At 42.7% G+C, this 237,955-nt stretch overlaps 8 protein-coding genes and 1 pseudogene across 18 annotated transcripts in view; 5 read left to right on the top strand and 4 right to left on the bottom strand.

Moving 5' to 3' along the window:
• Positions 1 to 14,669: 14,669 nt before the first annotated feature.
• On the bottom strand, positions 14,670 to 33,869 carry mxra7 (matrix-remodelling associated 7). Of its 4 annotated transcripts, none has more exons than XR_002256526.2 (5): positions 33,170 to 33,869; positions 18,670 to 18,829; positions 18,291 to 18,393; positions 17,279 to 17,367; positions 14,670 to 15,961 (listed from the first exon to the last, which is right to left on the bottom strand). XR_002256526.2 is itself a non-coding variant. In XM_020495532.2 (4 exons), exons 1-4 carry the CDS (start codon positions 33,572 to 33,574, stop codon positions 15,847 to 15,849), a joined length of 783 nt encoding a protein of 260 aa, XP_020351121.1. In that variant the 5' UTR covers positions 33,575 to 33,869; the 3' UTR covers positions 14,670 to 15,846. The 4 variants fall into 4 exon arrangements, 2 of the variants coding, with proteins under 2 accessions (XP_020351121.1, XP_020351122.1); XR_004211588.1 differs by having other exon boundaries at positions 33,188 to 33,869; XM_020495532.2 differs by lacking the exon at positions 17,279 to 17,367.
• Positions 33,870 to 36,066: 2,197 nt separating this feature from the next.
• srsf2a (serine and arginine rich splicing factor 2a) lies at positions 36,067 to 41,954 on the bottom strand. Of its 2 annotated transcripts, XR_004211587.1 has the most exons (5): positions 41,284 to 41,409; positions 40,827 to 41,196; positions 39,268 to 39,542; positions 37,629 to 37,725; positions 36,067 to 36,630 (listed from the first exon to the last, which is right to left on the bottom strand). XR_004211587.1 is itself a non-coding variant. In XM_031835430.1 (4 exons), exons 1-3 carry the CDS (start codon positions 41,306 to 41,308, stop codon positions 39,293 to 39,295), a joined length of 645 nt encoding a protein of 214 aa, XP_031691290.1. In that variant the 5' UTR covers positions 41,309 to 41,954; the 3' UTR covers positions 36,067 to 37,725; positions 39,268 to 39,292. The 2 variants fall into 2 exon arrangements, 1 of the variants encoding a protein (XP_031691290.1); XM_031835430.1 differs by having other exon boundaries at positions 36,067 to 37,725; positions 41,284 to 41,954.
• Positions 41,955 to 50,290: 8,336 nt separating this feature from the next.
• On the top strand, positions 50,291 to 88,469 carry rnf157 (ring finger protein 157). 2 transcript variants are annotated; one of them, XM_031835429.1, is made up of 18 exons: positions 50,291 to 51,000; positions 53,453 to 53,571; positions 57,839 to 57,927; positions 58,185 to 58,334; positions 58,642 to 58,759; positions 58,915 to 59,025; positions 59,406 to 59,453; positions 59,673 to 59,744; positions 61,845 to 62,004; positions 62,234 to 62,346; positions 71,031 to 71,263; positions 72,716 to 72,818; positions 72,901 to 73,009; positions 73,114 to 73,322; positions 78,275 to 78,323; positions 80,357 to 80,464; positions 81,901 to 81,935; positions 87,400 to 87,511. In XM_031835429.1, exons 1-17 carry the CDS (start codon positions 50,913 to 50,915, stop codon positions 81,933 to 81,935), a joined length of 1,914 nt encoding a protein of 637 aa, XP_031691289.1. In that variant the 5' UTR covers positions 50,291 to 50,912; the 3' UTR covers positions 87,400 to 87,511. The 2 variants fall into 2 exon arrangements, with proteins under 2 accessions (XP_031691289.1, XP_020349558.2); XM_020493969.2 differs by lacking the exon at positions 81,901 to 81,935 and having other exon boundaries at positions 87,400 to 88,469.
• Positions 88,470 to 108,184: 19,715 nt separating this feature from the next.
• lrrc59 (leucine rich repeat containing 59) lies at positions 108,185 to 115,280 on the top strand. Its single transcript, XM_020495537.2, has 8 exons — positions 108,185 to 109,363; positions 109,649 to 109,759; positions 110,034 to 110,093; positions 111,211 to 111,369; positions 112,705 to 112,809; positions 113,098 to 113,170; positions 114,117 to 114,311; positions 114,410 to 115,280. Exons 1-8 carry the CDS (start codon positions 109,241 to 109,243, stop codon positions 114,748 to 114,750), a joined length of 1,167 nt encoding a protein of 388 aa, XP_020351126.1. The 5' UTR covers positions 108,185 to 109,240; the 3' UTR covers positions 114,751 to 115,280.
• Positions 115,281 to 115,365: 85 nt separating this feature from the next.
• Positions 115,366 to 118,462, bottom strand: nat9 (N-acetyltransferase 9). 2 transcript variants are annotated; one of them, XM_020495539.2, is made up of 7 exons: positions 118,371 to 118,462; positions 117,919 to 118,011; positions 117,496 to 117,605; positions 117,136 to 117,276; positions 116,918 to 116,977; positions 116,688 to 116,782; positions 115,366 to 116,396 (listed from the first exon to the last, which is right to left on the bottom strand). In XM_020495539.2, exons 2-7 carry the CDS (start codon positions 117,993 to 117,995, stop codon positions 116,235 to 116,237), a joined length of 645 nt encoding a protein of 214 aa, XP_020351128.1. In that variant the 5' UTR covers positions 117,996 to 118,011; positions 118,371 to 118,462; the 3' UTR covers positions 115,366 to 116,234. The 2 variants fall into 2 exon arrangements, with proteins under 2 accessions (XP_020351128.1, XP_020351127.1); XM_020495538.2 differs by having other exon boundaries at positions 118,206 to 118,376.
• A 9,326-nt stretch (positions 118,463 to 127,788) lies between these two features.
• On the bottom strand, positions 127,789 to 176,331 carry eme1 (essential meiotic structure-specific endonuclease 1). 4 transcript variants are annotated; one of them, XM_031835426.1, is made up of 10 exons: positions 148,784 to 148,945; positions 139,782 to 139,956; positions 138,824 to 139,584; positions 138,514 to 138,641; positions 136,970 to 137,059; positions 131,789 to 131,910; positions 131,315 to 131,459; positions 128,794 to 128,909; positions 128,453 to 128,642; positions 127,789 to 128,357 (listed from the first exon to the last, which is right to left on the bottom strand). In XM_031835426.1, exons 3-10 carry the CDS (start codon positions 139,551 to 139,553, stop codon positions 128,181 to 128,183), a joined length of 1,698 nt encoding a protein of 565 aa, XP_031691286.1. In that variant the 5' UTR covers positions 139,554 to 139,584; positions 139,782 to 139,956; positions 148,784 to 148,945; the 3' UTR covers positions 127,789 to 128,180. The 4 variants fall into 4 exon arrangements, with proteins under 4 accessions (XP_031691286.1, XP_031691287.1, XP_031691285.1 ...); XM_031835427.1 differs by lacking the exons at positions 139,782 to 139,956; positions 148,784 to 148,945 and adding an exon at positions 176,261 to 176,331; XM_031835425.1 differs by lacking the exon at positions 139,782 to 139,956 and having other exon boundaries at positions 148,784 to 148,958.
• On the top strand, positions 149,020 to 173,308 carry LOC109899911 (39S ribosomal protein L27, mitochondrial-like; annotated as a pseudogene).
• Positions 176,332 to 185,270: 8,939 nt separating the features above from the next.
• Positions 185,271 to 232,924, top strand: LOC109899144 (ras-related protein Rab-37). The gene is made up of 9 exons (XM_020494198.2): positions 185,271 to 185,757; positions 223,330 to 223,440; positions 223,559 to 223,600; positions 223,698 to 223,764; positions 227,979 to 228,031; positions 230,051 to 230,116; positions 230,401 to 230,457; positions 230,642 to 230,718; positions 230,944 to 232,924. Exons 1-9 carry the CDS (start codon positions 185,599 to 185,601, stop codon positions 231,053 to 231,055), a joined length of 744 nt encoding a protein of 247 aa, XP_020349787.1. The 5' UTR covers positions 185,271 to 185,598; the 3' UTR covers positions 231,056 to 232,924.
• A 4,528-nt stretch (positions 232,925 to 237,452) lies between these two features.
• The window catches only part of LOC109899912 (Na(+)/H(+) exchange regulatory cofactor NHE-RF1), a 63,579-nt gene continuing 63,076 nt past the window's right edge, over positions 237,453 to 237,955 (top strand). The window contains exon 1 of one of the 2 annotated variants that reach the window (XM_031835423.1): positions 237,453 to 237,955. This exon is cut by the window's right edge and continues 202 nt beyond it. In XM_031835423.1, coding sequence (XP_031691283.1) covers positions 237,723 to 237,955 — 233 coding nt within the window. In that variant the 5' untranslated portion in view covers positions 237,453 to 237,722. The other variant, XM_020495541.2, reaches the window with a different exon arrangement.

Here is a 237,955-nt window from a genome sequence, read left to right as displayed (position 1 = left end):
CAACTCCCTCCAAAGATTTTCTATGGGGTTGAGATCTGGAGACTGGCTAGGTCACTCCAGGACCTTGACATTTTTCTTACGAAGCCACTCCTTCGTTGCCCGGGCGGTGTGTTTGGGATCATTGTCATGCTGAAAGACCCAGCCACGTTTCATCTTCAATGCCCTTGCTGATGGAAGGAGGTTTTCACTCAAAATCTCACGATACATGGCCCCAATCATTCTTTCCTTTACACAGATCAGTCATCCTGGTCCCTTTGCAGAAAAATAGCCCCAAAGCATGATGTTTCCACCCCCATGCTTCACAGTAGGTATGGTGTTCTTTGGATGCAACTCAGCATTCTTTGTCCTCCAAACACGACGAGTTGAGTTTTTACCAAAAAGTTATATTTTGGTTTCATCTGACCATATGACATTCTCCCAATCTTCTTCTGGATCATCCAAATGCTCTCTAGCAAACTTCAGACGGGCCTGGACATGTACTGGCTTAAGCAGGGGGACACGTCTGGCACTGCAGGATTTGAGTCCCTGGCGGCGTAGTGTGTTACTGATGGTAGGCTTTGTTACTTTGGTCCCAGCTCTCTGCAGGTCATTCACTAGGTCCCCCCGTGTGGTTCTGGGATTTTTGCTCACCGTTCTTGTGATCATTTTGAACCCACGGGGTGAGATCTTGCGTGGAGCCCCAGATCGAGGGAGATTATCAGTCATCTTGTTTGTCTTCCATTTCCTAATAATTGCTCCCACAGTTGATTTCTTCAAACCAAGCTGCTTACCTATTGCAGATTCAGTCTTCCCAGCCTGGTGCAGGTCTACAATTTTGTTTCTGGTGTCCTTTGACAGCTCTTTGGTCTTGGCCATAGTGGAGTTTGGAGTGTGACTGTTTGAGGTTGTGGACAGGTGTCTTTTATACTGACAACAAGTTCAAACAGGTGCCATTAATACAGGTAACGAGTGGAGGACAGATGAGCCTCTTAAAGAAGTTACAGGGCTGTGAGAGCCAGAAATCTTGCTTGTTTGTAGGTGACCAAATACTTATTTTCCACCATAATTTGCAAATAAATTCATTAAAAATCCTACAATGTGATTTTCTGGATTTCTTTTTCTCATTTTGTCTGTCATAGTTGAAGTGTACCTATAATGAAAATTACAGGCCTCTCTCATCTTTTTAAGTGGGAGAACTTGCACAATTGGTGGCTCTCACAGACCTATAACTTCTTCTTTAAGAGGTTCCTCTGTCCTCCACTCGTTACCTGTATTAATATATATATATATGTATATACACACACACACACACACATATATATATATACATATATATATACACAGTACCAGCGAAACATTTGGACACACCTGCTCATTCAAAGGTTTTTCTTTATTTTTACTATTTTCTACATTGTAGAATAATAGTGAATATATCAAAACTATGAATAACACATGTGGAATCATGTAGTAACCAAAAGAGTGTTAAACAAATACAAATATATTTTATATTTTATATTCTTCAAAATAGCCACCCCTTGCCTTGATGACAGCTTTGCACACTCTTGGCATTCTCTCAACCAGCTTCATGAGGTAGTCACCTGGAATGTATTTCAATTAACAGGTGGGCCTTGTTAAAAGTACATTTGTGGAATTTCCTTCCTTCTTATTGCATTTGAGCCAATCAGTTGTCTTGTGACAAGGTAGGGGTGGTATACAGAAGATAGCCCTATTTGGTAAAATACCAAGTCCAGATTAAGTCATTTCCTTTTGCTTGTTTGCGCTGTTCTTGTTCATCATTACTTTAAGACATGAAGGTCAGTCAATGCGGAAAATTTCAAGAACTTTGAAAGTTTCTTCAAATGCAGTCGCAAAAACCATCAAGCCCTATGATGAAACTGGCTCTCATGAGGATCGCCACAGGAAAGGAAGACCCAGAGTTACCTCTGCTGCAAAGGATAAGTTCATTAAAGAAACTGCACCTCAGATTGCAGCCCAAATAAATGCTTCACATAGTTCAAGTAACAGACACATCTCAACATCAACTGTTCAGAGGAGATTGTGTGAATCAGGCTTTCATGGTCGAATTTCTACAAAGAAATCACTACTAAAGGACACCAATAAGAAGAAGAGACTTGATTTGGCCAAGAAACATGAGCAATGGACATTAGACCTATGGAATTGCAAATTTGAGATTTTGATTCCCACCTCCGTGTCTTTGTTAGATGCAGAGTAGGTGAATGGATGATCTACGCATTTGTGGTTCCAATCGTGAAGAATGGAGGAGGAGGTGTGATGGTGCTTTGCTGGTGACACTGTCAGTGATTTATTTAGAATTCAAGGCACACTTAACCAGCATGGCTACCACAGCATTCTGCAGCGATATGCCATCCCATCTGGTTTGCGCTTAGTGGGACTATCATTTGTGCTTAGTAAGACTATCATTTTCAACAGTACAATAACCCAACACACCTCCAAGATGTGTAAGGGCTATTTGACCAAGGAGAGTGATGGAGTGTTGCATCAGATGACCTGGCCTCCACAATCACAGACCTCAACCCAATTGAGATGGTTTGGACTGCAGAGGGAAGAAAAAGCAGCCAACAAGTGCTCAGCATATGTGGGAACTCCTTCAAAACTGTTGGAAAAGCATTCCTCATGAAGCTGGTTGAGAGAATGCCAAGAGCTTACTGCTTACTTTGAAGAATCTAAAATATATTTTGATTTGTTTAACACTTTTTTGTTTACTACATGATTCCATGTGTTATTTCATAGTTTTGATGTCTTCACTAATATTATACAATGTAGGAAATAGTAAAAATAAAGAAAAACCTTTGAATGAGTAGGTGTGTCCAAACTTTTGAATGTTATTGTATATATAGTGCATTCGGAAAGTATTCTTTTTACAAATTTAGTTCTAAAATGTACTAAATAGTTGTTTTCTCTCATCAATCTACACACAATGCTAAAGCAAAAATATATTTTTGGACATTTTTGCTCATACAGGGGCTTGCGAAAGTATTTACCCCCCTTGGCATTTTTCCTATTTTGTTGCCTTACAACCTGGAATTAAAATATATTTTGGGGGGGTTGTATCATTTGGTTTACACAACATGCCTACCAGTTTCAAGATGCAATTTTATTTATTTATTGTGAAACAATCAAGAAATAAGTCAAAAAAACTGAAAACGTTTCACCCCCCCAAAGTAAGTACTTTGTAGAGCCACCTTTTGCAGCAATTACAGCTGCAAGTCTCTTGGGGTATGTCTCTATAAGCTTGGCACATCTAGGCACTGAGATTTTTGCCCATTGTTCAAGGCCAAACTGCTCCAGCTCCTTCAAGTTGGATGGGTTCCGCTGGTGTACAGCAATCTTTAAGTCATACCAAAGATTCTCAACTGGTTTGAGCTTTGACTAGGCCATTCCAAGACATTTATGTATGTCCCCTTAAACCACTTGAGTGTTGCTTTAGCAGTATGCTTAGGGTCAATGTCCTGCTGGAAGGTGAATCTCCATCCCAGTCTCAAATCTCTTGAAGATTGAAACAGGTTTCCCTCAAGAATTTCCCAGTATTTAGCGCCGTCCATCATTCCTTCAATTCTGATCAGTTTCCCAGTCCCTGCTGATGAAAAACATCCCCACAGCATGATGCTGCCTCCACCATGCTTCACTGTTGGGAGGGTAATCTCGGGGTGATAGGAGGTGTTGGGTTTGCACCAGACATAGTGTTTTCCTTGATGGCCAAAAAGCTACATTTTTGTCTCATCTGACCAGAGTACTTTCCTCCATATATTTGGGGAGTCTCCCACATGCCTTTTGGCGAACACAAAATGTGATTGCTTATTTTCTTCTTTAAGCAATAGCTTTTTTTCTGGCCACTCTTCCATAAATCCCAGCTCTGTGGAGTGTACGGCTTAAAGTGGTCCTATGGACAGATACTCCAATCTCCCCAGTGGAGCTTTACAGCTCCTTCAGGGTTATCTTTGGTCTCTTTGTTGCCTCTCTGATTAAATCAAATCAAATCAAATTTATTTATATAGCACTTCGTACATCAGCTGATATCTCAAAGTGCTGTACAGAAACCCAGCCTAAAACCCCAAACAGCAAGCAATGCAGGTGTAGAAGATTAATGCCCTCCTTGCCTGGTCTGTGACTTTTGTTGGGTGGCCCTCCCTTGGCAGGTTTGTTGTGGTGCCATATTCTTTCAATTTTTTAATAATGGATTTAATGGTGCTCCGTGGGATGTTCAAAGTTTCTGATATTTTTTTATAACCCAACCCTGATCTGTACTTCTCCACAACTTTGTCCTTGATCTGTTTGGAGAGCTCCTTGGTCTTCATCGTGCTGCTTGCTTGGTGGTGCCTCTTGCTTAGCGGTGTTGCAGACTCTGGGGCCTTTTAGAACGTATATATACTGAGATCATGTGACAGATCATGTGACACTTAGATTGTACACAGGTGGACATTATTTAACTAATTATGTGACTTCTGAAAGTAATTGGTTGCACCAGATCTTATTTAGGGGCTTCATAGCAAAGGGGGTGAATACATATGCACACACTACTTTTCCCTTTATTCTTTTTCATTTCACTTCACCAATTTTGACTATTTTGTGTATGTCCATTACATGAAATCCGAATAAAAATGAATTTAAATTACAGGTTGTAATGCAACAAAATAGGAGAAATGCCAAGGGGGGTGAATACTTTGCAAGGCACTGTAGGTGTAGAAGGAGGAAGGGGGAGAGAGGTGTAGTGGGAACAGGGGGGTGGTGGGGGGTGCGTCCATCGCCCTGGGCCGGTGCTGGAGGAGGGGCGATGCTGCAGCAACACTGGACACTGGATGCTGGAGGACAGAGGGAACAAACAGGACCCAGACCCAACTGACCACAGAGCACTCACAAACAGTCGGTAGGTGTGTTCGATGTGAGTGCATCTGTGCGGGCAGTTCTCTGTTTGAACCTTGTGCCATCTATGGATGGATTTCCTAGTAGGGAGGCAAACATGAACAGCTGTCTGAAGAAAGTATTTTTGAGTGTCTTGTCAGGGTCATAATGATGGGTAATTGGGGAGCTCCGGGACCGGGGTTGGTCATTCTGTTTCAGAGGTGGATGAGGGCCTCTTGCGAGTCGTTGGTGTAGTTGGGTGGTTCTTGGCTGTTCATGGGTGTTGGTCTGCCTCCTCACTGACTGCCTGGTGGCTCCCTGAACTGACTTGGTGGTGAGATTGGGGATGCTGGAAGGGGTGAAGGCGGCTCTGAGTCCGGGGGTCTGGACTGAGGCGGCCTGGTTTGCTGCTGTGCAGGATCAGGGGCAGAATGGGGAGTCAGGGGCAGGTAGAGCCATGGAGGACGGATCTGGGCCAGTAGTGGCTAGGGTGGAGGGATCAGGGGTTGTAAAGAGTGGATGATGTAAAACTGTCACAAACAAAATAAATAGAAATGTTGTTTGGATTGGTGACATAACGAAATGGAAACAGAAAAAGGGAGCGCAAGAAGCACCATCCCGTATTACAAACGGTTCTATGGCGATTTTACCGAAAAGTTCAGGCAGCTACAAATGAATTGGTGCACTCAGTCAAGCAAAGACATCTATGATTCAATTGTGAAATACATTTACGGTGGAATTATTATGTACAGGAACCTTGTCATATCAGAATGTTGACAACTTGTCAAAGGACTATGGGCAAATCAATTGTCAGAACAATTAAGAGACACGGCGAGGCTCATTTCATTGCGAAGGCTCCCGGTGAGAGCAGTAATGCAATGAGGCTGTATGTTAAAACAAAAAAATGCCCAATGTCATCATGTAAGGATGATGAAACACTTATTGTTAGAATGTAGCAGAACAAAGGAAATCTGAGAACTCAGGCAAGATATTGGAGTTACCATTCAAATTGAACCAAATGCCATACTGTATGGGAAAATCGATGGAACATTTAACGAGATCTACAATAAGCTTTCCGCCTCATCATATGTATAGTAAACCCGGTGCCAAATGACAATTGAAAATATTTTGGTTTCCAGCCAGAGAGTTTCCTTCCACCTCATGTATGAGCAAAAAAATATTTTTAGTTTTTTTATGCTTTGTCATTATGGGGTATTTATTGTGTGAAGATTGATGAGATAAAACAACTATTTAATACATTTTAGAACAACATTTGGAAAAAGTGAAGGGGTCTGAATACTTTCCGAATGCACTGTATACAGTACCAGTCAAAACTTTGGACATTCTACAATATTTTCTACATTGTAGAATATTAATGAAGACATCAAAACTATGAAATAACCCATATGGAATCATGTAGTAACCAAAAAAGTGTTAAACAAATCAAAATATATTTTAGATTTTAGATTCTTCAAAGTAGCCACCCTTTGCCTTGATGACAGCTTTCCACATTCTTGGCATTCTCTCAACCAGCTTCATGAGGAATGCTTCTCCAAAAGTCTTGAAGGAGTTCCCACATATGCTGAGCACTTGTTGGCTGCTTTTTCTTCACTCTGCGGTCCAACTCATCCCAAACCATCTCAATTGGGTTGAGGTCGGGTGATTGTGGAGGCCAGGTCATCTGATGCAGCACTCCATCACTCTCCTTCTTGGTCAAATAGCCCTTACACAGTCATTGTCCTGTTGAAAAACAAATGTTACACCTACTAAACGCAAACCAGATGGGACGACGTATCGCTGCAGAATGCTGTGGTAGCCATGCTGGTTAAGTGTGCCTTTAATTGTAAATAAATCATCACAGTGTCACCAGCAAACCCTCCACACCCTCACACCTCCTCCTCCATGCTTCACGGTGGGAACCACACAAATCATCCGTTCACCCACTCTGCACCTCACAAAACACGGCAGTTGGAACCAAAAATCTCAAATTTGGACTCATCAGACCAAAGGACAGATTTCCACTGGTCTAATGTCCATTGCTCGTGTTTCTTGGCCCAAGAAAGTTTCTTCTTCTTATTGGTGTCTTTTAGTAGTGGTTTGTTTGCATCAATTAGACCATGAAGGTCTGATTCACGCAGTCTCCTCTGGACAGTTGATGTTGAGATGTGTCTGTTACTTGAACTCTGTGAAGCATTTATTTGGGCTGCAATTTCTGAGGCTGGTAACTTTAATGAACTTATCCTCTGCAGCAAAGGTAACTCTGGGCCTTCCTTACCTGTGGCCATCCTCATGAGAACCAGTTTCATCATAGGGCTTGATGGTTTTGACTGCACTTGAAGAAACTTTAAAAGTTCTTGATATTTTCCACATTGACTGACCTTCATGTCTTAAAGTAGTGATGGCTTGTCATTTCTCTTTGCTTATTTGTTCTCTTCTTGCCATAATATGGACTTGGTCTTTTACCAAATAGGGCTATCTTTTGTATACCACCCCTACATTGTCACAACACAAATGATTGTCTTAAAAGTATTAAGAAGGAAGAAATTACACAAATTAACTTTTAACAAGGCACACCTGTTAACCTGTTGAGTGTAGGGGGCAGTATTTTGATGTTTGGATGAAAAACGTACCCAAATGAAACTGCCTATTTCTCAGGCACAGATTCTAGAATACGCATGTAATTAGATATCAGATTAGAGAAGACATTGTCTCTCTTGGAGCAGACATTGTCTCTCTCTCTCCTATTGACAAAGCTATGGTCCGGTTGAAATATTATCAATTATTTATTGTAAAAACAACCTGAGGATTGATTATTAAAAACGTCTGACATGTTTCTACGAACTTTAAGGATACTATTTGGAATTTTCATCTCTCCCTGTCATGACCTGCCTGTGGATTTCTGAACATAACGTGCCAACCAAATGGAGGTTTTTGGATATAAAAATAATCTTTATCGAACAAAAGGAACATTTATTGTGTAACTGGGAGTCTCGTGAGTGCAAACATCCGAAGATCATCAAAGGTAAGCGATTAATTTTATTGCTTTTCTGACTTTCGTGACCAATCTACTTTGCTGCTAGCTGTTTAATGTTTAGTCTGCTGAGAGAGATGTCCTAATATAAACGCTTGGCTAGCTTTTGCTGTAAAGCTTTTTTGAATCTGACATGGCAGGTGGATTAACAACAAGCTAAGCTGTGTTTTGCTATATTGCACTTGTGATTAAATGTACATTAAATATTTTTAGTAATTTAATTTGAATTTGGCGCTCTGCAATTCAGCGGATGTTGACGAAAATGATCCCGCTAACGGGATGGGTGCGCCAAGAAGTTAATTGAAATGCATTCCAGGTGACTACCTCATGAAGCTGGTTGAGAGAATGCAAAGAGTGTGCAAAGCTGTCATCAAGGCAAGGGGTGGCTACTTTGAAGAATCTCAAATCTCAAATACATTTTGATTTGTTTAACACTTTTTTGGTTACTACATGATTCCATATGTGTTATTTCTACAATGTAGAAAATAATCAAAATAAAGAAAATGGCAGTAGGTCTTCGTCCACCATAGCAGGCCATCCTTACCTGATGTAGGATGCGAAGCCTTGTGAGCAGCTTGTCATCCTGTGATGCCTGTTTGATTTCCTGCATTGTGACTGTAGCTTCCAGTGGGGCATGTAGCATGTGGACCCAGATGTTGTCGTCCCCCTCTGTTGTCATGCACACCATTGATGCAGGTGAGATCGTCATGGACAGCAGGTCAGCCATAACATTGTGGCATCCTGGGGTGAACTCAAGATCGTACTGGTTCAGATGATCTGCCCATCTGAAAAGCCATAGAGGCTTGTGTCTGGAACCCTGTGTGACCAGAAGTGCTGAGGGCCTGAGGGCTTGATGGTCTGTGCAGAGTTTTAATGGTCTGACGTACAAGTACAAGTGCCAGCGCTCGCATGCCCACATGCAAGCCAGGGCCTCCAGCTCTCCCACAGAGTACTTTTGTTCAGTCGGAGACAAAACCCGTGAGGCAAAAACCACTGGCCGTTCCACACCTCCATGCAGTTGAGACAAAACAGATCCAAGGCGAGTGCCGAGGCATCACAGGTGACAATCGTTTGTGCTGATGTGTTGAAGTGAGCCAGTGTTGGGATCGATGCGAGCTCTACCTTGAGCTCCTGCGTAGCAGTTATTGTAGCGGGTTTGGCCGGGGTAGGCCGTCATTGTAAATAAATAAAGGGTAAAAAACATGTAAATAAATAGCATTCCGACAGTCCTGAGACCATGTTGATGGTGCGTCTTTTTTCAGAAGCCGTTGAAGAGGATCGGTTGTCTCAGCGTAGTTTGGAAGAAACCGTAAGTAGTATGTTGCCATGCCAAGGAATGACGTCAGCTGTGCTGTAGACTGAGGCTCAGGCAAGGTGAGAATGGCATCCACATGGGACAGGATGGGGGTGATGCCCTGGCTGGAGAGCCTGTATCCAAGGAACTCAACGTCTGACACCCCAAACACTTTTCAGTGTTGAGTCTGGCCCAGTTCTCGAAGAGCTGATGAAACACCTGCTGCAAGTCAGATTCGTGCTCTGTCTGTGATGCACCGTACACCACAATGTCATCCAGATAGATTGACACTCCAGGGATACCTGCCAGAAGAAGAGTCATAATCTTTTGGAAAACAGCTGGGCGCGGAGCTGAGTCCGAATGGCATGCGTTTGTATCTGAACAGCCCCATGTGTGTATTAATGCAGTGAGATCTTGACTATCATGTGCCAGTGGAACCTGGAGGTATCCCTGCCTCAGGTCAATTTTGCTGAATACCGTGGACAAATTTATTTATTTATTTATTTTTATTTCACCTTTATTTAACCAGGTAGGCAAGTTGAGAACAAGTTCTCCTTTACAATTGCGACCTGGCCAAGATAAAGCAAAGCAGTTCGACACATACAATGACACAGAGTTACACATGGAGTAAAACAAACATACAGTCAATAATACAGTAGAAACAAGTCTATATACGATGTGAGCAAATGAGGTGAGATAAGGGAGATAAAGGCAAAAAAGGCCATGGTGGCAAAGTAAATACAATATAGCAAGTAAAACACTTGGAATGGTAGATTTGCAGTGGAAGAATGTGTAAAGTAGAAATAAAAATAAGGAGCAAAATAAATAAATACAGTAGGGAAAGAGGTAATTGTTTGGGCTAAATTATAGGTGGGCTATGTACAGGTGCTGTAATCTGTGAGCTGCTCTGACAGCTTGTGATTAAAGCTAGTGAGGGAGATAAGTATTTCCAGTTTCAGAGATTTGTATAGTTTGTTCCAGTCATTGGCAGCAGAGAACTGGAAGGAGAGGCGGCCAAAGAAAGAATTGGTTTTGGAGGTGAGAGATATACCTGCTGGAGCACGTGCTACAGTTGGGTGATGCTATGGTGACAGCGAGCTGCGATAAGGGGGGGCCTTTACCTAGCAGGGTCTTGTAGATGACATGGAGCCATTGGGTTTGGCGACGAGTATGACGCGAGGGCCAGCCAACAAGAGCGTACAGGTCGCAATGGTGGATAGTATTTGGGGCTTTGGTGACAAAACGGATGGCACTGTGATAGACTGCATCCAATTAGTTGAGTATGGTATTGGAGGCTATTTTGTAAATGACATCGCCGAAGTCGAGGATTGTTGGGATGGTCAGTTTTACAAGGGTATGTTTGCCAGCATGAGTGAAGGATGCTTTGTTGCGAAATAGGACGCCAATTCTAGATTTAACTTTGGATTGGAGATGTTTGATGTGTGTCTGGAAGGAGAGTTTACAGTCTAACCAGACACCTAGGTATTTGTAGTTGTCCACGTATTCTAAGTCAGAGCCGTCCAGAGTAGTGATGTTGGACAGGCGGGCAGGTGCAGGCAGCAATCGGTTGAAGAGCATGCATTTAGCTTTACTTGTATTTAAGAGCAATTGGAGGCCACAGAAGGAGAGTTGTATGGCATTGAAGCTTGCCTGGAGGGTTGTTAACACAGTGTCCATAAAAATGGGTTGTGAGCCCCTCAGCCGTTGGTAGCGGGTACTTGTCGGGAATAATCTCTTTGTTCATGGCCCTGCAGTCCATGCAGATTTGAAGATCACCTTTTTAATTGGGCGCAACGACCAGGTTAGAGACCCAAGGACAAGGTATCAATGGGCTTGATGATGTCATCCTCCAGGAGGTTGTCAAGTCCCTTGAGAATGGGCTTCCTCCACAATGGCTGGATTACTGGCTTGACCTCTTTGGTGACTGTAGGCCAATGGACAAAACCTCTGAGGTTACCTAACCCCTCAAACAGTTGTGAGTACTCCATACACACTGGTGTAGGCAAGTGCTGCACATGTGCAATCCTAGGGCATGAAATAAGTCCAGTCCCAGGATGTTAGCGCCATCTATTGCAATGCAGAACTGTGTGGCCAGTGTGGATTTGTAACAGACTGGCAGTGGGACAGTCCCAATGATTGCGATAGGTGTGTGGTTGTAGATTTAGAGGGATACTGCTGGTCTCTACAGTGGAACATGTGAGAAGAATGATTCTTAAGTGACATTGTTCAAAAGTGACACTTTTGCTTCAGTGTCACGGCCGTCAAAAGAAGTGGACCAAAGTGCAGGGTGGTGAGCGTACATTTTATTTTATTTTAAAATGTTGCCAACAAAACAACAAACGAAAGAAACAACCGTGAAGCTTACAGGGCTAAGTGCCACACACAAAGTTAACTACCCACACTGAAAGGAGGGAAAAAGGGCTACCTAAGTATGATTCCGAATCAGAGACAAGGATAGACAAGCTGTCCCTGATTGAGAACCATACCTGGACAAAACAAAGAAATACCAAAACATAGAAAATAGAACATAGAATGCCCACCCAAATCACACCCTGACCAAACCAAAATAGAGACATAAAAAGCTCTCTAAGGTCAGGGCGTGACAGTATCCCCTCCAAAGGTGCGGACTACGGCCGCAAAACCTGAACCGATAGGAGAGGGTCTGGGTGGGCATCTATCCGCGGGGGTGGCTCTGGTGCGGGATGTAGACCCCGCTCCAACTCTGGCTCACCCTCCTTTGGTAGCGCCTCTGGTGTGGGGACCCTCGTTGCGGGCCCCGGACTGGAGGCCATCGCTGGAGGCTCCGGACTGGATGCCGTCGCTGGAGGCTCCGAACTGGATGCCGTCGCTGGAGGCTCCGGACTGGAGGCCATCACTGGAGGCTCCGGACTGGAGGCCATCGTTGGAGGCTTCGTGCCATGACTCCTCACTGGAGGCTTCTTGCCATGGATCATCACTGGAGGCCTCGTGCCATGGATCATCACTGGAGGCTTCTTGCCATGGACCATCACTGGAGGCTTCGTGCCATGGATCATCACTGGAGGCTTCGTGCCATGGATCATCACTGGAGGCTTCGTGCCATGGATCATCACTGGAGGTTTTGTGCCATGGATCATCACTGGAGGCTTCGTTCTGGGCGCAGGCACAGGACTCACCAGGCTGGGGAGACACACAGGAGGCCTGGTCCTTGAAGCAGGCACAGGACTCACCGGACTGGAGAAACACACAGGAGGCCTGGTGCATGGGACGGGCATCGGATACACTGGGCTGTGGAGGCGCACTGGAAGTCTCGAGCGCAGAGCTGGCACAACCCGTTCTGGCTGGATGCCCACTTCCACCCGGCAAATGCGGGATGCTGGCACAGAGCACACCGGCCTGTGAATGCTCACTCGAGACACCGTGCGCATCACCCCATAACACGGTGCCTGACCAGTCACATGCTCCCCACGGTAAACACGGGGAGTTGGCTCAGGTCTAAATGCTGACTCCGCCAATCTCCCTGTGTGCCCCCCCAAAAAAGTGTTTTGGAGCTGCCTCTCAGGCTTCCGTGACCGGGTCTTGTCCCCTGCCATTCTCTCCTCCCCGGTCCAGCTCGTCCTCCAGGTTGGCACACGCTGCTTGGTCTCTTGGTGGTGGGTAGTTCTGTCACGGCCATCAAAAGAAGTGGACCAAAGTGCAGCGTGGTGGGCATACATTTTCTGTTATTTTAAAATGTCGCCAACAAAACAACAAACGAAAGAACAACCGTGAAGCTTACAGGGCTAAGTGCCACAAACAAAGTTAACTACCCACACTGAAAGGAGGGAAAAAGGGCTACCTAAGTATGATTCCGAATCAGAGACAACGATAGACAGCTGTCCCTGATTGAGAACCATACCTGGCCAAAACAAATACCAAAACATAGAAAATAGAATGCCCACCGAAATCACACCCTGACCAACTCAAAATAGAGACATAAAAAGCTGTCTATGGTCAGGGCGTGACATTCAGTGTCAGATGATCAGTCTCTAACAACAGTTTCTCCCTCAGTGGAGCACTTTATATTTTTTTAACGAACTGAGCACCTACAAACTCGTTTTTGAGTGGTCCGAATATGCATGGTCCCACTAGCTCTCTCAAGGAGGAGACAAACTGTGCTACGGACTCACCCGGCAGTTGAGCTCTTGTCTGAAGAGAAAACGATGCATGATCATACTTCGTGCGCCACTGTAGTGTTCCTCGAGAGCTTGGAATGCCAATGTAAACTTGTTATCCACTGGCTGTAGAGTGGAGAAGACAAGTTGTCCCTCAGCTCCGAGACAGTGGAGTAAAATCTCCTGTTTTCGTGCATTGGCAGCTCCATGCAGATTGATAGCTACCGTATACAACTGAAAGGATTGAAACCAGGGATTCCATGGAACAGGTGGATCTCCAGGGACAGGGAGAAATGGAGATGGTGGAGGTAAGCTAAACTCGGCCATCTTTGTCACCAAATGTTACAAATGCAAGGAGGCTTGTCGTGCAATTAAACTGAACACCTTTACTTCAGGTCAACATGTTAACAACTCGCAAGCGCGCAGTTTAGAGGAAACATTGCTTATAGGATACTTCAGATGTGCTTATGGCACACACTGTTAGGTACTGGTACGGATCTGTACCCTTAAGGGTACATATGTGCATTTTTCATTATGTTGATGACCGTTGAGCACTTAATTTCTCCACTCCCAGTTCTACAGTCTTTGTAAGAGCTTGTGAAAATCAAGAGCTGCAGTGTTAAGAGCGTTTACTGTGTATTTGTCATTAACTTAATGGCAGTTGGTCACCAGGAAGATAGTTAATTTTTCAATAATTTACTCTCAGCTTGCTGCAAGAAGTTATTGTAAAATTCACAGTAACTTACTGAGGCTGATCTCTGTCACGCTCACTGGCCTGATTGTGTAGCAGGAAGGTCAGTTTGCAGCCAACCAAGAGATTCAGGCCAAGTGAGTCCCAAGTGTGCTCACCACAAAGAATGCTTAGTAGTTGTTAACTAATGTTAAGCTATCTTGTAATGAAAAAAGTTCAGTGAAAGTACAATAAGTTACTGGCAGCTAGTTTCCAGTTCGGTTTGATAAAATTCACAGAAACTTCCAGGCAACTAACTTCCATTAAGTTACTGTGAAATGCACATCCTCTTAACACTCCAGCTCTTTATTGTCACATGCTTTTACAAAGACTGCAATACTGACAATGTTAAAAGAGGTGCTCAACCTTTGACAACGTATCCATCAACTACTTAAACCGATACAACACTGCCACTGACGGTTGGCATAAATACAAAAAATGTAATAACTTGTTTCATGTACTTTCACTGCAACCTGTAGTGTACTCAAAACTTATAGTAACTATTTAACAGAGTAGCATTTCATGGCATAAAGAAAAACATGGTGGAGAGAGAAAGAACAGGATGATTCTTGACAACCATCACAGCAGTAAAGAACCCTGATACAATGATGACACCATTACTTGTATCAAATACACTGTGTTTATTGTTTTGAATGGTATTAAACCATTAAGTACCATTAAGAAGTAATAAACAGCAGTATCTAATGTACATAGGAGTATCTAATGTACATGTTTGTGATTGTGCCAATGTTGTGTTTGCTTGCACAGAGCTGTCTAGAGAAGGACATCTGCTGCATTGGAAATGGTAGGAGTGATAGCGATGGGTGAGAGAAGGATTTGGGCGAGGAAAGGTAGGGAATAGGTGAAAGGAGAAAGGTGCATTCAGATAAGTGTATGTTGTTTCACCATGAGGCTTGCCGAAACTATTGGCTTTCATGGGTGTGTACGGTATAAGAACCTCTTAGATCAGTGGTATTCAAACTCTCAGTCGGGACCCCATTTTTCTCCCAATAATATCTTGCGACTCCACCCCAAATCTAATGACAACACCTTCAAATCTGTAAATTTAGATTTTTACATCAACAAAAAACCTTCAATTAATTATATTTTCATCTCTTATCAAAATGAAGAAACCAATAAATACATTTACTCAATAAAATTGTATTTTTCAAATGATCTTTCTCAAAAACGTTATATTGTATATTGTCCCATACAATAATGTGTAATCTTGATTTTTTGTTACGAAAAACTATACAAAAAAACGAAATCATGTTGGCGACACCACTGCAGTTCACCTGGTCGCGACCACGACTTTGAATACCAATGTCTTAGATTGTATCAGACCAATCAAATGACTCAGGTCCAACTATCCAAAACCTTATTGGTTATTTCAACGCCCCAGAGTCTTCAGAGAAGGGTATGCGGTTCAAAATAGAGTGGACCATTGAAACAATGCCCCCTTAATCATCTTGATTGTCAGTTTCATGTGGGATTAACAGAGTAGAGTTTGGGGAAAGTAGAGTTAGAATTAGTACAGAAAACTAGTAGGGTGTGAGTAGAGTAGGGCTTCAGATGCTGTAGTCAGTTGTAGTAGCGTGTGAGTAGAGTAGGGGTTCAGATGTTGTAGTCAGTTGAAGTAGGATGTGAGTAGAGTAGGGGTTCAGATGCTGTAGTCAGTTGTAGTAGCATGTGAGTAGAGTAGGGTTTCAGATGCTGTAGTCAGTTGAAGTAGGATGTGAGTAGAGTAGGGGTTCAGATGTTGTAGTCAGTTGTAGTAGGGTGTGAGTAGAGTAGGGGATCAGATGGAGTAGAGTCTGAGCTGCTCCTCCACGTCTCCCTCTGACACCTCCCCAAACGTCTCCTGGTTCTCCTTCAGCAGCTGGAAGATGGCTGCCAGCTGCTCCCGTTGCACCCTGGGAAAAACACACAGGTAAACCAATCTGAGTCTCCACCCTGCTGCTCTCACCTGGTCAATGACAGAGATAGAGCCCACAGGGACAGAGGCAGGTAAAAAAAAAAAAAAACTCTAGTATACACACATGCACAGATGGTTAACGACAAGTGGTTCATGATACAGGTACAGAACATAGGTCAGCAAAGCTAGATGATGGTACAGCCCAGCCAAGCACAGCCAAGTGCAGCATGGAGAAACACAGCCAACACAGAACAGGGAATATGGTGTGAGCAAATTGGCCACTGAACCGATCTCTAAAAACAAAAACATATGACCAGGCGGAGGGTGGTATCATACAATCATCCTACACGCCTTGTCTGGATCAAATCTGAAACAAAATACAATAATTGCATTGTTTGCTCTAAATTATCAAACCAGCAAGCCAGATGCAAAATAACTACCAAATAGAGTTTGGTGAGCGGATTGACATTTATTGGGACGAGTCTTGTCCTGGAGGCAGAACTAAGCGATTTCCGCTAGATGGGCCAGCTGCAAAGTCAAAATTGTCTATATTGTAAAAATCGTTTTTAAGGTTAGGCATTAGGGTTAGCAGTGTGGCTAGGATTAGTGTTAAGGTTAGGTTTCATATCAGCTTTTATGACTGTGGCTGTGCCAGCTCTAAAATAAATTTAAAAAGCTCTAGTGACCCCTCTGCAGAGCTGCCTCCAGAACAAGACTCATGACAAAAAAACAGCAAACTGCTTTTGGTGATGCAATGCACCACCTCTTGGTCAAATGGGGAATTGTCATATGAGTTGTATCAAATAGGGGAAGTGTCATCTGGTTTGAGGCGATCCATCAACTGTTAGGTCCCAATCAACACCTTACCCACCCCTGAGAAACACCTGATTTATATTTAACACATGGGAACCATGGCAACATCCTCAGGGGAGCTGGGGGGATGGAGCAGGAAAGAGGAGGAGGAGGGGGGTAATGGTTGAGGAGCATGAGGTACGGATGAGAGACATGGGGATATGGGACTGGTCCAGTCCTTGAGGGCAGCAGCATCTGCTGGTCTCTCGAGGAATGCAGTTGAGAGACATCTGGTATAAGCGTGAGGCCAGGGGACTGGATGGTAGGTCACTAGATGGCCATGCTTGAAAAGACAAGGGGCTTCAGAACTGAAACTTTTAGATACCTTTGCTTTTTGGTGTCAGTTTAGTTTAAGGTTAAAAATCACATCGGAGGTTAGAGTTTAAGCACATCAATCTGTTCTAGCATGGTCAGGCAATGAAGACCCTAATGAATTAGCGCAATTCTTATGTTCATACATTACCATGTTTTTACTACAGCCCTGTCTGTCTGCATGTCTGTCTGTCTGTCCGAGGGACTTACAGAGAGGTAAAGTCAGTGGTGAACTCTACCCTGCAGAAATAGAGAGCAGGACACAGATGTTACAGACAGACACCAGGCCTGGGTGCGTCTCTGAATAGGAGGCCTAGGTTTCTGCTGGAGTAAGATGAAGCTGCCCTGGAACACTGATCTAAGGTCAGTTTTGTGTTATCTCCCTCAACTCATGGGGGTGTTTCCTTTTGTTCTTTCTTTCTTTTTTTCCTGTGCCTTGTTTTCGGAGCCCTGGTCCTAAGTCCCCAGTGGTGCCGTGGATAGAAGCAGCTGCTAAGCACAGCCAGCCTCACAGAGACAACACACACTGACACACACTGACGCTTGGAGAGGAGGAGAGGGGCTGTAAGGTAGCAGAGGACGCTGGACAGCAGTGGGTTAAACAGTGGGAAAGACAATTTATAATGGCCATGTCCAAAATCTGTCTTGCGTACTACTTACTAAAACTACATACTGTGTACTAATCGTACTACATACTATTTAGGATGTACTGTTTAGTTCAAATGTATGCAGTAAGTAACAAATAATAACATACTAAGCTCGTCCATACTGAGAAAGTGCCATGTAATGCGCAATTGTTCTTGTTCCACGCCATTAATTTGTTTTGGTAGAGTGTGTCCCCTATTCTGATTATCAGTTGTTGTCAAACGCACATGGGTCTGAAAAGACAATTATATTCTTCAGTGTACAGCAAATTCTACTTGATGAAAAGCTGAAAATAGTATGTCACCCTGGTATTTAAAGTATACTAATTTTTGAAAATGTCACATCCTATAAAACGTTCTATATTCGCATACCCAAAAAGCCTACTATTTAGAACGCAAGTGTGGGTACTCGGACACGGCCAGTTACTGCTGGTATGCAGTAGCAGTTGAATATGGGGAAAGGGGAGGAGACTAGGAGAGGAAGCCCGCCAGAGAATTGAGATGCAGCCCAGCACTGACCTCTGTTCCTCCTCCAGCTCCTCTTTGGTCATCATCTTCTCCATCTGGCTGGTCCGCAGCATGCCAGGGACGTATTTCAGGGGCACTTCCACTACCTCCATATCTGCTGAGAGAAAAGGCTCTCTTGGTGCTGTTTGAATCCCAGTGGTCATTCACCAGCCCAAGTCCTGAAGAGCTACATGCTGTGCATGATTTTTTTCCCAGCCAACAGTAACACACCTAAGTCTACTGATCAACTGATCACCAAGACCTTGATTAGCTGAAATCAGGGTGTGTTATTGCTAGGCTGAAACAAAAGCTGGCAAATTGTATAAGTCAACCGGACCAAAGTTGGTGGCCATTGCTCTATCCACAGTGATTGAAGCAGTGGCTTACTCACCGTTGCTGTACTCTGGGCTCTCTGTGGCACCCCCTGTCTGTCGGTAGGAGAAAGGGCACAGTAACGACCCCCCCTCAGGGAACTGTAGGTGACCAAAGTCTCTACCTGGAATATCCACTGGCGCTGAGGCAGGGTTTGAGGTCGAGTACCGTTGGCCAGACTGTCAGAGAGGAAGAGAAACAGAAAGGGAGAGGTTGAGAAACATTGGACTAAACCAGAAGTTCCCAAACTAGGGGTCACGACCCCACGTGGTTTTGCCTGATATGAAAATGGGGTCACAAGAGAATTTCCAAAATCCGGAGAAAATTCTATCAATAATATATATTATTCCCACGGTGAATGGCTAGGCCCGCTACGCTATGAAACCACACACTATTGCAGAGACTTTGATTTTACTGGCTGCAATTAATATGGTGAAAACAATGTGTGGGGAGGCAGAGGCACAGAAACTCACATCAATACCTTTGTCAGATAACACTGTTAAACGAAGAATCTATGCTATTGCTAGCAATCAAGAGGAAACTCTGACTGAACAACTCAAAAACTCCTAATGCTCTCCAAATGGACGTTAGTTGTGAGGGCCCAGATGCCCATACATTGACTTATGTTCGCTATACATGTCAGGGGATGCTACTCACAAGGACATATTCTTCTGTCTCACGATTCCCGAGCAAGAAACGGCACAGGGGATGTTCAGTGTGCTGCGTGGCAATATTCACGAACAACAGATTCCATGGGATCGAATGGTGGGCTTTTGCACAGATGGGGCTCCATCTATTGTGGGACAGCGGACAGGCCTCTACACTCTAGTTATGAATGTGTCTCCCTCTGCCATATGGACGCATTTTATGAGAGAAACTGGCGGCAAAAGAGCTGAGCATAGAAGTCGGAGATATACTGCAGCAAGGGCAGCAGGTAGCCTAGTGGTTAGAGCATTGGGCCAGAACCAAAAGGTTGCTGGATCATATCCCCGAGCTGACAAGGTAAAAATCTGTCGTTCTACCCCTGAACAAGGCTGTTAACCCACCGTTCCCCGGTAGGCCGTCATTATAAATAAGAATTTGTTCTTAACTGACTTATATCCTTAAATAAAAACAATAAAAATAAAAAAAAGGTAAAGGTAACTACATCAAACCGCATCCACTGCGCATACGCCTGTTTGCAAAACTATGTGGAGATATGGGATCAGAACATGACACAGCCTGGTCTCATATACTAGACGTAAATGTAAATCCGAGAGACTCAACATGGGACCAACGTAAAGTGTTGGTCCCATGTTTCACGAGTTGAAATAAAAGATCCCAGAAAAAAAGTCCATACGCACAAAAATCTTATTTGTGCACAAATTTGTTTACAAGCCTTTTAGTGAGCATTTAGCCTTTGTCAAGATAATCCATCCACCTGACAGGTGTGGCATATCAAGAAGCTGATTAAACAGCATGATCATTACATAGGTGCACCTGGTGCTGGGGACAATAAAAGGCCACTCTAAAATGTGCAGTTTTGTCACACAACACACAGATGTCTCAAGTTTTGAGGGAACTTGCAATTGACATTCTGACTGCAGGAATGTCCACCAGAGTTGCTGTCAGATAATTTAATGTTAATTTCTCTACCATAAGCCATCTTATTTCTGCACAAACTGTTAGAATCCGCCTCAGGGAAGCTCATCTGCATGCTAGTCGTCCTCACCACGGTCTTGACCTGACTGTAGTTCGCCATTGAAACCGACTTCAGTGGGAAAATGTTCACCTTTGATGGCCACTGGCACGCTGGAAAAGTGTGCTCTTCATGGATGAATCCCGGTTTCAACTGTACCGGGCAGATGGCAGACCATGTGTATGGCATCGTGTGGGTGAGAGGTTTGCTGATGTCAACTTGAGTAAGGCAGCTCCAAAATGCTGGTGTTTCTGCCTAGCTCTGTTATGGTGGTTCAGCCAGCGAAAGCACAGCACGTAGGTGTTAATTTTGTCACCACAGAATCTACATGGAGAGCTAGGCAGTTCAAGCCCACTTGGGTGCTATCATAGATTTACATTAAGTGCCCATCCAAGAAGGCTCAAGGTCATTGGCCACAGATAAAATTGCTCCGACAGGGGAAATACATTTTTGAATGGTCATCCTACTCAGAATTCTAAGTCGGGTACTCTGGCCTCTTTCCAAAGCTCCAACCTGAACATCCGTGGTGGAAAAGTACCCAATTGACTAAAAGTAAAGATACAGTACCTTAATAAACATAGCAAAAAAAGAAACATCCCCTTTTCAGGACCCTGTCTTTCAAAGATAATTTGTAAAAATCCAAATAACTTCACAGATCTTCCTTGTAAAGGGTTTAAACACTGTTTCCCATGCTTGTTCAATGAACCATAAACAATTAATGCACATGCACATGTGGAACGGTCATTAAGACAATAACAGCTTTCAGACAGTAGGCAATTCAAGTCACAAAATGTAGGACACTAAAGAGGCTTTCTAATGACTGAAAAACACCAAAAGAAAGATGCCCAGGGTCCCTGCTCATCTGCGTGAATGTGCCTTAGGCATGCGGCAAGGAGGCATGAGGACTGCAGATGTGGTCACGGCAATAAATTGCAATGTCTGTACTCTGGAGCGGGATCGATTTGGAGGTGGAGGGTCCGTCAAAGTCTGGGGCGGTGTGTCACATAATCATCGGGCTGAGCTTGTTGTCATTGCAGGCAATCTCAATGCTGTGCGTTACAGGGAAGACATCCTCCTCCCTCATGTGGTACCCTTCCTGCAGGCTCATCCTGACATGACCCTCCAGCATGACAATGCCACCAGCCATACTGCTCGTTCTGTGAGTGATTTCCTGCAAGACAGGAATGTCAGTGTTCTGCCATGGCCAGCGAAGAGCCTGGATCTCAGTCCCATTGAGCATGTCTGGGACCAGTTGGATAGGAGGCTGAGGGCTAGGGCCATTCCCCACTGAAATGTCCAGAAACTTACAGGTGCCTTGGTGGAAGAGTGGGGTAACATCTCACAGCAAGAACTGGCAAATCTGGTGCAGTCCATGCGGAGGAGATGCACTGCAGTACTTGATGCAGCTGGTGGCCACACCAGATACTGACTGTTAGTTTTGATATTGACCCCCCCTTTTTTTCGCAGACACATTATTCCATTTATATTAGTCAAATGTCTGTGGAACTTGTTCAGTTTATGTCTCAGTTGTCAAATCTTGTTATGTTCATACAAATATTTACACATGTTAAGTTTGCTGAAAATAAATGCAGTTGACAGTGAGAGGTTTCTTTTTTTTATTTTTATATATGCAGTCCCATGTGAAAGCAGAGTTTTGATGGTTGACACTAAAAAGAGGAGGATCCCAACTGCTACTATGTTTATTTCTCAGCTGCTCCATTATAAACCCAGAGAAGTATACCAGGCTTAAAAACGAAATGTGGGAATGTGGCCTCCATTCGCTATCAGAGTGTTTATTTATATTTATTTATTTCACCTTTATTTAACCAGGTATTTATTTTACCTCCTCTTCTTCCAGTTCTCTGCTGCAAATGACTGGAACGAACTACAAAAATCACTGAAAATGGAGACACATATCTCCCTCACTAGCTTTAAGCATCAGCTGTCAGAGCAGCTCACAGATCACTGCACCTGTACATAGACCATCTGTAAATAGCACAAACAACTACCTCATCCCCTACTGTATTGATTTATCTTGCTCCTTTGCACCCCAGTATTTCTACCTTGCACATTCATCTACTGCACTTCTACCAGTGTTTAATTGCTATATTGTATTTACTTCGCCACCATGGCATATTTATTGCCTTACCTTCCTTTTTCCCCCTGCTCTTGTTCCTGCCCGTTTGATAATGGGCCATTCTAAAACTAAACACATTTTACATATTAGTAAAGACAATATTAAATTGAGAATAGTCTCATGGGTGAAAATATGATCACTTGATGAAAGAACACAATGAATGTACAGCCGTAGCTACACTGGAAGGCCAAAAAGATCAACAACCGCCCAAGTCACTGCCTGTTCCCCCTGCTTCCATCCAGAAGGCGTGGTCAGTACAGGTGCATCAAAGCTGGGACTGAGAGACTGAAAAACAGCTTCAATCTCAAGGCCATCAGACTGTTAAACAGCCATCACTAACATAGAGAGGCTGCTGCCAACATACAGACTCAAATCTCTGGCTACTTTAATAAATGGACTTAATAAAGGTATCACTCGTCACTTTAAATAACTCCACTTTATATAATGTGTACATATCCTACATTACTCATCTCATATGTATATACTGTATTCTATACCATCTACTGCATCTTGCCTATGCCGCACAGCGATCGCTCATCCATATATTTATATGTACATATTTTTATTCATCTCTTTACATTTGTGTGTATAAGGTAGATGTTATGAATTTGTTAGATTACTTTGTTAGATTACTTGTTAGATATTACTGCATTGTCGGAACTATAAGCACAAGCATTTCGCTACACTCACATTAACATCTGCATGTGACCAATAAAATTTGATTTGATTTGATTTAGCCAAGGAACAGAAAGCAAGCTTTTTTTGCGACTTTTTCAAATAGTCAATAGGCTATAATCTTTGCAGCCCATATATGTTTATATATTCAAGACATTCTAAGGTTTGTATAATTCAAATTTGCCAAATAACTCTTCATCTAGTGTATGGGACCTGTTTCAAATGATCTCTTTTACGCTCAACAGAGCCACATAATTTGCATACTTCTTTATTCTCAGGAATAAAATAAAATATCCTTTTTGATTTTATTCAGCTAAGTTCAATTATATTATTCTTACTTTAAAATCATCTATTTCAGCCACAGATGACAGATGTAGAAAATCAAGCACACAACCATGCAATCTTCATAGACAAACATTGGCAGTAGAATGGCCTGACTTTCAACACCTGGACTACTATTCAGTCGTGTGGTCAGGTGCCACAAAGAGGAACCTTGGGAAAAAAGAACATTCCTTAAATGTACATGGAGAGCTAACATTAATCATATGCATGTAAATCTCTCATGGCTCAAATATGGAAGAGAGATTGACTTCATCACTACTTGTTTTTGTAAGAAGTGTTGACATGCTGAATGCACCGAGGTGTCTGTTTAAACTACTAGCACACAGCTCAGACACCCACGCATACCCCACAAGACATGTCACCAGAGGTCTCTTCACAATGCCCAAGTCCAGAACAGACTATGGGAGGTACATAGTACCACATAGAGCCATGGCTACATGGAACTCTATTCCACGTCAGGTAACTGATGCAAGCAGTAGAATCAAATAATTTATTTTTATAAAACTACACCTTAGGGAACTGCGGGGAGTGTGAAGAGACACACACACACAGGCAGAGAATCACATACAGATGATGACATTCTACACACACGTACACATGGATTTGTATTGTAGATATGTGATAGAGTAGTGGCCTGAGGGAAGACACTTAATGTGTAAAAAGTGTTTTTAAATGTAATATTTTAAATTGTATATAACTGCCTTAATGTTGCTGGACCCCAGGAAGAGTAGCTGCTGCTTTGGCAGGAACTATTGGGGATCCTTAATAAATACAATAATACAAATGTGCACCACAAAGTCTGAACAGTATAGGCTAAGTTCTGAGGGAAAGAGGGACCAAATTCTTAGGGTGAGACACATGGACGACTAACAGCTTACTACACAACATACACTTAGAATAATTTTTTTATTTTTTTACTTTCCACAAAGCAAAAACAGATTTGTAGAAATTTTGGCAAATGTATTCCATATAAAAAAACAGAAATACCTTATTTACATAAGTATTCAGACCCTTTGCTATGACACTCAATTGAGCTCAGGTGCATCCTGCTTCCATTGATAATCCTTGAGATGTTTCTACAACTTGATTGAAATACACCTGTGGTAAATTCAATTGATTGGACATGATTTGGAAATGCACACACCTGTCTATATAAGGTACCACAGTTGACAGTGCATGTCAGAGCAAAAATCAACAATGAGGTCGAAGGATACAGGATTGTTCTCCGAGACAGGACTGATCTGGGGAAGGGTACCAAAACATTTTTGCAGCATTAAAGGTCCCGAAGAACGCAGTGGTCTCCATCATTTTAAAATGGAAGAAGTTTGGCCCCATAAAGACAGGTGACCAAGAACCCGAGAGCTCCAGAGTTCCTTTGTGGAGATAGGAGAACCCTCCAGAAGGACAACCATCTATGCAGCACACATGCAGAATCATGCTATGGGGATGTTTTTCAGCAGCAGGGACTGAGAACCTAGTCAGGATCAAGAGAAAGATGAACGGTGAAAAGTACAGAGAGATCCTTGATGAAAACCTGCTTCAGAGAGCTCAAGACCTCAGCCTGGGGCGAAGGTTCATCTTCCAATAGGACAACGACCCTTAGTACACAGCCAAGACAAAGCAGGAGTGGCTTCTCTGAGTGGCCCAGCCAGAGCCCAGACTTGAACCTGATCAAACATCTCTGGAGAGACCTGAAGATAGCTGTGCAGCGACCCTCCCCATCCAACCTGACAGAGATTGAGAGGATCTGCAGAGAAGAATGGGAGAAACTCCCCAAATACAGGTGTGCTAAGCTTGTAGCGTCCTACCCAAGAAGACTTGAGGCTGTAAATCGCTGCCAAAGGTGCTTCAACAAAGTACAATTTAATCCATTTTAGAATAAGGCTGTAATATAACAAAATGTGGAAAAAGTCAAGGTATCTGAATACTTTCCGAAGGCACTGTATATCCCTGGTATATTACATCATTTATGTAGCAGCATACAAGGAGTAGGCCTATTTTTGGACTCATCGTTGTTGTGCTGAGCTCACTTGAACAGGAAGGTGGCACAGTTGTCCTTGTGGGCAAACTTTGTCATCAAAATCTGGCATTCTCTGGATTTATGGTGCTGGGAACTCAGGAAAAAACGAGGTTGAATCATGACGTCAGTGATCTTCAGGTCGGAAAGTCGGAGCTCTAGAAAGAGACCTGAGTTCCTGACTTGGAACTCAGAGTTGGATGACCGTTCAAAACGTATTTTCCCAGTATGAGCTCGTTTTTTATGCGAGTTCCCAGTTGCCTTGAAAGCACCAAAGTCAAAGTTCTGAGTTCTCAGTTGTCATGAACATGGCTGAAATCATGCTGAATGTATTCAATCTGGCCATGGTGTTAAGTGTGAATGTTTATCCTTTTAAGGTTGGAAAAGGTACCCTTTCAGACAGATGTTTCAAATCCTTAAACCCAGACTTGGAACATACACCCTCTCCACCAAATAGTGATTGCTTTGCATCAGTTAGCCACTGATTCCTTCCAAACCACTTACTGACGAATTTGTGATTTCTGACTTGTTTTGTAACATTTATGGCCGATGAGCACCGATACATTTTATCTATACAGAACAAAAATATAAACACAACATGTAAAGTGTTGGTCCCATGTTTCATAGGCCATCAGACTGTTAAACAGCCATCACTAACATAGAGAGGCTGCTGCCAACATACAGACTCAAATCTCTGGCTACTTTAATAAATGGACTTAATAAAGGTATCACTCGTCACTTTAAATAACTCCACTTTATATAATGTGTACATATCCTACATTACTCATCTCATATGTATATACTGTATTCTATACCATCTACTGCATCTTGCCTATGCCGCACAGTGATCGCTCATCCATATATTTATATATTTTATATGTTCTCAAATGTTGTGCACAAATGTGTTTACATCCCTGTTAGTGAGCATTTCTCATTGACCAAGATAATCCATCCACCTCACAGGTGTGGCATATCAAGAAGCTGATTAAATAAAATGATCATTACACAGGTGCACCTTGTGCTGGGGACATTAAAAGGCCACTCTAAAATGTACAGTTTTGTCACATAACACAATGCCACAGAGTTCTCAAGGTTTGCAATTGGCATAGTGACTGCAGGAATGTCCAACAGAGCTGTTGCCAGATAATTTAATGTTAATTTCACAACCACAGACCATGTGTAACCACGCGAGCCCAGGACCTCCACATCCGGCTTCTTCATCTACGGGATGGTCTGAGACCAGCCACTCGGACAGCTGATGAAACTAAGGAGTATTAAATCCCCTTTGTGGGGAAAAACTCATTCTGATTGGCTGGGGCTGGCTCCTCAGTCATGTGAAATCGATAGATTAGGGCCTAATGAATTTATTTTAATTGACTGATTTCCTTATATGAACTGTAACTTAGTAAAATCATTGAAATTGTTGCATGTTGTGTTTATATATTTTTTAAATCAGTATATCATTCATCTTTATATGACAAGGATCGAAAAGTATTTGCCAGTAGACTGTCAACGTGATTCATGATGATGACTGCTTGCTAGCTAGCTTGCTAAGATTTTTTAAGTATGATGTTGACATGATCAGCCTAATCAAAGCTACAGTAGATATAACGTGATTTTATGTAATTTTATCTGTGGTCAATGACCTTGTGCCTTCTTGGACGGGCACTTCTAATGTAAATCTATGGCAGCACCCAAGGGGTGAATATGTACAGTATATAAATATAAATATGTATAGTATTTTGCTAAACAGGTACGGTTCAAAACAGGTGGGGCTCGTCCCAACCTGCCCTGAATGACGGGTCGCCACTGATATTTAATTAGTATTTTTTATTATTGATTTTTTAAAATTTTATTTAACCTTTATTTAACCAGGAAGGGCTCATTGAGATTAAAATCTATTTTTCAAGAGCGCCCTGGCCAAGATAGGCAGCACAAAGTCATTACAAAAAAAATACAGACAGACAACATGAAAAACTACAAGTAATCTAGTAAAAACCATTGAATTCACAAGATTATAAAACAGCAAATTAAAAACATTGACAGGTCAGGGAATCAGCCTCAAAATCCTTCATCAATGATCTAAAAACACCAATCGGGACAAGTTCTTCCAGTTTAAAAGTATTTTGTAAGGTGTTCCAAGACGATGGCGCAGAGTACATAAAAGCCCTTTTACCAAATTCAGTTCGGACATTTGGAACAGTTAGCAGGATAAAGTCCAGCAAACGAAGAGAGTAGCCACCACATTTCTGAACAATAAAAATGCACAAATAAAAAGGTAGTAAACCCAAAATGGCTTTGTAAATAAAAGTATACCAGTGACTGAGCCTACGAGTGACTAGAGAAGGCCAGCCAACCCTGGTATACAAAGTGCAGTGGTGCGTAAGGGTTTTGCAGTTTAAAATAAATCTCAAAGTGTCATGGTAAAGAGTGTCAATTGATCTCAAACACTGAGCGGAAGCATTCATATATAAAATATCCCCATAGTCTAGTAAAGGCATAAATGTAGCTGATACTAGCCTCCTTCTAGCTTCAAAAGAAAAACAGGCCTTATTCCTAAAATAAAATCCCAATTTCAGTTTAAAATTTTTTGTAAGTTGTTGAATATGCAATTTAAAAGAGAGGCCGTCATCAATTAAAATTCCAAGATATTTATATGAGGTTACAACCTCAATCTCCTTGCCCTGACAGGTAGTAATAGGTGAAAGGTTCAGAGGTCTATTTCTTGCATTAGAAAACAGCATTAGTTTAGTTTTCTCAGTATTGAGGATAAGCTTCAATTGACACAAGGTATGTTGAACAGTATAAAAAGCAGTTAGCATGTTCTGGAAAGCTTTTGTAAGAGACAAGGCACAACAGTAAATAACAGTATCATCAGCATAAAAATGAATTTATGCATTTTGGACATTTTTGTCTAAATCATTTATATAAATAGTGAATAAGAGAGGACCAAGTACAGAGCCTTGGGGCACACCATTCAAGACAGACAATTTAACAGACATAAGCCCATCAAATTGAGTGCACTGAGTTCTATCAGACAGAGAGTTAGCAAATCATGCAACTGCATGCTCCGAAAGACCTACACTCGACAATCTCTGCCTTAGTGTAGCATGATCAACTGTATCAAAAGCCTTAGAGATCAATAAAAAGTGAGACACAGTGCTGTTCTTTGTCAATGGCTTCAGTGATATCATTTAAAACCTTCATGGCTGCTGTAATTGTGCTATGCTTCTTCCTGAAGCCCGATTGGTACATTGATAAAATAGAGTTAGTAATATTAATATTAAAACATACAATCTACTTGCAGTGAAGCCGCTAAACATTTACATTACATTCAGTCATCTAACATACTCCAATCCAGAGCGACCCACAGAAGCAACCAGGGTCAACGCCTTGCCCAAGGGCACGTCGACAGATCTCCCACAAGGTCAAAATGGGGACCGAACCAGCGACCTATCAGCCACCGGCCCAAGTCCCCCCCCCCCCTCAAGCCACCGTCCCCCAATGCACCAACAACCAACAAAATTAACAAAAGACAAAAAGGAGAAAAACAAAGGAAAACAGAAATCAACAATGCAAAAACAAAAGACATCAAGGACATCAAAAAATCATAACAGCAAGGCCAACTGAATACGTTTCAGTGCATTGTATGGTACTATTTGCATGTGTGCACATTTGAATGCGAGTGTGTGTATATGCATGTATACACGCGTACAAACACCTGCGCGGCATCAGCCTCTGGCAAACAGGCATTCGATCTCCCGGGCGGCAAAGTGGTTAAGGGCGCTGTACTGCAGCGCCAGCTGTGCCACCAGAGACTCAGGGTTCGCGCCCAGGCTCTGTCGTAACCGGCCGCGACCGGGAGGTCCATGGGGCGAAGCACAATTGGCCTAGCGTCGTCCGGGTTAGAGAGGGTTTGGCCGGTAGGGATATCCTTGTCTCATTGCGCACCAGCGACTCCTGTGGCGGGCCGGGCGCGGTGCACGCTAACCAAGGTTGCCAGGTGCACGGTGTTTCTTCCGACACATTGGTGCGGCTGGCTTCCGGGTTGGATGCGCGCTGTGTTAAGAAGCAATGCGGCTTGGTTGGGTTGTGCATCGGAGGACGCATGACTTTCAACCTTCGTCTCTCCCGAGCCCGTACGGGAGTTGTAGCGATGAGACAAGATAGTAGCTACTAACAATTGGGGAGAAAAAGGGGTAAAATTCAACAACAAAAACAGGCATTAGATGTAACAATGTTGCCCCTCTGTGTTATTTACTTACTTTTTAAAATTTGTCTTTACTTTTGACTTTTAACTTTTAGACAGTCATTCAATCCCCCACCTAGCAACTCCACTCCCACTTGTCTCCAATTTCACTTCCCAACCCTCACCTTCCCTCAACCCATCCCACATATCTCTGCTGGCCACCCTCTTCAGATTTCTATGCGCCATATATCTTCCAACTACGCTGTGATGTTTAACATAGAATTGGAATCTATCTAATCGAATTGAATCCACAGATTGTGAGTTGAAGATAAATAATTTTGCTAAGATTATTAGTATATTAGTAATATTTCCATAAACAAGAGAAGTATTTACTTCTCCATGGTTGCAGGAACTTGTCTATTAATACTAGTTTTCTATTTCTATTTGTTGTGGAGAGCTCATTTCTATCTTTTATGATATGAATAACAAGTGTGTCTATTTCACCGTTAGCCCATTCTTTAGGTAAACTGCAAGGTAATGTAAAAGTTGTATTTTTATAAAGATCCAATACGTAATATTGTACACTTATCATGATTAGATTTTAGTCCAGAAAAGTTATCTAGATCTTCAATGAGACATTGCAGGGATCGAGCTTATATGACCAATATGAAAATTTGTGCACTCACTACTGTAAGTCACTTCGGATGAGAACATCTGCTAAATGACTCAAATTAATGGTCAATTACCACAAGACCGGCAACGATTGTGAGTGACTGATCTACAAATAATAATTAGTTATTTATGATGCAAGGTTCTTTCTAGATCAGTCAGTCGACAGTCGCCTGCACTGTCAGCTGCAATTGCGAACAAGCCCATTGAGTTGGCTGTGTAGCAAACAGTGTAGACTTATTGGTCCAGAAAGCTGCATATAATGTGCATTACCTGCAATACCTACCTGACCATGGAGAGAAGTGGTGTATTCTGTTGAGGGAATCTGTACTTTATACAATTGTAATGTGTTGTTGTCTCATGTAACTAGGTCTGGATAAGAACATCTACTAAATGACTAAAATGTAATGTAAAATGTATTCTGTGACTAATATAATATATAAATTATATTATATTTGAATATACGGTTGGGTAAATTACTTTTAAATGTAATCCGTTACAGTTACGAGTTACCTGTCCAAAATTATAATCAGCAACGTAATTTGTGGATTACCCCATTCTCAGTAACATAATCTGATTACTTTGATTACTTTTCCCTTAAGAGGCGCAGGCTAGCGATTTTCGTCATGAATCCTTTTCTGGAGGCAGTTCTGCAGAGCGGCCAGTAGTTGGCACAGCCAGAAAATCAGATGATTTTATTATTTTGTTGTCATGGAGGACTGATTGAGCTCATTGCGTCGAGTTGAAAAAGAAATGCTGCTTTTGGAATGGCATGCATTGAGCACTACCGAAAAGTGCTATTTGCATATGAACAATTAATGCCATGTGCAGCATTTGCTATAGGCCTATTGTTAACGTTTTTGTTTGTGACACTTTGATATCTCGATCATTTGCAGCTGTGGAAGTCTATCAAAAGTGCGCATATGTGGTTAGGCCTATGGACTTTGTGGGGGGTGGGGAATCAGTACGAATTAGATTGAGCAATAAAAGCCCTACTCGTGGACTTCTTAAATTAAACAAGTTTTTGGAGCACTACAACACGGTTCAGTTCAGAAGAGAGGAACTCCCTTAAATTGTATTCCATAGTTTGGGATCCGTACTGCGGCTGTTGCAAGAGAGCATTGTTCCACTGGCCGCAATCTTCTTCAATTGAACCATTATTGGGTTAAAATACACATATACATTTGTGAACAGCCATCAACAACAACCACAATCGGTACGGAGCAAATAGTTAAATGAGAGAGCAGCAGTGTAATTCCCATCAATGTGCTATGTAGATATCAATAATAATTATATCCGTATCGCCAGTAGTCTACACCACTGCTGTCGTCTTTACCTCCAAGTGTTTGTTAAAATTGGATAATCTTTGGATGCCGACAGCAATCGCACCATTGGAAGACATGCTGTAGCCTACAAAAACCCATACCTGCTATTTTCCCCACGATCTATCAAATTAATTTGGTATCACTAACCAGGTCTCCATCCAACCTTTTTATGAGTAACGTAGTTTTCGGATAAAACATGTCATGATAGGCCTGAAAGAAATTGTAGGTAAACGTTCCAAATGTCGACAAAATAAATATGTTAGACATGGTGGGTTCTTTTTGTGTCGGTAAAATTAATTTTGCGAGAAATGTCCACTACAATGTCCACTACAAATGTCCACTACACTACAGCATACAGTTTATTAGGCTACAGATTAAATAACTTCAAGGGGTGGTGAAAGTGCAAGGTGATGAGGTTGATGCTCCTTTCCAATAAATATCAACGGGTTTTATTCTGGTAACATGATCATCTATGCTTGGCTGCTTTTTGACAAATAAAAATTATTTTACTAATTTGTCCATAATAATCTCATCATGTTGGTAGCCTATCCGCACTATTTATGAGCTGTTGGCTAGAGCACACCTGCCAATACCAGAGTAGACACGCTCGCTATAACTAATTTTTTTGTTGTTTTTGAGAAAACCATCAGTAATGTTGAAAATGCGATGAAACATTTAATTTTTATTTTTTTATTAGGTACATGGGAATTTAACCGCAAAATGTATTTTTATGTGCACTACGTCATCACGCACAGACTTTTATCCACACGTCAATTTGATGGAAACACATCTCTAGTGAGAAAATTTGCATATTGTTTTATACCGATTTTTTATACTTGCATGAAAATCTGTTGCCAATTGAATGGAATAAATATCGAGGATCTTATTCTGGTGACATGATCATCGATGTTTGGCTGCCGTTTGACAAATAAAAATAACCTCGCTCCTGTCCATAATAATCTCATCATGTGTAGACTATACCTGCACACCCTACCCTGCACAGTAGGCTTTTTTTTTTAAAGCAACCGTTTTTGTGACACAACTATAGGAAGAGTTGAAAATGGGATGGAAACATATTGAATTTTAGATTTTTATTCGATACATGAAAACTTAAACTGAAAAAGTACCATTTTTGTGCACTGTCATCAAGCACAGATTTTTATCAGCAAAAAGTATATTTGGTGAAAACACCACTGGTTGGAAAATGCACATATTTTCTTATGTGGATTCTAGAGTATTCCCATTCAAATCTGTCACCACTTGGATAAAAACCTACCTATTCAGAAAAAAATAAGTGTCAAATATTTTTTTTCGCAAACATCTCTTCTGAATTGAAAAGTAATCCTATAAGTAATGTTTTCAAATATATGTAATCGGATTACATGTATAATGTAACGGATTAGTTTTATTGTAATCCGCTACTCCCCAAACCTGATGAAAAATATTAGGCATATACACTACTCATACTGAACATTATATTAGCCTACCATAATGCCAGATTTCACCTTTTTCTCGTGAGCAGCATGGGTCCTAACTTCTGCAGCGGGCAGCCCCTCCTCCTCAACTGTCCTTCTGTCCGCTGCCATCGGATCCATTATTTTTCCGACAGATCGACATTCACTGTCCTCCTCCGATTTGTCCGTTAAGGTTAGCCCTGCTGCTGTCCCCTGTTTCTCCGTAAGATTTACCGACGGTCCTGATTTAGCTAATCCCGTTTTCACATCCTCTCTCCCGGACTGCGCCAAAGATCCCTCCCCTGAGTGATCCGCTTTGGATGCAGCAGAGCCAGAGGACGAGACAGTAGAAGTATCGTTGTTGCTGAACAATGCTGTCACCAGAATAATAGCGAACAGCGTGAAAAGAATAGCAGGCAATATAAAACTTAATTCCATTGTTGCAGACTGAAAGCGAGTCGACTTTTCGAGCCAGCAAAATATGACCCGTTTGTCCTTTTGTCTTCTATTTTTGTCTGTTATAAAACATGTAGGCTCTACAGCCTATACCGGAGAAATACCGTTAAAAAAGCCTCTCCCTGGTATCCTCACTCATGCAATTGTCAGTCGGTTTGCCTACCCTGCATCCCGTTCGCTTTGTTGCTGAAATATTAGCCCACCGACAACCGCGTCCACTGTAGCTCCGAGACAGTAGTGGGAGAAAAAATGTACTGTACTTTGATCGCCTTGACACGCCTCGAAACGAAACGTAATTTCCTAAGGCCACGCCTCCATAGCTAATACTTTAGGTAAGCTTCACCCAAGTAGCACCAAAACACACAGGACAGGATAAATAGGGTGACCATCACATTGCAAGCTTCTCACTTAGTTGGTGCTTTACAGGTAATCCTATCAGTGGAAAGTGAGCATATTTGTGACCCGTGGCGATTTCAGCATGTAAATATTGCATGCCAGCAAAGCAACTATACAACACGAATACATGAATTGCACTATAATGGTGCCCACAAACTGTTATGGCCTACATAAAGCTGTCCTTACTGAATTATTGCCCCGCTACATAAGGCTATCAGTGGAGCCTCTGGCAGCGAAACCGTTCACTACAGCCTTGAGTCTTCTTGGGTATGACGCTACACGCTTGACACACCTGTATATGGGGAGTTTCTACGAATGTTCTCTGCAGATCCCCTCAAGCTGCCAGGTTGGATCGGGAGGGTCGCTGCACAGCTATTTTCGGGTCTCTCCAGAGGCTCTGGCTGGGCCGGCCACTTCTGCGTTGTCCTGTTGGAAGGTGAACCTTCACCTGCTCTGGAGCAGGTTTTCATCAAAGATCTCTCGTGCTTTATGCAACAGCATACAATACATATTTTTGGACTCACTGTTGTGCTGTGCTCACTTGAACAGGAAGGTTGGTCCTTCTTACTCCATACGTTTTTCTGACACCCGAAAGTAGTCATTACATTGTGAATGCTTAGCAGGACAGAACAATGGTTCAACTCACACAATAAACACGGACTCACTAAACACAAATGCCCGTGTGTGCCCGACAATCTGTAACTTAAAAATAAACAAGAAAATGGTGCCATCTAGTTTGCATAATATAACGGTATTTTAAATGATTTATACTTTCACTTCTGATACTTAAGTATATTTTAGCAATTACATTTCGATACTTAGTTGTATTAAAAGCAAATACTTTTAGGCTTTTACTCAAGTAGTGCTTTTTACTGGGTAACTTAATATTTATTGATTTTACTTTTAAAACTCAGCAAAACAAGAAATGTCCTCACTGTCAACTGTTTTTTTCCACCAAACTTAACATGTGTCAATATTTGTATGAACATAACAAGATTCAACAACTGAGACAAACTGAACAAGTTCCACAGACATGTGACTAACAAATTGAATGTGTCCCTGAACGAAGTAACAGACAGTATCTGGTGTGGCCACCAGCTGCATTAAGTACTGCAGTACATCTCCTCCTCATGGACTGCATCAGATTTGCCAGTTCTTGCTGTGAGATGTTACCCCACTCTTCCACCAAGGCACCTGCAAGTTCCCAGACATTTCTGGGGGGGGGATGGCCCGAGCCCTCAGCCTCCTTTCCAACAGGTCCCAGACGTGCTCAATGGGACTGAGATCCAGGCTCTTCGCTGGCCATGGCAGAACACTTGACATTCCTGTCTTCCAGGAAATCACGCACAGAACGAGCAGTACGGCTGGGGTCATGTCAGGTCTTCCCTGTAATGCAGTGTTGAGATTGCCTGCAATGACAAGATCAGTCCAATGATGCTGTGACACACCATCCCAGACCACAATGCACCCTTCACACCAATCCCATTCCAGAGTACAGGCCTCAGTGTAACGTTCATTCCTTCAATAAACGCGAATCAGACCATCACCCCCGGTGAGACAAAACCGTGACTCGTCAGTGAAGAGCACTTTTTGCCCGTCCAGCGACGGAGGGTTTGTGCCCATAGGCGACGTTGTTGCCGGTGATGTCTGGTAAGGACCTGCCTTACAACAGGCCTACACGCCCTGTCCAGCTTCTCTCTCAGCCTATTGCGGACAGTCTGAGCAATGGAGGAGAGATTTGTGCGTTCCTGATGTAACTTGGACAGTTGTTGTTGCCGTCCTGTACGTGGTGTGATGTTCAGGTGTACCGATCCTGGGCAGGTGTTGTTACACGTGGTCTGCCACTTTTAGTCAATTGGGTACTTTTCCCACCACAGATGTTCAGGTTAGCGCTCTCACCTTACCCAAGAGACCATGTTTGTAGTCGGCTTTATTAACTCAAGGATTAGGGTTACAAAAAAATGGATTGGCTCAATAACAATTATTTTATTTGTGTCTTGGCTAACTTTGAAGGAGCAAAGCTGCCATTATAGACCAGGCTCTCGCAAGATCTGCTCAAATAACAGTCCACAACAAAACAAATTTGACGTTTTTATTAGCCTTCACCTGGAGCATTTACAAGACATCTTGTGAGGGTTCACAAAAGAATACTGAGACTAATTTTTCAAGCTAGTGGGATGCCCTTTATCCAACCTTCCTCTATCGAGCCATAACACTCTTCCATCAGTGGATACAACCAGCTCACAACAGAGGACTAAAGCACAGGGGGGGGGGGGGGGGGGGGGGGGGGTGTAGGATAGTTAACCTGTTGGAACCAGCCTGATCGATAATACAATGATCAGACTGGTTCCACCAGGCTAGGGATGGAGAAAGAGGGAAGAAAATAGTATTGGTACATCAAGTCAACAGAGGGAGAGAGATGGGATGATCAGATCTGCCACCACAGCAGTGATTGATTTATTCTTACAGACCAGAACCAGGCAAACGGCAGCAGCAAGAGGTCGATAGCAGGGCGGCAACTGCACCGGGCACTCACCGGGCACCGCAACACCCCCGCCAGCCACGGCACTGCCACCTCACCATCAGCACTGCATCGCACCTTAACAGCTAACCAGCAATACTCAACTGCTACACAACTGCGCCTAGTGCACAAAAGATGACACAAGAGGGGATTAAGTAAATGCATACCAGAGACAAAAAAATGTATCAACATTATACACTGAGTATAGAAAACATTAAGAACACCTGCTCTTTCCATGACAGACTGACCAGGTGAAAGTATGATCCCTCATTGGTGTCACTTGCTAAATAAACTTCAATCAGTGTAGAAGGGGAGGAGATGGGTTAAAGAAGAATTTTAAAGCATTGAGACATGGATTGTGTATGTGTGCCATTCAGAGGGTGAATGCGCAAGATAAAAGATTTAAGTGCCCTTGAACAGGGTATGATAGTAGGTGCCAGGCACACAGGTTTGTGTCAAGAACTGCAAAGCTGCTGGGGTTTTAATGCTCAACAGCACCCCGTGTGTATCAAGAATGGTTCATCACCCAGAGGACATCCAGCCAACTGGACAACTGTGGCAAGCATTGGAGTCTATATGGGCCAGCATTCCTGCGGAACGCTTTCGACACCATGTAGTCCATTCACCCATGAAATGAGGCTAGCTGAGGGCAAAGAGTCAATATTAGGAAGGTGTTCCTAATGTTTGGTGTACTCAGTGTACATACATAAAAATAAAAAAAACTATCTGCACTCCTAGTCAGGTTAGTGAATTACGTAAAATGTTACATTTTTATTATACAATTTTGGCTTAAATGGTTTCCCTCTACATGTTGCTGGTTTAGGGTAACTGCTAAATTCAACTCTCCAAAAGAAGAACAGCAGTAACTCAATACGGGAATCCTTCTGTAGAGAATTAGACTACTAAATAAGGGCTTCAATTAATTTTTTAAAAAAGAGGGGGGGCTACTTCATAAAAGTTTAAATCAAATTAATATGCAACCAACCCGCACTAACAATGAGACAAAATACAGTTAACCTCAAAACATGTCCTTCACTCTAGTCAACGGCATTACACGCATTGGTAAATATATAGTAGTCTATTTATGGGCAACTGAAACATTTTAGACCAAGTCACAACCTTTTGGTCAGTATTCTGTTAGGCGTAGAGAGGTGTCCACTGGCAGACTTAAGCTCTGGTTGACGTCCACAGAGAAGAAGTCTCAATCGTCTGACATCTGGAAAGAAAACAAGACAAGCTGCATTAGTGGAGGTCAAAGGGTAGGTTGCTAGTTTGACACAACTAGACAATCAACTGTTCTCAATCTAAAATCGGATAGAAAACACCCCCTTTTAACCATTCCATTGAGGGCTCGTCAGTTGTCCACGTTACTGGCATAGAACAGAGTTCCTAACAACGTGGGATGTCTTCTCACTACAAGGACCCCCCCACCCACAGCTACCACTCAATTTGTTCTTATTTTTACTCAGGCATTTATTGGACAACAAACCTTGGGGTCCTCCCTCCTGCACCAGTGAGACCAGACACAGAGAGGTACAGCCAGCAGCATTCTGTCTGTGGTCCTGTGAACATACAGTACCTCACCAACTGACAGCACAGACCACCGCACCGCCAGTGACGACCTGCTCCATAGCAACCGCCATCGCCCCCCACCAACAGCCTCAGGCAGGTCGCGTCACAACATACTAACTGCTCTTACACTGCCATCTGCCACACCCTCTCGGTTTGACAACAGGACACCGCAGCTTGGAGGAGAGAATTCCACATTTAGGTAAACGAATGTTTGATTTTAGCACCCCGCAATAAATATACCCCACCTAAAAAAAATGATATAGGCCCTGGCACATTTTATAAATGTTGTAAACAATTTTGGCCAACTATACCCCTGACCTGCAGATAACATCCACCCCAAACCAATGTTAGCTGATGTGACTGTTTGGGGATAAAACATCGGCAGACACCCACACACTGTTGATTAGATCTGTGGGCACATTCAGTGTGCACTGCAGGTATCAATCTCTATTTCCTGACTTTAGTTTGTGTCGCTTGCACGTTCTACACACAACGTAACATTTGTTTTGTACACCAGTTACATTTCCAGTTTCCTCTACAACACCAAGTAAAATTCCAGGGTCAGGATTCTGAAGTACTGACTGGTACACTGCAACTCTGGTTACTAAATACTAATATTCAAAGGACTATTAAGGTTGCAGAACACTGTCCAACTGCATTTGAATTTAACCTGTCCTACCATAAGAGTTCCTATAATTGTTCCTTACATAATTATGTGCCCTACATTCAGCAAACTATACTCAAACCATAGACAGACTAGTGCCCAGAAGCCAGTTTTAGCATGGGCAACACCATTGAGGAATTGTATCACTTTGTAGTCAACGGGGTGGGACTTCCTAAGGTTTAAGGATACCTCACCTCAGTTAAGAATTTGCCTAGGAACTTGCCCAGTTAAATAAATGTAAAATGAAATAAAACAACTCCACCCAGGTCAACAGCAAATGAATTATACTAGTGAGCAAACATTCCATAACTGCAGGTGGCAGTAAATCACCAACCGTTTGTTTACCAACTCATAGCAGAATAAAAATGTATGGAGATGGGCCTCAATGGCACTGCACATGCTCTCACAGACGCCATAACAGGACAGACGCAACGCGGCATCCTATAACTATCTCTATGACTCAAACATATGTGGCGGTCTGATGGTCACCCCCATTCTCCCATGCCCTGTGTACCGTCTTACCGGGTCTGGCTTGGAACTGTTGTTACTAAGACTCGGTTCCGTTGTCATCGGGGGATTTGGGCATGCTCTTGGACCTCGACCGTGAGCCTCTGTTAGAAGCCGGGGTGCGGCTGCGGGACCTTGATCGGGATGGGGACTTGCTCTTGCGGGGTGTGCGGGACTTGGAACGGGATCTAGAGTAGGAACGAGACCGTGAGCGGCTGTAGTCACGGCCACGACTGCGGTTCCTGCTTCGGGAACGACTGTGTCTTCGCCGGCGGGGGCTGGCCGAACGACTGGGGAGGGTCAGAAGAAAATATAATAATGTTTAGTTAGATAAAAATAACTGCAACTTCATTTTTTTATTGACTAATTCGATTTTGCGATGGCAGCTTACAAACTCAACTGATAACGTAGTAGCTAGCTAACTAGCCCAAAGGCCGGCAAATGGCGATATCATGTTGCTTCACCTTACCATCCCATGGGAATTTATGTAAACTCGTACATCACCTTTGTCCGTACAATTGCCCTTATTTTAGCGCCCCAAAAACACAATACTTCCAGATCAACTGTAATGTCAATACCATTGTAAAGCACAATTTCTCCCCTGTCCAACTAAATCAATTACATGACCTAAACAATGCCTGTTTTGGCATAATTCAAGCAGGCAATGAGCCAGTCTGGTCTTTTTTTTTAAATGGCGGGTGGGGAAGCGAAACTAATGCGTGGTGAGAAGGAGAGATGTGGGAAAATGCTTTTTTCCCACTCTGTCCAACGTATCACCTTGGACATGTAAATAAAACACTATAAAGATTTTATATAATGTGTCATTACATACCTATTTGAAGGTTTGTGTCGAATTTGAATCAGGTTTTTAGGGCGGTGCTAAAGTGATCTTAGAAGTAAACAGCGGCCTTGAGAATGCTGATTGCATGCAATGATGACACAAAAAATGACTAGGTATCCCCCTTATCCCCGTCACTGTCCATTTCTTGTTTTTAAAGGACGAGAGAAGTGCTACACCTGGTGGAGAGAGATTGTAAGACCGAAATAGTTGCTTTATGCGTGGTGTACGTTACGACATGACACGCTATTTTTTTCAACTTTTCTTTAATACTATAGAGCCATTACAATGTCGATCAACACTTGAATAGAAACCTAGTTCACACCCCCGATTTTGAAGACAACACAGTCGCTACAGTCCCATTAGTTTTCTTTGTAGCCTCGTTTGAATGTTGCGGTTGCGCACATTTGTACAGGATTGGGGTGAGTTTAAGTTAGCTGGCTATATCCTTCTCGCCATTAAATAGAGTTGAGGAAATCAACACATTTGCAGCCTGAATGGAGAATATTTTATCTATAAAATGTGTATAGCCGCTGAATACATTGCCTTTGGATTGGCCTATTTGCTACTACGTTAACTATAAAAAAGTTAAACTAGCTAGCTAAAGTAAATACCATTGCACATTTAGCTGAAATTGGTCAGTATATTGTAGTTACATCAAGATCACAATTGCTAGGTGCACTTGGCTAACTACAATGTTTTACTAAATTTAACTAAAACTGGAATCAGAGCTTACCTTCTGCTCCTGCGCCCGTAGCCTCCATGCCTCCTTGGGGGTCCACTGCCGCCTCGGCGCCCGAAGTGAGAGTCTGGTGGACGGCCATATCGCGCCATCTGCACTCGCAGTTCCCGCCCATCGAGCAAGGCCCCGTCCATGGCGTCCATCGCGTCTTCAGCGTCGCGCTTATCGTGGAACCTCACAAAGGCGAAACCACGGCTCTCCTTAGTGTACCGATCGCGGGGGATGTACACGTCTCCCACCCGGCCATACTTCTCGAAAACTCGGCGTAGGGTCTCAGGCGAGGTCCGGTACGTGAGATTGTCCACTTTGAGCGAGGACATACCCTCGACATCGGGCGGAGGCCTTCCGTAGCTCATCTTTGCTCCTCAAAATGAGATAGCCAGACGAAGATTAAAATCGTTATTGTAGACTAAATTTGTTTTTGTTTAGCTAATTTGTATGCTCAACTCACCCCGTTCTCTTAGCTGCTCGCACATGAAATGGCGGCTCAGGAGCTTCCTTTTTGTGTTGGCTGGTAGGCGGGTTAATAACTACTCCCTCTTGGAACTACAGCGCGCCGTAGCGGATTGGAGTGGCAGAACAGTTAGAATGCTAACTGACGGTGTCAAGATTAAAATAACAACAGAACCCACGTTTCCATCCAGTTTTTATGCCAGTAAAGCATACCATATATTTTTTTTAAATCACGGCAGCTGTGATGGAAACAGTCAATTTCGTTACAATGTTATAAATGCTGACAGATGATCTTTTTGTGTCAGTAAAATGAATGATTCGAGAAATGGTAGTGGAACGCCTTATGCGCCAATACTTATATAATAACCATCATATCGAAGTAAACTTGGAGTCTCACTATAATATGTTGCTGCATATAATTGTGAAAACTGTCTGGTTCGTGTAACTCTAGCTACAGTAGGTTTTCTTTCAATTGGCAAGAGATTTTCATGCGAAAATTCTAAAATCCGCATAAAGAATACGACCCTCGATATTTATTGGAAAGGAGCAACAGTATAGCTTCCGTCCCTCTCCTCGCCCCTACCTGGGCTCGAACCAGGGACCCTCTTGCACATATCGACAAAAGCCACCCTCAGAAGCGTCGTTAGCCATCGCTCCACAAAAGTCACGACCCTTGCATTATGCAAGGGGAACAACTACTTCAAGGTCTCAGAGCGAGTGACGTCACCTATTAGTGCGCAGCCCGCTGACTAGCTAGCCATTTCACATCGGTTACATAGGCACTTTGTGATCTAGGATTCCCCAACAACCCATAGCCGCGAGAAGTGCGGGTGCTGAAGCTCCCCCTGATAAATCAGAATACACATTTGTTTGAGTTTTTTAGAAAATATTGTTTTCAACAGAATTAGTGCACTGGGCTTTTATTACTACTGTATGAGGAGACAAAAAAGTTGATTTTGGAGGTTTGGCTACACGAGACTAGATATTGGGATGCTACCAGTGTGTATCATGTTCTAACACAAAACAGGCCTATACATTTATTGTCGAATTGCCTATCAATATTTCTGTGTTGCCTAAGTTGATTGTTTATCTATTTCTTTCTAAATGTAAAATATACATTTGACTTGATAGATAAATATAATTACGCAACTTTGCATTGCGTTGCATTATTAAGTCACCATCTGCTGTAGCATGGCAGTGATTCATTCCCACGTTTGGGGAAGGTCCAGTGGGAACTGCTTGCCTGCTGAATTGTACTGAGCAAAACCCATAGCAGACCCCATTGTCCAGATTTGTGCATGACGTCATGGGTAGCCATTAGATTTGTTATTTGGGGCAAGAAGAGCATGGAGAGCATGAGCACACTCAGCACAGATAGCCATCAGCCTTGGTCGAAAATATATGTAATCTTCAACCTAGCCATCAGCATCCCAGCACAGCCATACAAATGGGAGAGAAGGAACAAAAATATGTGGAACATTATATGGTGCTCAGGGCCGGCCCTAGTCGAGTCGACTGCTTAGGGCCCCACGGCCTCAACAAAGTAAAAAATATATATATTTAGGAACTCAATTGGCATTCTCAACGTACTGTTGAGTGTTAGAATACTAGAATACACAAGGTTGAATTTTGAAATGTGGTTGTGTATCAGCAGTTTTCTCTTGTTATATCAGTCACTGCAGTCACTCAAATAGCCCATGTAAGCTACATTTTTTTTGATTCGTTAACATATTTAAAGGCATGCTTTCTGAGTTTGAGTTTATTTTTATTTTTACAGGGACAGTGCACATTAATCAACATTTCAGTAAAAGTGCCGGTTTTAGCCGACCGGCTAATTTTCAACCGCAGTCCCTGGGCAGGTTATTAAAAACAATTACAATATAGACAATAGCAACATTGAACAAGCAAGACATAGCATACAGACAGAGCAACATAGGACAAGCAAGACGTAGCATACAGACAGAGCAGCATAAAACAAAAAGCAGCAAGACAAAATTCATAAAAGCAACAAAGTGTTTCCACACCTCACAAGCTACAGACAACAGACAACATGGAGTGGCAACACACAGCTAGGGACCATGTTCACAAATCTGATTGACCTTTAGCCATGTCTTCAAGCATTTTGTGAAAGTGTGATATGTGGTGCAGTTATGTGTGTCTGATGGCAGTGTATTCCAGACATGGGAAGCTCTCACAGAGAATGCAGATTTACTAAAGGTGCTTTTCCTTAGGGGAACTATACAGTCACCTCTCATGGCAGACCTTGTGGATCTGCTGCCATATGTCTGGGTTTTCTGTTTAACAAAAATATTGAGTGGAGGGGGAGCCAGGCCATTGAGGATCTTGAATACAAGACATGCGTCGGTGTATTGCACAAGATTTTCCCAACTCAAGAGCTCATGCTTTCTAAGGATGTGACAAGGATGATGGCTATTGGGCTTCCTATCAAGCACTTTGAGAGCCTGTTTGTAGAAAGACTGAATAGGTTTTAATGTTGTACAGCAAGCTTGGGCCCAACTAGTCAAGCAGTATGTTAAGTGGGGGAGTATCATAGATTTGAAGTACAGTTTTGCTACCTCTGTAGTCAAACAATTTCGTATAAATCGGAAATTAGCTAGGTTGAATTTGGTTATTTGAATTACCTTTTTCACATGCTTTTTAAAAGAGAGGTTGGAATCAAGTATGATGCCAAGGTACTTAAAATCGGATACCACCTGGAGCTTCTCCCCTGACACATAGACATCTGGCTCAGTAGCATCTGTTGCCCTCTTTGTGAAGAACATGCAAACAGTTTTTTTCACATTGAGATGCAAACACGAGTCACTGAGCCACTTTGTAACCTGGACCATTACAGTAGTGAGTTCTTGTGCAGCTTGTTGTTTGCTCTTTGCATGCACCTATATCACTGTATCATCTGCATACATTTGAACTTCAGACCCAGTACAGACAGAAGGCAGATCATTAATGTACAGGCTGAACAGGAGGGGCCCCAGTATTGACCCTTGGGGCACGCCCACATCATAGCTACGAGTGGGCGACAGCTCATTGCTCACTCTGACACACTGAGTTCTGCCTTCAAGGTATGATTTCATCCATCTCAAGGCATCAGGGGAAAAGTTGAACTTGGACAATTTTGTGATGAGAATCTCATGGTTAACAGTATCAAAAGCCTTCCTTAGGTCCAGAAACACAGCCCCAACAGCACCCCCTTTGTCCATCTTGGACTTCACATTTTCCAGAAGAAAGCAGTTGGCCGTTTCTGTGGAGTGTTTCGCTCTGAAGCCAAACTGCATGGAGTGTAATGTGAAGGGGCTGTTGTTGAGGTGGGCAATCAGTTGTTCTGCTACACACTTTTCAACAACCTTTGACACCACAGGTAATATACTAATGGGCCTGTAGTTACTCACGTTAGCAGGGTCTCCTGATTTAAAGATGGCCGTTATTATGGCCGACTTCCATACCCTTGGAAACACACCGAGACCAATAGATGTGTTGGTGACCTTAGTAATGGGGCCAATGAGTGACTCTTTGTAGTTTAAAAAAAAGGTAGAGTCCATCCCAAACACATCTTTGGCTTTAGAGTTCTTTAGTGAGCTAATCACCTTGTTCACCTTTGACTCAGAAACCTCCCTTATGATGAAGACAGGTTGAGTGTCATTCACTAGCACTGAGCCCAAGAAACAAGTGGAGGGGTTCTGTGTCAGTACCCTGACAGAGTCAATAAAGTAGGAATTGAAGGCTATTGCTATTTCGACTGCATCCTGTGTTAGATTGTTATTCACCATGATTTCTAGTCTTTTTGCAGTGTTACTATGATCTTTCCCTGTTAACTTTTTTAGATTCTCCCATATCAATTTAGAATTTCCCTTTGCTTCACCAATTATGTTAATAAAAAAGTTTGCCTTGACCTGTCTGATTTCTTTCATCACCTTATTTCTCAACATGGTAAACCTACGTCTGTCATGCTCTAATTTAGATTTTAGGGCTATTTTTAGAGCATAATCTCGTTCTTTCATCAATTTCCAGATTTCTCCATTTAGCCAAGGAAGAGTGCTCTTTTGGCCAGGTTTGGATTTGATTTTCTTTAGGAAGCCATTTATTGTAGTCTGGATTGTGGATAGAAAAACCTGACTATCAGCTTCCACGTCTGTATAGGACAAGAGATCATTCCAGTTTATTCCCTTAATTGCTTTTTCAAAATGATTTAATTCACTCTTAGGTATTCTGAGTTGATCCGGCTTTCTAACAGTAGAGAGGTTAAACCTGCTCTTAGACAGCTTTCTGGCTATAAGTGTCAGATTATGATCAGACAGCCCAGTAACCATATTGAATGATTTAGTCACTCTCTAAGTGGCCATATTTGTTGAGAGTCCTGTACCAATTTAAGTGATATGTGTAGTAGTTCCCTATGAATTACATTTATATAGGGGACTGATCCGAGTGGCAGCAGGTCTTAAACGTTTAATGGTTGAATATTTAACCATGACCATTTGATCTGTTTTGCCCTGTAATCACAGCCAATTTCAAAGCCTTTGTTTAGGCCCATAGTAGTGCAAGTGATATAAAACACCTAGTATACATTAGTGGTGGGGAAACAAAGCTTCCTGAAGCATTGAGGCTTTCCAGACATTTGTGTTGAAAATAGGTTCTTTACTTGAGGCTTAACATTTTATTTTATTTTATTTATTTCACCTTTATTTAACCAGGTAGGCTAGTTGAGAACAAGTTCTCATTTACAACTGCAACCTGGCCAAGATAAAGCATAGCAGTGTGAACAGACAGCAACACAGAGTTACACATGGAGTAAACAATAAACAAGTCAATAACACAGTAGAATTTGTTTTTATATTTTAAAAAAGAGTCTATATACATTGTGTGCAAAAGGCATGAGGAGGTAGGCGAATAATTACAATTTAGCAGATTAACACTGGAGTGATAAATGATCAGATGGTCATGTGCAGGTAGAGATACTGGTGTGCAAAAGAGCAGAAAAGTAAATAAATAAAAACAGTATGGGAATGAGGTAGGTAAATTGGGTGGGCTATTCGATGGACTATGTACAGCTGCAGCGATCAGGTAGCTGCTGAGATAGCAGATGTTTAAAGTTGGTGAGGGAGATAAAAGTCTCCAACTTCAACTATTTTTGCAATTCGTTCCAGTCACAGGCAGCAGAGAACTGGAAGGAAAGGCGGCCAAATGAGGTGTTGGCTTTAGGGATGATCAGTGAGATACACCTGCTGGAGCGCGTGCTACGGGTGGGTGTTGCCATCGTGACCAGTGAACTGAGATAAGGCGGAGCTTTACCTAGCATGGACTTGTAGATGACCTGGAGCCAGTGGGTCTGGCGACGAATATGTAGCGAGGGCCAGCCGACTAGAGCATACAGGTCGCAGTGGTGGGTGGTATAAGGTGCTTTAGTAACAAAGCGGATGGCACTATGATAAACTGCATCCAGTTTGCTGAGTAGAGTATTGGAAGCCATTTTGTAGATGACATCGCCGAAGTCAAGGATCGGTAGGATAGTCAGTTTTACTAGGGTAAGTTTGGCGGCGTGAGTGAAGGAGGCTTTGTTTTGCGAATTAGCCGATTCTAGATTTGATTTTGGATTGGGGATGTTTGATATGAGTCTGGAAGGAGAGTTTACAGTCTAGCCAGACACCTAGGTACTTATAGATGTCCACATATTCTAGGTCGGAACCATCCAGGGTGGTGATGCTAGTCGGGCGTGCCCGTGCAGGCAGCGAACGGTTGAAAAGCAGGAAGGAGTGTTGTATGGCATTGAAGCTCGTTTGGAGGTTAGATAGCACAGTGTCCAATGAAGGGCCAGAAGTATACAGAAGTATGATCAACAAAGTTTACACTAGTGGCACCTGCATGTCAAAAGAATTCAGAGCAGCCAAATTATTATAGATGATGTCCCACACTCCATAGCGCATGCACAGCGTAGCTTTTTTGTCTTCTACCGAAACCAATACCAAACCAATCAGGTGGTTGTTAGACGAAACAAAGCTTCAGACATCATTGATCACGTGCTTCTGATAAAGTGATACAGGCTTCGGCACACGGCTTTGAAGTACACTGCTCTGCGATTTCGACCCATACCTTCAAATTATTTTGAATACCAGTGTATCCTTAACTTAAACAACATTTTCAGTAATGGTTACAGAGATATTTTACTTGCTATGACAGTGATCTGTGTTTTATTAATTAACCTTGGTTGAATACACCAATTGTAAATTGCAAAGGACAAGAGCGCCCACTAAATAACCAAAATGTAAATGTCTTTAAACCTTTCAACTGAGTTATATGGCATTTGGTAATTACGATTATATGCTGTAATTGTAATTAGAACTGGAAATTAGATTACAGTATCTGACTTGGTACTGTAAATTAGATTGCAGTAACATTTTTGTTACGGTAAAATAGATTAGGGTAGAGTCGGGATAGAAGTAAAACTTTTAGATCTTTCCTATTTACTCAGAGTTTGATAGAGCTTCTCGGGGCTCTTATTTCTGGTTTGTAATAATATTACCTTCAACAAATGTACTATCAGCCATAATTTCATGTTTGTGTTGATTTAAGTAATCAAATAAAATCAAATAATATTTGTCACATACACGTGCTTAGCAGATGTTATTGCTATAGGTTCGATATATATGAAAATTAACCATGAGATAACATCCACATGTTGCCTTACAATATGAATCAGACTAAAATGGGTTACATTATAGCTATATTAACCATTATTTCCTAATTCACTTTCATGGCAATGGAGTAGGAGATGTTTTTCATCATTTTCAATGTCTGTTCTACCCGAATCCATCATGCCTTACCAATCAGTTGCGCTCAAGCTTTTCTTGTCAGAATTATTCAAGGTAGGCCTAATTAGTTAAGACCTAAATGGAAAAGTACTGCCAGGTTAAACAGCAGTAACGAAAGGGCAAAAAGAGGTGCATGAACAATAACCATTTCAAAAAAGAATTATAGAAGCACTGTAGAACAAAAACCCTTAGCTAACCCTTGCATTTGTGTTTGTTCTACTCTTCCTTACAAGTGTCAGAGATATATGGGCTGCTCTTTTTTTAGTGCAGTCTTCGTGTGACCTCCCAAGAAGAACAGGCACTGCACCCAGACCTCCCTGGCTTGGAGGAGCCAAAAAACTCATTTTAGACGAGACATGTGACATTGTTAGTGGCACGCTTCTGGTTAGCTCTCTTTTGAGCGCCCTTGCCACACTCATTCAAGCTGCGCTTGGCCTTTGGTCTCACTTAATTTATTTTCTCATCTTCCATGGCACACTTACAGTAACAGGTATATCAGTGAGGATGGCAGTCAATCTTCTCCTTCTGCCCTTTATCACATCATTCCTGGGCCCATCCTTGGGAAAAGGTCGGACAGACGCAGAGCTGAAGTCCAACATCGATGAACCTGGGACAGTGTGGAGCAAGTGATCCTCAGAGGTGGATTGGACTTGGACCTGCTTCTAGAGGTCTTCATGGATCCACCTGTACCCGAATACCCGAGACCCGATCCGGGACCCGAGTGGGTCTGGATCCTGAATTCTAAATAATGTTACGGGTCTGGGTCGAATCTGATATGATTGTCACGGGTTTTGGGATTGTGTCATTTTAACTGACTTGACTGGAAGGGCACGCACAGATCCAAATGCGACTGCTGCAGAGAAAGAGAGGCATTTTATATTTTATGCTGCTTCTCTTGCTTTTCATGAGAGTGGAGCGTGTTGCTTGTTGTTGGCCAATCATAAGTCATCAAAGCGGCAATAGGCTACAGTCATAGATGGTGTCGTTCAATTCCAAGAACTGGGAGGGGTTTGTTGGATTGAAACTAGTCGCCCTTGACAGACTTGTTGCTTGTGGCTGGCGGATGAAGAAGCTGGGGTGCCTTTGGCGGAAAGAAGTGAAGCAATCCTTCCTGGACATCTCCTTGGTGTCGCAGGTCTCAGGATACTTGAAGCTATAGCGTTGGGCAAGCTGATATGCACATTTCCCTTATCTAAATAACAAACACAACATTTCTTTAAAAAATGTATTTTTTATTTTTTAACTTTTAACCTTTTAAACATAATTTAAAAATAATAATAATTGTGAGTTTGCACTTTTGGGCCATTTATATTGTGTAAGACTACCTCTTTAAGTAAATATCTGCAGCCCTTAACAGATACTTCTTCAGACTCCTCTCCTGCTCCTCACTAAATACTTTGTTGTGGGCTCTGTAGGCTGGCATTCGGGCATTAGGACTATCCTTCAACCTCCTACAGTATCTTTAGAGTGTAACATGGTACACACCATGTGCTTTTGCTGCACCCTTGACTGACTGGACTCCTACCAGCACTTCTGGGAAGCTCTTTCGTAGGTCTCTGGATGAAACCTTGCTCTGTCTGTTGTTTTGACCCTATTTCTGGGCATGTCCTGTCAATAAACAAGTGAAACACAAATGAAAACACATTCTAAATTATTGCGGGGCAAAAGTAACGTCCTGTTACTTCCGTCCCACCCCTCTCACTGTGAAACTTCTCCTTGCAAGCATCCAAGACTATCTAGCACAATAGTTCAAACCTATGCTGACATTAAGTCACTAGATGGGTTAAGAAAATAACATATGTTTGGAAACGTAAAAAAAGAAACACAACTCTACAACTGAAAAACAATTCAGGGTCATTCTTTTTACTTTACCTCGCTTAAAACAACCTTCAAATGTTGAGACAGGTGTGCTGATATCTTGCAGGGAGGTCAACTTCTGTATTAGGCACATGCATGCCTCAATACAAAATTCTAGTTTCTTGTAATTTGTGAAAATGGGCATGGTACTTTCATCCTGGCTCTTCCCTCCAGTAGCTGTACTGTAAAATAAATTAGCTTAAAAACTGCCGAAATTTCTCTACGCCTAATTATATCAGGAATCTTCAATTATTTCTCTCCTCTGTCAAGAGTGGGACACTAAAATGTTTTGCCTGTGATGTGAGGGACCCTAGGGCCTCCAAAAGGCTAGGGCCGGCCCTGACAGTGATACATAGTGAGAGACCTCGTTTTCCCCCGAAACGCGCTGAATTGGAGCGAAGAATGCGTCACGAAGTGAATGGATAAATTGCTTTGCTATTAAAGGGGTGCATACTACTGCTTTTCTGTTGGAAAACAAACTATCGATCGGTTTTGGCGACAGCACCAACCCCACTGGGCTTTGGATAAAGCAGACAAGAACAACAACTAATCCCAGAACGAGCACAACCAGGCTATAGCTGCCACCGGCAGGGAACCAAGGATATAAACCGAGATTTAAAACATCGAAATGGCAGCACGAACTGGATTAAATGAAAGGGGGTAAAGGGGTTTTAACCAGGCTATAGCTGCCACCGGCAGGGAACCAAGGATATAAACCGAGATTTAAAACATCGAAATGGCAGCACGAACTGGATTAAATGAAAGGGGGTAAAGGGGTTTTAACCAGGCTATAGCTGCCACCGGCAGGGAACCAAGGATATAAACCGAGGTTTAAAACATCGAAATGGCAGCACGAACTGGATTAAATGAAAGGGGGTAAAGGGGTTTTAGAGAATAGCGAATGTTCTCTTGTTATGTTCGTTAATTTGAGCTTTTGTTTTCTGTGGAAATGGGAGCTTTGACCAGCAGACAGAACGCAGGAGTGGAAGAGGTCGATATACCGTCCACCTCGGTGTACCGCTATCCACCAAAATCTGGTAGGTGCCTGTTCCCCATAGACGACAGTAGCCTAACAGGAGCGATCCCACTCAACCCACAGCATATTCCAGGACAGCCTATATCTGCCTTCTCGGTTTGGGAAAAAAGACATAGGGATATGTTATTATTAATATTCAGATAATTATAGGCCTATGACTTATTTGTATTATCTATTATTTAAATATAATGATGAATCACAATGATTACATCAGAGGACAAGGTGTCCGATACCCCGTATGCCCTGCATCCTGTCCGCACCTATAGGCCTCAGTGCTAGGGTGGCTAAATGTGGATGTTTACCAGACATCGAGTGCCAATCATATAATTGTCATGTTTGAAACACATGGAAAAACACGAGGCCTATGTGATGTTGGTCGGTCAGTATCAGCCTGACCACCAGCCTCCCAGCAGAATGACGCTGAAAAGCATTATACCACATTCATTTTTTACAATTCCAATTAAAATAGGAAAAATGAGCAAACTGAAGATTGCAGTGTGCAGGGGTGTACTGCTGCTGCAGCGCACACAAGCGTCGCTCAGACACCTCTCACTATGGTGCTCCATTAGGTCTAGATCAAAGCTGAATCAATGTCTGTAAAGTCACATAATGTTTTATTTGTATTCTACATAACATAACCTAATAGAATAGCATAGTATAATGTTACTGTTGAACCAAAAACACCACCTAATTTCTTATGAGATTTAGGTTGATTACTTGAGTGAAAAAAAATATGCGCCAAAATGTAAAGCTGCAATATGTAACTTTTTGAGTGACCCGACCAAATTCACATTAGAATACATATCATTCGCATTGAAGCAAATCTTAGAAGCGGTAGATTTGTTTCATGTGCACTATTTTTATGCTTCTCGTTCTTAAATTTGTGCATCTTTTACTTTTAGTTGTGTACACCAGCTTCAAACAGCTGAAAATATAATATTTTTGGTTATGTAAAATATATTTCACAGCGGTTGAGATGGTACAATGATTCAGAAGGGGACGGGGGGTGCAACTCAATATGAAGAAGGTGTTCTTAATGTTTTGTACACTCAGTTGATAAAAACAAACGTACTATTGTGCCCCTCAGTGACTTGCTAAGAGGGGGAATTGCCTCAATGATATCGCAGGATTTCATAGCATACATTTCAACAGCACAAGGTAAATGGACTGTACTGGAGCGCTCAATTGTCTCCCAATGAGTCTTTCGCTCCAGACGGCTTTCTTCCGCACATGAAACTAGATCTGCTCATTCAGCTACAGATGGCGCTAAAGCAAAAATCAAATTGTAATGAACTTGTAAATAAATCATCATAACAGTTATGGGAGTCTGGGACCTGATAAACTGGACATCTACATCCAACAAGAGTTGAATGACAGAGGGATACACAAGCTAGAACCTTCTCATCGCTGATCTGGTAGGACAAAAAAGCATGACTGTGGCTGGCCAATTTGATTGTTTCTACCATGCCATGGTAGAAACCATGGCATGAACCATTGATCACAAACCATGATCAAATTAATTAGCGAGCTGCAGTAATTTTGAGAAACATTGAGAGGTAGTTTTGTACATTTTCTGGGTGAAATGAACTAGTTATCTACCTTTGATAAGCAGCAATTTCAAGTCTATATACACTGATATCGTTCTAACTCGGAAATATGAAGTTATTCCAGAATGAAAGTGAACTGGCTAGCGCATCATGCTTTGTGACATTGTGTTAGCTATTCCCAGTAAGATAATGTGTTTTCATTTATTGCATCTGCATGCGTTCATGAGCTGGCTGCTCTTTCTAAATGGTCAATAGTATGTTCTAATCTGTTCAAAACAGTGGCAGCATGTGCAGAAATGGTCATTCGGTTTATGACATCCAAAAGTGAAATATGAATATTCATGCTGCTGTTCAAATGCACAGATTGCTTTATACATCTTCTAAAAGAAACTACTGGTAGTTCGAAAACTTGGCATAATATTTCTGTCCTAATGCTTTATTGACAACTCCATCCACCATGGGTATTCAGCCAATCAGCGCCCGCCACTGGTTAGGCCTACACTGAGATCATTCAAGAATATCTAAATGCATATTCCCACGAAACTGATGGAGATCAAATGATTGGCTAACCCTAATTTGGTGTATGAGGGAATTAAAAATAAAAATAAATAATTGAGACAATGTGTGTGGGCGTAGGCAGACGTTGCATTTGGAGGATGTATTATATGCATATTTTCAAAAATATGTGGTTAAGATATTTCTGATCTAAGATCAGTGGTTAGAGGCCATGTCTACTCAACCTATTCCCCGGAACCAGGGTTGGAACACCTTGACCTAGCTCAATGAGCTCCTGTAACTTTCCTCTGTTCATGTAAAAGGGGAGAAACAGAATTGGGCTTCTGTGTATATGAGGAGGTGGAATCTTTAGGATCAGGTTTGCTCAATTCCTCTTCCTGTTCCCCACAGGAAGTTACTTTGCCAGCCACTTCATCATGGGCGGGGAGAAGTTTGACTCCACCCACCCCGAGGGATACCTGTTCGGAGAGAACACCGACCTCAACTTTCTGGGAACCAGACCAGTGGTGGTACGGATTGTCACAGTACACTACACTACACAGGACTCTACACAGTACCGTACAGTACAATACACTACACTACATTACATTACACTGCACTACACTACCCAGTACACTGCAGTACTCTACAGTACACTACAGTACAGTACAGTACAGTACACTACACTACACTACACTACACTAGCTTCTAAGTCTCCAGCTACAATACTGTCTGTCTAATTATGGGCCCTATGGGCCCTGTTTAAAAGTATTGCACAATATAGAGAATAGGGTACCATTTGGGCGTTAGGTTTTGTTCCAAATACCTCCGATCGCAATTCTCATCATCTCTGCTGTATGGACATGGGGAATACCATAGAATTCTGTGACTGGGGGTGTGGTATGGAGCGATTTCAGTGACAACAGGAATTGTATTTGAATTTAATCATTTTGAATTTGTACTAGGAAATTGAATTTAAATGTCATGTTTTTAATTTGTAATGTACAAATTTAATCATTGAATTTGTAAATTGAACTTGTATTTCATGAATTGAAGTGGAATTTAATGAATATTGCATTAATTTAAAAATTATATATAAATTCAATTGAATATTCAAATTCATTTATATATATTTATATAGGCCTGTTCAATTTCATTATGGTAGATATTGCATTAATTGTCTGTGTATTAAGTTTACAAACTATAATTTCAAGTTTATCAGAGTTTCATACATTCAACTTCTCAGATGCATTCAGATTCAGTTTTCAAATTCAGTTCTTTAAATTCAGGTTCAAGACCAGAGACAACACCTGGTACTTTACCAGCCAGGAAAGGTAGAGAACAGCACATAGAATCAAATGTTTCCTTTGGTAAACAGAAACTGATGGCGGTTTCTGAAGCCAATGTGGCATGTTGAATAAATGCTCTTCCAATGAATTTGGCTCTAGCATTTGAAATGTTTTGGCTATGAACTACTATGACCCCATTCCTGAAAGCTAAGACTCTCCGGAACATGGACATGCCTTCTGTTTCCCTCTATGATGATGGCAGGATGCGTTAGAAGAGAGTTTCACACAAAAACTAAATTTGACCCCCATTAGAATATAGTTTAAATGCCCTGTCATAGCCCTTCTAATGATAGCCTTTCCACTCCCTATTTAACTTTGATCTGGGTTTGAACTAGGTCTCCTGTATCTCACAAGATTGTGTCAGTACACTTAGCTAAAGCCGATAGGGAGGGATACATTCAGGAAGTTCATGTAAAGGACGGCATGCAGCTTGCTTAACAAGTACCGCTTCCCCCTTATTCAGCTCATATATAGACTCGAACTAAGGACTTCTTCCTCGAAAACACCCTCCTGAAGCATTCCAACTCATCCTATTATTAAAAAAGGCCTTCTTCAATTGCGCAAGGGGCGACACTTCAGGCTGAGGAGTGAGTTTCACGGATCCCCATCTGCTACACTAATGCAAGTCTTCAAGCCTTGCCTAAGACCTGAAAACGTGTTAGTTTGTGTTACACAGTCTAGTTTTAAGCAGGGGAGGACATGGACATGTAGGCTGGTCCATTTTTAGCCCAGTGGGCCTGTCTAACTCATAGTTTTTTGCGCATAATTTAAATTATCTGGCTAATAATGGGGTTCTCAAGGAAAAGAATGGGCCAGTGTGGGGGCCTGGAGGAAAATAATGGGGGGTGGGGGTGTGGCCTGGAGGAAAAGGGCCGGTATGGGGGCCTCAAGGTAAAGAATGGGCCGGATTGGGCTGATTTATTGTAGATATTATAAGGTTAACATGTGACTGACTGGCTTAAGAATGTGTTAGCCTGTTGAGCTAAAACCCTAAACATTGGTCCTTTGACTTCGTTTTGTCACGCCCTGATCTGTTTCACCTGTCCTTGTGATTGTCTCCACCCCCTCCAGGTGTCACTTATTTTCCCCAGTGTATTTATCCCTGTGTTTCCTGTTCCTCTGTGCCAGGTCGTCTTGTATGTTTCTAAGTCAACCAGCGGTTTTCCCGTTCTCCTGCTTTCTGCAGTCTCCTTTTTCTAGTCCTCCCGGTTTTAACCCTTGCCTGATACTGGACTTTGTACCTGCCTGCCTGACCATTCTGCCTGCCTTGACCTCAAGCCTGTCTGCCACTCTGTATCTCTGGGACTCTGATCTGGTTTTTGCCTGTCCACGACCATTCTTTTGCCTACCCCTTTGGATTAATAAACATTGTAAGACTCCAACCGTCTGCCTCATGTGTCTGCATTTGGGTCTCGCCTTGTTAGGTTTGGTCTCTTCAAGGAGGAGGTAAAAGGGGGGAGAAGTGTAACACAGGTAGTTCGGTAACCACATTCATGTGATGAGTAACTTGTCTGAAAAGACCTGAAAAGTTGCATTAGCTGGTGCACAGGAGACCTGGGTTAGACCCTCATTAGCCAAACTAACACGTCTACATGTCTCAGCCAAGGTTGCTCATCTCATAGCCTTGCGAGCGGCCTAATCCCCCGAGCTTACATGAATGGTTCACTACACGTGATAATCAGTCTGGTATTTACGAGACTACTCAATCACATGGACGGATCACCAAACCACCTCTGTTGCACTCGATTAAATGGGGTGCACAGATCCTTCTGCTTCTGTCTACCACTGTAAGTGTTGTTGTGCAGTAGGCCTGATTTAGAACCCAGTCAGTTATATTGGTGCCGTGATCTCTGAGTGGGAGGTCAAAGGGGGGTGAATTGTAACCGAGGGGGTTCGATGAACCTTGCTGGAGATTTGAAGACTTCTGTCAGCTTCCTGAACTAATCCATATGGGCTAACATAGTGGACTGACAGTCTTGTGACATGCAGAAGACCTGGTTCGAACCCAGTCAGTCGCAAGATTAAATAGGGAGTGGAAAGGCTATCCATAGAAGGGCTATTACAGGGCCGTTCAACTATATTCTTATGAGGGGACAGAAAGCACATCCATGCTCCAGAGGATCTTAGCTTTCAGGAGTGGGGTCATAATAGCTTACAGCCAAAGCAGTTCAAACGCTCTCTCTCTCTCTCTCTCTCTCTCTCTCTCTCTCTCTCTCTCTCTCTCTCTCTCTCTCTCTCTCTCTCTCTCTCTCTCTCTCTCTCTCTCTCTCTGTCATATCCTGCTATACAAGTCATACGCCCTCTCTAAGCAGATGGCAATGCAGAACCACATCTCCCTACCCCACTCAGTACATTTCTCTCATCTGTCAATGAGTTGTTAACTGTGATCTGCAGCATAGGTCTAGTCCCCCTGCACTAGATATGTATAGCCTATATTATGTGTGCCCGTGTGTGTGGCTGGACCTCGACAGCTATAAACACTCAGGCCTAATATATTGGCGATTTAACAGCAGTTGACTGCTGTAATAAAGTCATATTCAGACTGCAAAGAGAGAGGGAAGGGAGTGTTTATGTGAGTGTGTGCATGAATGCGTGTGTCTTCCCTGTACTGAAAAACAGCCTTGTCGTTCCTACTCTACAGATCCCATCGCAGAATTTTCCTGGTGTGTGTGTGTTTTAATGAATGGCACAGTATTCAGTATAATAACACATCTGGGCCCATAAGGAGCCTTTCCTGTAAACCACACACACACACACACACACACACACACACACACACACACACACACACACACACACACACACACACACACACACACACACACACACACACACACACACCTCCCCTTAGTCCCAGAAGAGGGGTGTGGAGGTATCTAACCACATCCTCCATTCCTACTAGACACACACACACACACACACACACACACACACACACACACACACACACACACACACACACACACACACACACACACACACACACACACACACACACCTCCCCTTAGTCCCAGAAGAGGGGTGTACACAGTAAGTGTATTATTCTAAAACAGGTACAGTATAACAACCACAGATCCAGATCACCGCACTTTAAAATGTTTTTTTTAATAGCCCGGTATCAGGAAGATCAGTGCCAGTAAGAATAAAGAATAATGTCAATGAAATAGTTAAGCGTCTGACATAAAAAACATTTTTAGACCCACTCAACTTTCTTCTTACACAGAGTCAGCAACAAAAACACGGTTTGTGCAAAGATTGTGCAAAGTACAGTAAAACAATTGTGGAAAGAAAAGATATCTAATGTTTTAAGTGGGTATGCAGATAGGGTGTGCAGATAGTGTGCAAGCTTTCCAGCACCAACACACCTGATTCAACTGATCAAGGGCTTGGGGATTAGTGACCCTTTTGTTGTTGTTGATGTGACCTTTTGTGTTTGGTTCCTTTACAGTTCCCCTATGCAGCCCCGCCACCTCAGGAGCCAGTGAAGACGCTACGAAGCCTTATAAACATCCGTAAGGATACGCTGAGGCTTGTACGGTGAGTATCTCTCACAAAACACATAATTGATTTGTAATTTATAGCCCTTTTATTATTATTATTTCTGTTATGCTTAGTCTGTGTTTTATTGCACTAGTCCAACATCTCCACTTATCCCCCCCAGAACCAAGTCGAGTAGCTGGCCGGAGGCTTTCGCAAGCTTTGTTCTGGGTCCTGTGATTACTCCCTTTACTCTTACTGTGCTAATTGTAACGGTGTGTAGATGATGCTAGCTGTGTTTCGGTGTGGTATGGCAGGTGTATTGACGGCCTGAAGCTGCCAGGGGAGGAAGTGGCAGGGAAAAGCAAAGCCTGTTACAACATAGAGTTCACCTTCGATGCTGACACACAGGTGGCCATCACCATCTACTATCAAGCTATAGAGGAGTTCCACAATGGAGTGCCAATGTAAGTCTGTGTGTGTGTGTGTGCATGCTTGTGTGTTTATCTTTCTGCACTCTGAGAAAAAAAGGCTTCCAAAGGGGTTCTTCCTCTGTCGCCATAGGAGAACCCTTTTTAGATCCAGGTAGAACCCTTTTGGGTAACATGTAGAATGGGTTATACTTGGAACCCAAAAGTGTTCTACCTGGAACCATAAGCGTTCTACCTGCATCCAAAAAGGGTTCTTCAAAGGGTTATTTGATGAGGACAGCTGAAGAACACTTTAAGGTTCTAGATATCATCTTCTTTTTCTAAGAGTGTGTATCTCCTATAGTTACCTTCCCCAGGACAGCCCTCTCCAGTCAGAAATCGTGCACTTTAAGAGAGGAGTCTGTCAGCAGTTCTGTCTGCCCTCGCACTCCGTCAACCTGTCAGAGTGGGCCGATGAGGAGGTATGGGCTGTGTGTGTGTGAGCGTGTGAGTGTGTTTATTCATATTAGTAGGAAGTATGTGTGTGTGTGTGTTTCAGTGTATAACCTATCTTTATCTCCCTATTTTCTCTCTCTTCCTCCACCCTCTCTCTCTCTCTCTCCCTCCGTCTTAAAAGTTGCTGTTTGACATGGATAAGGATGTGTTTCCCATGGTCATTCAAGCGACAGTAGACAAGGGGGAAGATCACATGGGTCACTCCCATGTCCTCCTGGCCACCTTTGAAAAGGTAAGGAGCTTGGAGTCGGATGTGTGTTCAATTCATTTAAAGTTTGTCTATCATGTTTTGAGATGCAGTTGACTCTGGATTTAAAAGCATCTCACTGGGCATAAACTGGTTGAATGAACGTTGTTTCCACATCATTTCAACACATAAATAAACTGAGTGGTGTCATCAACGTAAAGGAATTTGGGGAATGTTTGTCTTTTTTTCATTCAACTTTTAAAACCCAGTGACGTGGTTAAATTTTATGTTGATTTCACGTTGAATTCATGTTAGTTGACAACCCAATAAAATGTAAATCAAAACTAGACGTTGAACTGATGTCTTTGTCCAGTGGGACTGGATTGGTTTAAGCATTGGCTAAGTATCTACTGTTTGTTCCACAGCACATGGACGGAAGCTACTGTGTCAAACCTCTGAAGCAGAAACAAGTGGTGAGTTTGTTTCCACCAAGTTCTCCTCTTCTCTCTCTCTCCTCCTGCTCTCATCTCATCTCACTCTGAACTGTACCTTACCATCCCTTTTTCCTGCCTTGCTTACCTCTCTTTCCCCTCGCTCTTCCAATCTCTCGCTCCCCCTTTCACTATCATTCCTGGTATGTTTTATACTGAAACCTTCTCTCTCATCCCCAACATGTTTCCTGTCCTCTCCAGGTAGATGGAGTGAGTTACCTTCTTCAGGAGATCTATGGCATCGAGAACAAGTACAACAGCCAAGAATCAAAGGTACACAGCTGAGAATTTGGTTGTTTAGGGACTATACTGTAAAGGGGTTCCTGTGAATTTGACAGTAGCTTACAGGCAGCTCAGTGGCAAGTAAAATGATGTGTGTCATATTACAGTTCACCTACTGTAATATAAATAGGATATCAAAGCACAGTACAATACTGTAAAATTTACCTTATCTTACTGTAAAAAAAAGAAGTACATCGGAATAAATGAATGAATGAACGGAGGGGAGGAGTTTGCTTTTCACAGTATTTTACTGTAATTACAAGGGATTGGTGCAAGCAGGTTGGCTGCTAGGTGAAGTGTTTACACATTACAGCAGGTTTATTCATGAATATTTGGTGTTTATATCACTTGCACTTCTAGAGGCATTCACAAAGGCTTCCAAACTGGTAGTGACTACAGGGCAAAACAGACCAAAAGGACATGGCAAAATGCTCAACGATTTAAGGTTTAAGACTTGTTGCCACTCCAATTTTCCCCTATACCAGTGGTTCCTAAACTGTGGGGCATGCCCCCTAGGAGGGGCGAGGGGGCGGCAGGGGGATTCGGGGGTGCGTCATACTCATGAGTAGTGCATCATCAGTTTTCCTCTTATCATGTCAGTCATTCATTGCATACCTTAGAAAGCTATTTATAACTTGTCAGAAATGTTCCGATCAACTAGCCCATGTCAGCTAACGTTTTTTAGCTAGTTTTTGTAGGCCATAGATTTTGTAGTAATGTTCCTGTCACTCAAATATCACACGAATACACATTAGACATGGCAAAATGTATACCATTATAAGAACATTTGCTTTAAAACAGCAAAAATAAGCGTTTAACCCTTTCTTCCCGCCAAGAAGAGGGATGTGAACAACTTGAGTCAAGAACAGTGCTTGTGCCCATAGAAATAGACTTTGCACACACCAGCACAGGGGGGTGGGATGTTCCCCAGTGCTGGAAGGGGGGGCCTAAGTGAAAAAGTTTGGGAACCCATGCCCTTCTTCTTCTTCTCATTACCACCACCAACAGGACAGGTGTATAAATTAATTAAACTTTATGACACAGAATAAGGAAAAAACTTACCCTGCCATCATTAAAAACCCACCACCCTAATTTAATTATATCTGGTCCTACACCTGACCAACAGCTTGGGAGGACAGGACACCACCACTCAACAAACCCTGTAACTCTTCCCCCTACACCATTAGATGGGGCATTATAACCACATAGGAGTTCAATTCAAACTGCATTCTCTCTCACGGGTGCAATAAATATAGCCTCTTTACAAGGTGCCCCTCAAAATATGTTAATGAGCCAGAAACTATATCATGTATCCACTAGTGGTCAAACGATTTTTGTCATTCCAAAGATATGGTACAGTACTGTCTTCTGTGGGGTAGAATTAGAGTACCAATCGAAATACAGCAATTCCACAAAATTTTCCCACAAAGCACCATAATTTACAGTATGCTGTACTAAAACGTTTCAGAGTATTTTACTGTTGATTATACCCAAAATTACCGTATAATTTACAGTTTTACGTTACAGTGTAGTGATCACAATGCTTTTTGTTAAAAACTTTCCAAATCACTCTCTGTAGAATTGGTTAGAGTATTCATAAATTGCATGTTTCGTCACAATATTGTTTTGAACATTCGTTTTGGACTGAGCATTCTACTCAATACATTGTCAATTAGCGCTGAAGAAGATTTCATCAAAAGTGCATTACAGTGGCTTTGAAATACAATGACATTCAAAGGGAGGCAAATAACTAGTAGGAAACCTCTTTGTCATCATTTTGATGTCTCCAGATTGACTTTATATGCAGTATAACATTAGCTAGTTTGCTAAGATTGAGCTGAGGCCACCGGATTATAGCTAGCTAACGTTAGCATTGCTAGCTATTTTTGACAAACTTTGCTAGCTAATGACATTTCCATCTGGCTATTTTATGACATTATAATGCTGGCAAAGTTGTTTCCTATGAATATGCAAAGGAATTGAATTATTTTTACAATATTGCTTGCTCAAGCTACCATACTGCTTTGTGAATGTAAATTATGTATTGATTGATTTATGTATTGATTGAATGATTGACTATGTTGGCCCCAGGTTGTGGATGATGAGATCAGTGATAACAGTGCGGAGTGTGTGGTGTGTCTGTCGGATGTCCGTGACACACTCATCCTGCCCTGCAGACACCTGTGTCTCTGCAATGCCTGCGCAGACACACTCCGCTACCAGGCCAACTGCTGCCCCATCTGCAGACTGCGTGAGTTTATGTCTATGATGCTACATAAGACCTTTGTAAGCCATATGTTGGCATTCCTAATACCTTCATAGCAATAGTTTTTAGATGCTTAGGACCTTCATAGCAATACCTACAGTAATACATGCTCAGTTATCAGGCTAACTGCAGCCCTATCTGCAGACTGTGTGAGTCTATAAATCTGCATAAGACCTTCACATCAATACTTAAGCATGTTATAATGCATCTTCAGCGTTCCGGGCGCTGCTGCAGATCCGAGCCATGAAGAAGAAGCTGAGTCCTCTCTCTCCTGACAGATTTAACCCCGTCATCACCTGCCAGACCTCTGACTCAGAGGAACACTCGGTAATATGTACACACACACTCACTTTAAAAAAATTATATACACTGCTCAAAAAAATAAAGGGAACACTTAAACAACCCAATGTAACTAAAAGTCAATCACACTTCTGTGAAATCAAACTGTCCACTTAGGAAGCAACACTGATTGACAATAAATTTCACATGCTGTTGTGCAAATGGAATAGACAACAGGTGGAAATTATAGGCAATTAGCAAGACACCCCCAATAAAGGAGTGGTTCTGCAGGTGGTGACCACAGACCACTTCTTAGTTCCTATGCTTCCTGGCTGATGTTTTGGTCACTTTTGAATGCTGGCGGTGCTTTCACTCTAGTGGTAGCATGAGACGGAGTCTACAACCCACACAAGTGACTCAAGTAGTGCAGCTCATCCAGGATGGAACATCAATGCGAGCTGTGGCAAGAAGGCTTGCTGTGTCTGTCAGCGTAGTGTCCAGAGCATGGAGGCGCTACCAGGAGACAGGCCAGTACATCAGGAGACTTGGAGGAGGCCGTAGGAGGGAAACAACCCAGCAGCAGGACCGCTACCTCCGCCTTTGTGCAAGGAGGAGCAGGAGGAGCACTGCCAGAGCCCTGCAAAATGACCTCCAGCAGGCCACAAATGTGCATGTGTCTGCTCAAATGGTCAGAAACAGACTCCATGAGGGTGGTATGAGGGCCCGACGTCCACAGGTGGGGGTTGGGCTTACAGCCCAACACCGTGCAGGACGTTTGGCATTTGCCAGAGAACACCAAGATTGGCAAATTCACAACTGGTGCCCTGTGCTCTTCACAGATGAAAGCAGGTTCACACTGAGCACATGTGACAGACGTGACAGAGTCTGGAGACGCCGTGGAGAACGTTCTGCTGCCTGCAACATCCTCCAGCATGACCGGTTTGGCGGTGGGTCAGTCATGGTGTGGGGTGGCATTTCTTTGGGGGGCCACACAGCCCTCCATGTGCTCGCCAGAGGTAGCCTGACTGCCATTAGGTACCGAGTTGAGATCCTCAGACCCCTTGTGAGACCATATGCTGGTGCGGTTGGCCCTGGGTTCCTCCTAATGCAAGACAATGCTTGACCTCATGTGGCTGGAGTGTGTCAGCAGTTCCTGCAAGAGGAAGGCATTGATGCTATGGACTGGCCCGCCCGTTCCCCAGACCTGAATCCAATTGAGCACATCTGGGACATCATGTCTCACTCCATCCACCAACGCCACGTTGCACCACAGACTGTCCAGGAGTTGGCGGATGCTTTCGTCCAGGTCTGGGAGGAGATCCCTGAGGAGACCATCCGCCACCTCATCAGGAGTATGCCCAGGCATTGTAGGGAGGTCATACAGGCACGTGGAGGCCACACACACTACTGAGCCTCATTTTGACTTGTTTTAAGGACATTACATCAAAGTTGAATCAGCCTGTAGTGTGGTTTTCCACTTTAATTTTGAGTGTGACTCCAAATCCAGACCTCCATGGGTTGATAAATTTGATTTCCATTGATAATTTTGTGTGATTTTGTTGTCAGCACATTCAACTATGTAAAGAAAAAAGTATTTAATAAGAATATTTCATTCATTCAGATCTAGGATGTGTTATTTTAGTGTTCCCTTTATTTTTTTGAGCAGTGTATATACATACAGTAACATCCAAACGTTTGGACACAACTACTCATTCAAGTGTTTTTCTTTATTTTTACTATTTTCTACATTGTAGAATAATAGTGAAGACATCACAACTATGAAATAACACATATGGAATCATGTAATAACCAAAAAATTGTTAAACAAATAAAAATATACTTGAGATTCTTGAAAGTAGCCACCCTTTGCCTTGATGACAGCTTTGCACACTCTTGGCATTCTCTCAACCAGCTTCACCTGGAATGCTTTTCCAACAGTTTTGAAGGAGTTCCCATATATGCTGAGCACTTGCTGGCTGCTTTTTCTTCACTCTGCAGTCCAACTCATCCCAAACCATCTCAATTGGGTTGTGTAAGGACAGACGCTGTGAGACGAGAAGGAAGTAGAGGGAGTGAATATTTAATAAATAACGACATAACGGACAGGGACAACAAAACGACATTAATGCTGACATGGGGAACAAACTGAGGAGCAGACAGATATAGAGGGGGCAATCAACAAAGTGAAGAAGTCCAGGTGTCACGTTGGTATGAAGAGATTCAGGAGACAGGCACAGGAATACATCATATTTTATTTAAATTAAGCCCAAAGAATGGTGTGCTGTGTAAAGGCACGGGGACAAATACCATACAAACACGTAACAAAACACAGGGTAGAAACCCAAAACAAAAGAGTGAGGAGTACCTCAAATAACACATGCGCACAATGATTAACACACGGGACGAGACCTGTAATCATCTGCACAATCCCCCAAAAAAGCAAAACCGATCGCTGCAGCTGTACATAGTCTATTGGTAAATAGCCCACCCTTTTCACCTACCTCATCCCCATACTGTTTTTATTTATTTACCTTTCTGCTCTTCTGCACACCTATATCTCTACCTGTACATGACCATCTGATCATTTATCACTCCAGTGTTAATCTGCAAAATTGTAATTATTTGCCTACCTCCTCATGCCTTTTGCACACATTGTATATAGACCCCCCCTTTGTTTTCTACTGTGTTATTGACTTGTTAATTGTTTACTCCATGTGTAACTCTTTGTTGTATGCTCACACTGCTATGCTTTATCTTGGCCATGTCGCAGTTGCAAATGAGAACTAGTTCTCAACTAGCCTACCTGGTTAAATAAAGGTGAAAAAAAAAAAAAAAAAAAAAAGAAGCCAAAACACACAGCACAGGTCCTCACACGCACCAACGGACATAGTAACAATAAACGACAGCCCAATGGAAACCAAAGGGCACACTTATACAAGTACTAATCAGTGGGAATAGGGGACAGGTGTGCGTAATAAAGGTTATGGAGAGATCCGTGGCACCAGGTGAGTCCAATGAAGCAATGAGGCGCATAATGATGGTGACAGGTGTGCAGCCTGGTGCCCTTGAGCGCCAGAGAGGGGAGCAGGAGCAGGCGTGACCGTACTCCCCTTTCTAGGGGCGCCACCAGGCGTCCCACCTGGGCGAGCCTGACGGCCCGGTCGAGGCGTGGGGGCTGGGCGAATCAGTGGAGGCGTGGAAGCCTGACTAGCCGGCAGAGGCGTGGGAGCCCGACGAGCCAACTGCGGCGTGAAACCTTGACGAGCCGGCTGAGGCGTGGGAGCCCAACGAGCCGGCTGAGGCATGATGCGGGATGGGAGCCTGCCGAGCCCGCTGAGGCGTGGGAGCATGACGAGGCGGCTGAGGGGTAGGAGCCTGACGAGTCGGCTGCACCCCCGGTTCCTTCGGCAGCGGCACCTGGACCCGACAGCACCAACCAAAACAAAAAACAAAACAAACTCCCTGATGCTTCCAACATTGGTGTCAGCATTTTGTAAGGACAGATGCTGGGAGACAAAAGTAAGTAAAGGGAGTGAACATTTAATAAATAACGGACATGAAACAAAACACAGACAGCGTCTGGACAGGGAACACAAAACAACATTAATGCTGACATGGGGAGCAAACTGAGAAGCAGACAGATATAGAGGAAGCAATCAACAAAGTGAAGGAGTCCAGGTGAGTCCAATGAAGTGCTGATGCGCATAATGATGGTGACAGGTGTGCGTAGTGATGGGCAGCCTGGCGCCCTCGAGCGCCAGAGAGGGGGAGGGGGAGCAGGAGCAGGCGTGACAGGTTGAGGTCGGGTGACTGTGGAGGCCAGGTCATCTGATGCAGCACTCCATCACTCTCCTTCTTGGTCAAATAGCCCTTACACAGCATTGGGGTGTGTTGGGTTATTGTCCTGTTGAGAAACAAATGATAGTCCCACTAAGCGCAAACCAGCCATGCTGGTTAAGTGTGCCTTGTATTCTAAATAAATCACTGACAGTGTCAGAATCAAAAATCTCAAACTTGTACTCATCATATCAAAGGTCACATTTCCACCAGTCTAATGTCCATTGCTCGTGTTTCTAGGCCCAAGCAAGTCTCTTCGTCTTATTGGTATGTTCTGGTAGTGGTTTCTTCGCTGCAAGTTGACCATTAAGGCCTGATTCACGCAGGCTCCTCTGAACAGTTGATGTTGAGATGTGTCTGTTACTTGAACTCTGAATCATTTATTTGGGCTGCAATCTGAGGTGCAGTTAACTCTAATAAATGTTTCCTCTGCAGCAGAGGTAACTCTGGGTCTTCCTTTCCTGTGGTGGTCTTCATAAGAGTCAGTTTCATCATAGCGCTTGATGGTTTTTGCGACTGCACTTTCAATGGTCTTGACATTTTCAGCATTGACTGACCTTCATGTCTTAAAGTAACAATGTATTGTCGTTTCTCTTTGCTTATTTGAGCTGTTCTTTACATAATATGGACTTAGTCTTTTACTAAATAGTGCTATCTTCTGTATACCACCCCTATCTTGTCACAACACAACTGATTGGCTCAAATGCATTAAGAAGGAAAGAAATTCCACAAATGAACTTTTAACAAGGCACACCTGTTAATTGAAATGCATTCCAGGTGACTACCTCATGAAGCTGGCTGAGAGAATGCCAAGAGTGTGCAAAGTGGCATCAAGGCAAAGGGTGGCTACAAAATCTAAAATATATTTGGATTTGTTAACACTTTTTTGGATAGTACATGATTCCATATGTGTTATTTCATAGTTTTGATGTATTTGCTATTATTCTACAATGTAGAAAATAGTAAAAATAAAGAAAAACCCTTGAATGAGTAGGTATGTCCAAACTTTTGACTGCTATTGTATACAGTTGAAGTCGGAAGTTTACATACACCTTAGCCAAATACATTTAAACTCAGTTCCTGACGTTTAATCCTAGTAAAAATTCCCTGTCTTAGGTCAGTTAGGATCATCACTTTATTTTAAGAATGTGAAATGTCAGAATAATAGTTGAGAGAATTATTTATTTCAGCTTTTATTTCTTTCATCACATTCCCAGTGGGTCAGAAGTTTACATACACTCAATTAGTATTTGGTAGCATTGCTTTAAAATTGTTTAACATGGGTCAAACGTTTCAGGTAGCCTTTCACAAGCTTCCCACAATAAGTTCGGTGAATTTTGGCCCATTCATCCTGACAGAGCTGGTGTAACTGAGTCAGGTTTGTAGGCCTCCTTGCTCGCACACACTTTTTCAGTTCTACCCACACATTTTCTATTGGATTGAGGTCAGGGCTTTGTGATGGCCACTCCAATACCTTGACTTTGTTGTCCTTAAGCCCTTTTGCCACAACTTTGGAAGTATGCTTGGGGTCATTGTCCATTTGGAAGACCCATTTGCGACCAAGCTTTAAATTCCTGACTGATGTCTTGAGCTGTTGCTTCAATATATCCACGTAATTTTTCTACCTCATAATGCCATCTGTTTTGTGAAGTGGACCAGCCCCTCCTGCAGCAATGCACCCCCACAACATGATACTGCCACCCCTGTGCTTCACGGTTGGGGTGGTGGTCTTTGGCTTGCAAGCCTCCCCCTTTTTCCTCCAAAAGTAACAATGGTCATTATGGCCAAACAGTTTCAGTTTTTGTTTCATCAGACTAGAGTACATTTCTCCAAAAAGTTCCCAATTGCAGTTGCGAACCATAGTCTGGCTTTTTTTATGGGGGTTTTGGAGCAGTGGCTTCTTCCTTGCTGAGCGGCCTTTCAGGTTATGTCAATATAGACTCGTTTTACTGTGGATATAGATACTTTTGTACCTGTTTCCTCCAGCATCTTGATAAGGTCCTTTGCTGTTGTTCTTGGAGTGATTTGCACTTTTCACACCAAAGTGGGTTTATCTCTAGGAAACAGAACGCGCCTCCTTCCTGAGCGGTATGACTGTCTGGTCCCATGGTGTTTATACTTGCGTACAATTGTTTGTACAGATGAGCGTGGTACCTTCAGGCATTTAGAAATTGCACCGAAGGATGAACCAGACTTGCGGAGGTCTACAATTTGTTTTCTGGGGTTTTGGCAGATTTTTTTAGATTTTCCCATGATGTCAAGCAAAGAGGCACTGAGTTTGAAGGTAGGCCTTGAAATACGTCCACAGGTACATCTCCAATTGACTCAAATTATGTCGATTAGCCTATCAGAAGCTTCTACAGCCATGACATAATTTTCTTTAATTTTCCAAGCTGTTTAAAGGCACAGTCAACTTAGTGTATGTAAACATCTGACCCACTGGAATTGTGATACAGTGAAGTATAAGTGAAATAATCTGTCTGTAAACAATTGTTGGAAAAATGATTTGTGTCATGCACAAAGTAGATGTCCTAACCGACTTACAAAAACTGTAGTTTGTTAACGAGAAATTTGTTGAGTGGTTGAAAAACGAGGTTTAATGACTCAAATGAAATCACATTTTATTGGTCACATACACATGGTTAGCAGATGTTAATGCGAGTGTAGCGAAATGCTTGTGCTTCCGACCATGCAGTAATATCTAACAAGTAATCTAACAATTTCACAATAACTACCTTTTACACACAAGTGTAAAGGAATTAATAAGAATATGTACATATAAATATATGGATGAGCGATGGCCGAACGGCAATGGCAAGATGCAGTAGATGGTATAGTATACGGTATCTACACATGGGATGACTAATGTAGAGTATCTAACCATTATATAAAGTGGCATTGTTTAAAGTGACTAGTGATACATTTATTACATCCCATTTTTAATTATTAAAGTGGCTAGAGATTTGATTTAGTATGTTGGCAGCAGCCACTCAATGTTAGTGGTGGCTGTTTAACAGTCTGATGGCCTTGAGATAGAAGTTGTTTTACAGTCTCGGTCCCTGCTTTAATGCACCTCTACTGACCTCGCCTTCTGGATGCTAGCAGGGTGAACAGGCGGTGGCTCAGGTGGTTGTTGTCCTTGATGATCTTTTTGGCCTTCCTTTGACATCGGGTGCTGTAGTTGTCCTGGAGGGCAGGTAGTTTGCCCCCGGTGATGCATTGTGCACCCTCTGGAGAGCCTTATGGTTGTGAGCGGAGCAGTTGCCGTACCAGGCGGTGATACAGCCCGACAGGATGCTCTCGATTGTGCATCTGTAAAAGTTGGTGAGTGTTTTTGGTGACAAGCCAAGTTTCTTCAGCCTCCTGAGGTTGAAGAGGCGTTGTTGCGCCTTCTTCACCACGCTGTCTGTGTCTGTGGGCCATTTCAGTTTGTCCGTGATGTGTACGCCGAGGAACTTAAAACTTTCCACCTTCTCCACTACTGTCCCGTTGATGTGGTTAGTGGGGTGCTCGCTCTGCTGTTTCCTTAAGTTCACGATCATCTGCTTTGTTTTGTTGACGTTGAGTGTGAGGTTATTTTCCTGACACCACACTCCAAGGGCCCTCACCTCCTCCCTGTAGTCCGTCTCGTCGTTGTTGGTGATCAAGCCTACCACTGTAGTGTTGTCTGCAAACTTGACGATTGAGTTGGAGGCGTGCATGGCCACGCAGTCATGGGTGAACAGGGAGTACAGGAGAGAGCTGAGAACGCACTCTTGTGGGACCCCAGTGTTGAGGATCAGCGGGGTGGAGATGTTGTTTCCTACCCTCACCACCTGGGGGCGTCCCATCAGAAAGTCCAGGACCCAGTTGCATAGGGCGAGGTCGAGACCCAGGGTCTTGAGGTTAATGAGTTTGGAGGGTACTATGGTGTTAAATGCTGAGCTGTAGTCGATGAACAGCATTCTTACATAGGTATTCCTCTTGTCCAGATGGGTTAGGGCAGTTTGCTGTGTGATTGCGATTGCGTCATCTGTGGACCTATTGTGGCGGTAAGCAAATTGTAGTGGGTCTAGGGTGTCAGGTATGGTGGAGGTGGAGGTGATATGATCCTTGACTAGTCTCTCAAAGCACTTCATGATGACAGAAGTGAGTGCTACGGGGCGATAGTCGTTTAGCTCAGTTACCTTGGTTTTCTTGGGAACAGGAACAATGGCAGCCCTCTTAAAGCATGTGGGAACAGCAGACTGGGATATGGATTGATTGAATATGTCCGTAAACACACCAGCCAGCTGGTCTGCACATGCTCTGAGGATGCGGCTAGGGATGTCGTCTGGGCCGGCAGCCTTGCAAGGGTTCACACGTTTAAATGTTTTACTCACGTTGGCTGCGGAGAAGGAGAGCCCGCAGGTTTTGGTAGCGGGCCGTGTCGGTGGCACTCTAATGTCCTCAAAGCGAGCATTGTCCTCAAAGTGAGCAAAGAAGTTGTTTAGTTTGTCTGGGAGCAAGACATGGTTAGCTCTCCAACCTATGTGCATGTAAACTTCCGACTTCAACTGTATATACAGCTGTAGGCATGGTGATTTTAGCTATCCAATTGGCCAGGGCAGTAGGCGCACTCGATTTAGCTACAGATCTCCCGGTCCACAGGGTAGGTGGAGTTTGTCTTTTCAGACAGATGAAATGGTTAAAAATGGGAACACTTTGCCTACCCGGTGTGCAGGGCTTCTGAATGAAGTGCACCTTCCCGCCAACAGAGCAACACGAAAAAATGTAATCGTTTGGTAATCGACTTGTCGTGATCGACCAGTTGGTGACCGCTGACGTATAACAACATAACAGCTCATCTCTTTTTTTCGTTCTCTCTACCCCTGTCCCATCCTTCCTCTCTCTCCTTTCCCCCCACCCTTGCCCAGATGTCGGATCACATTCCCCCAGGTTATGAGGTTGTGTCCCTCCTGGAGGCTCTGAACGGGCCCCTGAGTGTGTCTCCCTCTGCCCCCCCTCTGCAGGACCTCTCTGGGGGCCACGTCTCGGGGACCCTACCCCCCTACAGCAGTGAGACCCACCCCGCCCCGGCACACTCCATGTCCCCCCTGGACCACTCCACCTCAAGCCAGGGACTCAAACTGAAGAAGAGCGGCTCCAAGTAAGTGTAGCAAACACCTGGAGACATAGGTTGTGTCCCAAATGGCACCATATTCCCTATAAAGTTCATTAGTTTTGACCTGAAGTCTGTTCAAAAGTTGTGCACTACATGGGAGAAAGGTGCCATTTGGGATGCAAACATACTGTACATTTGAATAGGAATTAATTTCCTATGACTTTTAAAGTTTTATCTAATAGAAAATACACTATATATTCAAAAGTATGTGGACACCCCTTCAAATGAGTGGATTTGGCTATTTTAGCCACCCCCATTAATGACAGGTGTATAAAGTCGAGCACACAGCCATGCAATCTCCATAGTCAAACATTGGCAGTAGAATGGCCTTACTGAAGAGCTCAGTGACTTTCATCGTGGCACCGTCATAGGATGCCACCTTTCCAACAAGTCAGTTCGTCAATTTTCTGCCCAGCTAGAGCTGCCCTGGTGAACTATAAGTGCTGTTATTGTGAAGTGGAAATGTCTATGAGCAACAATGTCTCAGAGGTGAAGTGGTAGGCCACACGAAGTGGTAGGCCACACAAGCTCACAGAACGTGACCGCAGAGTGCTGAAAAAAATGTCTCTGTCCTCAGTTGCAACACTCACTACCGAGTTCCAAACTGCCTCTGTAAGCAACGTCAGCCCAAGAACTGTTCGTTGGGAGCTTCATGAAATGGGTTTCCAAGGCTGAACAGCTGCACACAAGCCTAAGATCACCAGGTGCAATGACAAGCGTCGGCTGGAGTGGTTGTAAAGCTTGCCGCCATTGGACGCCTTCTCGCGAGTGATGAATCACGCTTCACCATCTGGCAGTCCAACGGACAAATCTGTGTTTGGCTGATGCCAGGAGAACGCTACCTGCCCGAATGCAAAGTGCCAACTATAAAGTTTGGTGGAGGAGGAATAATGGTCTAGGGCTGTTTTTCATGGTTCGAACTAGCCCCCTTAGCTCCAGTGAAGGGAAATCTTAACGCTACAACATACAATTACATTGTAGACGGTTCTGTGCTTCCAACTTTGTGGCAACAGTTTGGGGAAGGCCCTTTCCTGTTTCAGCATGACCATGCTCCCATGCACAAAGCGAGGTCCATACAGAAATGGTTTGTCGAGATCGGTGTGGAAGAACTTGACAGGCCTGCACAGAGCCCTGATCTCATCCCCATCGACCAACTTTGGTATGAATTGGAACGCCGACTGCAAGCCAGGCGTAATCGCCCAACATCTGTGCCCAACCTCACTGATGCTCTTGTGTCCCCGCAGCAATGTTCCAACATCTAGTGTAAAACCTCCCAGAAGAGTGGAGGCTGTTGTAGCAGCAAAGGGGGGACCAACTCCATATTAATGCCCATGATTTTGGAATGAGATGTTCAACGAGCATGTGTCCACAGATGAGTTGTTCGAGTGTTTGCTGTGGTGTTTATGATTCTGACTGTTGCATTGTGGGATGTGTCAGGTCTATCTCCCAGAATTATTCCGTGCTGCCAGGGGAGGAGGGAAAGAAGTCACAACACAGTGAATCAGAGGTTCAGGCCTGCCGCCGGAAACAACAACTTGAGGTACACTGACATTCTGACACAGTTTGTGTATGCGTGTTTGTCTGTGTCCGGTGTATGTTTGACCTTACTCTCTCTGTTCCAGAGTGGTGTAACTTCAGAGAGTGAGAACCTGACTCTATCCTCGTCTGGAGCCATAGACCAGTCCTCCTGTACTGGGACACCTTTCTCCTCCACCATCACCTCCTCCGAAGGTAGTCCTGCTGGGGCTGTCAGGGGGTGGGCAATGGAAAATGTGTCCAATGTGTCAAATTATAAAACACTGTTAATTGTCTCCTCCTCTCTCTCTCCCACACAGACCCAGTGAGCAGTAGCCTGGCTCAGTCAGTCATGTCCATGGCTTTCTCCCACAGCCAGCACTCTCAGATCAGCACTGACACCCTGTCCTCCATGTCTGGTTCCTACCTGGCCGGACCGGAGGGAGAGGTGGAGGGGGGAGACACAGAGGGGGAGAAGATCCAGGACGCACCCATGGAGAGCCGGGGACCCTCACAGCAGGACGGGGAGGTGAGAAACATGAGGGGGAACAGGGGGATGAGAGAGGAGAGAGTGGGGTACTCCTAGAAAAATGGCTTGTTGTGATATAGAGAATACCCCCCTCTCTCTTTCTCTCTGTCTCTCACTCTCTCAATTCAATTCAATGGGGATGTATTGGCATTGGAAACAGTGCCTTCTGAAATATTCAGACCCCTTGACTTTTACCACATTTTGTTACGTCACAGCCTTATTCTAAAAATGATTAAATAAATGTTTTTCCTCAGCAATCGACACACAATACCCTATAATGACGAAGTGAAAACAGGTTTTTAGAAATGTTTGCAAATGTATTAAAAATAAAAAACAGAAAAACCTTATTTACATAAGTATTCCAACCCTTTGCTATGAGACTTGAAATTGAGTTCAGATGCTTCCTGTTTCCATTGCTCATCCTTGAGATGTTTCTACAACTTGATTGGAGTCCACCTGTGTTAAATTAAATTGATTGGACATTATTTGGAAAGGCACACTCCTGTCTATATAAGGTCCCGGAGTTGAGTGTATGTCAGAGCAAAAACTAAACCATAAGGTTGAAGGAATTGTCCGTAGAGCTCCGAGACAGGATTGTGTCGAGGCACAGATCTACGGAAAGGTACCAAAACATTTCTGCAGCATTGAAGGTCCCCAAGAACACAGTAGCCTCCATCATTCTTAAATTGAAGAAGTTTAGAAGCACGAGACTCTTCCTAGAGCTGGCTGCACGGCCTTGGTCAGGGAGGGGACCAAAAAACCCAATGGTCACTCTGACAGAGCTCTAGATTTCCTCTGTGGAGATGGGAGAACGTTCCAGAAAGACAACCATCTCTGCAGCACTCCACCAATCAGGCCTTTATGGTAGAGTGGCCAGACGGAAGCCACTCCTCATTAAAAGGCACATTACAGCCCGCTTGGAGTTTTCAAAAAGGCACCTAAAAACTCTCGGACCATGAAAAAGAAGATTCTCTGGTCTGATGAAACTAAGATTGAACTCTTTGGCCTGAATGCCAAGTGTCACGTCTGGAGGAAACCTGGCACCATCCCTACAGTGAAGCATGGTGGTGGCAGCATCATGCTGTGGGGATGTTTTTCAGTGTCAGGGACTGGGAGACTAAGCGTGATCGAGGCAAAGATGAACGGTGCAAAGTACAGAGAGATCCTTGATGAAAACCTGCTCCAGAGCTCTCAGGACCTCAGACTGTGGCAAAGATTCACCTTCAAACAGAAAAACGACCCTAAGCACACAGCCAAGACAAAGCAGGAGTAGCTTCGGGACAAGTCTCTGAATGTCCTTGTGTGGCCCAGCCAGAGCCCGGACTTGAACCCAATCAAACATCTCTGGAGAGACCTGAAAATAGCTGTGCAGCAACACTCCCTATCCAACCTGACAGAGCTTGAGAGGATCTGCGGAGAAGAATGGGAGAAACTCTCCAAATACAGGTGTGCCAAGCTTGTAGCGTCATACCCAAGAATACTCAAGGCTATAATCACTGCCAAAGGTGCTTCAACAATGTACTGAGTAAAGAGTGAATACTTATGTAAGTGTGATATTCCATTTTTTTCCAATAAATTCTCAAACATATCTATAAACCTGTTTTCTTTGTCATTATGGGATATGTGTAGATTGATGAGGGGAAAAAAAGATTAATACATTTTAGAATAAGCCTGTAACATTACAAAATGTGGAAAAAGTCAAGGGGTCTGTTTGAACGCACTGTATGTTTACATCGCCAAAGCAAGTGAAATAAACAATACACAAAAGTGAGAAGAAACACATTTAAACATAAACAAAAAAATATTCGAAATTTACAGTAAACATTGCACTCAAAAAGGTTTCAAAAAGATAAAGACATTTCAAGTGTTATATTTATCAGCCATGTACAGTGTTTTAGCAATGTGCAAATAGTTGTAGTACGAATAGTGGGGGAAGATAAATAAACAGATAAATATTGGTGGTATTTAGAATGTTTGTGCTCCACTGGTTGCCCTTTTGTCATGGCAACGGGCCACAAATCTTGCTGCTGTGATGGCACATTGTGGTATTTCGCCTAATAGGTATGGCAGTTTATCAATGTTGGATTTGTTTTCAAATTCTTTGTGGGTCTGTGTGATCTGTGGTAATGTGGTCATACATTTGGCAGGAGGTTAGGAAGTGTAGCTCAGTTTCCTTTTGTGGACACTGGGCACTTCAGAACCAGGTCTGACTATGGTGGCCACTCTCAATAGCAAGGCTCTGCTCACTGGGTCTGTACATAGTCAATCATTTTCAGTCTCAGTGTGTACTGTGTACTCTCTGTTTAGGGCCAGATAGCATTCTAATTTGCTCTGTTATTTGGTTGATTCTTTCCAGTGTGTCAAATAGTAATCTTTTTGCTTTCTCATAATTTGGTTGAGGTCTAATTGTGTTGCTGGCCTGGGGCTCTGTGGGTTCTGTTTGTGTGTGTGAATAGAGCCCCAAAACCAGCCAGCTGAGGGGAATTCTCTAGGTAGATGAGAACTTCTCATCTGTAGATGAGGGCTTTGATGTGGAATGTGTGGGTATCGCTTCCTTTTAGGTGATTGTGGAATTTAACAGCTCTTTTCCAGATTTTGATAACTATAGTCCTAATTCTGCTCTGAATGCATTGTTTGGGGGTTTGCGTTGTACACAAAGTATATTTTTTCAGAAGTCTGCATGCAGTGTCAATTGGGTGTTTGTCCCATTTTGTGAATTCTTGGTTGGCGAGTGGACCCCAGACCTTACAACCTTAAAGGGCAATGGATTCTATAATTGATTGAAGTATTTTTGGGCCAGATTCTAATTGGGATGTCGAGATTGTCATAGAGGGCCCATCTTGCCTTGTCTCTTAGATCATTCACAACCTTGTGGAAGTTACCTGTGTTATTGATGTCTAGGCTGAGGTAGGTATAATTCTTTGTGTGCGCTAGGGCAACCGTGTCTAGATAGAATTTGTATTTGTTGTCCTGGCACCTGGACCTTTTTTGGGGCACCATTATTTTTGTCTTACTGAGATTCACTGTCAGGGCCCAAGTCTGACAGAATCTGTGCAGAAGATCTACAGTGCCGTGAAAAAGTATTTGACTCCTTTCTGATTTTCTCTACTTTTGCATATTTTTGATACTGAATGTTATCAGATCTTCAGAGTTTACATTTAACAAACAAAAAATTGATACTTATTTGATTTATTCATAAACACAGTTATGCAACACCCAATGCCCCTGTGTGTGAAAGTAATTGTCCCCTTACACTCAATAACTGGTTGTGCCATTTTTAGCTGCAATGAGTGCAACCAAATTGTTCCTGTAGTTGTTGATCCGTCTCTCACGTCGCTGTGGAGGAATTTTGGCCCACTCATGCATGCAGAACTGCTTTAAGTCAGCGACATTTGTGGGTTTTCAAGCATGAACTGTTCGTTTCAAGTCCTGTCACAACATCTCAATTGGGATTAGGTCTGGACTTTGACTAGGCCATTCCAAAACTTCAAATTTGTTGCTTTTTTATCAATTTTCATTGATAAATGAAATAAATGCAGATTTGATTGTGTTTCGGATCATTGTCTTGCTGCTTGACCCAGCTGTGCTTCAGCTTCATGGCCTGACATTCTCCTGTAGAAGGCACACATGTTAATTGAAATGCATTCCAGGTGACTACCTCATGAAGCTGGTTGAGAGAATGCGAAGAGTGTGCAGAGCTGTCATCAAGGCAAAGGGTGGCTACTTTGAAGAATCTCAAATATACTTTTTCACAGGACTGTAGGTGCTGCTGTAGGCCTTCTTTGGTTGGGGACAGAAGCACCAGATCATCAGCAAACAGTAGACATTTTATTTCCGAGTCCCGTAGGGTGATGCCGGGTGCTGCAGACTGTTCTAGAGCCCACGCCAATTCATTGATATAAATGTTGAAGAGGGTGGGCTCAAGCTGCATCCCTGGCTCACCTCATGGCCCTGAGGAAAGAAATCTGTGTGTTTATTGCCAATTTTAACACACACTTGTTGTTTGTGTACATTGATTATATAATGTCATATTTCTTTCCTCCAATACCAGTTTCCATCAATTTGTACATCAGACTCATGCCAAATTGAGTCAAAACAAATTTTTCTTAAAAACGAAATGAGAAAAATGTGCTTTTGTTTTGTTTATTTGTAAGGATTTTCAGGGTGTATACGTGGTCTGTCGTACGGTATTTTGGTAAGAAGCCAATTTGACATTGTCTCGGGATATTGTTTTCACTGCTATTGATGATACTGTAGAAGATTTAGCTGTTGACGCAGATTTCACAGTAATCATTGGGGTCAAATTTGTCTCCACTTTTGTGGATTGGTTCCAAATATTGTGAAGATGCCAGAGCTGAGGATAATATTGAGTTTAAGAATAGCCAATTTGAATTCAGGGGTCTGTATATTTTATCATTTAGTTCAGTATACCATCAATATACAGGCCTTTTTGGGTTGGAAGGTTTGTATTTAGTCCTGTAGCTTATCCAATGTAATTGGAGAATCCAATGGGTTCTGGTAGTACTTTTTAATAACTGATTCATAAATGATCATGTATACATTTCTGTTCTTGGTTCTTTTTTATATGGACAAAAAGGTTGGAGAAGTATTTTATCCATACATCTTTATCCATAGGTAGCTCTTCGTGTTGTTGTTTGTGTTCCAATTTTCCCAGAAGGGATTTGATTCTATGGGTTCTTCCTTCACATTGAGCTTTCTGACATGCTGTTCCTTATTTTTTCTTAGTGCATTTCTGTACTGTTTTAGTGTTTCCTCATAGTGAAGGAACTACCCATAGAGCCAAAAGAACATAACTTCTCAGTCGCTGTGTCAGAAGAGCAGGATTCAGAGTTACATATATCGTATTGTACCTAAACTATAGGAATGGCATATTTAAACATATCAAATATACAATACAATACAACATGAATCTGTCTCTCTCCTTCTCACAGGGAAATGATGTCACAGAGGAACACCGCCCCTCCCCTTTCCACAAGCAGGGTAAATAGGACCTCTCATTGACCTCTCACCTCTGACCCCTCTCTCTGCTTTACCCTCCTCACTATCTGGCCATGCTGGAAAGGACAGAAGTATGTGGCAGTCTAAGCACTAATACAATGTTACCCACTAATCCTAACTTAAAGCCTCACCCTAACTAACTCCTTGCCTAAGCCTTACATTGGGGAACAAATATCACCTGTACACTGCACTGTAAACTCCAATGTGCTGTCATCACAAAATGTACATGCAAAAACACAGATATTAAAAACAATTCCAAAAAATATACCTGCAGTAGAGCATGCTGGGAAAAAGTTAATTTGTTATTATACTTCTCATTTAGTTTTGAGTCAGTACCACATATACATTTTAAGTAGTAATTACCTTTCATTGACTTTGAATTCAAAGTACTATAAATATTTAAGTAAAAAATGCCCCGGGGTTTACTCGCTCATCATTTCTTACAATATTTCCACTTTTGTCCTTTCTAACATGGCCTTTTAGTGACTGACTACCCTGTTACAGCACCCTATCCTGTAAACTACCATATAAAGCTCATTATTAGTGAGATGGCAGGGTGTTTTAAGGGGTGCCATGCTAGATTCTCTCTATTGTAATGATAATGTGGGCTAAAATACTGGTCACACTTTATTTGGCTAGTCCGGAATTTCCGTCTGTAGATGCTCGAACAATGGTCATACTATCAACAAACTACCTGTTGATAAGCAATTGCTTGCTAAGCTTACAGTTAGGGTTAGAGCTAGGGTTAGGGTTAGAGCTAGGGTTAGAGTTAGAGCTAGGGTTAGAGCTAGGGTTAGGGTTAGAGCTAGGGTTAGGGTTGGGGTTAGGGTTAGAGCTAGGGTTGGGGTTAGAGCTAGGGTTAGGGTTAGAGCTAGGGTTAGAGTTAGGGTTAGAGTTAGAGCTAGGGTTAGGGTTAGGGTTAGAGCTAGGGTTAGGGTTGGGGTTAGGGTTAGGTTTAGAGCTAGGTTTAGGGTTAGTGTTGGGGTTAGAGCTAGGGTTAGGGTTGGGGTTAGAGCTAGGGTTAGGGTTAGGGTTGGGGTTAGAGCTAGGGTTAGGGTTAGGGTTGGGGTTAGAGCTAGGGTTAGAGTTAGGGTTAGAGCATCTACATATGGACTATCCGAAAAAGTGTTACAACACCATCACTAATCATCGGTTTGCACATATGCATTTGGTTTAGTGTGTGTGTGTGTGTGTGTCGTTGGTTTGCCAATGCTTGTGTATGTTTGCCTGCTGTGCTCTGCATGCACTGCTTAGATTCCACAATCTGATATGCAATTGTGTTTACAGTATATTTGTGTGTGTGTGTCTCTCCCTCTCTCTTTTTGTGTGTATATGTTTGGAGTCATAGCTTCCCCACCTCTCCTTCTCCTCTGCTTTCCCTTCTCTATTCCACCATTCAAAAGTCAGATACATTGGGATTGAATCTCTAACCCTGCCTCTCAGTGTCCTCAGAGTTTGAGTGTGTATGAATGTGCGTGTGCGTGAACTCAAAGTTTGTGTGTGTGTGTTTGTTTGTCCAGAGTTTGAGTGTGTGTCAGTGTGTGTGTGTGCGTTATTTATTAATGTGTGTTTAAATACTATGTCTGCATGTTTGTGTGTCTTTTGTGTGTGTTTGTTTGTGACATTATCTTAATCACCATGCATCTTCTTAATATGTATTTTTCTCCAGTCCAGTTGTAGTGGATGTGTGCATGTGTGGAGTGGTGAACAATAAACAAACAATGAATAAATGAGTTAATAAGGAAACCAAAGGAATCCTGTCTCTCTATATGTTCATGTGACGTATGTTTGCACGCTTGTGTCACTGCTTCTCTGTGTGCATCCTCTGAGCCTGAGCCACATGCTAACCATCATCACATGATCTCACCCATGCCCTCTTTTGCACACGCACGCACGCACACACACAACAACACAAGCAGAGTCATCGAAAAGCTACTGACCCCCATTTACACCCCCCTCTCCCTCCCCCCTGCTGTGCCTGGCTATTGTTGTTTGACCTTTGCCCCCGCTTGCAGGTGGGCGGAGCAGGTGTCCAGAGTTGGCCAATAACAATCACGCCCTCTGTGACACACCCTGTTTGGGGTGGCTGGACAATGAGCAGGTTCCCGACAGCCGATTCGCCGGTGAGTGGCAACCTACTGAACATGGACCAATCAAAGCTGAGACTGGGCATGGGGCGGGGTAGAGAGGGGGGATGTCAGTGAAAGGAAATAAGGGAGCGAGGGATCATGGAGAGGAGAAACAGTGGAACAGAAGTCAGGGTAGAGAGACAATGGAGAGGGTGGAGCGAGAGGGAGACCATTTTTCGTCAAAACTGAGGTTCCTATGTTTCTAGCTGAGATTTTAATTACTATAAATGGAGAAAGTGAAGAGGGGAGATATTCGGATTATATACCCCATAAAATATCGGTCTACTAGAGTTGTTTAATCTCAAATGGCTCAGGAAATAGATTCAGTGACATTGAAGGAAGAAAATATTGACCCAAAATAAATGAGGCTGTGATCCATCCATATCAAACACAAGACAGTGTATCTTTCTCAGCAGTTAGAACAGGAGGCTTCTTTCTTCTCATTATCCCCCCATCCTTCACTGCCGTGGTTGTTGTTCGTTCTTGTTGTTTTTCTCAGTAGTGGGTAGTTATGCATTCTCTTCCCTCCTCTCCTCCCAGCAAAAAGCTCCTGTGTGTGTGACAAAGTGTGTGTGTCTTCACATTTGTGTGTGAGAGCGTGTATGTGAGAGCATGTGTGTGTGTGTGGGTGTGTGGTTGTTCTCTATGCTCCATCCCAGAGTTCCAAGTTCATGTTCAGTGTCTGCCAGCTCTGAGCCGCTTTGCTTATCGTCTGCGACTCATCCATCCATCTCTCCTTCTCCTTTGCTTCTCCCTCGCTTGCCTGATGTCCTCTCTCTGCTGTGCTGAAGCAAGTTACAGTGAGGGAAGGGGAGTGAAAGGCTTTTTTCTCTATGCAAAGAGCAAGAGAAAACCCAGTGCAGTCTGTCAAGATCCAGGTGCTGGTTTTGGCAAGAACAACTAGTATCCAAAAACAGGTGTAAAAACTGCCCTTTAGCTTTGTTTCTCTAAGTCTGTAGCACTCTAACATGGGTGCTGTTTCTGTGGCCACCAACTCTCAAACGACTAGTCCCTGTTTTCCGGCCTTTTTATCAAAAAGCTCAGGCCGCAGAGTGAACGCAGAGATTTAGAGGTCTGGCCACTTGAGAGCATTCCCTATTTTAACGAATGTCTGTTCTTTCAATGAAGAGACCACGTCGTTAACTCTCAAAAATGTGTCTTAAAAGGAAGTCAATCTTTAAGGACTCTGCCTAAATTTAAAAATATTATAATAATTGCAGACGAAGCCTTAGCTCCTTCCATTCCTGTAACTCCCAACGTATTTCCCCCACTGCCCCCTCACCTCGCTCCCCCTACTGTGGTTGTTGTCAGATGAATTCTCTGTGCCGTAAATGTGTTCTATTCTCTCTCTTTGTTTCTCTCTATCCATCATTTAATATTTTCTGTCTCCTCTTCGATGCCCCTCCTGTATCTCTCTTTCGGATGGACAGATGTGGACTCATGCCCTGTGCACATTGAGGAATAGGTATGGCTATAGCTGTGGCTAGCTGATAGGTTAGAGATTGTTCACTAAACTTCGCACTTTCAGAAAAACTGAAAGCGCGAAGCACAGCATTTAATCATGGCAAGGAGGCAATCAAACAAGCAAAGCGTCAGTATAGAGACAAAGTAGAGTCACAATTCAATGGCTCAAACACGAGACGTATGTGGCAGGGTCTACAAATCACGGATTACAAAAAGAAAACCAGCCCCATAGCGGACATCGACGTCTTGCTCCCAGACACATTAAACTTCTTTGCCTGTTTTGAGGACAATACAGTGCCACCGACATGGCCTGCTACCAAAGACTGTGGGCTCTCCTCTGATGTGAGTAAAACATTTAAACGTGTTAACCCTCGCAAGGCTGCCAGCCCAGATGGCATCCATAGCCGCGTCCACAGAGCATGCGCAGACCAGCTGTCTGGTGTGTTTACGGACATATTCAATCAATCCCTATCCCAGTCTGTTGTCCCCACATTTTTCAAGATGGCTACCATTGTTCCTGTTCCCAAGAAAGCAAAGGTAACTGAACTAAATGACTATCGCCAGGTAGCACTCACTTCTGTCATCATGAAGTGCTTTGAGAGACTATTCAAGGATCATATCACCTCCACCCTACCTGACACCCTAGACCCACTCCAATTTTCTAACCGCCCAAATAGGTCCACAGACGATGCAATCGTCATCACACTGCCCTATCCCATCTGGACAAGAGGAATACCTATGTAAGAATGCTGTTCATTGACTACAGCTCAGTATTAAACTGGGAATTCAACTGGGTGCAACTGGGTCCTGGACTCCTTGCCGCCCCCAGGTGGTGAAGGTAGGAAACAACACCTCCATCCCGCTGATCCTCAACACTGGGGCCTCACAAGGATGCGTTCTCAGCCCTTTCCTGTACTCCCTGTTCACCCATGACTGCATGGTCATGCACGCCTCCAACTTAATCATCAAGTTTGCAGACAACACTACAGTGGTAGGCTTCATTACCAACATCGACGAGACAGCCTACATGGAGGTGAGGGCTCTCGGAGTGTGGTGTCAGGATAATAACCTCTCACTCAACGTCAACAAAACAAAGGAGATGCACTACCTGTTATTAACCACTAGTAGCTGCATGATGTAGAGCAGTGACCTATCACCTTGGTCCTGGAGAGTAAAATGGTGTGGAGAGTTTATATTAGTTTCAGTCCAGCACTCAATCACCCATTTTGACTAATCCTCAAGGACACCTTGATTAGTTCAATCAGGTGCAGTCAGTGTTGGGCTGGTACAAAACCCTGCATCTAGCTACCGCAGCTCTCCTGTTTTTCAGGGACGAATCCAACTTGAGAAACACGTCTAGTAAAAGTGTTTTGTGCACATTTCTGAAGTTGGGCTTGGTCCCTTATTGAATGTGCATCCAGCCCAGCAGGCCTCACTTTAACCCCCCATCTCTATGACCAGTTACATGCTGACCACACTGCTCACGTCACGTGCGTTGCAAAATAATTGTGCACATACAGTGGCAAGAAAAAGTATGTGAATCCTTTGATCTGATCTTCATCGAAGTCACAACAATAGACAAAACATAGTGTGCTTAAACTAATAACACAGAAATTATTGAGTACATAATTTAAACATTAACAGTGTAGGTTGGAAAAAATATGTGAACGCCTAGGCTAATCTCCAAAAGCTAATTGGAGTCAGGAGTCAGCTAACCTGGAGTCCAATCAAATCAAATCAAATCAAAATGTATTTGTCACATACATATGGTTAGCAGATGTTAATGCGAGTGTAGCGAAATGCTTGTGCTTCTAGTTCCGACAATGCAGTAATAACCAACAAGTAATCTAACTAACAATTCCAAAACTACTGTCTAATACACACAAGTGTAAGGGGAAAAAGAATATGTACATAAAGATATATGAATGAGTGATGGTACAGAGCGGCATAGGCAAGATGCAGTAGATGGTATCGAGTACAGTATATACATATGAGATGAGTATGTAAACAAAGTGGCATAGTTAAAGTGGCTAGTGATACATGTATTACATAAAGATGCAGTAGATGATATAGAGTACAGTATATACGTATACATATGAGATGAATAATGTAGGGTATGTAAACATTATATTAGGTAGCATTGTTTAAAGTGGCTAGTGATATATTTTACATCATTTCCCATCAATTCCCATTATTAAAGTGGCTGGAGTTGAGTCAGTGTGTTGGCAGCAGCCACTCAATGTTAGTGGTGGCTGTTTAACAGTCTGATGGCCTTGAGATAGAAGCTGTTTTTCAGTCTCTCGGTCCCAGCTTTGATGCACCTGTACTGACCTCGCCTTCTGGATGATAGCGGGGTGAACAGGCAGTGGCTCGGGTGGTTGTTGTCCTTGATGATCTTTATGGCCTTCCTGTAACATCGGGTGGTGTAGGTGTCCTGGAGGGCAGGTAGTTTGCCCCCAGTGATGCGTTGTGCAGACCTCACTACCCTCTGGAGAGCCTTACGGTTGTGGGCGGAGCAGTTGCCGTACCAGGCGGTGATACAGCCCGCCAGAATGCTCTCGATTGTGCATCTGTAGAAGTTTGTGAGTGCTTTTGGTGACAAGCCAAATTTCTTCAGCCTCCTGAGGTTGAAGAGGCGCTGCTGCGCCTTCTTCACGATGCTGTCTGTGTGGGTGGACCAATTCAGTTTGTCTGTGATGTGTATGCCGAGGAACTTAAAACTTGCTACCCTCTCCACTACTGTTCCATCGATGTGGATAGGGGGGTGTTCCCTCTGCTGTTTCCTGAAGTCCACAATCATCTCCTTAGTTTTGTTGATGTTGAGTGTGAGGTTATTTTCCTGACACCACACTCTGAGGGCCCTCACCTCCTCCCTGTAGGCCGTCTCGTCGTTGTTGGTAATCAAGCCTACCACTGTTGTGTCGTCCGCAAACTTGATGATTGAGTTGGAGGCGTGCGTGGCCACGCAGTCGTGGGTGAACAGGGAGTACAGGAGAGGGCTCAGAACGCACCCTTGTGGGGCCCCAGTGTTGAGGATCAGCGGGGTGGAGATGTTGTTGCCTACACTCACCACCTGGGGGTGGCCCGTCAGGAAGTCCAGTACCCAGTTGCACAGGGCGGGGTCGAGACCTAGGGTCTCGAGCTTGATGACGAGCTTGGAGGGTACTATGGTGTTAAATGCCGAGCTGTAGTCGATGAACAGCATTCTCACATAGGTATTCCTCTTGTCCAGATGGGTTAGGGCAGTGTGCAGTGTGGTTGAGATTGCATCGTCTGTGGACCTATTTGGGCGGTAAGCAAATTGGAGTGGGTCTAGGGTGTCAGGTAGGGTGGAGGTGATATGGTCCTTGACTAGTCTCTCATAGCACTTCATGATGACGGAAGTGAGTGCTACGGGGCGGTAGTCGTTTAGCTCAGTTACCTTAGCTTTCTTGGGAACAGGAACAATGGTGGTCCTCTTGAAGCATGTGGGAACAGCAGACTGGGATAGGGATTGATTGAATATGTCCGTAAACACACCAGCCAGCTGGTCTGCGCATGCTCTGAGGGCGCGGCTGGGGATGCCGTCTGGGCCTGCAGCCTTGCGAGGGTTGACACGTTTAAATGTTTTACTCACCTCGGCTGCAGTGAAGGAGAGGCTGCATGTTTTGGTTGCAGGCCGGTGTCAGTGGCACTGTATTGTCCTCAAAGCGGGCAAAAAAGTTATTTAGTCTGCCTGGGAGCAAGACATCCTGGTCGGTGACGGGGCTGGTTTTCATTTTGTAATCCGTGATTGACTGTAGACCCTGCCACATACCTCTTGTGTCTGAGCCGTTGAATTGAGATTCTACTTTGTCTCTATACTGACGCTTAGCTTGTTTGATTGCCTTGCGGAGGGAATAGCTACACTGTTTGTATTCGGTCATATTTCCGGTCGCCTTGCCCTGATTAAAAGCAGTGGTTCGGGCTTTCAGTTTCACGCGAATGCTGCCATCAATCCACGGTTTCTGGTTTGGGAATGTTTTAATCGTTGCTATGGGAACGACATCTTCAACGCACGTTCTAGGGCCTGGACAGCTTGCTATCATCGACAGAAAAATGTATTCCCAATTTATCAAGACATTTTGCAGGAAAATGTTAGGCTATCTGACCGCCAATTGAAGCTCAAAAGAAGTTGTGTGATGCAACAGGACAATGACCAAAAACACAGAAGTAGATCAACAACAGAATGGCTTCAACAGAAGAAAATATTACCTTCTGTAGTGGCCCAGTCAGTGTCCTGACCTCAACCCGATTGAGATGCTGTGGCATGATCTCAAGAGAGCAGTTCACACAAGACATCACAAGAATATTGCTGAACTGAAACAGTTTTGTATAGAGGAATGGTCCAAAATTCCTTCTGACCGTTGTGTAGGTCTGATCCGCAACTACAGAAAACGTTTGGTTAAGGTTATTGCTGCCAAAGGAGGGTCAACCAGTTATTGAATCAAAGGGTTCACATACTTTTTCCACCCTGCACTTTGAATGTTTACACAGTGTGTTCAATAAAGACATGAAAACGTATAATTGTTTTTGTGTTATTAGTTTAAGCAGGATGTGTTTGTCTATTGTTGTGACCTCGATACATTTTGATCTGATCTTCATGACCAATTTATGCAGAAATCCAGGTATTTATAAAGGGTTCACATACTTTTTCTTGCCACTCTACATGTTATTCAATCATTGCACCCACACTGCTCGAAAAGGGCGTCAACTAGCGTCTGCTTAGCCAGGCGCTAAAATAGAACTTGGTTCTATTTGTGACACTTGATGCGCTGCAAGTCCAGCCTCCCCTATCTCATCATTGGTTTTTAGGAGCATATACCCACGTGGGTGATTGAAAGATGAACTGAGGTCCCCAGTCCAGTTGGTTGTGGTAATGCACCTTAAAGTTGGTTGCCAACCGCCATATAAAGTCCAAACAAAAAGAAGAAACCTAAGGAGTAGAGATTACTCGAAACAAACTCGGTTTACCCTTTTATCTGTGGATTAAATCACGGAATAGAGGACCTTGTGCTTTTCAGGTAAAATAACAACCCAATGTTTATATCCCAGGACAAATTAGCTTGCAACAGCAAGCTAGTTAGCTAAATTGACATAAATGTTTAAGGATTTTTTGACATGTCCCCAAATTAATATAGTTCAGAGTTCGTTTTGATATTTCAACCTGCGTGTCCTGATCACGTCTGGTGTGGGTGGACAAAATTAACATGCACTCGATGGCGGGCGCGCACGGGCAAGCGGTCTGGTCAGCATGTTAGACTGGCCAGCCACAGACTTCAGACTACCATTATCGCCCACTAGGTGGAGAGAGACCAGCAAGCAGTCCTCAACACAAGGGCCTTGCATGTTGTTTTTATTTTACATCCTTTATTTTTCTCTCTCTTTTTCCTTTTTTCTTTCTCGCTCTTTGTCTGTCTCTGTCTCTCGCTCTCTCTCTCTCTCAGGTCTGATGTATCTGGGAGGATATAGGCCAGTGTTGGAGCCCCTCTCCCACCACGCCTCCACCAGTAATATCAACCTGGAGGAGCAGAGGGTGGAGACAATGGGCAGTCAGAGTCCCAAACACATACCTCCCACACTACGCCGCTGACCACACACACACACGTCCAATTTCGACCTCAGTGCTATAACAGCACACACTGATATGTTATTCATTTTAGGCAACCTCATGATTGCGCAGTAGACCTTCCTTACTGCATCTCCTCACCTGATTAACCAACTCCCATGTCCCTCATCCATCCTGAGGCAGTGTCCTCACTCAACCATCCCACACTTCTCTTCACTCTGGACTAAAGAGGAGGAGCGTTTATCTCAGTTGCTAATTCTAAAAGGGAAATTTTGAATACGAGGATTTAACCAATCCACAGTCCAAGAAGGAGACTGGTAGAGTTAGACCACCCCCCCCCCCCCCCCTCAATGTCTTTCTTGTGTTTTGTGTCATGAGTTCATCTTTTGAGATGCCTCCCCTTGCCTCTAACAACCAACCAGTCAGTGTACTCCGGTCCATGAACCAGAAATCTCTGGCCGTGGTTTTGCATGCAGCGCTCTGATGTCTCCAAGCAGCCCTACTGTACTCAGCAGTGTTCTGTCCTCCCACAACTACCTGGTCTGAATGGGATTATCCTTGTTAGCTAAGAAACTGGACATGTTGTATGTGGTGGTGAATGGAGGATTTGATCCAAAATGGAGGACTTGATTTGCTCCAAAATGGTGGTAGATACTGAACTGTAAAGGAGACGGGAGAATGTACGATGCCGATGGAGTATGTGTAACTCAGAGGGGAATGTAATGTAATGATTTGTTTCGGGATTATTAACTATAGAAGAATGACCTCTGAACTTCGAACTACCCCATGTACCCCTTGCACACCTTTCCCAACACATACACCACCCTACAAAAACACATGTGCTGTTTGATAGACAAACCTGAACCTTTTTCTCCTCATTTTGTGAAAACCTGTATTTTGTTTAATTTATGTTGTTTTTAGGGTAAAGCTCTCCTGGTAATTTTGTCACATGTACTTGTGTTTTATTTGTTTAAACAAAAATGTGTTGTTTATTATGTGGATGATTATACAGTACCAGTCAAAATTTTGACACACCTATTTATTTATTTTTATTTTACCTTTATTTAACCAGGTAGGCAAGTTGAGAACAAGTTCTCATTTACAATTGCGACCTGGCCAAGATAAAGCAAAGCAGTTCGACAGATAAAACGACACAGAGTTACACATGGAGTAAAAACAAACATACAGTCAATAATGCAGTATAAACAAGTCTATATACACAATGTGAGACCTACTCATTCAAGGATGTTTATTTTTACTATTTTCTACATTTTAGAATAATAGTAAACTATGAAATAACACATGGAATCATGTCGTAAAATAACTGTTAAACAAATCAAAATATAGTTTAGATTTTAGATTCTTCAAAGTTGTTACGGCTTTCTTCCGACGAAGGAGAGTCGGACCAAAATGCACCGTGGCTATTGCAATCCATGTTTATTAAATAATAAAGAAACACGAACTTTACAAAAACGTAATGTGAAAACCGAAACAGCCCTATCTGGTGCAAACGCAAAGACAGGAACAATCACCCACAAACACACAGTGAAACCCAGGCTACCTAAATATGGTTCCCAATCAGAGACAACGAGAATCACCTGACTCTGATTGAGAACCTCAGGCAGCCATAGACTATGCTAGACACCCCTACTCAGCCACAATCCCAATACCTACTAAAACCCCAATACAAAAACACAACACAAAATAAACCCATGTCACACCCTGGCCTGACCAAATAAATATATAAACACAAAATACTAAGACCAGGGCGTGACAAAAGTAGCCACCCTTTGCCTTGACAGCTTTGCACACTCTTAGGTATTTTCTTAAAACAGCATTGTTGGTTTAGGGCTTGTAAGTAAGCATTTCACTGTAAGGTCTACTACACCTGTTGTATTCGGCGCATGTGACAAATAAAATTAGATTTGATCTCAATTGGGTTGAGGCCAGGTCATCTGATGCAGCACTCCCTCACTCTCCTTCTTGGTCAAATAACCCTTACACCCTGGAGGTGTGTTGGGTCATTGTCCTGTTGAAAAACAAATTAGGAATCCCACTAAGCACAAAAAGGATGGGATGGCGTATCGCTGCAGAATGCTGTGATAGTCATGCTGGTTAAGTGTGCCTTGAATTCTAAATAAATCACAGACAGTGTCACCAGCAAAGCACCCCTACACCTCCTCCATGCTTCACAGTGGGAACCACACATGCGGAAAACATCCGTTTACCTACTCTGTGTCTCACAAAGACACGGCGGTTGGAACCAAAAATCTCAAATATTAACTTATCAGACCAAACAACAGATTTCCACTGGTCTAATGTCCATTGCTCGTGTTTCTTGGCCCAAGCAAGTTTCTTCTTCTTATTGGTGTCTTTTAGTAGTGGTTTGTTTGCAGCAATTCAACCATGAAGGTCTGATTCACACAGTCTCCTCTGGACAGTTGATGTTGAGATGTGTCTGTTACTTATACTCTGAAGCTTTTATTTGGGCCGCTATTTCTGAGGCTGGTAGCTCTAATAAACATATCCTCTCCAGCAGAGGTAACTCTGGGGCTTCCTTTCCTGTGGCGGTTCTCATGAAAGACAGTTTCATCATAGCGATTGATGATTTTTGCGACTGCACTTGAAGAAACGTTCATAGTTCTTGAAGTGTTCCGCATTGACTGACCTTCATGTCTTAAAGTAATGATGAACTGTTGTTTCTCTTTGCTTATTTGAGCTGTTCCTGCCATAAAATGGACTTGGTATTTTACCAAATAGTGCCATCTTCTGTATACCACCCTTACCATGTCACAACACAACTGATTGGCTCAAACGCATTAAGATGGGAAGAAATTCCACAAATTAACTTTTAACAAGGCACACCTGTTAATTGAAATGTATTCCAGGTGACTACCTCATGAAGCTGGTTGAGAGAATGCCAAGAGTGTGCAAAGCTGTCATGAAGGCAAAGGGTGGCTACTTTGAAGAATCTCAAATATAAAACATATATTTGATTTGTTTAACACTTTATTGGTTACTACATGATTCCATATGTGTTATTTCATAGTTTTGAATGAGTAGGAGTGTCCAAACCTTTGACTGGTACTGTATGTGAAATTATTAATTGTTTTGAAGTGCAACAATGAATGCACTTCTAGCTGTTACCTAGGCAACTAGGTTTTAGAGTAAAACATGAAAGTCTAGGTCAGTCTCAACACCCCTGTAGAGTACCCACAGTGGTACACACCTCTGACCTTTCTGTATTGTCATTATGGGACGATCTCAATTGTATACTCCTTGCATCTTCTCTCTTCTCTCCTTGTCTTCTCAAAACCCATTGGAGGAGGTCAGAGTGGAGGGACCTCTGGCTTTCTCATCCAATGGGTTTTGAGAAGGAAATTAGGAGAGTATGTGAGGAGTATGCAATTGAGACCTTCCCATTATCTCCAAATGACACCCTATTCCCTATATAGTGCATTACTTTGACCCGAGCCCAATTCTCCATATTGTGCACTACATTTGACCACAGCCCAATTCCCCTTTAAGTAAAGGTAGTAAGCTATATGGGGAATAGGGAGCCATTTGAGATGCCTATATTGTCAATAAGACACACTATTGATGCCCTCTTCCTTATCCCCAACTACAAGCTGGCAACAGCTCTCAGTTAGCTAGTGTTTACACACTGTCAGCTCAAACACCCCTACCTGTATCCCTCTCATCTACGGTATATGGACCGTGGTTCACTTTTGTAGACCAGAGAAAGCATGTGATGCTTCCAAAATGTAACCCTATATAGTGCCCTCGATTGATTTGTGAAGGGAGCAATGTCTCGTGCATTGAGATTGTGGATGAGCTTGGTCAGGGTTCTAGAATAGAACAGAAAAGCCATGCTTACATTCCAGAATGGAGATTCATATGGTGGCGACTAGAGGTCGACAGATTAATCGGAATGGCCGATTAATTAGGGCCAATTTCAAATTTTCATAACAATCGGAAATCTGTATTTTTGGATATATTTTTTTACACCTTTATTTAACCAGGCAAGTCAGTTAAGAACACATTCTTATTTTCAATGATGGCCTAGGAACGGTGGGTTAACTGCCTTGTTCAGGGGCAGAACGAGAAATGTTTACCTTGTCAGCTCAGGGATTCAATCTTGCAACCTTACGGTTAGGTTAACTAGTCCAAGGCTCTAACCACCTGCCTCACGAGGAGCCTGCCTGTTACACGAAATCAAATCAAATTTATTTATATAGCCCTTCGTACATCAGCTGATATCTCAAAGTGCTGTACAGAAACCCAACCTAAAACCGCAAACAGCAAGCAATGCAGGTGTAGAAGCATGGTGGCTAGGAAAAACTCCCTAGAAAGGCCAAAACCTAGGAAGAAACCTAGAGAGGAAACAGGCTATGAGGGGTGGCCAGTCCTCTTCTGGCTGTGCCGGGTGGAGATTATAACAGAACATGGTCAAGATGTTCAAATGTTCATAAATGACCAGCATGGTCAAATAATAATAATCACAGTAGTTGTCGAGGGTGCAGCAAGTCAGCACCTCAGGTGCCTAAATGTCAGTTGGCTTTTCATAGCCGATCATTAACAGTATCTCTACCACTCGTGCTGTCTCTAGAGAGTTGATAACAGCAGGTCTGGTACAGGTAGCACATCCAGTGAACAGGTCAGGATTCCATAGCCGCAGGCATAACAGTTGAAACTGGAGCAGCAGCATGGCCAGGTGGACTGGGGACAGCAAGGAGTCATCATGCCAGGTAGTCCTGAGGCATGGTCCTTGGGCTCAGGCCCTCCGAGAGAGAGAAAGAGAGAATTAGAGAGCATACTTAAATTCACACAGGACACCAGATAAGACAGGAGAAGTACTCCAAATATAACAAACTGACCCTAGCCCCGTGACACAAACTACTGCAGCATAAATACTGGAGGCTGAGACAGGAGGGGTCAGGAGACACTGTGGCCCCATCCAATGATACCCCCGGACAGGGCCAAACAGGAAGGATATAACCCCACCCACTTTGCCAAAGCACAGCCCCCACACCACTAGAGGGATATCTTCAACCACCAACTTACCATCCTGAGACAAGGCCGAGTATAGCCCACAAAGATCACCGCCACGGCACAACCCAAGGGGGGGCACCAACCCAGACAGGAAGATCACATCAGTGACTCAACCCACTCAAGTGACGCACCCCTCCTAGGGACGGCATGAAAGAGCACCAGTAAGCCAGTGACTCAGCCCCTGTAATAGGGTTAGAGGCAGAGAATCCCAGTGGAAAGAGGGGAACCGGTCAGGCAGAGACAGCAAGGGTGGTTTGTTGCTCCAGAGCCTTTCCAATCACCTTCACACTCCTGGGCCAGACTACACTCAATCATATAACCCACTGAAGAGATGAGTCTTCAGTAAAGACTTAAAGGTTGAGACCGAGTCTGCGTCTCTCACATGGGTAGGCAGACCATTCCATAAAAATGGAGCTCTATAGGAGAAAGCCTTGCCTCCAGCTGTTTGCTTAGAAATTCTAGGGACAATTAGGAGGCCTGCGTCTTGTGACCGTAGCGTACGTGTAGGTATGTACAGCAGGACCAAATCAGAGAGATAGGTAGGAGCAAGCCCATGTAATGCTTTGTAGGTTAGCAGTAAAACCTTGAAATCAGCCCTTCCCTTAACAGGAAGCCAGTGTAGGGAGGCTAGCACTGGAGTAATATGATACATTTTTTTGGTTCTAGTCAGGATTCTAGCAGCCGTATTTAGCACTAACTGAAGTTTATTTAGTGTTTTATCCGGGTAGCCGGAAAGTAGAGCATTGCAGTAGTCTAACCTTGTAATGGTTTTCGTCCGTTGAAGGAGAGGACCAAAGCACAGCGTTGTAAGTGTCCATGGTATTTATTTAAACACATAAAGTGAACACTCCATACAAAAACAATAAATGTAACGTGAATAACCAAAACCGAAAACAGTACCGTGTGGTGTAAAACACAGACACGGAAACAAAAACACAGTGAAACCCAGGCTACCTAAGTATGATTCTCAATCAGAGACAACTAACGACACCTGCCTCTGATTGAGAACCATACTAGGCCAAACACAGAAAAACAACCTAGACACACAAAACATAGAATGCCCACCCAGCTCACATCCTGACCAACACTAAAACAAGAAAAACACAAAAGAACTATGGTCAGAACGTGACAAACCTAGAAGTAACAAAAGCATTGATACATTTTTCGGCATAATTTTTGGACAGAAAGTTTCTGATTTTTGCAATGTTACGCAATGTCTTGTGATGTTCGTCAAAAGAGAGATCAGGGTCCAGAGTAACGCCGATGTCCTTCACAGTTTTATTTGAGACGACTGTACAACCATTAAGATTAATTGTCAGATTCAACAGAAGATCTCTTTGTTTCTTGGGACCTCGAACAAACATCTCTGTTTTGTCCGAGTTTAAAAGTAGAACGTTTGCAGCCATCCACTTCCTTATGTCTGAAACACAGGCTTCAAGCGAGGGCAATTTTGGGGCTTCACCATGTTTAATTGAAATGTACAGCTGTGTGTCATCCGCATAGCAGTGAAAGTTAACATTATGTTTTCGAATGACATCCCCAAGAGGTAAAATATATTGTGAAAGCAATAGTGGTCCTAAAACGAAACCTTGAGGAACACTGAAATTTACAGTTGATTTGTCAGAGGACAAACCATTCACAGAGACAAACTGATATCTTTCCGACAGATAAGATCTAAACCAGGCCATAACTTGTCCGTGTAGACCAATTTGGGTTTCCAATCTCTCCAAAAGAATGTGGTGATCGATGGTATCAAAAGCAGCACTAAGGTCTTGGAGCACGAGGACAGATGCAGAGCCTCGGTCTGATGCCATTAAAAGGTCATTTACCACCTTCACAAGTGCAGTCTCAGTGCTATGATGGGGTCTAAAACCAGACTGAAGCATTTCGTATACATTGTTTGTCTTCAGGAAGGCAGTGAGTTGCTGTGCAACAGCCTTTTCTAAAAAAATTGAGAGGAATGGAAGATTCGATATAGGCCGATAGTTTTTTATATTTTCTGGGTCAAGGTTTTGCTTTTTCAAGAGAGGCTTTATTACTGCCACTTTTAGTGAGTTTGGTACACATCCAGTGGATAGAGAGCCGTTTATTATGTTTAACATAGGAGGGCCAAGCACAGGAAGCAGGTCTTTCAGTAGTTTAGTTGGAATAGGGTCCAGTATGCAGCTTGAAGGTTTAGAGGCCATGATTATTTTCATCATTGTGTCAAGAGATATAGTACTAAAACACTTGAGTGTCTCTCTTGATCCTAGGTCCTGGCAGAGTTGTGCAGACTCAGGACAACTGAGCTTTGAAGGAATACGCAGATTTAAAGAGGAGTCCGTAATTTGCTTTCTAATAATCATGATCTTTTCCTCAAAGAAGTTCATGAATTTATTACTGCTGAAGTGAAAGCCATCCTCACTTGGGGAATGCTGCTTTTTAGTTAGCTTTGCGACAGTATCAAAAATCAATTTCGGATTGTTCTTATTTTCCTCAATTAAGTTGGAAAAATAGGATGATTGAGCAGCAGTGAGGGCTCTTCGATACTGCACGGTACTGTCTTTCCAAGCTAGTCGGAAGACTTCCGTTCCAATTTTCTGGAAGCTTGCTTCAGAGCTCGGGTATTTTCTGTATACCATGGAGCTAGTTTCTTATGAGAAATGTTTTTAGTTTTTAGGGGTGCAACTGCATCTAGGGTATTGCGCAAGGTGAAATTGAGTTCGTCAGTTAGGTGGTTAACTGATTTTTGTCCTCTGACATTCTTGGGTAGGCAGAGGGAGTCTAGAAGGGCATCAAGGAATCTTTGTGTTGTCTGTGAATTTATAGCACGACTTTTGATGCTCCTTGGTTGGGGTCTGAGCAGATTATTTGTTGCAATTGCAAACGTAATAAAATGGTGGTCCGATAGTCCAGGATTATGAGGAAAAACAGTAAGATCCACAACATTTGTTCCATGGGACAAAACTAGGTCCAGAGTATGACTGTGACAGTGAGTAGGTCCAGAGACATGTTGGACAAAACCCACTGAGTCGATGATGGCTCCGAAAGCCTTTTGGAGTGGGTCTGTGGGCTTTTCCATGTGAATATTAAAGTCACCAAAAATTTGAATATTATCTGCTATGACAACAAGGTCCGATAGGAATTCAGGGAACTCAATGAGGAACGCTGTATATGGCCCAGGAGGCCTGTAAACAGTAGCTATAAAAAGTGATTGAGTAGGCTGCATAGATTTCATGACTAGAAGCTCAAAAGACGAAAACGTCTTTTGTAAATTGAATTTTGCTATTGTAAATGTTAGCAACACCTCCGCCTTTGCGGGATGCACGGGGGATATGTTCACTAGTGTAACCAGGAGGTGAGGCCTCATTTAACACAGTAAATTCATCAGGCTTAATCCATGTTTCAGTCAGGCCAATCACATCAAGATTATGATCAGTGATTAGTTCATTGACTATAACTGCCTTTGAAGTAAGGGATCTAAAATTAAGTAGCCCTATTTTGAGATGTGAGGTATCACGATCTCTTTCAATAATGGCAGGAATGGAGGAGGTCTTTATCCTAGTGAGATTGCTAAGGCGAACGAATGCAGTAAGAAGCCAAGGTAAGTTGCTAGCTAGCATTAAACTTATCTTATAAAAAACTATCAATCAATCATAATCACAAGTTAACTACACATGGTTGATGATATTACTAGTTTATCTAGCGTGTCCTGCGTTGCATATAATCGATGCGGTGCTCATTCGCGAAAAAGGACTGTCAATGCTCCAATGTGTACCTAACCATAAACATCAATGCCTTTTTAAAAATCAATACACAGAAGTATATATTTTTAGACCTGCATATTTAGCTAAAAGAAATCCAGGTTAGCAGGCAATATTAACCATGTGAAATTGTGTCACTTCTCTTGCGTTCATTGCATGCAGAGTCAGTGTATATGCAACAGTTTGGCCCGCCTGGCTCATTGCGAACTAATTTGCCAGAATTTTACGTATTTATGATATAACATTGAAGGTTGGGCAATGTAACAGGAATAATACGGTTCCGTATTTCACTGAAAGAATAAACGTTTTGTTTTCGAAATGATAGTTTCCGGATTCTACCATATTAATGACCTAAAGCTCGTATTTCTGTGTGTTATGTTATGATTAAGTCTATGATTTGATAGAGCAGTCTGACTGAGCGATGGTAAGTAGCAGCAGGCTCGTAAGCATTCATTCAAACAGCACTTTAGTGCATTTTGCCAGCAGCTCTTCGCAATGCTTCAAGCCTGTCAACTCCCGAGATTAGGCTGGTGTAACCGATGTGAAATGGCTAGCTAGTTAGCGGGGTGAGCGCTAATAGCGTTTCAAACGTCACTCGCTCTGAGACTTGGAGTAGTTATTGCTCTGCATGGGTAACGCTGCTTCGAGGGTGGCTGTTCCTGGTTCGAGCCCAGGTAGGGGCGAGGATAGGGATGGAAGCTATACTGTTACACTGGCAATACTAAAGTGCCTATAAGAACATCCAATAGTCAAAGGTATATGAAATACAAATCGTATGGAGAGAAATAGTCCTATAATTCCTATGATAACTACAACCTAAAACTTCTTACCTTGGAATATTGAAGTCTCATGTTAGTAGGAACCACCAGCTTTCATATGTTCTCATATTCTGAGCAAGGAACTTCAACGTTAGCTTTCTTACATGGCACATATTGCACTTTTACTTTCTTCTTCAACACTTTGTTTTTTTTCATTATTTAAACCAAATTGAACATGATTCATTATTTATTTGAGGCTAAATTGATTTTATTGATGTATTATATTAAGTTAAAATAAGTGTTCATTCAGTATTGTTGTAATTGTCAGTATTACAAATACATTTTTAAAAATCGTCCGATTAATCGGTATCATATTTTTTTGGTACTCCATTAATCGGTATTGGCGTTGAAAAATCATAATCGGTCGACCTCTAGTGGTGACAGAATGTTGACTGGTCATTTCTTCACATGGTTCTAATACTCTTTTCACACACAAAACTCTCTTTAATGGAACCAGAGGTACTATCTGTTTCATGGGAAACGTACACCTTCAAATTAATGGTATATGTCATCTTTATTCCCACAGTACGTTAATGTCTTTGTGTGTGTGTGTGTGTGTGTGTGTGTGTGTGTGTGTGTGTGTGTGTGTGTGTGTGCGTGCGGGCGTGCACATGTACATTCATTAAATATTAGAGCGATTATTTACTGCATTAATATCCCCTCAACAAAGACACGCACAGACACCGACACATACACAAACACACAGTCTCGTTGACTGAACACAAACACGTCTTGTTTAGAGGGGGCTTTTGTCAGGGGCAGTCATTTCATTACTGTAAGGCCTAGATTCAGTCAGTTCAGCAAAAACCAACAACTTCATAGTATATAATGTCTTTTGTTAGGGTGGTGTCGGAGGTGTAACTGCGTTGGAACTGTCAAATCCACTAGGGGCTCCTGACATTCCTATCGCGGACATTGCCATTGGAAGCACCAAGTCCTATTAGTAGAAATCTAATCTCTTGTGGACAGACTACTTAAACATAAGCAAGATTTTAGTTTTGGCCCAACTAACAATTCTAGGGAGAGAGAATGTTTTTGTAATGTTCCCCTGATGTTTGAGTGTCCAATTTTCTGTTAGTTAGGAGAACATTCTATGTATGTTAGCAAAAACCTCCTGAGAACCCATTTAGCATGTTTTGTCATTGGAGTTAGGAGAACATTCAATATTAATGTTCTAGATATGTTTAATGGGACATTGCAAAAACATTCATGTGTCCAGTTTTATGAGAGTAAGGAGAATATTCCAACGACATCACAACAAACGTAACAGAACATGGTTGCCATGTTCTCAGAATAAAGATATTTATGTTCTAGACACCTTTCATGTGACAAGAACATTCCAACCTGAACACATCACCCTTTGTTACTGTTGCCAAGCCCATCAAGGCCCTGATTGGTGGACCATTGATCCATTCACAGCTTTTTGTCTGTTGTCAAGGTTAGGTACAGCCACAAACATTGCTTTCAACTTATTTGACATACTTTCACATCAAATCAAACTTTGTCACATGCGCCGAATACAACAAGTGTAGACCTTACCTAATGCTTACTTACAAGCCCTTAACCAACAATGCAGTTCAAGAAGAGTTAAGAAAATATTTACCAAATAAACTATATCAAACTATATCAAAATATCAAAAAATTATATTTTTTAATGATACAAAAATAATAAAAGTAACACAATAACATTACAATAACAAAGCTATATACAGGGGGAACCAGTACTGAGTCAGTGTGCGGGGGTACAGGTTAGTTTAGGTAATGTATATATGTAGTAGGTAGGGGTGAAGTGACTATGCGTAGATAATAAAACAGCGAGTAGCAGCAGTGTACAAAACAAATGGAGGGGGGGTCAATGTAATAGTCCAGTGGCCATTTGATTAATTGTTCAGCAGTCTTATGGCTTGGGGGTAGAAGCTGTTAAGGAGCCTTTTGGTCCTAGACTTGGCGCTCCGGTACCGCTTGCCGTGTGGTAGCAGAGAAAACAGCCTTATGACTTGGGTGACTGGAGTCTCTGACAATTTTATGGGCTTTCCTCTGACACCACCTATTATATAGGTCCTGGATGGCAGGAAGCTTGGCCCTAGTGATGTACTGGGCCGTACACACTACCCTCTGTAGCGCCTTACGACCGTAAGTACAGATGCCGAGCAGTTGCCATACCAGGCAGTGATGCAACTGGTCGGGATGCTCTCAATCGTGCAGCTGTAGAACTTTTTGAGGATCTGGGGACCCATGCCAGATCTTTTCAGTCTCCTGAAGGAGAAAAGTTTTTGTCATGCCCTCTTCACGACTGTCTTGGTGTGTTTGGACCATGATGGCTTGTTGGTGATGTGGACACCAAGGAACTTGAAACTCTTAACTCTCTCCACTACAGCCCCGTTGATGTTAATGGAGGCCTGTTTGGAGGCCTGTTTGGCCTGTTGGGGCGCTATGCGAATTGGAGTGGGTCTAGGGTATCCGGGAGGATGCTGTTGATGTGAGCCTTAACCAGCCTTTCAAAGCACTTCATGGCTACCGACGTGAGTGCTACAGGGCGGAATTCATTTAGGCCGGTTACCTTCCGCTTCTGTGGGCACAGGGACTATGGTGGTCTGCTTGAAACATGTAGATATTACAGACTCAGTCAGGGAGAGGTTGAAAATGTCAGTGAAGACACTTGCCGGTTGGTCCATGCATGCTTTGAGTACACATCCTTGTAATCCATCTGGCCCTGTGGCTTTGTGAATGTTAACCTGTTTAAAGGTCTTGCTCACATCGGCTACCGAGAGCGTTATCACACAGTCATCCAGAACAGCTGGTGTTCTCGGGCATGCTTCAGTGTTGCTTCCCTTGCAGCAAGCATAAAAAACATTTAGCTCATCTGGTAGGCTCGAGTCACTGGATTAGTCCCGCTCCTTGAAAGCGGCAGCTCTAGCCTTTAGCTCAATGTGGATGTTGCCTGTAATGCATGGCTTCTTGTTTCAAATATTTTTTTATTGAACACACACAAGAATGGTGTATAAGTATACAAGACAGGTATACAATTCTTATCTAAACATAAAAGAACATACAGGAACAACAAGACCCAGAGTTCTGGGTGCAGGACAAATAATACAAAACACGACATACAAAACAAGGACACGTAGAGAGAAAGAGGGAAGATGTCCCCCCTATCCCCCCCCCCCCCCCCGCTTATTCCACCAACCCCCCCCCCCCCCCCCCCCCAACTGCTCGGGTGGCAGGGCCAGCACATGCTGACCAAAGGTAGATTCAAATATTACAATTGAGAGTGCGTTAAAAAGTACAAATTCTCAGCACCGACTCGTCCAAGTAGGAGAGGAAAGGCTGCCAGATTTGATCAAATGTTGATAATTTATTGTTCAGAATATATCTAATTCTTTCTAAGTGTACAGTGTTTGCCAATTCACTAAGCCATAATTTGGTAGAGGGCGCTTCCCTCCTTTTCCAAAACAACAAGAGTTTTTTTGCCGAGATGAGACCGTACGAGATTAGTTGTTTTTGGGGGTTGGTTAATCCGTTTAGGGACTCAGATACTCCCAGGATTATCAGAAGCGGATCTGGATCTATTGAAGTCTCCAAAACTTCAGAGAGGATCCCAAAAATTCCACACCAATAACCATGCAAGCTAGAGCATAGGGCAAAGCAGTGGAGTAGTGTACCCTGCGTAGCCTGACATTTATCACATGTAGGGGATGTGTCAGGAAATATCCTATGCAGTTTAGTTTTGGAATAGTGTAATCTGTGTAATATCTTGAATTGTATGAGACGATGTCTGGAATTAATGGAGCATGTGTGGATATACTCCAAGCTCTCTTCCCAGTCTGCCACCGAGATGTCAGTCCCTAGTTCTTCCTCCCATTTTGCCTTGATGGCATCAGTAGAAGGTGTGCTAACAGATTGAAAAGCATCATATAGACGCGATATCAGTTTATCTGAGGTGGGGCATATTTTTATGCATCCGTCAAACATGGAAGGTTTAGCATTCTCAAATGTTGGGAGGTGTTTTCTAACGTAGTCTCTAATTTGTAGGTATCTGAAAAAATTACTTCTGGGAAGATTATAAGTTTCCTTCAGCAACTCAAAGGAAGCAAAGGTCCCTTCTATGTATAAATCCCCTATGGTACTTATCCCCAACTCTCCCCATCGCTCAAAGGTGTTATCAAGGTTAGAAGGGGCAAAGGAGGGATTCCTGGCGACAGGGAGCATGAATGACATTGGTCTAAGCTCAAAGTGGACTTTAATTTGCTTCCAGATTCGGACTGTGCTATGTATAATAGGATTGTTACAATAAAGTGACATCTCCAGATTGACAGGCGACAAAATCACAGCGCCAATAGAGAAGGGGTGACACTCCTCACGTTCCATACTAAGCCAGCTGGATGCCGGAAGTACGTCATCCAACAGAAACGTAACAACGCGGAGGTTAACGGCCCAGTAATAAAATATAAAATTTGGGAGAGACAATCCTCCTTCCATCTTGGATTTACAGAGGTGTTTTTTACCTATCCTGTGTGTTTTATAATCCCAGATGAAAGGATTGATAATTGAGTCCAGTTGTTTATGAAAGGATTTAGGTATGAATACTGGGATGTTCTGATATAGGTAGAGCAGTTGTGGGAGGAATTCTTCCGAGCAAAGAAATTGGGAGAGTTCTCCAAAATAGTATGTTTGCTTTGAGTTTTTGTATCAGAGAGGGGAAATTCTCTTTAAATAGTAAGGAGTATTGTTTGGTAACTACAATTCCTAGGTAGGTACATTTTTCTGAAGATAACTTAAATGGGAGATGTTCTAGCCAGGAGGTATTTTGCGACCGTATGGGCATTAATTCACTCTTGTTCCAATTTATTCTGTATCCCGAGAAGGTACCAAACAAATTGATCACATCAAGAATAGCTGGGATACTAGCCTGGGGTTGTGTTACATAGAGGAGGATGTCATCAGCGTATAGGGAGATCTTATTTAGAGTGTCTTTAGTATTATAGCCATGTATTGCTGCATGAGATCTGATCGTCTGAGCGAGCGGTTCGATAATTAGGGCGAAGAGCATAGGCGACAGCGCACAACCCTGCCTCGTCCCCCTGTTGAGGTTAAATCGGGGCGACAATGATTGGTTAGTGAGTATTCTGGCACAGGGGTTCCTATATAAAAGCTGGATCCAATTTATGAACCTATCGCCAATATTACATTTCTGTAGGACCTTGAATAGATAGGGCCACTCAACTTGGTCAAAGGCCTTTTCGGCGTCAAGAGATATGACGGCAAGGTCCACGTTGGGTAACCTCTGAGAATACATAATATTGAAGAGGCGCCTGAGATTGAAGAATGAGTTTCTGTTAGGGATAAAGCCGGTCTGATCCGAATGGACCAATTTTCCAATTAAAGTGCGAAGCCTGTTAGCCAGAGTTTTTGCTAAAATCTTTTGGTCTGTATTAAGGAGAGATATTGGTCTGTATGACCCTACCTCTTCTGGATCTTTACCCTTCTTATGTATAACTGTAATGAACGCTTCGTCCAAAGTAGAAGGGAGAGCTCCATCCTCATTGGCCTGAACCAACATTTTGTGCAGGTAGGGAGAGAGCATGTTGCTGAATGTTTTATAGAATTCACCAGGGTATCCATCTGGGCCCGGGGTCTTGCCACTCTTTAGAGATTTAATTGTTTCTCGAATTTCATCAAGAGATATTTCCTTATTCAGGAAGTTAGAATCTTCCTGGTTCAGGGCAGGAAGATTACAGTCCTCCAAAAATGTTTGCATAATTAAGGGGTTAGGATCCGCTTTAGATGTATATAGAGTCTCATAAAACTGCTGGAATCTGTCATTGATGTCTTTGGGGGAAGAGAGTAATTCCCCAGATGCAGATTTAACCCTGTGAATCATTCGGTCACTCACATTTTTTCGAAGTTGTCTGGCGAGTAATTTGTGTGGTTTGTCACCAAACTCAAAATATTTTTGCTTGGCATAGAGAAAAGATTTAGCAATTTTAGCTGAGAGAATCTGATTATATTCAAATTTTAAAGAGGTAATTTGTTTATGTTTCTCCATAGATGGGTGGCTAGCATTCTCCCTATCCAGTAAGTGAATTTGTCCCTCCAGTTCTTCCAGTTTTCCTCTGTTTTGCCTACTCCTGGCAGCCTGGAAGGAGATGATACAGCCTCTCAGATAAGCCTTCAGTGTTTCCCACAATAATGCTGGGGAGGTCTCTGTGTTGTCGTTGGTATCAAAGAAAAATGTAATTTGGTCTTTAAGATATTCACAGAATGTTGGTTCTGTGAGGAGCTGAGGATTCAACCTCCAGACCCTCTCGTTTGGTACAATGTCACCCAATCTCAGGGAGAAGGTGAGTGGACTGTGGTCCGAGATTATAATATCATGATACCTCACATTACAGGTTTAGGGGAGTAGTCTAGCATCCAACAAAAAGTAGTCAATTCGAGTGTAAACCTTGTGAACATGAGAGTAAAAGGAGTATTCCCTACCCGTAGGGTTAGCGATCCTCCATATATCAAATAAGTTCGAATTTTTTATGTAGGTATTCAAGAATTCGCTTGAATAGGAGGTAGGGGTTCGCCGGGTAGAGGATCTATCCAAATATTGGTCTAGCACACAGTTAAGGTCCCCTCCAATGACCAGGTTAGTATGAGAGATATCTGGAATCAGGGCAAGGACTCTTTGAAAAAAGAGGGGTTGTCAATGTTTGGCCCATAGATATTTAGTAGAGTTACTGAGGTAGAGTGGATTTCTCCTATTGCGATCACATACCGACCGTCTTTATCCGCAATAGTGGTTTTATGTAGAAAGGGAATTCCTTTCCGTACCAGAATCGCTGTGCCTCTCGTCTTGGCAGAGAAGTTAGAGTGATACACTTGCCCCACCCACCTACACTTAAGTCTGCTATGAGAGTTATTCTTCAGATGGGTTTCTTGCAAAAATATAATATCAGACGAGAGTGCTTTCAAGTGGGCTAGGACCTTGCCCCTCTTAATTGGTTCGTTTAAACCCTTGACATTCCAGGAAGTGAATGTAAGCCCCGCCCTCCTCTCGTTTGTAGTTCCTATGGTGGCCTGCATACCATGTAACTTGATAAAAAGGTAAGAAAGCGCACCAAACCATCACGATCAGCATATGTAGCACCCACACCCGAGCAGTATCCAACCCACCCCTCCCCCCCTGCAAGCACCTTTACTTCCCACCCTGTTCCCCTAATTTCCCCAACACTTACCCCCCCCCCCCCATCAACCCACATTTAACAGGCATGTACAAACAGGAGAGAAAAAAAAGGAAAAATAAAAATAATAAACACATTGTCTGGCCGATGCCAAAGAAGCACGGCGCGAACTCGAACAAGAGGTAAAACAAAAATAAAATCCCAACTATACGTTCACCTCTCACTATCCTGGAACTTCTACTAACATATGAACTGAGGAGGCTCCCGCGAGTTAAGTGTTCAGTTAGCATCTAATAAACCTAAACCGAATAAGTTGCAACTTAAACATATTGCGCATTTAAGCGTCATCCTGGGTCAATCCCAGAGATAAGCAAGATATAGCCTCAAGATTATATTGCTAAGCACTGCCGGTCAAAAAATTAACCATCCGCAACCGACATAGTCAGCCGTACCTTTACATACTGTGGGTCAGGAGATCGGAACAAGGATTTGTTCAATTAAACGTCCCCCCCATAAAAAAACATGTTTAATAAAAATAAAATATATACATATACACACATACGCACACACATACACACATACATATACATACATACATACATACATACATATATACACACACATGTATACATACACACACATACATACACACATACATACACATACCTATATATACACATACACACATATACATACACATACCTATATATACATACATACATACATACATACATACATACATACATACATACATACATACATACATACATACACACATACACACATACATACCTATACATACATACATACCTATACATACATACATACCTATACATACACATACCTATATATACATACATACATACATACATACATACATACATACATACATACATACATACATACATACATACATACATACATACATACATACATACATACACACACACATATGTGTACATACCCACAAAAAAAAATCATATATAAATATATATATTTAAAGAATATGTATATACATCCATATGCACACCTACACATACAAACATTCATACCCCAGAATAACAATCTACACTGATTTAAAATATACACATACATAATACTAAAATGCTAAGAGAAAATAGTAATAAAGTACAAATAGTAATTATATGTACGCACACCTACACAGCCATAAGCACTACAGAGGGCTGGTGGGACTCTAGTAATAGTAATTATATGTACGCACACCTACACAGACATAAGCACTACAGAGGGCTGGTGGGACTCTAGTCGGGAGAGAGGCTCACGGCCAGACAAAGGCAGAACCGCACAAAACATCAACCTGCTAACCAGGTGTCTGCCCCCTCCCAACCATCACCCCCAGTCCCCTGCAAGCAATAAATAAATGGTATGGTAGTAAGAATAATGTAAGGATTGTAAAATAAATAACGAAACAAAACAAAAGTGGGGGAGTATAAGTATATCCGTCCGAAGGTGACAGTGATCAAACCTGGAAGTAAAAAATATGCATCGCTGAGCACAGCCGGGATGAAAGTGAATTTAACGTTAAATGAGAGCTCTGACCGCCCTCCATTGGTCTGCTCAGCGTCTTACATGTTCAGTAGCCCTTGTTGAGCCCGTTTAATACGTTTTCACCCAGTATGGTATAGTATGGATTCGAGTCCATGAGCAGACCCTAACACGCAATAACAAGGCACTCTAACCTGTACGGGGGATTGGTGTATATCCCCGGATAAACTTCTCTGCGTCCAAAACCGAGGAGAGCCAAATCTTCTCACCGGAAGGCGGGGTAATTCTTAGTCTTGCAGGGAAGAGTAAGGCTGGGCGAAGATGGAGTTTGTAGAGTTTGGTCATGACATCTCTGTAGTCGGCGCGATGCTTTGCCACATCGGGCGCATAATCCTCATAGACACGGAATGGATGCCCTTTATGTGACAGGTTGCCCCTCATTCGAGCTTCACGCAGGATAAGATCCTTGGTCTTGAAACTGTGACAACAGATGATTACTGGGCGAGGACGTTGGCCCGGTCCAGGCACTGGGACAAGGGAGCGATGTGCGCGGTCCAGCTGGGGATCCGAATCCAAAACATCCGATCCCATTGCATCCTTCAATAGCTTGGCGAAGAAGTCGGTGGGGCGAGAGCCCGCCTCTGCCCCCTCTGCCAGACCCACAACGCGAAGGTTATTACGTCTGGATCGGCCCTCCAGGTCCAACACTCTCACTGAAAGCCTCTGCACAGTATCCTGCAATGACGTGCATAGCTTCTCTAACTCGTCGATCCTAACAGCGTTGAATTCAGAAGCTTTCTCAAGGTACACAATACTCTGGCCATGCTAAGCGACCGTTCGAATGATGCTCTCGATTTTGGTGTCCAGTTCAGCAATAGTGGCCTTAAGATCCTCAGCTATAGCAACACGTAGCTCCCCCAAAGCCCGGGTAAGTTCTGTAAGTGTCACGTTGTTGCATGTGCCTCCCGCCATGTCTGTCTCGTTGTTTAGTGGGGAGTAGGCCTCCGCTGTGGATTTATTGTCCTTTGGTCGCTTATTACTCGGCATTTTCATATAAAAAGTTACAATCTTGTATTAGAAAGAAACGTTTGTTGTAAAAAGTGCCACAACGTAGGTTAAATTAGAGTATTTTGCAAAAAAGTTGCAGGAGCCTCTCACGCACAGCCGTTCACTCCAACATGCTAGCTCCGCCCTCCGTAATGCATGGCTTCTGGTTGGGATATGTACAAAAGGTCACTGTGGGGACGTCGGGGCTAAGAACAGCCCTTAGCCGTGGTTTATTGGTCATATACCACACCCCCTTGTGCCTTATTGCTGTCATGCCCTGACCTTCGTTATCTTTGTTTTCTTTATTATCTTGGTTAGGTCAGGGTGTGACAAGGGTGGTTGGTTTAGTTTTTGTATTGTCTATGTGTAGTTGCCTGTCAGCACTCGTGTCTCATAGCTTCACGTTCGTTTTGTTGTTTTGTTAGTTTTGTTCAGTGTTCGTTTCTTCATTAAAAGAAGAATGTATGCTTATCACACTGTGCCTTGGTCTCATCAATATGACGAACATGACAGAATAACCCACCAAAACAGGACCAAGCAGCGTGAAAAGGAGGAACATCGCTTAATGGGGAAATGGACCTGGAAGGAGATATTAGATGGAGCAGAACCCTGGACACAGCCAGGGGAGTATTGCCGTCCTAGAGGCAGCGAAAGCAGAACGGCGATACTACGAGGATAAATACCGGAGAATAGAGGAACAGCGACGATATGAAGGTACACGGCTAGCATGGAAGCCCGAGAGGCAGCCCCAATCATTTTTTGGGGGGGAGCACACGAGGAGATTGCATGAGTCAGGTCGGAGACCTGCGCCTACTCCTCGTGCTTACTGTGGGGAGTGTGTTACTGGTCAGGCACCGTGTTGTGCGGTAGAGCGCACAGCGTCTCCAGTGCGCTATTCTAGCCCGGTGTGCTCTAATCCAGCTCCTCGCATTGGCCGGGCTAGAATGGGCATCCAGCCAGGAAGGAGGGTGCCTGCTCAGCGCTCCTGGTCTCCAGTATACCTCTTTGAACAAGGATATCCTGTGCCTGCTCTGCGTACTGTGTCTCCGGTGAGTCTGCACAGCCCAGTGCGTCCTGTGCCAGCAAAAATAAACATCCAGCCAGGACGGGTTGTGTCAGCTCTACACTCCCGACCTCCAGTGCGCCTCCACAGTCCAGTACGTCCTGTGCCTGCTCCCCGCACTCGCCCTGAGGTGTGTGTCACCAGCCCAGTACCACCAGTGCCGACACCACGCACCAGGCCTCCAGTGCGCCTCCAGGGTCCAGTACGCCCTGTTCCTGCTCCTCGCATTCGCCCTGAGGTGCATGTCCCCAGCCCGGTACCACCAGTGCCGGCACCACGCACCAGGCCTACAGTGCGCCTCGGCAGTCCAGAGCGTCCGGCGACAGTACCCAATCCAGAGTGTCCGGCGACAGTAGCCAGTCCAGAGCGTCTGGCGACAGTCCCCATTCCAGAGCGTCCGGCGACAGTACCCAGTCCAGAGCTTCCGGCGACAGTTCACAGACCGGAACCTTCATTAACGGGCCACAGTCCAGAGCCTCCAACAACGGGCCACAGTCCGGGGTCTCCAACGACGGTCTCCAGCGACGGTCCCCCGTCCGGGGTCTCCAGCGACAGGTCCCAGTCCGGGGTCTCCAGCGACGGTCCCCAGCGACGGTCCCCAATACGCCTGAATACGTCAGATCTGTTCAGGTGGGAGTCTCCACCCATCCATGGAATGGCAAATGGAATGTTTTTGATATCATTCCACTAATTGCCACTCCAGCCTTTACCACAAGCCCGTCCTCCCCAATTAAAGTGCCCGAACCTCCTGTGCTGTATATGCTTCTGTGTATGGTGTGTTTTAATTGATTCTTTGGAACCCAAGACGCCCTGGAAAACAGTGGCAATTGTTACTGAGTGGACTATCCTGGCTAAATAAATACAAATTAAGAAAATATCAGTGTACCCTGCCTGTTCCCTGGAGGCCAAAGATGTTAATGTTGATTAAGGCAGCCCGCTGCACCTCTCTGATTCAGAGGGATTGGGTTAAATGCGGAAGACACATTTCAGTTAAAGCCATTCAGTTGTACAACGGACAAGGTATCTCCCTTTCAAGCACTATAGAAAAAGTACTTATGTTACCCAACTTTGTTCCTGGTTATAATAAACTGTGTGCTTTTCATGTCATTTTTCAACTAAATAATTGTATTGTAGACTATGCTAAACATAAAAACAATTTAAAAATCCTGTGTGTGTTCGTGTGAGAGACTTGCCAGTTGCTCCTCCAAAGCTGTAGGTGGCGATAATGCTCTGAAATGTCGCGTCATTGCCCCACCGCCAACTGGACTGCGAGTTCAATCAATGACGTGGAATTTTCATTGTAACAACTAACGCCACACAAATGATATTTGTCAGCGATTTAATCGCACTGTACGAATATTTTGTAGAGATTCGTGTAGTATTTATTAGTAGGAATAGAAGGTCTGAGACGCTTGAAGACGGTTGTGATATCGCAGTGAAACATGTGAGTACTTTGACTAACGTTACCAAGAAAAGGTTACTTTGCTGTGGTGTCACTGTAGCGACCAACAAAAGAAAGTCCATTTGCAGCTAACTAACGTTAATCAGTTTAGCTAAGAAGTGATTACAACGACAGTAAAATAATAACATTGCAACAACGTAGTTTACGTTAAATAGCTTGTTGGCTAGGTGGGCTACAGCAGCTAGCAAACCATAATCACCATGTCAGTTAGCTAGTCTATTAGCTATGAAAGTTTCTGTTTACAACATCGTGTGTATTCTCCCCCAGTCAAAACTCAGGATGAGTAAAAACAAGGTGTTGAATCTGAAGGACAAAATCGATGGCAACGAGATGGATCTGAGTCTCTGTAACCTCACTGAAGTTCCTGTTAAAGAACTAGTAGGCCCACAACGACACACACATTACCTTTATAAAGCCATATATTGTAGGCAACAGTGGAAGCTGGTGGAATGAGCTACAGGAGGACAGGCTCATTATAATGGCTGGAATATGACAAATGGAATGGAGTCAAACGTGTGGTTTCCATGTGTTTGATACCGTTCCATTTATTCCATTCCATCCATTACAATGAGCCTGTCCTCCTTTAGCTCCTCCCACAAGGCGCAACTAGTATGGAATAGTCATGTTGTCATACACTTGTGTGTGTTTTCAGGCTGCCTTCCCTAAAGTCACAGTCCTGGACCTGTCCTGCAACAATATCACCTCCCTGCCTGTGAGTAACCTTGAGTTAACCTAGTCCCAAAGGTGGTGATTCTTTCCATTGTGTACAGCATAGCCACACACATTTACATAGAAAAAACAATGTATGCGAGAAAGGGCAGTGGAAACCCCTTAATGCCCAAATATTTATATAATAACCATCATATAGAAGCAAACTTGAAGTCACGTGATGACATTTGTGTGGTCCTCCCAGTACGAAGCATGCAGTTTATTAGGCTTCAGATAAATTTGTGATGATCAACTTCACAGGATGGTGAAAGTGCACGGTGATGAGTTTGTTGCTCCTTTCCAATAAATATTGAGAGTCTTATTCTGGTGACATGATCGATCTATCTTTGGCAGCCGTTTGACAAGTAAAAATAATCTCTTATCCATTATAATCTCATTTTGTAGGCTAGCCTACCAGCACTGTATCTGCGAGCTGTGGGCTATGCACACTTTCCAAGACCAGAGTGGGCACATTTGCTATTTAACGCAACAGTTTGTGACAAAATTATCGGTAGAGTTGGAAATACATAGAACTTTTTATTTGGTACATGAAAATGTAAGCGATTTAAAGTACCTTTTATGTGCACTACGTCATCACACACTGCTTTTTATCCGCAACAAGTCAGTTTGGTGGTAACACACCACTGGTGGGAAAATGTGCATATTTACTTTATGCAGATTTTAGAATATTTGCATGAAAATCTGTCGCCAATTGGATGGAAACTGCAGTCTGATTTATTAGGCAAGAATGAACCCAGCTCCAAAGCCAAATGCTTGTCACCACAGCCTTCAGTTCAGTCAGTTGTATTAGTGCTGGGCTGGAACTAAAGCCTGCTCACCCTGTTGCTCCCGCCTGAAGACAACTGGCTAATGTCACTGACTAATGTATAGTAGCCAACCCAGCTGGATGGTCAAGGAGTTGTACTATAATGAATTAAAGGAGGAGAGATGTGGGTAGAGCAGGAGAGAAGACATGTAGGGGGTAGCAGAAGTAGTGTACAGTACCTTGAGTGTTGAACTTGTGCAGACATTCCACTGTCTCCTGTCAGTGGATCATTGCAATAGGAGTGGAGAAATTATTATTACACTGTACATAACAGTATGTGTGTGTGTGTCTCCAGCTGGAGTTCTGCAGCCTGAGTCACTTGGTCAAGGTGGACCTTAGTAAGAACCTCATGACCGTTCTACCTGATGATCTGGGTCGCCTTGGCAACCTGCAACACCTGGACCTGTACAACAACAAGCTGACCATTCTGCCTGTCAGCTTCTCCCAGCTCAAGGTGGGTAACAAACACAAACTAGGGCTGGGAATTGCCAGAGACCTCACAATACTAAACCGTAATCGGGGCGGCAGGGTAGCCTAGTGGTTAGAGCGTTGGACTAGTAACCGGAAGGTTGTGAGTTCAAACCCCCGAGCTGACAAGGTACAAATCTGTCGTTCTGCCCCTGAACAGGCAGTTAACCCACTGTTCCCAGGCCGTCATTGAAAATAAGAATGTGTTCTTAACTGACTTGCCTGGTTAAATAAAGGTAAAATAAAAAATAAAAAAATTAAATTAAAAAAAAATCACTGAACATAACATTTTTAATGGGGAAGCATGTTTCACCATTGTAACCCATGTTACAGAAAGACACAGATAATGAAACATATCTGCACCAAGCTCTTCTAGAGTAATAGTTATAGCAGGCAAACTACAGCACAATATGATGCAATTCTGCTGGAAATAAGTTGGACTAAGAACTAGAGAGAATGTATTCAAAGCAATCACCAGTTCCAACTAAGTGGGCATAATTTGTGTAATTTGGGCAAAATTAGTTGGTGATGAATTACATTTTTAAATAAGAGGAAAAATAGACCTTGACACACTCAGCGTACAGACAGCCCAGAGAACCTGCTTATGCAACCATTTGATTGTGGTAACATCTCAAGCCAGAGGGGCATAGTGTTCCCATGCTCCAACAAGCTTCAAATGTTTTATTTTACCTTTATTTAACTAGGCAAGTCAGTTAAGAACAAATTCTTATTTTCAATGACAGCCTAGGAACATTGGGTTAAGATTTGTACCTTGTCAGCTCGGGGGTTTGAACTTGCAACCGTTTGGTTCCTAGCCCAATGCTTTAACCACTAGGCTACCCTGCTGCGCCGAAAAACATTCACCCCGTGTCCCTAAAGTCCCTCTATTCTCCTGGCATTTTCAACACTATTATTCATTAACAACATCATCATTAGTATAGTAATCTGCTTAATTCTATAATATATAGTCATATTTACTGATACTTAACTTTTTGGCAGAACATTAGTAAAGCCCTGGGAATAAACTTTGAATCCGACCATCAACAGTAGGAAAGGCTAACTGTAATCAACCAATTATAACGTTTTACAACAATCAGAAATTTCTATTGTTAGTTCATTACAAACAGGTTTAAAAACAATGAGTCATACTTTCATGTCCAAGACTATACAGTCAACTCCACAATAAGGATAAGCCAGCTATCTTTGAACTCTGTAAACTTAGTAAACTCCAACATGACCACAGTGGCATATGGACAGAGGTTGAAGACAGAAAACAATTCACACAATCTCAGGCTTATTTTTTGTTGTTGTGTGTGTGTAGAACCTGAAGTGGCTGGATCTAAAGGACAACCCTCTGGAAATCAACCTGGCGAAAGCTGCAGGAGACTGTCTGGATGAGAAACAGTGTAAACAATGTGCTGCCAGGGTAAGACTGGGAGGGAGGCGGTGGGGAGGGAGGCAGAGAGAAGTAGAGGAGATTCCACAACTCTTGGAGGACAATGGAAGTTGATAATAAAGCTTATTCATTGTTAAAAGAAGCAGAGGGAGGTAGGGAGGAAAAGATGGACTGAGGGAGAGAGAGGTAGGAAGGGAAGTAGAGATGAAGAAATATGAGAAATTAAGGGAGAATGGGGAGGAAGGAAATGTTGGGACAGACTAGGGTTATTTGGTTCCAGCATGGTGCAATATAATTTAGACTACAATGTGATTGTAGGTTCTCCAGCACATGAGGATCCTTCAGGACGAGGTGGACAAAGAGAGGGAGCGGCGCTTCCTAAAGGACAAAGGTGGGTATTACAATGCAGGTGCCAGTGGTCAGTCAACCTAGGTCTGTGTCTAGAATGACACCCAATTCCTTATGTTGTGCAGTACTTATGACCAAAGCATAGTGCACTACTTTTGACCAGAGCCCTATGTAGGGAATAGGCTGCCATTTCCTGCCCTAGTGGCTATGGGTTCGCTTGTTATTTCATAGTGTTTTAACATTGTTAGCGCAGAGCAGCTGATATTACTGACTATAGCTTTCCATGCTTATAGTGTGGAATTTGATTAAATTCAAAAAACATTATTATTCCTCACTGGGTAATCATTGAATGAGACAAAAAACGTTTACGGAAGCCGCGGGGCAGGAACACCTGCTCTTTCCATGACATGGACTGACCAGGTGAAAGCGATCTCTTATTGATATCACCTGTTAAATCCACTTCAGTGTAGATGAAGGGGAAGAGACGGGTTAAAGAAGGATTTTTAAGCCTTGAGAGAATTGAGACATATTGTGTGTGTGCCATTCAGAGGGTGAATGGGCAAGACAAAATATTTAAGTGCCTTTGAACGGGGTATGGTAGTAGGTGCCAGTCGCACCAGTTTGAGTGTGTCAAGAACTGCAACGCTGCTGGGTTTTTCATACTCAATAGTTTCTCGTGTATATCAAGAATGGTTCACCTCTCAAAGGACATCCAGTCAACTTGACACAAGCATTGGAGTCCACATGGGCCAGCATCCCTGACCTCAAGAGTCCATGCCTCGACGAATTGAGGCTGTTCTACGGGGAAAAGGGGGTGCAACTCAATATTAGGAAGGTGTTCCTAATGTTTTGTACACTCAGTACATTGAACATGATAGAAAGTGAACATCAAAGCTTAAGAGTTTCAATCTTGTTACAGTTTGGGTTCGGGATATAAACTGATTGGCACATTTGTAACTTAATCTGTTTTCTTTCGTCCATCCCTCCAGAACTGGAGAAGAAGAAAGAGATGAAGCAGAGAGAGAGGGAGGCGAAAGAGAAGGAGGCGCGTAAACGAGACAAGGCAGAGGAGAAGGAGAGGAAGAGGAAGGAGTACAACGCTCACATGGCTGCTTTGGCCATCCAGGAACAGAAGAATAAGAGAAAAGAGGAGAAGAAAAAGAGGAATGGACAGATAGCAGCAGGTATGCAATGGGCGTGTTCCAGGTTGTCCTTAATGTAGTCGTGCAGCTCACATGTTGACTACACAGCACACGTCACTTACTCCCATCTCTCTTTCCAGATAAGAAAGCAGCTGAATCCGCCCCCAAAGCCCAAAGACGCTCTCTTATTGGCTTGCTGTTCAAGCTCCTCCTGCTGGGATTTGCTGGCGTCGTGGGGGTGTGTCAACTAACGGGGCTAAAGGAGGAGGCAGTCTGTGTGCCAATCAATGTTGCTGTGGATGACGGCCTCTCCTGGGTCCGGGAACAGGAAGTAGATGTAAGAGTCAGAAAGCTGGTGGAGGAAGTGGATATCAGAGCCAGAGAGCTGCTGCAGAAACTGTCCTCTCTGGTGCCACAACTCCTGGAGCCGCTCGGAGTCGTACCCACGGCAACGGAACCCGTGGAAACGGTAGAAAACTGAGGATGAACTGACGAGAATGAAAAATGGACGATCAGCTTAAATTCCTATGGAATTGTCCTGTCGTTGCTCCTGGTTTCCCCTCTTTGTATGCGCTCTGTTTTTAACAAGTGGCTGTCTGCATCAAAATTCACTTACACCCTAGTTCCCTACAGTATGTGACTCTAGTCCAAAATAGTGCACTATTAAAAAGGAATAGGGTGTGATTGGAGACTTGCCCTGTGACACATGCATACTCCCAAGTCAACTCCCAGCCACTGTAGATCTGGATAGGTGTACTGGCATTCAATATGATGGAAATTCACTTGCCTAATAGAGGGCAAGATGAAGCAACTATATACTAATACCTGTCCTATTCCTTTCAAGTCTACACTGGTGCACAGGGTGTAAAAGGTGGGGGTTGATTTGGGATTGGGCAATAGTGACAGGCCCCGCCTGTGCATCTTAGATCTGGGGTAAATTGGCTACACTCTTTTGTAATGCATCATATCTGCTCAAGGACTGTCAACATTAATAAATGGCTATAAGCTTTAGAATGGTCTTTGTTTAGAGACGTGTACATGAGAATGGAGCATCATGGCATGTCTCAGTTGATTGAATCAATGGAAAACCCATAAATATAATTGGGGGAAAAACCTCTTACCACTCTGGCAATTTTAATATCTACATAGTACATTTGTAGAGTTACAAAACACTGACAAACAACCTTGGACGGCAAATATACGTTTCTGTAAAAATAAAAGACGTAAGACACTTGACACGATTGGAATAGGTAGATGACTACTGACTACAAGCTCTACAATACATTATCATCCAAGCAAAATACAAATAACTTTGTCCCATTATATGGGTGAAAACTGTACTTCTATGAACAGTGTTTCTGACAGGGCGTATCACCATCAGAAAATCTACTGTGCTCTGTGGAGTCTAGATAGCAAGCGTGAATAGAGTTCAGGGAGTCGTTTTTAGACCCACCGAGTAGCCATTAACTATTATTATGGTTATTAAATTTGAGGCCTGGAGTTTTCCCCGGCCATGTATAAACAACACAAAGTTCCGTTCAACGGTAGCCTATAGCAGCCACAGGCCATGGGGTCCTTCGCCCAATTAAACTCTCCATTCCAGGTATTCGACTGTACCCAGAATGCCTTTGTCTGACAGGAGGAAGTTGCCCCTAAGCGCTGATCTAGGGTCAGTCTTACATTCCCTCCCTAATGGTTAAGATTGGGGGAGGGGGTGCTGATCCTAGATCTGTGCCTAAGCGCATCTTCTACCAAAGCCAAATTCTGTTTCTTCTCCTCGAAGTGTGCACCTGTACACTGCCCCTTCCCCCTATGGATTTAAAAGGAATGTACAGATGTAAGAAATGTGTTAAAGTCCCTCTAGTCTAACCCATGATTACACCCATCCAATGCTTTCTAAATGAGGGGGGAGTGAATGAACGCACACTTCGGGAAGGAGGGTAGCGAATCTGTAGCAGCAGTGGTTCACAGGGTGGCGTGTGACGACGTCACTTCCTGCCGGCTGTCCCGGTCCTTCCTGTACTCTCTCTCCTGCATGAAGGCCATGTCCCCCAGAAGCCGGGTCCGCACCGCCTGGTCCACCGTCATGCCCAGGGTGACCTCCCGGAACACCTCGCTCACTGACAGCTGCAGGGGGCAGAAGTCAAGGGCTAGGGTGAATATACAGCTACAAGAGTATCATACTTTGGAAAAGACCTAGAGAAATGAGGTACTCTGACTGCATATACAATAAATACACTTGAACAATTTCAGTGTTTTCAACGTAGCCTTTGAGTTGGGGAAACTGAACTGATATACAGAGCTATAATAATCCCTCTTTAAATAACTAAAGTAAGGATGGCCAACATATTGCAGTTGTTTATAAAGGTTTCCCCTAGTAGGGGATGTGATTAACACCACATATAAAACCCTGCTTACCTCGTGGAAGTGGAACCTTTTGAACATGGCAATGCTGACTTTGTTGTCCAGACCGATCTTTGCCTCAAACTTCCGGATCCCAAGTTTGGTCACCCCTGACAACGGAACACAGCACAGCTGTTACTATGGCAGCAAAATCACAATGTTCCAAAACCCTGATTCTAAATTCCAAACGTTTCAAATCTCAATATTAATCTAAATTTATGTCATAGTGAAATATCTGTACGTACCATAGCAGATCATCATCCGTGTGACCTCTTTTCCCAGGCCTTTGCCTCTGTAACTGGGCTCTACACAGGACATGCAAAAGCTGTGTGACTGATACAAAACCAGGAGTATGTGACCAATTATATTAATTGACAAACTGAGTACAAACAAGGAACGAGTGAAATTGTGCACCCTTGTTGTAGCATGTTTATTACACATTTATTATAGGTGTGTGTGTGACCTGCGATCATGATCTCCAGCTCAGCGAGGGAGGAGTCACTGGGGTCCGTCAGGAAGATGTTGACATCTCCCACCATGCACTGCTCTTCCTGTACGGCAGGGTCCGCCCACCGTTGTTTATCCAGGATGATGAAGGTGCACTCTGAAAAACAGAGTTTGGGAATCAAAACAAGAAACTAAAAAATGTATTTTAAAATCCCCTTTACTGGGTCAAGACCCTACATTACATGAAACATTCATGAGAGAGAGCGAGCAAGACAGAGTGACTACAATAAGGGCGTTAAAGTGTAGAGACCATCCAAAAGAGCGCCTTAAAATACCACAGCTTGTGTGTGTGTGAGAGTATATGACGAAGGCTCACTGTCATCATCCTCCCTCCAGCTCCTCTGCATGTCATACTCCTGCTCTAGAGTCAGCGGTTCAGATGCAGTCAGCTGCTGCAGCTCAGGACAGCCCATCCACTGGTGGTACCTGTCATGGAGAGGTAGATAAGATACATGCACAGGTCACGGGTGCAGAAAGGGTAGTAGCTGCAACCACACAGACGGGAAAACAGGTAGATAAAAGGTAAATGGTGAAAAACAGATGCAGTTAAATAATGTATAAGTGCAAGCCAATACAATAAACTACTGCTAGTTATTACATTCTGCAACAACAGAACGTAATCTTTGTATAGGATGCAACAAAACAAACACAATGAATACGTAATTTCACGACTAGAATAAGCAATTACAGCGGGACAATCAATGACAGTGAATTGAACAAATTACAGGTTTTTTCTTACCTGGGTACATGATCTGCGTTGTAAGGCACCAGTACGACGCTTTTCCCCTCCAGTAAGGTATCTTCGTTTATTCTCATGATGAGTGTTACCTGACTGACACGACAGGCGACACAAACATAAGCTAACGTTAGTTATCTAGCTAACTATCCGTCTGCTATGGATAATTGTATGTTATTTGCTGACAAAGCATTTATTTGGATTTTCTGTCGTTGGAACAGCTAGCTAGAGACAACTTCACAAGCTAGCTATTCATTCATGTCAGCAAAACTAGGCAGCTAGCTACTTACTAGCTAACTAGACGTAATCTCATTGGCATTTGTTAGATATGCTGTTGATGAGATCTTTCATGAGAGACTTTCCATAACGAAATCTGTGCCATGTTGTCATGTTTTAGTAGCTAACGTTACAGTTGTCAGTTTTCTAGCTAGCTAGCTAACTAACTGGCTACTTACCTCTGAAAAAATAGCTACTTCCTTATTCTTCTTCTATTATATCATGGCGGTCCGCGAACATACGTTTAAGGTGCATGCCGCCACCTACTGTTCTGGAGTGTGCGATCAATCATGGCTGCAGTCCAAACTCCAGGGCTGCATTACAAACACTTAAAAGACACACCCTATCCCCTCAGCCCTCAAATTAAGTGGACACGTCTGATTTGAGGGTTTAGGGCCGAGGGCTGTCGACTACCTTATGCCCTTTGGGGAATCCCCACGGGCCATATTTGGAGGCAAATGTTTGAGGTTTTTAATATGAGAACTGATGATCAATGGGGACCACTGTTGTAGGTAAATCGACCCTGCTTACTAGAAGTTTAGATAGCTGGCCAGTAGACTAACACGCAATGTTAAAAAAATGTTTTATTGCTGACATGGGCTAGTTGAGTGACTGTCGATACATTGTCGATACATTTCAAAATTACACATTGCATATTCTATTACTCTAACTCTCAACAGTAAGTTGAGACCCTGACTGAGTAACTAAAAAATAAATAAATTGGTCCCAGGCCTTCATAAGGGCGCCCTGCAGCCGCAAATGTATTACAAATAATAGACAGAAATACCTTATTTAAGTAAGTAAATATCCTTTGCTGTGAGACTCAAAATTGAGCTCAGGTGCATGCTGTTTCCATTGATCATCCTTGAAGTCCACCTGTAGTAAATTATATTGATTGGACATGATTTGGAAAGGCACATACCTGTCAACTGTCCTGCTAAACCAAGCCATGAAGTTGAAGGAATTGTCGTAGAGCTCCGAGACAGGATTGTGTCGAGGCACAGATCTGGGGAAGGTCCCCAAGAACACAGCGGCCTCCATCATTCTTAAATGGAAGAAGTTTGGAACCACCAAGATTCTTCAAGAGCTGGCCGCCTGGCCAAACTGAGCAATCAGAGTAGAAGGGCCTTGGTCAGGGCGGTGACCAAGAACCCGATGGTCAGTCTGACAGAGCTCCAGAGTTCCTCTGTGGACATGGGAGAACCTTCCAGAAGGACAACCATCTTTGCAGCACTCCACCAATCAGGCCTTTACACTAGAGTGGCCAGATGGAAGCAGAGAATTAGGCCTACACATTATACCTTGCCATGCACTGCATTCTTCTGCTTCAACTCCATCATAGTCCTTCTCTGCATGCATCTCCAACACATTTGTAGTTTAAATTATGCTATTACTGGCCTATTTGTAGCCTGTTTTCAAATATTAGATTTTGCATTGGCATTGGACGTGGGAACAAGAAGAACACTTTTTCTCCATTTGGATTTGTTTACACTTCAAGGATATCCATACACAATGCGTCTTCAACTACCTCTGGAGGTGGTCAGCAAGATCTAATCACAATCAGATCACAATATGTCTTTTGATTGTCTACACCTGTCGAGAAATGTGTACACAATCAGAATGTGGCCAACATCAGTACAATGGACGCATGTTAGAACCAGGTATAAATGGGTCTAGGTAGTATGCAATCAAATATTTATTTAAAAAATATATCTTTTTCTTTCACTTTAGAAATGTGAAGTAGGTAGTCTAATTTAATAACTGTTTTGGCCGCTCTCCACCCTCTTCATTGGCATTCAAGGTACTAGAAGCTGATTAGCATATTTATGATTTCAGCCAAACATATTAGCATATGTGGATTCGACAATTGATAAAAAAAATATATAAAATGTAATTATCGATATAAACAAATTACATTTTTATATCAAACCGTTTTTGATATAGATAATTCCAAATATTGATATCAATAATGACATTTTATATATAAAATTACAATTATTGATACATTTGAATTGTCAAAATCAAAAATGAGTTTCTCCATTGAATCCTAATAAAAAAAATGTGCATCAACAATTATTTATATATATATATATACAGTGGGGAGAAAAAGTATTTGATACACTGTCGATTTTGCAGGTTTTCCTACTTAAAAAGCATGTAGAGGTCTGTCATTTTTATCATAGGTACACTTCAACTCTGAGAGACAGAATCTAAAACAAAAATCCAGAAAATCACATTGTATGATTTTTAAGTAATTAATTTGCATTTTATTGCATGACATAAGTATTTGATACATCAGAAAAGCAGAACTTAATATTTGGTACAGAAACCTTTGTTTGCAATTACAGAGATCATACGTTTCCTGTAGTTCTTGACCAGGTTTGCACACACTGCAGCAGGGATTTTGGCCCACTCCTCCATACAGACCTTCTCCAGATCCTTCAGGTTATGGGGTTGTCGCTGGGAAATACGGACTTTCAGCTCCCTCCAAAGATTTTCTATTGGGTTCAGGTCTGGAGACTGGCTAGGCCACTCCAGGACCTTGAGATGCTTCTTACGGAGCCACTCCTTAGTTGCCCTGGCTGTGTGTTTCGGGTTGTTGTCATGCTGGAAGACCCAGCCACGACCCATCTTCAATGCTCTTACTGAGGGAAGGAGGTTGTTGGCCAAGATCTCGCGATACATGGCCCCATCCATCCTCCCCTCAATACGGTGCAGTCATCCTGTCCCCTTTGCAGAAAAGCATCCCCAAAGAATGTTTCCACCTCCATGCTTCACGGTTGAGATGGTGTTCTTGGGGTTGTACTCATCCTTCTTCTTCCTACAAACACGGCGAGTGGAGTTTGTCTCATCAGACCACATGACCTTCTCCCATTCCTCCTCTGGATCATCCAGATGGTCATTGGCAAACTTCAGACGGGCCTGGACATGCTCCGCCTTCAGCAGGAGGACCTTGCATGCGCTGCAGGATTTTAATCCATAACGGCATAGTGTGTTACTAATGGTTTTCTTTGAGACTGTGGTCCCAGCTCTCTTCAGGTCATTGACCAGGTCCTGCCGTGTAGTTCTGGGCTGATTCCTCACCTTGCTCATGATCATTGATGCCCCATGAGGTGAGATCTTGCATGGAGTCCCAGACCGAGGATGATTGACCGTGATCTTGAACTTCTTCCATTTTCCAATAATTGCGCAAACAGTTGTTGCCTTCTCACCAAGCTGCTTGCCTATTGTCCTGTAGCCCATCCCAGCCTTGTGCAGGTCTACAATTTTATCCCTGATGTCCTTACACAGCTCTCTGGTCTTGGCCATTGTGGAGAGGTTGGAGTCTGTTTGATTGAGTGTGTGGACAGGTGTCTTTTATACAGCTAACGAGTTCAAACAGGTGCAGTTCACAGGTAATGAGTGGAGAACAGGAGGGCTTCTTGAGAAACACTAACAGGTCTGTGAGAGCCTGAATTCTTACTGGTTGGTAGGTGATCAAATACTTACGTCATGCAATAAAATGCAAATTAATTATTTAAAAACCATACAATGTGATTTTCTGGATTTTTGTTTTAGATTCTGTCTATCAGAGTTGAAGTGTACCTATGATAAAAAATTACATATGTTTTAATCTCTATCGGAGCTGAGACAACAACTGGCAGTTGTCTGCAAGGAATAACTAGAGAAGATATCTAAAACAGGTGTGTAGAGAAAACGAAAGATCGTGTTATGGGCAACTGAACTCAGTCACTGATCACTTAAACCTCTATGGGATTGGTGTGTCCCCCGTGGGACAGATGAGCTAACGTAGGCTAATGTGATTAGCATGAGGTTGTAAGTAACAATAATATTTCCCAGGACATAGACATATCTAGTATGGGCAGAAATCTTAAATTCTGCCCTAACTGCACTGTCCAATTTACAGTAGCTATTACAGTGAAAGAATACCATGCTATTGTTTGAGGAGAGTGCACAATTATGAACTTGAAAATGTATTAATAAACCAATTAGGCACATTTGGGCAGTCTTGATACCACATTTTGAACAGATAAATGGTTCATTAGATCAGTCTAAAACTTTGCACATACACTGCTGCAATCTGGTGGCCAAAATATAAATTGCACCTGGGCTGGAATAATACATTACGGCCTTTATCTTGCATTTGAAAGATTATTGTAAAAAATAACATTATTTAACCAGATCTAATGTGTTATTCACCTACACTAATTTCACATTTCCACAAACTTCAAAGTGTTTCCTTTCAAATGGTATCAAGAATATGTATATCCTTGCTTCAGGTACTGAGCTACAGGCAGTTAGATTTGGGTCTGTAATGTTAGGTGAAAATTGAAAAATATTAATTAAGGTCAGTTTAGCCTAGGGCTCATTCAGGGCACAATGTTTTGGAACGTTCAGAAGAAATATGCTTTGTAGAACTAACATGGCTCTCTAACATGTCAAAATAAGATATCAGGTCAGCTCTATTCTTGGAATTTCTATCTGCAGCGTTCACCATTTGGCTACTGATCGTGGCTCTCGTGTTGACAGTAGTGTGTGATGACTTGTCTTTATGTCCACAGAGGAGGTCGTCCAGGGTCTACTAAGTAAATGTGAGTATTTTCTAATTTGATACAGATGGTTCGATTGTAGCCAATGACATGATGTCTAGGGAGCTAGTTTAGCAAAGTCAGCGAGGTTGCCTTCCTGAGACCTGAAGTACTATCGCCCCTGATCAATAAATGCTTTGGTGGTAAGCTACAGGGTCCTGATGCTAGCAATACTAGTTAAGACCTTTAGGAAATAATGTCTGGCGTGTGAAAATCCCAAAATATTTATTTTACTCAGAGTATTACATACACTGCTCAAAAAAATAAAGGGAACACTAAAATAACACATCCTAGATCTGAATGAATGAAATATTATTAAATAGTTTTTTTCTTCACATAGTTGAATGTGCTGACAACAAAATCACACAAAAATTATCAATGGAAATCAAATGTATCAACCCATGGAGGTCTGGATTTGGAGTCACACTCAAAATTAAAGTGGAAAACCACACTACAGGCTGATCCAACTTTGATGTAATGTCCTTAAAATAAGTCAAAATGAGGCTCAGTAGTGTGTGGCCTCCACGTGCCTCTATGACCTCCCTACAATGCCTGGGCATGCTCCTGATGAGGTGGCGGATGGTCTCCTGAGGGATCTCCTCCCAGACCTGGACTAAAGCGAGACATGATGTCCCAGATGTGCTCAATTGGATTCAGGTCTGGGGAACGGGCAGGCCAGTCCATAGCATCAATGCCTCCCTCTTGCAGGAACTGCTGACACAGTCCAGCCACATGAGGTCTAGCATTGTCTTCCATTAGGAGGAACCCAGGGCCAACCGCACCAGCATATGGTCTCACAAGGGGTCTGAGGATCTCATCTCGGTACCGAATGGCAGTCAGGCTACCTCTGGCGAGCACATGGAGGGCTGTGCTGCCCCCCAAAGAAATGCCACCCCACACCATGACTGACCCACCGCCAAACCGGTCATGCTGGAGGATGATGCAGGCAGCAGAACGTTCTCCACGGCGTCTCCAGACTCTGTCACGTCTGTCACATGTGCTCAGTGTGAACCTGCTTTCATCTGTGAAGAGCACAGGGCACCAGTGGCGAATTTGCCAATCTTGGTGTTCTCTGGCAAATGCCAAACGTCCTGCACGTTGTTGGGCTGTAACCACAACCCCCACCTGTGGACGTCGGGCCCTCATACCACCCTCATGGAGTCTGTTTCTGACCGTTTGAGCAGATACATGCACATTTGTGGCCTGCTGGAGGTAATTTTGCAGGGCTCTGGCAGTGCTCCTCCTTGCACAAAGGCGGAGGTAGCGTTCCTGCTGCTGGGTTGTTGCCCTCCTACGGCCTCCTCCACGTCTCCTGATGTACTGGCCTGTCTCCTGGTAGCGCCTCCATGCTCTGGACACTACGCGGACAGACACAGCAAACCTTCTTGCCACAGCTCGCATTGATGTTCCATCGTGGATGAGCTGCACTACCTGAGCCACTTGTGTGGGTTGTAGACTCTGTCTCATGCTACCAGTGATCAAAACATCAGCCAGGAAGCATAGGAACTGAGAAGTGGTCTGTGGTTATCACCTGCAGAACCACTCCTTTATTGGGGGTGTCTTGCTAATTGCCTATAATTTCCACCTGTTGTCTATTCCATTTGCACAACAGCATGTGAAATGTATTGTCAATCAGTGCTGCTTCCTAAGTGGACAGTTTGATTTCACAGAAGTGTGATTGACTTGGAGTTACATTGTGTTGTTTAAGTGTTTCCTTTATTTTTTTGAACAGTGTATATCACCTCCCCTGTCTGATATCTTAACTTTATGCCACAAAAATCTGTGTGGTAAATATAAATTGTTTTGTGTAACAGTATCTGCTGAAGGGTCATATGATGAATCATATAAAGACCAGAAGCTCCATAAACAACCTGTTTAGGTGGTACATTACTCCCTTTTTACTCTTCTCACTCTTTCCTGCAAAATTAAATCTCCTGAAAAGACAAGCCCAGGAACCCCTAAAAGTTTCTAAAATGTAATTTAATATTACACACACTTAAGGATGCAAGTATACACACATGCAGACATGCACACAAGCTCATAGCTTTCAATGTTAATGAAATTATTTCTGATTTCTAGGGCAGCTGAAAGAGAACGTGATCATTGAAAGGCTTTTTTATCTCTCCTGTCAGATGTCTGTGAGCTCACAATACATTATGATCGGTCTATCTGAGGGGAACAAGGTGGCATGGGGGGGGAAGAGCAGAACACCTCCATGGTATGGTCACAGGTTTACCCACAAGAGGCAGGTGCTGTGTGAGCCGATGTTACTGGGAGGCAGAGTGGAGTGAGGGAAGATATACCGTGGCAGTGACATATACGTTTGCAGACAACAGTAAGCCTGATTACCAACAGTGACGAGACAGCCTACAGGGAGGTGGTGAGGGTCCTGGCGGAGTGGTGCCAAGAAAATATCCTCTCCCTGAATGTCAACAAAATTAAGGAGCCGATTGTGGATTTCAGGAAACAGCATAAGGAGCACACCCCTATGGGACCGCAGCGGAGGTGGAAAGCTTCAAGTTCCTTGGTGTACATATCACTGACAATCTGAAATGGTCCACCCATACATTGTGGTGAAGAAGTCGCAACAGCGCCTCTTCTACCTCAGGAGGCTGAAGAAATTTGGCTTGGCCCCTAAGAAACTTTTAAAGATGCACAATTGAGAGCATCCTGTCGGGCTATATCACCGCCTGGTACGGCAACTGCACCACCCACAACCACAGGGCTCTCCAGAGGGTAGTGCGGTCTGCCCAACGCATCACCGGGGGCACACTCCCTGCCCTCCAGGACACCAACAGCACCTGATGTAACAGGAAGGCCGAAATGATCATCAAGGACATCCACCACCCAAGCAAGGGCCTGTTCAACCCACTATCATCCAGAAGGCGAGGTCAGTGCAGGTGTATCAAAGCTGGGACCGAGAGACTGAAACAGCTTATATCTCAAGGCCATCTCTAGCCGGCTAACATCCGGCACCTTCCGGAGACCGCCCACAACCGTAAGGCTCTCCAGAGGGTGGTGAGGTCTGCACAACGCATCACCGGGGGCAAACTACCTGCCCTCCAGGACACCTACACCACCCAATGTCATAGGAAGGCCATAAAGATCATCAAGGACAACAACCACCCGAGCCACTGCCTGTTCATCCCGCTATCATCCAGAAGGCGAGGTCAGTACAGGTGCATTAAAGCAGGGACCAAGAGACTGAAAGGCCTATCAGACTGGCTATCTCAAGGCCATCAGACTGTTAAACAGCCCCCACTAACATTGAGTGGCTGCTGTCAACACACTGACTCAACTCCAGCCACTTTAATAATGGGAATTGATGGAAAATGTATCACTAGCCACTTTAAACAATGCTACTTAATATAATGTTTACATACCCTACATTACTCATCTCATATGTATATACTGTACTCTATATAATCTACTGCATCTTGCCTATGCCGTTCAGTACCATCACTCATTCATATATCTTTATGTACATATTCTTTATCCCTTTACACTTGTGTGTATAAGGTAGTAGTTTTGGAATTGTTAGGTTAGATTAGTCGTTGGTTATTACTGCAATGTCGGAAGTAGAAGCACAAGCATTTCGCTACACTCGCATTAACATCTGCTAACCATGTGTATGTGACAAATGTGATTTTTGACCTTAGAGCCTGCTGCACTATAGAAATGGAATCACTGGTCACTTTAATAATGGAACACTAGTCAATTTAATAATGTTTACATACTGCTTTACTCATCTCATATGTATATACTGTATTTTAGTCAATGCCACTCCGACATTGCTCATCCTAATATTATTTCTTAATTCCCTTATTTTAGATTTGTGTGTATTGTTAGATACTACTGCACTGTTGAAGCCAGGAACACAAGCATTAAGCTGCTAGATATGTGTTTGTGACACCTGCTAAATACGTGTTTGTGACATCTGCTAAATACGTGTTTGTGACATCTGCTAAATATGTGTATGTGACCAATAAAATTTCATTTGGTTTGATATAAAAGGAATCAGAGCCAGTGGGGATGGAATAATTAAGCTGTGCTTGGAAACAATGACAACTCCTGGTCTCTGACTAGTAGTTAGTGTCAGGCACAACAAGTATGCGCACATCCCAGAACTCTACCCCAGCTCCAACAGAGTAAGAGTATCTAGACTGGACAGCTGGCATTTTGTCTTTCTACAGTGTCTTCTCTGGCACACTGACCCATCTGTACACATTCGAGCCCCTCTAACCAACATTTGTGGTTGAGTCAGTGACTTTGCGCCAGGTAGCCAATACTGCACAATTTAATACGGCACTCCCCCCCCCAATTCCCCGATACATGTGTAAATGTGGTATTTTAAATAGTGCCTTCCTGTATTATACTCATGCTACACAATGTATTCTATTCTACGGAGCTATTTACTTTATGTTCGTATCCTTATCTTTTATTATTCTTATAGTTGTTGCATTGTCAAGAAGTAACATGCAAGTAAGAATTTCATTGGACAGTATATACACCACCTGTATCCTGTACATACATACAACTTTAAACTAGAGTAGCCTCATGTGTCCTGGAGGAACACCTGACCTGAGTATTCAGAGTCACAATCTTCTGTGAACTCAACTCTACCAGATAAATACTCACATACTTTCCACACTGGAGTCACTAATAAACCATGTACTGTTAATTAATATTTTTGCAAGTACAAGATGAGGGACATTTGATCTTTTCCCCTGATATTTCCCCTGTTCATTGTGACATTGTTGTCATTTGGAAATTAAACACAAAACACTTTTTATTTTTTAACTCTGGTTTAATTTAGAGTTATTGTGGTGCTCTTGTCAAAACGTGTGAATATACCTAATCCAAAGATAGGGAAAAGTTTAGAAACAGCAAAAAAACAGCAGCAGAGACAACTCAGTCTTATTTAAAGTACAGGTTTCTCTAACCCACTTGTGTGCTATGTAATGTAGGTGGTGTCTATTATTGACTATCTATTTTGGTCAAAATCCCATGATTGTATTAGACGCTTTAATAAAATAAAAAGTATATTACAAACCAAGGTGGATGTCATAAAACGGGACACTATCCAAATCAACATTGAAATCCAAATGTCACTGTGCTCCATAGTTCACGGGGTGTATTTCAAACCTGTTCCTGAGGACCTACATATGTGTTCCAGCCCCGAACTAACATGTCTGACTCAATGGATTAGCCAATCACAAAGTCCTTGATTAGTTGAATGAAGTGCGTTAGTGCTGAGCTGGAGCAAAAGCCTACACATCATATAGGTCCCCAGAGGCAGGGCTGAAGACCAGTGATGAAGAACACAGATTTAAAACATCAGTCCAACTCCACTCCTCCACTACTGAGGTCACTGGTCAGATGCATGACATCATAAAAGGGTCAAAGCGTGGAGTCCAGGGTCTGCTGGGGGTCTGATGATGTCATCACCAGGCAGAGACGCTTTGAGAGCTCAGGACCAACCCGGCGAGTTGTGGAAGTCACGCCCTCCCCTCTGCGAATCAGGAGGTCCGATAGCAGTGACAGTTTCTCACGCTCTGACTTGCACCGACTGTACGCCTGCCAACGACATCACAATGCGGAGAGCAATATTGAGATTCATTGTGGGGAAAACACATGCTGTATGTGTGTGTACGTATTATGTGTGATTTTACCTGGTTGAGTAGCTGTGGAGAGGGGTAGGCAGCGAGGATGGCAGAGGCCATATCTTGGCTGACTCTGTTCAGCTGCTGGATCTGTCTCTTCCAGACCTGCAGCAGTCCTTTCCCAGCCTTGTCCACTTTCTGGCCTCCAGCCCACTCACTTTCCAGGTAGAACGAGAAGCCTGTCTTCTCCCTCTCTCGTCTGGAGACAGACACGCACACAAACACACAATATATGAGATGTTACTCCCTTACAACTCTGCACAGGTGTATATTGTAATGACTTACTGATTGAGTGGTTCTATATTGAAATTACACAGTTGACCATTTATCTGTCACAGCAGCTCACTCACTTGAATGGGGCCTCAGCTACTGCTTTGGTTGCCATGGCAATGTGGTCAGAGAAATCCTTCCAGGTGGACAGGAAATGCACCTGAACCCCTGTGTGTAGCTGCAGGTGTACCACGGCCTGATGGGATGGATGTTGGAGGACCAAGAGACTGTTACAGAGGTACTTTGGAAAACTGTCACACAAGTGTCCTACATGACATGAAGTATGTAGGCTTACCTTTACTCCATACAAGTGGACATGGGTGTGCAGGGGCGTCATACACCCCAAAAATCTGAGGGGGCCCAAAGTACGTGAGGATGGCTGGGGGGTAGTCCGTAGGAGTGCTAGGCCTCCCGACCGTAAGTTTGAGAATTTAGCGTTTTTCAAAAACTTGAAAACAGCCTTTTCCTGCAATCTAGACCCATAATGTATGTAAACAAATGTCTATTTTTCTACATATCTAAGCATACCTCGAGCTGTCTGTACCCTCCTGAGGGTGGTTATTTTTTTAAAGAAACTAAATATGCTTCTCTGCATCTCTACTAAAATCTGGGTAACATAATGAAAGTGGCGGACCGTGACTATTGGACTTAGGCCTTCAGTTGAGATTTTTTTCTCTCCAATACTTCCTATCCAAAATCATGAAAACAACTGATACAGAGCATCACTTAATGCGCCCGACATAATATTGTGTAGTTGGACCATTCTAGTGCAGACTCTAGCACAGGAGAAGAAATGTTTTTTTTAAATAACAAAATCAAAACAGGCCTGAGCTGTGCTTCGGGCTGCAGCAGCGGTGTGTGTAAATCATGGGGGAACCAAACCAGGAAAAAAAAAGCCATATTACAACTTATGTTGTGATAATTGCGTTGTTAAGGCTACTCTATACCCATTAGAAATGCATTCATATGCCACCGTTATATACAGTGTACAAAACATTTGGAAAAACTTCCTAATACTTTGTTGCACCCCTTTTGCCCTCAGAACAGCATTAGGGCATGGACTCTACAATGTATAGAAAGCGTTCCACAGGGATGCTGGCCCATGTTCACTCCACTGCTTCCCACAGTTATGTCAAGTTGGCTGGATGTCCTTTGGGAGGTGGACCATTCTTGATACACACAGGAAATTGTTGCGCATGAAAAGTCCAACAGCGGCGCAGTTTGTCACACTCAAAACATTGCACACACACAATCCATGTCTCAAGGCTTAAAAATCCTTATTTAACCTGTCTCCTCCCCTTCATCTACACCAGGGGTGGGCCACCCCCCTTTTGAAGGACCTCTGATCAATCCTACCCTCCTCCCTGAACGCAACATGTAAAGTGTTGGTTCAATGTTTCATGAGGTGAAATAAAAGATCCCAGAAATGTTCCATACTCACAAAAAGCTTCTCTAAAATGTTGTGCACAAATTAGTTTACATCCCTGTTAATGAGCATTTCTCCTTTGCCAAAATAATCCATCCACTTGACAGGTGTGGCATATCAAGGTGATTAAACAGCATGATCATTACACAGGTGCACCTTGTGCTGGGGACAATAAAAGGCCACAAAAATGCAGTTGTCACACAACCCAATGCCACAGATGTTTCAAGTTAGAGTGAGCATGCAATTGGCACCATTTGGTACACTGTCCTTCTCTCAACACATATCAAAGCTGCAAGCTAAAGGTTAAACCTACACCTGGTTTCCTCTATCGTAATCACTCCTCTTTCACCCCAGCTGCCAAACTAACCCGTATTCAGATGACCATACTAAACTGGTCATCTCTGTAAACCTGAAGCAAGACCCTTTGGTTGATGCTTATTTATAAAAACCCTCTTAGGCGTCACTCCCCCCTATATGAGATACCTACTGCAACCCACATCCTCCACCCGTTCTGCCAGTCACATTCTGTTAAAGGTCTCCAAAGCACACACATCCCTGGGTCGCTCCTCGTTTCAGTTCGCTGCAGCTAGCGACTGGAACAAGCTGCAACAAACACTCAAACTGGACAGTTTTATCTCCATCTACATTCAAAGACTCCATCATGGACACTATTACTGACAAATGTAGGGTTGCTTCGTGTGATGTATTGTTGTCTCTACCTTTTTGCCCTTTGTGCGGTTGTCTGTGCCTAACAATGTTTGTACCATGTTTGTGCTGCTGCCATGTTGTGTCGCTACCATGTTGTTGTCATGTTGCTACCATGCTGTGTTGCTGCCATTCTGTTGCTGTCTTAGGTATCTCTTTATGTAGTGGTGTGACGTCGCTCTTGTTGTGATGCGTGTTTTGTCCTAATGTTCTTATTTTTAATCCCAACCCCCATCCCTGCAGGAGGCTTTTTGCCTCCTGGTAGGCCTTCATTGTATATAAGAATTTGTTCTTAATTGACTTGCCTAATTAAATAAAGGTTAAATAAAAATAAGTAACCTTGTCGGAGACAGATCGCCCTTAGTTGAGTTGGTTTCAAAGACTAAAAACTTGCTCAAATAGTATTTGCAAAGACAATTCCACACACTATATTGTCAAATGATTACCAGCTGCTAATCATGACAACCCACCTCCTCTACCTCAACTCGAGACACCTTGGGCAGTGTATCACCTTCATCTTTCTTCCTCCTCTTTTTCACTGCCCCCTTTACTGCTGCTTGCTCATCCCCCAGGACCGCATCCCGGAACTTCTTCTGATTCTGGGATTTCTGGGATCTGTAGGTAAAACAATGTTTTTTGGGGCAAAATTGAGGACTTTTATGTAACACAGCTTGACGAAGTTTGATGTTTCTACAAGAAACACTTTTCCTTCCTCCAAGTCACACTTATTTGAAATGCTAACACTTTATAATAACTTCTAGCAATAAACCATTTAATTATGAATGCTTAATTAAAAAAAAAATATTGATCAAAAATGCTTTATAAAACTATTAGAAATAACCCCAAGTGGACGGTGGCATAGTACCTTGTCCCTACATAATGCACTTTGTAGGCAATATGGTGCCATTTGGGACACAGACAACATCCCTCTCCAGCCTCCTCACCTGAAGTATTTCTCCAGGTCTATGACCACCAGACTGGGGGTCCTGCCAGGGTTGCGAGCCTGCAGACCAAGGGTCCAGGAGGTCAAAGAGGCGCTACAGTCTGCACCTCCACCCCTCTGTTCCTGGGTAACATACAGACAGGGAGGAGTGAGGGAGGTCAGAATCTAGTCACAGTGTATTGCCTAATAGTTGTAAAAGTGTCCTGGATTGATGCAATTATTATCAACAAAAGTGTTGAGACGGTAACGGTTGTTTTGTGTATTTTTTTTACGCATGTTTAGCATGAAATACTGTACATCAATGTGTGACTATGCCTTTTTGGTTGTTGTTATTGTTGCTCGACAACAAGGTATTTTTAAGCAATAAGGCCAGAGGGGGTGTGGATTCTGGCCAAAATACCACGGCTAAGGGCTGTTCTTAAGCACAACGCAACGTGGAGTGCCTGGATACAGCCCTTCCCTGAGGAGCCTTATTGCTATTATTAACTGGTTACCAATGTACTTAGAGCAGTAAAAATAAATTCTCATATCAGTGGTATGCGGGTCTGATATCACAGCTTTCAGACAAACAGCATTCAGGGCTCCAACCACCCAGTTTATAAATCAGCAATATGCTACAACAAAACATGCTAATATGCTCTTCCGGGTCATTGTCAATGGTGAGCCCATGTCAGCATTTTAGGATGTTTTGTTGTAGCCTCTAAGCTTTTCACTCATCATTATTCATGATACATTCATGGTTTTCCATAAATCATGGCATTATCAAGATTAATTTAGAACTGTTCAAAAACATGTTCTCTTACTTGAATAGAAAATGGCACAATACATTATTCACCATTCAATTCTGGTCGGGCAAAACATAACCCACAACAAGAAAAAAATGCAAATGCATCCAAGGAGTTTGTAGAATTAGAAGCTTGATGTTGTCATTGCATGCAAGGAATATGGGACAAAATAATGCATTTTTGACTACTTTCATACACTTTATTTAGCTCATTAATCTAGAGGTTCACATACTTTTTCTCACAAAGAAAGTGAATGTTGGATCAATTTGCTCAATAAAGAAATTAAAAAGTAAAATTGTTTTTGTGCCATTTGTTTAAATCAGATACACTTCATCTATACTCAAAAAAAGAATTAAAGCAACATAAAGTGTTGGTCCCATATTTCATGAGCTGAAATAAAAGATCCCAGAATTTACCATTTGCATAAAAAGCTTATCTTTCAAATGTTTGGCATGTTTGGCAATCCCTGTTAGTGAGCATTTATCCTAATTCAAGATAATCCATGCACCTGACAGTTGTGGCATATCAAGACGGCGATTAAATGGCATGATCATTACACAGGTGCACCTTGTGCTGGGGACAATAAAAGGCCACTAAAATGTCTCAAGTTGAGGGAGTGTTCAATGTCATACTGACTGCAGGAATGTTCACCAAAGCTGTTGCCAGAGAATTTAATGTTAATTTATCTACCATAAGCCGCCTCTCCAACATTGTTTGAGAATTTGGCAGTACGTCCAACCGGCCTCACAACCGCAGACCATGTGTAACCATGCCAGCCCAGGACCTCCACATCCGGCTTCTTCACCAGTGGGATCATCTGAGACCAGCCACCCGGACAGCTGATGAAACTGTGGGTTTGCACAACTGAATAATTTCTGCACAAACTGTCAGAAACAGTCTCAGGGAAGCTCAGCTGCGTGCTCATCGTCCTTAGCAGGGTCTTGACCTGACTGCAGTTCGGTGTCGTAACCAACTTTAGTGGGCAAATCCCGGTTTCAACTGTACCGGGAAGATGGCAGACAGTGTGTATGGCATTGTGTGGTTGAGCGGTTTGCTGATGTCAACATTGTGAACAGTGTCCCATGTTGGTGGTGGGGTTATGATTTGGGCAGGAATATGCTACAGACAACGAACACAATTGCATTTAATCAATGGCAATTTATTTGCACAGAGATACGGTGACGAGATCCTGAGGCCCATTGTTGTGCCAATTATCCGCCGCCATCACCTCATGTTTCAGTATGATAATGCACGGCAGTATGTCGCAAGGATCCGTACACAATTCCTGGAAACTGAAAATGTCCCAGTTCTTCCATGGCCTGCATTCTCACCATTGAGCAAGTTTGGATGCTCTGGATCTATGTAGACAACGGCATGTTCCAGTTCCCGTCAATATCCAGCAACTTAGCACAGCCATGGAAGCGGAGTGGGACAACATTCCACGAGACTGATCAACTGTATGCAAAGGAGATATGTCGCCCCAATCCTTTTTTTAAAGTATCGGTCACCAACAGGTGTATTCCCAGTCATGTGAAATCCATAGATTGTTGTGTCTAATGAATTTAATTCAATTGACTGATTTCCTTATATGAACTGTAACTCAGTAAAATCATTGAAATTGTTGCATTTATAGTTTTGTTCAGTGTATTAGTACATTTTAGGTCAAATGTAGGCAGAACTAAAGAAAATGCTTTTTTTTTTTTCAAACTTTCTCTAAGCACTATACGCATATAATGGTATGTACATACATTATGGACAGTATATTAATAGAAAAGGTGTGTACAGCTGTAGTTTTATAGGATGAGCCTTGACTAGAATACAGTATATACAGATGAAGTGGGTAAAAAACAGTATGTAAACATTATTAAAGTGACCTGTGTTCAATGACTATGTAACAATTTGTAAAGTCAAAACAATTTCAATGTTTGAGGGAAAAAATGCATTCATCTTTAGATCAGAGTTGTAGTTGTACTGACTAACACAGTGCCTTCAGAAAGTATTCACCCTTTGACTTATTCCACATTTTGTTGTGTTACAGCCTGAATTCAAAATGGAATAAATTATATTTTCTCACCCATCTACACACAATACCCCACAATGACAAAGTGAAAACATGTTTTAATTGAACATGAAATACTGAAATCTAATTTACATACAGTACCAGTCAAAAGTTTGGACACACCTACTCATTCAAGGGTTTACCATTTTCTACACCAACGTTCAAAAGTTTGGGGTCACTCAGAAATTCTTGTTTTTGAAAGAAAATACAATTCTTGTCCATTAAAATAACATCAAATTGATCAGAAATACAGTGTAGACATTGTTATGTTGTAAATTACTATTGGAAATGGAAATGGCAGATTTTTAGGTGTACAGAGGCCCATTACCAGCAACCGTCGCTCCTGTGCTCCAATGGCACGTTGTGTTAGTGTAACAGATGTGAAACGGCTAGCTTAGTTAGCGGTGCGCGCTAAATAGTGTTTCAATCGGTGACGTCACTTGCTCTGAGACCTTGAAGTAGTAGTTCCCCTTGCCCTGCAAGGGCCGTGGCTTTTGTGGAGCGATGGGTAACGATGCTTCGTGGGTGACTGTTGTTGATGTGTGTAGAGGGTCCCTGGTTCGCGCCCGGGTATGGGCGAGGGGACGGTCTAAAGTTATACTGTTACATTAGCTAGTCCAAGTTTATCATTTTAAAAGGCTAATTGAACATTAGAAAACCCTTTTGCAATGATGTTAGCACAGCTGAAAACTGTTGTTCTGATTAAAGAAGCAATAAAACTGGCCTTCTTTAGACTAGTTGAGTATCTGGAGCATCAGCATTTGTGGGTTCGATTACAGGCTCAAAATGGCCAGAAACGTGGCCTCCCGGGTGGGGCAGTGGTCTAAGGCGATGCAGTGCTAGCTGTGCGTGAGATTCTGGGTTCGAGCCCAGGCTCTGTCGCAGCCGGGAGGCCCATGGGTTTGGGAGGGTTTGGCCGGCAGGGATATCCTTGTCCCATCGCGCACTAGTGACTCCTGTGGCGGGTCGGGCGCAGTGCACGCTGACCAGGTTGCCAGGTGTACAGTGTTTCCTCCGACTCATTGGTGCGGCTAACTGTGCATTGTGTCAAGAAGCAGTGCGGCTTGGTTGGGTTATGTTTCGGTGGACGCATGTCTCTCGACCTTCGCCTCTTGAGTCCGTACCAGAGAAACTGAAGATCTTGTACAACGGTATGTACTACTCCCTTTCTATTCTGGCTCTAACCAGAATAGAAAGAGGAGTGGGAGGCCCCAGCGCACAAATGAACAAGTACATTAGTGTCTAGTTTGAGAAAGACGCCTCACAACTGGGAGCTTCATTAAATAGTACCCGCAAAACACCAGTCTCAACATCAACAGTGAAGAGGCGACTCTGGGATGATGGCCTTCTAGGCAAAGAAAAAGCCACATCTCAGACTGGCCAATAAAAATAAAAGATTAAGATGGGCAAAAGAACAAACACTGGAACTCTGCCTAGGAGTTATTCTTAACTTATTTAGGCTTGCCATAACAAAGGGGGTTGAATACTTATTGACTCAAGACATTTCAGCTTTTCATTTGGAAACATTTAGAAAAATATAATTCCACTTTGATTGTGTGTAGGCCAGTGACAATTTTTTCCCAAATGTAATACATTTCTAATTCAGGCTGTAACAACAAAATATGGAAAAAGTCAGGGGGTGTGAATACTTCATGAAAGCACTGTACATAGGGCAGCAGTCTCTAAGGTGCAGGGTTGAGTACCGGGTGGTAGCCAGCTAATAACAGTGACTAAAGTTCAGGGCAGGGTACTGGGTGGAGGCTGGCTATTGTGTGTACACGGAGTGCTCTTTCAATGACAGACTGGCCATGTGAATCCAGGTGAAAGATATGATCCCTTATTGATGTCACCTGTTAAATCTACTTCAATCAGTGTAGCTGAGGGAGAGGAGACAGGTTAAAAATAAATAAAAATTAACCTTGAGACCATTGACACATTGATTGTGTAAGTGTGCCATTCAGAGGGTGAATGGGCAAGAAAATAGTTGAGTGTGCCAAGAACTGCAACGCTGCAGAGTTTCACACAAACAGTTTCCTGTGTGTATTAAGAATGGTTCAAAACCCATAGGACAGCCAGCCAACTTGACTACTGTGGGAAGCATTAGAGTCAACATGGGCCAGCATCCCTGTGGAATGATTGACACCTTGTAAAGTCCATGCCCCGATGAATTAAGGCTGTTCTGAGGGCAAAGGGGGGTGCAACTCAATGTTAGGAAGGTGTTCCTAATGTTTTGTACACTCTGTACACCCCTCTCCAACTAGCACATTCAAGCTAGTCAGCAGAAACAGGAAGTGGGATGAAACCATAGCCATGCCCAACCCAGAGAGGTGTCACTCACCTGAGTGTAGCTGTGGATCAGGTTGATGAAGTCATCAACAGGTACTTGCATCACTGTGTGGGCCTCCGGGATACACAACACCTCACCTGTCTGAGAAGCAACAGAGATTAAGGGCTTTGATTTGCTTGTTCGACATAGATCAACCACTGCAGTCAGCGACTGCCAAGTGACTGATCTACAAATCACCTGGCATAATGAATAACTACTCGTTATTATTTGTACATCAGTCAATCAGTAAAAATGTACCCATAATGCAACACGGATTCAACACGACCACAAAAAGCTATGGGTTGAGTGTAGGGGTGTGAATGTTTAAAAGAGATTGGGATACATAACGTGAAGAAAAATCCCTAACCAAAAAAGGTCCCCCCACATAATTAAAATCCCAGTGCAGTTATCACAAAACATTATTTTCCGTGTTATAGCCTGACTAGACGATAGGCAATAAAGGCCTGGGGAAAGTTGTGTAATTTAAATGAAACCAGAGAGGAAGGGGCAAACTTTAGGCTACTTTGGTTAATTTGCAAGGCATTCAAGACAAACATCGCAAGATTCAGATTACCAGGACATATGCGCACCAGTTCTTTGTGCCTGCCCCCTCATTTCTCTCCCTCCCTCACCATGGCTCGCCTGGGGCATATTCAGTATTCTGTTGCAAACGTTTCGGAATGGAAGCAAACGGAGCAAAACCGGGAGGGACCTACCTGAATTTGTCCAATAGAAACTCTTGTTTAAGTTGCAAACTGTTTTAACTAATGATCACAACCCTGCTCTTTTGCTTCCCTAATAATGTGAGTGTGTGTTCAGTTTTCAGTCTGTTGCGTGTAGAATATTCTCGCCTATTCATTGACGATAGACTCTGCTTTTTACTGAAGTTGCAAGACATGGCAAGCCAAGAAATTGCAAGATACAGCATTCCATTTCGATAGATAGGCCTAGTGCACGAACTGCCTATACTGTGCCCCACCCCTCTCTCTCCGTCCCTCGATAGATCGCTATGAAAGATGCAAGTGTTGATGTTCTCAGAAGTACAGCAAATAGTCTCCTCCGTTCCAAAAATATTGAATCTTAGGAGTCTATTTGTAGCGGAATCGAATCTTGACACCCAGAAATGGGAGTCGAAACCGAGAGTCGACAATCAAGGAGTCGAGGAATCAATTATTTTGGAGAGCGACGCTCCACCACTACGTCATCGTCATTAATCGTTGGGAAAATGGCAGAGAAAGGCAACAGACAGCAGCTAAGTCCTGTATGGAAAATGAGAAGGTGGAATTGAGGTAGAGTAATGATAGTACATGTACTATGTTTACCCATCTGAAAGGGATGCACAATGAGACCCAAATTGTTTTTGGCAGCATTGTGAATTCACATGTAAAATGGCAGTTTAAACATTAAGAAACAGTTTTGATTTGTCACATCCCTAGTTGCGTTGCATGATTAAGATAAAAACACACTTGTGCTTGGTTAATACAGAATGGATAAGCATGGCAAGGGGAGAAGCGAGATGTGTGTGTGTGTGTGTGTGTGTGAGATGCTCAAGTCACCTGAGTGCTAGGTGTTCTCCTGACCCAGTTGACGCTGCGAGGGAGGGGCTGTTTCTCTATGGCACAGCTGCAGCCCATGGCCTGGAGTGATGTCAGCAAAGGGCCCCCACCTTCCAACTGCAACAGAGCTACACACACACACACGTGCACATATGTTGGAAACTGGGAACTACAAAATCCTCTGTGTAGCCCTTACTTACACCTACCTATTCAATGCTTTTAAATCCATGCGGGTGAGACTGTGAGTAAGTGCACACTCTGGGAAAAAGGTAGGGAATCGAAACACAGCCACTGCCTCTCTTCAACACACCTGGATCCACAGACACCACCATGTGTTTGATGCACTCCTCTGGTCGCAGTGCTTTCACAGCCTCTGCCAGGGCCGCCTTCTCTGCCTTCTGTCTCTCCTGCTGCAGCATCCGCGCCTCCTTGTCCCCCTGTTGCCTCTCCCTGGCCTCCCTCCTCCTCAGCACCTCCCTGGACCCCTGGATCTCCTCACCAGTCATCTTGGAGGGCTTCCTCTTGGCAGGGGAGATGGTGCTCCTAGCCCAGGAGGATGGCTTTGGCGGGGGCCACAGCTGAGGGAGAGCTGCCTCCTCTGGGTCATCCCAGTCTGGTCCTCCACCTTTCTCCTTCCTACGATGACTGTTTAGGGTCTCGTATGAGGTGAATAGAGGTTCGGACTCTGAGTGACCATTCGGTGCCAACAGGCCTAAACCACCAGGAAGGTCAGGTGAGGAGTGATGGTTGTTCTGTCCATTACTGAGTGAGGAGGATGCAGGCTCCAAACCCTCCTGTCTCTGTTTGAGTCTCAGCGCCAGGGGGATATAGGGAACATCCTCTTCCTCATCATCACTACTGATCATCATAACATCAGCCAACCCTATGGGGAGGTCTGTATGAGAGCTGTCCAGGACCACCAGGTCTGGTTGGTCTGTGTGGATCTGGGAGGCTTGGCTCAGGCTACATCTGGGCTGGAGGAAGTCATACACAGGGAGATCCTCATCCAGGTCACTGGTGGAGTCACTGTAGCTGCCCATGGTGGGTCCAGCCTCAGACAGTCGAGACGGACTGTGGATGGACAAAGCAGGTTAAAAATCAGAACCATGGTGTTATGTTGGCAGGCGCCATTGGATTCTGTATGGTTGGCACTATTAATTATGTTCCATCCAGAATGATAACATACATATTTATTGTACAATCTATTGGAGTAGGCCTAAATAGGCTAAAGAGTATCCAAATTGGCCTTCCTCTCTGGCCATACTAGCCTCGAGAGTCCGCTAGTGAGTGCTGTTCTTCTGACGTTGTAGTTCCGCTCTAGGTCATCTTCAACCTAGGTTCCGCTTAGGGTACAATGTCAGGAAGAACATTGCTCAATGGATAGAGGAGGTGCAACCAAGAAGAGTAGTTATATGTTCAGATTCTGCATCAGTTTTGTGTAGTCTAAGATCAGGGAAGTCAGAACGTGAGGATTTATGGATAGAAATGATGTTGTTAGGGTTACAAAGAAATGGGAGAGAGATTCAATTTTTTGGGATCCCTGCTCAAACAGGAGTCAATGGAAATTATTTAGTAGATATACAGGTGCAATTAGGGAGAGGAGAGGTTAAAAACATGAATCCAAAAGTTGAGGTTAGATTGCTGGCAGAGGAAAATAGTCAAAGGAAATCTGTACAAGAAATTGGGTCTTGTAATGGGAACCGTAGATATTAAGTAATGTCAACAACAACAAAAAATGATTGGGTTGTTTTTAACCAAGTTGGATAAATATTGGACAGAACACACATTGGATTATTTTTGAACCAGCTAGCTGGGTCACCTAGTTTGCTTGTTGGGTTTTTGATGCTGGGCTATTGAGCTATGACCCACCGGGTCAGATCAGAAGACTGGTGGCGTGGCTTTCGTGTTGGCCACCCGGGAGAGTAAATGTCATTCCAGTTCTCTGGTCATCTGTTCTGTTGTTTTTCATTGTTGAGAGAGAGTGTAGGATGAGATTAAGGCATATGGGATTGAATTATTTGAACTTGGTAGGGAAGCATGTTACTGGAATGTGTGATGGGTGTATGGTGAAAGAAACGGATGAACATGTTGTATTTTATTGTCAATTGTATGGGGGAGTTTGACAGGGTCAGAGGTTGGATGGGGCTGGGGTGGTATTTTGGGTGATGGTGGTGGAGGAGGAGGGGGGGGGTAGTGAGGTTTGTAGGGGATATAGATTAATAGGAAGGCCGTGACTGGCCTCACACTCCAGTGGCTTCAAAGCCTCTCACTGGCCAATACAAAGCATCAGCAATCCAGGGTTTACATCAGGGTTCCCCAAATGGTGGCCCGCAAGCGGTTTTATTTGGCCTCCAAAATTGTCTGAGCAATAATTATTTTTTAAAGACTAAAATCACCAGGAAATCAGCTCCAAGTGATTTTGGAAATACAGTGGGGCAAAAAAGTACTTGGTCAGCCACCACTTGTGCAAGTTCTCCCACTTAAAAAGACGAGAGGCCTGTCATTTTCATCATAGGCACACTTCAACTTATGACAGACAAAATGAGGAAAGAAAATCCAGAAAATCACATTGTAGGATTTTTTATGAATTCATTTTCAGATTATGGTGGAAAATAAGTATTTGTTCACCTACAAACAAGCAAGATTTCTGACTCTCACAGACCTGTAACTTCTTCTTTAAGAGGCTCCTCTGTCCTCCACTCGTTACCTGTATTAATGGCACCAAGACCAGGATGTCTTGCTCCCAGGCAGACTAAACAACTTTTTTGCCCGCTTTGAGGACAATACAGTGCCACTGACACGGCCTGCAACGAAAACATGCGGTCTCTCCTTCACTGCAGCCGAAGTGAGTAAGACATTTAAACGTGTTAACCCTCGCAAGGCTGCAGGCCCAGACGGCATCCCCAGCCGCGCCCTCAGAGCATGCGCAGACCAGCTGGCCGGTGTGTTTACGGACATATTCAACCAATCCCTATACCAGTCTGCTGTTCCCACATGCTTCAAGAGGGCCACCATTGTTCCTGTTCCCAAGAAAGCTAAGGTAACTGAGCTAAACGACTACCGCCCCGTAGCACTCACATCCGTCATCATGAAGTGCTTTGAGAGACTAGTCAAGGACCATATCACCTCCACCCTACCTGACACCCTAGACCCACTCCAATTTGCTTACCGCCCAAATAGGTCCACAGACGATGCAATCTCAACCACACTGCACACTGCCCTAACCCATCTGGACAAGAGGAATACCTATGTGAGAATGCTGTTCATCGACTACAGCTCGGCATTTAACACCATAGTACCCTCCAAGCTCGTCATCAAGCTCGAGACCCTGGGTCTCGACCCCGCCCTGTGCAACTGGGTACTGGACTTCCTGACGGGCCGCCCCCAGGTGGTGAGGGTAGGCAACAACATCTCCTCCCCGCTGATCCTCAACACTGGGGCCCCACAAGGGTGCGTTCTGAGCCCTCTCCTGTACTCCCTGTTCACCCACGACTGCGTGGCCACGCACGCCTCCAACTCAATCATCAAGTTTGCAGGACGACACAACAGTGGTAGGCTTGATTACCAACAACGACGAGACGGCCTACAGGGAGGAGGTGAGGGCCCTCGGAGTGTGGTGTCAGGAAAATAACCTCACACTCAACGTCAACAAAACTAAGGAGATGATTGTGGACTTCAGGAAACAGCAGAGGGAACACCCCCCCCCATCCACATCGATGGAACAGTAGTGGAGAGGGTAGCAAGTTTTAAGTTCCTCGGCATACACATCACAGACAAACTGAATTGGTCCACTCACACAGACAGCATCGTGAGGAAGGCGCAGCAGCGCCTCTTCAACCTCAGGAGGCTGAAGAAATTCGGCTTGTCACCAAAAGCACTCACAAACTTCTACAGATGCACAATCGAGAGCATCCTGGCGGGCTGTATCACCGCCTGGTATGGCAACTGCACCGCCCTCAACCGTAAGGCTCTCCAGAGGGTAGTGAGGTCTGCACAACGCATCACCGGGGGCAAACTACCTGCCCTCCAGGACACCTACACCACCCGATGCTACAGGAAGGCCATAAAGATCATCAAGGACATCAACCACCCGAGCCACTGCCTGTTCACCCCGCTGTCATCCAGAAGGCGAGGTCAGTACAGGTGCATCAAAGCTGGGACCGAGAGACTGAAAAACAGCTTCTATCTCAAGGCCATCAGACTGTTAAACAGCCACCACTAACATTGAGTGGCTACTGCCAACACACTGTCAATGCCACTGACTCTACTCCAGCCACTTTAATCATGGGAAATGATGTAAATATATCACTAGCCACTTTAAACAATGCTACCTTATATAATGTTACTTACCCTACATTATTCATCTCATATGCATACGTAGATACTGTACTCTATATCATCGACTGCATCCTTATGTAATACATGTATCACTAGCCACTTTAACTATGCCACTTGGTTTACATACTCATCTCATATGTATATACTGTACTCGATATCATCTACTGTATCTTGCCTATGCTGCTCTGTACCATCACTCATTCATATATCCTTATGTACATATTCTTTATCCCCTTACACTGTGTATAAGACAGTAGTTTTTTTTGGAATTGTTAGTTAGATTACTTGTTCGTTATTACTGCATTGTCGGAACTAGAAGCACAAGCATTTCGCTACACTCACATTAACATCTGCTAACCATGTGTATGTGACAAATAAATTTGATTTGATTTGATTTTTGATTTGAACTTGTTATCAGTATGAAAGACACCTGTACACAACCTCAAACAATCACACTCCAAACTCCACTATGGCCAAGACCAAAGAGCTGTCAAAGGACACCAGAAACAAAAATGTAGACCTGCACCAGGCTGGGAAGACTGAATCTGCAATAGGTAAGCAGCTTGGTTTGAAGAAATCAACTGTGGGAGCAATTATTAGGAAATGGAAGACATACAAGACCACTGATAATCTCCCTCGATCTGGGGCTCCACGCAAGATCTCACCCTGTGGGGTCAAATTGATCAGATGAACGGTGAGCAAAAATCCCAGAACCACACGGGGGGACCTGGTGAATGACCTGCAAAGTTCTGGGACCAAAGAAACAAAGCCTACCATCAGTAACACACTACGCCGCCAGGGACTCAAATCCTGTAGTGCCAGACGTGTCCCCCTGCTTAAGCCAGTACATGTCCAGGCCCTTCCGAAGTTTCCTAGAAAGCATTTGGATGATCCAGAAGAAGATTGGGAGAATGTCATATGGTCAGATGAAACCAAAATAGAACGTTTTGGTAAAAACTCAACTCGTCGTGTTTGGAGTACAAAGGATGCTGAGTTGCATCCAAAGAACCCCATACCTACTGTGAAGCATGGGGGTGGAAACATCATGCTTTGGGGCTGTTTTTCTGCAAAGGGACCAGGACGACTGATCCGTGTAAAGGAAAGAATGAAATGGGGCCATGTATCGTGAGATTTTAAGTGAAAACCTCCTTCCATCAGCAAGGGCATTGAAGATGAAACGTGGCTGGGTCTTTCAGCATGACAATGATCCCGGGCAACGAAGGAGTGGCTTCGTAAGAAGCATTTCAAGGTCCTGGAGTGGCCTAGCCAGTCTCCAGATCATTGGAGGGAGTTGAAAGTCTGTGTTGCCCAGCAACAGCCCCAAAACTTCACTGCTGGAGGAATGGGCCAAAATACCAGCAACAGTGTGTGTGAACCTTGTGAAGACTTACAGAAAACGTTTGACCTCTGTCATTGCCAACAAAGGGTATATAACAAAGTATTGAGATAAACTTTTGTTATTGACCAAATACTTATTTTCCACCATCATTTGCAAATAAATTCATTAAAAATCCTACAATGCGATTTTCTGGATTTTTATTTCTCATTTTGTCTGTCATAGTTGAAGTGTACCTATGATGAAAATTACAGGCCTCTCTCATCTTTTTAAGTGGGAGAACGTGAACAATTGGTGGCTGACTAAATACTTTTTTGCCCCACTGTGTGTGTGAGTATAATGTATACATACATACACACATATACATACACACACACTGCTCAAAAAAAATTTGGGGAACACTTAAACAACACAATGTAACTCCAAGTCAATCACACTTCTGTGAAATCAAACTGTCCACTTAGGAAGCAACACTGATTGACAATACATTTCACATGCTGTTGTGCAAATGGGATAGACAACAGGTGGAAATTATAGGCAATTAGCAAGACACCCCCAATAAAGGAGTGGTTCTGCAGGTGATGACCACAGACCACTTCTCAGTTCCTATGCTTCCTGGCGGATGTTTTGGTCACGTTTGAATGCTGGCGGTGCTTTCACTCTAGTGGTAGCATGAGACGGAGTCTACAACCCACACAAGTGGCTCAGGTAGTGCAGCTCATCCAGGATGGCACATCAATGCGAGCTGTGGCAAGAAGGTTTGCTGTGTCTGTCAGCGTAGTGTCCAGAGCATGGAGGCGCTACCAGGAGACAGACCAGTACATCAGGAGACGTGGAGGAGGCCGTAGGAGGGCAACAACCCAGCAGCAGGACCGCTACCTCTGCCTTTGTGCAAGGAGGAGCACTGCCAGAGTCCTGCAAAATGACCTCCAGCAGGCCACAAATGTGCATGTGTCTGCTCAAACGGTCAGAAACAGACTCCATGAGGGTGGTATGAGGGCCCGACGTCCACAGGTGGGGGTTGTGGTTACAGCCCAACACCGTGCAGGACGTTTGGCATTTGCCAGAGAACACCAAGATTGGCAAATTTGCCACTGTCGCCCTGTGCTCTTCACAGATGAAAGCAGGTTCACACTGAGCACATGTGACAGACGTGACAGTCTGGAGACGCCGTGGAGAACATTCTGCTGCCTGCAACATCCTCCAGCATGACTGGTTTGGCGGTGGGTCAGTCATGGTGTGGGGTGGCATTTCTTTGGGGGGGGCCGCACAGCCCTCCATGTGCTCGCCAGAGGTAGCCTGACTGCCATTAGGTACCGAGATGAGATCCTCAGACCCCTTGTGAGACCATATGCTGGTGCGGTTGGCCCTGGGTTCCTCCTAATGCAAGACAATGCTAGACCTCATGTGGCTGGAGTGTGTCAGCAGTTCCTGCAAGAGGAAGGCATTGATGCTATGGACTGGCCCGCCCGCTCTCCAGACCTGAATCCAATTGAGCACATCTGGGACATCCTGTCTCGCTCCATCCACCAACGCCACATTGCACCACAGACTGTCCAGGAGTTGGCGGATGCTTTAGTCCAGGTCTGGGAGGAGATCCCTCAGGAGACCATCCGCCACCTCATCAGGAGCATGCCCAGGCGTTGTAGGGAGGTCATACAGGCACGTGGAGGCCACACACTACTGAGCCTCATTTTGACTTTGACATTACATCAAAGTTGGATCAGCCTGTAGTGTGGTTTTCCACTTTAATTTTGAGTGTGACTCCAAATCCAGACCTCCATGGGTTGATAAATTTGATTTCCATTGATAATTTGTGTGATTTTGTTGTCAGCACATTCGACTATGTAAAGAAAAGTATTTAATAAGAATTTCATTCATTCAGATCTAGGATGTGTTATTTTAGTGTTCCCTTTATTTTTTGAGCAGTGTATATGTAGTATATGATATATATTAGAGGTCGACCGATTATGATTTTTCCATTTCGATACTGATACCGATTATTGGAGACCAAAAAAGCAGATGCCGATTAATCGGCCGATCAAAAAACAGATTGTATTAATAACAATTACAACAATACTGAATGAACACTTATTTTAACTTAATATAATACATCAATAAAATCAATTTAGCCTCAAGTAAATAATGAAACATGTTCAATTTTGTTTAAATAATGCAAAAAAGTGTTGGAGAAGAAAGCTAACGTTTCATTTCCTTGCTCAGAACATGAGAACATATGAAAGCTGGTGGTTCCTTTTAACATGGGTCTTCAATATTCCCAGGTAAGAAGTTTTCGGTTGTAGTTATTATAGGAATTATAGGACTATTTCCCTCTATATCATTTATTTCATTAACCTTAACCTTCATTAACCTAACTATTGGATGTTCTTATAGGCACTTTAGTATTGCCAGTGTAACAGTATAGCTTCCGTCCCTCTAGTTAGCACGCGCTAACTAGCTAGCCATTTAACTTCGGTTAGACCAGCCTCATCTCGGGAGTTGATAGGCTTGAAGTCATAAACAGTGCAATGCTTGACGCACAACGAAGAGCTGCTGGCAAAACGCACGAAAGTGCTGTTTGAATGAATGTTTACACGTCTGCTTCTGCCTACCATCGCTCAGTCAGATACTTAGATGCTTGTATGCTCAGTCAGATTATATGCAACGCAGGACACGCTAGATAATATCTAGTAATATCATCAACCATGTGTAATTAACTAGTGATTATGATTGATTGTTTTTTTATAAGATAAGTTTAATGCTAGCTAGTAACTTACCTTGGCTTACTGCATTCGCATAACAGGCAGTCTCCTTGTGGAGTGCAACGAGAGAGAGGCAGGTCGTTATTGCTTTGGACAAGTTAACTGTAAGGTTGCAAGATTGGATCCCCCGAGCTGACAAGGTGAAAATCTGTCGTTCTGCCCCTGAACAAGGCAGTTAACCCACCGTTCCTAGGCACTCATTGAAAATAAAAATGTGTTCTTAACTGACTTGCCTAGTTAAATAAAAGGTATAAAAAAAATATTAAAAGATCTATAATTTTTTAAATAAAAAATAAAAACAAATCGGCGATTGTCATGATCACTTGAAATCGGTCGACCTCTAATATATATATATTTTTTTTTTATCCCAGCCCCCGTCCCCACAGGAGGCCTTTTGGTAGGCCATCATTCTAAATAAGAATTTATTCTTAACTGACTTGCCCAGTTAAATAAAAATAATAGAACACTAGTCACTTTAATAATGTTAACATATTTTGCATTACTCATCTCACATGTATATACCGTATTCTATCCTACTGTATCTAAGTCTATGCCCCTCTGACATTGCTCGCCCAATATTTATATATTTTTAATTCCATTCCTTTAGATGGGTGTATTGTTGTGCAATTGTTAGATATTACTGTTAGATATTGCTGTACTGTTAGAGCTAGAAAAACAAGCATTTTGCTACACCCGCAATAACATCTGCTAAACACGTGTATGTGACAAATACAATTTGATTTGAATACCGTCACACCATCATAAAATAAAAAAATAAAAATAGTGATATGATATTTTGACCAGCACTAGTCCAAAAACCCCAACACAGTTGTGAAGAGGGCAGAACAATGCCTCTTCCCCCTCAGGAGGCTGAAAAGATTTGGCATGGGCCCTCAGATCCTCAAAAAGCTCTTCAACTGCACCATTGAGAGCATCTTGACTGGCTCCATCACCGCTTGGTATGACAACTGCCTGGTACCCAACCCCAGGGCACTACAGAGGGTAGAGCAGGGATGGGCGACTGGGAAAGAGATGGGTTTCAGTTTAGAATACCAGGCGCTGTCAAAGGAAGGTCCTAACAATTGTTGTCAACGACACCAGCCACGGACTGTTCTCTCTACTACCGCACAGATCAAGTCTGGAACCTGAACAACTTCTACTCCCAAGTCATAAGACTGCTAAATAGTCAGCTGCACTGACCCATTTTTGCATTAACTGACTCACATACGCTGCTGCTACTGTTTACTATCTGGTTTATAGACATAATTGGTCGGAGCACGTCAAACGAAAGACTAGTTTCTCAGTGACTCGTTCAATATAATCATGACTCGAGTCAGTAAAGAGTCGTTCAAAAATAACGACTCGTTTGCGTACTACATATCACTACTGCTCAATGTGCCTGCTAGCTACTACTTGCTAGCTTCATTGACAAACACAGAGTTGGAACTGAGCTAGAAAGTGATTTGGGGCACTGATAAACCGTGTGTAAGTTAGCTGGTGCTTTATTTACGATAGTTTGACAGCTTGCAGAAGATAAAGTTGTAGACATGTTCTCAGAAATCAGTCCTGAGCGCGCAGCCAGACTTTCCCGACTCGATAGACTATGCAGTACACTTACTACTTGTTAATAATGCACATGTTTTTACTTGAAATACTGCAAACACTAAAGCTACAGTTAACGTATGTAATTATCGTAACAGTAACATTCGAGGCATATGGGTTGGGTTTAGCTAGTAAATGTTGTCGAGGCGTGTTGGCTAGCTAACGTTTAGCTACCAATACAACGTTAATATCTAAAGTTTGTCAAATTAATTGAACATAATTATCTACTCACGTTCTTGTAGAAGGGGTTCAATATTTTATTTTCAGGACAAAAATAATTTCTTTAACTTTCGAGCTATTTCGTCTTGCTAGCCTTTTTGTAACTGGATTTTCATAATTTTGGATTCCGCGGGTTTAGTGGACGAACTAGTTACCACAGCCACAATTATGATTAAACCCCGCCCATTTCTACAACTTCTCTTTTTAACCATTTTATTTTAAACCAAACCTTAACCACACTGGCAACCTTATGCCAAAACTTAATCTTCAATTAATACCAAAAAGCTCATTTTAGTTTAAGATTTTTTAGGACGTAGACAATTTTGACTTTGGCTGTGGTGACTAGCGGTCAGTAGTTTAGAATTTGATGTGACAACGTTGACGTCACGTGATCCAACATGGCGGCGCTCGCGTCCTTGATGTTCAAGTCTAGATCAGGTAAAATATACACATGACAATTTATTTGCGTTAATTCAAACCTCTCTATGAAACACACTAGTATACGCCTATGACGCTCATGTATTGTAGTTACCCAGCTGGATAACGTGTTTTTGAAGCTAGCTGGCATGGCTTTAGCCACTCTCTCGTGCCTTCTCCATAGCCGAAAATTGTATATTTAAGTGGATATATTTTTATTTATTTATCTAGGCAAGTCAGTTAAGAACAAATTCTTATTTACAATGACTGCCAAGGAACAGTGGGTTAACTGCCTTTTTCAGGTTCAGAACAGATTTTTACCATAGTCATCTAGCAACCTTTCGGTTACTGGCCAAACGCTAGGCTGGCTTCCTGCAGATGTGATGCAGCCTGGATTCGAACTAGGCATTGCAGTGTCTTAGACCACTGCGCGACTCGGGTGCCCATGGTTTTGTTCGTCGTTGCCCTGCAAACCGTGTCAATATATCCTCCAAACGCTGTCTTCGAAGGCATTATCACTTTTATACCATGAGTTACCAACATATTAAAATAATGATTGACATATTTTCATTAAACTTTATGTTGACTAATTTAGTCATACTATTTAATCCTTCTGCAAGATATAGTCCCCACACAAATCTAGGGTTGCTAGAGACACGACCCAGTTGTTCAGTCTTTTTGTTTTGTTTGTAATGTTGCGGCCCAGTCGTTCAGTCTAAATGTTCCATTGTCATCCAGGCTGGCAACTTTCTTATCCCTTGCTTGCTAGCTAGCCAAATACGGCTAACATAGTCAAGTCAAAAAGTGCAGCCAGAATAACGGCAAAGTAGCCGCACTTGCATTGTCATAGAAAATGTGCTCACTCGTCAGGTCACTGTTATTCAGAGGAGCTAGCCAACGACACAGCAACAGTAACACAATCACTTCAATCGGAAGCTGGAAAGACTGCAAATGAGCTACTTTTCATTTTCATTTAAAAAATATATATATATCCATAAAAATTATGCCAGCTGATTCATGATTTCGACTGGCTGAGACACTGCCTGCCTGTCTGTCTCATCCCGACTCCCGACAAGTTCATTACTATGTCTCAGCAGGAGATCGAATTTGAATATTGAAACAATGTTGCAAATGTCGGAGAGGGACAGTGAGGTTTATTCAAATCTCCCTGTTGAAAACAAAATGTTAGTCTAAAATATATGTGAGATAATGTCTAGATGCTTTTTATAGTGGAGATCCAGTTTATAAATTGCCTGGCTGGGCTGATGAGACAGTGGATTGCGCAGTCAAATGGAACAGAGTAATTGGGCCTTTTAACATAATAGATTTAGCGGTGGCGACTTGTGGAATTGACACCGTCCGGAATGCAGTTTTAACCAATCAGCATTCAGGATTAATCCCACCCGTTGCATAAAACTAAGACCACAGCCTGTCGCTTTCAATGGGAACAAATGAGTCATAGTAGGCAGAACAAGCAAAGAGGTGGGCAGAGCCAAGCACAAGCTAGCGAGAGCCTATTGGCGTGTTCTAGCCAACATTTGTATATTTCCGTTAGGGAACGCCTACCCTGTGAAGTGCGCAATAACTCGATTCGCATTTGCACTCCTAAACAATGCTTCTTTTTTTTAATTGACAAAGGGTAAAGTCAACAAAACTTTGTCCACTCTGTTCAAAACATTTTTTAGTTTTCGGAACAGAACAGTATTGAGATCAAATGTTTCATGATTGAGAATGTGCAGAATGTTGGACAAAATCCATTGTGTCTTAAAATGTTCATAGTGATGTAGAATACACAACCAAATGATCCAGGTGTGCTAGATATAAAGACTATAAATGATTCACACAATTGTGGTAATGTGCCCAAAAAGATGTCTGAATTGCTGATTTCTGAAGATGTCATTATCAAAAATGTAAATATTTATTCTTCAAATGTCTAAAATGCATATGTACAAGTGAATAGTCATGGATGTGAGCTGATTAAAATATGCAATATTGTCCAATGAACCGTTTTCATAAAACAGAGGACCAGAAACTTGTAAAATTCCATAAGAATGCCAATATGTTTTAACCAAATATCTTGATGTTGAGAGCAGCAAACCATTACACATAGTTAGTTTTAATTCAGATGTATTTTTATTATGGGGCTATAGCAGATTGGTCTGTTACTAGAGTACTAAAATGTATATAATTGTCCACAACAGGCCCAACATTGGATTTTACTACAATGGAATGGAATGTACAGGAATGGTTTAAAGTCATCATAATGAAAACAGTTAAAGGATATCATTGTTTATAATTTGAATCAGCCCACATGACTATTTACATGTATACATCTATTTTACATGTTTGAAGATGAAGTATTGCAATTAAGGATTTAAACATTCTAAAATGAGTGATTCAGCCAGCTTTTTGGGCACATTCTTTCCACAATTATGTGAATCATTTACCGTCTTTACAATATGGCACACCTGGCTCATTTGGTTGTGTATTCTACATCACTATGACAATTTTAAGATATTATTGGGCATGCTACAATTATATTTCATACAGGTATGGTCATGCGCAATTGATCCAATAACAGTTGTTTGGCGGCCATATTGGGGAAAGGATTCTATGGGGTTGATACGTGAATCCTGTGATGGCCCTGTATCTACAAATATTTTTTAAACCCTGTTCTAGCTGTGTGTCTGTGAAATGCGGCGCCTCTATCACCAAAGTTACAATCCAAAAACCTAGCTACCCCACTACATGGAATTCTATGGCAAAGCTTCCAACATTCTAATGTCAATGGCAGAATATGGGTTATTTTTTAAATAATAGTTGTAGCTGGTGCTTTCAGAGTTGGTTATATTATATATCATTTGAAAGGTCATTTTAATGAAGAACTTGTCAAACAAAGATGAAAGTGTTTCAGGGTTTCCATTGTTAAAGCAATTTATACAGGTACATTTAGTAAATTTGCCAGTGGCATACCAAGTGAAAACTACTGGCCCGAGGGGGAGTATTACTGGCCCGGCCAAGATCACAGGAAAGCACACAGTATTTCAATCATGGGTGGTTTCATTTGCAGTCTAGGCAAGTAACTTATAGCCAACCATGCAATCTGATATTTAAATCGATTGTTTGGAAAACTAAAATAACACCATCCCCCCCTCAATGATTACTCTTTTATGAAAAGCAATATATTTAGGGACTGCACAAAGCCAAATATACACTGGAGTTTCTTACCAAGACGACGTTAAACATTCCTGAGTGGCCTAGTTACAGTTTAATATTACATTTACATATGTATTCAGACCCTTTACTCAGTACATTGTTGAAGCACCTTTGGCAGCGATTACAGCCTTGCGTCTTCATAGGTATGACGCTTCAAGCATGGCACACCTGTATTTGGGGAGTTTCTCTCATTCATCTCTGCTGATCCTCTCAATTTTGGTCAGGTTGGATGGGTAGCGTTGCTGCACAGCTATTTTCAGGTCTCTCCAAAAATGTTTGATCGAGTTCAAGTCCTGGCTCTGGCTGGATCACTCAAGGACATTCAGAGCCACTCCTGTGTTGTCTTGGCTGTGTGCTTAGGGTCGTTGTCCTGTTGGAAGGGGAACCTTCGCCCCAGTCTGAGGTCCTGAGCACTCTGAATCAGGTTTGGTTTTCATCAAGGATCTCTCTGTACTTTGCTCCATTCATCTGTCCGTTGATCCTGACTAATCTCCCAGTCCCTGCTGCTGAAAAACATCCCCACAACATGATGCTGCCACCACCATGCTTCACCGTAGGGATGGTGCCAGGTTTCTTCCAGATGTGACGTTTGGCATTAAGGCCAAGGAGTTCAATCTTGGTTTCATCAGACCAGATGATCTTTTTTCTCATGGTCTGAGAGGCCTTTTGGTGCCTTTTGGCAAACTCCAAGTGGGCTGTCATGTGCCTTTTAATGAGGAGTGGCTTCCGTCTGGTCACTCTACCATAAAGGCCTGAATGGTGGAGTGCTGCAGAGATTGTTGTCCTTCTGGAAGGTTCTCCCATCTGCATAGAGGAACTCTGGAGCTCTTTCAGTGACCATTAGGTTATCGTCACCTCCCTGACCAAGGCCCTTCTCCCCCGATTGCTCAGTTTGGCCAGGTGGCCAGCTTTTGGTGGATCCAAACTTCCATTTAAGAATGATGGGGGCCACTGTGTTCTTCGGGACCTTCAATGCTGCAGAAATATTTTGGTACTTTTCCCCAGGTCTGTGCCTATCAATCCTGTCTACGGAGTTCTAAGAACAATTCCTTCGACCTCATGGCTTGGTTTTTGCTCTGAAATGCATTGTCAACAGTGGGACCTTAATGTATATAGACAGATGTGTGCCTTTCCAAATCATGTCCAATCAATTTACTATACCACAGGTGGACTCCAATCAAGTTGTAGAAACATCTCAAGGATGATCAATGGAAACAGGATGCACCTGAGCTCAATTTTGAGTCTCATAGCAAAGGTTCTGAATACTTATGTAAATAAGGTATTTCTGTTTTTTATTTTTAATGCATTTGCAAAAAAATCTACAAACATGTTTTTGCTTCGTTATTATGGGGTCTTGTGTGTAGATTGAGGATCCACATTTTAGAATAACACTAACGTTACAATGTGGAAAAAGTCAAGGGGTCTGAAACCAAATCAATAAAATTTGTTTTGAATACTTTCCAAATGCGCTGTATGTATTGACTCGGGTGTGAATATTTATGTAAATTAGATTTCTGTATTTCATTTTTAGTAAGTGTGCAAACATTTCTAAAAGCATGTTGTCACTTTGTCATTATGAGTTATTGTGGGTAGATGGGTAAGAAAAATTATCTATTTAACCTCTCTAGGCTTGATGGGACGCTACCGTCCCACCTGACCAACATCCAGTGAAAGTGCAGGGCGCCAAATTCAAACTACAGAATTGTAAATATTTAACATTCTTGAAAATACACATGCAATATGTCAAAATTAATCGTAACTTCTTGTTAATCCAGCCACGGTGTCAGATTTCAAAAAGGCTTTACGCCAAAAGTAAACCATGCGATTATCTGAGGACAGCACCCCATAAAACAAACACAGACCATCATATTTCATCCTGCCAGGCGCGACACAAAACCCAGAAATAACGATATAATTCATGCCTTACCTTTTGAAGAGCTTCTTCTGTTGGCACTCCAATATGTCCCATAAACATCACAAATGGTCCTTTTGTTCGCTTAATATGGGACACTCCAATATGTCCCATAAACATCACAAATGGTCCTTTTGTTCGATTGTTCGTTATATCTCCAAAATGTCTATTTATTTGGCACGTTTGATCCAGAAAAAAAAAACGGTTCCAACTCGCGCAACGCAACATGACTACAAAATATCTAATAAGTTACCTGTAATCTTTGTCCAAACATTTCAAAAAACTTTCCTAATACAACTTTAGGTATTTTTTTACGTAAATAATCAATCAAATTTAAGACGGGATAAACTGCGTTCAATAGAGGAAAAAAACAAAGTGGAGCGAGCTTTTAGGTCGCGCGCCCCAACCACAACAGTACACTAGACTTGACCCTTGTTCTGAACAGCCCTACTTCTTCATTACACAAAGGGAAAAACATCAACCAATTTCTAGACTGTTGACATCCAGTGGAAGCGATAGGAACTGCAAGCAAGTGCTTTAGAAATCTAGATCCACATTGAAAACACTCATCTCAAAAAACTAAAAAATCCTGGATGATTTGTCCTCTGGGTTTCGCCTGCCAAATAAGTTCTGTTATACTTAGACATCATTCAAACCATTTTAGAAGCTTCCGAGTGTTTTTTTTTATCCAAATCTACTAATAATATGCATATTCTAGCTTCTGGGCCTGAGGAGCAGGCAGTTTACTTTGGGCACGCTTTTCATCCGGACGTGAAAATACCGCCCCTTAGTCTAGAGAGGTTAATCCATTTTGAATTCAGGCTGTAACACAAAATGTGGAAAGTCAAGGGGTATGAATACATTCTGAAGGCACTGTAATGCCCAGATGCTCCAGTGCTGCCCAAATGCTCTGTCCAAATGCAAATATACGCTTGTGTTATAATTTTGAAACTTTCATATAAGCGAGAGAATTTTACAAAATCAAAAGATACTTACTGCAGTTTAGCAAAGTTCCACCCGGCTGTGTTTATAAGAACACCTGCTTCCAGCTGAAAATGTGGAATGAAATGGCCCAATGGAAATGCGAGCCCAATCACAGCCGGATGTGATACAGCCTGGAATCGAACCAGGGTCTGTCGTGGCTTCTCTATTGCTGAGATGCAGTGCCTTAGACTGCTGCACCACCCGTGAGCCCTATATACACATCAATTACACTACAAATCTAAACTCAGCAAAAAAAGAAACATCCTCACTGACAACTGTGTTTATTTTCAGCAAACTTAACGTGTAAATATTTGTATGAACATAAGATTCAACAACTGAGACATAAACTGAACAAGTTCCACATACATGTGACTAACATACATGAAATAATGTGTCCCTGAACAAAGGGTGGTCAAAATCAAAATTAACAGTCAGTAAGTATCTGGTGTGGCCACCAGCTGCATTAAGTACTGCAGTGCATCTCCTCCTCATGTACTGCACCAGATTTGCCAGTTGTTGCTGTGAGATGTTTCCCCACTATTCCACCAAGGCACCTGCAAGTTCCTGGACATTTCTGGGGGGAATGGTCCTAGCATTCACCCTCCGATCCAACAGGTCCCAGACGTGCTCAATTGGGATTGAGATCCGGGCTCTTCGCTGGCCTTGGCAGAACACTGACATTCCTGTCTTGCAGGGAATTACGCACAGAACGAGCAGTATAGCTGGTGGCATTGTCATGCTGGAGAGTCATGTCAGGATGAGCCTGCAAGAAGGGTACCACATGAGGGAGGAGGATGTCTTCCCTGTAACGCACAGCATTGAGATTGCCTGCAATGACAACAAGCTCAGCCCGATGATTATGTGACACACCGCCCCAGACTTTGACGGACCCTCCACCTCCAAATTGATCCCGCTCCAGAGTACAGGCCTCGGTGTAACGCTCATTCCTTTGACAATAAACTTGAATCCGACCATCACCCTATGGTGAGACAAAACCACTACTCATCAGCGGAGAGCACTTTTTGCCAGTCCTGTCTGGTCCAGCAACGGTGGGTTTGTGCCCATAGGCAACGTTGTTGCTGGTGATGTCTGGTGAGGACCTGCCTTACAACAGCCTACAAGCCTTCAGTCCAGCCTCGGACATTTGTTGTTGCCATCCTGTACTTTTTTATTTAATTTTTTTATTTCACCTTTATTTAACCAGGTAGGCTAGTTGAGAACAAGTTCTCATTTGCAACTGCGACCTGGCCAAGATAAAGCATAGCAGTGTGAACAGAAAACACAGAGTTACACATGGAGTAAACAATTAACAAGTCAATAACACAGTAGAAAAAAAGGGGAGTCTATATACATTGTGTGCAAAAGGCATGAGGAGCTAGGCGAATAATTACAATTTTGCAGATTAATAACACTGGAGTGATAAATGATCAGATGGTCATGTACAGGTAGAGATATTGGTGTGCAAAAGAGCAGAAAAGTAAATAAATAAAAACAGTATGGGGATGAGGTAGGTAAAAATGGGTGGGCTATTTACCGATAGACTATGTACAGCTGCAGCGATCGGTTAACTGCTCAGATAGCAGATGTTTGAAGTTGATGAGGGAGATAAAAGTCTCCAACTTCAGCAATTTTTGCAATTCGTTCCAGTCACAGGCAGCAGAGAACTGGAACGAAAGGCGGCCAAATGAGGTGTTGGCTTTAGGGATGATCAGTGAGATACACCTGCTGGAGCGCGTGCTACGGATGGGTGTTGCCATCGTGACCAGTGAACTGAGATAAGGTGGAGCTTTACCTAGCATGGACTTGTAGATGACCTGGAGCCAGTGGGTCTGGCGACGAATATGTAGCGAGGGCCAGCCGACTAGAGTATACAAGTCGCAGTGGTGGGTGGTATAAGGTGCTTTAGTGACAAAACGGATGGCACTGTGATAAACTGCATCCAGTTTGCTGTTGGAAGCAATTTTGTAGATGACATCGCCGAAGTCGAGGATCGGTAGGATAGTCAGTTTTACTAGGGTAAGTTTGGCAGCGTGAGTGAAGGAGGCTTTGTTGCGGAATAGAAAGCCGATTCTTGATTTGATTTTCGATTGGAGATGTTTGATATGAGTCTGGAAGGAGAGTTTACAGTCTAGCCAGACACCTAGGTACTTATAGATGTCCACATATTCAAGGTCGGAACCATCCAGGGTGGTGATGCTGGTCAGTCATGCAGGTGCAGGCAGCGAACGGTTGAAAAGCATGCATTTGGTTTTACTAGCGTTGGAGGCCACGGAAGGAGTGTTGTATGGCATTGAAGCTCGTTTGGAGGTTAGATAGCACAGTGTCCAAGGACGGGCCGGAAGTATATAGAATGGTGTCGTCTGCGTAGAGGTGGATCAGGGAATCGCCCGCAGCAAGAGCAACATCATTGATATATACAGAGAAAAGAGTCGGGCCGAGGATTGAACCCTGTGGCACCCCCATAGAGACTGCCAGAGGACCGGACAGCATGCCCTCCGATTTGACACACTGAACTCTGTCTGCAAAGTAATTGGTGAACCAGGCAAGGCAGTCATCCGAAAAACCGAGGCTACTGAGTCTGCCGATAAGAATATGGTGATTGACAGAGTCGAATGCCTTGGCAAGGTCGATGAAGACGGCTGCACAGTACTTGTCCCGTAGGTGTGGTGTTCTGATGTAGCGATCCTGTGCAGGTGTTGTTACACGTGGTCTGCCACTGCGAGGACGATCAGCTGTCCGTCCTGTCTCCCTGTAGCGCTGTCTTAGGCGTCTCGCAGTACTAACATTGCAATTTATTGCCCTGGCCACATCTGCAGTTCTCATGCCTCCTTGCAGCATTCCTCCTTGCAGCATGCCTAAGGCATGTTCACGCAGATGAGCAGGGACCCTGGGTATTTATTTTTGTGTTTTTCAGAGTCAGTAGAAAGGCCTCTTTAGTGTCCTAAGTTTTCATAACTGTGACCTTAATTGCCTACTGTCTGTAAGCTGTTAGTGTCTTAACGACCGTTCCACAGGTGCATGTTCATTAATTGTTTATGGTTCATTGAACAAGCATGGGAAACAGTGTTTAAACCCTTTACAATTAAGATCTGTGAAGTAATTTGGATTCTTACAAATTATCTCTGAAAGACAGGGTCCTGAAAAAGGGATGTTTTTTGTTCGTTGCTGAGGTTATATACACATCAATTACACAATACATATCTATATACACATCAATATACACATCAATTACACAATACATATCTATAAACACCAATTACACTATACACATCTATATACACTTAAATTCACCAACAATCCTGAAATTTCCTTCCCCAACTACAACATTTTCTGACAATATAGAACTGCCTAACGGGGCGGAGTTAGCCTGCAGAGTTCCGTCATACTATCCAGGTCTGTGCCCAAACAATTCAAGCTTCTACTTTAAAAAATCCACCTTTCCAGAAACAAGTCTTTCACCGTTGCCACTTGTTATAAACCCCCCTCAGCTCCCAGCTGTGCCCTGGACACCATATGTGAATTGATTGCCCCCCATATATCTTCAGCGTTCGTACTGTTAGGTGACCTAAACTGGGATATGCTTAACACCCCGGCCGTCCTACAATCTAAACTAGATGCCCTCAATCTTACACAAATGATCAAGGAACCTACCAGGTACAACCCTAAATCCGTAGCCATGGGCACTCTCTTAGATATCATCCTGACCAACTTGCCTTCTAAATACAACTGTGCTGTCTTCAACCAGGATCTCAGCGATCACTGCCTCATTGCCTGTGTCCGTAATGGGTCCGCGGTCAAAAGACCACCCCCCCCATCACTGTCAAACGCTCCCTAAAACACTTCAGCGTGCAGGCCTTTCTAATCGACCTGGCCCGGGTATCCTGGAATGATATTGACCTCATCCTGTCAGTACAGGATGCCTGGTTGCTTTATAAAAGTGCTTTCCTCACCATCTTAAATAAGCATGTCCCATTAAAACAAATGTAGAACTAAGAACAGATATAGCCCTTCGTTCACCCCAGACTTGACTGCCCTTGACCAGCACAAAAACATCCTGTGGAGTACTGCACTAGCATCAAATAGCCCTGCGATAGGCAACCTTTCAGGGTAGTCAGGGACCAATATACACAGTCAGTTAGGAAAGCTAAGACTACCTTTTTCAAATTTGCATCCTGTAGCAGTTTTGGGACACTGTAAAGTCCATGGAGAATAAGAGCACCTCCTCCCAGCTGCCTACTGCACTGAGGCTTGGAAACACTGTCACCACCGATAAATCTACGATAATTGATCATTTCAATAAGCATATTTCCTCCTGCAGCAACTTGCTCCCCCCCCCCCCCCGCTTCTCCTTCACCCAAATCTAGACAGCTGATGTTCTGAAAGAGCTGCAAAATCTGGATCCCTACAAATCAGCTGGGCTAGACCATCTGGACCTTCTCTTTCTAAAATGATCTGCCGAAATTGTTGCAACTCCTATTACTAGCCTGTTCAACCTCTCTTTCTTATCTTCTGAAATCCCTAAAGATTGGAAGCTGCTGCGGTGATCCCCCTCTTCAAAGGGGAGACACTCTAGGCCCAAACTGTTATAGACCTATATCCATCCTGCCCTGCCTTTTCTAAAATATTTGAAAGCCAAGTTAACAAACAGATCACCGACCATTTAGAATCCCACTGTATCTTCTCCGCTATGCAATCTGGTTTCCGAGCTGGTCATGAGTACACCTCAGCCACGCTCAAGGTCCTAAATGATATCATAACCGCCATCGATAAGACACAGTACTGTGCAGCCGTCTTCATTGACCTGGTCAAGGCTTTCGACTCTGTCAATCACTGCATTCTTATCAGCAGCCTTGGTTTCTCAAATGACTGCCTTGCCTGGTTCACCAACTACTTCTCAGATGGTGTTCAGTGTGTCAAATTGGAGGGCCTGTTGTCCGGACCTCTGGCAGTCTCTATGGGGGTGCCATAGGGTTCAATTCTTGGGCCGACTCTTTTATCTGTATATATCAATGATGTCGCTCTTGCTGCTGGTGATTCTCTGATCTACCTCTACGCAAATGACACCATTCTGTATACTTCTGGCCCTTCTTTGGACACTGTTAATGAACCTCCAAACGAGCTTCAATGCCATACAACACTCCTTCCGTGGCCTCCAACTGCTTTTAAATGCAAGTAAAACTAAATGCATGCTCTTCAACCGATTGCTGCCCACACCTGCCTGCCCGACAAGCAACACTACTCTGAACTGTTCTGACTTAGAATATGTGGACAACCACAAATACCTAGGTGTCTGGTTAGACTGTAAACTCTCCTTTCAGACTCACATTAAGCAGCATCTCCAATCCAAAATTAAATCTAGAATCGTCTTTCTATTTCGCAACAAAGCCACCTTCACTCATGCTGCCAAACATACCCTTTTAAAACTGACTATCCTACCGATCCTTGACTTTGGCAATGTCATTTACAAAATAGCCTCCAGCACTCTACTCAGCAAACTGGATGTAGATGTCTATAACAGTGCCACCTGTTTTGTCACCAAAGCCCCATATTCTACACACCTTTGTGACCTGTATGCTCTCGTTGGCTGGCAATTGCTACATAATCGTTCCCAAATCCACTGGCTCCAGGTCATCTATGTCTTTGCTAGGTAAAGCCCCGCCTTATCTCAGCTCACTGGTCACCATAGCAACGCCCACCCGTAGCACGTGCTCCAGCAGGTATATTTCACTGGTCATCCCCAAAGCCAACACTCCCTTTGGCCGCCTTTCCTTCCAGTTCTCTGCTGCCAATGACTGGAATGAATTGCAAAATCACTGAAGTTGGAGACTTATATCTCCCTCTCTAAGCATCAGCTCTCAGTGCAGCTTACCAATCATTGTACCTGTACACAGCCAATATGTAAATAGCACACCCAACTACCTCATCCCCATATTGTTATTTATCTTCTTGCTCTTTTGCACCCCAGAATCTCTACTTGCACATCATCATATGCACATCTATCACTCCAGTGTTTAATTGCTAAATTGTCATTATTTCGCCTCTATGGCTTATTTATTGCCTCACCTCCCTAATCTTCTACATTTGCACACACTGTACATAGATTTTTCTATTGTGTTATTGACTGTAAGTTTGTTTATGTGTAACTCTGTGTTGTTTTTGTCACACTGCTTTGCTTTATCTTGGCCAGGTCGCAGTTGTAAATGAGAACTTGTTCTCAACTGGCCTACCTGGTAAAATAAAGGTGAAATAAAAAAATTACACAATACATATCTTTACATACATCAATTACACTACATATCTATATACATATATTTTTTATTTATTTATTTATTGTACCTTTATTTAACAAGGCAAGTCAGTTAAGAACAAATTCTTATTTACAATGACGGCCTACCCCGGCCAAACCCTAACGATGCTGGGCCAATTGTGTGCCGCCCTATGGGACTCCCAATAACGGCCGTTTGTGATACAGCCTGGAATCGTACCAGGGTCTGTAGTGATGCCTCTAGCACTGAGATGCAGTGCCTTAGACCCCTGCGCCACTCGGGAGCCCTATATTCACATCAATTACTCTATACATATCTACAGTTGAAGTCAGAAGTTTACATACACCTTATCCAAATACATTTAAACTGAGTTTTTCACAATTCCTGACATTTAATCCTAGTAAAAGTTCCCTGTCTTAGGTAAGTTAGAATCAGCACTTCATTTTAAGAATGTGAAATGTCAGAATAATAGTAGAGAGAGTGATTTATTTAAGCTTTTATTTCTTTAATCACATTCCCAGTGGGTCAGAAGTTTACATACACTCAAGTAGTATTTGGTAGCATTGCCTTTAAATTGTTTAACTTGGGTCAAATGTTTTGGGAAGCATTCCACAATAAGTTGGGTGAATTCTGGCCCATTCTTCCTGACAGAGCTGGTGTAACTGAGTCAGATTTGTCGGCCTTCTTGCTCGCACACACTTTTTCAGTTCTGCCCACAAGTATTTTATAGGATTGAGGTCAGGGCTTTGTGATGTCCACTCCAATACCGTGACTTTGTTGTCCTTAAGCCATTTTGCCACGACTTTGGAAGTATGCTTGGGGTCATTGTCCATTTTGAAGATCCATTTGCGACCAAGCTTTAAATTCCTGTCTTGAGATGTTGCTTCAATATATCCACATAATTTTCCTGCCTCATGATGCCATCTATTTTGTGAAGTGCACCAGTCCCTCCTACAGCAAAGCACCCCCACAACATGATGCTGCCACCCCAGTGCGTCATGGTTGGGATGGTGTTCTTCGCCTTGCAAGCATCCCCCCCTTTTCCTCCAAACATAATGATGGTCATTTTGGCCAAACAGTTCTATTTTTGTTTCATCAGACCAGAGGACATTTCTCCAAAAAGTACGATCTTTTTCCCCATGTGCAGTTGCAAACCGTAGTGTGGCTTTTTTATGGCGTTTTTTGAGCAGTGGCTTCTTCCTTGCTGAGTGGCCTTTCAGGTTATTTTATTTTTATTTGACCTTTATTTAACCAGGTAGGCAAGTTGAGAACAAGTTCTCATTTACAATTGCGACCTGTTCAAGATAAAGCAAAGCAGTTTGACATGTACAACAATACAGAGTTACACATGGAGTAAAACAAACATACAGTCAATAATACAGTAGAAAAATAAGTCTATATACGATGTGAGAAAATGAGGTGAGATAAGGGAGGTAAAGGCAAAAAAAAAGGCCATGGTGGCGAAGTAAATACAATATAGCAAGTAAAACACTGGAATGGTAGATTTGCAGTTGAAGAATTTGCAAAGTATAAATAGAAATAATGGCGTGCAAAGGAGCAAAATAAATAAATACAGTAGGTGGATGAGGTAGTTGTTTGGGCTAAATTATCGATTGGCTATGTACAGGTGCAGTAATCTGTGAGCTGCTCTGACAGCTGGTGCTTAAAGCTAGTGTTACCAATTTCAGAGATTTTTGTAGTTTGTTCCAGTCATTGGCAGCAGAGAACTGGAAGGAGAGGCAGAGTGGCTGATGGAACTCTTCAGCTGGCTAGCTCCGGAATAATTGATGTTTGCTCTGGGACCGACATAAGCCAATAGTCACTCGGATAGCAACTAGCTAGCTGCAAGATCCAGGTGTAAATGTCCAGAGCTTGCGGTAGAAATCCGGGGATATGGAGAGAAAATAGGTCCGGTATGCTCTGGTCTGAGTCGCGTTGTACAAAACTGCCGATGGCTTTTCGAGCTAAAGGATAGCTGATGACCACCAACCGTGGTTAGCTGAATACTAACGTTACCCAGTCAACTGGCTAGCTTCTATTGTCGATTTCAGATTTGAGGTGAATAATGCTTCTTTTTTTTAATTGGTGAGGCGGGTTGCAGGAGAGTGTTTTGAAGTTGACATTTTTTGAAAAAAATATCTAAAAAGATATGCGAAGAAAAGATGTGTGTATATTTATATATATCTTGCCGTGTCCCTATATATATATATATACATATATATATATATATATATATGTATATGTATATATATATGTATATGTATATGTATATGTATATACATATATGTATATATATATGTATATGTATATATATATGTATATGTATATGTATATGTATATACATATATGTATATGTATATACATATATGTATATGTATATACATATATGTATATGTATATACATATACGTATATATATGTATATGTATATATATGTATATGTATATATATGTATATGTATATGTATATGTATATGTATATATATATATATATATATATATATATATATATATGGACACGGCAAGATGAGGACAAAGGACTTCTGACTGTTATGCTTTCTTGGGGAGCAGGTTGATATGTTATGTCGATATAGAACTCGTTTTACTGTGGATATAGATACTTTTGTACCTGTTTCCTCCAGCATCTTCACAAGGTCCTTTGCTGTTGTTCTGGGTACGTTCTGGGTACGTTCAAAGTACGTTCATCTCTTGGAGACAGAACGCGTCTTCTTCCTGAGCGGTGTGGCGGCTGCGTGGTCCCATGGTGTTAATACTTGCGTACTATTATTTGTACAGATAAACGTGGTACCTTCGGGCATTTGGAAATTGCTCCCAAGGATGAACCAGACTTGTGGAGGTCTACAATTTTTTTCTGAGGTCTTTGCCGATTTCTTTTGATTTTCCCATGATATCAAGCAAAGAGGCACTGAGTTTGATGGTAGGCCTTGAAATACATCCACAGGTACACCTTCAATTGATTCAAATTATGTAAATTAGCCTATCAGAAGGTTCTAAAGCCATGACATCATTTCTGGAATTTTCCAAGCTGTTTAAAGACAGTCAATTTAGTGTATGTAAACTTCTGACCCACTGGAATTCTGATACAGTGAAATAATCTGTCTGTAAACAATTGTTGGAAAAATTACTTGTGTCACGCACAAAGTATCCTAACCAATTTGCCAAAACAGCAGGTATCCTAGTGGTTAGAGTGTTGGACTTGTAACTGGTTGCAAGATTGAATCCCCGAGCTGACAAGGTAAAAATCTGTCGTTCTGCCCCTGAACAAGGCAGTTAACCCACTGTTCCTAGGCCGTCATTGAAAATAAGAATTTGTTCATAACTGACTTGTCTAGTTAAATAAAGGTTTTTAAAAAACTATAGTTTGTTAATCCTCTTGAGGGGGCAGTATTTTGTTGTTTGCATGAAAAACGTACCCAAATGAAACTGCCTAATTCGCAGGCCCAGAATCTAGATAATGCATATAATTAGGATAGAAAACAGTCTAAAGTTTCCAAAACTGTCAAAAATATGGATACTGTTTGGAATTTTTGTCTGCCCCGTCGTGCCTGCTCGAGCCTGTGGATTTCTGAACATAATGCGCCAACCAAATGGAGGTATTTTGGATATAACAATAATCTTTATGGAACAAAAGGAACATTTATTGTATAACTGGGAGTGCAAACATCCGAAGATCATCAAAAGTAAGCGATTCATTTTATTGCTTTTCTGACTTTCGTGACCAATCTACTTTGCTGCTAGCTGTTTGTAATGTTTTGTCTGCTGAGAGAGATGTCCATACATAAACGCTTGGTATGCTTTCGCCGAAAAGCTTTTTTTTAATTTGACACGCCAGGTGGATTAACAACAAGCTACGCTGTGTTTTGCTATATTGCGCTTGTGATTTCATGAAAATTAAATATTTTTAGTAATTTGAATTTGGCGCTCTGCAATTCAGCGGATGTTGACGGAAATGATCCCGCTAAAGGGATGGGTGCATCAAGAAGTTAACAAGAAATTTGTGGAGTGGTTGAAAAACTAGTTTTAATGACTCCAACCTCAGTGTATGTAAACTTCCAACTTCAACTGTATATACACATCAACTACACTATACACATCTATATACACATCAATTGCACTATACACATCAATTACACTATACACATCTATATACACATCAATTACACTATACACTTCTATATATATACACATCAATTACACTATACATGAAAAACAAACACAAAACGCGACAAGCAAAACAGAATATGAATATGGAACCACCACATTCTTAAGTAAAAAGGCCCCCTAACATCCACCTGAATTGCCCTAGAGACACCAACTTGTACTTTTGGAGATCATTCCACAAACTAAAAACAGATTTAGCTAACTCATGTCTACTTTATGTTACAAAATGCAATGATGTGTACTGAACTTATCACCTGTAATAAAGCGCTATGATAAACTGTGTCCAATGGCTTCAATAGTGTCCAGCTGTGCTCCATATTTTCAGCTGAGAACCCTAACACGGAACCCAAACCGGCTGCGCGCGTGCGCTATCGTGCATAAATGTATTTTGTCCCCCTACACCAAATGCGATCACTGCACGCAGGTTAAAATATCAAAAGAAACTCTGAACCAATGACATTAATTTGGGGACAGGTTGAAAAGCATTAAACATGTATGGCAATTTAGCTAGTTAGCTTGCACTTGCTAGCTAATTTGTCCTATTTAGCTAGCTTGCTGTTGCTAGCTATTTTGTCCTGGGATATAAACATTGAGTTGTTATTTTACCTGAAATGCACACGGTCCTTTACTCCGACAATTAATCCACACATAAAACGGCCAACCGAATCGTTTCTAGTCATCTCTCCTCTTTCCAGGCTTTTTCATCTTTGAACTTATATGGTGATTGGCATCTACACTTTTACCACAATAACTGGCAAAACATTTAGTCTTTCAATCTCCATGTGGGTATAACCAATGAGGAGATGGCATGTGACTCACCCAATTTTTTCCTAAAGTATTTATATTTACTTCGGACCCCCTCAACTGAAGCTAGCCAGCTAACCAGCGGGTATGCTAGCGGTCTTCAACTAACCGGTCATCAGCTAACCTGTAGTTCGGAAAGCTCTCGCCTGTTCGTACAACGCGACTCTAACCAGAGCATAACGGACCTATTTATTTTTCATCCCCGGATTCCCACCGCAAACGGAACATCTTTCAGCTGGATTTTTCAGCAACTAGCTATCTAGCTAAACCGCAACCCCGGATTACTCCTGGCTAGCGTTTCCACCCACTTAGCTTGAAGCTAGCCCGGCCGTAGCACCTGTGCTACCACCGTAGCATACTCCTGAGCTACAATACCCGGGCCCACGACCGGTCTATCGATGTCATCGCATGAAGAGGAATAAACAGACTCACCCCATCGCGACGTCCCCCAAAGGCTAACTCTCTAGCCCTCACTATCTCCCTGCTTGCTAATTCGGCCTGCTAACTGCTAGCTTGTCCAGCTCCGGTCCGCTAACTGCTACCTTGTCTAGCCCGGGCCTACAAACTGTTAGCTTGTTAGCACAGGCCTGCTAACCGCCTGAATCGCCGCGTCCCAAACGCTCACCGGACCCATATTTACTTTCTATCTCTTTTGACTTTTAATTTGTTTTTACCTTCCGGAAACCTGCCTCACCCAATGTGATACGGAATCGCTATTATTTTTTTATTTTTAGAACACACTCAAGAACCTCCAGAAGCTAACCAGCTAACTAGCTACAAGCTATTTAGTCATTGTTAGTTTTTTAAACCTGGATAACACTCGCCAGTCCAGCTTCCCTGCCCCATCCACCGCTGCCCCCTGGACACTGATCTCTTGGCTACATAGCTGATGCACGCTGGACTGTCCATTAATCACGGTACTCCATTCTGCTTGTTTGTTTTATCTGTTGGCCCCGTTGCCTAGTCTACACCATTTTACCTGCTGTTGTTGTGCTAGCTGATTAGCTGTTGTCTCACCTACTGTTTTAGCTAGCTTTCCCAATTCAACACCTGTGATTACTGTATGCCTCGCTGTATGTCTCTCAATGTCAATATGCCTTGTATACTGTTGTTCAGGTTAGTTATCATTGTTTTAGTTCACAATGGAGCCCCTAGTTCCACTCTTCATGCCCCTGATAACTCCTTTGTCCCACCCCCCACACATGCGGTGACCTCACCCATTACTACCAGCATGTCCAGAGATACAACCTCTCTCATCATCACCCAGTGCCTGGGCTTACCTCCGCTGTACCCGCACCCCACCATACCCCTGTCTGCGCATTATGCCCTGAATATATTCTACCATGCCCAGAAACCTGCTCCTCTTATTCTCTGTCCCCAACGCTCTAGGCGACCAGTTTTGATAGCCTTTAGCCGCACCCTCATACTACTCCTTCTCTGTTCCGCGGGTGATGTGGAGGTAAACCCAGGCCCTGCATGTCCCCAGGCACCCTCATTTGTTGACTTCTGTGATCGAAAAAGCCTTGGTTTCATGCATGTCAACATCAGAAGCCTCCTCCCTAAGTTTGTTTTACTCACTGCTTTAGCACACTCTGCTAACCCTGATGTCCTTGCTGTGTCTGAATCCTGGCTCAGGAAGGCCACCAACAATTCTGAGATTTCCATACCCAACTATAACATCTTCCGTCAAGATAGAACTGCCAAAGGGGGAGGAGTTGCAGTTTACTGCAGAGATAGCCTGCAAAGTAATGTCATACTTTCCAGGTCCATACCCAAACAGTTCGAACTACTAATTTTGAAAATTACTCTCTCCAGAAATAAGTCTCTCACGGTTGCCGCCTGCTACCGACCCCCCTCAGCTCCCAGCTGTGCCCTGGACACCATTTGTGAATTGATCGCCCCCTCATCTAGCTTTAGAGTTTGTTCTGTTAGGTGACCTAAACTGGGATATGCTTAACACCCCGCCAGTCCTACAATCTAAGCTAGATGCCCTCAATCTCACACAAATCATCAAGGAACCCACCAGGTACAACCCTAACTCTGTAAACAAGGGCACCCTCATAGACGTCATCCTGACCAACTGGCCCTCCAAATACACCTCCGCTGTCTTCAACCAGGATCTCAGCGATCACTGCCTCATTGCCTGTATCCGCTACGGAGCCGCATTCAAACGACCACCCCTCATCACTGTCAAACTCTCCCTAAAACACTTCTGTGAGCAGGCCTTTCTAATCGACCTGGCCCGGGTATCCTGGAAGGACATTGACCTCATCCCGTCAGTTGAGGATGCCTGGTCATTCTTTAAAAGTAACTTCCTCACCATTTTAGATAAGCATGCTCCGTTCAAAAAATGCAGAACTAAGAACAGATACAGCCCTTGGTTCACCCCAGACCTGACTGCCCTCGACCAGCACAAAAACATCCTGTGGCGGACTGCAATAGCATCGAATAGTCCCCGTGATATGCAACTGTTCAGGGAAGTCCGGAACCAATACACGCAGTCAGTCAGGAAAGCTAAGGCCAGCTTCTTCAGGCAGAAGTTTGCATCCTGTAGCTCCAACTCCAAAAAGTTCTGGGACACCGTGAAGTCCATGGAGAACAAGAGCACCTCCTCCCAGCTGCCCACTGCACTGAGGCTAGGTAACACTGTCACCACTGATAAATCCATGATTATCGAAAACTTCAATAAGCATTTCTCAACGGCTGGCCATGCCTTCCACCTGGCTACTTCAACCTCGGCCAACAGCTCCGCCCCCCCCGCAGCTCCTCGCCCAAGCCTCTCCAGGTTCTCCTTTAACCAAATCCAGATAGCAGATGTTCTGAAAGAGCTGCAAAACCTGGACCCGTACAAATCAGCTGGGCTTGACAATCTGGACCCTCTATTTCTGAAACTATCTGCCACCATTGTCGCAACCCCTATTACCAGCCTGTTCAACCTCTCTTTCATATCGTCTGAGATCCCCAAGGATTGGAAAGCTGCCGCAGTCATCCCCCTCTTCAAAGGGGGAGACACCCTGGACCCAAACTGTTACAGACCTATATCCATTCTGCCCTGCCTATCTAAGGTCTTCGAAAGCCAAGTCAACAAACAGGTCACTGACCATCTCGAATCCCACCGTACCTTCTCCGCTGTGCAATCTGGTTTCCGAGCCGGTCATGGGTGCACCTCAGCCACACTCAAGGTACTCAACGATATCATAACCGCCATCGATAAAAGACAGTACTGTGCAGCCGTCTTCATCGACCTTGCCAAGGCTTTCGACTCTGTCAATCACCATATTCTTATCGGCAGACTCAGGAGCCTCGGTTTTTCGGATGACTGCCTTGCCTGGTTCACCAATTACTTTGCAGACAGAGTTCAGTGCGTCAAATCGGAGGGCATGCTGTCTGGTCCTCTGGCGGTCTCTATGGGGGTGCCACAGGGTTCAATTCTCGGGCCGACTCTTTTCTCTGTGTATATCAATGATGTTGCTCTTGCTGCGGGCGATTCCCTGATCCACCTCTACGCAGACGACACCATTCTATATACCTTCGGCCCGTCTTTGGACACTGTGCTATCTAACCTCCAAACAAGCTTCAATGCCATACAACACTCCTTCCGTGGCCTCCAACTGCTCTTAAACGCTAGTAAAACCAAATGCATGCTTTTCAACCGGTCGCTGCCTGCACCCGCATGCCCGACTAGCATCACCACCCTGGATGGTTCCGACCTAGAATATGTGGACGTCTATAAGTACCTAGGTGTCTGGCTAGACTGCAAACTCTCCTTCCAGACTCATATCAAACATCTCCAATCGAAAATCAAATCAAGAGTCGGCTTTCTATTCCGCAACAAAGCCTCCTTCACTCACGCCGCCAAGCTTACCCTAGTAAAACTGACTATCCTACCGATCCTCGACTTCGGCGATGTCATCTACAAAATGGCTTCCAACACTCTACTCAGCAAACTGGATGCAGTTTATCACAGTGCCATCCGTTTTGTCACTAAAGCACCTTATACCACCCACCACTGCGACTTGTATGCTCTAGTCGGCTGGCCCTCGCTACATATTCGTCGCCAGACCCACTGGCTCCAGGTCATCTACAAGTCCATGCTAGGTAAAGCTCCGCCTTATCTCAGCTCACTGGTCACGATGGCAACACCCATCCGTAGCACGCGCTCCAGCAGGTGTATCTCACTGATCATCCCTAAAGCCAACACCTCATTTGGCCGCCTTTCGTTCCAGTACTCTGCTGCCTGTGACTGGAACGAATTGCAAAAATCGCTGAAGTTGGAGACTTTTATCTCCCTCACCAACTTCAAACATCAGCTATCTGAGCAGCTAACCGATCGCTGCAGCTGTACATAGTCTATTGGTAAATAGCCCACCCTTTTTCACCTACCTCATCCCCATACTGTTTTTATTTATTTACTTTTCTGCTCTTTTGCACACCAATATCTCTACCTGTACATGACCATCTGATCATTCATCACTCCAGTGTTAATCTGCAAAATTGTAATTATTTGCCTACCTCCTCATGCCTTTTGCACACATTGTATATAGACTCCCCCTTTGTTTTCTACTGTGTTATTGACTTGTTAATTGTTTACTCCATGTGTAACTCTTTGTTGTCTGCTCACACTGCTATGCTTTATCTTGGCCAGGTCGCAGTTGCAAATGAGAACTTGTTCTCAACTAGCCTACCTGGTTAAATAAAGGTGAAATAAAAAAATAAAAAATTCCCAACATAACCATGCTATCCAATCCCTGAACAGCAGGGACACTTATAGTTGACGAAAACCTAAATGTCCTTTGTCACGAATGTTGATAAAAAATTATATTTGAACTTACTCTACCAATTGTCTATGGGGTTGGTTCGTAATAGGGTGGAACTTTAGACAACCTTTCTAAAGGAACTTATTATTAAAGACTTTCTTGTAGACCCACTTTCTCTCTGCTTTCTTCATCTCAAAATATACGTCCCCCACAAGTTATTGCTTGTTTGTGCACATATGGCACACGTGCAGGACTTTTTTATTTCAACATGAGGTAAGCAGCGAGGAAGTGGGTCTACAATAGATACATGTTTGGAAAGTCTGTTTAATAAAACATTCCTTTGGATATATATATATATTGTCTCAAATTCCACCCTATATAGGGGAAGGGATGGGCCGAAGACGTAGATGTCGATTAAGGCAGCCCCCCCCCCCCCCCCCGGCACTCTCTGTCTCAGAGGGGTTGGGTTAAATGCAGAAGACACATTTCAGTTGAATGCATAAGAACAAACACTATGGACATTTGCTAATGTAAGTTCAAATATTATTTTATTCAACATTCGTAACAGACGAGACGTTTAGGTTTTCGTCTATGTAGTAATGTTGTCCAGGGATTGGATAGCATGGTCAAGTCGGGACTATGACTGGTGTATCAGGCTACTAGCTACCTACATTGGAAAGAAGTTTCTAACATAGCATGAGCATCACAAATGGTATTGAACAGCCCACTGCCTTCATACAAGCCAGACAGTCATTTATCAACTGTATTGACTGCTTCAAATGTATCCCCTTGCTACAACTGCTACAATGTTAACTCAACAAAATTGCAGGTCTTTTGCTCCCTTGCCAGTCCTCTCTTGTGGACTGGGTGCGCTTTGCATCCAAGAAGGCAGGCGGTAGCAGCAAGAATCTCGGGGGAAAGAGTCCCGGTCGCAGATATGGCTTCTAGAAAACAGACGGTAGCTACGTGAATGCTCTTATTTGTCAGTATGCTATGCTTAGTTCTGACATCTCTGTGAGGTGCATGTTATGTATTTTGATCTTACACACGTCATGTTTGCATCGTCTAATTAACACTTCTGTTTTGTTGGCATCCACCTTCAGGGAACTTTGTCCATGCTGGCAACATCCTAGCAACACAGAGGCTCATGCGGTGGCAACCAGGAGCACATGTAAGGTTTCTCATTTTCACTGTTTATATCCTGAGGTGTATTCATCACATGCACATCATAGCAAATAGTTTAGCACCGCAGCTAAATGTTTTGCAACAGAAACATTTTACTCCAACCAGAAAACTATTTGGAAATTTCCATTGGACAAATTTAGGTAAGTCCCTCCTTGTTTCTTTTGATTCCGTTTGGTTCCTAGTGAATACACCCCTGGAAGCCTTCAAATGTCTGCAGGTCGCCAGTTGATTGTCAACTAATCGCTCTCACTCTCTATCCCCCACCTCTCTCAGGTGGGGATTGGAACCAACAACACCCTTTATGCCCTGGAGGATGGCATTGTCAGGTTCACTAAGGAGGTGTATGTTTCAGCCCCACGCAGCACTGAGACATTCAAGGTCATCACCAAGCTGCCCACGGGAACTGTGCTCTACAAGACCTTTATCAACATAGTGCCCAACAAACAAGAGGGCAAATTCAAACTGGTTGGCATGTTCTAAAGACATTCATATTCCACTCTGTGGAAGATCAAATCCTACTTTTTCTATGGACTTGGCGGATTGAAAGGTTCTGTTCAACCGCGGACTCCTTTGTCGTGAATGTTGTGGAACTGAGCTGCTGTGTGGTGAGGAGGATTCTGGAAGTTCTGAGGGAATTCCTCAAAGCTTCTTGTGTTGTTGTGGTGACCGTTACCATATTTTCATTGATCCTGCACATTTTGACTATGGTCGAAGGTTTAATCAACAGGCACCTACCTGACTTATTGTGCTGTAAGAAGACGTGTCACTCCATCCAATAAAGTTTTTTATGAACTGGGTGGTTTGAGCCCTGAATGCTGATTGGTATTTTTACTGCTCTAATGAATGTTGGTAACCAGTTTATATAATAGCAATAAGGCACCTCGCAGGTTTGTGGTATATGGCCAATATACCACAGCTAAGGGCTGTATCCAGACACCTCGCTTTGCGTCGTGCCTTAGAACAGCCCTTAGCTGTGGTATATTGGCCATATACCACACCCCTTCGTGCCTTATTGCTTAAATATATAATCATGACATCAGCAGTCTGTTATGTGCATTGTAAGCTTAGTCAATGGAACAATTTCATGTGTATCCAAAAGTATTTCATTTTTGGGAATATTTTTGTGTCATCTGGGGGGGAAACTCTGTATGGTTGACAAGGAAAACATGAAACCACCCCTTGATCAAGTGTGAGTGTGGTCTATAGTTCCTGAACTAACCACAGGGTGTTTCAAGGCTTTACACAGAGGTTTCCCCTCTGATTTATCCAAACAGGCTACAGAGGGATAATGTGAAACAAAAAAAAATACTACAAAGCAGAGGGAAGTAATATCACAGTTTTTAGCATCAGACTGTACTCTAAAGAACTCTCCTTTAATAATTTACTCTCAGCCGCCCCATATGGTCTCTTAAAGCCAACTACCTCTTTCACATAATTTTGTGTTGATGACACCAGTTCAAGAGATGTTGGGTGTTGACTTGTAACCATTAACTCAAATTTGTATCTGGGGAATTTTGTGTAAACCCATTCACAATCACCAGGATTGACCCATTTTAGAGAAAAACAAGAAACTCCAAATAGACACCCATGACAAGATGTGTGTAGTATTCCCCAAACATTTTACAGATCATTCTTTACTCTGAGTTTAAGTAAGGTGCCATGTTTTTTGCAATTATTTTTTAGAGTACGAGTTACAGATAGCATGAATGGTATTTCAACTCCTCTCATAGTGGTATGCAGGGGAGTGTGGAGTACATTCAGAATACCCTTGGTACCTTCACTATGAAACGACAGCTTGTCAAAACAAGTATGATGAAGGCCCTCTCTACTAACTGATGAGTGCTGTACTTGAGATACTATATATTTTTGTACATGATGTATGTGTTATGAGAGTTGATAAGGGACGATAATGTACAGTACACAAGAGTTGGGGGGAGGGGGGATAACTCTGCAAAGAGGGAGAGGTCAAAATGAGGTCGCGACTCTCGACTTATTGACTCACTGTCTAGGTTATGGACATATTTGTACCTGGTAGAGAAAAACAGATGAACAGAAACAGGAGTGTATTCCCTTTTGATATCTTGACACTATATATTATATTAATCCTCATCAGATTGATATAGCTCAAGTTAATACAAATCTTTTTTATTTAAGCGCATAGTACAGCTATTTCATTTATGTGCATAGGTCATTTAAAGCGCATAGGTATTTTAAGTGCATAGTTTACTTATTTTTTTGATTTGGGTGAGACATAATATGAATGTTTTGCATAGTTACGTATCTGTCTAAAAACGCATTGAGAAACCCCATTCCAGTTTAGACCAGAAGGTAAAACATCAGGGTCATGGTAAGTTTCTCTGCATAGTTAGTTTGACCTGGTTAACCGTCCCTGAGTGAACACATTGCGTCCCAAATGGCACACTATTCCCTATGTAGTGCACTATTTTTGACAATTAGGGTGCCATTTGGTACACAGACATTGTCTGTCTCAGTAGTGTTAATAATTTGTGATGCATTCAACCACAACAGCTCTCTGGTCTGGCCCTACACTCAAAGATATCAGTACATGTTAGGTAGCTAAGTATTCATAGCTCAGTGTTCTTTTGTAACAAGGGGATTTAGATTTTTCATTAACACGTTCAACCCGAGACAATGTCTATGTTTTGTGGTTGTCTACGACTTTGAACGTTGTTATGAAGCATCAGATGTCTGCTGCTGAGGTGCAGATGTCATCTTTCCACACACTGGAGCATGTCTAGAGTTTGAAATGTAGGCTTATTTGATTATCTCAGGGGTGTCAAACTGATTTTGCACCAGGGGCAGCATTCGGTCTTTACCGAGGTCCAGAGGGGCGCATTTAAAATGGATTCTATTTCCTCACCATCTTAATGTGCAAAAAATAGTCCTGTATCAATAACCTTTTGAATTTTTGATGCTCCCCGACTGTCAAGCTTTCACAAGCTGGACAGAGTGAAGAGACTATAAAAGTATGTCCATTATAATTTCTACACAGTTTAGATTTTGTTTTAGTCATTTCAATTGAAAGTTTTTCCCCAGATATTTTTTTTTACTCAAACAACCAGTGGGCCGGGAATGAATGGACTTGCGGGCTGGATCCAACCTGCAGTTCGCATGTTTGACACCCCTGATATAACTGTTAAATGATATCATTGTCAGTGGCAGGATATCAAGCCATTTACAGTGTACAGTCATGTTAAAACCACTCGCTACTCCAACTGATGACGGTCAGAGCCGAGAGTGGTCTCAGGATCATAAACTGAGTGAAACTGAGTCATGCATTATCATGACAATGTCTCTTTCTTTGTTGATATTTCTTCTTTCCTCTTACCAATGGTGTGAAAGTGAGTCTGATTAAATTGCTAAGTTGAAAACGGTCCTCAAGGAGCCCCTGATCTAGACAGAGAGGGATTCCCGAATGGGGTTCTAAATAGGCTAGTGAGGTGAGGGGGCTGCCTCTATTGTTACTGTGTGTTCAAGGCTAGAGGAGGAGAGAGGGAGGTCTGAGGGAAATGTCTCCACAGACTGTAGGTCTTCAGAGGAAATGACCATGGACTCGCGAATAGTCTCCTCATATGTCGGGGGAGGCTGTAGGTACAGAGACATTTTATGTGGAAACATTTACTGTAATAAATGTTCTGTATGAATAAATCAACATCCTTCCACAGTTTCACTGATGTAAATGAGAATGTGTTCTTAGTCAACTCATTTATACAGTGATTAATTGGACCAGAACATAGGAGTGACTTACTGCCGTTTCAAACTGTGTAGGGCTGAGACCAAAGCGGTCGGCTATCATGGAGTGGATCTGTCTCTGGCGGTCCTTCTTACGGACACTCTCATAGGATGGCAGGTGGGGTAGGGGCCCATCCAGGTGGTAGCTGCTCGGCTTACCGATGATAAACAGCCTTCCTGGAAGCTGCAGACACACATGCAAACATGTTTATATTATATCACTTTTTCTATTTTTCAATAGTTGATCTGATTGGTCAAAAGACCAATAAGTGGAAAAAGAGCCGAATTGGGCTGCCTGTGTAAATTACAGTGATGAGGTACATCAAAGTCAATATTTTCTCCTCGGTGTAAGGACAACGGAAATCAAATGGTGCTGGGAATCAATAACACTGTGAAAGCAGCTCAGATGGTTTTTCAATAGAGATTATAATAGGGAAAAATGAATGAATGGATAATATCTCTGTGGGTAATACTATGTAAATACAGAGGCTTTTTTTCACCTGGGACCCCATATTTCCATGGGTCATGGCAACAGTCTGTTCATCATAGGGATACCCTACTAGAGACTGTCTGATGTTGTACTGGGGTGGACCGTCCTGGGTAGGGAGAGAAGATAGGCAAGACTGGTTAGTCTGTCTACACTACAGTGGAGAATTGTCCTACATTTTACCTAAGTTCTGTCTGTTTAAAATAATGTTATTCTATTCTATTCTATTCTATCTTTACAAGTAGTAAGGCTGCAGCAAAAACAAAGACATGAACAGTTCAATGCAAATGTCCAATTAACCTCAAGTTAAGTTACTAGGTGATGATTGAGCAACTCTTTTATTTAATTTTTTTATTTCACCTTTATTTAACCAGGTAGGCAAGTTGAGAACAAGTTCTCATTTACAACTGCAACCTGGCCAAGATGAAGCAAAGCAGTGCGACACAAACAACAACACTGAGTTACACATGGAATAACAAACGCGCAGTCAATAATACAGTAGAAAAACTCTATATATAGTATGTGCAAACGAGGTAGGATAAGGGAGGTAAGGCAATGAATAGGTCATAGTGGCTAAATAATTACAATATAGCAATTAAACACTGGAGGGATAAATGTGCAGAAGATGAGTGTGCAAGTAGAGATACTTGGGTGCAAAGGAGCAAAATAAATAAAACAAATAACAGTATGGGGATGAGGTTGTTTGATGGGCTATTTACAGATGGGCTATGTACAGGTGCAGTGATCTGTGAGCTGCTCTGACAGCTGATGCTTAAAGTTAATGAGGGAGATATAAGTCTCCAGCTTCAGTGATTTTTGCAGTTCGTTCCAGTAATTGGCAGCAGAGAACTGGAAGGAAAGGCAGCCAAAGGAGGAATTGGCTTTGGGGGTGACCAGTGAAATATACCTGCTGGAGCGTGTGCTACGGATGGGTGCTGCTATGGTGACCAGTGAGCTGAGATAAGACGGGGCTTTACCTAGAAAATACTTATAGATGACCTGGAGCCAGTGGGTTTGGCGACGAATATGAAGCGAGGGCCAGCCAACGAGAGCATACAGGTGGCAGTGGTGGGTAGTATATGGGGCTTTGGTGACAAAATGGATGGCACTGTGATAGACTGCATCCAATTTGCCCAGGCTATTTTGTAAATGACATCGCCAAAGTCAAGGATCGGTAGGATAGTCAGTTTTACAAGGGTATATTTGGCAGCATGAGTGAAGGATGCTTTGTTGCGAAATAGGAAGCTGATTCTAGATTTAATTTTGGATTGGAGATGCTTAATGTGAGTCTGGAAGGAGAGTTTACAGTCTAACCAGACACCTAGGTATTTGTAGTTGTCCACATATTCTAAGTCAGAACCATCCAGAGTAGTGATGCTGGACGGGCGGGCAGGTGTGGGCAGCGATTGGTTGAAGAGCATGCATTTAGTGTTACTTGCATTTAAGAGCAGTTGGAGGCCATGGAAAGAGAGTTGTTTGGCATTGAAGCTCGTCTGGAGGTTAGTTAACACAGTGTCCAAAGAAGGGCCAGAAGTATACAGAATGGTGTCATCTGCGTAGAGGAGGATCAGAGAATCACCAGCAGCAAAAGCGACATCATTGATGTATACAGAGAAAAGAGTCGGCCCAAGAATTGAACCCTATGGCACCCCCATAGAGACTGCCAGAGGTCAGAAGACCCTCCGGTTTGACACACTGAACTCTGTCTGAGAAGTAGTTGGTGAACCAGGCGAGGCAGTCATTTGAGGAACCAAGGCTGTTGAGTCAGCCGATAAGAATGTGGTGATTGACAGAGTTGAAAGCCTTGGCCAGGTCGATGAATAGAGCTGCACAGTACTGTCTCTTATTAATGACGGTTATGATATAATTTAGGACCTTGAGCGTGACTGAGGTGCACCCATGACCAGCTTGGAAACCAGATTGCATAGCAAAGAAGGTGCGGTGGGATTCGAAATGGTCGGTGATCTGTTTATTAACTTGGCTTTCGAAGACCTTAGAAGTGCAGGGTAGGATAGATGTAGGTCTGTAGCAGTTTGGGTCTAGAGTGTCTCCCCCTTTGAAGAGGGGGATGTCCGCAGCAGCTTTTCAATCTTTGGGGATCTCAGACGATACGAAAGAGAGGTTGAACAGGCTATAGATCTTTGATTAAATTCTTCAAGCCAAATAATATACTCCACTAATTTAAAAAGCAGTATTGACACAGATACCTTTCTACTACTGATTACAGTGTATGTATTTTAACATGAGACATCATTGTGTACATAATAACACAGCATAATTTCTCAATCAACTGATACTGGTTCAACAAGTAAACAGTGTTGATGTTTTCAATGAAAAATATTGAATTGAATGGAAGGAAGGCAGTGGGAGGCAAATGGGGCTGGAGTATGGCCTTCAATGTAACTGACTAGCATGTGATGCAAAGGAAAAACAGGAATGAAAGCTTATCTCAGATGAGTAGCCTACGGTTGAATAGCAAATTATTGTATAGTAACAGAATAAAAACAATTTTGTTGATACAACCACAAAAAGGTCAAAGGAGAGTTTAGCTGTGGTTGCATTCTCGATAGGGGAGAAAAATATGGATACAAAAAGCAGGGGGTATTGATATTAACCTTTAATTTACTGAGCTGTCGCTGCTTGCTCTCTCAGGTCTGTATCGTAAGAGATACAGGGAATCTTATTCACGTAAACATTTTAAAACATCCATCGATTAGATCCCTTTGTTGATAAGATTGGCCCCCCATTGCCTTAGATTAGACGATGGTCTCATAATAACACCAGACCAGTTACATGGTCAAATCAAATCAAGTTTTATTGGTCACATACACATGGTTAGCAGATGTTATTGCGAGTGTAGCGAAATGCTTGTGCTTCTAGTTCCGACAGTGCAGCAATATCTAACACGTAATCTATCAATTACACAACAACTACCTAATAAACACAAATCTAAGTAAAGGGATGGAATAAGAATATATACATATAAATATATGGATGAGCAATGACCGAGCGACATAGGCAAGATGCAATAGATGGTATAAAATACAGTATATACACTATCGTTCAAAAGTTTGGGGCCACTTAGAAATTCTCTTGTTTTTTGCCCATTAAAATAAACATCAAATTGATCAGAAATACAGTGTAGACATTGTTAATGTTGTAAAGGACTATTGTAGCTGGAAACGGCAGATTTTTTTTTATTGAATATCTACATAGGCGTACAGAGGCCCATTATCAGCAACCTTCACTCCTGTGTTCCAATGGCATGTTGTGTTAGCTAATCCAAGTTTATAATTTTAAAAGGCTAATTGATCATTAGAAAACCCTTTTGCAATTATGTTAGCACAGCTGAAAACTGTTGTTCTGATTAAAGAAGCAACTTCTTGTACTTCTCCTGTCCTATTCGGTGTCCTGTGTGAATCTAAGTGTGCGTTCTCTAATTCTCTCCTTCTCTCTTTCTTTCTCTCTCTCGGAGGACCTGAGCCCTAGGACCATACCCCAGGACTACCTGACATGATGACTCCTTGCTGTCCCCAGTCCACCTGGCCATGCTGCTGTTCCAGTTTCAACTGACCTGAGCCCTAGGACCATGCCCCAGGACTACCTGACATGATGACTCCTTGCTGTCCCCAGTCTACCTGGCCATGCTGCTGCTTCAGTTTCAACTTCCACCTGACTGTGCTGCTGCTCTAGTTTCAACTGTTCTGCCTTATTATTATTCGACCATGCTGGTCATTTATGAACATTGAACATCTTGACCATGTTCTGTTATAATCTCCACCCGGCACAGCCAGAAGAGGACTGGCCACCCCACATAGCCTGGTTCCTCTCTAGGTTTCTTCCTAGGTATTGGCCTTTCTAGGGAGTTTTTCCTAGCCACCGTGCTTCTACACCTGCATTGCTTGCTGTTTGGGGTTTTAGGCTGGGTTTCTGTACAGCACTTTGAGATATCAGCTGATGTACGAAGGGCTATATAAATAAATTTGATTTGATTTGATAAAACTGGCCTTCTTTAGACTAGTTGAGTATCTGGAGCATCAGCATTTGTGGGTTTGATTACAGGCTCAAAATGGCCAGAAACAAAGGATTTTCTTCTGAAACTCAGTCTATTCTTGTTCTGATTTCCATGCGAGAAATTGCCAAGAAACTGAAGATCTCGTACAACGCTGTGTACTACTCCCTTCACAGAACAGCGCAAACTGGCTGTAACCAGAATAGAAAGAGGAATGGGAGGCCCCAGTGCACAAATGAACAAGAGGACAAGTACATTATAGTTTGCAGTTGGAGAAACTTACACCTCACAAGTCCTCAACTGGCAGCTTCATTAAATAGTACCCACAAAAAACACCCGTCTCAACGTCAACAGTGAAGAGGCGACTCTGGGATACTAGCTTTCTACGCAGAGTTGCAAAGAAAAAGCCACATCTCAGACTTGCCAATAAAAATAAAAGATTAAGATGGGCAAAAGAACAGACACTGAACAGAGGAACTCCAGAGGAATCCCGTAGTTGCCTCTTCACTGTTGATTTCCTTACCAGAGGGAATAACTACACTGTTTGTATTCTGATTCCCAGTCACCTTTCCATGGTTTTATGCGGTGGTTCACACTTTCAGTTTTGCGCGAATGCCGCCATCCATCCACGGTTTTTGGTTAGGGTAGGTTTAAAAAGTCACAGTGGGTGCATCATCTCCTATGCACTTCCTTATAAACACACTCACCGAATCAGAGTATAAATCAGTATTATTTTATGAGGCTACCTGGATCATGTCCCAGTCCGCGTGATCAAAACAATCTTGAAGTGTGGATTCTGATTGGTCAGACCAGCGTAGAATAGTCCTTGTCACGAGTTTCTGCCTATAGGAAGGGAGGAGCAAAATGGCGTCGTGGTCAGATTTGGCGAAAGGACGGCAGGGGAGAGCCTTGTATGCATCACGGAAGTTAGAGTAGCAGGTGGTCCAGTGTTTTGCCAGCATGAGTGCTACAATCATTATGCTGATAGAATTTAGGTAGCCTTGTTCTCAAATTTGCTTTGTTAAAATCCACAGCTACAATAAATGCAGCCTCGGGATATATGGTTTCCAGTTTGCATAGAGTCCAGTGACGTTCCTTGAGGGCCGTCGTGGTATCGGCTTGAGGGCGGTGTAACGTTCGTCATAAGGAGTTGACCAAGGCGCAGCGTGGTTTAGGTTCATCATAATTTATTTAAATGTGAACCAGCAACAAAACAATAAAGAGTAACAAACGAACGCACAGCCTTGTAGGGCTCAAAAGCAACAATACAAAAACAACAAAGCGAACAAACAAAACATGAAGCTAATATAATGCTCTCAGGCAACTATACATAGACAAGATCCCACAAAACACAATGGGAAAATGGCTACCTATGTTGTATGATCCCCAATCAGAGACAATGATAAACAGCTGCCTCTGATTGGGAACCATACTAGGCCAGCATAGAAATACAATTCACCTAGATAACCCACCCTTAAATCACACCCGACCTAACCAACATAGAGAATAAAAGCTCTCTATGGTCAGGGCGTGACAGGCGGATGGATATATACGGCTATGACAATAACCGACGAGAATTCTCTTGGGAGATAATATGGTTGGCATTTGATTGTGAGATTTTTTAATTTTTTAATTTTTTATTTCACCTTTATTTAACCAGGTAGGCTAGTTGAGAACAAGTTCTCATTTGCAACTGCGACCTGGCCAAGATAAAGCATTGCAGTGTGAGCAGACAACACAGAGTTACACATGGAGTAAACAATTAACAAGTCAATAACACAGTAGAAAACAAAGGGGGAGTCTATATACAATGTGTGCAAATGGCATGGGGAGGTAGGCGAATAATTACAATTTTGCAGATTAACACTGGAGTGATAAATGATCAGATGGTCATGTACAGGTAGAGATGTTGGTGTGCAAAAGAGCAGAAAAGTAAATAAATAAAAACAGTATGGGGATGAGGTAGGTGAAAATGGGTGGGCTATTTACCAATAGACTATGTACAGCTGCAGCGATCGGTTAGCTGCTCAGATAGCTGATGTTTGAAGTTGGTGAGGGAGATAAAAGTCTCCAACTTCAGCGATTTTTGCAATTCGTTCCAGTCACAGGCAGCAGAGTACTGGAACGAAAGGCGGCCAAATGAGGTGTTGGCTTTAGGGATGATCAGTGAGATACACCTGCTGGAGCGCGTGCTACGGATGGGTGTTGCCATCGTGACCAGTGAACTGAGATAAGGCGGAGCTTTACCTAGCATGGACTTGTAGATGACCTGGAGCCAGTGGGTGATGACAAAGGAGATGATCAACTGGCAACTGCTTGGCATCCGACTGCAAGGCACTACAGAGGGTATTGTGTATAGCCCAGTACATCACTGGAGCTGAGCTCCCTGCCATCCAGGACCTTTATACCCGGTGGTGTCAGAGGAAGGCCCTTAAAAATGATCAAAGACCCCAGCCACCCAAGTCATAGACTGTTCTCTCTGCTACGGCACAGTAATCGGCACTGATCAAGTCTGGAACCGACATGATCCTGAACAGCTTCTATCTCCACACCAATTACCTCGTACCCCTGCACATCGACTCGATACTGGTACCCTGTGTATATAGCCAAGTTATCTTTACTCATTGTGCATTTATTACTTTTATTATTGTGTTATAAAATAATATTATTTCTCTATTTTCTTTCTCTATGCATTGTTGGGAAGGGCTGTAAGTAAGCATTTCACTGTTCGTCTACACCTGTTGTTTACGAAGCAAGTGATGAATAAAATGGGATTTTGATTAGATTGAATGATTTATGGAAGTTTCCCTAGCCTCGAGTACCACACTCCTATCAGAGAGGGTCTTAATATACATTAGGCATTTATAACATGTTTTCCCTGTTTATAACATATTCATAACATATTATATAATTATAATATATGTAATTTTGCTTTAATCCAAAGCAATTTACAGTCATGCATAAATCTTTGGTATGGGTGGTCCCGGAAATCAAACCCACTATCCTGGCGTTGCAAGTGACATGCCCTAACAACTGAGCTATGTATAGTCTTACTGTATAGTGTTGGGTGGCCTGGTAGCTCCACACACTGCGGCAGAGAAGGTCTTTCCTGTACAGGACCACCAGGAGCATGAGAATCACTACGAAGAACGCCAGGCAGGACACTACAGAAAAGAAAACAACAAGAAGACAGGCATGAAGAGACTTTATAAAACACATGTGACATTAAAGTAAACATATAGGTTATGCACGATTGCTTTTACATATTTATTTATACAAATTTAAAAAACATTCGCACATCTGAGCAATCTTTTTTTGCAGGTGCATGGTAACAGTTGAACAAGATGAAGGAAAAAGTAAACCGCACACGGCTCTTGACAGTATCACTGATCTTTAATAAGCTTACGTATCGGCCTAACACATGCAAAATATAAATAACCTAAACAACCAACAGTTAGACAGTCCTGTATAAGAGCAAAAGGTTTATGTAGCCTGCATGCTGTATGATATGTTCATAGTTTAGCAGCCTGCTTAGGTTATGTGACTGCCACCACTCACCCGAGGCCACGATGACCGTTATCTGATCCGCTGTCAGTGTAGGTCGAATAGTTGTAGTTGCAGACGAAGACATCTTAAACTAAAGTAAGTCCGTATCAGTAGCCTTGTAAACCAGGTCATGCTATGTAGACAGTTCTAAATAAAAACGTTGGCTTTCATTCGCTCCATTATGCTTCTACTGTCCAAACCGCGAAGATTAAAACAATTGAAAAATAAAATCGATATTATCTTCCCCTTCATTTGAGGACAGAGCCCCACACTGTTAAATCCAGTTATGCTGCAGGAGTGTATCACCTACTGTCTGTCCGAAGTTGGAACGCACTAGTTGGAGAGAAGGGGCCTAGCATCACGTGTACCCGCCCTTCAATGGTCCATTTACGTACTTGGCTAAGATACAGACCTTTCACGTCTGTTTAGGTGAAAAAAATAGAACTGGAGAACCTTTGCAAGGTTTTTAATGAGGCGCAGCCTACTGGACACATGCGATACACGGATCAAAGTATTGTTTCAGTTGCAAACTGGTAGGCTACAGGCCAGACAGATCTTTGGAACCAGAATTATAGAAAGCTTCATTAATTCATAGCCGACGGATCTATGCATCTTAATTCATTCAGTAAACATGCGATGGGATTCTCTGACTTCCCCTCCCTGAAACTACCGACTTTGAGTTGACAGGCTCATTAAAATGTACTATTATCACATCAGAAAGATTATATATCTTCTCAAAATAAAGATATTTAATCTATCTACAAATTAAGGAGATACTGAATTATCTAGCTCAGCTCCATGATGCGCTCAGGAGGAATCCCCCAGCCGTTCGTGCTATTCGGGATCCTACAACAATTGAAGTTGAAATGTGAAATGGTTAAGGTAAGGGTTATGGTTAAGGTTAGGGTTATAGGGTAGGGACGTCCCAAGGATCCCTGTTAGCACTGACTATTCCCCAACCCCCTCCTCCTACTCCCCTCCTCCTCATTCAGAACTATCCGTGGTGCTGAACACGATTCGCTCTGACGTTGATACACTGTCACGTTGTGTGTTGTGCTGGCTTTAGCTGTATGGTACAGTCAGCCTCCTACATGTCTTACATGTAAGTCATTACAGAGAAAAGCTGTGGGCAACATGCCTGGTATTCGTGTTGGGGCTTTCGTGGTTTCACACAAAGAAAAGTAGGAAGAAGGAGAGAGACAAGGGGAGAGAGAAATAGATAGTTGTCAGGAAATATCTGGCTAATTTTCTAAGGGGGCATCATTGATTTTGGCATTGTATCCTGGTCTGCCTTGAGCGCTTCGAGAGGATGGAGACGATGGAGTCCATGGAACCCATATCTGCGCACTACACCACGGCATACCCGGAGATCCACCCCGATAGCGCCTATGGATCTACGGAAGGGGAGGAGAACCACTCACCGTCTGGCCCCCCAGCTCTTTCATACGACGAAGAATTAATGCACAAGGTAGGAAGATGATTGGATTAATGTCTAAATAATATAAAACTCTGTTACTTGTTGATTTTCTCATAAGACGAGGCTATACACTTGGTTATCTGTTATTGATTCTCAGTCACGTTAAGATATAACTCGTAATGGTTCAGCTCTTTGATGCCACATCTAAATAACAGTTGTCTTGACCTGGTGGAATAGCACTTTGAATCGTCATTGGGCTTTCCATGGTACTGAAACGCTGGATAGCAGTTGGATAATAGCCCACTGACCATCGCAGCAGGAGAGAGTGTATGACGATGTGTCCAAACCAAAGCAAACACCTGTACTGTGCCCTCCCCGTCCCCGAAGTGTTTCGGTTCGCTGCCAGTACCAGCTCATACCCTGTCCAAATAACCTCACATTAACTAACCAGCCTTCGTGCTGAGTCCACAGCTTCAGCCTGGTCTCATAGACTAGACGTAACATAGTAAATGTAAATCCGGGACACTCAAATGAGTATGATATGTGTAATTACATGAGACAGAAGGTTACTTAAGGCAAAAACTAAAGTAGGGTGGTATAACGCGAATGTCTAAGAGCCCAAAGTTAGGGTGACAACATTTAAAATTCCCAAATGTGGGACAATAGGACATTGATTCAGTGTTGAGTGAAGTGGCGTAGTGACGCTCTGTGCAGAACATTTGGTGATGCAGAAAGGAGACACCACATGTGTGGCAGCTTTATGAAAATATTTGGCCAAAGAAACATTTCTGGTTGGTCTCAGGAAATGTTAAAACAGGGAGACTTTTAAAACAGGATTGAATGAAGTAGCAGCAAATATGTTGAATAAGCAACTAATGAGCACAGAGAACCTCCCAAGTTTGACGAAATTACTTTATATCTTTCAGTCTAACACGGATATTTACCTGCTTTTGTAGCTCTTCGTCAGAACAACACGTTTCACTGCACTAATCTGGTGTGTGTGCCAATATTTTATATTTTTAAACACAATGATTTGTAAGTAGTTAGGCCTACTGTCCTCTTCAAGTATAGCTGGAACAACGGTTATGGATATACTGACAAGTTCCATGTCTCTCTGCCCTAACAATGGGAGTCGTCGTTGAGTTTACGTTAGTAAGGAACCTACAAGTAATGTCAAATATAATAACTGGTAGATATTATAGTCTTTTTGTAGTTTCTTGTTTAAATCATTGATTTTGTGTATTTATCATGTGCATTACTGTTTAGCATCTTTCAAATAACCTACCTTAGAATGTTTTATTACTAGAATAGTTTAAATTACCCTGGCCTTTGTAGCTAACTAGCCAACCTTAGGTCTTTCCGTCGATCAGAAGCAAGGGTGGTTCTGTGCTATGTAACCACAACTCCGGATTGTGAGAGACAGGTTAAAAAGGAGAGACAGGTTAAAAAGGTCAGAGATAGGTGCAAAACAACGAAAAAACACCACCTGCTTAAGGGAAGCATATTTTCCTCAGAGTTGGGCCTCTCTCTTCCTCTCTGGCTGAAATTGAGTACCACAGTATGAGTCATAATACCTATAAAACCTAGCAGTTAAACAAGGAAATGGTTCCAATAGTTTTTCCACCGTTCATTTTTCTACGGGGGATTTTTTTTAATATATATATATTTTTAAAAAATTTACCCCTTTTTTCTCCCCAATTTCGTGGTATCCAATTGTTGTAGTAGCTACTATCTTGTCTCATCGCTACAACTCCCGTACGGGCTCGGGAGAGACGAAGGTTGAAAGTCATGCGTCCTCCGATACACAACCCAACCAGCCGTACTGCTTCTTAACACAGTGCGCATCCAACCCGGAAGCCAGCCGCACCAATGTGTCGGAGGGTGCACCTGGGAACCTTGGTTAGCGCTCACTGCGCCCGGCCCGCCACAGGAGTCGCTGGTGCGCGATGAGACAAGGACATCCCTACCGACCAAGCTCTCCCTAACCCGGACGACGCTAGGCCAATTGTGCGTCGCCCCACGGACCTCCCGGTCGCAGCCGGTTACGACAGAGCCTGGGCACAGCTGGTGCTGCAGTACAGCGCCCTTAACCACTGCGCCACCCGGGAGGCCCCCCATGTGTTTCGTGTAGGCTTACCCTGTCTTGATGTTTTGATAACCACGTAAATCTCTCTCGGACAAGGTCACTTTTACCAATATATTTGCCTGTAATTACCCCACAAAAATGAAATGCTTTTTAGCCTCTAATGTGGCTATCATACAGAACTACAGATCCTGTTGCAAGCTTTGAAGTCATCAATCAAGGCAGTGTTGCAGGGAGGGAAAACCTAAACATTTCTCCATGCTAAATCTCAGGATCAAGTAACGTAAACTCACTCACTTTTGTACATCTCCTTGGTCGGTACAATTGACCTTATTTTAGCACCCCAACAACATAATACTTCCAGATCAACTGTAATGTCAATACCATTGTAAAGCACAATTTCTCCCCTTTCCAACAGAATCAATTACATGACCCCCACGCTGCCCGTTTCTGTATGATTCAAGAAGGCAATCAGCCCCATCGGGTCTTTTTAAAAATGGCGGCTGGGGAAGCGAAACTAATGCGTGATAGTGAGAAGGAGAGATATTGTGTGGGAAAATAGCTTTTTCTTGATTTGTCCAACTTATCACCTTATTGCCTCTAAAATGTAAATAAAACACTGTAAAGAGTTTATATAATGTGTCATTACATACCTATTTGAAGGTTTATGTTGCATTTGAATCAGGTTTTTAGGGCGGTGCTAAAGTGATCTTCAGAAGTAAACAGTGGCTTTGAGAATGATGATCGCTTGCAGTGATGATGCAAAAAAATGACTAGGTATCCCCCCTTACCCCCGTCACTGTCCATTTCTTGTTTTTAAACGATGAGAGAAGTGCTACACCTGGTGGAGAGAGATTGTAAGACAGAAATAGTTGCTTTATGCGTGCTGTACGTTACGGCATGACACATCACGATGTAACGGAGGGTCAGTTTTTTTCAACTTTTCTCCAATACTATAGAGCCATTATCATGTCGATCAATGCTTGAATAGAAACGTAGTTCACACCCCGGATTTTGAAGTCAACACAGTCGCTACAGTCCCATTAGTTTCCTTTGTAGCCTCATATGAATGTTGCGGTTGCACACATTTGTACGGAATGGGGTGAGTTTACGTTAGTAAGGAACCTACAAGTAATGTCAAATATAATAACTGGTAGATATTATAGTCTTTTTGTAGTTTCTTGTTTAAATCATTGATTTTGTGTATTTATCATGTGCATTACTGTTTAGCATCTTTCAAATAACCTACCTTAGAATGTTTTATTACTAGAATAGTTTAAATTACCCTGGCCTTTGTAGCTAACTAGCCAACCTTAGGTCTTTCCGTCGATCAGAAGCAAGGGTGGTTCTGTGCTATGTAACCACAACTCCGGATTGTAACCACTACTCCGATAAGCATGCATGTGTATTTGATCATTTTCCGACCTCTGTAAGAGAGAGGCATCGCTGGAGCCATGTGATAAGGTAAGCCCTGTTTGCTAGCTGCTAATAAGCTATTTTGGATTGGTCAAAGATCTGTAGTTAGCTAGGTGCTTATGAAAATTTGCTAGATAACCGCTGACTGTAGTTACGTGTAGTTACGTGTACAACGCACATTACCTTCCTTACATTAGCTGGTATAATGACTGTGTTGACCTTTTTATTGACAAGTATTTAGTGAGCTAGCCAGCTAGATAACGTTGGCTCACAGTTTGTGTAGTCATACCTTTTCACATTAGCCCACCAAGGAAGGGATATTTAGCTAGCTAGTTAACATTAACTCATCGTTTGTGTAGTCAGACTTGCCAGGTAACGTTAGGCCATCACCATGGCAAGGATAGTTGATGAACTAGCATGTCCACACTTAGAAAAGTCTGACTACACGAACAGTGAGCTAATGTTAACTAGCTAGCTAGCTAAATATCACCTGGTGGGCCAGCTCGTTAGGCACCTTAGTTGGCTAGTTAGCGACATTAGCTAAAGTTAGCTAGCTGGCTAGCTACCTTACATAGGACTTGTGGGCTCAATATTATCCCATACAAAACACAGAAACGGTTTTGTTCCACGAGTGCATCTGTTGTTCTTGACAATTAAAAAAATCCTGTGAAGTAAGTTAGACATGTTAACAGGGATGTAAATTAAGTTTTCCTGAGGCTAATACTTTTCAAACTGGCCTAGTAGACAATGTGCTAAACTAGCCTGACACAGAAGTGAAATGGATAGTAGAAAATGTGCCAAACTAGCCTGACACAGCAGTGAAATTTTTCCTTTACAAACATCGTGTGCCACAGATTTTGGACCTAAATGTTACCCTTGGCTAGTAAAAATCGTGGTCTGCTGGCCAGTGCCCAAAATCCTTATATTCCATCCCTGCATGTCAGTCCCTTTCAGACGATCCCCCTGCCGATCCCTGTTGGTCCTCCTCAGTGACCTCACAGCTGAAGGTTTAAACTTTCTTTTGAGAAGTCTGTTGGTTATGGTATTTAAATATAAATGTTACCATTTTAGAAATCAACCTATCTTGCTAGTAAAAGTAACTTTTGTTTGTCTTTCAGACTGGCAGACTGGAAACCCAGTGACAACACTTGGGTCTGCAGCTGCCATTTTCAGTTGGGAAAGAGAAATGGCCCTGTGTTTTACAGAAAAGGTAGCTCATCCACCGTGCCAGAAGAGGAACATCCAGACACATCCACCATGGCAGACAATGAAGTTCCAGGCCCCTCGGCCGCTGAATAATGTAGGAGACTGCTGTCGGCACAGTTGTAGAATGCTCTCACTGAGGTACATCTTGAGGAAACATTAGCACAGTTGAAGGTTCTACAGGAGAATCAGCTGTATACCTGGAACCGGTATTCAGCATCGCAGCTGTCTGATAAAATACTTAGGGTGGAAACAGAACTTCCAGACAAAGGCATGTTCAACATCGTTGTTGAATACTTTGAACGTTGCAAGGACTGCGTTGTCTACTTTGCCAAGTGGAGGGTTAAGGTGCTGTCATTTGAGGATCAAGTGTTTATGGCGCTTATGAAGTTGTGTCACAGCTACACCAACTTGTACCTGGCTCAATTATTCCGTTGTAGTGCAAGCACTGTCAGCAATGTTACCATCAGTTTAATTCACGTGACTCACAAGCTTTTTTTCATTATGACCATGAAGACTGTTCCAAGTCGGGAGAAGAACCAAACATGCTTGCCTGCGTCTTTTCAGGGGTCCAGCAGAAACTGCAGGATGGTCATTGACTGTACTGATAAAATATAACCTATTCTGGGAGGAGCCTAGTGTGTGTGTGTCTGAACAATGTGGAATATTTTTGGACCATTGGATTGGAATAAAACCTCAAAAACATATTTGTGTGCTAAAACTATTTACAAGATATTTAGAAATGTTCACTGTTGCAGTGCCAACTTTGGATACATGTGGTCCTTGAAGAACTCCTCTAGTCCAGCAATACTAGTCTGCCAGAGATCGTCACGCTGGATGGTGATGGAAGCTTTGGTGGTCCACAAAACGAAGAAGCAAGTGTCCCTTCCAGTGATGTGGAGCTTCCCTTCAACCTGGTGCCAGTAAAGCTGGTCTCCATGTAGGCGGTAAGACCCTCCCTCCTCCTGGATATAGAAATCCTTCGAACCATCCGGTGAGACACCCAGGATCCCAGACCCTGTGACCAAAAACCCTGACTCCTGCACATCCATCCCTGTAGCCATTTTGAATGCCTTGATGCCCCCCTCTTCATTATCTGTACCCCACTTTACAGACAACACCCCATCCAATGACTGTGATCTGAGGACTCTTTTTAGCAGTGATGGAGTAACTGGCAGCCAACCTCCCTCTCCTTATGGTGTACCAGTTTGGTTTGGTGCGCTGTCCTACAGTTGCCTGCCGTAGAGCCTCCTGCAGCTCCACCGACAGTGCCATGCTAGCCAGGATGCCTGCATGCCCCAAGTGCCCTTTTTTAAAACAATGTCCAGTACAGACAAGGGTGACAGGGAGGGTAGCGGTTGTTCTGGCTCAGGTTCAAGGAGACATGCCATTTCACTAAACCTGCCCCGGAGACGGTTCCTTAGCTTGTACTTTTCAGCCGGCTGCAGGTCCTCAACTGACTGCACCTGGTTGGGCACGGCTGGCTTCCTCCACTCGCATTCCACATCCGTACAGCCGATATTGTGAACCGCAAAAATAGCCAATGCAGCTGTTTTGCTACACTTATGAGCTCCACGGGGGCATTTGCATGTGGTAGAGAGAATCCCTTGGTTACCTATAGAGACCTGCCAAGAGGAAGGATGTTAAGTGCCACATGCCTTTCAATACAGGACTTTGAACACCTCAAAATACATTTGTTGTAAGAAATGTGCTATGTAAATAGAGTTTCCTTTGATTGATGACATTAAAGTTGTAGAATATTTCATTAACGGTAATTTTCACATGAGGACAAGTGCAGTTTTTCCATAAACTTTTAATTGATAACTTGGGATTTTATCAGTTGACATATCACTCATACAGTTTGAAAGATCCTATAAATCAAGACAGTGTGAATGCATGTACCACTCTGAATAAATAAATACTGTGCCTTTGAAGATTTGTCTCTGGTCATGTGACTACAATACAGGATGGATGTCTTAACAATGTCAATCATTCTGAATGTCAATAGATTTTTAGATTCATTTTCATGAATGACAACATTCTAGAACTGAGTTATCACTCATCTGAGTCTGGTATCCGGGGTAATTTAGTAAATGATTATATCATTGATTAGGTATCTCTTTCCTTGTAGACACAGGATAAACTTTATCCCTCATGCTGGTCCTGACCAAACCGGTAAGTTTCCCCTCACTATAGCTGCACTTCTCCACATCGCCATACTTATAGTGGTCTTCTCTCCTTTTAATAGCTCTTATGTACATTCTTGAAAAATATCATAAGGTCTGAACTTGACACTAAAGTTGACATACTGAACAAACAATTATCTAGGCTAAGTAAAACAAAATATTTTTTTATCTATTGCTTTGCTAACTTGCTAGCTAAAGTGTAGTCTGTGACTAGCTAAGACAGAGAAACCAGATGGAAGAAGTTCAACACTTTATTCAATTAATTTGAATACGGCACATGGATTCATTTAAAAAAAAAAAATGTATTTCACCTTTATTTAACCAGGTAGGCAAGTTGAGAACAAGTTCTCATTTACAATTGCGACCTGGCCAAGATAAAGCAAAGCAGTTCGACACATACAACGACAGAGTTACACATGGAGTAAAACAAACATACAGTCAATAATACAGTATAAACAAGTCTATATACGATGTGAGCAAATGAGGTGAGGTAAAGGCAAAAAAAGGCCATGGTGGCAAAGTTAAATACAATATAGCAAGTAAAACACTGGAATGGTAGATTTGCAATGGAAGAATGTGCAAAGTAGAAATAAAAATAATGGGGTGCAAAGGAGCAAAATAAATAAATAAATTAAATAGAGTAGGGAAAGAAGTAGTTGTTTGGGCTAAATTATAGGTGGGCTATGTACAGGTGCAGGAATCTGTGAGCTGCTCTGACAGTTGGTGCTTAAAGCTAGTGAGGGAGATAAGTGTTTCCAGTTTCAGAGATTTTTGTAGTTCGTTCCAGTCATTGGCAACAGAGAACTGGAAGGAGAGGCGGCCAAAGAAAGAATTGGTTTTGGGGGTGACTAGAGAGATATACCTGCTGGAGCGTGTGCTACAGGTGGAAGATGCTATGGTGACCAGCGAGCTGAGATAAGGGGGGACTTTACCTAGCAGGGTCTTGTAGATGACATGGAGCCAGTGGGTTTGGCGACAAGTATGAAGCGAGGGCCAGCCAACGAGAGCGTACAGGTCGCAATGGTGGGTAGTATATGGGGCTTTGGTGACAAAACGGATTGCACTGTGATAGACTGCATCCAATTTGTTGAGTAGGGTATTGGAGGCTATTTTGTAAATGACTTCGCCAAAGTCGAGGATTGGTAGGATGGTCAGTTTTACACGGGTATGTTTGGCAGCATGAGTGAAGGATGCTTTGTTGCGAAATAGGAAGCCAATACTAGATTTAACTTTGGATTGGAGATGTTTGATATGGGTCTGGAAGGAGAGTTTACAGTCTAACCAGACACCTAAGTATTTGTAGTTGTCCACGTATTCTAAGTCAGAGCCGTCCAGAGTAGTGATGTTGGACAGGAGGGTAGGTGCAGGTAGCGATCGGTTGAAGAGCATGCATTTAGTTTTACTTGTATTTAAGAGCAATTGGAGGCCACGGAAGGAGAGTTGTATGGCATTGAAGCTTGCCTGGAGGGTTGTTAACACAGTGTCCAAAGAAGGGCCGGAAGTATACAGAATGGTGTCGTCTGCGTAGAGGTGGATCAGGGACTCACCAGCAGCAAGATCGACCTCATTGATGTATACAGAGAAAAGAGTCGGTCCAAGAATTGAACCCTGTGGCACCCCCATAGAGACTGCCAGAGGTCCGGACAGCAGACCCTCCGATTTGACACACTGAACTCTATCAGAGAAGTAGTTGGTGAACCAGGCGAGGCAATCATTTGAGAAACCAAGGCTGTCGAGTCTGCCGATGAGGATATGGTGATTGACAGAGTCGAAAGCCTTGGCCAGATCAATGAATACGGCTGCACAGTAATGTTTCTTATCGATGGCGGTTAAGATATCGTTTAGGACCTTGAGCGTGGCTGAGGTGCACCCATGACCAGCTCTGAAACCAGATTGCATAGCAGAGAAGGTATGGTGAGATTCGAAATGGTTGGTAATCTGTTTGTTGACTTGGCTTTCGAAGACCTTAGAAAGGCACGGTAGGATAGATATAGGTCTGTAGCAGTTTGGGTCAAGAGTGTCCCCCCCTTTGAAGAGGGGGATGACCGCAGCTGCTTTCCAATCTTTGGGAATCTCAGACGACACGAAAGAGAGGTTGAACAGGCTAGTAATAGGGGTGGCAACAATTTTGGCAGATAATTTTAGAAAGAAAGGGTCCAGATTGTCTAGCCCGGCTGATTTGTAGGGGTCCAGATTTTGCAGCTCTTTCTCTTATCAAAATGTCACGCCAAGGTAAGCCTACACCAAATACACACTTAATTTGAAGTGTTTGTAAAATTACCTAAGTGAGAAATGAATGGTGAAAAAACTATTGGAACCATTTCCGTGTTTGACTGCTAGGTTTTGTGGGTATTATGACGTGTCCACTCTGGGGGACTATTTAGGCTGAAAGGATTTGAGAAATATGATTGGTTGACGATAGGCCTATGACATTGACCTACGTCTCGTCTTGTGCAGAATATCAGATCTCAATAACAATTGGAGAAGTGTTTAACATCACCATGGCTACCACATCCTTATGATATAGGATTGTTTAGCTGCGGGACAAAGGACCAAAATGCGTGACTGTTCCGCACAATCCGAGACATGTGGTCACCCTGTCCAAACTTTTCATGTTTGAATCTCATCACAGACAACTTTAGAATTTTAGCAAATTAGGAACTTTGTAACTACTACTTTGCAACTACTTAGCACGTTAACTAACCCTTTCCCTAACCTAGTGCCTTGGGATCCCACAGGGTGCACATTTTGGTTTTTGCCCTAGCACTACACACCTGATTAAAATAATCAACTAATCATCAAGCTTTGTAGTGTTAAGGCAAATACCAAAACATGCACCATTTTGGGTCCCGAGGACCAAGTTTGGGAAATGCTGCCCTAACGTTTGCCCTTTGACCTAACTCCTAACCTTAACCCCTGACCCCTAGCCTAGCTAACGTTAGCCACCTAGCTAACGTTAGCCACCTAGCTAATGTAACAGTTGTTAAAGTACTATGTGAATTTCACCAGGTTCATATATTAATATGTTGTGTTGATTTGTTATGCATGCCTGCATCCTGGGAGAAGGGGAGTGTGTACTTGCGTTTTGCCCTGCGTGCTCGTGCTCAAATCATTTTGATGCACTGAGAGAGGTAGGCATGCGTTTTCTGTTGTCTTCAGAAAAGTTTGATTATTTTAAGCACAAAGTCATACACACAGTGTTTTGTTCATGAATAATGATGTATATTTAGAGGTTACTCATGAGTGGATGGTATTGTTAAGATGCACTTGTAATTGTACTTTTTAGGATGATATCAACATTCTGAATTCAACATTAATAGCTAGCTAAGGTATTAGCAGGCTATTGTATTTGTGAACGATGGCTAGCTCCTCGAATGATCCCAGTCCCTCCTTGTGCATCTGTTGTAGAAAGAGGCGACGATTCTCAGAACATATGTGCTCTACAAATGTTTTATTTCCTTTTGGATGCAGATGCAGGATGCAGAGAGTGAGTTCTGCTTGATTAACACTACCTGAACTCCAAAGTCCACGTTTATAGTCTCAATCAACCAACCACAACGCAGAGTTACAGCGGTGCAGTATAGCACCGGCTACACTAACGTTAGCCACCTAGCTAACATTAGCCACCTAGCTAACATTAGCCACCTAGCTAACATTAGCCACCTAGCTAACATTAGCCACCTAGCTAACATTAGCCACCTAGCTAACATTAGCCACCTAGCTAACATTAGCTACATCAAATTGGAATTCGTAGCATATCATACGATTTGCAAATGATTTACATATACTATGTTACTTCTACACCTAAGCCCAGGTTGACAGCTTTGAAAGTACTGCAGTTCACTTTACTTAAATATGCAGTTTGCAAAGACTACAGTTCAATCCAGTTGAATTGGCTGCTGCAGTTGCATCAATTACGTTTGTTTCTCTTGGGATAGGCCTGGCTACATTTCATTATATTTTATCAGTCGTCTGGACTGGCCTAGTTCTTTTCACTGTTGTGCCGCTCCATTAGTACTGTATATAGGTCAGAGTAGGGCACCACTGCACTGCTTTCATTTCTCTCTGAAATCAGGGGCAGGGAAGGAGCCCATTGATAAAAAGGTTTGTAGTACAAGCCAATGGCTGAATGACCGTAGACTTGGAGTCATCAGTGTGTTTTAGATCTCTCTACACAATGCTAAAGAAGGATAGTAGTGGTCAGTCCCTTCTGTAGTAATGGTCCTATAGCTTTCTAATTAGTCTGAATGACCTTATTGACAGCACTCTCTACAAGCCCCATAGGACACACACACACACACACACACACACACACACACACACACACACACACACACACACACACACACACACACACACACACACACACACACACACACACACACACACACACACACACACACACACACACACACACAGGTCTGAACTGTCTGCTTTACTTATGATCTTGGAGGTAGAAGTAATACGTTTCAGTACAACAACCGGCTCCATAAAGACATCTGTGTTTTAACCCTCTCTGTGACTCAGCCTTCACACTGACTCATCACCTACTTCCAGATCTGTGCCTACAGTAAAGGTCCACTGCATATTTGACAGGATTGACCAATTCCCAACCAACCTTACAGCCCTTACCCCCTGTGTACGATTGTGGCGATCTGACTGGGTTGGTTTTGGCCATATAGAGAATGTTCCACCTAGCCTATCAGTGCAGAAGGAATCATGTTCTCTGATGTAAGACAACGGGGTGGGTGATAACAACTCAGGCCACAGACAGGACACTTAGGGAATATGTGTGTGTGTTTGTGTGTGTGTATGTATACAGTGCATTTGGAAACTATTTAGGCCCCTTGACTTTTTCCACATTTTGTTACTTTACAGCCTTATTTTAAAATTGATTAAATATATTTTTTTCCTCATCAATCTACACACAATACCACATAATGACAAAGCAAAAACAGGTTTTTAGAAATGTTTTAAAATAATAAATTTTTAATAAATAAAAAATATTTACTTAAAGTATTCAGACCCTTTATTCAGTACTTTGTTGAAGCATCTTTGTTTGCGATTACAGCCTCGAGTCTTCTTGGGTGTGACGCTACAATCTTGGCAGACCTGTATTTGGGAAGTTTTTCCCATTCTTCTCTGCAGATCCTCTCAAGCTCTGTCAGGTTGGATGGGGAAGGTCGCTGCACAGCTATTTTCAGGACATTCCAGAGATATTTAGATCGGGTTCAAGTCGGGGCTCTGGCTGGGCTGCTCAAGGACTTTCAGAGACTTGTCCCAATCGTCGCACCCCCAGTCTGAGCGCTCTGGAGCAGATTTTCATCAAGAATCTCTCTATACTTTGCTCCATTCCTCTTTCCCTCGATCCTGACTGCTCTCCCAGTCCCTGCTTCTGAAAAACATCCCCACAGCATGATGCTGCCACCACCATGCTTCACCGTAGGGATGGTGCAAGGTTTCCTCTAGACGTGATGCTTGGCAATCAGGCCAAGGAGTTCAATCTTGGTTTCATCAGACCAGAGAATCTTGTTTCTGATGGTCTGACAGTCCTTCAGGTGCCTTTTGGCAAACTCCAAGCAGGCTGTCATGTGCCTTTTACTGAGGAGTGGCTTCCATCTGGCCGCTCTACCATAAAGGCCTGATTGGTGGAGTGCTGCAGAGATCGTTGTTCTTCTGGAAGGTTATCCCATCTCCATAGAGGAACTCTGGAGCTCTGTCAGAGTGACCATTGGGTTCTTGGTCACCTCCCCGACCAAGGCCTTTCTCCCCCGATTGCTCAGTTTGGATGGGCGACCAGGTCTAGGAAGATTCTTGGTGTTTCCAAACTTCTTCAATTTAAGAATGATGGAGGCCATTGTGTCCTTGGGGACCTTCAATGCAGCAGAATGGTTTTGGTATCATTCCCCAGATCTGTGCCTCAACACAATTCTGTCTCGGAGCTTTACGGACAATTCCTTCGACCTCATGGCTTGGTTTGCTCTGACATACACTGTCAACAATGGGACCTTATATGGACAGGTCTGTGCCTTTTAAAATCATATCCAATCAATTGAATTTACCACAGGTGGACTCCAATCAAGTTGTAGAAACATCTCAAGGATGATCAATGGAAACAGGATGTACCTGACATCAATTTTGAGTCTCATAGCAAAGGGTCTGAATACTTATGTAAATAAGGTATTTCTGTTTTTAATTTTTAATACGTGTGCATAAATGTCTAAAAACATGCTTTCACTTTGTAGTTATGGGGTATTGTGTGTAGATTGATGAGAATAAAATATAATGTAATCAATCTTAGGATAAGGCTATAACAAAATGTGTAAAAAGGGAAGGGGTCTGAATACTTTCAGAATGCACTGTATGTGTGTGAGTTAATGGCGGACACTCACAGCCTCCTAACAAGCGCCTCATTAACCACAGAGATAAAGAACCATAAGTGCTTGGAGAGTGGATATATCCTCGTGTTGGACACACACACACACACACACACACACACACACACACACACACACACACACACACACACACACACACACACACACACACACACACACACACACACACACACACACACACACACACACACACACACACACACACACACACACACACACACACTCTTCCTGTGTCTTCCACTGGTCCGTGACGAATTTCCCAAACATTTGCATCTGTTCCAGCTAATTGCATCTGAGTCACCGGGGGGATATAATGCTCCATTTCCAGCAAACCCCATGTTACCACAGAAAAGCTTTGCTCATAATCCCCAACAGACTTATTGCGTCTTCTTCCCCTCACAATACTCCCCCTTCCCTCCTTTCCTGTCGGCTTCCCCTCAATGGTGTAACATGACTAGAGGTGGGTATATTATTTAGTTTACCAGTAAACCACCAGAATTTTGGTATCTTTCAAGGATTTATGTATCTAGTGGCCCTTTTGGGTACTTCAGATGATCATAGGTGTCTGTACTGTAAGTATCTCTGGTCCTCTGTGTGGCCTTATCACATGTAAAATATATGAAATAATTAAACAAGATCATTTAAAAATTTTAAATATTAAATTGCGAAGCTGTAAAATATGAGCCTAAATATAAACCATCAACTTAGTGAATATTGGTGTTTAATATTAAGGTTTCAGCATTAAATATACAGTACCAGTCAAAAGTTTGGACATACCTACTCATTCAATTGTAGAATAATAGTGAAGACATCAAAACTATGAAATAATACATATGGAATCATGTAGTAACCAAAAAAGTGTTAAACAAATGTTATTTCATATTTGAGATTCTTCAAAGTAGCCACCCTTTGCCTTGATGACAGCTTTGCACACTCTTGACATTCTCTAAAACAGCTTCATGATGTAGTCACCTGGAATGCATTTCAATTAACAGGTGTGCCTTGTTAAAAGTTCATTTGTGGAATTTCTTTCCTTCTTAATGCATTTGCACCAATCAATTGTGTTGTGACAAGGCAGGGTTGGTGTACAGAAGATAGCCCTATTTGGTAAAAGACCAAGTCCATATTATGGCAAGAACAGCTCAAATAAGAAAAGGGAAAAGACAGTCCATCATTACTTTAAGACACGAAGGTCAGTCAATGCGGAACATTTCAAGAACTTTTAAAGTTTCTTCAAGTGCAGTTGCAAAACCATCAAGCATATGACTGTCTTGGTGTGTTTGGACCGTTCTAGTTTGTTGGTGATGTGGACACCAAGGAACTAGTAGTACCACTACTGCCCTCAACCTACTCGAGTAAAAGTATAGATACCTTAATAGAAAGTTACTCAAGTAAAAGTGAAAGTCACCCAGTAAAATCTTACTTGAGTAAAAGTCAAAAAGTATTTGGTTCTAAATATATTAAGTATCAAAAGTAAATGTAATTGATAAAATATACTTAAGTATCAAAAATAAAAATAGAAATAATTTAAAATTCCATATATTAAGCAAAGCAGACAGCACCATTTTCTTGTTTTGAAAATGTACAGATAACTAGGGGTACACTCCAACACTCAGACATAATTTGCAAGCGATGCATTTGTGTTTAGTGAGTCTGCCAGATCAGAGGCATCAGGGATTGGACCATTTTACTGACCTGCTGCGCATTCAACATGTAATGAGTACTTTTGGGTGTTAGGGAAAATGTATGGAGTAAAAAGTACATGATTTTCTTTAGGAATGTAGTGAAGTAAAAGTAAAAATTGTCAAAAATATAAATAGTAAAGTACAGATACCCCAATACTTTACAGCACTGCCAAAGTTACAATAGATTGCTATAGATTTTCTGTTAATTACCAAAATTATTAAACATTCCAGCAACTTTGGTAATTACCGGTAGCTTTGCAACCCTAAACAATGACCAACCCCATATTACCCAGTGGAGGCTGCTAAGGGGAGAACGGCTCATAATAAAGTCCGGAACAGAGCAAATGTAATGGCATGAAACACCTATGAACCATATTTTTGATGTATATGATTCTACTGGTTCCACCCCAGTCATTACCACGAGCCCGTCCTCCCCAATTAAGGTACCACATAAACGCTATCACACTTATTGCACCCTCCTCTCCCAACTCCCCATACTCCTCCATCCATCCTTCCATCCTTCCCCATTCTCCCCACTTCCCTCCCCAAACTCCCCTCATCTCTCCCCATACTCCCTCCATCCCTCCTTCCCTTGCTGCTTCCCTCAGTGATGTAACATGGTCTGTGTAATATCAGTGGAGATGTAGGAGAGGAGACAAATGCATTAAAATTGGATGAGATTTAGATTAAATAGTAATTTAGCTGTCAGTCTGTTGGCAGGGGATCTGTGGTACAGCTTTATCCATAGGGTTGTGTGTGTCAATGACAGCTTGTAAAGTAAGCATTTCGCTGGACCTGTTGTATCCTGTGTATGCAACAAATATACTTTTATTTGATTTGAACCCTGGGGTGCTACCAAAATGGATGGGCATATTACGCAAATGTCTACCAACCCAAAGGCTGTGAGTTCAAATCTCATCATGGACAATTTGACCTAATTAGCAACTTTTCAGCTACTTACTACTTTTTAGCTACTTTGTAACTAAACTCGGCTTAGACAAACTGAACAAGGCACCTGCAAAATTACTTTAATTTTCTCAACCTTAACCCTTTAATCTAACTCCTAAACTAAACCCTAATCTTAACCCCAACCCCTCACGTAGCTAACGTTAGCCCCATAGCTAGAATTCTTAACATATCATACGTTTTTCAAATTTGTAACATATTGTACATTTTGTAAATTCGTAACATATTGTACATTTTACAAATTTGGAACATACCTATAATACGAATTGTAATTCGGAACATATCATGCAAATTTGGTGATGGAAATCCATCACCAAATACCTAAAGAGCTAAAACATTTTTTTTTCTAGAAAAACAAACTGGTCTCAGAGCATTTCATATTATTCTGTGCGTAAATCCATGACAGTACATTTAATGGGATTTCTTGGATTTACACACTGAATAATACGAAATGCTCTGAGACCAGTTATTAGGATTATTTTTTTTAGCTCTTTAGATCTTAAGATTTGAACGGTTTGGGCCCAGAGACGAGTTGTTTTCTGCATTGTAAAGGTGCAAACACGGACACAAAGCCATGCTCTGTTTGTTCCTATGGCAGAGGCTGTGGTACAAGCCTTATCAGACTTGCCTAAGCTAATGGTTTGTACAGGCAAAGTAAAATTACACAAACTACTTTGCTGGTGATGTGCACCCCTCAAATTATACAAATGTAACAACAGCCTTAGCGCACTGGACTTGAAACAATGATACCGATGTAATGTAACCATGTGCTATTCAATGTATTATCTGAGCAGCACTGGTGCTCCCAAGTCAAAATTCCATTGCTTTCCACAGGGCACGTTTATAAGTGATTGTTCAATAAAATAATAAAGATTAGGGAAAGTTTTACGACACACCTGAGAGTTCCTCAATGCACACCAGTTGAAAGCCACTATCAGATAGATGATACAGATATACCATGCACCTATAATTGTGAATGAGTGTGTTAGACTTCTAATCTGGCTAGTGACCATTTTAGTTTATCCAGAATAGTGATCAATGTTGAGTTTAATCCAGTTGTTTTTTAATTGAACCTTTATTTAACTAGGAAAGTCATTTAAAAACAAATAGTTATTTACAATGATGGCCTACTCCAGAGAGAATAGAGTAGATGTCACGGGTCAAAATTTTGATTGATGACCCTATGTGAACCTATGTGAACTCTATGTGAACCCTATGTAGTGATGACGTGTGCATGTCTTCTGGTCAGGCAAGCCTGGTTAGGTGGGGGCTATGGGGTGAGTAAGGGTCCATTTGACAGGCCGTTAATGATTGATGACCCAAGCCTGATAGACAAGCCTGGTTAGGTGGGGGCTATGGGGTGAGTAAGGGTCCCTTTGACAGGCCGTTAATGATTGATGACCCAAGCCTGATTTATGACCCTATGTAATGATTTATGACCCTATGTCCTGTAGAAGGGTGCATGCCCTGGGTTGAGTAAGGGACCATGTGTCAGGTCAACCTGTTACTGTTTCTCACGGTTTGGGTTGGTTAAGGCCCCTTATAAAGCCGCTGAACAATACCTGTTTAAGACTGTACATGATAACCCCCCTGAATATTAAACAAAAATGACACCTATGCCAATTTTAGGGATGTTATGCTCGGCTTGTCATGAACCCAGTGACCAAAGCCTTGAAGAAGTTCTGTGTGAAGCTCCAGAATGTTTTAAAGGATTTTTGGGTACGAGTGAGGGCCACATGTCTTACATATTCCACCCGGAGGATTCTACGGTAAAGATATTCACAGACCGTGGACCCAAACCCCTTTATCCTGCAAAACCTGGGAGTTTTCCCCCGGCTCTGGGGATGAGAGAATGGCTAAACATCAGGCTGGCTCTTTGTAAAATTGAACAGGTCCTAAGTGTTACAAATGTGCCTGGATATGCGTTGGAAGAACAGGTCTGCGGCCGCAGTGATCTCAAGGCTCTAAGAATTGCTTCAATGGACTATAGCCCTGACAACAAAGTGACAATTTTAGCCTGTGACCTTTATGATAAGGCTAATGCTACAAAGTCTGTCAATTCTCCGGTAGCTTCCAGAGCCCGCAAACATGTAAACTTTTTTATTCCTGTGTTTAGTTTTAAATGGGTGGATTATCCAATTTTCATAACACTTATGAATAAGCTGGACATTCTCTTCCAAAATGGGGAACAGTTAAAGCGCTGGGCGAGGCTTTCCTTGAGACAGAGTCAAGACCAAAAGGCCCGACGGCGGATCTACCCCTGGAGTGAAAACTTACCATGTGTTGATGGACATAGCAAGAGAGCCTTGCCTTTTGAGGGTGAACTCGACACGGACAATGGCGGTTGGTTGCATAAGCTCCCAGGATCTGTAAGAAAGGCATCGTAAAATATCTTAAGAATGTAACGATATAAAATGTATGTACTAAATATTTTGAATGAAATAAATGGTTTTAAAATCAGAATCTCACCACGTTATGAACTCTCGCGTTTGTTCACTCTTAGCGCAGTCTGTCCCTGAGAAAAATCTTGCGGAAAAAGCCATGTGCGCGCGCATGTGCGTGAGGGAGTTTTCTGTAGTGGCTGTGTGTGTGTGTGTGTGTGTGTGTGTTTCAAAAACAGAAAAAGGGGGGCGGGTTGTTTGTTAAAAAAATACCCATGCATGCCTGGTGGGTCGTTTGAAACCAAGGTTTACACTAGCCTGCAAAACAGATGCCTACCCCCCAACAATAATATTGTGTCTTACGACTCCTAATCTTAAAGGCCTTTCATAAAACTATTTTTTTTAGGTGGGCTAAAAAGTCATTCATCCCAGCGATGTCGAGAACAACACACCCCCATGCATCTAGGTGCTAGCACCCCGGAGATTTTAGAAGCTCCAAAAGGATCCTAATGTTTAGACACACCCAATACCATGTGTTTGAAATGTGTCAAATATACCATGGGCGGGGGTATAGCCCGAAAAAAACGACAAACCCCAAATGCTATGTAAAAAAATCATTCAGGGGTTTTTCTCTAGGTCGTAGGGTACAAAAGCGCTAGAAACCATGGGCAATGTTAGCAGCGTTTTAGTTCCGATGCAAACAGCACCTCCAGAAACTCCAAGAATCGTTATCGGACTGAAGCGTTAAAAAAGATAATCGGGGAAAACAGTCTAATGGATCTATCGCAAGGTGAGTTCTTGAAATAAATCTTTATTAGATTTGATTGTTGTGGGGAATTGTTTGAAAAGCGTGGGATGTTATAGAAATATTAAACAATCATTAGGATCAGTATGCTTACCGTATAACAAGGCAATATTAGCTAAAGTGATTATAGCTTTAATATTGTCGAATGTTTTATAGATTCTGAAGCATTCACGCAGATACTCCGAGGTATAACTGAGCTCGAACCATCCCATGGGGCTCCGAAACAAAGTGCCTACAAACAAACGCCTGCCCTGAATTGTCAACGTAAGTAAGCTCCAAGAATTCCATACATAAAAATATTTATACCTTAAAAACAAAAAGTGTGGGCATCTTATATTAAAAGTTATTTTATATGTTTACAGAGGACCTAAAGCCTAGAAGGTTAAACGATGCCCTATGGAGCCTGAACGGTTTCTGCGAAGCATATGACTACGAGACAATTCTGCCCTACTCCCAGGATGTATTTACACAAAAGCAGCGAACAGAGACTTTAAACGGCAGGTCAACTCCCCTTGGCCAGGACAACGTTGTCCCCCATATTTCTAAACACCAAAGGATAATTAGTGCTCAGATCCACAGTTCCGCTTCACCCGAACAATTCTACTTGGCCGATATTCACGAGACGTCGTTCCAAGGACTAGGTATGAATCAATTATATATTATTATTTATATATATTATTATTTTAATATTTATATATTTTTTTTATGCCGGAATATGTTAAAACAAGGCCTAATGCTGTTTTTTTGTTTGTTTGTTTTTTCAGGCTCCCCATCTACCGGACCTGCAGATGTTGTAATACAGGTTGAACAAAGACAACAGCCCCTGGTTTCAGAGCTTCTTCAGAACAGCCCTCGTCAAAAAAGCCGAGGTATTTAATTAATGTATTGTTAATATATAGGCTTATATCTGAAATGTATTTGGCATTTTTAACATATTTTAGGGTTAATAACCTATTTGTGTATGTATTATTTTTATTTCAGACTCCTCACCGGCTTATGAACACAACGCACAAACATCGGAGGATGCCCAGACAAGCATCCCCGAGGAGGCTCCAAAGACACCAGCGAAACCTGATGATGTCAAAGATTTAAATGACATTTCTGAGGTAGACGATTTGATGTTCTGTGAAGCTGCCAACCTTCTTGAATCGGCCAATTCTGTGGGGGAAACAGCAGATTCTGAAATAGACCAAGAACGTTTTTTCAAAGCGTTTACCCTGGGTTTAAAATCACGAAAGGCTCTACTCCAGAGGCGCATGTGTATTCTACTCGAGCATCAATACAATCAGGATGTGTCATTCTGGCGTAGCGAGCTACCCCGTATGTTAAAAACATTAGGGCTAAAACAAGCAAATACCGCCGTTAAAAAACACACATGTAAACACACACACACACACACACACATCCTTAATTAGACAGATGGCGCCCCCTATAGACCAAAGTGAGACAATTGAAACACTCTTAGCCAGGATCCCTACAGAGCTCCAAGATATAGTTAACCATATGAATGATTCGGGGGTAATTGACATAATGACAATAGATGAAAATCTATTATCCCAGATTCCCTCCGAACTCATAGACATTATTACACGTATGAATGAGTCAGGGCCTTCCGAGGAAAACATGTTAACACAGATTCCCGAAACCATCATATCTCTAATTACCCAGCTTAACGCGAGCCCTAGGTTTAATTCGGCCCCACAGACACCTCTAAGACAGCCTTTAACAACATTGTCCGAAGAGTCTGAAAGTCAATATGATGTTTTTGAACAGTTGGACAAATGTCTAGCAAATCTGGAGGGGGGCGGTCTTGAGATCATTGTACAGAACGAGAGCGCTAGGTTTAATTCGGCACCCCAGACACCTATAAATCAGCCTTTAACACCAATGTCCGAAGAGTCTGAAACCCAATACGATGTTTTTGAACAGTTGGACAATTGCCTAGTAAATCTGGAGGGGGGAGGTCTTGATCGAAGTGTACGAACACCTTTATTTAACCAGGTAGGCTAGTTGAGAACACCTTTATTTAACCAGGTGGCTAGTTGAGAAAACCCTTTAATTAACCAGGTAGGCTAGTTGAGAACACCTTTATTTAACCAGGTAGGCTAGTTGAGAACACCTTTATTTAACCAGGTAGGCTAGTTGAGAACACCTTTATTTAACCAGTAGGCAGTTGAGAACACCTTTATTTAACAGGTAGCGCTAGTTGAGAACACTTATTTAACCAGGTAGGCTAGTTGAGAACACCTTTATTTAACCAGGTAGGCTAGTTGAGAACACCTTTATTTAACCAGGTAGCTAGTTGAGAAACCTTTATTTAACACCAGTAGGCTAGTTGAGAACACCTTTATTTAACCAGGTAGGCTAGTTGAGAACACCTTTATTTAACCAGTAGGCTAGTTGAGAACACTTATTCTTTTTAACCAGGTAGGCTAGTTGAAGAACACCTTTATTTAACCAGGGTAGGATGGTAGTTGAGAACACCTTTATTTAACCAGGTAGGCTAGCTTGAGAACGAGAACACCTTTATTTAACCAGGTAGGCTAGTTGAGAACACCTTTATTTAACCAGGTAGGCTAGTTGAGAACACCTTTTTAACCGGTAGGCTAGTTGAGAACACCTTATATTAACCAGGTAGCTAAGTTGAGAACACCTTTATTTAACCAGGCGGGCTAGTTGAGAACACCTTTATTTAACAGGATAGGCTAGTTGAGAACACCTTTATTTAACCAGGTAGGGAGGTTGAGAACACCTTATTTAACCAGGTAGGCTAGTTGAGAACACCCTATTATTAAAACAGGTAGGCTAGTTGAGAACACCTTTATTTAACCAGGTAGTAGGCTAGTTGAGAACACCTTTATTTAACCAGGTAGGCTAGTTGAGAAACACCTTTATTTAACAGGTAGGCTAGTTGAGAACACCTTTATTTAACAGGTAGGCTAGTTGAGAACACCTTTATTTAACAGGTAGGCTAGTTGAGAACACCTTTATTTAACCAGGTAGGCTAGTTGAGAACACCTTTATTTAACCAGGTAGGCTAGTTGAGAACACCTTTATTTAACCAGGTAGGCTAGTTGAGAACACCTTTATTTAACCAGGTAGGCTAGTTGAGAACACCTTTATTTAACCAGGTAGGCTAGTTGAGAACACCTTTATTTAACCAGGTAGGCTAGTTGAGAACACCTTTTTATTTAACCAGGTAGGCTAGTTGAGAACACCTTTATTTAACCAGGTAGGCTAGTTGAGAACACCTTTATTTAACCAGGTAGGCTAGTTGAGAACACCTTTATTTAACCAGGTAGGCTAGTTGAGAACACTTTATTTAACCAGGTAGGCTAGTTGAGAACACCTTTATTTAACCAGGTAGGCTAGTTGAGAACACCTTTATTTAACCAGGTAGGCTAGTTGAGAACACCTTTATTTAACCAGGTAGGCTAGTTGAGAACACCTTTATTTAACCAGGTAGGCTAGTTGAGAACACCTTTATTTAACCAGGTAGGCTAGTTGAGAACACCTTTATTTAACCAGGTAGGCTAGTTGAGAACACCTTTATTTAACCAGGTAGGCTAGTTGAGAACACCTTTATTTAACCAGGTAGGCTAGTTGAGAACACCTTTATTTAACCAGGTAGGCTAGTTGAGAACACTTTTATTTAACCAGGTAGGCTAGTTGAGAACACCTTTATTTAACCAGGTAGGCTAGTTGAGAACACCTTTATTTAACCAGGTAGGCTAGTTGAGAACACTTTATTTAACCAGGTAGGCTAGTTGAGAACACCTTTATTTAACCAGGTAGGCTAGTTGAGAACACCTTTATTTAACCAGGTAGGCTAGTTGAGAAACACCTTTATTTAACCAGGTAGGCTAGTTGAGAACACCTTTATTTAACCAGGTAGGCTAGTTGAGAACACCTTTATTAACCAGGTAGGCTAGTTGAGAACACCTTTATTTAACCAGGTAGGCTAGTTGAGAACACCTTTATTTACCAGGTAGGCTAGTTGAGAACACCTTTATTTAACCAGGTAGGCTAGTTGAGAACACCTTTATTTAACCAGGTAGGCTAGTTGAGAACACCTTTATTAACCAGGTAGGCTAGTTGAGAACACCTTTATTTAACCAGGTAGGCTAGTTGAGAACACCTTTATTTAACCAGGTAGGCTAGTTGAGAAACACCTTTATTTAACCAGGTAGGCTAGTTGAGAAACAACTTTATTTAACCAGGTAGGCTAGTTGAGAACCCTTTATTTAACCAGGTAGGCAAAAGTTGAGAACACCTTTATTTAACCAGGTAGGCTAGTTGAGAACACCTTTATTTAACCGGTAGGCTAGTTGAGAACACCTTTATTTAACAGGTAGGCTAGTTGAGAACACCTTTATTTAACCAGGTGTAGGCTAGTTGAGAACACCTTTATTTTAACCAGGTAGGCTAGTTGAGAACACCTTTATTTAACCAGGTAGGCTAGTTGAGAACACCTTTATTTAACCAGGTAGGCTAGTTGAGAACACCTTTATTTAACCAGGTAGGCTAGTTGAGAACACCTTTATTTAACCAGGTAGGCTAGTTGAGAACACCTTTATTTAACCAGGTAGGCTAGTGAGAACACCTTTATTAACCAGGTAGGCTAGTTGAGAGAACACCTTTATTTAACCAGGTAGGCTAGTTGAGAACACCTTTATTTAACCAGGTAGGCAAGTTGAGAACACCTTTATTTAACCAGGTAGGCTAGTTGAGAACACCTTTATTTAACAGGTAGGCTAGTTGAGAACACCTTTATTTAACCAGGTAGGCTAGTTGAGAACACCTTTATTTAACCAGGTAGGCTAGTTGAGAACACCTTTTTATTTAACCAGGTAGGCTAGTTGAGAACACCTTTATTTAACCAGGTAGGCTAGTTGAGAACACCTTTATTTAACCAGGTAGGCTAGTTGAGAACACCTTATATTTAACCAGGTAGGCTAGTTGAGAACACCTTTATTTAACCAGGTAGGCTAGTGAGAACACCTTTATTTAACCAGGTAGGCTAGTTGAGAACACCTTTATTTAACCAGGTAGGCTAGTTGAGAACACCTTTATTTAACCAGGTAGGCTAGTTGAGAACACCTTTATTTAACCAGGTAGGCTAGTTGAGAACACCTTATTTAACCAGGTAGGCTAGTTGAGAACACCTTTATTTAACCAGGTAGGCTAGTTGAGAACACCTTTATTTAACCAGGTAGGCTAGTTGAGAAACACCTTTATTTAACCAGGTAGGCTAGTTGAGAACACCTTTATTTAACCAGGTAGGCTGGTTGAGAACACCTTTATTTAACCAGGTAGGCTTAGTTGAGAAACACCTTTATATAACCAGGTAGGCTAGTTGAGAACAACCTTTATTAAACCAGGTAGGCCTAGTTGAGAACACCTTGATTTACAGGTAGGTCAGTTGAGAAACACCTTATTTAACCAGGGTAGGGCTAGTTGAGAACACCTTTTATTTAACTCAGTTCTGCTAGTTTGAGAAACACCTTATTTAACCAGGTAGGCCTAGTTTGAGAGCAACCCTTTATTTAAACCAGGTAGGCTAGTTGAGAAACCCTTTATTTAACCAGGTAGGCTAGTTGAGAACACCTTTATTTAACCAGGTAGGCTAGTTGAGAACACCTTTATTTAACCAGGTAGGCTAGTTGAGAACACCTTTATTTAACAGGTAGGCTAGTTGAGAACACCTTTATTAACCAGGTAGGCTAGTTGAGAACACCTTTATTTAACCAGGTAGGCTAGTTGAGAACACCTTTATTTAACCAGGTAGGCTAGTTGAGAAACCTTTATTTAACCAGGTAGGCAGGTTGAGACCACCTTTATTTAACCAGGTAGGCTAGTTGAGAACACCTTTATTTAACCAGGTAGGCTAGTTGAGAACACCTTTATTTAACCAGGTAGGCTAGTTGAGAACACCTTTATTTAACCAGGTAGGCTAGTTGAGAACACCTTTATTTAACCAGGTAGGCTAGCTGAGACACCTTTATTTACCAGGTAGGCTAGTGAGAACACCTTTATTTAACCAGGTAGGCTAGTTGAGAACACCTTTATTTAACCAGGTAGGCTAGTTGAGAACACCTTTATTTAACCAGGTAGGCTAGTTGAGAACACCTTTATTTAACCAGGTAGGCTAGTTGAGAACACCTTTATTTAACCAGGTAGGCTAGTTGAGAACACCTTTATTTAACCAGGTAGGCTAGTTGAGAACACCTTTATTTAACCAGGTAGGCTAGTTGAGAACACCTTTATTTAACCAGGTAGGCTAGTTGAGAACACCTTTATTTAACCAGGTAGGCTAGTTGAGAACACCTTTATTTAACCAGGTAGGCAAGTTGAGAACACCTTTATTTAACCAGGTAGGCTAGTTGAGACACCATTTGCCTATTTTTGTGTCAACCATGACTTTCAAGGGTGAAAAATGGTCGGCCGAGGGACCCGATTGTGCCCGACTCTTTCTAAAACATTTTAGAAAAGCCCAGTACAGAAACTTCACGTTTATAGCTCACAATGCTAGGGCCTATGACTCCTATCTGCTTCTGAACCCTTTGATACAGCAAGGCGTGGCACCCAGTGTCATAGCTCAAGGGAGTAAAATATTATGCTTTGTTGACCCCGCCTTCAAACAGAGATACATTGACAGCTTAAGCTTCTTACCCATGAGATTGGCTCAATGCCAGAGGCCTTGGGTTTTGAAAACTCTGTCAAAGGCTATTTCCCTCATTTCTTCACATCTGAGGAGAATCTACATTATATAGGATCTTATCCAGCCCCCGAAATGTACGGGTGTGATCAAATGTCTCCCAAAGAGCGTGAGAGATTCATGACATGGTACGAGACCGTAAGACATGGCACTTTTGATTTCCATAAAGAGATGGAATCATACTGTGACAATGACGTTGTTATACTTCGTGAAGGATGCCTCAGATTCAGAGAAGAGGTAATCAAAGATGCGGGCATTGACCCCTGGAGCTGTACAACTATTGCATCAGCGTGCATGAAAACCTATCGTACACACTATCTAACTCCTGAATCTATAGCTATCCCATCGCCAGACAACTACCGACGCCAATTCAAGGCCTACTCTAGTGGTTCCATTCAATGGTTGGAGTACTTGGCCCAGGATAAAGATATTTTTATCCAACATGCTTTGAATCGGGGGGAGAAGGCTTTTGGGCCTTACCATGTAGATGGATACACACAGATTGACGGGGTTGAGACAGTGTATGAGTACAACGGTTGTTTCTTCCACGGTTGTAAATTATGCTTTGTCCCCCACACCTTGTGTGTCCTAACCCAAAAGACTTTTGGGGAAATGTACCAAGAGTTTCAAGACAAACTGAATTCTTTAAAGGCTACTTACGGGTTAAAAGTTGTGGTTTTGTGGGAGCACGAATGGACAGCCCTCAAAAAGGCAGATCCTAGTGTTAAGGCCTTCCTTACCCATTATGACCCTCCAGAGCCCCTGGAACCGCGACAGGCCTTGTTTGGAGGCCGGACCAATGCTTTGACATTGCGTTATGTAGCTCAACCCGACGAGACAATAGGCTATGTAGATTTTACATCCCTATATCCTCATGTAATGAGTTCCTCATTCTATCCTATAGGGCATCCTGAAATTATTCACAGCGACTTTGACGAACCCCAAAATTATTTTGGTTTAATCAAAGCGACTGTCTACCCTCCTAGGGGGCTGTTTATACCTGTGTTGCCTTACAAGGGTCCTAAAGGAAAACTTTTCTTTCCCCTTTGTCGCACATGCTGTGAAAACCACAACCAGGAAAACCCCTGTGATCACACAGATCAAGAAAGAGCCCTGACCGGTGTATGGGTCACTGTAGAATTCTCTAAGGCTTTAGAGAAGGGGTATCGTGTGGCCAAAATCTTTGAAGTGTGGAACTTTTCCAGGAAATCAGACACACTTTTTAAAGAGTACATCAAAACCTTCTTGAGATGCAAGCAGATGGCTTCAGGCTATCCTGCATCGGTCACAGATCAAGAAAGTAAAGACCAGTACATTCAAGACTACCATGACAGAGAAGGCATACTTCTTGACCCTGACAGAATAGAGGTCAACAAAACCAAAAGAAATGTGTCGAAATTGTACTTGAACTCCCTTTGGGGGAAATTAGCGCAGAGATGCAATATGCTAACAACTTCGATCATTAAAGACCCCGAAGAATTTTTGGAATTTGTTTTTTCGGACCAATACGAAATTTCACATTTTTCCTTCTTGAGTCAAGACATTGCCTTGGTGCAATGGAGGCGCCACCAAAAGTGGGTTCTACCCCCGGGTAATGTAAATGTGTTTCTTGCAGCATTTACCACAGCCTATGGCCGCCTTGAACTGTACACCCTCATGGAACAGCTTCAGAGGCGGGTTCTTTACCACGACACAGACTCTGTGGTCTATGTAAGCAAACCGGGGGATTGGACCCCCCCACTTAGCAACTATCTTGGGGGTTTAACGAGTGAACTCGAAGAGGGTGACCATATTACAGAATGGTCCTCATGTGGTCCAAAAAGCTATGCTTTTAGGACTAAAGCCAATCACGTGGTGTTGAAAGCCAAAGGCGTGACTCAAAACTATGAAAATGCACCGCGTGTAAACTTGGAATCAATCACGCGCTTGGTCGAGGGGTTCGTAAAGGACAAGAATAGTGACTTGGAGATTTTGAGCTCCTACAACAAAATAGTGAGGGATAAAAAGGGGTTCCATCTAAGAAACGCACCACTCACTAAAAGATTCAGGGTAGTCTATGACAAGAGACAGCTATTGCCTGACGGTACCACATTGCCCTTTGGCTACTGACTTATGCTACAAGCCCCAGTGTGTCTTAAAGCTTAAGATATTATGACTGCTGTCGAGGGTTTTGACCCCCGGCTACAATTGCCTTTTTCAGCATTAATTGCCGGCCCTTCAAACAGTGGCAAAACTTTTTTTGTAAAAAGTATTTTAGAGAATTCTGAACATGTGTTATCTCAAAAGCCTGACAATATTGTATGGTGTTATTCATGTTACCAACCTCTGTATGATGAATTATTGAAGACAATAAAAATCAAGTTTGTTGAAGGAATACCCGATTCTCTGTCTGATGATGAACTTCTCCCCCCACATGTAAATAATCTGCTGGTTTTGGACGATATGCTATTTGCTGGTAGCGAACACCCTGAAATTGCACGAGCTTTTACCCAATATACTCATCATAGAAACCTGTCCGTGCTTTACTTGGTCCAGAATGTGTTTCACCAAGGTAAAAATAGTCGGACCATTAGCTTGAATGCCAACTACATGGTATTGTTTAAAAATCCTAGAGACAAACTGCAAATTAGCACTCTAGCTCAGCAGATGTACCCTGGACGGAAATCATACTTTATGGAGAGCTATGAGGACGCTACCAAAGAGCCATTTTCTTATTTAATCGTGGATTTAAAAGCAAATACTCCAGAACACCTTAGGCTACGTACAGGGCTGTTTCCGGGGGAGAGGCCTGCTGCATACCTTCCTAAAAAGTAAACGCTATGTCTCTGCGTTTAAAAAGAAACCTCCCCCTCTTGAGAAGGCTAGTAGGTTCTACAGCTAAAGAACGGAAGGCCATCTTGGGTCGCTGTTCTTCAGATCTCATATTAGCCCTATGTGAGATTGCTTTGAATCTTCTCAAAGGACGCATTCCACTCACCCTGAACCAATTGAAAAAATTAAGGAGACAAAAGACAGCGATCAAACTCTTTGCCAATAAAAGGGCCAGTCTTCAAAAGAAAAGACATAGTATACAACAGTCTGGGGGTTTTCTTCTACCTTTACTCAGTATAGCCGTGCCCTTCATCACCAGCCTTATTGCGGCCAGACGTGGTGGTTGAACACGGGGTGTGATGGCCACTAAAATGTACTTGGTGCCTCAACAAGAGTTGGATAGACTTAAAAAACAAATGCAGGGTCCTGAAGATATCAGACAAACAGCGGAAAATGATTTGGATACGGCCATGAAGGATGTTTTGAACCGAAAAGGATTGAACCCCTATGATAAGATTCAAAAATACACAAACCTAATGCAAAGGTATTTGACTCGGGTAAAGCAAGGGGAGAGAGAGACTAACCATTTAACCCTTTCCCTACCGGACCCTTTAACAGATGTCGAACCTAACGATAGCCATGCCCCTGTAAGGCCTGTACCGTCGATCTTACCTAGTGGCGATAATATGTCGGGTGAAGCTCAAATGCCATTTGAAGATAAAGTTATGCATGACCTACTGACACATGTGCCTTTACGTAACAGGAAGAATGTTAAATACATTATGAACAAGATAAAAGACTCAAAGGGGATAGCTGCTTGGAACGACTCTGGAGAGTTTATCCTTCAGGGCTCTGTGGTTAGGGGGTCCCATATGCAGGACTTGCTTAAAAGTACCACGGCTGCCCACAAGGTTGCTGATGACCGAAGGCCTCCCGGCTGGCGTCAGTTTCTTAAGGCCCTGGCAATCCTCAACATCCCCCTCTCCGGTGTACCCAACCATAAGCTTCGTCAACAGATTCAAGCTTTAAAACAAAAGCCTTCAACGAGATACAGCACCCCTAAAGATGCCCCAACGACACCGGCCCCATATGAAAGCGATGATGCTAACTCATTTACTCCCATGAACGTCTCAGGACCTTTTCCTAAACCCGATCTCTCGGCGTGGTTAGACTTTTGAAAATGACTTTTGAATGACTATGATTAAATTCAATAAATTTTTTATTTGAAAAATAAGCAAGTTAACATTTGTGGCATTCTTGAAACATATGACGTGAGCATACGCCTTGATTACGCGTTCTTAAAGGACACACATTTGAACACTTTTGATATTTTCTAACAAAACAAGATACAAGGTTATCATTACTTCTTAAATCATCCTTATAAAGAGACATAACATCTTCAAAAGAAACTCCCCGGGCTCTTTGGCACAGGTAAAATACACAGTGGTGACCGCATGTAGTGGAAAGGTTATCTTGCACTTGTTTGATGTTGTAGTAGATCTTTGTACCGTTTAGGGTCAAAAAATCTTTAATAGATTTAGGGAAATGTGAAAAACCGGGGGGAAAGCCATAGGAATCAAAAAAAGTTGAGATTTTTCGTCCACCTTCCTGTTCTAATGTCATAGCTAGCCAATGTTCACCAGGCATGTGTTTAGGATGGGTATTGACAATAAACATTGCAGGCCTCTCAGACCATATCTCCATAGGTAATTCATCACAAGCCAACACTCCACAAAATTGTTTTCCAATCAAGCGGCTCATGAGCCCGTCCAACTCTTGGGTATTCATGTCTTTGTTCAAAGGTCCTTAATAATAATCCACTAAGACCTGTCTTCGGGCATTCACTTCCAAGATTGAATCAGAGCATGCGTAAACAATCATGCTAACTGTACAGGCTAAAGGTGTACGGAAACGCATTTCCAGCCTGAGGTTACCTTGGGACACCACAGACAGATTTCCTGAGGTGTCATCATCAGGTGATAAATTGAAAGCATACAATGTGTAACCCTCTGCAAAATCATTTCTGTCAATAGGTAAAGAGAGATCTTTTAGATGTCGCCCTGTAGCCAGGAATAGATTGTAAAATTCTCGCACAGATATGTTGTTATTAAATTGTGGTTGGAAAGCCTTCGCCGGAACCTGACGTCCGTCCTGACAGAGCGCTACATACTCTGCATTGAAGTGCTGAAAATTAAAGGGGTTTTTATCTAAACTGCCCGTATTAGAGGCGTGATCAACCAGACCTATAACCACATATCTAGGTAAAGGGCCTAGAAATAGGTTTTCTTGACTGCAGATTCTACTGCCCACAGGTATGCTAAAGGTTTTCATGGTAATTCTTTGGAGAGGGTAAAGGGCATTTCCTTTCATCAAAGCATGTGAGTGACCCAGGCGCACGGCCGGAGATACAGATACTTTTTTAATAAAAAGGGTTGCCCCCAACACTTTCAAACTAAAATCCCCGTCTTGGGGAGACATCAGGCAAAAATCATCCTTGGCCCTGGTTAATTTTAATCTTAAATCAACCGAATTTAAGAGTAACCGTTCTTGAAAGAAAATGTCAGAGTGTATAGGGCCTAGCAAATGAAACTCTCGAGATTCGGCGCAGTAGCGAGCTCGTGCCGCTAGTCCTTTGTTTGCACCGGTGGAAGGGTCTGTCGATTCCATAGAGGCTCCTGCAGTATCCTTGCTAAACAGCCCGGCGCTAAATTGGGTTTTGAGAGTGTCTTCGGAGTAGTTTAGTAAACACTCCATGATGGCTCTATAAGGGTATGTAGCGCTGCTTTGACTGATTAGGCGTTCACCCAAAGTCACATCAACTTGGGAGAAAATGGTGGCCAAGGGGTAATTAATGAGACTCACTTTGGCATCGTCTGCAATATTAGACCCATCTCTTTTGGTCACTTTTAGACGTAAATGCACCAAGGTGTTGTTGAGGTCCAGATAGTTGTCACCATGGCCTGGTATGAAAAATTCGATAGGCCCGTTATCGGTAATAGCAGAGAGAGGGGCTATCTCCACATAACTGGATCTATCTATTGAATGCTGCGTTAACGGTGCCGTGAAAAGATCAAGTTCTGTCTTTATAGCTTCAGAGGACATTCGATGTAAAAGAGCCATGTCACTTATTCTTTTAGAAAATACTTCCTAGTATTCTTTTAGCCTGTTTTGGTACAGACCTCCTCACTTTACCCCGTCTTTGACTTACTGAGGTTCTTTTAACAGTTAACCGCCGCTTTTTAGGTGCAGGTCTACGCCTTAAACCAGGGGGTCTCTTTTTTGGCCTTCGAGACAATATCATAAGCCCCGAGCCTTCTTGATGCTCCACCTCTGGTGACGCCCTTCGGGTCATAGCATTGGCTACAACCTCACTTACTATATTTTTAGCCGCTGATTTTAAATGTGGTTTGGCTATGCTGAAGCCTCTCTTCATAAACGGTAAAACCATCCTGAAGAGGTTACGGAATATACCTCCTATCCCCGAACCATACATTGTCGGCGCTCCATGATATCCTGGTAGTCCATTACCCACTTGATCCACATAGTATGAAACATAACGGTTAGGGTCGAGCTGATGGTGCTCCATAACCCTTTTATTTGTATTATGTTTATAAATATAATACAGCTATTATATATGTAGAGAGGTTTTGGTGGGTCTAAAGTGGAGTTTTACAATCGTTTTACCATAAGTAAATTCAATGTTTTCGTTCTGATCCGTTTTAAGCTCAACCAGAATGTTTTCAATATAGTTCTTGCTGACATGTACGTAGTGCGGCTTGTCATAATTGACAGTGACGATGTCCCCATCCTTGCCGTCTATATGAACTGTTCGCAGGAGGGGCACACAGCTGTCTCCGACCCTTTGATAGGTTATGATGTCGGTATAGACAAATATGTTGTAAAAGCCTGCATGTATATCCGCAGGGAATGGGAATAATTTATCGTTCACATACGTCCATTTATTGGGACCCATCCCCAACATGTAGGATAAATTACCGCTGGTCTTTATACCTCCGTTAGCAGGCCCTGAGATTTGTATCCTTTTATGGATTGGATTGTAGAATAGGAATATTTCCATCTTGTTCAGGGTTAGGTGTTCATTCAACTCTGAGACGATCCTGTCGACGGTTCTATAGAAACCTTTTTTAAGCTTAATAAGTTTCGCAGGTTCCGAGAACCTTTTGCAATAAAAATCACGGTCCTTAGCTTTGATATTATACCAACTATGGGGGTATGTAATCTCGCTGAGACCTACTTCCCAAGCCTCTGATAACTCTATAGGCTTTGGAAAATTGGTTGTATACTTCGAACTCTGATTATTACGATATATCTGTGCCGACGCATTACTGGGGAGAGTCAGGTAGAAGCCGCTGTGTTCCATGATGCCCAACTGTGTACACGCGAATGATGCGCTAGTTATCATGACTAGGGGTTTAAATTAACCCCCGTTGCCTCCACCACATCCTGCTCCAATACCCAACTGTTGAACTTTTGAGGCCAGTTTTTCCAGCGGACCAGCAACCATTTTTTACCCTTTTCTCTCTTCTGATCTAGAATCTCCTCCACGTGAAAGACTTTGTCTTTACCCAACTGGACCTTCTGTAATTCCTTCTCATAAAAAGATCCCTCTATAAGATCCCCGTCATAATCTTTTAATTTGTAGACCGGCGGAATGCGTGGCAGACATTCGGTAACGGTAAACAACTCCGAGCTAAAGCCTTGTTCGTATTTTTTGTCGAAAACACCCCTCAACTTTGATATACGCACCAAGTCACCCACTAGGAATTTAAAAGTCATTTTTTTCTTACGGCGAAGTGGGAACAAACCATACATATTTTTAAAGACTTGAAAAGAGTTTTCCGAAGAGACCTCCGAGGGCTTCATACGTATAGTCTTATGGTAGCTGTGGTTGTAACCGTTTACTAAATCCTGAACTATGTCTGTATATCGGTTGGTGTTGTGAGCTGTAAAATAGCGCCACATCCGCTCTTTCAAAGTCCTATTAAAGCGTTCCACAACCGAAGCTTTCAAATCAGAGCCTGTAGCAAAATGTACTATATTATACTTATTCCTTAGCTTCTGAAATGTTTGATTAAAAAATTCTTTTCCGCCATCCGTCTGCACTTTCTTGGGGGCGCCTCCTGCCTTCAAGATCGATTCAAAGGCCCTGGTCACCTCTGCCCCGCTCTTATTTTTTAACACCCTTACATAGGCTAATTTAGAGAAAATATCTATAACCGTTAGCATGTAGCGATTTCCATCATTTTTATCGGCAAGGGACTGCATGTCACATAGATCCGCCTGAAATTGGGATAATGGATGCGTAGAAAAAACTCTATTTCTTGGAAAATGTTTTCTTACAGGTTTATGTAGAGTGTAGGCATCTTGCTCTGATAACCATTCATTCACTTTAGCATCGCTTAACAGACTACCTGTTTCTTCGACTATAGCTCTCTGTAAACGCTCTTTACCCCCATAAGACCCGGGGTTAGAGGGATTATAATATATGTTTTTCAACAGCTGCTCAGCCATCCTTCTTGCCTCTCTGAGGTACAATAACTGTAATGAGCCACTTTCATATAACGACAACATTTCAGTTTGTGAATTTTTATTTTAAGAATGCAACAATTATTACGTATACAGACAATTCAGGATTTGTTGCAAGATACAAGTCCCCGTTTTCTCAACAATCACAGCATGCAACACCCTGTATATATTGTTTAGATTTACAGGTTTGTTTCGCTGAATTTTTAAAACACACACGTCTGATATATAAGTATATAAACAACAAATATGATACACATTCACATTAAAGGGTGGTTCAAACAAATAATGTAAAATCTTAGCCAAAGTTATTTCTAGTTCTTCAGAATCCTCAACAAGCCTTGATACCATATGTGACCATTGTAAACTCTCGCCCGTATGTCGGACATGTTTCATGATTTGCTCCATTTTTAACACACGCTCTACAATAACCCCTGTATTGTGGGTTGTGTAGAACTTTACATTGTTCACTTTATTTTCAATAATCTGATGCATAACATTTGTAAGGTCTCTCAAAAGAAAAAATGTATTTATTCGCTCAAACATCGTAGACACATAGTTACCCATAGCTCTAAATAAACAAAATGTCACTCGGTCTCTTGGGATTTATTGAGCCAGAAAAGCATCACATCAGCCATCACAGCTTCCCTGTATTTGTTGTCGTCCACCAGGGTGTGTCGGATTTCTTTGAGTTTCTCATGGATGAAGAGGGCCTCCTTCAGTTCATGTAGGAAGGCTTCGGTTACCCCGTAAACTCTAGGGATAGACGGCGCAATACCCATAGACTCCAGGGCGATGACCAGCGCTGGTATAAAACGGCAGGACCACAGTCTTTTCACCAGCTCCTCAAAATGATTGAAAAAGTAGTATCTAGGAGGGTCGTAGAGGCAAGGATGACGACGCTGGCTGGGATGATTGATCTCACAGCCGATGCATTTTTCTCGTATATATTCGCCAATCACCACGTTTAAAAGTGTAGCTACAGAGGCCTTGATTGTATCCACAAAAACAGTACTGGCCACCCCATCAAACACATCCTCAGGCTGGGTAAATGTCGGGGGTGTCACGGGTCTTGCCAGGGGTGCGTAGAGTGTAGGGCTTCGTGGCATAGAGTCTTTAGTGTCGGGCCCCCATGACGTAGTGGCTTCCTCGTAGATGGTCTGGAGATCCATGGTGTATGCTGAAATGAAGAACTGTCTGCTTTTTTTCTTTTTATTGTAGAACAAGGCCCTTGGGTATCTGGGGGGGCGGGGTTAAAGCATCCGCTTACTTAGTTTTCTTCTGACGCTGTATCTTCTTGAGGCTCTTTTGCATCGTAATCTTTACGATTCGTATATATTATGCACTTCTTTAAATGAACAAGGCTCTGACGCTGTTGGCTCTGTACAAAGAGAGCATCCAACGGTTGCAACATTTTCAATTCCAGTACATCCCAACTGTTAAAAGGAATAAGCAGACGCAGTCGGGTATCCCCAGTCAGGCCACCACCCCTAAGTTTGTGGTTTCGGATTGCCTCGGTGCCGATATAGAACTCCACGCTGCCGCACGGTCGGCCATTCTTTCTTTGTATTTTCACCCTGTGAAATATTTGTCCTGAGGAGTCCGGGGTACCTTCCCAACGGGTCTCGTGGCCCGTGAACACACTATACCCCTTGGTGATAAGGCTCAGTTCAGGACACACAACCTTGCGAAAAACCGACCAGTCTTCAACACCATATTCCAAGCCTACAGTCTGGTCTGTATATTCTTCTCCTTCATCTACCGTATAGAGGGTCACTCTACAGGCCAGGTAATCAAACCGATACCCCCACTGCTGGCCATTAGACATCAACACTTGATCTGTCAGAGCATTTGCTGGCGGTATTTGGGTTCTATACACATTTAAAAAACGTTTTTTTGGCGCATCATATATTGCTGGTTGATACTTTGCCCTTGCTCTATGGGCAACCCGAAGGCCTGTTTCAGTTGTTACAGTCATCACTGCTTTGGTACCGATCCCAAATTCCATGGTTATTCTTAAGATCTTGTGCACTCTTAAACAGGTATTGTTCAGCGGCTTTATAAGGGGCCTTAACCAACCCAAACCGTGAGAAACAGTAACAGGTTGACCTGACACATGGTCCCTTACTCAACCCAGGGCATGCACCCTTCTACAGGACATAGGGTCATAAATCATTACATAGGGTCATAAATCAGGCTTGGGTCATCAATCATTAACGGCCTGTCAAAGGGACCCTTACTCACCCCATAGCCCCCACCTAACCAGGCTTGTCTATCAGGCTTGGGTCATCAATCATTAACGGCCTGTCAAATGGACCCTTACTCACCCCATAGCCCCCACCTAACCAGGCTTGCCTGACCAGAAGACATGCACACGTCATCACTACATAGGGTTCACATAGAGTTCACATAGGTTCACATAGGGTCATCAATCAAAATTTTGACCCGTGACATCTACTCTATTCTCTCTTACTCCGGCCAAACCCAGATGACACTGTGCCAATTGTACACCACCCTATGGGACTCCCAATCACAGCCAGATGTGATACAGCCTGGATTCAAACCAAGGACTGTAGTGACACCTCTTGCACTGAGATGCAGTGCCTTAGACCCCTGCGCCTCTCGGGAGCCCGATGAGTATACTTAATTTAAAGTCCTCATAATGGTATTTATCATTTATCCGCTGTATAAATTTGACATACTGCATGCAGTTTTATTACATATATAGATGTTACCAGAATACATTCACTGTACTATCCGGAGCTTAATAATAATTTCATTTGTTAATAGCCAAGCTGAAATAACCCAAAGAACCGATTTGAAATTGCAGCTCAAATAGCCAATCCCAGTATTGTTATATTTCTATTAGCATTTCCCGTCCCAATTTCCTTATCTCATAGAGCCGTCTGTCAAAATACATTTTAAAAAGCCCAATTTTCCTTCTTCCTTTAATTTCTACGTCTGTCTGTGTGTCAGTCTGTCTGTGTGCGTCTTAAATCCCATGGAAGCCGAGTTCAAAGACACTCTCTCAAAGTTGAGTCAGAGCTTTCTGAATCTACTTCAATGCTTCTACACTCAGTTACAGTCTATAATCCTGTGTGTCTGTGTTGAGTAAGATACTTAGCTGTGTCTGCAGGAAGAGATCAGTTTGTGAGTCATCAAAAATCTAATGATCTCAGTTTTCCAAGGTAATCTTCTCACCCTTGTAGGAAGATAGGCGAGACTCTGTGCTGTGTAAACATATCCACATGCTGCACATACATACAGTCATGTACAGGCTGACACACACACAAACATGATACGAATGGGCACTGTTGCACTCATTGATGCACATATAGATACATGCACACACGTTCTCACTCATGTTTGCACACACAAATACACACACACATGCAGATTATTGTCTTGTTGTGTGTGTTGTTGGCAGACTATCCTGGTGGGGGATAGTGGAGTGGGTAAGACGTCTCTTCTGGTCCAGTTTGACCAGGGCAAGTTCATCCCTGGATCCTTCTCTGCTACTGTTGGCATCTGCTTCACGGTGAGTGAGAGAGTGAGAAAGTGAGTGAGGGAGTGAGTGAGTGAGGGAATGTGTGAGAGAGAGTGAGTGTGTGAGTGAATGTAATCAATCAATCGCCCCTCTTGTCTCATCTCCTCAGAACAAGGTGGTGACTGTAGACAACGTGAAGGTAAAACTACAGGTAAGTCAATCTGAATGAATCCCTGTTCAAATATTTTTTTGTTGCACAGAAAGGGGGATTTATTTTAATATGGTGTATTCTTCCCTCTTCATGTCAGATGTGGGACACTGCAGGCCAGGAGCGGTTCAGGAGTGTGACACATGCCTATTACAGGGACGCCCATGGTAAAACAGTCTTGACACATGCTTATTACAGGGACGCCCATGGTAAAACAGTCTTGACACATGCCTATTACAGGGACGCCCATGGTAAAACAGTCTTGACACATGCCTATTACAGGGACGCCCATGGTAAAACAGTCTTGACACATGCCTACACTCTTAGAAAAAAAGGTGCTATCTAGAGGATTCTTACAGGATTCTTCGGCTGTCCCCACAGGAGAACCCTTTGAAGTACCTTTTTTTGGTTGCAGGTAGAACCCTTTTCGGTTCCATGTAGAACCCTTTCTACAGAGGCTTCTACGTGGAACCAAAAAGGGTTCTACCTGGAACCAAAAAGGGATATCCTATGGGGACAGCCGAAGAACCCTTTTGGAACCCTTTTTTCAAAGAGTGAACTACAGGAAGACCCAGTAAAACAGTCTTGACAGATGCCTACTACAGGAAGACCCAGTAAAACAGTCTTGACAGATGCCTACTACAGGAAGACCCAGTAAAACAGTCTTGACAGATGCCTACTACAGGAAGACCAAGTAAAACAGTCTTGACACATACCTACGTAACAGATGTGATCATACCTTACTTCTTAACTCTCTTGCGTTGTGTTTTTAAAGAAAGGGCTATCCAGCCAGTGGTCCCAGTTGGTGTTTATTCTGACGATAGACAGAAGAAGAAAGCACATTAGATGTGCAGGACAACAGTATGTTGATGGCTGTAGATTTGGGATTTGTGTGTTAGCATGGAAATAACTGTGAATTAGCATGGAGTTAATGTGACCATTACAATTAAATCATGCTAACGAACTTGCTCTTACAGCAATAACATAAAAAGCACATCCTAGGATGCTCCCAATATCTAACAAGTACCGTGCACATCACAGGAGGTTGGTGGAACCTTAATTGGGGAGGACGGGTCCATGATAATGCCTGGAGCGGAATAAGTGGAATGGTAACAAATACATAAAATACATGGTTTCCACATGTTTGATGCCTTTCCCTCCATTTGATTCCATTCACTCCATTCCAGCCATTATCATGAGCCGTCCTTCCACTCAGGAGCCTCCTGTGGTACACATACAGTACCAATCAAAAGTTTGAACACGCCTACTCATTCAAGGTTTTCCATGTTTTGAAAACTATTTTCGTCATTGTAGAATAATAGTGACACATATAACACATATGGAATCATGTAGTAACCAAAAAGGTGTTAAACCAATCAAAATATATTTTTCAAAGTAGCCACCCTTTGCCTTGATGACAGCTTTGCCCACTCTTGGCATTCTCTCAACCAGCTTCACCTGGAATGCTTTTCCAACAGTCTTGAAGGAGTTCCCACATATTATTATGAGCTCTTGTTGGCTGCTTTTACTTCACTCACCGGTCCAACTCATCCCAAACCATCTCAATTGGGTTGAGGTCTGTGACTGTGGAGGCTAGGTCATTTGATGCAGCACTCCATCACTCTTCTTCTTGGTCAAATACTCCTTACACAGATTGGAGGTGTGTTGGGTCATTGTCCTGTTGAAAAACAAACGATGGTCCCACTAAGCGCAAACCAGATGGGATGGCGTATCGCTGCAGAATGCTGTGGTAGACATGCTGTTTAAGTGTGCCTTGAATTCTAAATAAATCATCACAGTTTCACCAGCAAAACACCCCCACACCATCACACCTCCTCCATGCTTCACGGGGGAACCACACATGTGGAGATCATCCTTTCACCTACGCTGCATCTCACAAAGACACTGCGGTTGGAACCAAAAATCTCAAATTTGGACTCATCAGATCAAAGGACAGATTTCCACCAATCTAATGTCCATTGCTCATGTTTCCTGGCCCAAGCAAGTCTCTTCTTCTTATTGGTGTCCTTTAGAATTGGTTTCTTTGCAGCATTTCGACCATGAAGGCTTGATTCACGCAGTCTCCTCTGAACAATTGTGTCTGCTACTTGAACTCTTTGAAGCATTTATTTTGGCTGTAATCTGAGGTGCAGTTAACTCTGGGGTGGCAGGGTAGCCTAGTGGTTAGAGCGTTGGACTAGTAACCGGAAGGTTGCAAGTTCAAATCCCCGAGCTGACAAAGTACAAATCTGTTGTTCTGCCCCTGAATAGGCAGAACAACAGAGGCTAGGCTGTCATTGAAAAAAATAATTTGTTCTTAACTGACTTGCCTAGTTAAATAAAGGTAAAATATAATGAACTTATCCTCAGAGAGGTAACTCTGGGTCTTCCGTTCTTGTGGCGGTCCTCATCAGTTTCATAGCGGTTGACCATTTTTGACGACTGCACTTGAAGAAACATTCAAGTTCTTGAAATTTTCCGGATTGACTGCACTTAGCCATCCCGGATCCGGGATCGTGAATACAGCCTCAAGCTCATTACCATAACGCAACGTTAACTATTCATGAAAATCGCAAATGAAATGAAATAAATATGCTAGCTCTCAAGCTTAGCCTTTTGTTAACAACACTGTCATCTCAGATTTTAAAAATATGCTTCTCAACCATAGGAAATTGTGTAACAGTAGCTAGCTAGCGCAGCATTTAGCGTTAGCATTAGCGTTAGCATTCAGCAGACAACATTTTCACAAAAACCAGAAAAGCATTCAAATAAAATCATTTACCTTTGAAGAACTTCAGATGTTTTCAATGAGGAGACTCTGTTAGATAGCAAATGTTCAGTTTTTCCTGAAAGGTTATTTGTTTAGGAGAAGAAAAAAAAAACGAAAATCCAGTCATAAAAACGCCTAACTTTTTTCCAAATGAACTCCATAATATCGACTGAAACATGGCAAACGTTGTTTAGAACCAATCCTCAATGTGTTTTTCACATATCTCTTCGATGATACATCGTTCGTGGAAGTGTGCTTTCTGTCCTGAATCCCAGGAGAAAATGCCCGCAACTGAAGATTACGCACCAATTTAGACAAAGGACACCGGGCGGACCCCTGGAAAATGTAGTCTCTTATGGCCAATCTTCCAATGATATGCCTACAAATACGTCACAATGCTGCAGACATCTTGAAGAAACGACAGAAAGCGCAGGCTCGTTCCTGGTGCATTCACAGCCATATAAGGAGACATTGGAAAACAGAGCTTCAAAAATTCTACCCATTTCCTGGTAGAAGTTTCATCTTGGTTTCGCCTGTAGCATGAGTTCTGTGGCACTCACAGATAATATCTTTGCAGTTTTGGAAACCTTAGAGTGTTTTCTTTCCAAAGCTGCCAATTATATGCATAGTCGAGCATCTTTTCGTGACAAAATATTGCGCTTAAAACAGGCACGTTTTTTTATCCATAAATTAAAAGAGCGCCCCCTATATCCAAGAAGTTAAAGTAATGATGAACTGTCCGTACTCTTTGCTTATTTGAGCTGTTCTTGCCATAATATGGGCTTGGTCTTTTACCAAATAGGGTTATCTTCTGTATACCACCCCTACCTTGTCACAACACAACTGATTGGCTCAAATGCATTAAGAAGGAAAGAAATTCCACAAATTAACTTTTAACAAGGCACACCTGTTAATTGAAATGCATTCCAAGTGACTACCTCATGAAGTTGGTTGAGAGAATGCCAAGAGTGTGCAAAGCTGTCATCAAGGCAAAGGGTGGCTACTTTGAAGAATCTCAAATATAAAATATGGTTTGATTTGTTTAACACTTTTTTGGTTACTACATTATTCCATATGTGCTATTTCATAGTTTTGATGTCTTCACCATTTTTCTACAATGTAGAAAATAGTAAAAATAAAGAAAAGCCCTTGAATGAGTAGATGTTTGCAAACTTTTGACTGGTACTGTATATATAAAGTATATACACATAATAAACTTGTACACATTGTAAATACATAAATAGAATGCACTATTTCAGAATGTGATTTATTGCTTGCATGTCAATATCAGACTGGGAAGAATTTACGATCTCCCCCTATCTGCAAGCATGACCAATGGCAATATACCTAATTGATATGTAAATGTAACCAACCAATAGGAATACACAAACATTGAATACATATTTCTGCAGTGTCAAGTGGATATCACAACAAACCTGTTACACCTTCTACAGGGACACCTACAGTAAAACAGTCTTGTCAAGCCAACAATCTGGCTCTGGATCTCAGCCATAAGGAGATACTTGATTATAACTATTTGTTATTTATATCATATACATTCATCTATTATTCATAGGGCTACATTTCATGTTTTTTCTTTCTTTCTCATAGCCCTACTCCTTTTATACGACATCACCAGCAAATCCTCCTTTGACAACATACGGGTGAGTCTTGGTCTCTGAAGGACACCTCTGCCATTATAATGTCTTTAACTGGTGATGCCCTGCAGAATTGTAATATTATAAAGGTGTCCAGTGAGAGTTGTAATGTTGACAAATTACTAATCATACCAATTATGAGGAGGATATTGCCTGAAATGTCAACTGATACCATAAAGTGTTGACATGAACAATGATGTGTGTGTGTATGCATGGTGTGTGTATATGCATGTGAAAACTAAATGGCAGAGTTCCTGCTCGACTACATTGCATTGTATCAACCAAAAGTTGTGTTCCACGTCATTGATTGTGCAGTTGGGCACCAGATTACTGTATCATATGATGTTATTAGCTGATACGTTAAATACAGTGCGTTTGGAAGGTAGTCACATTTTGTTACGTTAAAGCCTTATAAGATTTATTCAACAAAAAAATTCTGCCCCTCATCAATCTACACACAATAGCCCATAATGACAACGCAAGAACAGGTTTTTAGAAATGTTTGCAATTTTTAAAAAACAACTTAACTATCAAATTTACATAAGTATTCAGAACCTTTACTCGGTACTTTGTTGAAGCACCTTTGGCAGCGAATACAGCCTTGAGTCTTCTTGGGTATGACGGTACAAGCTTGGTACACCTGTATTTGGGGAGTTTCTCCCATTCCTCTCTGCAGATCCTCTCAAGCTCTGTCAGGTTGCATGGGGAGCATCGCTGCACAGCTATTTTTAGGTCTCTCCAGAGATGTTCGATCAAGTCTGTGCTCAGGCTGGGCTGCTCAAGGACATTCAGAGACTTGCAGGTTTTCATCAAGGATCTCCCTGTACTTTGCTCCATTCATCTTTCCCTCGATCCTGACTAGTCTCCCAGTCCCTGCCACTGAAAAACATCCCCACAGCATGATGCTGCCACCACCAAGCTTCACCGTAGGGATGGTGCCAGGTTTCCTCCAGACGTATCGCTTTGGCATTCAGGCCAAAGAGTTCAATCTTGGTTTCGTCAGACCAGAGAATCTTGTTTATCATGGTCTGAGAGTCCTTTAGGTGCCTTTTGGCAAACTCCAAGCAGACTGTGATGTGCCTTTTACTAAGGAGTGGATTCCGTCCAGCCACTCTACCATAAAGGCATGATTGGTGGAGTGCTACAGGTGGTTGTCCTTCTGGAAGGTTCTCCCATCTCCACAGAGGAACTCTGGAGCTCTGTCAACATCCTGACCAAGGCCCTTCTCCCCCAATTGCTCAGTTTGGCCAGGCAGCCTGCTCTAGGAAGAGCCTTGGTTATTCCAAACTTTTTCTATTTAAGATTGATTGAGGCCACAGTGTTCTTTGGAACTTTCAATGCTGCAGAAATGTTTTGTTACCATTCCCTAGATTTGTGCCTAGACACAATCCTGTCTCGGCGCTCTACAGGCAATTCCTTCGACCTCATGGCTTGGTTTTTGCTCTGACATGCACTGTCAACAGTGGGATCTTATATAGACAGGTGTGTGCCTCTCCAAATCATGTACAATCAATTGAATTTACCACAGGTGGACTCCAATCAAGTTGTAGAAACATCTCAAGGATGATCATTGGAAACAGGATGCACCTGAGGTCAATTTCGAGTCTCATAGCAGAGTCTGAATAATTCTGTAAATAACGTATTTCTGTTTTAAACTTTTAATAGATTAGCAAATATTTCAAAAAAACTGTTTTGCATTGTCATTATGTGGTATTGTGTGTAGATTGATGAGGAAAAACGTTTATTTAATCCATTTTAGAATAAGGGTGTAATGTAATAAAATGTTGAAAAAGTCAATGAATCTGAATACTTTCCAAATGCACTATACCTATCCGGGCGTGGTAAGATCTGGCATGCGTCTGCAATGTAGTTGGCCACGAACTCGACCCTAAAGCAATACTCGTTGCTCCCAGTTTACAGGTACTGTAGTATCGTTCGGGTTTCCCACTTGTTACGAACTCAGCATTAGCTGTGTTCCCACAACCTCCCTTCTTGTCCTCTGATTGGCTGTTTCTCCCTCTGTAGGCGTGGCTTACAGAGATTCATGAGTATGCACAGAGGGATGTAGTCATCATGTTGCTGGGCAACAAGGTGAGAGGAATGGAAGGAATGGATAGGCCTGAAAAGCTTTTTGTAGTGGAAGAAAAGGAGAAGTATGCTGTTCGCCCTACCTCACATAACACCACACACAAATGATTGGACACACTCTCTGACTCACTCAAGCTGGTTATTCTTTCCAGTTATTCAACAGAAATGAGACGTTCAGATAATGCAAGTGCATTGTGTTTTACTCTGTTGACACTGATATATTTGGCCTATTTGGATATTCTGGCCTTTCTCTTCTCCAATGGTGTGAATCTCTTTTCCCCCTACAGGCAGACATGGCCAGTGAAAGAGTGATCAGGAGAGACGAAGGAGAGAAGCTGGCCAGGGTGAGCAGCATGGTCGCCTGTGAAGTAAATCATGCATTGATGCCAAGAACAGATATGTGCAACATTTACAGTTACGCCAATATGTAGATCCTAATTTCAATTTAGGATTAAGCACACAGTATTCTAAATTGACAATCCAATCCTTACCCAAGTTGAATGTAATAGATCTGTTTTCCTCTCCAAGGAGTATTCTGTTCCTTTCATGGAGACAAGTGCCAAGACTGGGGTGAACGTTGATCTGGCTTTCATTGCAGTGGCAAAGTAAGTGACAACACCCACACTGGCGTCATGGAATTATAATAATTTAAAAAATGTCTTCCTCACGTTTTTTGTGCTCATCCTGCCATCCCTCCCTCCCTCCCTCCCTCCCTCCCTCCCTCCCTCCCTCCCTCCCTCCCTCCCTCCCTCCCTCCCTCCCTCCCTCCCTCCATCCATCCATCCATCCATCCATCTATCCATCCATCCATCTTTCTTTCCCTTCTGCAGGGAGCTGAAGCACAGGGCAGTACATGGCCAGCAGCCCAACGAGCCCAAGTTCCAGATTCATGAGTACATTGAGTCTCAGAAGGAAAAGTCTGGTTGCTGTAGCTACTTCTGATGCAGATACCTTTTTCTCTCACCTCTGACTCTATACTCCCCCGATCAGCATCAGCTCTGCCAGGTACAATCAAGGGGAGTGAAGAGGTGCCATCTAAGTAGTACACAGCAAGGAACTTACAGGGAGGGAAGTACATCAACTAATCAGCTTCGGATGAGTGTGGGAGAATTGGCTTTGAGGTTTTTGTATTTATCTTTTACACAAATACAGAAATGCCATAGAAATATTTTCCCCCTTTTACAAGGAAGAGCTGTCTCAAGATTAACACATTTCCCCTAGGACCCATGATACTGTGTTATCATTCAAATGCAGTGCCATGCATGTGTCACAAGGTGGAAAGTGTTGGGTTCTAACAACGTTTTCAAACATTTATTTTCTATGGCATGGTTTTCTCCACATAAATTGCAATCAAAGTTTAAGCATGTTCTCCGTTAAAATTCTTACTTCAATTCCATAATTATTTTCCATACTTCTTAGCATGCACTTTTACTTTTAACTTTAAAACCCATGCTAGTTACAACCACAGATATACAAACCAAACAAAACAAAAAGGGTCCCAGGAAGTGATAGAGCCCAGGAGGCAGGTGTCTATTTTTTCAAGAGCTCAATTTCAGCTTGACCAAACTCAATTAGCAATGTGCTCTCACCAATCAAAGCCATAACACGTTCTGGCACAACCTGGGACCCACCATGCTTCCAGACAACATTCACTTCCTGTGAGCAGCTGCCTGGAACACAAAAACAAATGGGTTTAAATACAGCATTCAAAAGCATATGATGTGTTAATCAACCAACACAAATGCTTCCATGCAAATAACTCACACCTGCTTTCAGATATATAATAATACAATTTCATAATATTAGGCTGCTGAAGTTATTTCAGGTTGTCAATTTTAATATGAACTTGAGTATTTTATTCAGAATATTACAATATGTTATTTACCTGGTCAGTAGTTTCTTGTGAGAATGCCAAATGTTGTATTTGATGTATGCTGCATGAAAATTATATTTTCTAAAATGTTTTGTATTTGTCTCTCACTTCACTGGGAATATTGTGTGTGTGTGTGAGAGAGAGAAATTGAGAGAGAGAGAGAGAGAGGGAACGCTCAAAGTTGGTACACACCGCCAGAGGGCAGTGTCTTTTAATTTATGTTCTGTTATTCCCTGAAGGGCCGAAGGCATCATGGTCAAATGTAAAACAATGAATGTAATGTTCTTATATTCACAATTGTGTGCTACATTGAACTTAGAAGGGTTTTATAGTTGACCTATTTTCATGAGATTTGTTTTTATTCTTTCAGGAACAAAGAAACGTGTTATCAGTTTGGATTAAGTCTATGGATGAGGAATCATGAAGAAGCTTTGCATTCACATAAATAGCCATAGCCTATTGATGACAGTGTCTATATCATAGAGATCCTATTAAATTAATTATAACAATGGCAACAGCAAACATGTCGTCCCACACAAATAATGCAGCACCCCCTTGGGCCAATCAGTGTAATTTTGTAAATGACAGATCTCTATGTCAAGACGTATTATTCACCTAAGTTTCATCAAAATCGAGCCAGTGGTGTCTGAGATATCGCGTGTGACTAATGTACTTACAGTTGATTACTATGACTCCCCCCCCTCCCTTGGGCCCATCAGCGTAATTTTGTAGATGATGGAATTTTATGGCAAGATGCATCATTCACCCAGTCTTCATCAAAACTGGGCCAGTGGTGTCTGAGATATTGTGTGGGTTAGCTAAACTTATATGCCTGACCATGTATGCCAAATTTAAGCACTCTAAGTCAAACAGATCAAGAGATATAAACATGCCCGTTATAATGCCACCGTGAAGTCGATAGGAATGTTCTTGCATATGTTGTCTTGACAGGGTTTGCAACATGTGTACCACAATTTGTTACAATACAAATAACCTTGACTGATTTACAGTGCCTTCAGAAAGTATTCAGACCCCTTCACATTTTGTTATGTTACAGCCTTATTCTAAAATGGATTAAATAAAACAAATTCATCAGCAATCTACACACAATACCACATAATGACAATGCAAAAACAGGTTTTTAGAAATGTTTGCAAGTGTATTAAAAATAAAAAACAGAAATACCTTATTTACATAAGTATTCAGACCCTTTGTTATGAGACTCAAAATTGAGTTCAGGTGCATCCTGTTTCCATTGATCATCCTTGAGATGTTTCTACAACTTGATTGGAGTCCACCTGTGGTAAATTTAATTGATTGGACAGGATTTGGAAAGGCACACACCTGTCTATATAAGGTCCAACAGTTGACATTGCATGTCAGCGCAAAAACCAAGCCATGAAGTCGAAGGAATTGTCTGTAGAGCGCCGAGACAGGATTGTGTCAAGACACAGATCTGGGGAAAGGGACCAAAAAATGTCTGCAAGCCCATAATCTACTTGACAAGTAATAGCCTAGGTGACAACTTTTGTTCATAGAGGAATTTAAAGGCAGCCCATTGGCTGTCTGATAAACTCAGTGACAGTGTTAGCCTCCCCATGATGTTCCGGTTTTGAGGGGAAATGGAAAGAGAGACACTTTTTGAAGTTAACAAGGGTTTTCACTAATTACCTCAGCCACAAAGTCAAATGGGCAATATCGGAAAAATGTGCTTTTTGGTTTTAATTTTAAGGTTATGGTTAGGCATAAGTTTAGCAGTGTGGATAAAGTAGGGTTAGGTTTAAAATCGGATTTTTAAGAAAAATTGTAGAAATAGGCGGGTTTATGCTAAAGCCACTTTCTATCATTCTAAATTTCATCAGTTTGGATGAAACTCTTCAACCTTCTCCTCCATCCACTTTGAAAAGAAGGTTGACGACATCCACTCCTCATTCACTCAACCTATTGAGTCTACTGGTCACACTCTCAAAACTACCCTACGCCTTGACCTCTTTCTCCCCTCTTTCGCCAGATGAAATCCTGCAATTAGTGAGGTCCAGCCGCCCGACAACCTGCCCACTCTACCCCATCACTACCTCCCTTCTCCAGAACATCTCTGAAGACCTCACTTCCCTCATCAACTCATCTCTGACCACTGGCTGAGTCCCCTCTGACTTCAAAATGGCCAGAGTCGCTCCCCTCCTCAAGAAACCAACAACTCTACAGACCAGTATCCCTTCTTTTCTTTCCAAAACACTTGAGCGTGCTGTCTCAGACCAACTCTCTAGCTATCTCTCTCAGAACGATCTTCTTGACCCTAACCAGTCAGGCTTCAAGATGAGTCACTCAAGCGAGATGGCTCTTCTCTGTGTCATGGAGTCTCTCTGCACTGCCAAAGCTGACACTCTCCTCTGTTTTCATCCTCCTAGATCTATCTGCTGACTTTGACACTGTGAGCCATCAGTTTCACTTTGTGGCTGTGGTAACTAGTGATGACCGTTAACTCCATCTAAACTTCTCCACATTTACTGGATTGGTTGAACAGTGCAGAAGAGAACCTCCCCGGACTGTTTTTTTTTCTTCTCGTCAAGACCGGTATGTAGGGAAGGGATCATCAACTAGATTCAGCCATGGGATGAATTTTTATTTTATTGTTCTTGAGCTCAAGGTCAGGGGGCTAGAACAAATAAGAATTTGTTCTTAACTGGCTTGCCTAGTTAAATAAAATAAATAAATTGCAAGTAATTTGAAGACCTCAAATTGACCATAAGAAGCCCAAACAAATATATTTGACTAAAACATAATCATTTCAAACCTTACTTACATTTGTATACGATTACATACAGTATATACTGAGTATACCAAACAGTAGGAACACCTTCCTAATATTGAGTTGAACCCCTCCCCTGCTTTTGTTCTCAGAACAGCCTCAATTTGTCAGGGCATGGACTCTACAAGTTGTCAAAAGCGTTCCACAGGGATGCTGGCCCATGTTGACTCCAATGCTTGCCACAGTTGTGGCACAGTGGTATAAGGCACTGTATCTCAGTGCAAGAGTTGTCACTACAGTCCCTGGTTCGAATCAAGGCTGTATCACATCTGGCCGTGATTGGGAGTCCCATAGGGCAGCACACATTTGGCCCAGCGTTGGCCGGGGTAAGCTTGTCATTGTAAATAAGAATTTGTTCCTAACTGAATTGCCTAGTTAAATTTGGACCATTCTTTATACACATGAGAAATTGTTGAGTGTGAAAAACCCAGCAGCTTTGCAGTTCTTGACACAAACCAGAGTGCATGGCACTTACTATCATACTCCATTCAAAGGCACTCAAATATGTTGTCTTGCTCAATCACTCTCTGATTGGCACACATACACAATCCATGTCTCAAGGCATAAAAATCCTTCTTTAACTTGTGTCCTCCCCTCAATAAGGGATCTTAGCTTTCACCTGGTCAGTATATGTCATGGAAAGAGCAGGTGCTCTTAATTGTTTTTATACTCAGTGTGTGTCTCTATAATGCGATATCTTAACCGCCATCGATAAGAAATATTACTGTGCAGCCGTATTCATTGATCTGGCCAAGGTTTTCGACTCTGTCAATCACCACATCCTCATCGGCAGACTCGACAGCCTTGGTTTCTCAAATGATTGCCTCGCCTGGTTCACCAACTACTGCTCTGATAGAGTTCAGTGTGTCAAATCGGAGGGTCTGCTGTCCGGACCTCTGGCAGTCTCTATGGGGGTGCCACAGGGTTAAATTCTTGGACCGACTCTCTTCTCTGTATACATCAATGAGGTCGCTCTTGCTGCTGGTGAGTCTCTGATCCACCTCTACGCAGACGACACCATTCTGTATACTTCTGGCCCTTCTTTGGACACTGTGTTAACAACCCTCCAGGCAAGCTTCAATGCCATACAACTCTCCTTCCGTGGCCTCCAATTGCTCTTAAATACAAGTAAAACTAAATGCATGCTCTTCAACCGATCGCTACCTGCACCTGCCCGCCTGTCCAACATCACTACTCTGGACGGCTCTGACTTAGAATACGTGGACAACTACAAATACTTAGGTGTCTGGTTAGACTGTAAACTCTCCTTCCAGACCCATATCAAACATCTCCAATCCAAAGTTAAATCTAGAATTGGCTTCCTATTTCGCAACAAAGCATCCTTCACTCATGCTGCCAAACATACCCTTGTAAAACTGACCATCCTACCAATCCTCGACTTTGGCGATGTCATTTACAAAATAGCCTCCAATACCCTACTCAACAAATTGGATGCAGTCTATCACAGTGCAATCCGTTTTGTCACCAAAGCCCCATATACTACCCACCATTGCGACCTGTATGCTCTCGTTGGCTGGCCCTCGCTTCATACTCGTCGCCAAACCCACTGGCTCCATGTCATCTACAAGACCCTGCTAGGTAAAGTCCCCCCTTATCTCAGCTCGCTGGTCACCATAGCATCTCCCACCTGTAGCACACGCTCCAGCAGGTATATCTCTCTAGTCACCCCCAAAACCAATTCTTTCTTTGGCCGCCTCTCCTTCCAGTTCTCTGTTGCCAATGACTGGAACGAACTACAAAAATCTCTGAAACTGGAAACACTTATCTCCCTCACTAGCTTTAAGCACCAACTGTCAGAGCAGCTCACAGATTACTGCACCTGTACATAGCCCACCTATAATTTAGCCCAAACAACTACCTCTTTCCCTACTGTATTTAATTAATTAATTAATTTTGCTCCTTTGCACCCCATTATTTTTATTTCTACTTTGCACATTCTTCCATTGCAAATCTACCATTCCAGTGTTTTACTTGCTATATTGTATTTAACTTTGCCACCATGACCTTTTTTTGCCTTTACCTCCCTTATCTCACCTCATTTGCTCACATCGTATATAGACTTGTTTATACTGTATTATTGACTGCATGTTTGTTTTACTCCATGTATAACTCTGTGTCGAACTGCTTTGCTTTATCTTGGCCAGGTCGCAATTGTAAATGAGAACTTGTTCTCAACTTGCCTACCTGGTTAAATAAAGGTTAAATAAATAAAATAAAAATGCGTGAGAATACTTTGGAACAGATAAAAAAAATTAAAATCAATCGGAGCTGATATGCTGATTTTTTTACAGTATTTTATGTCCAACAATAAAAATAAAAATAACAAAGACTTTTTTTTGGGCTCAGAAAACTTTTTTTTGGGGGGGGGGGGGCAAATAAAATCACTTGCGGGGCAAATTCTTTCATTACTATGCGTGGGAATACTTTGGAACATAACATATTTTGCTAAATTAAGTACATGTTTTATTTTTGGCTCAGAAAATTTGGGGAACCCTTGCCAGTTGGGGAACCCTGGTTCTAGTTTGAGGCATTTATTTTTAAACTTAGATTCGTATAAAACAGCGTTTTCCTAAAGGAGATTACTGATTGGTCTTGTCACCTGTCAGACCAGAACGCGTCACGCGTCACCGTCACCGTCAACTTTAAAAACTTAGCCCAGTTGATTTGAACACACATGCAATACTTATTTTGTGCGTCTTGCAAGTGCATTTCAAGCACAGTTACTTGATTTCAATGTTTCTGTGAGGACCTTACCCGAAGCACAAGTGAAAGGTTTCGGCTAACAGAAAGTAAATTGTCACGCCGTGCGAATTAGTTTGTCTAATTTATTTTCGCTTGTTTGTTGTCCACTTTTCATTTCTTTGTTGTGACTGTATCTGTGGGAATATTTGATCAGCGGCAACATTATGTCAAATCTCCGGCCTAGACTTTGTGTTTTAGGAAAGGGGTCGAATGGCTACGGCTTTCATCTGCACGGTGAGAAAGGGAAAACCGGACAGTTTATCCGACTCGTAGAACCAGACTCTCCCGCCGCCGCCGCGGGTCTCTTCGCCGGGGACCTACTGACGTTCGTTAACGGGGACAGCGTGGAGAGCGAGAGCCACCAGCAGGTCGTTGCCCGGATACGAGCCACAGTGGG

Source organism: Oncorhynchus kisutch, linkage group LG11 (genome assembly GCF_002021735.2).
Source record: "Oncorhynchus kisutch isolate 150728-3 linkage group LG11, Okis_V2, whole genome shotgun sequence".
Lineage (NCBI taxonomy): Eukaryota > Metazoa > Chordata > Actinopteri > Salmoniformes > Salmonidae > Oncorhynchus > Oncorhynchus kisutch.
The sequence above is the reverse complement of the archived record's forward strand: the minus strand, read 5'-3'. Positions and strand labels throughout refer to the sequence as shown.

Excerpts from the sequence above, each read along its gene's own strand:
- eme1 (XM_031835427.1), bottom strand. The coding sequence starts at position 139,553 with ATGGGCAGCTACAGTGACTCCACCAGTGACCTGGATGAGGATCTCCCT. Across the intron at positions 137,060-138,513 it reads GGAGAACACCTAGCACTCAG|ACAGGTGAGGTGTTGTGTAT; the intron begins GTGACTTGAGCA and ends GTTGCTTCTCAG. Across the intron at positions 128,910-131,314 it reads CTCGAGTTGAGGTAGAGGAG|GCCGTGGTACACCTGCAGCT; the intron begins GTGGGTTGTCAT and ends CCATCCCATCAG.
- rnf157 (XM_020493969.2), top strand. The coding sequence starts at position 50,913 with ATGGGAGCTTTGACCAGCAGACAGAACGCAGGAGTGGAAGAGGTCGAT. Across the intron at positions 59,454-59,672 it reads CTCTGAAGCAGAAACAAGTG|GTAGATGGAGTGAGTTACCT; the intron begins GTGAGTTTGTTT and ends TGTCCTCTCCAG. Across the intron at positions 72,819-72,900 it reads GCCGGAAACAACAACTTGAG|AGTGGTGTAACTTCAGAGAG; the intron begins GTACACTGACAT and ends TCTCTGTTCCAG.
- lrrc59 (XM_020495537.2), top strand. The coding sequence starts at position 109,241 with ATGATATTTGTCAGCGATTTAATCGCACTGTACGAATATTTTGTAGAG. Across the intron at positions 109,364-109,648 it reads GTGATATCGCAGTGAAACAT|TCAAAACTCAGGATGAGTAA; the intron begins GTGAGTACTTTG and ends ATTCTCCCCCAG. Across the intron at positions 114,312-114,409 it reads GAATGGACAGATAGCAGCAG|ATAAGAAAGCAGCTGAATCC; the intron begins GTATGCAATGGG and ends CTCTCTTTCCAG.
- mxra7 (XM_020495532.2), bottom strand. The coding sequence starts at position 33,574 with ATGGAATTAAGTTTTATATTGCCTGCTATTCTTTTCACGCTGTTCGCT. Across the intron at positions 18,394-18,669 it reads GAGCCCAGAGTACAGCAACG|ATATGGAGGTAGTGGAAGTG; the intron begins GTGAGTAAGCCA and ends TTCTCTCAGCAG. Across the intron at positions 15,962-18,290 it reads GAGCTGGAGGAGGAACAGAG|GGTGCAACGGGAGCAGCTGG; the intron begins GTCAGTGCTGGG and ends TGTTTTTCCCAG.
- LOC109899144 (XM_020494198.2), top strand. The coding sequence starts at position 185,599 with ATGGAGACGATGGAGTCCATGGAACCCATATCTGCGCACTACACCACG. Across the intron at positions 228,032-230,050 it reads CCTCCTTTGACAACATACGG|GCGTGGCTTACAGAGATTCA; the intron begins GTGAGTCTTGGT and ends CTCCCTCTGTAG. Across the intron at positions 230,719-230,943 it reads GCTTTCATTGCAGTGGCAAA|GGAGCTGAAGCACAGGGCAG; the intron begins GTAAGTGACAAC and ends TCCCTTCTGCAG.
- srsf2a (XM_031835430.1), bottom strand. The coding sequence starts at position 41,308 with ATGTGCGAGCAGCTAAGAGAACGGG. Across the intron at positions 41,197-41,283 it reads CGAGCAGCTAAGAGAACGGG|GAGCAAAGATGAGCTACGGA; the intron begins GTGAGTTGAGCA and ends TCTCATTTTGAG. Across the intron at positions 39,543-40,826 it reads TACGGGCGCAGGAGCAGAAG|TCGTTCGGCCAGCCCCCGCC; the intron begins GTAAGCTCTGAT and ends GACCCTCCCCAG.
- nat9 (XM_020495538.2), bottom strand. The coding sequence starts at position 118,234 with ATGCCAATGAGATTACGTCTAGTTAGCTA. Across the intron at positions 117,277-117,495 it reads CTGGAGGGAGGATGATGACA|AGTGCACCTTCATCATCCTG; the intron begins GTGAGCCTTCGT and ends TCTGTTTTTCAG. Across the intron at positions 116,978-117,135 it reads GCTGGAGATCATGATCGCAG|AGCCCAGTTACAGAGGCAAA; the intron begins GTCACACACACA and ends TGTCCTGTGTAG.